The sequence below is a fragment of the Saccostrea echinata genome, unplaced genomic scaffold (assembly GCF_033153115.1).
Source record: "Saccostrea echinata isolate AGI-Se365-2 ecotype Australia unplaced genomic scaffold, CSIRO_AGI_Sech_v1 ptg000016l, whole genome shotgun sequence".
NCBI classification, from domain to species: domain Eukaryota; kingdom Metazoa; phylum Mollusca; class Bivalvia; order Ostreida; family Ostreidae; genus Saccostrea; species Saccostrea echinata.
Window position 1 is genome coordinate 6386958 of NW_026889765.1, and position 288358 is coordinate 6675315.

The 288358-nt window shown below is 33.0% G+C and overlaps 8 protein-coding genes and 2 long non-coding RNA genes across 11 annotated transcripts; 6 read left to right on the top strand and 4 right to left on the bottom strand.

The window, feature by feature from the left end:
* Nucleotides 1-45977: 45977 nt before the first annotated feature.
* LOC133188771 (uncharacterized) lies at nucleotides 45978-201076 on the bottom strand. The gene is made up of 9 exons (XM_061324258.1): nucleotides 200930-201076; nucleotides 180891-180929; nucleotides 180630-180792; nucleotides 179668-179896; nucleotides 179301-179371; nucleotides 177649-177723; nucleotides 175637-175864; nucleotides 175071-175123; nucleotides 45978-47771 (listed from the first exon to the last, which is right to left on the bottom strand). The coding sequence occupies exons 1-9, from the start codon at nucleotides 201074-201076 to the stop codon at nucleotides 45978-45980; spliced, it is 2799 nt and encodes a 932-aa protein (XP_061180242.1).
* LOC133188857 (proton-coupled zinc antiporter SLC30A1-like) lies at nucleotides 92276-97567 on the bottom strand. Its single transcript, XM_061324339.1, has 9 exons — nucleotides 97389-97567; nucleotides 96803-97031; nucleotides 95401-95574; nucleotides 95194-95217; nucleotides 94395-94536; nucleotides 93938-93981; nucleotides 93489-93568; nucleotides 92907-93102; nucleotides 92276-92562 (listed from the first exon to the last, which is right to left on the bottom strand). The coding sequence occupies exons 1-9, from the start codon at nucleotides 97563-97565 to the stop codon at nucleotides 92369-92371; spliced, it is 1260 nt and encodes a 419-aa protein (XP_061180323.1). The 5' UTR covers nucleotides 97566-97567; the 3' UTR covers nucleotides 92276-92368.
* Nucleotides 120145-121801, bottom strand: LOC133188858 (uncharacterized). Of its 2 annotated transcripts, XR_009721328.1 has the most exons (3): nucleotides 121554-121801; nucleotides 121370-121449; nucleotides 120145-121000 (listed from the first exon to the last, which is right to left on the bottom strand). It is a non-coding gene; the product is annotated as an uncharacterized LOC133188858 (long non-coding RNA). The 2 variants fall into 2 exon arrangements; XR_009721329.1 differs by lacking the exon at nucleotides 121554-121801 and having other exon boundaries at nucleotides 121370-121462.
* On the top strand, nucleotides 121978-124380 carry LOC133188859 (uncharacterized). The gene is made up of 4 exons (XR_009721330.1): nucleotides 121978-122279; nucleotides 123097-123471; nucleotides 123590-123687; nucleotides 123875-124380. It is a non-coding gene; the product is annotated as an uncharacterized LOC133188859 (long non-coding RNA).
* Nucleotides 147569-148945, bottom strand: LOC133188860 (uncharacterized). Its single transcript, XM_061324341.1, has one exon. The coding sequence runs from the start codon at nucleotides 148943-148945 to the stop codon at nucleotides 147650-147652; it is 1296 nt and encodes a 431-aa protein (XP_061180325.1). The 3' UTR covers nucleotides 147569-147649.
* A 1045-nt stretch (nucleotides 201077-202121) lies between the features above and the next one.
* LOC133188861 (uncharacterized) lies at nucleotides 202122-203885 on the top strand. Its single transcript, XM_061324342.1, has 4 exons — nucleotides 202122-202162; nucleotides 202293-202419; nucleotides 202756-202845; nucleotides 203251-203885. Exons 2-4 carry the CDS (start codon nucleotides 202323-202325, stop codon nucleotides 203883-203885), a joined length of 822 nt encoding a protein of 273 aa, XP_061180326.1. The 5' UTR covers nucleotides 202122-202162; nucleotides 202293-202322.
* Nucleotides 203886-210908: 7023 nt separating this feature from the next.
* LOC133188862 (uncharacterized) lies at nucleotides 210909-218383 on the top strand. The gene is made up of 3 exons (XM_061324343.1): nucleotides 210909-211114; nucleotides 215270-215359; nucleotides 215633-218383. Exons 1-3 carry the CDS (start codon nucleotides 211015-211017, stop codon nucleotides 216256-216258), a joined length of 816 nt encoding a protein of 271 aa, XP_061180327.1. The 5' UTR covers nucleotides 210909-211014; the 3' UTR covers nucleotides 216259-218383.
* Nucleotides 218384-224919: 6536 nt separating this feature from the next.
* On the top strand, nucleotides 224920-238829 carry LOC133188865 (uncharacterized). Its single transcript, XM_061324345.1, has 8 exons — nucleotides 224920-225045; nucleotides 225809-226063; nucleotides 227169-227288; nucleotides 227911-228159; nucleotides 230017-230112; nucleotides 232706-232884; nucleotides 237816-237939; nucleotides 238535-238829. The coding sequence occupies exons 1-8, from the start codon at nucleotides 224964-224966 to the stop codon at nucleotides 238621-238623; spliced, it is 1194 nt and encodes a 397-aa protein (XP_061180329.1). The 5' UTR covers nucleotides 224920-224963; the 3' UTR covers nucleotides 238624-238829.
* Nucleotides 238830-245252: 6423 nt separating this feature from the next.
* Nucleotides 245253-257232, top strand: LOC133188772 (uncharacterized). Its single transcript, XM_061324260.1, has 4 exons — nucleotides 245253-245271; nucleotides 249217-249357; nucleotides 256347-256652; nucleotides 256943-257232. The coding sequence occupies exons 1-4, from the start codon at nucleotides 245253-245255 to the stop codon at nucleotides 257230-257232; spliced, it is 756 nt and encodes a 251-aa protein (XP_061180244.1).
* A 472-nt stretch (nucleotides 257233-257704) lies between these two features.
* On the top strand, nucleotides 257705-267441 carry LOC133188773 (uncharacterized). Its single transcript, XM_061324261.1, has 5 exons — nucleotides 257705-257732; nucleotides 259321-259620; nucleotides 259906-260196; nucleotides 265574-265696; nucleotides 266910-267441. The coding sequence occupies exons 1-5, from the start codon at nucleotides 257705-257707 to the stop codon at nucleotides 267122-267124; spliced, it is 957 nt and encodes a 318-aa protein (XP_061180245.1). The 3' UTR covers nucleotides 267125-267441.
* Nucleotides 267442-288358: the final 20917 nt, after the last annotated feature.

A 288358-nucleotide genomic window follows, 5' to 3' on the forward strand; every position in this document is an offset into this window, starting at 1 on the left:
TACTGATCAAAATATCTGGTTGGTTAAAATCTTATCAACGAGATAGTCCTGAAAGGATAAAATCGAAATCGTTACAAAAGTTAAAGATTTAATGTCAGCCCACTGCCAATGATACTTTTTGCATCACAGAAATTTTTATGTGGTTTTAAATGAAAATTAAATCTTTTTTCAAGTTTATGTACCTTTCACTCCTTTTCCCAGTTTCTCTTCATATACTTTATATTGCACTTTCTAAAAAGTTTCCACACTTCGAAAACATCTTAGTCTGTAATTAATAGGACAATTAATGATAATTAGACATATATTTTTATGCCTTTTTTCTTCAATAAACGGTTTACAGCTGTAAGGATTTGTAGATTTATAAACGTCGTATTTTTTTTTACCTGGAAATGTCTTCGTCATAAGCCATAATAACTTTCAACGATAGTTAATAAAACAACTTTTCCACGTTTACATTAATCTGTAGAGGTTTCCATTTTTGGATAAACCTGATATGTTTAAGTACCTAATTTATGACATACTAATATAACCCAAACAATACATTTTTGAAAGTTCAATGCATGAAACAAAACGTTTTTCTTATTTTCTTATTTAAAAGATCTAAACGTACATAAATTAATTGCGTTTGAAAATAACGAACATATATCAAGTTTAAAGATATTTTGAAACACCTAGATTCTTCTTTCTGAACTGCTGCCTTTCTCAGTATTCTCTAATTCACAGAAAACATTACTCTCTACTTATCAGCAGGGAAGGAAGATCAATACGAAACCCCTCCTAGAACAGAGGATTTCAATGCACGTTAAGAAGTACATGTAGATGGCAAGAAGTCTGATCTTTCAAGTACAGGGAAACAATGCATAACGGCTGACCGCAATCTTGAATGTGAATCTTGGAGAAATTCTTCCTTTAAACATTATATACAGGACAGATTTCATAGCTTGGGGTAAAAATATGAAAAAGAAAATACTATCCTAAAATTATTTCTAAACTTGCTTTAAATAAATGCAAAATTAGAGTAAATCTTAATTTTCAGTGCTTTTGTATATTTTATGCTATGAGAAATATATATATTTTAAGGCCAGACAAATAATTAAGCGTCACGCTTTCTCGGATTTTATGCATATATATTTCAGACTCAACAGAGAAATCCGATGGTGAGCTGTGCTTTAGAGACACGAGCTTCCCTATGATTCAAGCTATCACAACTTTGAACTGTTCTCAACATGGAGAGTATGTTATATTTTACAACTAACGGAGTATGATTATTTTTTTTCTACACTAAACCCTCAAGTGCCTGCTCGAAATTCTTGAATTCAAAGATATAGGCTATTTTATTTACATTTTAAAGAGAGACATGTCTTGGGCAAGCCAGATTCATGTTGATCAGTTCATCAGTGATTACTTTTTATAAGTACAAGAGTCCTCTTTGTTACATGTGAATGACCACCTTCGTTTAGCGGTCTTAACTTCATTATGTAAGGTGAATAGGGTAGGTATCCTCTTTTCTTCCTTCCTTTCCACATATTTCCTATTCACCACGCTGCATCGCTTAGTGGCTCCATCCAAACTCATGATGTGTTTGTGAAGTGCTGATGGCCACCGTATGACTGATCACTGGCAAGATTAAAGTTTTACAAAATAAGGTCAAACTCCAAGGCCAATTTCATGAGGTCAAAAATATGTGTACCCAATAAAAGGTCTTGTTACTAGAAATACACATACAATGTATGAAACATGAAAGCCCTCGCAACAACTTTTCAAAACGTACGGCCAAAGATAAAGTTTTTCAAATAAGGCCATACTCCAAGATCAAGGTCATGAGGTCAAAAAAGTTGGTTTCATTGGAAAGGTCTTGTAAAAAAGAATACACATATAAAATACCTGTATAATAGCCCTAACACCAACCCTTCAAAAGTTATGATGGAGTTTCAAGCTGTGGCGAACAATCAGACAAACAGAGGACAGAGAGACCAAAAACTACATGCTTCCGATTTTTCTTTTACTGAGGGGAGGGCATAAAAAAAGGATAGCCATTTTTTTTTATAACGTTCACCCTCATCATAGGAAATATATAAAGTTGTTAAAGGGGCATAGACACATTTGTATTGCCTTTTGTTCACAATTTGGAATATCTTTAGTTATTTTAAAAATAACTTCAGTGCAATGATTTCAAATATAGAGGAATAATCTCAATATTCCATGACAACGACACGAAGCTCTGTTAAGGCTGCATAAAGGGGGCGGGGCGTAATTTATATGGGAAAAGTTTATTGTGACATCACACAAATATAGCAATTCCTCACAATAACAGAAAATGAAATAATTTGCGAATGTAAACTGCATAAGAGTAATGAACTACATCAAATCTTACCACTGCATTCATTTTTGTTGCTAGTTAAATCCCGCACAGCAAGATATAAACAAGTCACTGATCACAATGCACTTGTCGACATGACGTCATCATGGTAAAGTTTGACGCATTTTATGTGCAGTAAGAGGCGGATCAAGTAATTTTTTCACAGTGAAAAATGCATTTTATTATTAAACAGAATATTATTTGCAAATCTTAGGTAGACCATTAATATAAATCTGAAACGTTTGTTTAGTGCCATTATTTAAAAAATATCGAGAGAATGTATTGAATTAATTCTACCGTGTTTTTGTCTACAGGGTGTGCATGTTTCACGCCGAGATGCCTCATTAAATCACCTTTTCGCAAGGGCATATTACACTTAATAGATCTTGACCATTTTTTGAATACACATAACGGACATATTCCTTAACTTGAAAAGTGCTGCTGCTTTCCTGAAATCGATGGCATAATTTAATAAATACATAAAATAAATGGTAAAGGTCACACATATTTCGACATGAGCCAGATAACTTGAAATTTAAACTAATAAAATGTGAATTCTATTTAAAGCAGCATCACTTTCCATAAACTACAGGTTATGTAGAAACAATCTATTACTTTAATTTTTAATATTAACTAGGGTATGCCCTTGCGATATTGAAATTTGTTTCTGACCTACATACAGTACACATTACATGCATTTATCACGTGACTATCAAATAACGTGACCAAACCAAATTCAGTACAGAGCGGGTATATAATGTTATTTCAAAGATTGTTAAAATCATAAGATAATATAGTACCTTTACAAAATTAAATTCAGTTTAAAAACGTATGTATTTATGCATGTTTATATTCTGTTGATTTCTTCGAAGTACGCCTTAACAGTGCTGCGCATTCTTCACAGCTTATTGTTAAATATAAGGCCTCGAGCTCTGTTGTTGTTTATGTTAACGTTTGACAAGGTGTCTTTAAATTATATACTTCACATACATCAGAAACGAACAAACATCACTGGTGTGTTGGGTTTTCCTTTCTTTTATCCAATCCATATACAACGTGAAATAAAAATGCTTTAAGAATTTTAAACTCAATTCACAGTCTGAGATATTTGAAGGGAAACATGTCCGCATACATTATTTTTTATTTGTGTTGAAAAATTCCCATTTCAGACTCAATAATGAACCCATAACATGAAGAATCAAAACTTCATACCGACACGGTACGGACCAATATTTGTGCGACGATATCTTTAAAATAAGTCACGAATTCTTATGACAGAACTCCTTTAAGGTATGTCTCTGGTCAGCTTTTTAGAAATCTTCAGTCAGAACCTTTAAATTCAAAACTATTTATTGCAATTAAATTTTTTAACATATTTAAATGGAACAATGCACATTATTCAATATTCTATTAAAAAAGGCCCAAAATTTCATAAAGAAACAAGATTTATGAGGGACATTTTCTTGTGGTGGAAGGATATTTAGAAGAAAATTCTTCAAATCTACACGATTGTTAAATTTAATATACTGGAAATTAAGCCCCACATATTTTTACTTAGAGAATATTTTCCGTTATGATAGGCAAGGGATATTAAATATAGGTCTCAATTTATATTTTAAGAACAAGTTTTACACATTCACTCAACAGACTTTGCCAAGAAATGAAGATATATTAAAGAAGACAAGATAAAATTTACACCGTTTTTTGCCTGAAAATCGTACATTTTGACAAATATCTCAAAATTTACATGACTGACCCCAACTTTTTCTTTTATTATTTTAAACAACACGATACTTCAAACCGAACAGCACTTAAGTCATAAAAGATTGATACAAGAATATATTTCATTGCCTATTTAGATTTTTTATACCCCAAATATGATACTTTTTAGTGCAAAAAGGTCACACAATAATTCATACTAATTAATTTGCATGATTTGTTCAATGATTAATATCATTCAAACTATTTTACGTAAAATAAAATTATATTTATTGCCATAATTACTACACTTGAAAAAATATGATAAAGATTAAAGTGATTAACCAAAGAGTTCCAATTCAAGTGCAAAAATGTTAACTTAATTGTATCGTAGCTCAGTAAGATGCACACTGACCTCCATTTTCTTTGCAATTTTGAGTACTTAATATTCGAAATATACTTCTCAAAAATCCTTGATATAACTAATTTCATGAGTGACATACCATAAGATATGTAGGAAAACTAATTCAGTAATATACAAAATATGAAAAAAAAAAAATTGATTTACTAGATTTATTTCAGCTCAAGGTCCTGTTCCTCTTTAAATCAATTGTGTGCGACTCCACCTGATAATAGCACTAAATAGAATCAACTGTGTTCTGATTCAGCTGATCACAGCACTGAATGAAAACAAAATGTACACAGCAGCACCTGATCATGGCACTAAATTCAAAAATCTGTGGTCGGCCACGGCCGACCACAAAAATTAGACAAGTAAATTCTGATCTGGCTGTAGTGATAGATATATCTGAAGTTTAGTAAAGAGTTAATTCCTAAAGAATAAAGAGGAAATGAATTCTTTGTGACTGTTTTTTATTTTTATATTTGCGTCTTAATACAAAATACAGAACATTTATTTGTCATGTATAAATATTTTGGGAAATATCTATAAAGTATCGTTTTCTACCAAAACATATCTACCAAAAAATATGTAAACAACAAATTTACTTGCATATCAAAAGCTGAAATTGTATACAAGAATCATACATATTTACCTTTGTCAACATCGATAAGAAATATATTGATCAAAGCTTGTAAAAATTGGAAAAAAACAATAGGTAGATATATCTATACATACACACAAGTTTACAAGAGATTAATGCATGTACATGCAAACATTTTATGCAAACCCCAACATTAAAAATTGGAGCAATGATTGCAGGAGAAGGTAATTTCAGGTTTTCAATTATCAGTCTGTGTGAACCACTCATTAAAAGCAACATTGTTATAAAACATTCTACAGTCTACACGAATACATACAAATAGATATGTGCATGACTGTCATTCTTAAAAAGTGAATAGTGTAACGTTAAAATTAAATGAAGGCAATCTTTGGTAATTGAATTATCCAAAAAGCTTTTTACCTCAAAAAATAAATTTAGGAATATTATCTGTTTATAATTATCAAGTTAAACTCAGGCATTGTGGCTAAATACAAATACAAAATTCTAATATAATAAACAGAAAATAACATAGAATATCAAAATATTATAAAAGGATTATAATGTTGGTAAATATCTAATGATATTAAAAATGGACAGTAAGCTTGAGAATTCTTAAAACAATTACATGTAGTTAACATTTGATGTATCCTGTTATTTTACACATTTTTATCATAAATCAAGCTCAAAAGTTCATTCAAACAATACAATTCAGGAGCAGAGCAAAACAGACCTCTAAAACATTAGAGGTGGGGTCAGGTGCCATATAGGAGTGAGCATCCCTGCCGACCGGTCACACCCGCTGTGTACTTTTCATGATCAGGAAAAACAGAAAAATCCGTGGACTATTCAGTGTCTAAATCATGGCCTAACAATTAGTACGAAAAACGTCAGTCAGCATTTGATTTTATGAAAGATTGTATTTGCTTACAAGGTCTTCGTATTGACCATAGAACTTGCAAAATGATGGCTTTAACGAGACTGTTAAGTTTCTTGTTTCATCAACTTGTTGCCAATAGCTTGCCTCATTCTAGAAATCGTTCGCACGTAGAACATGCTCTTGCGTATCGAATCAACTGAGAGACATAAACCCCATATGCAGTAAAAGGTTAAATTGCTACAAAATTGAGGGAAGTTGACGATTGAAAAATTGAAGTCATCTCGTTTATTATAAAGCTTGTTTTTAAGCTTACTATTAAAGTCTTTTTCTAGTAAAATATCCAAATATAACACAGATGTGTCAGACTGTGTGGTATCTTTTATTTCAAGTTCACTGGGATATATCGAGTCGATATATGAATGGAAGTAACTACTGTTAATTGATAATACGTTGTCGGTATATCTGAATGTCGATTTGAAGGTCACAGCCAGTGTTTTCCTTTTCTCATATATAAAATTTTGCGTAAATTCAAATTCATATGAATACAAAATAGATCTGCTAATCACTGGGCTCAATTTAAATGAAAGTAGAAAATTTGATTCAGTTTTGTTAAAAATTACTTTCTGAAGAAAATAATCTTTATTATGAAATATATGGAGATAACGAACAGTATCCAAGCTCAAAAGTCCATTAAACAATACAAAATAGGAGCAGAGCAAACAACCTCTAAACATCAGAGGTGGGATCAGGTGCCATGGAGGAGTGAGCATCCCCTGCCGACCGATCACACCCGCCGTGTGCTCCTTGTCATGATCGGGAAATAACGGAAAATCCGTCGACAATTCAGTGTGTAAATAATGGCCTAACAATTAGTATGAAAAACGTCAGTCAGCATTTGACTCAATGATAAATTGTATTTGCTGACAAGGTCATTGTATCGACCATAGAACTTACGAAATGATGACTTTAAACGGGACAGCTGATATTCTTGTTTCATCAACTTGTTTGTCAATAATTTACCTCGTTTTAGAAATTGTTCATACGTAGAGCATGCCCTTGCGTATCGAATCAACTGAGAGATATATACCCCGTATGCAGGTGATGAAGGTATATTACTGCATAAGTAAGGGAAGTTGACGATTGAAAAGTTAAAGTCATCACGTTTATCATAAAGCTTGGTTGTTAGATTACCATTAACGTCTTTTTCAAGTAAAATATCCAAATATGAAACAGATGTGTCAGACTCTGTGGTATCTTTTATCTCAAGCTCACCAGGATATATCGTATCGACATAAGAATGAAAATAGCCATTGTTAATTGACAATACATCGTCGATATATCTAAATGTCGAGTTGAAGGCCACAGCAAGTGTTTTCTTCTTTTCACGTACAAGATTTTGGACAAATTCTGCTTCATATGAATACAAAAAAAGGTCTGCTAATAACGGGGCGCAATTGGTACCCATGGGAATTCCAATAGATTGTTGGAAGACCTGGTCTCCAAAAACCACATAGATATTGTCAATCAGAAACTCAAGCATCTTTTTAATGTCAACTTCAGAGTACTTGTGTGTACAATCAGAATGTTTTTTAACAAAATAATTTTGCAAATGACCAATGACAAGGTAAGTATATTTACGAGTTCTTATTATATTATTATAATGAGTTATTATATTAAGAAACATGCATTATGTATACGTAAAATGGAATGTGTGTATACACAGATTTCATGTTCATGTTCGAAAAGTCGTCGAATCTGCTCAAGTGATCCCAATGATGCGAATATTGTAGGTTGTTATGCCACCATGTTGTACGATTGTGTGATGCCTATTGTTAATCGTTTTCATGCCTAAATGTTTTACTTTAAATGGTAATGTCCTAATGGTCTCTCGCACTGTTTGGGTCCTTTTAAGGCTTGAGCTGTCGATGTCGCCAAAGGGCAATTTTTATTCCGTTGGTTGATTTCCTCCTTTCTAGTTTTAGAATTTTCAAAAATTGCCTTTATTTAGGCTTAGAAAGAAGAATAGACCTTTATACAAAGGATATATATGCAAAATTATAAACCATACACTTTTAAAAATAAAATATTTGAAGATATTCATTGAAGAAGGGAAAAAATCTGGATTATACTTTGTCACTTGTCCTCTCTGTGGTGATCTGTATTCTGGAGAAAAATGTACTTCAAGTTTTCCACACACAGAAAATGTAGACTAATTTTACTCACTTTGTAAGTTCTGTCACAGGAACAGTATCAAGCGTGGACGGCTGTTGCTGCAGGAAAGAGCAAAAGAACATATTTCTCTTTGTTTTATTTTTTTCATACAGCGATTTATTCCAAAAACAGAATATATTGACTACTTGGAAACGACACTCCGTGAAAAGAAAGCAATATAGAACTGGATTGAGTAAAGGATTAATCAGTGCAATGCTGGAAAATATAATTCTGAGCCTTGCTAATATCCCAATCTCTGATTCCTTTTTGAAGGCGATAATCAAGTTGGTGGTAAACATTGGAATAGTTAAAAATACGAAACATCCCGTGAACAGAGATATCTTTATAATGCACTTTTTGTTTCCTACGGTTGAGCGAAACCTTTTTGCATTCTTTGTGATGCATTTGATGACGTAACAAAATTCCACAAGATTGATAAAGATAAGTCCAAAATTCACAGCAAGTGGCCAATGAACTGGGTCCCTCTCGGGTAATGTTAGTTGTGAATGACAGTTATTTCCCAGTATCGCAAAAGGTATGGCAGCTATAATCCAAGAAAGAACACAGACTGCTGTTGTATTGAAATGTGTACAAATCTTGACATACTGAAAAGGAAACCGAAGAAAAAGAAATCTATCTGTGTTCATCATGGTTATGGTTAAAGCCCCCAAAACGTACATTGCCATTATGAGGAATTTCTTAGTATTACAAATATTTGGATTCCCCATACTACTGCTTGGAATACACAAAATGATACCCAAGCACATATCAGAAATAGCCATTTGCAATGCAGGCATACGGATGGTAAATTTGAGCTTTTTGCTTTTTAAAAGCACTGGAATAGATATAAAGTTTAAAACAACAATGGGTACGCCAAATACAAACTGGAAAGGACCCAAAGTAGACGCTCCTTTTGAAATTGTTCCGTTTCCTGAAACGTTGAACATCTCCATCCATATGCTACATGTATGTCCACTCTGTAAACGGTATCTGTCTGTGTGTTAAAGTGGTACTACAATTGACTTAAAATAAATGAATAACCTTCTTAAATATACTTCTGCCCCCAAAGCCTTGTTTTAACGTAGAAGATGCAGTAGGTCCGTTTCATGTCTCCAAGCAAGTCCAATTTTGATTTTGCTTTCAGTTAAAATTACCAAGACTTCAGTTCGGTGTTTATAGATATAAGTTCTCTGAGAAAACCTCCACTAATTGAGTTTACTTTTTATCGTAGAAGATGCACTAAGTCCGTTTAATGTTCGCAAAAAAGCACGATTTTGATATCAGATAATATTAGCAATATTTCATATCGATGTTTATAAATATACGCTCTCCAAGATTGATGTTTATAAATATACGTTCTTCAAGAAAACCTCCACTCCTTCATATAGACAGATTTCCTGCGCATAATATTTCAAATCCTAATAATTTCAACGAAAATCTGTCGTCCTAGTGATTAATTATATATTAAGAAATCTCTCTGTACAGAAATTATTGTCCGCAGAGATTATATATTTTTTTTCTTTCTGATGTTTTCATGACCACGATATCACGTTCCAAACTCATAATTTACTCATTTTATATACCGAAATACGCCTGGGCCTATCTGTCATCTGATTCCTACTGTTCGTGTTGTCTTAATAAGGTACATCATCTCCTCTTTTTCTTATCTACCCCACTTAAAATCTCAGTGTATAATCACTGGATTCAGAGGCCAAAGATTTTGACAAATTTGGATTTACACTACATGAGAATGTTATCATGATAATTTTACTAAATGAAGCCTTGTTGTGGAAGATTAAAAAAAACATAATGATACAATCTGTAATAGAAACGACCCCTTTTTTCTGGGTTCTGCTGTGCATAATGATGTCATCATTCAAATTTGAAAACTTGTCAGTGAATGTTTTGTTTGTTTGTTTGTTGTTTAACGTCCCTCTCGAGAATTTTTCACTCATGGAGACGCCACCAATTGCCGGTGGAGCGCTGCAAATTTTGAGCAGTAAGGGATCGTTTTCGTGTCAGCATCTACTGCAACACGGGACCTCGGTTTATACGGTCTCAGCCGAAGGACCAGTCTCCACGTCCCACAGTGGGATTCGAACCCACGACGTAAGGATCAACTCCTTACTCCGCCACTCTAGAATAAACGCTCTAACCACTGAGCCAATGTTTTACTTTAAAAAAGGGTACAGCTTCACCAGGTGATTAAAAATTGCACATTGAAAAATGTGTTGAAAGGTCGTACGAAACGATGTCTTGAGTATTTTGAGTTGTATACGGAAATTTTTCTAGGAAAAAGTATTTTTTATTTTTTGTTTTATATTCATCATAGCATCAGAACTGTCGCGGGTGAAAACGTATACATAATTTTTTTTACATTGCATGGCCGTAGGAACCGGGTGCATGGCAAATTTTTCCTATATAAAGTATACTATAGAGAACAAAGCTTGTCCTAAAAATACGTTTGTCTGATAACTTTTTTTTATGCTTGACAAGGAATTTTTCCTTGGTAGCCCCCCCCCCCTCCTCCGAAATAACATTTCTTTTTCATGCCCCCCAAGAGAAAAAAAATGCTGCAGAAAAACAAACATTGTGGACAGCAAAATTGATGAACAATCACTTGCGTGCATAGTTGAACATGAAGGTTTCATTGTAAACTGTTTGAAACAATTCACTATGAATATTTTCTAGATAAAGGACAATTGGAGGTAAATGAATGCATTCATGAGTATGTCAATTCTGAGATGGATATTTTATTGTTTATTCTAACAAGAAATGAAATCACCAAATCTGTAATGTCCGTGGAAAATATCTTACAGGTGCGAAATATCGGGGGAGGGGGCGCTTCCCTGACTTTTTCCTAGGATTAATTTCTTGCTTTTAACCCTTACTTTTTTCCTAGAAGTAATTCCTTACCTTTAATTTAAAATGTAAATTTTCAAGAAAGGCTGGTAACAACCCCCTCCCCGTCTTGTTACTGTATGGGCAATCTCCCACACCTCAATATATCCAATTTTTTTAGTCAGAAATAGATTACTTCAACCCCCCCTCCCCTTTTAAGTTTTTTTTTTTTGAGTTTCAAACTTTGGATTTATTTTTTGGCTTATCAAAAAAATTATCAAGCATCCTTTTGGCTTATCAATTATCCCCCCCCCCATAATTAGTCCCCCCCCCTGGATATTGATTCTTTCACAATTCTAACAATTTTCTTATTTATTTCAAAGAAAAAATACTTATGTACATTAGGAAAAGACATGCAAATGGTATTTCCTTTATTACAAGTATTTCCTGCTCCACAGACATCTCGTTTATCAGTTTGTCACAAATTTGTCGGATGAATATATCAGCGCCTCGGGAATATTCTTCCATCTTGTGTAATAACGAAAATCCGAAAAACGTTTCCCTCCAAACAGTATTGCTGCTATAAAAACCCAAACTGACAAACTAAAATACAGTATAAATTGTGAGTCATTTTATATTTAATTAAACTGTAAACTGGTCCATGTGAAAATGTCGATCAGAAAGCTTCTCATGTTGATTGGGTTCAAAACCATATCTTTTCAATTTTAATGTCCATATTTCCCCAATTTCGGGTCCTTAGGAAATAAATACATACTCAGGTCTTGTCCCGATTAATTTGTACAGTTATAAGTTCACCTAGCTCGCCAACGATTATGTTCCAAAACCGGTAAAATAGTTTGTACTTTCTATTTCTCGTTTCCTCTTATGACGTCACGCAACAAGGGAGAGAAACGATTTACAAAACAGCTCCACTTGTCACACAGGTAAATTTAAATGACATTGGTGACAAAAAAATTAATCAGATTATATAATGTCATTCATATTGCTCCAAAGGCTGATAATCATCAACAATTTTGTATTTTCAAAAAAAATTATATTTGACCTTTAAAATAAACAGAAATGGCCGATGTTCGTTTTGCTCCGGCAAACGAGGATGAAATCCAGGAAATACTTGAAAGTAGGGTTAATAAAAATACGAAGATGTGAAAACTTCTGAAAATATTCTCAGCGAATATCTAGTGACTCGTCTCTCACTTCCAAAACAGTTTTATTTTTTGTTAAATTTATGAATTTGATTTCGTAGGAGTATAACAAAACAGTTGTTGACAAGCGTCTCTGGAAACAGTCGATCTGTTGGACCGGAGTGCAAGCTGTTGCCCGCGGCCTATGGCTTTGGACAACAACTTGCACTCCGGTCCAACAGATCGACTGTTTTCCTCTATCCCAATCAACAACTGTATAATATACTAGTAATAAAGATATTACTTTGTAATGATATTCTGAAGATTCTTTGTTTTCACCCAGAATCTTCAGGACTGATAAACAGTACATAGAGAATGGAATATTTAATTCACGGGTGGGACAACCTTTTTTGATATTTTCAGTCGTGCAAAGCATTAGTAAAGATATATAGAAAAGTCTTACTAGTGAAATAAATACCATGTACAAATACAAAACATTGAATTTTCTGTGTACTTGTATTAAATTTCTCTCCTTTGCCCATATCACGTATTAGCATTATTTTGCTATTATTCTGCCTCTGATCAAAATCTTGAAATTTCTTTGGTCGAGAAGAATACCGTATTAAGCCATATTATGCTGCCAACCGACATAATATTGTTAATGTGCCCCCTTCACGTGGCCTACCCACCAAACATCAAAGCAAGTAAATAAATGCATACCTTTTCCCCAGTGAATTGATTTTTTCGATGCCAAAGGTAATTTTAATGTGTTGGTACAACATTAGATTTTCTGAAACAGGTTTGGAAAGCTTTTTAATTATATACAAGGAAGAATTGACATATTTTCGAAATAAGGACTGTAGGTATGATTTTGAACTCTTCTACAGCTTCTCAGAGCTAGGAAACATAATTATGCTAATAAATAATGCTTTTTATGAATGTTAAAGAAAAAATGGATAAATCTATCACTTTTGTTACGAAGTGCATATCTTTTTTTTTAATACAAACAACACTGTCAATTTAAACTGAATTATGCAGTTAGTACTTGAGTTTCATTTCCTTTTTTATGTTTGAGAACAGAAGGTTGAAATTAAAGTTTATTCTTCACGCTGAACCTTGGGGGGTGGGGGGGGGGGTGAAAACTTATTATCATTGAAAATAATTTATATCTGCCCTGTGATTCACGTTGAAGGTTGCATTTAACAGATATTTATAGATGTTCCCTTACACCTTCTAAAGATCTAAAAAAAAATTCTTCGTGTGGAATTTTACCCGATTTTGCTATAGTTCATATATTGATTGGTTTTGTAATTCATGTGATACATCACATTGTGTTAGTGAACGTCCTTGGAGTTTTTAGAGCAAAGAGAGGTATTGCAGAGTTCAATGCTCCTTGCAAGATTTCCTTAAATAAATATTAAAATCACAAATCTGACAATGTGTTCTATTGAATTGCCATTATATATTTTTATAGTATGTTGTGAACAGATTTAAAACAAAAAGGAACACTCACATGCGAGTGCAGCTACGCAAAAACTCTACAGAAAAGAAACAATATATTCAAAAATAACCTATTCTAATAATAAATGTTCTGTATACATATATATTGATTAAGAATTGCTGCAGAAAATTCAAGATTTAAACAATCTAAAATATTGCATACATTAAATGAGTGTGATCTAACTATCAGAAGGACGGATGCATTAAGATTTAATATAAAACACTTTATTTTGGCATTTTTGCGTTCGAATGCACCCAATTTAAATTACTACTGTTTCAATTCTTGAACGAGCTGCTAACATTTATGTAAAATATTCAAATGGTACTTTATCTTTGTCATTGAAATAAATTCAAATATACTGATCATTTTGCCTTCTGAATGTCATCTTTTTCCTTTTAATATCACCTTCTTTTTGGAAATAATATAGCTGCTTTAAGAATATTTGTGCCTCAGTTGAATGTAAATTCTGGATGCCTTATTCCTAATTCCGGAAGATTGTTGAAATATATATAGACAAAGCGTAGGGTTACAGCTGATTTTAATATCTTCCTCGTGTAATGTAAAGTTGAGCCTCAAAAGGTAAAGTTTGTATTGACGAGAAAATCGATACAAGACTGAAATGTTCACAAGAAGTATTGATTTAAGTTCTTAAATGCCTGTGGCCTTAAGTCACAATTCATAATTCACAATTTCACAAATGTACGAAATAATCTAAACTATTTACAAAACAAATCTGAACATGAGAGCAAAAAGTTTGACCTCATTACATCAAAAAGTTTCCACCAGGACTATATATTCACAGAAAAAATGCAAAATTGAAAATGGACATATCTTATACTACAATTAAAAATTCCTTCGATTTGATACTATAGTACATACTTTAGTTTGTAATTGTTCATTTATATACACATGTTCATTGTTTAAATGTTTTTCTTTTCAATATATACACTTAATTACGAATTTCATGACGAATCAAATCAAAAAGATGTTTTATGTCTTAATAATTTCTCTCTAAAATTCGCAAAATAATGACTGAATTCCATCCAGACACCACACTAAATTCGTAGGAGTCTTCCCTAAAGGATATGCTAATTGGATGGTTAATGTTTTTGAAGATCTTTAGAAGACCTCCAATACTAGAAATCACGTGAATACTGCTGCTTTCGTAGCATGGAACGTACAAATTTTCTGCGAAATCCTTTGCCAATCCACTTGGACGTTTTAGTTCAGGATGATCATAAGCCCAGAGTTGTTGTCCTTCTTGGTTGATAGCTGTGAGTTGAAGTTTTCGCTCGGTGTGATTTTTTAGGTAAACAATGTTTCCGTTATGAAGAAACACAAGGTATTTTGATAGATATTGTAGTGGAATTATTTTTTTACATTGCCCCCAACATCTATTTCCTTGATTGAGTTTGCGCATGCCATAAATAAGGAATCTTTGTGTACAAATAAACCGTAACACCTCTCTTTGATGGCAATTGTTCTGTTTGTTTGCGAAGCGCATATATCTATTTTATTTATGATTTTTTCCTCTCCAGCAACAAATATGCTTTCTTTCATGAGAACTCCATACAAAGGTTTACATGCGGTATTGGCCCCTTTAAAATCATTTTTGATCTGCATACCTATTCTCATATATGCGCTTTTTTCGTTGAAGAATACAAGGCAATCGCCATTTTCTAACATGCAAGTAAAAGATATATTGCCAGATCTGCGTTGAAATTTCCATTTTCTAATTATTTCTAGTTCCGCCTTTTTTATATCTTGGATCATATTGATTGACAGATGTCTTGATTTTTCATTTTGAGATAATGATGCCAATTGGTCTGTGTTGTTGAATTGCAGGAAAATATCTGAATACTTAACAGATATGTCAATCTCTTTCAATGATATCTTTGTGTTTTTAAGTCGTTTTACTTGTTTTCGCACATGATGAAAACCTTGCACATACCTTGAACAGTGATTCTGAGTCCTTACACTTTGCAAAGTCTTTTAACAATGATTAGAGAAATCGAGCAAATCAGAAATAAATTCCATGTTTTCGTCCATGGTCTTCCTCGCTGATTTCATCGCTTTTGCCAACCTCTCTAGATGATCATTTTCAAGGCTATCTAATTTGTCAACGATTTCACGCCGTTTTTTCTTTGTTTCCTCTGTTATTTCGTCGGCTTTATCTTCAATTTTTGTTCGATTTCTTTCTTGAAGGTTTTTGAATTTATGTAGATGCCTATGAATGTTATCTATTTCAGACATCAAAAACTCATTCTCTCCTTCTTCCTCAATCACTTTTGCCTCGCTTTCGATCGTGTCTTTATTTTCGCATTGCCTATGTTCATCTATACTACAAACGACACAACAGAGACTTTTGTGATCAGAACAAAAGGCTTCAAACGGTCTTGAATCATGCCTTTCACAAACCATTTCTTGCTGACCAGCATGAACCGATTTTTTAAATTCATGTACTGGTATGACATCGTGGTCTCTTGTAACCGTTCCTCGTTTATGATATTTTGCACACATTTTACACAATGGTTCCATACAAGTCCTGCACATCTCAAGGGCCTCTTCCACTTCATTGGCATTCTGACACGGTTTACAGTGTTCAAGGGCGGCGTTGCCTCCGTTGTCGATGATAAATTCTACAGCAAGATTTTTCGGAAAACATTCTGCCCACCCTTTTGGATCGTCAAACTTTGTTGGATCTGGAACAAAGTCCCGGCACAATGAAATCCTGTTGGGGATGTTTTTTTCGCACATTCTGTCACAATATGTTTATATAAACAGTTATGACAAAACGTATGTAAACAAGGAATGCATCTTGGAGTTTTAAATGTCTCGTAACAAATAGAACACAACGTTACATCTCCAATATCCTCAAAATGTTCCTCTGAAGTCATTTTCCAGCAAAATAGCACGTAAAAAAATTAATAACAGTCACCCACTTTCGATTTAGCTTGACATGAAACAAAATACACTTTACTTTTCTTCTTCCGGGTTTATCATACTAGTCTGGGACATTTAAACTGCGCAATGTGCAAAGCCGATCAGGAAATGCATAAAGCTTGTTTGATGTTAGGCGTTAGAAACATACCAAGTATTTTTTGTATTCAGGACACAGACAGGGAAAATAGTAGAAAGAGAGACGATTGTTTTAGACAGGTGATCGAGAGTCAAAAGCATTTTATTGAAGGGTTAAGGAACATTACGTTCTCATTTCTCCAAAATAATGTTTTCGTGTATCTATTCAATTTTATTTTTTCAAATCTTACTAGAAATTAAGATATTGTGTTTAAAATAAAATGACAATTGTTATGCATGTACTAAATATTGACAATGTGTAACACAATGAGCGTTCAAATTATAATTTTAATTGATATATTAATTTTGTACATTGCATTTATTAATATTTTAAATATTGTGTTTTGAATTATAATTGATACTACCAGTGTGTAGAGCGACGGACAGTAACCTCCTAATTATGACCTTGTTTACAAACTCTTGGAGATTGGATACAATAAGTGAGCGTCTTCATTTGACGGACAATTAGTTTTTACGATGTGTTGTTCTCTAACATTGACACTTCCAATCAGACTTTGTGCAAAGCTGCAACCATCTAATTAACTGAAGAATGTGCAAGATACACAATGTTAATGTAAACAGAGGACATTGCCGTATCCTATAAGGAGATGAGACAGCTTCAGTGAGGGACAGACTATATTAATATTAATGATGTGACACGCTAACTAATTGTTGTTACCAAATATGTGATCCCTATGATGCAGCTTTTCGTACAAAAGATGTGCGCACTGAGTATCAATAGCTTTTTAACATCTTAGCTCTTACAATGACTATGTGAGCTTTCACCACCTTAGCTCCGAGACCGACAGCCATTGAACTTTTCTTATGTACCATTGTTTTTGCCTTTGCTGTGACTTTATAATAAAACTATAAACTTACAAAAGTCTTCTTAATCCAAACACATTGAGTAATTGTGTTATATAACGGATTAATTGGTGCCGTGGACCAGGACGCAGAACGGGAAGTCTCTCAACGCTGGAAAGAGAAAGACACTCAAGACTACTGTAAGTAACTGTTTTATTATACCTTGATTTTTTTAAGTATGGACAACCAAGACATTGGGAATGGTTTTGACTTGGGAGGTGCCTTTATGACCTTGTCGACTGTATTAGAAACTAAATTTGATGGTCTTGATTCTACAGTTAGAGGTTTATCAAATGCAATTGGTACTAATGGGATTTCAAATGTAATAACACCATATGAGGGGGATCCTAGCAAATTCAAAGATTGGATAAAATCAATTGAAAAATATTCTTTCATGAACAAACTATCAGATGAAAAAGTAACAATTGTGGCTTATGGTTCTAGCCGTGGGGCAGTTTCAGACTTTATTCAACGAAGTCTCACGAATAACTCAGGGGGGGACCTGGAATGATTTGAAAAGTGAGTTATCCACAAGATTTGCTGAAGTAACAGATCCTCAACATGCATTCATGTTATTAAGAAAAGTTAATCAAAAACCCGAAGAAAATGTTCAGATTTACGCTGAAAGATTATTGTCATTGGCTGAAGAAGCATATAAAGGTCTCGAAGGAGGACCTTCAGTTGAACGTCAATTGATTGGAATATTTGTTGATGGCTTATTACAAGACAAATTGAAATTCAAGGTTATGCGTGAAAACCCTGCAACTCTGCAAGCAGCTATAAACTGCGCAATGACTGAACAAAACCTGTATAAGCGATTCGAACTCAGGTCGGATAGGCAAACCCATATACCCATGGAGGTTGACCATTATAGATCTAAACGCCCTTCAAAAACAATACCGAAGAGAAAAAGTATTTATTCTGTAAATCGAGCCACAAACTATCAGTGTTGAATGTTGGAATTGTGGAAAGAAAGGACACATTAAACAAAATTGTGAAAAGCAAACTAAAGATCAGTTAAACGAGTAAACTCCTTTCAAAATAGGGCCATTGTAAGGAGTAAACATTTGCATGAATCAAAGAATAAAAACACTCCAAATTTCAAAATTAATATTGCAGGAAATCCTAATTCTTGTATTATTAAGATTAACGGTCAGAAATTTCGCGCACTTATAGATTCAGGTGCAGAAGTCTCATTGATTCATTCAAATGTTTTTAGGTCCTTTCATAACATTCCACATTTATCAAAAGAAAGAGTCAATTTACAATCTGTAAATGGTGATGCATTGAAAATCAAAGGAAAAGCAAATGTCAGTTTTCAAGTTGGTGGCATGACTTCATCCATTTTTTGTCATTGAAGAAATGAATAGAAATGTCATATTGGGGCGCGATTGGTTGATCAAGAATGGTGTGCGCTTATACTATGATTTAGTGTCTTTTAGAATAGGGAAAACATACATTCCATTTCAAGAAGATATTCATATCTCTGCAATTGTAAGAGCAACTAGAAAATCTGTAATCAAACCTCAAACTGCGCATGTTTGTTATGGAAAACTGAAAAGAAGTTTTGTTACAAATGATGGCTTAGTTGAAGTCTCATCTCTTGATAATGGTTTTGTGGGAGGCGAACCAGGGCTAATGATAGGCAATTCTTTAACAAAAGTTAAAAATAACAACATATTGCCAATTTTAATTGTAAATAACACCAATAAAACAATTAAAATTAAACGAGGCTGTCCGATTGGTAGAGCAGATATTGTAGATAAATCAACAATCGCTTCCATTAATAAAATCGAGAAAGCATGCAAAACCTCGAATCAAATTAACTTAGATCAAATTGATGTACCAGAAGAGAATAAAAAGAGAATTTCAGAGTTGTTAATTGCTAATAAAGATCTTTTTTCTGAGAGTGAAACTGAATTGGGTCAAACAAGCACAGTAAAAATGAAAATTGACACGGGAGATCATAAACCAATTAAACTGCGACCATACAGCGTTCCATTAAATAAACGCCAAATTGTAGAAAAAGCAGTAGATGAAATGTTAAGTGCCGATGTCATTCGAAGGTCAAAGTCTCCGTGGAGTTTTCCGATTGTTGTTGTAGACAAAAAGGACGGGTCGAAAAGATTTTGTGTTGATTTCAGACAACTGAATAAAATAACTAAATTGAATTCATATCCTTTGCCTTTGATCGATGATATCTTAGCTACTTTGGGAAATGCTAAGTATTTTTCAAGTTTAGACCTTAAGTCCGGTTATTGGCAAGTTGCAATGGATGAAGCCGACAAAGAAAAAACAGCATTTACTTGTCACAGAGGTTTATTTGAATTTAATGTGATGCCATTTGGGTTATGTAATGCTCCACAGATCTTTTCACAATTAATGAGCGAGGTTCTTCAAGGTTATGAACACTATGCTACCGCTTATCTTGATGATGTTTTGATCTATTCTGCAACATTAGAAGATCACATGAAACATATTCAGAATGTGTTCAATAGGCTTAGGCAACATGGGCTGAAATTAAAGTTAAAAAAATGCAGTTTTCTAAAAGATGAAACAAAATATTTAGGTTTTGTTATTAATAAAAACGGAATTAAACCAGATGAAGAAAAAGTTAAAGCTATTCGGCATGTACCAGTTCCAAACTGTGTTAAAGATGTGAGAAGTTTTCTAGGGATGTGTAGCTATTACAGACGGTTCATACCAAACTTTTCTAAAATAGCCGAACCACTTATTGACTTAACGAAAAAGTATGCAAAATTCAAATGGAATGAAATGTCTCAAAGAGCGTTTGATTACTTGAAAGAAAGTTTAACCGTGATTCCATTGCTGGCTTATCCAGATTTGAATAAAGAATACATTTTGTATACGGATGCTTCTGACAAAGCGATAGGGGCGTGCTTGGTTCAAGAAACAGATGATCGAGATGAAGTTATTCATGGGGTTAAAAATGAAAAGCCAATTTATTATTTGTCAAACAAACTAAGCGATACTCTGACGAGATGGTCAACGGTCGAAAAAGAAGCGTACGCAATTCATTATGCCTTACAGAAACTAGACCACTACTTACATAATGCAAAGTTTGTGATAAGGACAGATCATAAACCGTTGAAATACTTGTTGGAGGCGCCAATGAAAAATAAGAAGATACAACTTTGGGCTTTGAGTATAGCGGGTTACAATTGTAAAATACAATACATCGCAGGAACAGAAAATACGTGCGCAGATTTATTGTCAAGATTACCAGACAATCCTGAAATAAATAAGGAGGAAAATGAGGAATTTGTTGACCCTGATGTAAATGATAAGACATTTGAAATAAATTTCTTAGATTCAAATTCCTTTGATCCTAAACACTACGCTAGTTGTGAACTTGAAAGACCAGATCTACCTTTCAAAAATGACCTTGAAACTTTAAAGGAAGAAAATGCAGATATGGCCAAAGAACAAAATAAAGATCCAGAAATCCTAAAAATTAAAAATACCATCTTACAAGGAAAAGCCGATAAATCAATATTAAGTAAATACATGCTAATAGATGATGTTGTGTATTTCCTGTCAAACATGGAACATGATCCTATCGTGCGTTTGTACGTTCCTCAACACTACAGAGACGGTGTCATTAAACAATATCATGATGATACTGGGCATATGGGAATAGACAAGACATTTGATTCTATTAGGCAAAAGTATTACTGGCCAAACTTGTATCAAGAAATTTACAGTTATGTAACAAAGTGTGTTACGTGTTCTGTGAGGTCCTTAAAGAAGTTAAAACCACCACTTCAAGAGACAGACATACCTCCATATCCATTTGCAAAAATTGGGTTAGATTTGTCGGGCCCATACCCTCGGTCTTTATCAGGGAACAAATATATTGTGGGGTTTGTTGATCTATTTAGTGGATGGCCTGAGGCCTTTGCTGTGCCGGATAAAACAGCAGAAACGATTGCTCATTTGATTTTAGAAGAAATCTTTCCAAGATATGGGGCGCCTTTGCAAATAGTCACTGATAATGGGACAGAAAATGAAAACAGAATTGTCAAAGAAACATTAAAAGAACTGAACATCTCACACGTTACTACATCGTATTACCACCCACAAAGTAACGCAAAAGTTGAACGATTCCATCGCACAATGCATGATGTTTTGTCCAAGAAATTACAAGACAACCTGACGACATGGGACATACATCTCAATCAGACACTAGCAGCAGTTCGTTTTCACATCAATGAATCGTCCAAGTTTTCTCCCTTTTTCTTGCTTTACAACAGGGATGTTGTTTTGCCCATTGATAAGATTTTGAAACCTAGACGCAAGTACATGGGTGAAGACCTTCATAAAATAGCGCTTCAGGAACAACATAAAACTTTCACGCGCGTTCATAGAATAATGAAAAAAGCAAAACAACAACAAATGAAATATGCAAATAAAAACACTGTACATGAAGAAATAAAAGTAGGAGATCCTGTTTTTTACAAAAATAATCAAAAGCAAAGTAAATTGCAAAGTAATTGGAAACCCTTTTATCGTGTTATTGAACAAACTACACCCGTGACATTCAAAATTAAAAATCAGTTGGACGGTCGAGTTGTGAAAACACATAAAGAACTCTTGAGATTGGCAAAAGTAGATTGGGAAATTCCAAAAGAGGAAGACGGTAGACCTATAAGAAATGCAGCGTATGCAATACCTCCTGAAAGTGACGATACAGACGAAGATAACAAGAGTGACAATGTACCTGACATTGATGACCCCAATGACAGAACACCATTAGCTAGACTTGCTAATAAATTTAGAAGGGAAAGAGACGATTGGTCTGATGAGGACGACATACCTTTATGGGAATTGTCTAAACGCCTAAAACGACGTAAACAGACTATCGCTGGAGAGGATTTAGAATCTGACGAGTTGGAAGATTCCAGTGACAGTGAGACTAGACAACAGGCATCAGATTTTGATGAAATGGACATAAATGAATGTTACATACCAAAGTCTCAGAAAAATGAAATAAAGCGTTCTAAAACGTCAGATTACGAACAAACTGTGAAAACTTTAAAAGCTGTTCTAAGCTTGTTTTCTTAAAATATGTTGAATAAATCATATAAATAAAATCAAATGATTAATTAAAATAACACTAGTGCTACAGTAAGTAGCGTGTCTGAGTATGACATATCGGAATAAATTTTCTGAACTAGTACTTAAAGGATGATTTAATGAGGTTAAACTTAAAAAGCATGAATGGTGTTAAATATTAAAATAAAAAAAGGTCTAGGATTACGCTAAGTAATGTGTCTGAGTATGACATTGTTAGATGAAAAAAATCTAACCTAGAATAAAATTGAGACTTGATAAAGTGATTACATGGTTGTTTTCTCTCTGTGAAGTTTTGCAGCCTCTCTTTGACTAATCTAATCATTTCTGGTACAAAAGTGAAATACATTTTGAATGACCATTTAAGTAATGTTATTAAATTGTCACATCGCTATTTGTGATTTCAAGTTGACTCTTTGTTCACAATTATTTAAAGCGAATCAATAATTCAACATTTCAATTTTATGTGACACTTTTAATTCCACATTTCCAAGATTCTCCTTATAAATTGGAAAGAATTAATTTTATACTTAAGAATTAAAAAAAATATATACAAAATATTCCCATAACTGAGAGTGGTTGACTGACATGGATATATACGTTCTCCTGGGGATAATAAGTTCTATTATTATGGGGTCAGTAATTGTGTTGTATATTTGAAAATGTGAATAAAAGGTCAAGGTCAAAAGTGTATTGGTTGTCCAGAAAGAAAAGTTCTAGGTATAATATTTCAGCCAATTGTTCAGAGTCAAGAATGACAGAGTACCTAGAAGGCAGAGGGACTGACCACACCAAAGTTTCATCTGCACCAGTAATGAGCGTGGGAAATGCTGAAAATATCAGGTTTTGAAGACAAATATCCAGGTACAATGGTTCTTATGAAGCAGAGATGAAAATCCGCCTATGCTGATGGTGAACAGCCGCGAAAGATCAACACCATGTATCCAAGTCTCGGACTCGCCAGTAACAATTAAGCAGAAAGTTTTAATTAACTCTGTTGCAGATTACAATTTTTGTGTGTTTACGTTTGCTGTGATGCATGAACTCTTATTACCACTATACGATCACAAACATTATGACAATGTGTCATGTCTAAGATGTCACCAAGTTTAAGGGACATTCATCGTTATGCAGTAGATGTCACCGAGTTTAAGGAACATCCATCATTATCCATTAGATATCACCTACCCACAGGATGTCACCAAATCTGAGGGACATTCACCGTATTCCATAAGAAGTCACAGAAATCCTGTTCAAGTGGATGTCGCCGTTTTTCAAGGGACATTCGTCATTATTCAATAAACAATTCAGGACATTCTTATTGGATTTCTGTGTGTTGTGTGTTATGGACATTTAAAGTGATTAAATTATAGACATTTTGACTCATTGTGTTAGTGCTTTTTATAAAGTGAAACATTGGACAATGTTTCCTCCGGTTTGGGGAGGAATGTAACACAATGAGCGTTCAAATTATAATTTTAATTGATATATTAATTTTGTACATTGCATTTATTAATATTTTAAATATTGTGTTTTGAATTATAATTGATACTATCAGTGTGTAGAGCGACGGACAGTAACCTCCTAATTATGACCTTGTTTACAAACTCTGGGAGATTGGATACAATAAGTGAGCGTCTTCATTTGACGGACAATTAGTTTTTACGATGTGTTGTTCTCTAACATTGACACTTCCAATCAGACTTTGTGCAAAGCTGCAACCATCTAATTAACTGAAGAATGTGCAAGATACACAATGTTAATGTAAACAGAGGACATTGCCGTATCCTATAAGGAGATGAGACAGCTTCAGTGAGGGACAGACTATATTAATATTAATGATGTGACACGCTAACTAATTGTTGTTACCAAATATGTGATCCCTATGATGCAGCTTTTCGTACAAAAGATGTGCGCACTGAGTATCAATAGCTTTTTAACATCTTAGCTCTTACAATGACTATGTGAGCTTTCACCACCTTAGCTCCGAGACCGACAGCCATTGAACTTTTCTTATGTACCATTGTTTTTGCCTTTGCTGTGACTTTATAATAAAACTATAAACTTACAAAAGTCTTCTTAATCCAAACACATTGAGTAATTGTGTTATAAATGTAGAATACGTGAATATACAAGTAATTCGTATTTTCCTTTTAAATGTTACAAGTATACGTTTTGCATGCTTCATTAAAAGGAAAAACTATTTCTATGCATAAATAAAAGAAAATTAAAAAAAGATCTCATATTATAGTTTAGAAGGATATATAGATGTCTGACAAATTTACCTGTTTATTTTGTGAACTCTTTCTTGCAAAGGATTTAGTATGTTGTCTAAAAATAAAATCGTCTCAAATGTGTTCTTACTGAGTTTTAACACCCATACCATATATTGTACATATGGCGTTGAGAAATCTGAAGAATTTATTTTCAAAGTTTCGTCAACTGCTCTGGTGAGTGTTGTCTGCAAACCAAATCTTCTTTCAATTCATTTACGAAATTCAAATACCAATTCACATGATATTGAGAAATTTTGAAAGAAAAAAAAATATTTTGTCAAACTGGCAATTGCTTTTGCAATGTATGATTTATTTTAATCGATTACTTAACACTTAAAAATTAGGTAATATATGTCACATTTTCGAAAAATATTAAAAATCATATACCCAGTTTAAACTAACCCAGCGTAAAGTATCGATTTATTATTGTATAAATATAAATTATTATATTTATCCCTATTTAAAGTGTAATTGAATATATTTATGAAACTTTTTTTTTAATTAAAAAAAATCGGTGAATAGAGAAACATATGTATGAGTTATTGATCTTTGATCATTTAAAAAAAAAATTATTATTATTATTATTTTGATAATCCGTATTGGCATTGCACCTATAGAAATACATTCTTCCAAAAGAGGTATGTTAAGGCTGTCCGAAGAATTAAATTGCATTAAAACATATCAATTCATTTCCAGTTCCGTTTTGATATCAATGTATAGGCCATAATGGTATACAGATAATTTGCACAAAGGGATGTCTCAACAACATATTAACACATTTGTTGCCTGGTTGGTATGGCCTAGTTGATCACGTGACGGGCAATTCGGCTCACTTGAGCTTTTCTGATCAAAGAGTGTCCGGCGTCCGTCTGTCGTCCGTTGTCTGTGGTCTGTAAACTTTTCACATTTTTTTTTCACTTCTTCTCTAGTACCCCTGGGCCAATTTCAACCAAACTTGCCACAAAGCTTCCATGGGTAAAGGGAATTTAAGTTTATTTAAAGGAAGTGCAAAGGAAGTGCTCTTTTAATGGGAGCTAATTAAGAATTCGTGAAAATTTGGTGACAACTTTTAAAATGTTTCATTTTAAGAACCACTGCGTAAGAAAAGATAAAACTAATGTGAAAGCTTCATTACGTACTCTAAATTCAAGTTTGTTCATATCATAACCCCCAGGGGGTAGGGCGGGGCCACAGGAGGGGGTCAAAGTTTTACATAGGAATATATGGAAATGTCTCGAGAGCAGCAAAGCCGTGATTAGTCATATTATAATAGAAGTATCCTCGGGTAGTGTAGATTTAAATTTGTTACAATCATGACCCCTGAGGTAGGACAGGGACACAACAGGGGGTGAAAGTTTACAATAGGAATATATAGGATATATCTTTAAAAATCACCTTCTCAAGAACAGCTAGGCCATTATTAGTCATATTTATCTAGAAGCAACCTTAGATATTGTAGAATCAAGTTTGTTCAAATTATGACCCCAGGGGCTGGGGGGGGGGCACAACAGAGGGTCAAAGTTTTGCATTAGATTATATAGAAATCATCTTGAAAAAATTTTCTGCTCAAGAAGCCATGGTTTGTCTTATTAATATGGAAACATCCTCAGGTAGTATAGATTCAAATTTGTTTAAATTCAGAATGGGTAGGGTGGGACCATGAAGAGAGATCAGAGTTTTACATAGGAAAACATAGAGAATAAATCTTTAAATTTCTTCTGTTTAAGAACAGCAAAGCCATGATTAGTTATATTGATATGAAATCATCCTGACGTAATGTAAATTAAAGTTTGCCACCCCCTGTTCAATACTGAACTGATTTCTGCTTCTTCCTAGCCAATGTGCTCAAACACGGCTTCTTGTATTTGTTTCAAGTGTTGCACATACATCGCTTCGGTGCAAGTGCATAACACAATTTTTATTTAAATTTTGTTACATAAATTACTAAGTAACTCATTGTATCTTAGTAAAATTAAAAAGTGCACTGGACGAGCCCTAGGCCTAGTACATGTATGCCTAATGCACGAAATATTTCATAAGAGGCTTAACTTACCACTCTCCATTGTAATTTATATCAAAATGAGGTGATAACCCATTCATCTCCAGCAAGATTCATTTAGAAAAAATTCTCCTCTTACAGTGTATGCATTTTCACAAAATATGTAAAGTTAATCTTTATTAATCAACTGCTCCAGCCTGTTATATTCACAGATATAAATTCGACATTTAGCGTAATATAAGAGTCTTAAAGATGATGATCCCTTTACTGTACATTTAAAGATAATCAATATTAGATCTAAAATCCAATTTGTTTGGAAGTTTTCGTTGATTTAAAACGTGAAAGTTGTGTGTTATAAATTCTTCTAAAATAAATTTCTGAATAGCTTTTTTTGTCGACGATAGGTGTTAAAGAAATTTTGAAAAATAAAGGTTGCGGAAATCCCAAATCTATTTATATCATATTCCCGTAGTTTTGAAAATCATTAAAAAAAAAAAAAAAGAAGAAAAAGAAACCCACTCTCATCCGGAGTTAATTGTAAATAATTGGAAGGTTCTATCAGAGCAGAAAAAAGGTATAGACCGTGCTTTCCGCAATTTTAGTCAATCGTTAAACGTGAACATCAGTTTAACATTTTCATGTGGTCGTATAGTAAAGGCGATTTTGTACTTTTGCTGACGTCTTTTATCAGGAAAGTAAGTAACAATTCGATTTAAAATTGCTGAAAATTAAATCAAGTTATCAGAGAGATCATTATTTAGAGTTATCGGGCCATAAGAATTTTCCCGAACTTTCGTCAGCTGAATTCTTGGATTTTCCTTTTCCTGTTAAGCAAATAGGGTAGACACACATGGCCATTTTATGTTTTAAATTTCTCTTTTTTATATGTAATTTATATATTTATCATTTGTATATTTGCCTATTTCATATGGACAGAGTAATGAGCCCGGAAACATGGAGAATTAAAACTCCACTTGGATACTGTAGGGCATAGTATTTGTCAATCAATATCTCTAAAATAAGGTAAGAAACCAAATGATATAACTGCTTTAAGATATGAGGGGTATACTTAATTAGAAATATACAAAATATGATAAAAATTTAATGACAAGTATTTCTTCAGCTCAAGGTCCTTCTCCTCCTTAAATCACTTTAACTCTTTTTATTATTGAGTCGGAAGAATACTCAACAAAAGCCCTTTTCACCTGTACAAAGTATATAATAAAATCTAGAAATTACTTTGTATATTTGACTATTTTTACATTACTTTTGATCAAAACTCTACACATACTTTTGAGAAACAATTTTTAAATAATTCTTCTTAAGTATTTTTTGTATAGGTGTATTTTATAGGGTTTTAGATAATATCAAAGGACGCAGAGTTGACGCAGTGAGGTTGTACCCGGTCAAAGTAGATGCTTATTCATCCATGGCAGCTGATCCCACCTTTATAGAGGTCCGTGTTTGCTCTGCTCACAATATGTATCGCTTCAATGGACTTTTGAGCTTGATCACTGTTCGTTATCTTCATCTTTCATTACACTCAATCTTTACTTTGCCAAGACGTAACTTCTGAAAATAGCCTGTATTGAAATGAACTTGATTATCCGATATTATAATTTGAAACTGAAATCATGAAAACATGTTTATCTATAGTCGTGCAACACAAAGATAACGATGATTTACCTGTATTGTATAATCTTTATTGATTGGGAGTGTCATTTAGATGTGCAATAAGATGTTAGCATTTCAATTTTCAACCGAGGAGGAGTATTGAGCGTCTAAAAACTGGTTCCATGAACATCTCTGACATTTTTTGCAGTAACCAACTCATCTTTTGGAATAGGACTGATGGTGTCCTGTGAAATAAGGTGTCTGAATTTCGATTTGCACCCAAGTTGCGATTTGGGGTAAAAAAAAGAATTTTTTTTTTTAAAAACCTGGTTTTCTGAACTCCTCATATTTTTTATAGTAGTCCAATCATATTTCGGAAGAAGTCTTGTTGGTCCTTTAGAAGTACATTTAGGTTTCTGAATTTCGATTTTCATCCTTAGGGTAATTGAGGGTTGAAAACATACTTTTCTGTCAGATAATTGTATAATTATTTTGGCTTCTTTCCTTGTTACCCAAATATGAAGGTGAGTACATTTAGAGGCAAACACCTAAGTGCCAGTATTACGACTTATGACAGCATACTATTTCCATTTGATAGAGATCAGTTGTATTTTGTTGTAGAAATGTCCACCTTGTTTAAAATGTCCTGATAATTTATGTTATAAGCAAGTTAATTTATTTTTATGAAAAAAAAAATTAAAATCAAATTCAAAATAAGGTGGATTTACAAATAATGAAGATGTGCATATTTACGCTGCTCCCCTTCCTTCTCCCCCCCCCCCCCCGATTTACTCTCTGATAACAATAGCAGTAAAAACAATGGGTTCTTCAAACGAAGTGACATGGAATTTTCAAGGTGATGATCACGTAATAATTATTGATTGGAATTACTAAACACTGTGGTTTTCCTTGCCATTACTGGATATTCCTTTTGTTTAAAATTAAAGAATATTATTTAGTGAGTTACATGTAACAAGATTCCAGTTCCTCGAGGCCAAAACGAATTTCACGAGGCAAAGCCGAGAGAAATAGTCCTGCTCGAAGGAAACTGGATCCTTCATAACTCCTCCAATGATATACTTTTATCTGTTTTATCATACCAATACAAATTTAAAGATTGTAAAAATCGGATAATAAAAATTTCATTTACAGATGTTTATTCTTCTTTGTTGAAAAGACAAGAGAAATGGGAAATAGTTTTCAACTTAGAGGTCAGCTCACTTCACTAACACACGACAAATGGGGGATAAGTCCATACACATTGATTTCTAGGGAATTATTTATATCTAACGGGAAAATCGGTAGATGTATAATAATCTTGGATGACGTGTTGTCCACATGTCCTTTGCTTAGTTTTGAAACTAAACACACAATTTTTTAAAGCTCTCTATCTATTTTTATAATCCTGTCAGACACTTAGTCTTTTAAAATTCTGGAATTCCTTTATTTATATTTAGATTTTTCAAAATAGATTGTCACATGTCCAGGTGAAATATAAACCACATAACATGTACAGAAATTCAGCAAAACTCCCAAACACTTATCGAAGAGAACAATCTTAAGGTAAGAATGATATATTTGCATACCATACAATATTTTATTATCTTAGTAATATAATTGTACATTATGATAATGTCCCAGAAAGAAGGATGCTAAACCCAGCACTTTGGCCATTAACCTTTTTACCTAAATATGGAAATCTTTATATATATATATATATATATATATATATATATATATATATATATATATATATATATATATATATATATATATATATCATAAAAAGTTATTATTTCGAAGTGCGCATTTCTGAATACCAAAGAAGTGTAAGATAGTTAATATATCTGTCATACAATAAAACAATACTAGACATAAGCCAAGAAAATTAAGGGGCTGGCGGTCGAGCAATTGAGGTACATAGATTTCTTGAAAGTTAAAATCTGAATTTTGATATAATACATGACATGTTTCAACCTCATATATGTCTCCTAGAAGTATGAAAAGTATAAATGTTACTTTTATAGGATTTTATCAGGGTTTCATAAAAACAGAAAAAAACCTAGTAATTTGAGATGCTTGTGTGTTCCAAAGCAAATCGATTAAGAAAACATCGAAAGTACTTAACCATTTCTTTATTGGAAGATATAAATGCTAATTCTATTCCAAACAAATTTCTTCAAAAAGGTAAAGTGTCTCGATTATTGGGTTCGGATTCCAAAATAATGTTTTCGTGTATCTCTTCAATTTTACTTTCTGAAGACTTGCAAGAAATAAAGATTTTATATTTTAAATAAAATGACAATTGTTATGCATATTATAAATATTTCTCAAATGCATGAAATGTCGCCCGCGTAGCGCAGTGGTTAGAGCGTCTGCTCTAGAGTCGCGGAATAAGGAGTTGATCCTTACGTCGCGGGTTCGAATCCCACCGTGGGACGTGGAGACCGGTCCTTCGGTTGAGACCGTATAAACCGAGGTCCCGTGTCGCAGTAGGTGCTGGCACGAAAAAGATCCCTCACTGCTCAATGGTCGTAAGTGCCGAGTATAGGACAAAATTTGCAGCTCTCCACCGGCAAGTGGTTGCGTCTCCATATGAGAGAAAAATTCTCGAGAGGGGCGTTAAACAACATACAAACAAACAAGCAAATGCATGAAGTAGAATACGTAGATAAATAAGTAAACCATATTTTTATTAAATCTTGAAAGTATATGTTAAGCTCGCTTCACTAAAAGAGAAACAATTTTGATATTTGGAAAAATTCATTTGTTTACTTCGTGACATTTCTACTTGCAAAAGATTTAAAATATCGTAAAATGATATTGTCTACAGTTGGCACTTATTGAGTTTTAATACTTGTACATGGTACACATAGCTTTTAGAAATCTTTAGAATTTACTTTGAAAGAGTTTTGTCAACCGCTCTGGTGCCTGTTGTCTGCTAATGAAATCGTCTTTCAATTGCATTTACGAAATTTAAATACCAATACATATGATATTGATAAATCTTGAAAGAAAAAAATTAAAGTTTTGTCAGTCTGTCTGGTTCGTTCGTGATGCATGATTTATTTTAATTGATTACTTCACACTTAGCAATATGTCGTCCATGAGTGTCATATTTCGAAAAATATTCAAATACATACTCCCAGTTTGAACTAACCTAGCTCAAAGTATAGATTTAATAATATTTATTCCTATTCAAAATGAAATTGTGGATATTAAGGAAACCATTTCAAAGTAGAATTAAAATTAAGAAAATCGATGAATATGGAAGTTTTAGTATTCGTTGCTGCTCTTTGCACATTTGTAAACGAAAAAACAAATTATATTGACTTTTAAAATATTTTGTGGTTATCCATATTTTCATTACACATATTGAAATCCATTCTCCCAAAAGATATTCTATAGTAATACTATTGACACCAAATTAAATCAATAAACGATTTTGCAAAATATATGACGTCATAGGAGGGCTGAAATCCCTTGAACCATAGACTCAAGTCTTCACCAAATAAAAATGATTGAAAGTACAGGAAAGACTTAGCAAGGAATAACACATCTTATAATGTAGAACCTTATGCTAGTAAATTTATGTGATTGATAATTATGCAAGGCTCAATCTTAATTTGTGAATAAGTAATATATTTTCTCATTTAAAACAAGACTGCTTTTCACAGGACTGTTTCCTTTATCTCTAGAATACCTGATTGTGTAATATGTTTTTACAATAAAAATTCAAATATTAATAAGTTTCTGCCAGTAAAAGTAGGAAAGCTTATGTATACAGGTTACATATGCTATTACCAAACGAATTATATAATGCACCACTTTTTGGTCATACATAAAGTTCGAAGAATAGTATTTCTTGAGTAGAGAAATTATATTTGTTCCATATATGTAACAATGAACCATATAACATAATTCTATAGAAGGTAAATAGTATAAACATTTTTTAAAAGTATTCCGAAGCTTCTATATGCGTTTTCTTTATGAACATTGTACGATACATCTAACTTATTTTCTCATCCTTTTTTTTCAGAAATAATGAAGCTGTTAAACACCGGGGTCACTAATTTATTCCTTTTCATTATCATAACAATTACATCAACTTCTGCAATCCCTTTACCTCCTCATTCAATTGAATTTTGTGAAAAAATTGGAAAAGAAACCATGCAAATTTGCTTTCAAAACTTTTTCAGAAAAAATCATAGAAATAAAGATATATGTTTACGAACTGCAGACGAGATGAGAAAGAAATGCTTCTCCGAGTTTGAAAATAATTCGAAGGAAATTCTAATTAAAAAGTACACTGAGTTTGTAATTTTTAAAAAGGATAATCATATATCACATGAAATTGCTCTTATCTGTAAGAAGGTTCAGAAATATTCCATGGATATCTGTTTTCATGACTTAGACAAAGATGGAAATAAAGGTATTTGTTCTAAAATGGCAAACGATACCCGAACAAATTGTTCTAAAGGTTTAAGACAAATATTATTAGATACTTTCAACAATTTTATTTAATCCTGTCTGTTCGAGAGTCTTTGAACGTTTAGTTTAAACAAAAAAAAGAAGACTTCCTGTCAACATCTAGTACATGCATACACGTACAATAAAAACATTACACCAGCCATTTTTAAGGAATTCATTTATCGTTCATTTTATAAAATACAAAATTGATTCGATTTGAGGCATTAATATAATTGGTATGTGTAGAGGGTGAGGAAGTGAAATGTAGAATATAATTACTAGGAAAATCCTTAAAAATAAATAATATTCATAAGTATGAATTTAAAATGGAAAATGTAGCAGGAAAAGAGGCATGCGACGAGAAAGATTTAGAGATGCAAAATAGAATGAAATGACAATTCGAGAATCACTAGCTTCTGCAAACAGGAACCATTAAAAGAAATAAAAAATATTGAAGTTGATGGATGTTGTCCTACAGAAAACTCTACTGGCTGTCAAAACATATTAGTCTTCATGGCATTCTCTCAACGTTCTCATGTGCACTACCGTTGACACCATACTATTAAACCAATTCAGGCATCTGGTGTTTTGGGGGAAAACAATAACAAAAGAAACGAGATGCAATTTATCAACCAAAGAAAGGTAAAGAAAATAAGATTGGAATTACAAGTATATTTGTAACAGTAGGGATTTCATTCCAAGATTATACATGTTCTATTTACAGAATCTTTTTTTCCAGACTGGTTATATATTCACATCAACATCAAGGATAACCACAAGAGCTTACGTATAAATAAGAAAGTGCAACGTAGTACCTTGGGAACTTTCATTTTAGATTAGAGTAGTGCTTTGCATTTGAAATACAATGGGATAAAATTTTTAAAGACTTTTTTAAAAGACATGCTTCCTATAGATGTGGTTGTAATTAAAATATTAAAAGAAATGGAGTTTCATTTGCAGAGTGAACTACAATCAAACTGGAATGATAAAATCAAATAACATTTTTCGTCAGTGACAAACTCCAAAGAAAAACAGCTGAAGGATTTTCCTCTTCTTTTTTATTTTATAAATACATTTTAAATATAATATATTTCTATAAATATATATTATTATTTGATGTATGTGTACTTAGTAATTGACAAACTTTTTCTTCAAGGAAGCAAATCAATTTTTACTTATACACACATTTTTCTTTTTTTCTTCTTTTTCCTTTGTTTATGCTATAGAGTTTCACAATAAGATGATACAGATCTGTTTTTGCTGTGTATACATGTTTTTTTTTATATTAAAAATATTATTTTTTTTTAATATATGGTGAGAAATAAACAGATAGTGAACAAGACATTTGAAATGATTTATTTTATTTTACTCACAAGGGAATATTTTTAGTGCATACGTATATGGATAAAATAAAACAAATATAAATTTGTTAATAGGTTCCGCTTTTTGGATTGAATATAATAAGACTAGTGTTTTATATACATGTAGGTCATAAAAAAGTAAGGTATTTCTGATTCTAGAATTAAGTTGGTTTTTGATGGCTCATAATACTAGCTAACTGTAGTTGATTCAATTTATTCTCATGTCATATTTTTGCAAACACCTTATTGTTGAAATTTTTTATGCTTCAGTGTCATACAAAGTACTAGTGAATGAAAGCATCTTTAAAGCAAGTTTCCGTGCCAAGTATGTTTATTAGTCGTTAAATGTTAACATCAAAATAGTACTTGTAATTTATCATGTATTTATTCTTGCACAATCCTCCATTTATTCAGTACCTACCCCATTTATACAGCTGTAATGCTTTCCTTTATCTTATTTTTTAGTAAATGGACAGATTGGTTAATAGTTGAACTTTTTATAACAAGAAATAAACACTGTAGACTATTTCTTTGCTCACATTAGATGATAATATTTTTTGCTTCTACATGTATTTGTCCTTTTAAATGTTTCAAATGCATTAAAACAACTAGAAATAAAGAAAAATGATTGCGAATTCATTGTTTTCGATCTTCCTCTACTAAACATTAGGATAGAACTATGCATAAAATGTTACAATATACATGAATGTTAACTTTCCTTTATTTCTTGAAAACTAGTACACAGTAAAACTCGGTTTAAAAGAACTCGCTTATAAGGAAATCTCGTTTATTAGGACCTTTATTAATCCCGTAGAAGATTTTAACTACGTTTCTTGTAATGGCATAAAGAATCTGTTACTGTTTTTTTTAATTGTCTTATAACTGAATCAAATGAAACCTATGCTTACATTAAGATAATCTGCAAATATTCTCACTTTGCAATGAACCTCTTAGAACATCCTTAAGGCTTACATGAATAGCAAAATAAGGTTTGTGGCTTCTTTCTTCTGTTTTGCACCATACACATGTATTTGCAGGAAATTTTCACAAATATCTTTGACTGCAATACAAAGTAAATTATTTTTGCGAGTTATATTTGAATAAATAATATGACAAAATTATACCGTTCAACATTAGCTTATGCTCACTAGGTGAGGAATTACTTAGATAAGTAGTGAATAATTTTAATTTAAAAATGTTATTCATCTGTTGAATTCAGTCAGAATAGTAGATTTTTTTCACGCTAATCGTTAATAAATTCCTTTGATGTCAATCACTTGCACACGTTAAGAAAGAAAACTCCTAATCAAATAATTAAATTATAAGAGAGAAAAATTTAATTATTAATTAGCATGCCATATCTTACAAGGAAAGAAATCAACATTTTCTAACTATGAAATTCCTAAAATTAAACTGTTCCTAATCAATATTTAAAAATGATCAAGCAATTACCCAATCCCTAAGCAATATATCACAAAATTGCAATCGATTACCGTACAGAAGGTTTCTTTAGCGGGTGTAAAATTTGGCGTCGTGCTTGCTCAAAGGTATGCCAATAATTTTGGCGGACACGGGTCCATGACTTTGCAGAAAGAGGAAATTTATCTTTTAGATGACTTTCAGTACATTAAGTATACGTTAGAATACCAATTTAAGCAAGAGTGTCATAAATATCAATACCAGTTGAAAGATGTAACATTTAACAACAGACTGTTCAAAGTGGTTAAAGTTATTTTTCTTGTATTCAGTACTTATGGGCAAATGCACAAATTTAGCGATTAAAATTTTAGCGGTCTATAGCAAAACCGCTAAAATAAGCCAAAGTTAGCACCCCGCTAAAACTTCCCGCTATACGGTATTTGGTCATGTTACATACGAGGGGTGATAAAAAAATTCGCGAACTAATTGAATTACTTCCTCAAATGAAAAAAATGAGGTTTAAGTGTTTATTGTTTTTTAAAGTAGTTCTCTCTGATTTTAATGCACATCTGCCATTGTTCTGCCCATGCGCGAATCACGTGATCCAGGCAGTAACGTGACATGCTCCGTAGCAGTCTGTTCAGAGAAGCTAAAAGATTTTTCCGAGTCATATTTCTTACCATGTAAGTTATATTTTATAACAAGAACAATTCACCTGTCAGAAATGGCCAAATCTCGGCAATAGGATGGGTGGATAAGGATATCCCTTCCCACAATTAGTATGGTGACCCATCACGACCCGAGTCATCTGTCTCGGGAGCGTCGTTTATGCAATATGGATAAAGTATAGGCGCCTTCTTTTTATCATACTTCATATGTTAAAAGTCTTAAGTAAACGATATTTTAAGGATTTAATAATTATATTATTGTTAAGATAGTCAACCATTTTTCTAACTGTAACTTGACGATGTTTCATAACAAATTACTCAACTAAGGGCACATCTTTTCCCCGGCTTGCTTTCGCTGGGCAACAGAACAAACATCATTTTTAACCATCTCCCTGTCTTTACTTAAATAATCAATCCAATTAATGATTGAACTTCTGGTAAGTCTGTTGTCTTCATAAACCTTGTACAAGTTATCATATTCTACTGCAAAGGAATTTCCAAGATATACGTTAAACTTTACAGACATTCATTGCTCGAGTACGACTGAGTCAACAATTTTCTGTCACAAGTGACCTACATATTGACGTCATTTTCCCATTGTGACGTCACAAACACGGAGCAAAACATTATTTAACATCTCTTATTTATAGAACATGTGTATGCCTATATATAGTGCCAAATTTCATTCTGATCTGAACTGTGGTTTTGTAAATATAGAGATAGTTCGCGAACTTTTGATCACCCCTCGTATTTATCAGGGCTTTGAGAACTTAATGACATCACAATGTCATAGTAGAAAGGAAAGTTGGCTTCTTCAGTTTCATATACATAAATGTAATTTGTTCACTATCTGGAAGAATTATAAAGGTAATTCGAGATGGTTACTGAAACTAAGTTTGTTCCAAAAATTCATTTCAGTGGGACATTTACCTTAAGTTTGGAAAGTATTGTTTTGAAATATATTCAAACGTATATTATTTTAATCCATACCAGTTGTTTTGAGGGAACATTTTCTTGAAAACAAAACAACTACACTCGTTCAAAAATCTTATTCATCTGTAAAATTAAATACACCTGCATTAGTCCAGGAGTCTATTAATTCGTTTTGATCTTATTTCAAAGGGCATAGAATTGCTTATTTAGTTTCTTAGTTTTGCAGCCCAAATTCAAATTACCGTAATAATATTTGAAACCGTTTCATTTGTATATATATGGATAATTAAAGTCTTTTGGTTCGATTTAGACGCATAATTTTAATTACACAGTAGAAGTACATGTATACATAGTGTGTGTATAGAAATAAATATGTCTTTGTTTTCTTCGATTATTTCAACGATATTTAGTAGAAAAAATCTTGGTCAGAAATCATTCTGACAAATCAAGCATGTGCTGACAAAAGTTCCAAATATTTGAATAACAAAAGCAAATAATTTCTAATAGCTTTACAGATAGGAATGTCTAGTTGAGAGACACATGGAGTTACTGTTAGACATTTGTATGTGTATAATGTTCTCGGCTGGAGTTCATGCCAAGTGATTCACTGCTTGATGTGGATTTGTGTTTGCTCTTCTTTATTAAAACGCTGCTTTGCAATCTATTCAACATTACAAATAGGAGCAAAGCAAACACGGACCTCTAAGACATCAGAGGTGGGATCAGGTGCCATGGAGGAGTGAGCATCCCTTGCCGACTGGTCAATACCCGCCGTGTGCTCCTTGTCATATCGGGAAATAACGGGAAAATCCGTCGAATATTCAGTGTGTAAATAATGGCCAAACAATTAGTATGAAAAAAGTCATTTTGAATTAATGAAAGATTGTATTTGCTGACTAGGTATCGACCATTGTATCAACCATAGAACTTACGACATGATGACTTTAAGAAGAAATTCACGTAACATACAATTTAAGTATTTTTTCAGCCCAGAGAACACTGGAAAATACAGGTATCGAACTAATAACAAAAATATTTTAACAAGTTATAACCCATTTGTCTTGAACTAAAAAACATGAATGCTAAAATCTTTGGTATAGGTAGGAAGATTTCTTTAATCTTGCAAAGTGTTTTATCATTTTTAATTCTTTTTTCGAAAAGATGTGAATATATTGGATTTTGTAGAGAGAGTAAAATGACCAAATTAGTCGACATAATTATGCATATTGTGTTGTTAATTCCATTATATAACTGATCGTATATGGCAATTAATCTTGATTCTTCCCTAGATTATGTTGAAAGAAATGATTTGACAGTGCCATGTTTATCTGGAAATACATAACAACCAATCACAAAATTTTACTTTCGTCATCTCTGTTTCTGTTTATTAATTTCTTTCAATACCCGTTGTCGCAAAAACTGTGATGAAAGTAAGAGTGTGTTTAATTAAACCTTTAAACAAAAATCTGATCATCAAATCAAAAGCTTGACCTTGATAACTTCCACGAGATTCTACCAGGACATTAAATGTTAAAAGAAGGAAAAAAGAATCAAAGAGGCCGGAGTTAGACGCACTTTTTTTCAATCACACTCAACAATTCTTTCTATACATTTCTTAAACATGACTATACAATGTTTTTATCAATGTATACATTAAACTTAGATGCACAAATTTTCACTCACACTCAACAATTCTTTCTGGACACTTATTAAAAATGACTATACAATATTTTTATCAATGTTGACATTAAACAACTAAATAATGCAATGTCAAAGGAAGCGTAATATATTTTTATCAATGTTGACATTAAACAACTAAATAATGCAATGTCAAAGGAAGCGTAATATATTTTTATCAATGTTGAAATTAAACAACTAAATAATGCAATGTCAAAGGAAGCGTAATATATCATGCTAGGTTTTACTCATTTTTCTCCAAAATACGGAATACAATGACTGAAGTATCTCCAGACACCACGCTAAATTCGTAGCTCTCTTTCCTAAAAGAAATGGTTCTTGGGTGATTAATATTTATGAAGATTTTCAAAAGACTACCGACACTAGATATCACGTGAATGGTGCTGCTTTCGTAGCAAGGAATATACAAGTTTTCTGCAAAATCCTTAGCCAATCCACTCGGACGCCTTAGTTCAGGATGATCATAAACCCAGAATTGTTGTCCTTGCTGGTTGATAGCTGTGGGTTGAAGCTTTCTTTCAGTACACCGTTTAAGGTAAATCATGTGTCCGTTGTCGAGAAACACGAGATACTTTGAAGGAAATTCAACCGCATATTTTCCTCTCACAACACCCTCTGAGTCCAGTTGTTCGACTGAGTTCTTACATACCATAAATAAAGAATCTTGGTGAACGGACAAGCCAAAACATGGCTCTTTAATTGCAATTGTTCTATTTTTTCTAGAAGCGTATAAATCTACAACATTGATAAACTTTTCCTCTCCTACAACATATATATCATCTTTCAGAACCACGCCATTGAGGGGCTTACATGCTGTATTGACCGACAGTAAATCATTTTTGACTTGGTTACTAAGTCTTACGCATGCAGATTGCTCGTAAAAGAATGCAAGACAGTCGCCATTTTTTAACATACAAGTGAAAGAAATATTGCCTACTGCGCTCTTAAATTTCCTTTGTCGAACTATTTCTAGTTCCGCTTTTCTTATGTTTTGGATCATATTAATTGACAGTCGTCTAGAGTTCTCATTTTGAGATAAGGATGCCATTTGAAGTGTGTTGTTGAATTGCTAGAAAATATCGGAAAATTTCACAGATATTTCAACCCCTTTCAATGTTATCTCCTTGTTTTTAAGACGTTTAACTTGTTTCCTAACAAGATGAAAACTATGCACTTTGTTTGAACAATGTTTTTGGGTCTTTATACTTTGCAATGTTTTTTTACAATGATTCGAGAAATCAAGTAAATTAGATATGAATTCCAAATTTTCGTCCATAGTTTTCCTTGCTGTTTTCATTGCTTTTGCCAATCCCTCTAGTTGGTCATTCTCAAGGCTATCCAACTTTTCTATCATTTGTCGTCTTATTTTCTTTGTTTCCTCTGTTATTTCGTCGGCTTTATCTTCAAGATTTGTTAGATTTATTTCTTGTCTTTTTTTGAATTTTTGTAGATGCCGAGAAATATTATCTATTTCAGACAACATAAATTCGTCCTTTTCTTCCTCCTCTATCACTTTTGCCTGGTTTTCGATCGTGTCTTTATTTTGGCATCGGCTGTGTTCATCAATGCTACAAACAACACAACAGGGACTTTTGTGATCACAACAAAAGAGATCCAAAGGTCTTGAATCATGCTTTTCACAAACGATCTCTTGTTGACCAGTATGCACTGCTTTTTTAAATTCATGTACTGGGATAACATCGTGGTCTCTTGTAACTGTTCCTCGTCTGTGGTATTTTGCACACATTGTGCATAATGGTTCCATACAAGTCCTACACACTTCTCTGGCTTCTTCTTCCTCATTGTCGTTCTGACACGGTTTACAGTGTTGAAGGGCAGCGATACCTCCGCTGTCAATGATAAATTCTACAGCACGATTTTTCGGAAAACATTCCGCCCATTTCTCTGGAAGCTCGATATTTGTTGGATCTGGTACAAAGTCTCGACATATTGGACAATGAAATCCTGTTGATGATAGTTTTGTCGCACATTCTGTCACAATATGTTTATGTAAACAATTATGTCAAAACGTATGTAAACAAGGAATACATCTTGGACTTCTAAATGTATCGTAGCAAACAGGACATACCGTTAAATCTTTAATATGCTCAAAATGTTCCTGTGAAGTCATGTTCGTAGTTAAAGCTTCAGTGGAAGATAAGTCAAAATCTCCACTTTCGATTCGACTGGAAATTAATCTAACTGCATTTTATTTTTATTCTTCCTGGTGTGTGTGTGTGTGTGTGTGTCATCAAAATTTGATACGGTACGTTTTTAAACTTATTCTTTCCTGAATGGATTTTAAATGTCAATATGTATAACAGCATGCACAATTGGCATATACGAGACGTTTGTCGTCTATTAATTTCAAAACGTATACAATTTAAAGAATAAAATGATTTCTATTCATTTATATGAAATAAATAATTTAGAAATAAACTGGAAATTTAAATTAAAATTAGTATTGAAAAATTGCAAGGTGGTTGATTTACTGTTGTTACTTGAGAAAAACAGTGTCAATAAAAAACTTAATAATTTTAATACTTATCATAAAATACCCCTTTTCCCGGTATGTCTCCTATATAAAATAATATTCTTAATAAATCAAAGTTAAATTTATTTACTATTCTGAATAAAGATCATTAAGCCCCCCCCCCCTCAACCTCTGACAACATGTATGCATCGCGGCGTCTAAAGCCATGTAAAGATGGGGGGGGGGGGTTAATGAAGACTTAGCCGGTTCAAAAATAGTACGTAGATGATGCTCAGCATTTGACTTTAAATAAACGGATTACAAACAGAATGTCAATTATTTATCAATATTGGACATTAAATATTAATTTTAATTAAAAGGTATAGAAAGTTTTTATTTTGTCATACTGTGAAAAATCGTGACTCTTAATTATTCTATGATTAAATGGTAATTCATATAAATTTAAATAACGACCAAAAGATTCGAAATACAAAATCCAGATTGGGGCCAAAACATGTGAGAATCGAGTACAAAGCATATGAAAATCGTGTAGAAATCGTTTCTTGCAGCCTCTCGTGCAAACCAGGTAGCGTTTCTTGTAAATTGTGCAGCGTTTCGTGCAAACCATGTAGAGAGCGTGTACCGTTTAGGTTTGCGTTTGGGGTAATAGCATGTTTCAAGGTCTGTAGTACAGTGCAAGGGAACTAATTTTGTTACAATACCAATCCAGATTTCTTTTCAATCTTCAATCCCTTGCTTACTGATTTGACGACTTCCTCTGCTTGCTGGTTGAAGGCTAGTTATTCTTATTCTGATCCTTATCCTCATGCTTTATGACAAAGTCAATGCTACCTGAAATAGCATCATGCTAGCGGAAGAAAGTTCCATTTGTTAACTTTGCACACAACACTGCATGAGCACGGAGTGACAACACTGGCGTGTTTGTTTTGCTTTCTCACATTTCTTCCCTGAATTTTCAGGATTATAACTTTAAAATTTCTCATTTATATACAACAGAATTTTTACATTTCTTAAGTATTAAGGATAAAGCTTACTTCGTGAAAGTAAAAGGATATGAAACTATGTTGATTGATTTCTATACCCAAATCGATGACGTGATAATATGTACTGAATTTATTTTGATACAAACTTTTGACTGGAACTGGAAGTGTACAGTGTTGTAAGGACCGACGAATTATGAACCTACTGTGAAATCATTTTGTGTACATACTGCGACAGTGATATAGGCTACTTGTAAATCCATGGTAAGTTTTATAGCTTAATGTAAGAAATCATTTTTGAAAGTCACTAGACTTTCCTGTATGGTAAAATGAATTCTGTATCAACAAGTTCAGTGCTAGGCCTAACGTTTTCTATGAGAACGATTGGGGGAGGGGGGATACATCCAATATCGCAGTAGCCAGTCGAAAAAAAGACATTTCATTGAGGTAAAATGAGTCATTTCTTATTTTAATGAACATTTTTGCTCTTAAGCATTGGATTGATACAGCAAACATTTTCACAAATAGGAGTTTCGATAACTTTACATCTTGAAGCGAGGGGTTGTGTCAAACCTAAAGTACTATTGATGAAGCATACCCGTGTATAAAGCATAGGTTTTTCTGATGGGTAGTATCCACCACACGTGTGAGATAAAAAAAAGTTTCTGAACACGCCTTTATTATATTCCGGTGTGAAATGCTCTAGCAACATAAGACATAATAATGGAAAAATAGATAATATTGACTTCAAATCCGTGTCCCAGCCCTATAAATAACATTTTTTATGCTAGTAGGTCATGCTTAATTTATTACGTAGGTCAATGCTAGTTATGCTAGTTCTTTCCTTTGCTTGCTGATGCTCATCCTGGCAATACTGTCTTTTAAATGCTGATCCTGGTTCTAGCTGAATGCTCATGCTTTTTTAGCTCTTGATAATGCTGATTTATTCAACAAAATTAGCTCCGTGCACTGTGCTTAAATTTGAAAATAAAACATCACGAAAACAACGGGACAGTGATAATTAATTAATTGAAATGAAACTTTCAAATCACAAATTTTAAATTAAGTTTTAAACTCGTATTGGCTCGGTGTTTGAAATTTGACCGGTGAACAGTGCCATAGACAATATTAGCATAGGGTGATTTAACCATGCATCGGACAGATACCTTGCTTCGGACAATTTTAAGCAATAAAATTTCATCGAACCTGAGTAACCCCCTGTTTTTTACTTGTTTCTGTCTTAAAGGTTAAGATTTAAACTTTTTAATGATGCCGATTTTTATTTCCATGTTGTGATAAAAATACCACAAGAATGGCCTTGAAATTACGTCATATTTTGCATCATCAAAGGGGAGTAACCAGAATTTTACGATTGTGCAATTTTTAGAGTTGTCGCTCTTTTAAATAGACTTCAACAGAACGAGTCGGACCTAGGTTAATTTTGTCAATGATTAATAATTTTACAGACATTTTTCAAAACTTTTTCTTCCATGTTTGTATAATAACTTGTAGAATTGTTTTTATTACATGTAGTATGTTTATTTCACCGTACATCGGACACAAATTAACCATGCATCGGACACTTTCCGAGGCATGGGTAATCACTTCCATTTTGATATAAAACCCAAATGACAGCTGTTTTTTCGGAAATAGAAAATAAAAACTCTAAATTTTAAGTGAAAATACAAGATATCGATATATGACGACTAGAAATGGACCCAATTTATTTCTTTAAACTAGATGATGATAACCCACGAGACAAAGGCACGAGCTGCCATATTACTAGCATTGTTAAGCCTTTCTAAGGCGATGTGATGCACCTAAAATCTTTTCACATTTGTGGATCGAAAAAGTCATTCAAATTTAACTAAAATTTTAATTTTTCAATAAAAGATTAAAATGTTTCGATATCACTAATTTTAAAGCACCGAGATCAAGGTGTGATAATTTTCTGGTTTAAATACCGTATGTCCGATGAATGGTGAATATTGTCCGATCCATGGTGAATTCTGACTTATTTCGAAAAAATCGGGTTTTAATGATATTTTCTCAATAAAGAGCACACGATTGTGTCAAAAATTTATATTTTAACCACATACTACATGTTAAGTTCCATTTTGATAATATTCGGTCGGTAGCGATATCGCTAGAACTTGTTGAAGTGCGAGAATGTCCGATGCATGGTCAATTCCCCTACTATTTTATTCATTATACAAACTACTTTGTTTACGTCAAGAACTAAAGGTTTTAGAACACGAAGCTATTGTATAACCCAATATTTTCCTTAAACAGAGGTTACAAATAACAATATCTATAAAATGTGCTTTCTTCAAACTTTATTTATTATTGTTAAAGACCCCCCCCCCCCGAAAAAAATATATTAAAGGCAACATAAAACACAAAAATGCACTCATTTACAAAGAATTCACACATGTACGTGTTTGAAATACAAAATTAAGATATAAAACGTAACTACGAAAAAGGAATGTGATGAAATAGAAATATACTTGTCAACTTAAACCAATTCTATTGATAATGTTAATATATTCTACCTCACTTCGTTCGTCCGAATATTAATCAATGAAGTGCTAAATGAATAAAACACAACACATATTAAGTAGGAACGCTGCTCGCTAATGCTTTCATTCAATTATATACTCCTAACACATAACGATAACACATAAACTAATACAACTGTATAGCCCAAATTCATTGCACTCCATTGCAGCACTATCAGCCATACTAATTTTTAAATCCTGGCGAGCGAGCTTAGAGTGCCGTGCTACCGCATGGCTTACTATTTATACCCTATATAACCACGTAACTTTCAGAGAAACTTTTCGAACACGCTACATAATATGCCGCACAAAATATAAATTATAAATATCTATATATCTATATCTAATATAGGAATTTGTTTTATACATGAAGTATAATTATTTGAATAAATGTTTTAAAAAATGATCTGTAAATTTTAATACACGTAAAAGGAAGGTTGAAAAATACTTTTCTTTTGAGACTTTAAATGCATCTTTTTCCTGTTTATTACGGGATGGTGTAAATGGTAAATACCAAACTCTTAAACAATATAATATACATCGACAATATAGTTGCGCTATAGATTCACTTTGATACATCTCAAGTAATATAAAATAGCAAGGAAAATGTTGCGTGTTTATGAAAAGACAATTTATAGTTTATTATAGGATCGCATGAGTAATATATTAAAATTCTCAATACCCGTGGTCTTAGTGTTAATAGTATAATAAATATATACCCCCCTCCCCACCCCACCCCCCACCCCCCGAAACAAAAAATGAGCAAGAGCAGCACATTGATCTTTAATTTAATAGCTTTTGTAAGTTTCCACCAGGACAGTAATAATCAGAAAAATATTTATTTATTCTTCTCCAATATACGGAATACAATGACAGAATTATCTCCAGACACCACACTAAATTCGTAGCGGTCTTTCCGAAAGGATATGGTTCTTGGGTGGTCAATGTTTTTAAAGATCTTCAAAAAACAGCCGGCGTTGGAAATCACATGAATGCTGCTTTCAAAGCAGGGAATGTACAGGTTTTCCGCAAAATCCTTAGCCAAACCACTAGGATGCCTTAGTTCAGGATGTTTATAAACCCAAAGTTCTTGTCCTACCTGGTTGATGGCTGTTGGTTGAAGAATTCCTATGGCATTTGAGTTTTGTTTTAAGTAAACAATGTTTCCATCAAAGAGAAATACCAGGTAGTTTGAAGGAAATTGCACAGGTATTGTTTTCTTCACAACACCCTCTGCATCTAATTGTTTGACTGAGTCCGGGCATATTATAAATAAGGAATCTTGGTGTACGGATAAACCATAGCATCGCTCTGTGATTGTAATTGTTTTGTTTGTTGGGGAACCGTATAAATCCAAAACATTTATAAATTTTTCTTTTCCAGCAATATAAATATTATCTTTAAGACGAATACCATACAAGGGGAAACAGGTATTTCTTATGTTCCAGGTGATTCGCTTACTTGCATGTAGTCGGGCACATGCATTTTTTTCGTAGAAGAATACAAGACATTCGCCGTACTCTAACATGCAAGTAAAAAATATATAGCCAACTGTGCGCTCAAATTCATGTTTTTGGACCATTTGTAGTTCTGTTTTTCTAATATTCTGGATCATATTAATTGAAAGGCGCTTTGATTTCTCATGTTGAGATAAGGATGCCAATTGATCTATTTTGTCGAAATTTAGGAAAATATCTGAAAATTTCAAAGATAAGTCAATTTCCTTCAATGAAATCTTTGTGTTTTTAAGTCGTTTTACTTGTTTTCTTACGTGATGAAAACTATACACTTTGCTTGAACAATGTCTTTTGGTCTGTACACTTTGTAATGTCTTTTTACAGTGATTCGAGAAATCAAGCAAATCCGAAATGAATTCCATATTTTCGTCCATGGCTTTTCTTGCGGATTTCATCACTTTTGCTAACCCTTCTAGATGATCATTTTCAAGGCTATCCAACTTTTCTATTATTTGACGTCGTTTTTTCTTTGTTTCCTCTGTTATTTCGTCAGCCTTATCTTCGATCTTAGTTCGACTTTCTTCCTGAAGTTTTTTGAATTTCTGTAGATGCCGAGAAATATTATCTATTTCAGACATCAAACATTCATTTCTTTCTTTTTCCTCTATCACCTGAGCCTCTTTTTCTATCGTGTCTTTATTTTGACATCGACTGTGTTCATTAATGCTACAAACCACACAACAAGGACTTTTGTGATCATAACAAAAGAGATCCAAAGGTCTTGAATCATGCTTTTCACAAACCATCTCTTGTTGATCAACTTGAAGGAATTTTTTGAACTCATGTACTGGGAAGACATCATGGTCTCTTGTAACCGTTCCTCGTTTATGGTATTTCGCACACATTTTACATAACGATTCCATACAAGTCCTACACACTTCACTGGCTTCTTCTTCCTCGTTGTCGTTTTGACATGGTTTGCAGCGTTTTAGGGCAGCTTTGCCACCGCTATCAATGAAAAACTCTACAGCACGATTTTTGGGGAAACATTCTGCCCATTTATCGGGATTCTCAAACTTTGTTGGATCTGGAACAAAGTCCCGGCAGACTGGACAATGAAATCCTGTTGGGGATGTTTTTTTCTCACATTCTGTTACAATATGTTTATGTAAACACTTATTGCAAATCGTATGTAAACAAGGAATGCATCTCGTAGTTTTAAATGTTTCGTAACAAACAGGACATACCGTTATATCGTCAATATCCTCAAAATATTCCCCTGAATTCATTTTTTGTAGTTGGGGCTTGACTAGAAAATTAATCAAAATCCTCTCCTTTCGGTTTAGAAGTACATAAATCTATATACATTTTATCTTTGTTCTTTCTGGTGTGTGTTTCATACTCTCGAGATAATAATTTGATAAGATACAGGTACATGTTAAAGGCAAAGATAACGAACAGTGATCGATCTAAAAATAACAATCCACACAACAATACAAATATGTGAAAATGGCAAAAAACACGGATCCTGGATATTTCAGAGGTGGAACAGGTACCCAGGAGGAGTAAGCATCCCCTGTTAACCAGTCACACCCACCTTGTGCCCTAGGTATTGATCAGGTAGACGGAACAATCCGTTGTCAATTCAGTACAAAAACAAAGGTATAACAATTGGTATGAAACAAGTTAGCCAAAATACCACCTAATGATAGTTATATTTGCTAACAAGGTCGTTATAACGACTATCACATAAAGAAAATACTGACTTTAAACGAAGCTGTTGATCCCTGTAACATCAACTTATCAGTGAGTAGCCTGTCTCGCTTTAAAATCTATCGTACTCAGAGCAAACTCTTGAGTAGCGAATAATTGGAAGATATAAACACCATAAACAGGTGATAGTGGAATATTACTACATAAATAAGGAAAGTTGATGATGGAAAAGTTAAAGTCTCGTTTGTCATACAATTAAGTTGTAAGTTGGCTTATGTCGTCTATAGTCAGTAAACATCTAAATTTGAAACAGATGTGGTAGACTCTGTGGTGTCTTGTATTTCAAGTTCACTGGAATATATCGAGTCGACATAAGAATGAAAGGGGGGGGGGGTTTCATTGTGGAAAATTTTGAGCAGTATATTGAAACAAAGTGTATTTACTATCTTTTTGTTAAAAAATAACGATTTTTCAACTGATAGGTAGTTCTTATGTGTTCGTGACATTATGATAACCTGAGAATTTTTTAAGAGAGTTTCAATAAAAAATGTTATAAAAATATATATTTATATAAATATATATTTCTGTATTGAAAACATCACACAGTTTATTTTTGTTATTTTCTGTATAAATCCTTATGAGGAAAATTTCCTAAATTTTGACATTTAGAGATTCCCCCTCTGGAAATCAAACAGTAGAATTCCTTTTTTTTAAATAAACATATATAATGCACAACATAGTATTGCTGATCACATATCATAATTTGAGCAAAAGATCAATTGTAGTATTCTTTATAATTTGTCTTGAAGTACAAAAAGGATTTTCCCCATAAAATCCTATTATTAAATGTAATATCTAAAATACTTACATTTTCTAAATATTAAAATTAATTTAAATCTATTTCTAAAAAACAACAAGACAGTAAAAATTAGAATAAAATAAAATAAATATTAGTATTTTTTTAAAATATGAAAATAAATATGAAATAATAACAACCAGAAGGAAGATTTTTTCTGAAACTTTGTATGTACTCTGAAGTCATGGACCGCTACACGTGGTATAAAAGTATTAAAGAGTTTCTCCATTGTAGTTTGTACACAAAAAGACCATTCGCCTCCGATCCCTTCAACCCTTATTCTTGTGTGGATTTCTTACCTTATGATAAAACAAAGAGCTACAAGGAAATAAGGAAATTTGTATTTCAATTATTTCTCTTCTTGTAACCATGGTTGTAATGGATGGGATACTAGTACATAGCATGGAATTTAGATCGGGTAGTGATTCAGATTCGGAACTAATTTTGTTACAGTAACGATGCTGATTTGAATGTTTCCTTTGCTTGCCGATTTAATGCTATTTATCCATATCCTGATGCTACCTTTTCTGTTTTATGACTAGTTCAATGCTACCGGAAGTAGATTGCAGATTAAAATAATAAATATGTCTTTTATCATCATTTTATCATTATATTTCATGATATATTTTAAATATGTGACCGTTCAGATTAAGTCGGTATTTAAGAATTCGTCTGGAACTGCATCCGTTGTTTGCAGAACGAACGGGGTGAGGGAATGTTGGCGTAGGGGGTACCAGATATAGGTAGAGGCGCTGTGTGTCCTTGAGGTAAAAACAAAGTATAGGTGTGCCCTATTCCCAAAGGTCAACCAATATGCAATTCCAGAGATAAAACAAATGATGAAGGATTCCGTATTTATTAGATGAGTCTCAACGATGGCAACAGTTTACATAAATCAACAACCAGACATATAAAACGTGATTGAGTCGGATTGGCCGAAGTGGCCTCCGGACTCAGAGTCCTTACGAGTCGGACGTGGCCAAGACTGGCCTTCTTATATTCCAGACTAAAGATTGAAATTATACATGACTATTTATAAGAATGTACATAAAGAGTAAATAAATGACAGGTGTTGACATTAAGTCAAATGAGTGAAAGATTCACAGGTATAGAGTAATTAATTGTACTTAATGACTCTGATGTTTGGACATTAAAACCAGATAATTACACAATGTTGCTATAAGAGATTAACAGATCTTGAGACATAGCACTCTGTCTCTTTGTAATAACAGATCAATTGTCCGAAAAGTGTCACTCGTCAATTAAATTAAAACAATTAGATTCGTTGAACATATCGTGAGAAATGAAATATGACAAAAAATAAGAAATTGAAAGGTAAAGTCCAAAATAAAGTTTTTTTTTCTGGAAGAGTGGATTTTACACTGTGATAAATATATTAGATAATCTAACCAGTTTTCTATTTGTTTTCATGTTTTTTACTTAAGAAAGACTCATAAATTTTCTTATGCAACTTGGTCAATGCTGATTTAAAGTAGGTCAGTGCTATTCATACTCATTCTATTCTTTACTAGCTGATGCTCATCCTGGGAATGCTACGTTTTAAATGTTGATCCTGATGCTGACTCGATGCTTATGCCTATTTTGCATATGCTGATCTATGTAACATAGTTCCTTCAGATGAATTTTGCCAGTTAACATAAAACATGAAAATATTATTGGAGGGCAGGATTGTCAGTGATTAAGAAAAATAAGCAGTGGATGACAAGAAAAGTACTTGTCAAGACCGTCTTTTTTTGATAGGTACCAGATTTCTCTTTTTTGGATGGCAAAGGTGGGTGGGAGATCTAAGTTTCGATTCATGTGTAAAGTGTAAAAAATTTAGGTTTTCCAAATATTTATCACAGCATAATGCTTTTTTAATTTCCGTATAATTATCTAATACAATTGGTTTTTTAGGAACGTCTACATAACGCCCTTCACAGGACACCTATATTTGTAGGCCTGCAAAATGCTCCAAAGTTTAAGACATTTTTAAATGAATACTGTAAGCTGTTGTTAAAATTCTAAGATGCAAGAATTTAACGATTTGTTACAAGCAACGGTTTTAATTTCTCGCTAGAAGATATCAAGTCTTTTTTTTTTTTTTTTTTTTTTTTTTTTTTTTTTTTTTTTATACAAATTTTGCCCTGAGTCTTTATAACGTGTCTATTGTGTCTCCTCTATACCCCCCAAAATGGCTATTTATAGTAACAACTTCGAAATAAAACCCAAGGAGACCCTCTTTGTGTAATTGGTTCATTTTCCATGTAGTCCCCAGAGAGTTAAAGACAATGTGTACATGTGTTAAAAATATTATTGAAAAGGGGGGATAAAACTAGCAAAGTATCCCTCTTTGCCTAGTTCTCTATAAATTGAAGATGAAGAAGAAGGCAGATTCACAAGTTTGTGTAATGAAGAATTTGAAAAAAAAACAAATCTTCGACAAGAAAAAAGAAAGCGGGGTGAGTATGGTAGTTATTTGCCAGAAACTCGCACGAAAAGGGCAATGTACGTTACCTATTCCAATCCCTATACATGTACCTATACTATTGAAAATAGGCCCATAAAGGCTCCCAGACATTTTACTAAAACGCTGGAGATAAATGTTAATGGTTTAAAAGGTATCCTATGGCACCTGATCCCACCTCCGATGTTTCGGAGGTCATTGTTTGCTTTTCTCCCAATTCGTATTGTTTAAATGGACTTTCAGCTTGAATACTGTTCGTTATCTCCATATTTCATCCAGAATCTATGCCTGACAAACCCTACCAAATCTAACGACCAAAATTTCACACAAAGCTTGCTGTTGTAAACTTTCCCCGTGGCTGTCCTTTACAAGGTAGAGTTAAGGATGAATTGGCGAAATTATATACATGCATTCGAAAATTACGTATGGCGAGGGGGTATGAAATAGTTGAGTCCAGGATAGTCATTTTATTCAAGGAATAATTGATTGATTAATTGTATGCTCTTTATCGTCACCTTTGCGAATTTTTAGTCCTATAGAGACGTCACCATATACCGTTGAAGTACATCAAATTTAGACAAGGGATCTCAGTTTTAAGGTCTCACCCGAAAGACCCGTGACTTTCTCTTCTAATGTCGGGCGCTTGTGTCGCTACTTGAAGTGGGATCAGGTGTCTAGGAGGAGTAGGCATCTCTGTCGAACGGTCACACCCAACTTGAGCCCTTTCTATTGATCAAGTAGACGGAATATTCTCTCGTCAAATTGAGTATAGAAAAACAAAGCAGTGTTTTCCCCAGAAAATTTTTAATGCATGGGGGGAATTTTGCTGAATTGACGGCGCGCGGCGCGTCTTATTGAGTTACTTGTGCATGTATCTGAATTTATATTTAAATGAAAAATACAAATGCATCATTCATTTATATTTTTTTAAATGATATATTGTGAATATATTGTCAATTTAACTTTTTAAAAAGCTAAACAATTGAGTTCTCTTATAATCACAAAAAAAAATGTTCTATTTTATTTTCCTCTAAAGCCACTGTCTTTTTTCATGTTAAATGTGCTGTGTTATTCTTGCTTCCTACAAACTGAATAGGCCCCTAGTGACCCCCTCCCCCCCCCTTTTTTTTATTTACTACATTTTTTAGGGGGGGGGGGTGTCCCTACTTTTACAGTCATTTTTAAACAAAAAGGGTGCACATTATGTAGCATCATTGCTTACGTGTAAATATTGTGACAACATTTAGTACATTGGTGTCTGACTTTTTTTTTATTCAACATAAGCTGTTGAATGTGTGTCAAGCATGTGTGCTTGAACTAAGTATTTGCCCATAGTTCATAGAGTAAATGAAAAAATGATAATATTTATTGGACATGTTTATTTTAAGCATATTTATGCTAAAAATGGCTTTAAAATTATGTGTTTAACTAATGAATCATTTTTGGTGTCGGAACATCAATGCTATTTATAGAATGACCTGTGGATGTTGGAAAAACCCACATGTGCATTAATAAATGTATTACTTTCACCGTGTGTACTATCTGACAGCAATTAATAAATTTTTCATGCTTATAAATATTTTTAATCAAATAAAAACTTAATACTTAGTAACATATCAGTAAATTGCAATAAACATAAATTGACAACTATTGCATCATACCCCGTACCGCGATTCGCATCGAGTTCACCACAGGTGCGCATCATGTGTACAGTACACGCTATGATTCTAGTGATTTGAATTGTTCTATTAAATTGAGAGATTAATAACTGATAACATTCGAAGTATATCTTCTTCTTAAAATAGTCTACCTTTAATAATTCATGCATAGCGGGAAACATAGCGGCAATGTGTGATGCATGGCGGGGGATCGTGAATGCATGGCGGTACGCACCGCCATGCAAAAACGGCCTGGGGAAAACACTGCAAAGGCCTAAAAATTGATATGAAACACATCAGCCAAAATTCTACGCAATGGTACATTGTACATGTAAGTTATATTTACTAACAAGGACATTATAACAACAACAGAGTTTAAGAAATGCCCATTTAAACGAAGTTGTCAAAGATAAAATTTGAAAAGCTTTGCTGTGTGGGTGAAAGATTCTGTTACGCTAAAATCTTCCTGTATTTATGCATTAAAAAACATAAACTTAAGGAGATTTGGAAATAGCAAGGTAGTAGTGTAACAATCAATTTTGTTATGACTAATTCAATTCAATCATAGACTAAAGGGATTCATATTTTCTTAATGGCATTATTTGAGGATGCAGTGTATGCCAGAAACCTAATCTATATAAATATTATCACTAGATTTGAAACAGTTCGTACACTTACAAGCTACAAAAGTCCTATAAGAATTTCAGTAAAAATTCAATTAAAATCATTTTCTTTTAGATTTTTGAACTTTTTAAAATTCTCTGATCTTTTGCTGGTTAACTGCTTATAATTGAGGGATGCTTTTTTATAGTGATTCTCTACAGACTTCGGCAGTGTTTTAATTTATGGGAAAATATAAAATTGCGTTTTAAGCTATTTCTAGATTTCCAATCACCTAGCTACTACGGTTACCAGGCCTTGGATACTGTTTATTTAATTTTAGATATTTAATTAAGAGAAAAACATCAGCTTTTTTAATACAAATCAAACAATATGAAGCTTAATCAGCACGAATTGTTTTCATTTAGTATTAATATTTTATGGATATGAAACGGAATAAATCATTACGAAGTTCTATGTAATTTTTTCTTTTAAAAAAAAACTCTTTTAAAAAGAAGTTCAGTTCATGCATTAAAAATTAGGGAAAAAACATCATGATATTTATTCGTAATGGTAATTGTTCGCAGTTGAAGTTCAAAGATGATGTTGAAACATCTGGAACATCGGAGTAGATTTATTGTGTGTGATCTTTTTCTTCAAATCAATTATTTATCATTTTATAAATGTAATCAATATTAAAATGAATGTCGTGTATGTATGTCTCTCTTTAAAAAAGTAAAGAAATTTTATATGCTTTAAAAACTACGACTTGGTGTCAAAAGCCTAATTCAACAAGCATTCTGAGAGTATTGCATTAGCAATACTAGTCCCCTATCGACAAGTGTAATCTGGTTCCCGTTAAGAATTGAAAATGCAAAAATTCCGTCAAAAATCAATGAAATGGAAAGAAATGCAAACTTGATCTATAACTCATCAAGATAAAGTCACATATCAAAAATCAGCTCAATATCTGCAAGAGTTTAGGAAAAAAAGTGCGGAAAACCAAGTGGGACAGACAGACAGACAGACAGACGGACGGACAGACGGACGGACAGACAGAAGGACGGACGGACAGACTCAGAGGAAACCTATCTGCAAGCGTTTAGAAAAAAAAATTACGGAAAACCCAGAAAAATTGAAAAGGTCGTAATTCCGTCAAATATCATTGAAGCGGAACGAAATGCAAACTTGATCTGTAACTCATCAAGATACACTCACATAACAAAAATCAGCTCAATATCTGCAAGAGTTTAGGAAAAAAAGTGCGGAAAACCAAGTGGGACAGACAGACAGACAGACAGACGGACGGACAGACGGACGGACAGACAGAAGGACGGACGGACAGACTCAGAGGAAACCTATAGTCCCCTCCGGATTCACCGGATGGCCTAATATTGTAGATCTGGTGTCAGGACTGTCATGAGACCGACCTTGTACATAAACACATGACAAGTTGAGACTTTTAGGGCAACAAGCCTGTGTGTTCAATGAAACTTTAGATTTTCTTTTAAAATTATGTTAATTTTTCAATTTAAACTGTGTTTCTAGTGAATTCATTTGCTTAAGTGCTAGGTATTCCGGTGAAAGATCACTGTTATTACCTTAAATTCCGCCCTAGCTATTAAATCTTAGATTACTGTATGCAAAGCTGAAGAAACCATTCTTTCAAAGATGCTTGTAAAAGTTGTTATTTCTGTTTCAATATTAATATCTTTATACATAAAAGTTATTTCTGTAACAGTATTTATGTCTTTCTATGATGCTTGTAAATGATATTATTTTTGCATTAATATTAAAAGAAAATTACAAACCATACAGCATTAAGACATAATGAGATATTTAAATACTGTGACAATCGATATCAAATAGTGTCTACATGAGTTCTCCGAAGAGCTTTCAGAGGAATGATGGGTACTCCCGTCATATTATCACAGCACTATTCAGTTTTTCAAGAACTTGAAAATATAAAGAATAGTACTGAGTTTAACATTTTTGCAGCATATTCTCTGATCATTTGCGCGCTTTGGTGTCAAGAAAATTGTAAGTGTTTTGGATACAACAAGAAAGACAATAAATGTCATGTGTATGAAACATGTCTTGAAACATCTGTCACAAAATCTGCTGAAGAATGGAATTATTTTCTTAAACGGGGATGTAAGTATATTTTTTATTCTTCATTTATTACATAAAAAAGGAAGATGATATTCATCTGCCTTTTCTGTCTTGATTCTATTTTTCTGTTTTTTCTATTTTCCATGTAATACAAAGTTCAGAAGACCCCATACAAATACCATTTTATAAGAGTTCGTTTTATTTATTGATTTTTTTTTTAAATTTATTTATTTCTAATTATTATTTAGTTGTTTTAAGATATATTTTTCGTAAACATAATTTTGATACGATAATGTTTAGTGATTAGATTTCATTCCCCTTTGTCTATGTTTGGTATATTTGAAAGCCATTTTCCGAGCAGATTCTAGCGATATTATTTAAGTATGTTTAAGCATTTGTTACTTTGCAAGAATGTGTATACTAGATGTTTTATTTATTTCTTTACTCTGGAAGCACCTACTTTTATAGCAGATATAATCATTCATGAAATGTTCAATCCCTCCTCGTGAATTTTTTTCCCCTTTTTAGTCTTTTTTCTTTTCTGAGACAAACTCTTAAGCATGTAAAGCTCAGTAATTTACTTTAGTAATTCAAAATGACAATATATTTTCCCTCTTCATTCTCAGCCTCAAGCTGTATCAAATCGGGCCAAAAAATAATGCCTGATTGTCTCCAACTGCTATTGGAAAACCGTACTAGACCCTCTGGAATCTATGCCATATGTCCTCAGGGCAATGAGGCTCGCCTGGTTTACTGTGATATGGAGACGAAAGGCGGAGGATGGACTGTAAGAAATTTAGTTTTTTAATTCAAAATCATTCCAACTTTTTTCGTATCTTCTTCTTTTTCTATTAACAAATAAGTTGCTGCTCTTTAGGAAAAAAAAAGAGCCTATATTTGATGGCTTATTCTCTCCCCCCACCCACCCCCCACCCACCCCATTATAATTAATTTATACACACCACTATCGTCAAATTAAATTGATTTGCATATTGATACTTGTTTTCTAGCCTTGTCATTTCTATCTGATATTTAAACAACAATAAATTATTTTTGCTCAGTTTAAAACATTTTTTGTGAAATAAATATCTGATGATTTATTTGAGTTAAAAATAATCATCCTAATCATCGAATCATCGTACTAAACGTCTCGTTTTCATAGGAATGTATTTGTCACTTATATCGATCAATTAACCAAGAGGATATAAAAAATTTCTTACATCTCAAACATGTAGGTAATTCTGAAAAGGCACGATGGATCTGTGAACTTTGTTAGAAATTGGACCGAATATAAGGAAGGGTTTGGAGACATTTCCGAGTATTGGATCGGTATGTAATAAGATATTCAGAATATAGACATTACAATTTATACTAATTAAAGGCTATGAAATCAAGTATCGTTTTGTGAGTTTCAAAAACAACTCCAATATCATTATTATTTTTTAATATTCCATACATTCGAGACGTCAAAAGAGAGAGCCTGAAGAAGAAATTTAAATACACACCATGGAAAAATGAATAAAGCACCATCAAAAATAAAAGTAAATGAATTCAAGAAGTCTTTATATTTAAAAAAATGAAAGACTTTTTCTTCCTCTTATTATAGGAAATGATATGATTCACCAGCTAACAGCAATCGGCCATTCAATGCTTTACATTATGATAACACACTTAAATGGAACACAGCTGTATGAAATGTACGACTATTTTCTTGTTTCCACTGAGACAAATGGGCACAGAATATCCCTTGGTGAAGGATCGGGCACCCTAGGTAAGAGATATTGAAAGTTTATTATTTATTTAATTTCATAAATTCGTTTTTGATCCTTATAACAGATATTTTTTGGTGTTAATTCACATAATGTGTTATCATTGCACGAGGCGTTATCAAACATAATGATTGACTAGTGCGATATAATTAATACTATATATGTAGGTTGTGTTTGCAAAAATAACAAAGATTTAAGAAGTTTTGAAATTTAAGTTCGATACGTTGACAATTTGCCAATTTAGCATAAAAATAATACAGTTTGGCTGTGAAAGACTATCCTGAATAACGGTCCATTTTTCTGAAACAAAGCCTCAAGTGAGCTTTTCTGATCGAAGGAAGACCGGCGCCCGCCTGTTGTGTGTCGTCTTTTGTGTGTCGTCACATTTTCGCATTTTTTTACTTCTTCTGAAGAACCACTGGGCCAATTTCAATTAAACTTGCCACAAAGCATGTAAAGGGGGATTCAAGTTTGTTCAAATGAAGGGTTCTACCCTCTTTCATGGGAAGATAATTAAAAAAAAGTGCTGAAAAAATAATGGTATCTTTTAAAAGTCCTTTTTTCCAGAACCACTGAGCCAGAAAATACGAAAATTATGTGAAAGCTTTATTAGGTATTGTAGACTCAAGTTTGTTGAAATCATAACCCCCAAAGTTAAGGCATTCAAAGTTTACGTAGGAATTTATAGGGAAAATTCTCCTGAAGAACAAAAACCCATGATTAGTCATATTTATATGGAAGCAACCTCAGGTAGTGTAAATTCAAATTTGTTCAAATCATGACCCCTGCAGAATATTGGTGGGCCACAATAGGTGATCGAAGTTTTAAGTAGGAATTTATGTTGAAAAAATCTTTGAAAATCTTCTCAAGAACAACAGTCCCATGATTAGTCACATTTATGCTGACTCATCCTCAGGTTCTGTAGTGAAGATACAAGTTTGTTGAAATATGAAGGAGTAGGGTGGGGTCGCAATAAGAGATCAGAATTTTACATCGGAATATATAGAAAAAAAAACCTGCTAGTGAATGAAAGCAGGGCTCAGGCGAGCGTTAATTGTGCCGCATTTGCCCTTATGAAAATCATCTCTACTTTCTGAAAATCAGGAAACGCAATGATGCCCTCAAATCCAAAAAGAGGAATAAACGGAATGAGATTTACTACAATTGATAGAGACCAGGAGAACTGGATATATGGTAACTGTGCTGTTACTCATGGCGGTGGTGGTGGGTGGTGGTTTAACGATTGTCACGATGCCATGTTGACAGGGCCTTATGGGAATGCAGAGTGGAACAAGCCATGGTTTCCAGTATTTTTAAATGGTGAACAGATAAAAGCCGTACAAATGATGGTAAAGAGAGGACAATTCTGAATGTAGACGAATGCTGCACTGCTTTAAAATAAACCCGTAATGTTACGCTGAAATACATTTATACACAAATATTTTTGTAAATCTTTTTTTCAAGAATTCTTAGTACGTGTACATCCAATTTTTTTGACAATTTTCCTTGTCCAAATAGCAACGGGGAACATATTTAAAAGCTTGTCTCGAGTCAGAATGTTGTTTTTTATTATTTTCAATATAAAAATTGAAGTTGTAACTATTATTTTTTTGTTATGTCTCAAACATAACCATTTATAAAATTTAAATGCTATTAGTGACAATCCTTGTAACCACATCCAGTCCATTGATTATATTCAAATTTCTTAAATATAAGCATTTTAAAGAAATTGAATGATGTTAGTGGCAATGGCAAGTAAGTGTTTGGTAGTTGGATATGGAATTTATTTTACTCGTGAGACAGGTTTTTTTTAATATTTTCACGAGTGCAAAGCACGAGTGAAAATATAAAAAAAAAACTTTCCCACTCGTAAAATAAATTTCATATCCAACTACAAAACATTGAATATCCTCTATGTATTTTTGTGATAAATATTTCAATACTTTATTTTTTTGGAAACCGTTTTTTAAATGTGTTTATTATCGCTCACCGCTAAGATATGGATATAAATATAACTTCTAAAGGTAAACAGCATTAGCTCTAATCCATGTTCTCCCATGATCAACTGTGTTTCATCACTCCACAGTTGTTCTTGTTTTTCTTCTCGTGTTCATACCGTTATGAAAAACTCTAGGATAATGATTACTAACAGCTTCACTCCGAGCTTCTGAAAGTGAAACTAGAATGTACAAGTCCATATTTGTTTAATGGAAGAAAAAGGTTACATCATAGCAAGTGCTGGTTAGTAACCGGTTTACGCGAACTCTCGTTCCATATAATTCTTTTTATTATTATTTTATTAGATACGCTCGATACATGTAAGCCTCGTGTCTTTGGGAAAAAATAATATGTTCCTCGAGTTTGAGAAAAATCTGGGTACTTACTTCTTCTGGGTGTGGATTTTCTGATTAGCAGTTACTAATATAAATCCTATAAATATGCTCTAAAATTAAAAAGGCTTAATTATGTATATCTATGTATATCTGCAACGTACTGTATGATGATTTTCAAAGGGAAGGGACGATTTTTGCAATTTTTTTTGCAAATTACTTTCAAGTACCTGTCTCTAGTCTTGTCAATTTTGTTGTAATTGAATTATTGCTAATATTTTGATTGATTTGATACCCTTCATGATCAACTTCATATATGTATATATTTCTATTTTTCCAGTTCTGCAATAGGGTGTGTTGTATTCTTTAGTATATATATATATATATATATATATATATATATATATATATATATATATATATATATATATATATATATATATATATATATATATATATACACCCTGAAACGTGCTACTACCCCACACGCACGCTGCACGAACGGTACACGCTCGCTACACGGTTTGCACGAAACGCTGCACGGTTTACACGAAACGCTACACGGTTTGCACGAAACGCTACACGGTTTACACGAAACGCTTTGCACGAAAGGCTGCACGGTTTACACGAAAGGCTGCACGAAACGCTTTGTACACGTTTCTCACACGCTTTGTACACGATTCTCGCACGCTTTGGCCTCGATCTGGATTTTCTATTCGGAATCTCTCGGGCATTATTTATTTTTTTACGGGTTAAATATAGATTTATTAAGAGTGGCAATCTTTCACAGTATGTTTTAAATTAAAACTCGCTACACCTGTACTACATGTTTATAAACTGACAGAAATATTCAAAGTTTAGTGGTTAATAATTCATGATTGTCTTTCCGTTTGTAATCCGCTTGTTTTAAGGTGATATGCCCATCATCGTCAGTGTACATCCTTTTTTTTCTCTAAATTTTACACTGCAAGAGAAAGATTTATTTTGTCCCTCATAATTTCTTTTAGCATTATTTTTTTTTAAGTATTATATTAAAAACTCGTTTATTTGAAATCTAATTTTAGTTATTAATCTTAATAAATATTGTACTGTGTTTATTACCGATTTTCTTATGATTAGCAGTAAGTTTTATTTAATTAATTCAGGTCCACCTCTTTAATATGAAAAATTAATAAGTACATTGTAGAAAAGAGGATGATTATGCATTTTCTTTCTTTCACTCTTTTGGTCGGGGGCGAGGAGGGGGGGGGGGATTACCGAGATCTTACTTGTGTATCTGTAAATCTGACATGGCTAAAGACCACCGGCAGTCGTTTCAGTAATTATACTATCGGGAAAAAATTATTAGAAAAACAAGTAACTGTGCCTAAGAATATTCATGTCTCCAGCGAGATTTAATAAAATAAAACATTTTATACCAAATGGTAGTTTTAACCTTTAAACGTTTTATTATAGAGTTTAACATTAGAATTTTATGTGGAAGAATGGAAGAAAAACCCGCGGGGAGGGGGGTATAAAGGATAATTAGCTCTCTCTACATGTACCTAAAATGACAACAATATACATGTACCCATCACCTTGTAAATTCCTTCATTATAAAACTCGGTAGAGGGGAAATTTTATGTAATTTACAAATAGTCACGGCACAACTTACCATGCAATATTCGTGTTTACATGTCCAAGTACATTACATGAAAACTCGAATATTGTAAAAAATACAAATTAAAGCTGCCTGATTTATAAAACAACCAATATGTAATTGTTATTTATAATTTATTTCTAAACTCTTTTTAATTGTGACTGCCGAACAATCCACTGATCACAGAAATTCGGGTCGATTAAAAATAAAATCCACGGGTATTATGTGTACCAATTAAATAAAAAAAAAAAATAAGCATTTAATATCACAAATTTAAATTCAATCGTTATTCTTGGGTGTATTTTAGACATGATTGATAGAAGATAAAAGCAGAACAAGTTTTAAATTCCCTGCCCGTGGAGCACGTGGTCGCTGTCGTAAATGACCTTGATTACATTCGCACATTGCAAATGGGAAGTTGAAGATTTTAATATTCCAATATATTTTTAGCGGTGCATCTGATGCACCATATAAATTAATATTTATTTCTTTACACAAAAGAAAGTCAATTCTGCTTTTTAACACCCGGTACCGACAAATATTAAAATTTAAAGCTTGCGTTTTTGAAATCCCCCCCCCCCCCTCCTCGGTAATTTCTAATCCTGCGTTCGTAAATGCATGTGAATTATACTCATATTTTTCAATTATTAATCAACCAATGCTATGTGTTAGAAAACTATTAATGACACACAGTTTTGATTAAAATTATTTAATACAATCTGGTAATAAATAGACAAGAGAGGAGTCCTGATAAAATGTGTATATATATCAACAGGAGTACCAAAAAGTTTGTTTTCTGAAGACATACATCGACCATATTTGCACATGTATGTATATATAAGATAAAAATGATGCTGATGCTTACTCCTCTATGGTGCCTGCACTAATTAACCTCTAGTGTTTCCTGGGGTCTAGGTTTTGTACTGTTTAAAGGATGTATTATATGGGTCACAGATCGTTAGCTTATCTGTAAATTAAAGTCTTTAATCTCTCGCTCGTTTAATTTAAATTCTAGTATATGCAATAAGAGTTCGAAATAACATACTATATCCATATTTTTGATACCAAGCTTTTTGAGTTCCAAACATCCAAAAACATCAGAGCAGTTTCATGTGTGTTTAATCTTTTATTCAGATCGATGTTTTTAATTTTACATACCTTGTGAATTGAAGATTTAAAGAGAGTTTGATTCTTACCGCAGTCGATATATAAAAAACTAAAACGATGAAAAACCTGATTTTAATTTTACTTTACGACACTTCTGAAGGCATTGGAATGTTTCTCATTTGAAATGTCTTCATTATCTATCCTAATATGTTTAAGACAAATTTTTACTGCTACTTGGTTTGTGTTTGTTATTTCTGTCATATTATCTCAGCATTAATCAGTTTTTTCCCCAAAGAACTTTACAATATGAAAAAACAATACTGACTTGCGCTTGCGCGCTCTTTAGTGTCAATAAAAATCTGGATGTTTTGGATTGAACTAAAATACAATGACTGTTTTAAATTTGTCTTTAAATATCCGTCACAAATCCATCGACATATTTTCAAAATTACTTATATATATATATATATATATATATATATATATATATATATATATATATATATATATATATATATATATATATATATATATATATATATTAGGGGTGTCAGATCGGTCAATTTTTGATAATCGGTTACTCGAACATTTTTCCGATCGAGTACCCGGGTACTCGGTAAAATGTAAATACAAGAGAGTTAATTTTCTTGGGCCACGTTATAAAGCTCTGTCAAACCCCAAAGCTGTTTTTATCACGTTTATAAACGTACATGTATATAAACATAGATTCCAACGGAAATGATTTTTTGTACTAAATATATTTATCAAGTGAACACAAACGACACAATTTATGCATCAAAAATTACAAATGGTTTACAATTCTTTTTAAGGATCTATTTGAGCAACGCAAAAGGAGGACAATCTGTTATGCAGATTTGTGATGATTAAACTAGGGAAAGAGAAGGAAGGACGTTGTTGGGATTGCTTGTCTAATTTTTTTTTTCATATGCTGGTTGTTTCCACAGTATACACTAAACCTACTGTGACCGTGTAGATTTGGACGGTACGTAGGAATTCGTCTGGAACAGCATCCGTTGTTTGCAGAACGAACGGGGTGAGGGAACGTTGGCGTAAGGGGGGGGGGGGGTACGAGGTATAGGTAGAGGCGCTGTGTGGCCGTGAGGTAAAAACAAAGTATAGGTGTGCCGTATTCCCGAAGGTCCACCAATATGCAATTCCAGAGATAAAACAAATGATGAAGGATTCCCTATTTATTAGATGAGTCTCAACGATGGCAACAGTTTACATGAATCAACAATCAGACATTTTAAAAATGATCGAGTCGGATCTGGCCGAAGTGGCCCCGGACTCAGAGTCCTGACGAGTCGGACGTGGCCGAGACTAGCCTTCGTATATTCCAGACTAATGACTGAAATTATACATGACTATTTATAAGAATGTACATAATGAGTAAATAAATGACAGGTGTTGACATTTAGTAAAATGAGTGAAAGATTCACAGGTATGGATTAATTAAATAAACTCAATGACGCTTTGATGTTGGGACATAAAAAAAAACAGATAATTACACAGTGTTGTTTTTAGAGATTAACAGTTCTTGAGACATAGCACTCTGTCTCTTTGTAACAACAGATCAAGAGTCCGAAAAGTGTCACTGGTCAATTAAACAATTAGATTCGCGAAACATATCGTGAGAAATAAAATATGACACAACTTAAAAATTGAAAAGTAAAATCCAAAATAAAGTTCTTTCTTGAACAGTGAATTTTTCACTGTGATAATTTCCCTCCGCTCCGGGAAAAACACGTCCTCGTGTTTTGAAAGAAATTTCACTTTAATTATTTTTCGGATTCTGTTCTTTCATGTTCTTGTAGACGTACACACCGGTAAGCACTAACTGAAACATAGGTTTGAGTATCCTGGTGGTCAAAAGAGAGATGTTGAAAGTGTTGACAATGAATGTTGTTCACTGTGGTTGTCCATCGTTGATACGTTGAGCAGAGTGGTTCAATGGGGGAACTCGCTTGCTGAAGAGGTTCGAGATCTGACCACTGCAAAATATATGCAGCGGCCCCGGGCGTTGTTTTACCCTTAGGATTCATCCACCAATTGTGACCGTGTAGATTTGGACGGTACGTAGGAATTCGTCTGGAACAGCATCCGTTGTTTGCAGAACGAACGGGGTGAGGGAACGTTGGCGTAAGGGGGGGTACGAGGTATAGGTAGAGGCGCTGTGTGGCCGTGAGGTAAAAACAAAGTATAGGTGTGCCGTATTCCCGAAGGTCCACCAATATGCAATTCCAGAGATAAAACAAATGATGAAGGATTCCCTATTTATTAGATGAGTCTCAACGATGGCAACAGTTTACATGAATCAACAATCAGACATTTTAAAAATGATCGAGTCGGATCTGGCCGAAGTGGCCCCGGACTCAGAGTCCTGACGAGTCGGACGTGGCCGAGACTAGCCTTCGTATATTCCAGACTAATGATTGAAATTATACATGACTATTTATAAGAATGTACATAATGAGTAAATAAATGACAGGTGTTGACATTTAGTAAAATGAGTGAAAGATTCACAGGTATGGATTAATTAAATAAACTCAATGACGCTTTGATGTTGGGACATAAAAAAACAGATAATTACACAGTGTTGTTTTTAGAGATTAACAGTTCTTGAGACATAGCACTCTGTCTCTTTGTAACAACAGATCAAGAGTCCGAAAAGTGTCACTGGTCAATTAAACAATTAGATTCGCGAAACATATCGTGAGAAATAAAATATGACACAACTTAAAAATTGAAAAGTAAAATCCAAAATAAAGTTCTTTCTTGAACAGTGAATTTTTCACTGTGATACTACTACGCAAACTGACTTTCAACATTTTTTTTTTTTTAAATCTTTCGTTATTTCTAAATATTTCTTAACTTTGGAAGTGGGAAATGGCATTTCTATGCATGTCTAATTTCGCTGCCGTATATTAACTAAATAATTTAAAAATCATTTGAAGATAATAGACCATGTACTTAAACGATGTACAATGAAAATAATCATTGAAGCCATTCAAAAATTAAGGACCGCAATAGGTGAGAACAGCTGGGTGATTGGTCACTAATTACTGTATATACCCCAGCCACAGGCGATAACGCGTGTTTTACAGGTGTATAGATGACGACACGTTATTTACCGTATACATTATTTAAGTTGATAAAGTTTTGATAAAAATATATACTTTGAAATAAGAAAAATATACATGTACATCCGAGTAACCGAGTACCATTGTTAGTATTCGATACTCGGACGTTCGATCGAGTACCCGGTTAACCGGGTACTCGTTGACATCCCTAAAATATAAATTGTCGTATACCCTAAATTCGTCCGTACCCTAAAATCGTCCTCAAACTTGACGCAGCCCGCACGTTTCGAACTACAAGGGACATAATTATTCGCCACTTCCGCGCAAATCGCGTCACGTTTTCTCGCATGTTCGGTTAAGTAGGGCTGAGCGCTATTAATAGACAAGAGATTTTCCCTTTCTATTTTTATCTTTGTGTTGTAATACTAAAATTGATGACGTGTACACAATATTTTTGTCGTCTGCTTTCTTGTTTGTCGATAAATTTATGTAAAAACAACATGGGTCGGAAGGAGAAAGAATTAGATACATCCGTCAGAAGTATGGTTGTAAAAGCGTATAAAGAGAACAGAAATACATCAGAATTGGAGAGAATATTAGGAATTCCTAGGTCTACAATACGTAGTATTGTGAAAAAGTTTGATGAAACAGGACAGGTAGAAAATCGACGAGGAAGGGGAAGGAAGAAAGTGTTTACAGACAGAGATAAAAACAAACTTTCACGCGTGGTTAAAGAAAACAGACGAAGAACTTACGAAGACATAACAGGTATTATAAATGAGGAAAACAATCATAGATTTTGCACTAGAACTATAAAAAGAAAAATTCAAGAGCTGGGATACAAACGGAGGGTTGCCAAGAAAAAAGTCGCTGTTCGCGAGGCCAACAAAAAAGCTCGCTGCAAGTGGTGTAAGGAGAGAAGAAATTGGACTGTTGATCGTGAATGGAATAAATGGGTGTTTAGTGATGAAAGCCAGATAGTAATTGGAAAAAATAAGAAAGTTTATATATGGAGAAAAGACGAGGAAAAGTACAGTGCGCAGTTAGTGTGTCTGCCATCCCGACGACATCTGAGTATCATGATCTGGGGTTGTGTGTGTATAAAAGGAATAGGAACTTTAACTAATGTAGAAGGTAACATAAATGCAAGAAAATATATTGAGATATAAGACAACAACCTTTGGCCCGTTTTAGCCAGACATTTTCCAGATAACCAGTACGTATTTATGGACGACAACGCTCCCGTTCATAGAGCAAATTTAGTAAAAGAATACATCGCCAACAACAACATAATTACAACATCATGGCCTGCCCAGTCTCCTGACCTTAATATTATCGAGAACATTTGGTCAAAAATAAAAAGAACTCTGGAAACCCGTGCCGAATTCATTAACACAAAAGATCAGCTTATGGCGGAAATTCGGACTGCCTGGGAAAATGTACCAACCTCCTATATTGAGGACCTGTATAAGACAATTCCTGGCAGACTAAATGAAGTAATAAAGATGAAAGGCAATTTAACAAAGTATTGAGGTAAGATAAACATTTATTAATTGTTTAACAGATCCTAAGTATCAAGGTGTGCGATGTAAAAAATACGGCGGCCATTTTGAAGTGGCGAATAATTATGTCCCTTGACTGTATGTACCGATGACGCCACTTTTAATTGTTATGGCTGGTAAACACAATGATGCAAATGTGTTAGCAATTATTTTTTAGAATATGCAGTTTAAACTCGTGGTAAAATTAAAGAAAAATAAAAATCCTTAAATTATCTGTTTTTCCTTAGGTCCATTTTTTATTGAAATTGTACACGGCAGTTACGTTCCCAAAAATCACTTCCAGATCAAATTTACCTTCATTTTATTATTTTATACCTGTCAATGTATTGAATTACGTGCATGGGCTTTTAATTTAAGAATTTGAAAACAAAAATTTAATGCTCCCAAATCATAAAGATCTTATACACTTTCCACCTAGATATTGACGTTGACGTACTATGCGGCCATGCAGGTATTACAAATTATTTCAGAAAAAAAGTCTAAGTCATCATTGCAAATGATAGAGTCTCCAAAATCAAAGATTTTATCAGTACATGTAACTTTGACTAACTGTGAATGCTTCCAATAATAGAACTTCTGTTGGTCTTACAAATTAAAACATTTTATATCATGCTGGTGTTTTTCTTTCTTCTTTCATTTTGTGTGTGTGTGTGTGTGTGTGTGTGTGTGTGTTCGTTTGTTTGTTTTTGTTTTTTATAAGTTGTATATAATCGAGATTTTTTTCCTCCTGGAATATGTTATTAAAATGACAAATAAATAAAATCAATATTTATCGTACGTAAGAATTTATCATACCCCCCCCCCTTCCACCCTTAAAAAAATCAATCGTTCAACATACCCAAGCAATGATGATCACATTGTTTAAATAGATCTACTTTTGACCTTGCTCACTTGCTCAGTCGCCAGTCCTGATCAATACCCCCCCCCACCCCCACCCCTCGCAAAAAAGTCGAAAGGTAGTCAAGTAATTAAGAAGAGAATATTTCATTTTTTTAAACCAAGAATTTATTTTATCAAACAGTAGTTTTATTTAGTCACCAAAGAAGGTGTATTTTTGTAACAATTTTTACCAGTTTCACAGGTGCCATGTGCATTGAAGCATAACTAATCCAGCGATCGTCTACTGGGGTATGAAATTCACGACATATTGATAATCAAGTAAAACAAGATCTTTACTGCCACTCTTTAATTAATTTCTCATCTACTACACAGTAGCTAAAAAGTTTTTTTTTTTCCTGTAACGTGAATATTTTACACTTTATAATTAGGCGATCAATTCAAGTCTACGCCGTAACCCCAATATTAAATTAAAGTTTTATGGGTTAAATTTTTTTTCCAGATGGTGTCGATCAGACTTGCACTGTTCAAATAAATTGAATTTCTACCCGTTTTTGCCATTAAGGCCAATGATTCTGGAAAATCTGAAATATAACGTTGTATAATTCGCATATCAGGTAATTTGATGCGCATGTATTGGAATTACATCGTTGACAATGTAAATCTGAAAGCACATTCGTATTTCTAAAAAAAAGAAAGAAAGATAACGGAGTCGGTAAAAACAAAAGCAATTGAATGTTCTAAATTGATAAGAATATTTTTTAAAAAATACCTTTTGTATAGAAGAACTTTATTTACAGTTTTTATTTTAATGATTTTCCACCTTTTTTTTTTAATCACAAATCACGAAAAAACAAATAAACCAATCGCTTGCGGCCGTTTTTATATCTGAAGGACGAAAATAGGGTATGAGTGACATTTTTAAGTATAAAAGTTTGATTTTGTAGAAGAGCTCTTAAAGTCTTGTCAAGAGTGATATGAAAAAATGACTTTTAACATTTAATCAGCATTTCCGTTCTATAGCTCGCACTGAAGTTTGTTTTTCAATTTGCACGCGCTCGCCCTTACTATGACGTTGAATGTCGTAAGGGGACGATTTATGGGTACTCTAGGATATATAATATTGTATTCTTGAAAACTTATTAATTAAAAAGAAAGCAGATGATATTTACTTGCTTCCGTGTTCATCCACATCAAAAGTAAAAGTGCACTTAAATTCAGCTTGAAAACATTTTGGTGTTGAAATTCCGTTTAATTAATAGGAAAGTGTTAAATGTTATGAATAGAGAAGTTAAACTTACATCTGTGAATAATAGTGAATATTTGCACTCATGGCTTTAAATATTCGCGCTTATACGAGGGTTGATTCAATATAGAAAATTTTGTTGAGATTTTGTCCGATCATCAAAGATTTTATGGTAATTATGAAATTACTTTTGTATAAATGTTTAACAAGGATGGGATCAAGAATTTAGGGACTCAAAAGGGATTGCTTATCCGTCAAAAAAATAGTGTGGTTTTTATTAACAGTCAATCTGCTTCTCATTTGACAAAAATCTAGTCAAGGATTTGAAAAATCACATACCACCCATGCAGTAATTATAATGACCAAATGCACAACAATTTTACACAGAGTTTATTTTATTCAATTTGAATATTTATTCATTTTAGAGATATGTTCAATTTCTCGTTACATCTTTATGGGCATTGTAAAAAAAAATATTTGCATATGAAGCATAAGAAGGTTTCCTTGACATTGCTGCATGAAGTGTCTTTGGTTATATTATTAATATTATTTTTACACTGCAGATTCTTCAAGCACCTCTTTATGAAAAGAGTGTCATGCCCTTTTTGCAACAATGTAAAATAAAAGACACATCCATAGCTGTCATTTTTTTAACAATGCAACCCAGGTTTCCTAAAGGCCTTTGCAACTTGAGGTAAAATGATACATAATAATATATGTATCATTTTACATCAAGTTGCAAAGGCCTTTAGGAAACCTGGAATACACAGTCTTGGAAACGTATAATCTATAGCTTAAACAAGTTTTTTCTTCTACACGCCTCTGATTTCTTGCGACATGAATTACTGTAGATCACCTCATTTTGTGTTTCAAATTCTCAGATGACTTCTTTGCGAATAAGAAAGAATTTTACGTAATCAAAAAAATAAAATTAAAAAAGCAAAAGGAAATATTAACGATGGTTGCGAAAATTGTTACTTGACTAAAAAGGCATTACTCATTTCTGTTCTTAGGTCGACAGAAATAAACGCATAGAAGTGTCTATGTATATTGTTGATTGATTCATTGATTGACAATCCACAGTTGAATGATTGATTGACCTCCCTTGCAAAATTATTTTATTCATATGAGACGTTACTGTTTGCCAGTGAACGGCTTCATATTCATACCATTTCTCGATACTCTTATGGCAATAACGCGGTGAGGGATTTTGTTATCGACTTAGGTTTGTTGCTGCTGGGGGCGAACCCACAACCTTCCATGGATACGAGATTTTAAAGTACTTGAAGAGATTTCATCATATCAACTATCATGTACTATCAGCCATGACTACCCACAATTTCAGAGTATGAATACCCAGTTCTCAAAAAATGACGAAATTCTTAATCTTTTTTTTTTTTTTTTCTCAATTTTCCAGCTTTCTGGACTTTCCGAGATTTTATAATTATCATCAACTGAGAAATTTTTCTAGAATATAAGGGCTGTTGAAGTACTTTCGCTAAATTCTCAAATTGGACTTGCAAAAAGCGATAGTTTGTATATTTATGCTCAAAATACTAGTACATGTATACGATCTTTTTGGATAAAGAAATATTATGAAACTGGAGATTATTTTAGCCCTTACCTGTTAGTCCAAGTCTGTTTCCGAGTTTCACACACATGTCAAAATGTATCAGACATTAGCATAAAAAGAGCAAGGTGTGAAATCTTTTCATGTATCCATTCATTTCATGTGGATTCCTTTGTGTGAAATAAGTTTTCTTGCTAAAGTCAATTTATTAACCTTTGAAAAAATTCCTTAAAACAGGAAATGTTTTCCTTCATTTTGAAAACGTCTAAATAGGTCTGTGGAACTTTGCAGAACGAACAAATGGTTTTCAATTATATGAATTAAACAAAATATGAAATTAAAAATTATGATCCTTCCAAGGGGTCCCCAGATCCGTTTAAAAAACATTAAGTTGGAGATGCATTGTAAGTAGGCGTGGTAATATTCTTTAAAATATCTATACTTTGAAGATTTCTTGTAAAATTTCTTATCATTATTATCCTTTTACATTCAATTCTAAATATTAATTTATACAGTTTATATTAATATTGGTAAATTACAGGTATATCAGTTATGTCTTACTCTACAACAAATCTGTAAAACAATATGATATATGACGCAAACCGTTGATATATGATGTCACAAAAATCCATCTTGTTAAACATTTTCCTAAAGCTAACATTCTTGTACATTTGTTCATCTCTCTTTTATGATATTTATATTTTATTTTCTGAAATTATATGTCAGTGTTTTCAATCATAACTAGGTCATGACATGTGTTGATGGCTCAATCAATCAAATGGCAGAGAGTAAGTGCACTCATATCAGCACAGCTGGTCTGGGTCTAGTTTTGGACAGTGTAGTTTCTTCCAAGGGATATTTAATAAAGAACAGATTATTTCACATCAGATTTCACTTGAGTTTCGCTGTATTTTGGATTGAACTTTTTTTAACTGCCATAAGTCATATGTATGAACAATAGTATTGTAAGGTCAAAATGAAAATTTAATTCAAATCGAGATATCAAAATTTATAAACACGATTTATGTGCAAATTGTTTTTATTTAATATATTAATAAGCGCAAACAAGTTTTGACTCTCATCGTTTTAATTCCCTCCCAGCAAATGATCATCTGGTAATTTTGCTTTAAGAATAAGAATATTTATCCAAAAGCATAAATTTTGTAGTAATGACCGTCATCACGAGTGAAAAGATGTTGAGAAGGAGATCTCCAGCATGGATTTAGTTTATGGGAAATTATACCCACGGAACCGTAGGTGTTATAGTTGCTGTGTGCTGTACTTGGAACTTGGTACTTGGCCTCGTTTGCGGGAACATGTACTGTATAAGCACCAACGGCCCGTCTACCGCCATGCCTATGTCTTGTATGGTACGTGGTTATGTGGATAATATGCTGTTGTGATGTAGTAAGGTGAGCCTTATTGTTGGAACACTCGCAACAACCACATTTTTACCATGATTATTGTTTTGAAGCCCATGGGTGCCACCGCATGTGTGCACAGCGTACTGATCAGGATCTGAAGAGTGATCTGGAATTACAGCATCCGTAGTATTTTTCAGAATTGACGTCATAAAGATGGTTTGTAATGTCGCAATTACTTGAGTGGGCGTCTTTAACAATATACCTATCAACATCAGTAGATAATTGATTACCAAACTGTGTTTGTAATTTGTGATCGATCTCAGATAATTTGTTCTTGAAATGTTCAAATTTGACCTGCCATTGCTGTTGAAAATAGTTTTCTTGTGATGGAAATTTCAAGTGATAGTACGCCATTTCAAGGGTTGCCCCAAATATAAGTAATTTTGACACACCAAGCATGATGTTTTGAGTCTTCTTTCGGTCCCACGGAAAATTTTCTATCGCTGAATCAAATAGGGCTTTCCTGAATGTTGATGCTCATTAACTACACCATTGTAAAGCTTTTCTGCAGAGTTTGAAAAGTCTTGCTGATAGTTATCAAGGAAAAGAGTTTTTCTAGCTTGAAAATCAATTTTAGAAGACGCTGAAAGAAGATCTTTGTATTTTTCTCCGACAGCGTGAATTTTACTCTCATAAATGTCCGTATTGCATTTCAACACATGCCCAATTTATCTGGCTCTTCAGATCTGCAAATCGATGGTCGACATGGTCAAATCGTAGTGTTACCTCTTTGTAAAGTTTCTGTATAGCCAGTAGTTCAGGGGAGATGGTCCAGTATTAAAAAAGCTGAAAATAAATCCCAAAACGGGCTTGGTTGTTCTTGAGAAGAAGATTTTTAAAGACATTTCTTATATATTCCTATGGTAAACTTTGACCCCCTGTTGTGGCGCTGCCCCACACCCAGGGGTCATGCCATTGGTTGGAACAAACTTGAATCTACGCTACCTGAGGATACTTCTGTAATAATATGACTTATCATGGCTTTGCTGTTCTTGATAAGAAGATTTTTAAAGATATTTCTTATATATTCCTATGTAAAATTTTGACCCCCTCTTGTGGCCCCGCCCTACTCCCGGGGGTTATGATATGAACAAATTTGAATATAGAGTATGTAATGAAGCTTTCACATGGGTTTCATCTTTTCTTGCCCAGTGGTTCTTTAGAAGAAGATTTTAAAAGATGCCACCAAATTTTCTCCCCTTGAAAGAGGGCGCGGCACTTCCTGTGAACAAACTTGAATCCCCTTCACCCAAGGATGCTTTGTGGCAAGTTTGGTTGAAAGTGGCCCAGTGGTTCTTGAGAAGTCGAAAATGTGAAAAGTTTACAGACGACAGACGGACGCCGGACACTCTTTGATCAGAAAGGCTCACTTGAGCCTCAGGTGAGCTAAAAAAGACTGTTGCAGATAAATCAAGATTATCAAATATGAATAAATTTTTGGCATATTCAAAGATGAATAGACAATCAAATTTTTATCAATGGTAAAGAATTGCGGCTGGAAAAAATCGCTTGCACGAGGTCTTTAGTAATCTAAGGCTGTGTATGATTTCATTGTTACAGGAATTGAACATTTGAATGCCTAAGCTCTTTGATTTGTTCCGTGCATGAAATATTCCTTCTTCCTCCTTGGCAGATAAAAAAGTATTTTATAATTAATAAATGACAAATAATACAAAGAAACTTTTTCAAAAATCTTGAAAATAACGTATGCGGAGACCTATCAAATTTTTTGAGTCCTGGGTAACAGGAAAGATAACTCTAAAAAGGAACTTTGATACCAAAGATTTTGAAAATAATTTTTCTAAATCAAAATATTTGATTTTCATTCATTTTTTTTTTTTTGGTGTGATTTAATTCAGTAATGTTTCTTCTATACTATCCGGAGTCTTCCTTAATTTCTTTCTCCGTGTATTTTTAAGTAAATGAGTTATTTTTATAACTTTTATTAATTTCCTTAAAAAATATGTTGACTGATAAAATTAATTATCTGTGGTTGTTTTCTGAGATTAATAATATATATTTCAAGAAAACACAAAATTTGTTGTGCGCTGTTTATCAAAACTCGGTGGGGAAAAAATCTAAAACTTATGAAATTAATATTTTTTTTTTAAAAATCAGTATAAATTACATTTCAATTCTTGGTCAGTTTTTAAAGGTTGATATGCTTGTTAATAGTAATTGTTAATAGTACTGGACTTTTGCGAGAAGCGCTGAAGTTTACAATCGACGACTTACTTTTACACTGGGACAATATACGGCAGTTCTTTTATGATATAAATATTTAGCTTAACAGTTCATTAAAGGATAATAATTGACATTTCAAAGCACATATTACATTGTCTAGGGAGGGGAACAAGAAACGCCCTATATTAAACCCCTCCCTTTTCCACCTTGACCAACTCCTGTCAAGTTATCCTTCCGGAACGTTTCATCTTCCTTTGATTCCTTCATAAAATGAGATTGAAAGGAGATACTACCCCTCACGAATAAAGTATTTTAAGTTATGTTATTCTACCTTCCATCCTCTCTCGTGTTGATTGCATACCGGTAAATCATGCAAGTGCCCCTAACACAATACCTATGACCACTAGTAAGGTTTTCTAATCTATTATCAATGCCGTACCTCCGTATATAATTCATGTTTAAATGTCAAAATAAGCCGTCGAGTGTAAAAGTCAGTGCTTCTCGTAGAAGTCCACACACATTACAAAATGTAACATTTTGTACCAAATGACTCATCTAGCCTTGTTTAAAAGTTATTTTTAAGGAAATCAAATACACTATTGGGAAAATATTTTTTTCACCGTTTCATGGCCATTGGGAACATAATACATCAAAAAAATGTTAAATTTAAGGAGGCTGGGGGGTCAACAAATTAACCACAAATTAACCACCAGACTTAACTTAATTTTTTAGATATGATATCTTAAGCTGTCAACTATCATTTGGCAAAGAAAAAATTCAAAAATTTTAGTTTTAAAATTTGATCATTTTCTATATCTTCATATGGAGCTCTTCTTCTAAAGGAGATCAATATAGTCTAAAAATGGCCACAACCCCCCAGCCTCTTTAATTTTACAGTTCAATAAAGTTTCTTTTCAAGTGCGTCCCGATTCCTGCCGAATGTCAATCAAAAGCGCCCTTGTTTTTTTGAAAATACCAGGTGGGAGTAAATACCTGTTGTAGAACAAATTCATCTGGTAAATTCGTGACATTTCTGCACCTGCATTACCAGTGGTAATGCCTTTTATTATGCAAAATGAACAAAAATTTCATAAAATACTAGATACCTGTCATTTGTAAATTGCATGAAAAAAAATACACGTAAATTTCGAGAAAAATCACATTTACTAGTACTATACAAATAACATGACAGATGTAACTGGAAAATCAATTTATTTGGTAATCTAACTGGAAAATCTATTTACATGTATACATGGATTTTGTTCTCTGGTTGTGAAACATGAGATATTCCTGACGGTCACAGGACTATATATTTCGTCAATTTTTGCAGCTACAGTCATTTGCGCATTTGCAAGATTCTGGACCGGTGCAGCCTTTTCCACATGCGCAATTACCTGCCAAAAAAAAGAAAAGAAAAAAATTCTGTACATTTTCTTTAATTATAACGTACATTAAGGTATTCAATGAATGATAGAGGGATATTTGCTAATTTTTGGTATATATTCAGCTAACATAATGCTTTTGAAATGAGATTGAATAACAATGGCATCGCAAAGCGGAGCATCCCCTCGCAAAAGAGCACATCGACCCCGTATGAATTATTACTTGCGTAACTTCCGTTCTATATATTTTAATTTTGAAATGATACTTTGCCCATGGGCATCTCTATCATTCTACGATAAAGAACCAATTTAGGGTATATAAATACAAAAGGTTGCTTCAAATAGCCAGCTGAATATTATGATTTTATAAAGGACAGAGCAGTTCAGTGAGAAAAACAAGAATGATCCAAGATCTGTTACTAATAATTGACATTTTACAACAATATCGATATACCCGCGGTAATAAGGTAAGTGTAATGAAGTTAATGCTTGAACAAGATGCATTCTTATTCAAATGAACCTGAAATTGACCTAATATGTTGACGGTGCGACCGTTGGGGCTAGCGCATTGTTCACTTCATTTTAAGATCCGCCTCTTCAAACCGCACGAGACATTTGGAACGTCTAGACTGTGACGTCACATGACGTATGTTAGCTGCATTTCCATAAACAAACTTTAAAAAGTGCACATATTTTAACAAAGAACGTTTAATCTACTATCTGCATGCAATATCCATTAAATTAAGGTGAGTTTATTTTTTTGTGAAAATTTAGTTGTTGTTACCGCGTGAATGAAGTTAGCAGCGAGAACAAGAAGCGATGCATTGTGGGTCAGAATTACTGCGGAAAAAAATTCTATTGAATGAATGTGCAGTAGTCCGAATTTTCTCTTCGCCCAGGCGTTGTCGTTAGAGCTCGCAGTGACGAGCGGCGCTTCGCGCCGCTCGCTGCGCTCGCTATAATTATATATTCGTATTCTGATGTTGAGGATAGACCGCTGAAACATGATGCATGATATTTGACATTTTTAACACCATACACTGTAAATGCAAAAAATAAATAAATAAATAAAAATCATGGATTTCCATGAGTGAAGTTAAATCCTTGAGAGACAAAAATTTTAGTCTAATTCATTTTGAAATTCCCGAAAAAGTAATGGTCCTAATAATCTGACTAGCAACTAGAATTAATCACATTATTCCGTGGTCACTTTAATTAAGGTAAGTTCCAGTTAATTGTCAGATCTGGAGGGTTTGTAACAAAAAATACGGGAAGTTAATTTATTTTCTGCGACAGATACAGGAACCATGTCATTCGGCTAACCTCGGATGATTCCGTCGACTTCATCAAAACCTCGTTAGATGAAGTACGAATCCGAGGTGTGCCGAGTGGGTACCATGCATTTCTTAACGAGGCGCGGTTTTTCTTTTCATGTCGGGAAAATAAAACTTCCTTTTCAATATCCCATGCATTAAGTTTAAACGCATTTGCATGCAAGTGAATTCGTGAATGAGCGAAGTGACATGAAGATTTGCATTGAAATAGTTAGTTTTTAAACATTATATTAATATGTTTAGTTCATATGATTATGGCCAAGTAGTATAGCATACCAAATTAGCTGCAATAATGTAGCCTTCTGTTTTTTTTTAATCTGATGTTTTCAGGAGAGGCAAAGGCACTTGTTTCGGTAATAAATTTTTTCAACCCATAGTATAATAATAACAGAAGGAACATAACTCCAAATTACATGAACCCCCCCCCCCCCCGAATCGCACTCGTTTACCCTTTCAGAGGAAATGTATTGGTAAACTGTTTACCATCATTGTCTTCTACGGTAATTTAACCAAACCAAAATTGTAGAAGGGGTATCATTCTTTAAAAAAATTTAGATACGGACAGACAGCTAGACAGACAGACGGACGAACACTTTACTATCTCAAAAGCTCTTCTGGTCTCTGACCAGTAGAGCTAAAAATCGGAGACGGCTACAATATTGCAGCTAATACGAAATCAAAAAAAGTTTTCTAGTTGAAGTCGATCATATTATGTTACAACGGTAAACACTGGTAAATGTGTTAGACACATAAAAAAATATTTGGTCACGTTTTTGTAAAATGACTTTTCTACGATACATTAATCGAGTCATATCCGTCTTTTTCTTTTTTTTTCTGGTAATGTTGCCAAAAATCTTTTGGTTAAGATTCTTTTATTTTGATTTATGGAACATTATTATAATACATTTTTCTTGATTTAATTCTTTGAAAGAGAAGACTGCGGAACATTAACTAAGTCTGGCAAAATTGGAGATATGCAGCTCACGGCATTTCCATCTGTTACAATCTAAACATTTAATGATAGACAATGGAAAGGGCGGGAACAATTCGGCACGGACGTCCGAGAAAACATTGGATTGCAATTCTAGTTTGAAAATCATTTTCAATCCGCCTCAGCTACGCTAGAAGGCAATGAGTTACTGATTGACCAAGAAGACAAATAATTTCAATTTCGGAATATTTTGAAATTTAAATATATAAAATTTAATCAGAATTTCTGAACAGTGTTTTTAAAGAAATATAAAGGGACAAATATTTGCTTCTGTTAGGTATGTGCATGCATGTGTTGGGGATTGGGGGGGGGGGGGGGGGGGGCTGAACGATCTTGGAAATAAAAAGGAAAGATTTTATTTACATTTTTTTAGTTTGGACAACCCCTCCCTGTTTTTGATTGTCAAACATTTTTCAGTGAAGACAAAACTTAAGAAAATACCTCTTGTCATCCTACAAATAAATATATTTTGTCATGTGAAGGCATGATCTGACTCAACACCCCCCTCCCCCCCCCCCCCCCCCAGTTCGGGTGGATTGAAAATGAATTTCAAACTAGAATTTCAATCCACTGTTTTCTCGTACGTTCGTGCCGAATTGTACCCGCCCATTTCATTGTCTATAATTAAATGTTTTGACTGCAACAGATGGAACAGACGTTAGCTGTATATTTCCAATTTTGACAGTTGATGTTCCGCGGTCTTAAAGATAATTGTTTTGATATTTATGCATCGAATACCTAAAGTATCAAGGAAAACGTCTCAAGCCACGGTCCGGAGTCCGCATATGGCCCTCTCCAGAACGGAATCGTATATTTTGGCCATGGTTAACGACGATGCTGGGAAATTAATCATGTTGGGCAAGTATAATTCATTCATATGTTTAAATAAATCAATTTAATTAATATTAAAAAAAAAAAATCAACTCACTGCTACAGCTGCATTTCAGCTGACATCCAGTGCACTTGCACCCAGGTCCACATTTACATCCGGGTCCACATTTACATACACTGGATGGACAAGTTTGACTTTCCCCGCACTGGCACATTCCACCTAAAAAAAAAAAAAAATATAACACCCTGGATCAAAGAGCGGTAACTCTAATAATTTTCATGTCAGACGTGTGCGTACTGATGCGTATATTAAAAATACAACTCAATCTATGTTTATGTCAGTTAAAAGAATAAGTTCAGTCACATAAATTTCATTTTTCATTCAAAGTTCCTCGAAAAAAAAATCCTGTGAAGCGATACATGTACAAAATTGTATAGAATTATACGGATGGTGACAGAAAATAAGAAATTGAACATCACATATAAAAGTTACATTTTTTATTTTATTTTATTTTTTTTTTTTTTTTTTGAGATTTGATTTATGTATCATTTACTACCAAAATATGAAAGTTTACAATTTAAAATTTCTTTTTAGAGTTTAGAGATTTGATACATGTATCATTTACTACTAAAATACATCCAAAAATACACACGAATATATGCATTCAATTTCATCAGCTGAAAATCTCAGACTTACTTTCTCGGCAATTGCATGGACCAGGCATTTTTTTCCTTATTAGTGGATACCTTCTGTAAGAAAGTTAAAAGTATGCATTTACATATTTTTTTTAACATTATTTTTACATAATCATCAATGTCGCAGCTCGCAAAAGCTACATATATACATGTAGCTAGTCTGGTCGCTCATTTAATGTCAGACCACACGTTCTTCGGTAATTTATAGTTTTCCCCCAAAATTTATCATTAAACAGCTGTTAAAGTATTACTACTTTAACAAGTTACATGTAACTCGCAAAAATTGATTCACGTGTATCTTTCATGTACCAGGCATTTGTGCAAGATACCATAGGTAGGATGGTGTTTCATAGATAATCCAACTGCAAATAACTTGAATTCCCAGTATCATAATTTTTGGCTTTATTTCCTTTTTAAGATATTTTAAGAACAGTTTAGAAATCACAAGATGATGATAGTTATTATTAATATTTTTATATATTTTACGGAGAGATATTTAAACAGATATTTTTTTTTTCTTTTTGCAACATTCATCTATAATTGCAAGATTAAAATAAGAACTTACCTTATCCTTCACACAACCAGTCCGTCGGAGAATTCGGCGCCAAATGACTGAAGAATAGAAGGTGAGTTCCCACGAAATATTTAGTACTGGGTGCAAAGGGTCCAAACGATGTCGTGTGCAAACTGTGTCACTGAGTCAAAATAAAATTACGTAATTAGCCAAGGATTCAAAACATTATTATAGAATGAAGTTGAGCTCGGCCTCGTACTGTAGGAAGTAATTTCTGTTGGAAGGGGGGGGGGCACAACATTATCAGTTTATGTGGGCACTACCAAAATTCCTTGACAAGCAATTAAAAGAGGGGGACCAAACGTAATTTTTGAGGGGCACATCCATAAAGTAGCTTATTTTTTTTAAGCACACATGTGCATGTACTATATATATCGGCAAAATTAACGGGAGGACAACCCCCCCCCCCACCCCCCGATTTTTACTGCAATGGAAATTTGGTTTGATTGGGAAATCACGTGAAATAACCTTGAATGATTATAATTAATTTCAAAGCGACTTCATTTGCAGGTTTTAAAGCTTTCTTAAATTTACGCAGTCTTTGGAAGTTTTAAGATCAAGATCTAAGAAATGAAAGGTGCTGTCACTTTGCTTTTCTGGTCTGAACGTTCGTGGTCTTTTTTTTTAACTTAAATATGGGGAACTTAATTTGATGCTTTTGTTGAGAATTCTTTATTCAATATTTGGATTGCTCTACACGAACGCAAAATACCAGGTTTGCCTAGTCCTCTACGGTGGCTGTAAATACCCAAAGATAAAAGAATGATATATTTTTATCTAACATGTACAAAGTTCATTAATTGAGATCGTCAATGGAAGTCATCGACTTTTGGCGCATTTCCGCCGCCGACCCCGCGACTTTTGATATCAGGATTTTAGCCAATCAAAATTAAGTATAATTTCCTTTTGTGAATATATAGCCGAAAGTTGTGAGAATTTTCTGAATAAAGAAGATAAAGTAAACTGAGTTATCATATGACATAAACAAGCTAATTCAGAGAATTTGTGTCCCCCGCTTAGAGAAAAAAAGAAGAGCATGCGCAGTTCGGGGGGGGGGGGGGTTGAGCCCCCCTCCTTTGATTTGTAGAAATTAAATGTATACATGTATATTGAAACAAATAAAAAATGCCAATATGGATTTAAAGATTTGATTGCTTATTCTTTAATATGTGTATAGAAGATTCATTTTGTACAGAATATTTATCACACTGTAATGATGATTTTATAAGTTTGTACAAGCCAGACGTCATTTCACATGCTGAATACTATTATTTATATAGTAAATGCAAAAAAAAAAAAAAAAAAAAAAAAAAAAAAAAAAAAAAAAAAAAAAAATCCAAAAAATAAATAAATAGGATCGACCGGGATTTGAATCCGGGACCTCTCACATGCTAAGCGAGAATCATACCCCTAGACCAATGAGATACTTGATTACACAGCAAATTAAATGCAAACATAAGATCAAACATAATGTTTATATTCACATTTGATATTGTCAAAATTTTACACAATACATGGTGTCTAATTTAGTCTTTACTAAACAGTTCTAATAGATGTAATTAGAATATAAAGTCCGCCGACAACCTGTAATATACGTAATAACTCTCCACATGCCCCTGTGCTAAAAATAGTGCCAAGCGACTTTTAATACAACAAATAAAAAAAAGGGGGCGAGAGAGGCCATAGGAAGTTATGGTATAAAAATACATTGCAAAAGCTCAAAAGCTTCTTAAGATATCGCCGGGAAACGAAAGTGTTACACCCAGACGGAATTTATGAATTTATGAAATTTGACCTTTTGATCTCAAAATCAATAGGGGTCTTCCTTAGGCCACAGGGAGTTGTTATGTAAAATTTCATTGCAAAAGCTCAAAGAATTCGCGAGATATCGCGCGGAAACAAAAGTGATAAAAATGACAGAATTTATGACCTGGACCTTTGACCTTTTCACCTCAAAATCAATAGGGTTCTTCTTTTGGGCATATGGAGTTGCTATGCAAAATTTCATTGCGAAAGCTCAAAGGGTTCTCGAGATATTTCGCGGAAACGAAACTGTTACAGACAGACAGAAATACAGCTATACGGACGGACGGATAGACCCAAATTAATATCCCCCACTTTCAGTGAAAGAGGGGACAAAAATCTATAAACGTATATACTCGCGTGTATGTCGGCACGCCTACAAGTCCAGTGTATGTTGTAAGCTTTTATTGGATGGATTTGTCTTTGCCCCCTTATAAGTAGGGACAACTTTTTGTCCCCCGCTTTCACTGAAAATGGGGGATATTAATTTGGGTCTGACTGTCCGTCCGTCTAGCTGTATTTCTGTCTGTCTGTCCGCAAGCGGGAGGCCCGGGTTCAAATCACGGACGATCCTATTTTTTTTAATGTTTTTATTTTTTTATTTTTTTTTTTTATTTACCAAATGATACTATTCAACATGTGAAATGAAAAAGTTATGACGTCTGGCGTGTACAAACTCATAAAATCATTATTACAGTGTGATAAATATTCTATATACACATATTAAAGAATAAGCAATCAATTCTTTATATCCACATTGGCATTTTTTTATTTGCTTCAATATACGTGTAATAAATCTACAAATCCGGGGGGGAGGGGGGGTGACCCCCCCCCCCGAACTGCGCACGCTCTTCTTCTTTTTCCCTATGCGGGGATATAAATTCTCTGAATTTGTTATCGGAAATTTCGGTTTTTGTTATCGGAAACAAAGGTTGTCATAGGTTAGGAAAATGTGAAGAAACAACAGAAAACTTCATTTAATCTTAATATTTAAAGTGGCAGGCACACAGTTCGATTTTTTTGGCTATCATAAAATTTTGTCTCTTTTTAGAATATGTAACTTTAAAAAAATGAGTGTTTTTGGCATTTCTTATAATCACTGAAATGTATATGATCTTGACCTGTTCGAAAATATGGTATAAGTTTTAAAACCTCTGAATCATAAATCTCTATTGTAACGAAAATACAAATTCCAGATTTAATTATTGCGATTCTTACGTTGCATTATCCGCAATACAAAAGCATCGCATTAATTGCTGAATTCATAATTGTCTACTCCTAGTTTTCTGTGTGTTGCCTTTCAGTTAGGCACTGTTTTTCGCTTTTGTCTCCGTTTTCCTTGCTTCGTCTTTATTCGTTGACCTTGCATTTTTGATCTACCCTTAACCACCTTTTGTTAGTACTAAGTACAAACATGTTTTAGTTTGGTATAAAACAATTAAAGAATCTAAACTCAAGGGTGGTTAAATGAATTTCCCAAAAGGGTGTTAGGCCAAATATAACCTAGAATTCTAACTTTTGACAAAAAAAGAGATTGACTTTACTAGTTTACAAAAAGCGTTACTGACGGAAGGAAATTATGAAGATAACAACAGTAATCAAGCTCAAAGGTCTACTGAAACAATATAAATTTTGAAGAGAGAAAACACGGACCTCTAAAAACATCAGAGGTTGGTTCAGTGGCCAAGATGGAATCCCCCTCCCCTGTCGATCGGTCACACCACAGTGTGCTCTGTGTCATTATCGGCCAAATGGAAAACCCCTAGATAATTCAATGTGTAGGCGGAGCTCGTATTTGGAGGGGGGGGGGGGGGCTCGGGGAGGTTCGAACCTCACCTGGAATTTGCAGAGTTATTGAATTTTTATACTCAAGCACATAAAGAAAACCTTGGCATCCCCCACCCACCCCCCTTCTTCATTGTAAACGCGAATCACTGTTTGTAGAAAAAGTTAAACATATGAAGGATTAAAGTGAATCCCCTCCAAGTATTTTTCACGTTTGGGAAATTTAACGATTTTTTTTAAATTTAATTTATAAAGAAATATTTATTTTTTTTTTTTTTGCGATATGCACCTCAAGGATTGACAAATTATAAATAAATTTTTTCCCAATCTATTTCTAAAACTGAAAGAAACTTTTTAACCTGAGTTTCCGATAATGTACATCCGTAAAAACCGAATTATCCGGCAACATCAACCTTGTTGACGATAACATGTTTTCACCTACCGAGGCTTTTAAAATGCCCGTAAACTAACCCTTAATTTAGATTTTTGATCTCAGTCTGCTTATCTACAGGTACATGTATATGATTGTCCATAGAATAAATAAACTTTTTTGTTTTATAGAATAACCTGATTTTGACTTCTACAGAAGCTAAAATGAGACGAAATATTCCAAAATTTTAATAAAATATCATTTGGAAGAGCTGTATATCTTTCGAAAGAGAGTGATTTGCTTTGTTCTTTTTGCTGCTGAAAGTATTATCATTTATCTGCCAAAGATCACAAACTTTGATTGATGAAGTACGCAATTATCGTTGAATTGAGAAATTTAAAATCACATATGTTTTCTAAACTTTGCTTTCCTTGCACCGAATACCCGATAACAACCGAATAGCCGATAACGCGTTGAGCAGTGTGTATACATACATGTAGGTTGTGGCTGTTCCTTCACCAAGCGCTCGGTGAAAGTCACTGGTCTTTAGGATGAGACCTTCGAACCGAAGTCACGTGCCACGGTAGGCATTGGCACGATAAAAAACCTTCACTGCATGCTCAATGGCCATGAGTGCCGAGTATAAGTCAAAATTTGGAGCCCTTCACCAGAGTCTTTATATGAGTGAAAATTCTCGAATGGGACGTTAAACAACATACAATCAATCAATCTTCTTTCTTCTCCGGTACTTTTTTGTCTAAAAGTGTTCTAGCAAACCACTCATCCAACAGAGATGAAAGCTTTTAAAGACTAATAGGCATGTAGATGTGCGAAACAAAGGTCATTTTTTGCGCACATACATGAAGGCGTTCGATGAGTGAAATGACCGATATATACTTGTTATCGCGTAACTCTAATTTTTTTATGAAATGCTTTGAAACTCAAAATTTAAAGATATATTAGTATTCTAATCAAGATTCAAATTAGCATGAAATCACGAGCATGCATGTGCGCTTTCCTCTGATTGGCTGAAACAAACATCTCAGTAACTTTCTTGCTTATTTATTAGACAAAATACACTGAAATTTAAAATACAGGCATATTTTTTGGATTTCTACAATATTATATAAATTGAAATGCTTGAAAACACGCTCATGCACGTGTGCTGCAATTTCATTGGCTGAAACTTTAAATGGCTATATCTCTCTTAGTTTTCAACAAAACAGAACGCAATTTAAAATGTATAGATAAGCATAAGCTTTCATTGTGCGCTGCCTACATCAAGTAGAGCATTTTTGACAATGTTGGCAGATACTCCAATCATCAAACAAACTGGAATTTATAGAGGATGCTTTCAAATTAATTTGATAATCATTGTCCTTCATCTATTCTTGATTTCCCTTCAAGTTCATAATCCTGTGTTAAATGACCCCCCCCCCCCCCTCCAAATTCTAGTCCCTTTGGGCAATGAAACCTACATTTTATAAGGAAGCTTTCAAATAAAATTTGTTGCTAGCCCCTTGATTCTTTAGAATTTAAAATTTTACTACTGTTTATTACCTCCTCTCGGTAACGACTTTCTCCCACTGAAATAGCTCTATTTTCTAAGGATGATGCTTTGTGGCAAGTTTGGATAACATTAAGACAGAAAGATGACACTGAATTTCAAAAATTCTGATCTGAAAAGCCCTCTTGAGCATTAGCTAGTGCTTTTAAAAAGTTTGATGTGATACCACATATCAATACAATGTCTATCATAGGTAAAGGCAATTTATTTTTCGTTATGAGTACATTACAAAACAAAGTCTACATATCATAAAAGAAACTGAGGTGGTTGGTTGTTTAAATATAAGCACAAGAATACCGAGTGTGTATATATATATATATATATATATATATATATATATATATATATATATATATATATATATATATATATATATATATATTTAAGCCCAGAATACACAACCTAGTTCAGTGTATTTTACAAGATATTTTTTTTTCTAATTAACTTTGAAAATTATAATCTACTACAATGATCATAACTATAATAATTATTACTTAATACAAATACTATAGTTTAAATTTTTATTAATTCTTGTCCCGAGTAAATAATTTTTGGAAAATGCCATTTCTTTTTACATTTTCCCCTATTGTATTTCTTTTTTTTTCCATTTTTTCTAGGACCCAAATTCCCTAAGGGAGAAACGTATGACATACAATAAATATCACCTGAACACAGCTAAGTTCTAAGGTGTGTAAATAGCACCAGAATAAAGTTTAATATCAAAGTTACGGGACTTGGCAACTGGAACATCAAAGCAAAACTCTTTTCAGCATATAAACCACAAATCTCAAGCTTGTGGTTTTTTTTCGGTTAGATTGCAATATTTATCATATTCAGTGTTAATAAGGCACTTTGTTCCTTCACCTAGGCTTCTAGTAAAGTTCATTTCTAAATATATATCTATATACAAAAATATAATCACATATTAAATGAACATTTTAAAAAAATCTTAGGTTAACATAAGATAGTCCTTTATATTCATCTCCTGATTACAACTATACATCAGACAATTTTTAAGCATTTTGGGATTATATCAGACAATCCCTCATCATCTTGTGATTATATCAGACAACCCCTAATCATCTCCGGATTATATCAAACAATTCTTAACCATATAAGGATTACATCAGACAATTCCTATTAACCTTGGGATTATATCAGACATTTTCTAATTTTTTTAACATACAGGGACTCAATCAGACAAACCATTTTAGGATTATCAGACAATTTCTAATCAACCTTGGATATCAGACAATTCCTACTCATCTTGGAATTACATCAGACATCAGACAATTCCTAATCATCTTATGATTACTTCAGAGTATTTCTAAACATACTAGGATTAGATCAGACAATTCCTAATCATCTTGGTATTACTTCATACTACTTCTAAACATACTGGGATTACATCAGACAATATCTAACCATATCGGGATAACATCAAACAATTCTTAACCATATTGGGATTACATCAGACAAATCCTTATCATCTTGGGATTACATCAGACAATTCCTAACCATAGTGGGATTACATCAGACAATTCTTAACCATAACAGGATTTACATCAGTAATCAATTCTTGTTACATAAACTTTAACATCATGACTCTGAGTCATTTTGAGATAACATCAAACAACTCTTATATAATATACAATTTGTTTCAAGACAACATCAAACTTATATAATATATAAATTTGTGGAGACTTGTGCTTGAACTTTTCATACTTTTATTTCAATCAGAATCAAATTCCAAAATCATCTAGAACTGTCTAAAATATGCAAAAACCCCCGCTAGGTTTTTCAGAACAGGTGCCAAGTCACAACACATATTTTTTATGTATCTAAGAGGTGTTCACAATTTGTTTAAACACTTAGATTGAAAAATATCTTTTAATGAAAGATGAACTAAGGCACAGCCTAATAAAACATCAATACTAATAATTATATTGTGTTTTTATCGGATTGAAAAAAATAAATTGAAACTATCTGTCATCTTTGTGAGACATGACAGTCTGCAATTTGTTTGCTGAAAAAAAATCATATTATACAATATCACATTAATCTTGATAATTTTACACCAAATTCATTCTAAAAATAAAAGGCTGATCATTCAGTATCTATGTACTTTAATTTGACAGACTATAAATTACAATTAAGAGAGTTACAGAACAGAGATTTTTTATTCTTCTGCCCAATTCCCAAGAGATATAGATAACACCTGCTAGATCAGATATGCTCTAACAGCTTCCCACATTGAACTCATTAATTAATCTTTAACTGGATGCATGTCCACTCATTACTCCCAAGGGACAAATGGATTTACACTATCTGCTGTGTAATGCACTTATGAGTCTTAGTACAATAGAAAATGCATCTTTATGTCATTCTGTTGAAAACAAAGATTTTTTTTTATTTGATACAAAGCTTTATATAATGAGATAAAAAGAACTGTGTAATCTTGATGCAACATTTATTAATAAGGTTACTGCATGACTCTTAAATTTGTACATCTTATTCTACCAGAATTTTTTTCAATATTTGGTGATTTTTTTTTTTTGAGTTTTAATGAGTAGTTTTAAGCAGCAATTCACATTTTTTTTAAAGATGTACCAAATGGCAGTTCTAGATTCTGTCTCAAACCTACATGAACCAAAAATGACTAAGTCAATAAAAATGACCTGTAAAATGCAGAAAATTTATCCAATCATGATGAAAAATATCAGGTGCACACCTTCATATAGTAAATAATCAGTGTACAAATTTTCAAACAAATCCATGCAATAGTCTACGAGAACAGGTCTGGACAAAATCATGTCTAGATCAGACGGACATGCTGATTCCAATACCCCCCCCCCCCCAAACTTCATTTGTGCGGAGTATAATAAGTCCAGGTCAAGTAAATTCCAGCCTACTTGACCAAAGTGTGAACTGGCCTTGAGTCACAGTTAAATACACTATATAATCATTTCTAAAAGTACAGATAAGTTGTAGGATATGTACACTTGTCTCATAAGTGCTCCATCTCCTAAACATTCTGCTTGAAAGGACATCGTAAGAAAAAACATTAGAAGGTTTTATACTGTATAACAGTTATTCAAAAATAATTTGAACAGAATAATCTGTCCACTTGAATGAGGTATTACATGTAATTCTCTAAAAAAAAAAAATAAAAAAAAATATTGGTGAAAATGACAAAATACTGTCCTACACAAGAATATGAAATAAAACATGGTATACAACCTCTCCGCTTAAAAATTATGATGTTTGAAGAAAATATTAAAGCAATATTACAAGAATTTCTATTGTTGGTAATGCGATTGTCAAGTTTAAAAAATAAGCTGCTAATACATATAGTTTAAAAGCATAATACATAGTACAGTGTATTATTAAAATAATATATAACCCTGGTACCTTCAAAGACCAATGAATCTGCAAAAATACTAACAAACTAGAGCAAAGCTCGTTGCAAAGCAACGAGTAGGTCTTCCATCCGATTTGCGATGTTGACTGTGATAGATTTACTCAAAAAAAAAAAAAAAAGAAAAAAAGAAAAAAAAGAAGGAAGAACAAGTATAATTGAATAAAATAGGCCATTGAATTAATCAAAATATGTTTAAAAACACATGAAAGAGTGATATCTTTTAATTTCAATCCATTTCCGGTTCTTTTAAATTCACTTCCGGTATGACAGGAAGTGCTCAAAACGACTTAAAACTCTACAATGAGTGTGTACAAATCTTTCCTGAAAGTTTGGATGAAAAATATTCATTTTTTGGACAACTTCCGGTTTAAAAGTACAACTTCCGGTGGAAATGAAATGACTTGAATTACTACATATGTCAATGTTATAAACATTTAAAAATCAAGAAAATCAAAAATTACATATTTTTAAGCTACTTCCGGTGGACAACGGAAGTGACGCCGAAAAAAAACGAAACACCGGAGACAAATGTACAGATCATGATCTATTATCCCAGAAAACTTCATGACTTCATCTTCAACCGTTTTTGAAAAGAGGCACAGACAAAATTTCAATTTAAAAAGAGAAAATCAAATATAACTCGCGACCGGAAGTGACATCATCAAAATAAAAAAAATGCCTTAAGATCATGTAATTTGCCATCATTGCTGAAAGTTTCATGAAAATCCATCCATGCATTTATGAGAAATCGCGTGCACAAAATCTGTAAGAATAATATTGATAAAAAAAGTTGAAAAGAAACAACAGAATAATAAGAAGGTCTTCCGTTGAGAAGGAAGACCTTAATAAATTCACTGCAATATCATTTTAGTATAAACTGCAGATTTTCATTCATTAACTACAGAAAAAGACTAAAAATTTTTTTATACAATTTTTTGAGGATAAACAGCCCTGATGTGTGTAAAACATAACTTTGATAAAATACTAAGAAGCATTCAGACCAAAAATTATTCATGACTTAAGCATGTTCAACTGTATCTTGAGCAAACATGCACTTTAAATACCATAATTAACTCTTTATACACTGGCAAGATGAGATCCCTATCAAAGCCCTAGATCATTGAATATGAAAAAGCTTAAAACCTTATAACACAAAAAATAATTTTGTGTAAAACATAATCACCTGAGAATAGTATAACCCTGTAAAGGATCAATGAAATGACAATTTAATAATTATATAATAAAACAAAATAAACTTACCGATAAAAATATGTTACTCATAAACAGCAAAAAAACAATATACCCCCGGGATCTTTCGATCCGGGGGCATAACAATAATCAGGGATCAACTAATTAGTCACCAGAACCCCTAACTCAGTGGTCAAGAATTTCACAAATCTGGTAAAAACACCCTTGCAAAACACTAGAGGGAGCAGAGAAGACCACCACTTACATGTAACACCAGAACCCCTGACCCAAGGTCCATTAATTTCAAAGTTTTGGAAGAGGCATACTTACTCATCATAACAATGCATTTATCTGCTAAATACCTAGGACCAGAGAGGATTTTCAACGAACAAATGCATTTTCACTTTATAATCAATAGATCCCACCCTACACCACAACCTCTGACCCAGAGGGCATGAATTTCACAATTCTGGAAGAGGCACCCTTGCTCATCATAACTGGACTTAGATTATCTCCTAAATACCTAGGAGCAGAAACAAGTTTCACAGAATTGAATAATCAATAAAGTCCCACCCTACCACCAGAACCCTTAATCCAGGAGCCATGAATTTCACAATTTTAGAAAAGGCACCCTTGCCAAGCATTGCTATGCACTTTGTTTATCAGCGAAATACCCAGGAGCAAAGATTTTCAAAGAATTAATGCATTTTCATCATCAAAAGAGCCCTGCCTTAACATCAAAACACCTGACCCAGGGGCCATGAATTTCACAATTTTGGAAGAGGCATCCTTGCTCATCATGATAAATCACTTCGATTATCTGCTAAATACCTTGGAGAATGGAAGATTTTCAAAGAAATAATGCATTTTCACTATATAATCAATAGAGCCCCACCCTAGCAAAAGAACCCCTCACCCAGGGGCCATGAATTTCACAATTCTGGAAAAGGCTTATTATGATAACACAATTAGTTTATCTGCTAAATACCTAGGAGCAGAGAAGAAGATTTTCGAAGATGTATTGAATTTTCACTAAATAATTAATAGAGTCCTGCCCTAAAACCAGTACCCTTGATCCAGGGGCCATGAATTTCACAATTTTAGAGAACGTACCTTCTCTCATCATATCCATGCACTCAGTTTATCTGCAAAATATACAGGGGAAGAGAAAAAAGCTTTTTAAAGAATTGATGCATTTCCACTAAATAATCAATAGAGCCCTACCCAAACTCGAGAATCTCTGACCCTTCCCTTTGGGCCATGAATTTCACAATTTTGTTAGAGGGTTCAATGCTTATCACAATCATGCCAACAGTTTGATTTTTTCATGTCCAGGAGTAAAGAAGACTTTTAAAGATTGCATTAATTATGATGGTTTTAGCCCCACCTCTCAGGCCCTGTGGGTGTGGGTGGGGTGGGGGCAGTGACCACGATGGACCAAAGATGCTTTAAGCTAAAATTGGTTCAGTGGTTCTGGAGAAGAAGCTGAAAATGTTAAAATGTTAATGGATGACTGATGACAGATGATGATGGACAAAAACAGATAGCAACAGGTCCTCTAAATGACTCCGGTGACCTAAAAAATACATTGTACATTTTGGAATATCATCCCTTGTGCCTATGACACTGAAAGTCAATTAAGACTTATTCTAGCACTAGACATCCTCCACAGAAACATTTCGAGGCTCAGATTTGCTTCTCTTCATTCCTTTTTCACTCCTCTCCCTGGTGAGGCTTTCCCCATTTTTACCCTTTTCCGAGTCCTGTCTTTTCTGCCAACATGTGTCTTGGTAGAAATTTTTATCTGGTCCACATTCTAGAATACAGTCCTGCTCAGATATCTGTCTCCCTAAGACATTTTCAGGTGGTTTCTATAAAGCCAAGTTAAACTGTATTAACTACAGAATTTTGTTGTGTCAAGGGGGATCATATTTTGATTAGAAATCCTACATCTCCATATCTGCAAATGTTGTTCTCATGTGACTGTCTCCTATAACTTTAACAACAAAGAATTATGTACTTAATTAACAGAAACTATTAAGTTTGATACAGATAAACTCTTATAACCCAAGGCCTCCTACAACTGGCAATCCTTTTGAAGAAAGAAGATGAATTAAATTTTTACATGCCAAACTGCATTTATTTACTTAAAGCCCATTAAGTTATTTAGCTCATGTGCATTGAATTGTAAACTGTGCATTCTTACCTGTAAGAACTCAGGTTGGATGGTAGCGGAATAGATTCCCTCGTTACGGAAAATCTCTTTAACTGTCACTGATATAGTGTAGTAATCATATAAATCATCGCATGTTACATGACCTGAGGCTATGATCTTACTGCCTTCTAACTGCCAAATATGGAGTTCACGAACTGCTACTACCCCTTCAACCTGTTGAAATATTAAACCATATATTGATCAAGGCACACCTCAATATTTACATACATGAGATATTAAGTATTATTTCTTCTTTTTCAGTTCCCTTCAGAAGAAAATTCTAAGATCAGATCTTCTAAGCCATGAGGAATATTGCTGCTGAGATGGTACTACAGCTGAACTTCTGTATCACAAACATGGATATCTTGAATACCGTGGATTATATTGTCAGTGATTTGGAAGTCCTAAGCACTTTTTAAAAAGTATTTTACCCTCAATATCTTGAACCCTCAGATATCTAAAAAAAAATTCTCAGTCCCATCTAGTTCGAGATAACGAGGTTTGACTGTACTTGAAGTTAAAATGAGGAAATAAACCCTTGACTTTTTTCCATTTCTCACCTTTGCCAATTTTTCTCTAACTGCTTCGAGATTTATATGAGATGGAACATTTTGTAGCAAGATAAAACCTGATTCTTTCACTGAAAAGAAAGATTGGAGACAATTTTTATCTTAAAAGCATTTAAAAAACAAAAAAAAGGAAACTATATGTGATCATGTTGCCATGTCATAACATTTTTTATCTTGCAAAACTTAATTGATCAGTTTCTGTGCCATCTTCCCAAGTTAACGGATTCTGATCCACTTCACTCCACATAATCCCTGTATATGTGGAATGGAGTGGAGACACCCTGATTATGTGGAGCGGAGTGGATACAAAACCCTGTTAATGTGGAGTGGATCAAAAACCCTGTTCAAATGGAGCGAAGTGGATCAAAAACCCTGTTTATGTGGAGCGGAGTGGATCAGAAACCCTTGACTTGAGAAAATGTTTCTTTATATATACTTACAGAGTGGAGCAGTTGTTCCTATGATAATCACTACCATCATTATGCTGTAACAAAATCATCATATCATCATATACTACTGGTCTTACGTTAAAAACAACAAAGATCAATAAGGAGGCTCATTACATATACACCATTTTTTGATGACATACTACACACACACAATAAAAAAATAAATCTCCATTGTTTTGTTTGTTTTCTTGTGGGGACGAATTTTACAGGTTCCCTCTATTAATGATTTAAAGATTGTTTTTTAGCTGAGACCTAAGAGAAAGACAACGAGCGAATTCAAAAAACAGTATAACTTAATAAACAGAATTGTGATTGAGTGAATTTAAAATGGGGCAAAATTGTTTGAAGTGTGAAGGGCAAAAATAACCCTTTATACCGTACACAAAAATATTGTGATGCTTTTCAGCATGTACAGATCTGTAATTTCTTCCTCCGTATGATAAATTACCTCATGGCGGGATCCACATAGAATCTCCAGTCCCCCTCGCACAGCCAAATAATAAAGGCACTTATTATCAAAATGACTGACCCTAAGGCATGCCCCAAGACATGTAGAAATACCCCCCTCATGTTCAGCTGGGAACTGGAAGCTGTTAAAAGGAAATAAAATATCAGCACATCGAATCACATACACAGTCAGATATGAACATTTTCACTACTCAAAGAAAGCTATTGATACAAGAGATTCTAGATTGCCATTGTGACCTAAAGCTACTTTTTCGTCATAATTCGAACTTGTGTCCCTATTTTCTAATCATCTGGAAAAGTTTTAAAACCAAATACATGTACTTTGTTTCAGTGTCATCTATGCAAAGACATCTGAGTGTGTCAACAATTTAATTTTACTGAAAGCATTCTAGTGAAAAACTACTTCTTAATCAAACCTAAAAATGAAGTCAGAAAGAAATTCTTCCCAGCTAAATGATAAAATGTGGTATGCTGTAATATTTTAGCAAAAAGAACATAGTCTACACTCCCTTTCTACAAAACATGTTAACTCTAACGCGGAAGTCTACCGCTTTTTTACTCAATCTCCCTCATACCGCTTTTATTAAAAAATCTACTGCTAGTATACAACTCTAATTAAAAACCTCATCAAGAACTGAGATACACTATTAAGAGGTAAGTGCTGGCATAGCTGCAATAATGTAGCCCTCTCCGATTTTTAAAAAAAAAAATCGGAGAGGGCTACATTATTGCAGCTAGTGCTGGCAGTATGCTAGGAATAAAGTGAAAGTAGATCTTACAAAGTTTGTTCTTCATCTCAATCTCTAATTTAACAGAAACATCACTCTGCTGTTTAAAATCTCATTGCATTCCTATACACATAATTAGAGAATTTAAGAAATCCATATTTCCAGATTTGCATTTACTGCAACTTTTGAATGAATTAGACATTTTGGTTTTTAATTTTTTTCCCCTTCAAATAGAGCAAATTTCTTTTTGGTACCAACCACATTTGGGGTTATTTAGCTGCAGCCTGGCCATTCCATTGGTTGTTGTTACTTTTGTTGTTCTCTTGACCAATTCCTTGCTTTCTTCCTGATCACACAGCTCTAATTCCTCGGCTCCACCCCCATGACTGTGACCGTGACCTCTCCCATAGCTATGACCTCCACACCTGTGACCTGAGAAGTTAAATGTTCAGAGGTAAATATGTTATATATTCTAACTATTAAGGAAATATACTGAAGAAAAAAATTGAATACTTTGGTAGCTTCATTACATTTTTTTAAGTGTGGAAGTTAGAGGAGTAGTAGCAGCAGCTTGTAAATTTAATATACAAATAATCATGATGATATCCCTCCTTCTTCTTATCCTATAGATCCCCCAGGCACCCTTCTAATTGCAGATGTAAATTTCTCTCTAAAATCATTTGTCTATCAAAGAGACTGTACTATGTATACCGATTACCGATTTCCATGCATGGTTGAATGATTGGTGAGGGACCACTTAATTTACTATCGTGGTTTGGGCACAACTGAAAACAGGACAAAATGATCTACCATCATGAATATTCATGAGGTCTAACAATGAGTGCATATAAGCACAATCACTTTCACATTTGACCTTGTATACATAATTAGTTTCAATGCTAAATCAACATACATCAATCATCATTAGAGGTTATTAGAGTATGAATATGTTACAGTGTGGCAGGAACCCACTGCACATTTACTTCGATCTACAGTATACATGTATCTAAACTTTCCATTATACTTTTACACTAGATCTTTTTCCTTTTACCACATACTTCAAACCAAGCTAAGCTGTTCGCTTATAATTACATGTATTTCCAGTATACCTAAACTTTCCCTCATGTTTTTACAGGGGATCTTTTTCAGGTAATTGCATACTTCAAACCATGCGATATGTATGCCGTTTGCTTATAAATATTCCAAATTAGGATAACTGATAATTTTGCTGAATGTACTCCTTCAATTTTTCAGTAAATAACTATCAAAATTGTATCGAAATTCAAATTAAAATATTAAAGTGAATCATTTGATACTGCTTATGAATCTTTCATCAAGATTTCTGATGAATACCTCTCCCATATCTGACAGCTGAATTTATCACTAAGGTATTGGCACAAAGATCTATTTCACACTGAACAGTGATATTTTCCTTGCAACTGACGTACAGTGAAAATTGCCTAATCCAGATGTTGTGTAATCTGAAATCTTGTCTAATACTGTATAAACTTTAAGTCCCTTACAGTAAAGTGAACAGTTTAAAATATTGTCTAATCCGGAATGATGTCTAATCTGGCCAATTTCTTTGGAACCAGTGGTGTCCAGATTAGACAAGTTTAACTGTATAATTATATTTGACAAGAACTATTTCATCCCTTACCATGGTCATAAAAGAGACACAATCCGATGGTGCTGACAACGAGGCCAGCCCCACCCACAATTAGAAGGAGCTTAGGATTGGTCACTTCCTCACTGTCCACTAATCTCTTCAGAGCTTCTATCAAAATGGTAAAACAAAGAGCAACAAGGAAGACAGAATTCACTAAAGCTCCAAGAACTTCTGCTCGGATCCAACCAAAGGTGTTTTTCTCGGTATGCAATTTTGATACCTGACAAAATTGAGAAAGGAATTCATCATGAAGGCAAAACATTACAGTGTTGTTTTTATTACATAGAGGTCAATACTTCAAAATCAAATAATTTTCAAAAAAAAGGTTTAATTCCCAATTATTCCACTAGAACTAGCTTTTTCAAGAACGTTTAATTAATTAATTATTATTATTGAACATATTAGACACTTCCTGAAAAAAAAATGCTTACTGAATTCTTGAAAATTTTCAAATTCTGGTAATATTTACATATATTCCAAAAGTCCCTTGTAGAAAATGTCACACCTTTAAAAAAATTCCTTTTTCCACATTATAAAAATACAAGTAGAGATATCTATTCATTACAACAACACTCACTCTAACAGAGGCAAAGCCCACACTGAGTGCCAAGACATCAGACAGCATGTGAAAAGAGTCTGCTACCAGAGCAATGGAGTTTGTGATGTAGCCCACGATGATCTCCACCAGGAAGAAGAAGGCCGTCAGGGACAGCATGGTCAACAAACGACATGATTTCCCCGAGTATCTGGCCATAATGCAATGAGAGGTAACAAAGGTTCAGCACGTCTAACGATTAAGTCCTGAAATGACAAGTTGGAATTTATTAGAATTTCCTGAACACTGGGTTAGTGAAAGCTAGTGACACTGACCTAGATCATACACATATGTACCATTCATATTTCATTTATGTCCTTTGTGAACTTCTGCATGCAGAATAATTATATTTCAACGTGAATTATAGCTACATTGTATTCAGTTTGTATACAGAGTGCTAAACTGACCTTAAAGATTAATTGAGTGACCCTTGCCATGGGTAATCTATGATAGCAGCTGGTACTTCATATTGATTCATTTTCAAATTGTGAAGGAAAACCAGGTAAATAGGAAACATGCACAAGTCTGCATGGTTATAAAATGAAATACAGCTGTCTGAATATATAATGGTACATACATGTAGGAAAATACTCAAATAGAAAACAAATAAAGTGTGCAGCCACAGTGCATGATATACACCTGTCAAATATTGTTCATGAATTATCATAACAGTCCGAGTGCATGTTTTTAATGATTTTTCCGTTCCTTATAATGTTTGATGTACGTCTCCTGTGGTGTAGGTACATTTTTTACTCCAGCTTTGAAGGTTGGGGAATCATTTTAATGTCAGATTTTACATGATAAATGCTATATTCTATTAGTCTTATTATTCGTGGATTTTTTCTTTGCTATTATAAATCATGATAATGCTAGCAGCAAATAAATAACTGGCCACTCTTCAATTTATTGTTATCTTTAATGATGCTTTAAACATGATAAAGCAGGTGACACATGTTCCTTTATACACTCTATGAATGATTAACAATACTACATACAGCCTAATAAAACATCAAAACACTTATCATTGCGTTTATTCTTTATTCTATAAACTTGAAATCTTAGAGAGACATATGACACTCTGCAATTTGTTGTAAAGATATTAAAATTAAAATAAGAAAAATATATTATACAATATCAAATTAGTTTTAATTACTTCATACCAAATTTAATCATGTTAATCCAACACAAGCAATTAAGAGGCAGATTTCTTTGCTTAATTCTCAAGAGATATAGATACATTGTACATGTATAATATATGTATCTCTGTTCGTAATTTATTTTCTTATTACCATTACTTTTATCACTATGATTTGAATTCTATTGAATAACATATACACCTAATCCTTAGGAGTCAAAGGTATGACTGTTCTGATGTTCTTTTCTCTCAATTGAAATTTGTTTATCTCGTTAAATTAACACAAAATCTTAACTACAACAAGAATATGTTAATCACAGGGGCTTGCTCCTGGATTGAAGTATTGACTGTCTAGGAAATCATAAACCAACCACTAAAACTGCCTAGTAGTTAATTGGTATATGATTTTTTAAATATATTTTTTTTTCCACTGTGCCCCTGTTATTAACATGCCGTAGTTAAGTTTTTTTCCACATGAATTAAACATCCAAGGGCTTTTTAACCTCATGTGTAAATAAACTGGACCACATCTACTTTAATTTGGGGTCTTGAGTTCAACTTTTAAAATCCACATGACACACAAGATAACCTCAAGGTCACGGTCATCTGAGTGCACTTAAGATGAAAGTTGTGTAACCCCAAGAATATACTTAAACATCTGATGTGTACATACATACATACATATATACATGTATATATATAGAGAGAGAGAAAAAGAGAGAGAGAGAGAGAGAGGGTTGTCCTTAAGAATTGAAACAGGAGGGAACATTAAAAAAGTAGAAAGGGTTCTGGGATTCTTCCCCTAACAAAGTTGAGGGGGAATACCAGAATAACCAGGGGATAAGGTCTTTATAGATGGGGAAATTCCCCGGCCCCTGGGTCTTAGGGACAACTCTGTATATATATATATATATATATATATATATATATATATATATATATATATATATATATATATATATATATATATATTAAAAATAAATAAAATTGTCATCTAAAACTAAGCATGAAACATGAAACTTAAAGTGTCTTAATTTGAAAGTATTTTAAAGAAGAAGTTATCAAATTCTTTCCACTTTTTATTTCACACAAGGTGGACATAAGATTGTCAAAAGGTTTTCTCTAGGCTTAGGGTCAGTGTGAGTGCATGTTTAAATTCTAGCTGTGTTAAACAAATAAAGTGTCATTGAATGAATGTAAACATGACATCTTATCATGAAATTTATCTATTTTGGAGTGTTTTAAAAATTAATTATAGGCTTTTATAATTCCAGTATTGAAAGTCAGAGGCCAAAATTTGATTCCATCCAAAATATAGCTAGCCAGGAAAGTTGCTTGATAAAAGCTAACAGAGAGAAATAATTTCTCCAAAATTTTATAAGGCTGTGACAGCCAACAGGAAATTAATGGAATATACCTCAAAAAAATTTTACTAGGACATTATGGAATTGAACATCACCACTGTTCATGCATGCTAAGAAATAATTCCAAATAACTTTAAAAATTGTATTGTACAATATATTATATAATATAATAAATTTACAAAGTAAAAAGGTGAATGGGAAGTGCAAATAATGTTAAAGACATCCTGAATGAAAGTAACAGAAGCTAGGACAAATTTTAAAATGTCAGACTTTTACAATTAATCATGATCAAGTCACGAGGGGTGATCAAAAGGTTCGCGAACTAATTGAATAACTTCCATAAAAGGAATAAAATTAGATTTCAGTGTTTATTATTTTTTAAAGTAGTCCTCTCCGATTTTAATGCACATCTGCCATTGTTCTACCAATGCACAAATCACATGATCCAGGCGGTCACGTGACATACTCCCTAGCGTTCTGTTCACAGAAGCTAAAAGATTTTTTCCGAGTCTTATATTTCTTATGCTGCAAGTTATTTTTTAAAACAAGAATAATCTATTTGTCACAAATGCCCAAATCTTGGCAATAGGATGGATGGATAAGGATATCTTTTTCCCAAAATGAGCATATTGACCATCTGTCTTTGGTGCATCATTTTCCATTGTGAATAAAGATTATTATCAGATCTGGTATGTTTAGTAAACATAACTTAGGCATTTAATGATTATGATATTCTTAAGATATACAACTTTATTTCTATCTGTCGCTTGGTGATCTTTCCTAACAAATTGCTCAACTATCGAAGGACACATCTCTTCACCAGCTTACTTTCACTGGGAACCAGAACAAACATCATTTTTAGTCACCTCCCTTCCTTCACTAAATCAATCAATCTAATTAATGACTGAACTTCTGGCAAGTCTTTTGTTGTCATAAACCCTGTACAAATTATTATATGCTACTGCAAAGGAATTTCCAAGATGTATGTTAAACTTTACAGCCGTTCGTTGCTCGAGTATGTTTCATTCTGATCTGAATAGCGGTTTTGTAAATATATAGAGATAGTTCAAGAACTTTTTGATTACCCCTCATAGTGTGTGAGGGTGCGTGTGAGTTTGTGTGTGTGTGAAGAAACCAGACATCTTGGACAACAAATATACCAAGATACATGTACTGCAGTGTTAATTAGTGAACTCGGAACTGTATGCTTTCATATGACTAAATCTCCTACCAAACTTACAGAATATATGATTTAGTAATTTATATGCAATTGCAATTAACATTTACTTTAAAGGGAAAGCTAGCATAAAATATTTTGTGCTAAGTACCAAATCCAAGATGGCCTCCCAAGTTACCACTTTGCATCATACAACATACAAGAAATAGGGTGTTGTTTTCTTCATCTCAGCTTATTTTAATGAAAAAAAAATACTATTATTAAGAAATATTTGCATGCAAATTAATTTCTAACACCTAGCGGCTCATGCTGTCTGATCAATATAGAGCTAGATATCTACCAACATAGCTGCTAAATTAGCCAATATGATCATGAATGTGCAGCTTTGACCTTTGGTAACAAAACAGGCTTATAGACATTGTGATATGTATTAGGTTTAATGAAAGGTACGTGCAGGTATGAATTGACAAATGCAAATATGATAAGTAATACGAATAAAACTTCAGGATAAATAACACAAATATATATATATTTTTTTCAGATATCAGTTATATGATGTATAGATTTATGCAGAAAATGACACAAATTTGCATAATTGATAACCAAGAAAAACTTACAATTTACAATCTCTTATATTTTAGGAATTCATATTTAAGTCTTTTCTATTCAAAATCAGCCCAAAAATATATACCAATCCATGCATCAAATTTTTGGTTTGTGTTATTTATCCTCAAGAACAAGAATAGTCCTTTTCTGAGACCTGTGGATGTGCATTAATTACTTTTTAACACTTATAAAATCAATTAAAATCATAAAGCTATTTTTATCTTAGGGAGTTTTTGATGATAATAAGAAGGCATTTCAACAGGTCCAGCGCAATATCTTAATTACGCTATATACATGTATACACAATCATGTAACTTTATAAAGTTACTTCTCGACAAATTCACCGTTGCATTATTAAAAATACTCACATACAAAAATAAAAGCATACAAGTATAAAAGCGCTGCGTCTGGGGCGCTGAGCATTCCAAAGATTCTTCTGTTGTATGGAGATGTTTGACAGGTGGTCCAAATACAACATTTGATAAATTTCCAACGTGCTTTTTCAATAACTTGGGGATTTGCCTCCTCGTTCTGCAAAACACCGGATGAAATGAAGTACACGTTGTTACAGAACAGATTCGGTAAACGGTAATTTTTCCGTATAATCAAACATAGTATGGAAGCTCGACTTTGACTTAAAATCATAGGCACTCCCCAGCTTAATTGTTAAAGTCATATATGGCGTATTTTTGATAAGTTCAGACTAACTAAAATTAAAAAAAGATGTTTTTGTTTCTTTTATTACATTATATAAAGCATGTAAAGATAGGACTTTTCTGTAAATTACACAATTTAAATCAATCGCGTTTCAAAGATATTAGAAATTTAAACCAATAACCGATTTATCTACCGACTCCGCATCTAAATATCAGACACAGTTTAAAGTCAATTTAACTATAGAAACGTGGGGTTATTCAAGTTCAAAATCGGTGAAAATTTTAATTTGAACGTCAATAGCAAATATCATGTTCACCTACACTCAATCTCGTATTTTTATTTTTTAGCTCAGATATACGTCATAATATAGCTTTAAAAAATATATATCTACTATACTTTAAACAAAACAAGGTTATGTTTATGGTATAGTAGATATATATTTTTTTGATCAATTAAGCTGGGGAGTGCCTATGCTTAAAATGAATATGTACATGTACATGTATGACATTTTTCCTTAATAAGTAATTTTACTGATTATTTCTATTTTTGTCATTATTTTGCAATACATGCATATGCTTTTGGTCTAAGTGCGGCGACGTTAAACCAGTGTTCCAGCTAGGGTGAAATGGAAGGACTCAGGGTTAAACTTTTCATTGTTTGAAAGAGATACGGATTCTTTGCTAACCCATACATGTACATGTAGTTTTTGTATCATGTCCATCACAGAGTAAAATAATACTGAGTAATGTATAGCATATTGTCTAAGGATTTCGATAAGGCCATCTTTAAAAAATTGTTTTGTTGCCCTCTCCGGACTGACGGGTTAAAAATGACCCGACTCAAAACTTTTTAACCTCCAGGAAGCAATTCTTTTTTTTAATGCATTCCAGAAAATAGACATTGAATTTTCAACATTGTTTTTTTAAATTTTCCTTGGAAAAAAATCTCACCTACCTACCGACTTCATTTTCTCATCCTGAGTCGGGAGAGGGCAAGCAAACATTATTTTAAAGTTGGCCTAATAAAATTTCATATATTTGGAAAAAAAACAAAACATAGTAATGGAATAACATGCAACAAATAATTTATTCCACAAATTAAAAAAAAAAAACCAAACATATATATAGCATGTAGTTAAGGTGAACATAATAACACAGCATGAGCTAATTACTTGATATGTATTAACAATCCTTTTTAATTTGCAGTAAAGCCCATATCGTGTATTGCCTGAATTTTCGTCAATAATCATGATAATAACTTGAATACATCAAAATGCTCAAGACTTAGAGTTAAGCCAAAAATTGAAATTCTTTTTAAATATTTTACATACAGAAATTACTTGCTATATACCCGTATACATGTACCAAACGTATGATAGAATTTTGAAAATTAAATTGCTTGCCCTGTATGTGAGTATGTCCCAAAGAAGTTTACTGATGTTCAACCAGACACTCGACTGTCTCCGTAAACTCCGACGAGTGCTGGTCGGAGTTTACGTAGACAGCCGAGCGTTTGGTTGACGGAGAACTTCCGGGGAGTGCTTCCAGTTCTTGGAATGAGAGCACCAAATCCCCGGATGTACACGTGGTTTTGTTTGTTATGGAAAGTAGTATAGAGTACTGAATAGTGTGTGTTACCTGATTGGCTGAATTCGGGTATGTAATTATTTTCATTTTAAAGTAAAAATATTAATGTTTGAAATAAATGATGGAATGTAGGAATATTACAGAAAATATAGAAATACCAGGGGAGATTGTAGGAGTGGGGGTTGATATTTTTGGCAGAGTGACATTTACTGCCGATCGCTATAAGTTGTAAACAACTGCAATTTTGACCTATAAACGCCATGGGACCCTATATTTTTTTCGGGCTTTTTTATAAGCGCTTAGAATAAAGTTTCAAATGGTGCCAAGGATTTGTCTGAAATTGAATTAGTAGAGTACTGAGAGGGCAAAAGGTTTGTATAGAGTTCTATGGGAAAATAATTAGTGGTCTTTTCCCTATAGAGACCCCAACTTTTGCAATGTTAGGTGAATTGAAAGTCATGAAAAGTTATTTTTAGCTATTTATTTGAGTATTGAAGACATACCGAGAGAAAAAATAGCACAAAACTTCATTAGTTTTTGGGGGGTGGGGATTGAGGGGAATTGTGTCCTTTGTAAAAGGGAGGGGGGGGGGGTAGAGAAGAAAGTAGAGATTGGTATAGGATTGTGCAGTTTACATAGCCAGAGGAGGAAAGTAAGTTAAGAAAGTGCATCAGATTGCTCTTATGATGAATGTTTGTATGTATGTATAAATATATGTACGTATTATGTATGTACATGTATGTATTTTTATGTTATTGCTTTATATGTGTATATATATGGAAGTGTAGGGGCTGTGACCTGGTGTTGATTTTTATTTAGTTTCTTACACGTTTGCACTTTCGGTATCTTTTCGAATACTTTTGTTGACCCTTAAAAGGGCCTTTTTTTTGGTGGTCATGTGAAAGGAGCACATTTTTCTGTCTTGACATCTCATGTCTGGTATTGTATGTGATCCTCTGGATTGCTTCCCTTGGACTTCAGGGTGAGGAATTTGTAGTTAAGTTGTTTCTTTGTTGTAGCTACACAAATGTCTGTATTTTCCCTTTCTTGCAGCCTCGTTTTTTCATCAGGGTGGCCCTCTGTAACTCATTTTCTGCTGCTTTCCAGTTTTTGTACTTAGAGTTACTTCCCTTAGACTTGCTAAACAGACATGCAGAATTTCAACATGATGAAATCTTTATTGCTGGGACCTTAGGCTTCTGATTTTTTTTCATGAATTACTGGAATGGCTTTAAACTGCATGTATCACATTTGACCTTTCATGTATTTACATGTAATTACATGTAATATTGTATAACATGTACCCCACCCTTGGGGGATCCATTTTTTAAATAATCAACTGATGTAGCATTTATGTAAATTGTTAATTTTTCAGAAAACTTGAAAAATATTGCTGTTTCATTATTGCTTTGTGCTTAATTTGACCAACTTTACTGATTCATTTTCATTTAAGCACTGTAGAGGACTTTCATCTTTCAGCTTCCTCGGCCCCGGGAGAGGTCGGTACCTGATCCGCATGAGCATTTTCTCTATAAAAGAAGAAGATGAAGACTCGCTATCCACCTGATGTATTTTGCTGGACATTTTTCTGTACATTGCAGGTAAATTTTTCATCTTTTCACTTTCCAGCCTATTATTGTGTTGTACATTTTGGTGTTTGAAGTAATACTTATTGCATTTCTTGATTTTTTAAAATTGATCTGAATTCCCCTTTTCTAGGCATAAATTTCAATAATGTAACTTATGGATTGTACTGTTTAAGACTACAGAGACTGAACTTTAATTTCTTATCAAAAGGATTGCCTTTCTCTTGTTTAAATTAATTGTAAACAAATATAATAGGGGGCACCTGCTATTTCTCTAAGTGCCTTTCACTGGGGGGTGGTGAAACATTTCTGCACTTACTTAATCAGCAGGATGGGTTAGATAAGAATCAATTAGTATATCAGAGTCTTAAATTATTTACTTCTCATAAGCATCAAAAAAATTCTGAATCAGTCTTTTTAAAAAACTTTAAATTTTGCTTTATTAGCTATGATTTGTCAAATTTTGCAGCTTTTTTTAAATTCTGGGTAGAATCCACCCTTATGAAAAAATTGACACAAATGTGACTTTATATCATTTTATTAACATCAAAAAACAAAATCATGCAATTGTATAAATATTTTATTCATTACAATCACAACTATATCCAGGTCGGATCACAGGAATGAAAGTTATTCATTCCCTAGAACACTACTTGCAGCAGGGAGGTGTCATTAATTTAGATGGTCACAGTTTTCAGGACACTGAAGTGACAGGCCTCAAATTTCATACATATACATTGGTAGGTATAAGGTCTTTGAAAATTACAAAATTGACTAATTCTGGGATAGGTAAATATGTAAGTATAGGAATGAGAGCACCAAATCCCCGGATGTACACGTGGTTTTGTTTGTTATGGAAAGTAGTATAGAGTACTGAATAGTGTGTGTTACCTGATTGGCTGAATTCGGGTATGTAATTATTTTCATTTTAAAGTAAAAATATTAATGTTTGAAATAAATGATGGAATGTAGGAATATTACAGAAAATATAGAAATACCAGGGGAGATTGTAGGAGTGGGGGTTGATATTTTTGGCAGAGTGACATTTACTGCCGATCGCTATAAGTTGTAAACAACTGCAATTTTGACCTATAAACGCCATGGGACCCTATATTTTTTTCGGGCTTTTTTATAAGCGCTTAGAATAAAGTTTCAAATGGTGCCAAGGATTTGTCTGAAATTGAATTAGTAGAGTACTGAGAGGGCAAAAGGTTTGTATAGAGTTCTATGGGAAAATAATTAGTGGTCTTTTCCCTATAGAGACCCCAACTTTTGCAATGTTAGGTGAATTGAAAGTCATGAAAAGTTATTTTTAGCTATTTATTTGAGTATTGAAGACATACCGAGAGAAAAAATAGCACAAAACTTCATTAGTTTTTGGGGGGTGGGGATTGAGGGGAATTGTGTCCTTTGTAAAAGGGAGGGGGGGGGGGGTAGAGAAGAAAGTAGAGATTGGTATAGGATTGTGCAGTTTACATAGCCAGAGGAGGAAAGTAAGTTAAGAAAGTGCATCAGATTGCTCTTATGATGAATGTTTGTATGTATGTATAAATATATGTACGTATTATGTATGTACATGTATGTATTTTTATGTTATTGCTTTATATGTGTATATATATGGAAGTGTAGGGGCTGTGACCTGGTGTTGATTTTTATTTAGTTTCTTACACGTTTGCACTTTCGGTATCTTTTCGAATACTTTTGTTGACCCTTAAAAGGGCCTTTTTTTTGGTGGTCATGTGAAAGGAGCACATTTTTCTGTCTTGACATCTCATGTCTGGTATTGTATGTGATCCTCTGGATTGCTTCCCTTGGACTTCAGGGTGAGGAATTTGTAGTTAAGTTGTTTCTTTGTTGTAGCTACACAAATGTCTGTATTTTCCCTTTCTTGCAGCCTCGTTTTTTCATCAGGGTGGCCCTCTGTAACTCATTTTCTGCTGCTTTCCAGTTTTTGTACTTAGAGTTACTTCCCTTAGACTTGCTAAACAGACATGCAGAATTTCAACATGATGAAATCTTTATTGCTGGGACCTTAGGCTTCTGATTTTTTTTCATGAATTACTGGAATGGCTTTAAACTGCATGTATCACATTTGACCTTTCATGTATTTACATGTAATTACATGTAATATTGTATAACATGTACCCCACCCTTGGGGGATCCATTTTTTAAATAATCAACTGATGTAGCATTTATGTAAATTGTTAATTTTTCAGAAAACTTGAAAAATATTGCTGTTTCATTATTGCTTTGTGCTTAATTTGACCAACTTTACTGATTCATTTTCATTTAAGCACTGTAGAGGACTTTCATCTTTCAGCTTCCTCGGCCCCGGGAGAGGTCGGTACCTGATCCGCATGAGCATTTTCTCTATAAAAGAAGAAGATGAAGACTCGCTATCCACCTGATGTATTTTGCTGGACATTTTTCTGTACATTGCAGGTAAATTTTTCATCTTTTCACTTTCCAGCCTATTATTGTGTTGTACATTTTGGTGTTTGAAGTAATACTTATTGCATTTCTTGATTTTTTAAAATTGATCTGAATTCCCCTTTTCTAGGCATAAATTTCAATAATGTAACTTATGGATTGTACTGTTTAAGACTACAGAGACTGAACTTTAATTTCTTATCAAAAGGATTGCCTTTCTCTTGTTTAAATTAATTGTAAACAAATATAATAGGGGGCACCTGCTATTTCTCTAAGTGCCTTTCACTGGGGGGTGGTGAAACATTTCTGCACTTACTTAATCAGCAGGATGGGTTAGATAAGAATCAATTAGTATATCAGAGTCTTAAATTATTTACTTCTCATAAGCATCAAAAAAATTCTGAATCAGTCTTTTTAAAAAACTTTAAATTTTGCTTTATTAGCTATGATTTGTCAAATTTTGCAGCTTTTTTTAAATTCTGGGTAGAATCCACCCTTATGAAAAAATTGACACAAATGTGACTTTATATCATTTTATTAACATCAAAAAACAAAATCATGCAATTGTATAAATATTTTATTCATTACAATCACAACTATATCCAGGTCGGATCACAGGAATGAAAGTTATTCATTCCCTAGAACACTACTTGCAGCAGGGAGGTGTCATTAATTTAGATGGTCACAGTTTTCAGGACACTGAAGTGACAGGCCTCAAATTTCATACATATACATTGGTAGGTATAAGGTCTTTGAAAATTACAAAATTGACTAATTCTGGGATAGGTAAATATGTAAGTATAGGAATGAGAGCACCAAATCCCCGGATGTACACGTGGTTTTGTTTGTTATGGAAAGTAGTATAGAGTACTGAATAGTGTGTGTTACCTGATTGGCTGAATTCGGGTATGTAATTATTTTCATTTTAAAGTAAAAATATTAATGTTTGAAATAAATGATGGAATGTAGGAATATTACAGAAAATATAGAAATACCAGGGGAGATTGTAGGAGTGGGGGTTGATATTTTTGGCAGAGTGACATTTACTGCCGATCGCTATAAGTTGTAAACAACTGCAATTTTGACCTATAAACGCCATGGGACCCTATATTTTTTTCGGGCTTTTTTATAAGCGCTTAGAATAAAGTTTCAAATGGTGCCAAGGATTTGTCTGAAATTGAATTAGTAGAGTACTGAGAGGGCAAAAGGTTTGTATAGAGTTCTATGGGAAAATAATTAGTGGTCTTTTCCCTATAGAGACCCCAACTTTTGCAATGTTAGGTGAATTGAAAGTCATGAAAAGTTATTTTTAGCTATTTATTTGAGTATTGAAGACATACCGAGAGAAAAAATAGCACAAAACTTCATTAGTTTTTGGGGGGTGGGGATTGAGGGGAATTGTGTCCTTTGTAAAAGGGAGGGGGGGGGGGGTAGAGAAGAAAGTAGAGATTGGTATAGGATTGTGCAGTTTACATAGCCAGAGGAGGAAAGTAAGTTAAGAAAGTGCATCAGATTGCTCTTATGATGAATGTTTGTATGTATGTATAAATATATGTACGTATTATGTATGTACATGTATGTATTTTTATGTTATTGCTTTATATGTGTATATATATGGAAGTGTAGGGGCTGTGACCTGGTGTTGATTTTTATTTAGTTTCTTACACGTTTGCACTTTCGGTATCTTTTCGAATACTTTTGTTGACCCTTAAAAGGGCCTTTTTTTTGGTGGTCATGTGAAAGGAGCACATTTTTCTGTCTTGACATCTCATGTCTGGTATTGTATGTGATCCTCTGGATTGCTTCCCTTGGACTTCAGGGTGAGGAATTTGTAGTTAAGTTGTTTCTTTGTTGTAGCTACACAAATGTCTGTATTTTCCCTTTCTTGCAGCCTCGTTTTTTCATCAGGGTGGCCCTCTGTAACTCATTTTCTGCTGCTTTCCAGTTTTTGTACTTAGAGTTACTTCCCTTAGACTTGCTAAACAGACATGCAGAATTTCAACATGATGAAATCTTTATTGCTGGGACCTTAGGCTTCTGATTTTTTTTCATGAATTACTGGAATGGCTTTAAACTGCATGTATCACATTTGACCTTTCATGTATTTACATGTAATTACATGTAATATTGTATAACATGTACCCCACCCTTGGGGGATCCATTTTTTAAATAATCAACTGATGTAGCATTTATGTAAATTGTTAATTTTTCAGAAAACTTGAAAAATATTGCTGTTTCATTATTGCTTTGTGCTTAATTTGACCAACTTTACTGATTCATTTTCATTTAAGCACTGTAGAGGACTTTCATCTTTCAGCTTCCTCGGCCCCGGGAGAGGTCGGTACCTGATCCGCATGAGCATTTTCTCTATAAAAGAAGAAGATGAAGACTCGCTATCCACCTGATGTATTTTGCTGGACATTTTTCTGTACATTGCAGGTAAATTTTTCATCTTTTCACTTTCCAGCCTATTATTGTGTTGTACATTTTGGTGTTTGAAGTAATACTTATTGCATTTCTTGATTTTTTAAAATTGATCTGAATTCCCCTTTTCTAGGCATAAATTTCAATAATGTAACTTATGGATTGTACTGTTTAAGACTACAGAGACTGAACTTTAATTTCTTATCAAAAGGATTGCCTTTCTCTTGTTTAAATTAATTGTAAACAAATATAATAGGGGGCACCTGCTATTTCTCTAAGTGCCTTTCACTGGGGGGTGGTGAAACATTTCTGCACTTACTTAATCAGCAGGATGGGTTAGATAAGAATCAATTAGTATATCAGAGTCTTAAATTATTTACTTCTCATAAGCATCAAAAAAATTCTGAATCAGTCTTTTTAAAAAACTTTAAATTTTGCTTTATTAGCTATGATTTGTCAAATTTTGCAGCTTTTTTTAAATTCTGGGTAGAATCCACCCTTATGAAAAAATTGACACAAATGTGACTTTATATCATTTTATTAACATCAAAAAACAAAATCATGCAATTGTATAAATATTTTATTCATTACAATCACAACTATATCCAGGTCGGATCACAGGAATGAAAGTTATTCATTCCCTAGAACACTACTTGCAGCAGGGAGGTGTCATTAATTTAGATGGTCACAGTTTTCAGGACACTGAAGTGACAGGCCTCAAATTTCATACATATACATTGGTAGGTATAAGGTCTTTGAAAATTACAAAATTGACTAATTCTGGGATAGGTAAATATGTAAGTATAGGAATGAGAGCACCAAATCCCCGGATGTACACGTGGTTTTGTTTGTTATGGAAAGTAGTATAGAGTACTGAATAGTGTGTGTTACCTGATTGGCTGAATTCGGGTATGTAATTATTTTCATTTTAAAGTAAAAATATTAATGTTTGAAATAAATGATGGAATGTAGGAATATTACAGAAAATATAGAAATACCAGGGGAGATTGTAGGAGTGGGGGTTGATATTTTTGGCAGAGTGACATTTACTGCCGATCGCTATAAGTTGTAAACAACTGCAATTTTGACCTATAAACGCCATGGGACCCTATATTTTTTTCGGGCTTTTTTATAAGCGCTTAGAATAAAGTTTCAAATGGTGCCAAGGATTTGTCTGAAATTGAATTAGTAGAGTACTGAGAGGGCAAAAGGTTTGTATAGAGTTCTATGGGAAAATAATTAGTGGTCTTTTCCCTATAGAGACCCCAACTTTTGCAATGTTAGGTGAATTGAAAGTCATGAAAAGTTATTTTTAGCTATTTATTTGAGTATTGAAGACATACCGAGAGAAAAAATAGCACAAAACTTCATTAGTTTTTGGGGGGTGGGGATTGAGGGGAATTGTGTCCTTTGTAAAAGGGAGGGGGGGGGGGGTAGAGAAGAAAGTAGAGATTGGTATAGGATTGTGCAGTTTACATAGCCAGAGGAGGAAAGTAAGTTAAGAAAGTGCATCAGATTGCTCTTATGATGAATGTTTGTATGTATGTATAAATATATGTACGTATTATGTATGTACATGTATGTATTTTTATGTTATTGCTTTATATGTGTATATATATGGAAGTGTAGGGGCTGTGACCTGGTGTTGATTTTTATTTAGTTTCTTACACGTTTGCACTTTCGGTATCTTTTCGAATACTTTTGTTGACCCTTAAAAGGGCCTTTTTTTTGGTGGTCATGTGAAAGGAGCACATTTTTCTGTCTTGACATCTCATGTCTGGTATTGTATGTGATCCTCTGGATTGCTTCCCTTGGACTTCAGGGTGAGGAATTTGTAGTTAAGTTGTTTCTTTGTTGTAGCTACACAAATGTCTGTATTTTCCCTTTCTTGCAGCCTCGTTTTTTCATCAGGGTGGCCCTCTGTAACTCATTTTCTGCTGCTTTCCAGTTTTTGTACTTAGAGTTACTTCCCTTAGACTTGCTAAACAGACATGCAGAATTTCAACATGATGAAATCTTTATTGCTGGGACCTTAGGCTTCTGATTTTTTTTCATGAATTACTGGAATGGCTTTAAACTGCATGTATCACATTTGACCTTTCATGTATTTACATGTAATTACATGTAATATTGTATAACATGTACCCCACCCTTGGGGGATCCATTTTTTAAATAATCAACTGATGTAGCATTTATGTAAATTGTTAATTTTTCAGAAAACTTGAAAAATATTGCTGTTTCATTATTGCTTTGTGCTTAATTTGACCAACTTTACTGATTCATTTTCATTTAAGCACTGTAGAGGACTTTCATCTTTCAGCTTCCTCGGCCCCGGGAGAGGTCGGTACCTGATCCGCATGAGCATTTTCTCTATAAAAGAAGAAGATGAAGACTCGCTATCCACCTGATGTATTTTGCTGGACATTTTTCTGTACATTGCAGGTAAATTTTTCATCTTTTCACTTTCCAGCCTATTATTGTGTTGTACATTTTGGTGTTTGAAGTAATACTTATTGCATTTCTTGATTTTTTAAAATTGATCTGAATTCCCCTTTTCTAGGCATAAATTTCAATAATGTAACTTATGGATTGTACTGTTTAAGACTACAGAGACTGAACTTTAATTTCTTATCAAAAGGATTGCCTTTCTCTTGTTTAAATTAATTGTAAACAAATATAATAGGGGGCACCTGCTATTTCTCTAAGTGCCTTTCACTGGGGGGTGGTGAAACATTTCTGCACTTACTTAATCAGCAGGATGGGTTAGATAAGAATCAATTAGTATATCAGAGTCTTAAATTATTTACTTCTCATAAGCATCAAAAAAATTCTGAATCAGTCTTTTTAAAAAACTTTAAATTTTGCTTTATTAGCTATGATTTGTCAAATTTTGCAGCTTTTTTTAAATTCTGGGTAGAATCCACCCTTATGAAAAAATTGACACAAATGTGACTTTATATCATTTTATTAACATCAAAAAACAAAATCATGCAATTGTATAAATATTTTATTCATTACAATCACAACTATATCCAGGTCGGATCACAGGAATGAAAGTTATTCATTCCCTAGAACACTACTTGCAGCAGGGAGGTGTCATTAATTTAGATGGTCACAGTTTTCAGGACACTGAAGTGACAGGCCTCAAATTTCATACATATACATTGGTAGGTATAAGGTCTTTGAAAATTACAAAATTGACTAATTCTGGGATAGGTAAATATGTAAGTATAGGAATGAGAGCACCAAATCCCCGGATGTACACGTGGTTTTGTTTGTTATGGAAAGTAGTATAGAGTACTGAATAGTGTGTGTTACCTGATTGGCTGAATTCGGGTATGTAATTATTTTCATTTTAAAGTAAAAATATTAATGTTTGAAATAAATGATGGAATGTAGGAATATTACAGAAAATATAGAAATACCAGGGGAGATTGTAGGAGTGGGGGTTGATATTTTTGGCAGAGTGACATTTACTGCCGATCGCTATAAGTTGTAAACAACTGCAATTTTGACCTATAAACGCCATGGGACCCTATATTTTTTTCGGGCTTTTTTATAAGCGCTTAGAATAAAGTTTCAAATGGTGCCAAGGATTTGTCTGAAATTGAATTAGTAGAGTACTGAGAGGGCAAAAGGTTTGTATAGAGTTCTATGGGAAAATAATTAGTGGTCTTTTCCCTATAGAGACCCCAACTTTTGCAATGTTAGGTGAATTGAAAGTCATGAAAAGTTATTTTTAGCTATTTATTTGAGTATTGAAGACATACCGAGAGAAAAAATAGCACAAAACTTCATTAGTTTTTGGGGGGTGGGGATTGAGGGGAATTGTGTCCTTTGTAAAAGGGAGGGGGGGGGGGGTAGAGAAGAAAGTAGAGATTGGTATAGGATTGTGCAGTTTACATAGCCAGAGGAGGAAAGTAAGTTAAGAAAGTGCATCAGATTGCTCTTATGATGAATGTTTGTATGTATGTATAAATATATGTACGTATTATGTATGTACATGTATGTATTTTTATGTTATTGCTTTATATGTGTATATATATGGAAGTGTAGGGGCTGTGACCTGGTGTTGATTTTTATTTAGTTTCTTACACGTTTGCACTTTCGGTATCTTTTCGAATACTTTTGTTGACCCTTAAAAGGGCCTTTTTTTTGGTGGTCATGTGAAAGGAGCACATTTTTCTGTCTTGACATCTCATGTCTGGTATTGTATGTGATCCTCTGGATTGCTTCCCTTGGACTTCAGGGTGAGGAATTTGTAGTTAAGTTGTTTCTTTGTTGTAGCTACACAAATGTCTGTATTTTCCCTTTCTTGCAGCCTCGTTTTTTCATCAGGGTGGCCCTCTGTAACTCATTTTCTGCTGCTTTCCAGTTTTTGTACTTAGAGTTACTTCCCTTAGACTTGCTAAACAGACATGCAGAATTTCAACATGATGAAATCTTTATTGCTGGGACCTTAGGCTTCTGATTTTTTTTCATGAATTACTGGAATGGCTTTAAACTGCATGTATCACATTTGACCTTTCATGTATTTACATGTAATTACATGTAATATTGTATAACATGTACCCCACCCTTGGGGGATCCATTTTTTAAATAATCAACTGATGTAGCATTTATGTAAATTGTTAATTTTTCAGAAAACTTGAAAAATATTGCTGTTTCATTATTGCTTTGTGCTTAATTTGACCAACTTTACTGATTCATTTTCATTTAAGCACTGTAGAGGACTTTCATCTTTCAGCTTCCTCGGCCCCGGGAGAGGTCGGTACCTGATCCGCATGAGCATTTTCTCTATAAAAGAAGAAGATGAAGACTCGCTATCCACCTGATGTATTTTGCTGGACATTTTTCTGTACATTGCAGGTAAATTTTTCATCTTTTCACTTTCCAGCCTATTATTGTGTTGTACATTTTGGTGTTTGAAGTAATACTTATTGCATTTCTTGATTTTTTAAAATTGATCTGAATTCCCCTTTTCTAGGCATAAATTTCAATAATGTAACTTATGGATTGTACTGTTTAAGACTACAGAGACTGAACTTTAATTTCTTATCAAAAGGATTGCCTTTCTCTTGTTTAAATTAATTGTAAACAAATATAATAGGGGGCACCTGCTATTTCTCTAAGTGCCTTTCACTGGGGGGTGGTGAAACATTTCTGCACTTACTTAATCAGCAGGATGGGTTAGATAAGAATCAATTAGTATATCAGAGTCTTAAATTATTTACTTCTCATAAGCATCAAAAAAATTCTGAATCAGTCTTTTTAAAAAACTTTAAATTTTGCTTTATTAGCTATGATTTGTCAAATTTTGCAGCTTTTTTTAAATTCTGGGTAGAATCCACCCTTATGAAAAAATTGACACAAATGTGACTTTATATCATTTTATTAACATCAAAAAACAAAATCATGCAATTGTATAAATATTTTATTCATTACAATCACAACTATATCCAGGTCGGATCACAGGAATGAAAGTTATTCATTCCCTAGAACACTACTTGCAGCAGGGAGGTGTCATTAATTTAGATGGTCACAGTTTTCAGGACACTGAAGTGACAGGCCTCAAATTTCATACATATACATTGGTAGGTATAAGGTCTTTGAAAATTACAAAATTGACTAATTCTGGGATAGGTAAATATGTAAGTATAGGAATGAGAGCACCAAATCCCCGGATGTACACGTGGTTTTGTTTGTTATGGAAAGTAGTATAGAGTACTGAATAGTGTGTGTTACCTGATTGGCTGAATTCGGGTATGTAATTATTTTCATTTTAAAGTAAAAATATTAATGTTTGAAATAAATGATGGAATGTAGGAATATTACAGAAAATATAGAAATACCAGGGGAGATTGTAGGAGTGGGGGTTGATATTTTTGGCAGAGTGACATTTACTGCCGATCGCTATAAGTTGTAAACAACTGCAATTTTGACCTATAAACGCCATGGGACCCTATATTTTTTTCGGGCTTTTTTATAAGCGCTTAGAATAAAGTTTCAAATGGTGCCAAGGATTTGTCTGAAATTGAATTAGTAGAGTACTGAGAGGGCAAAAGGTTTGTATAGAGTTCTATGGGAAAATAATTAGTGGTCTTTTCCCTATAGAGACCCCAACTTTTGCAATGTTAGGTGAATTGAAAGTCATGAAAAGTTATTTTTAGCTATTTATTTGAGTATTGAAGACATACCGAGAGAAAAAATAGCACAAAACTTCATTAGTTTTTGGGGGGTGGGGATTGAGGGGAATTGTGTCCTTTGTAAAAGGGAGGGGGGGGGGGGTAGAGAAGAAAGTAGAGATTGGTATAGGATTGTGCAGTTTACATAGCCAGAGGAGGAAAGTAAGTTAAGAAAGTGCATCAGATTGCTCTTATGATGAATGTTTGTATGTATGTATAAATATATGTACGTATTATGTATGTACATGTATGTATTTTTATGTTATTGCTTTATATGTGTATATATATGGAAGTGTAGGGGCTGTGACCTGGTGTTGATTTTTATTTAGTTTCTTACACGTTTGCACTTTCGGTATCTTTTCGAATACTTTTGTTGACCCTTAAAAGGGCCTTTTTTTTGGTGGTCATGTGAAAGGAGCACATTTTTCTGTCTTGACATCTCATGTCTGGTATTGTATGTGATCCTCTGGATTGCTTCCCTTGGACTTCAGGGTGAGGAATTTGTAGTTAAGTTGTTTCTTTGTTGTAGCTACACAAATGTCTGTATTTTCCCTTTCTTGCAGCCTCGTTTTTTCATCAGGGTGGCCCTCTGTAACTCATTTTCTGCTGCTTTCCAGTTTTTGTACTTAGAGTTACTTCCCTTAGACTTGCTAAACAGACATGCAGAATTTCAACATGATGAAATCTTTATTGCTGGGACCTTAGGCTTCTGATTTTTTTTCATGAATTACTGGAATGGCTTTAAACTGCATGTATCACATTTGACCTTTCATGTATTTACATGTAATTACATGTAATATTGTATAACATGTACCCCACCCTTGGGGGATCCATTTTTTAAATAATCAACTGATGTAGCATTTATGTAAATTGTTAATTTTTCAGAAAACTTGAAAAATATTGCTGTTTCATTATTGCTTTGTGCTTAATTTGACCAACTTTACTGATTCATTTTCATTTAAGCACTGTAGAGGACTTTCATCTTTCAGCTTCCTCGGCCCCGGGAGAGGTCGGTACCTGATCCGCATGAGCATTTTCTCTATAAAAGAAGAAGATGAAGACTCGCTATCCACCTGATGTATTTTGCTGGACATTTTTCTGTACATTGCAGGTAAATTTTTCATCTTTTCACTTTCCAGCCTATTATTGTGTTGTACATTTTGGTGTTTGAAGTAATACTTATTGCATTTCTTGATTTTTTAAAATTGATCTGAATTCCCCTTTTCTAGGCATAAATTTCAATAATGTAACTTATGGATTGTACTGTTTAAGACTACAGAGACTGAACTTTAATTTCTTATCAAAAGGATTGCCTTTCTCTTGTTTAAATTAATTGTAAACAAATATAATAGGGGGCACCTGCTATTTCTCTAAGTGCCTTTCACTGGGGGGTGGTGAAACATTTCTGCACTTACTTAATCAGCAGGATGGGTTAGATAAGAATCAATTAGTATATCAGAGTCTTAAATTATTTACTTCTCATAAGCATCAAAAAAATTCTGAATCAGTCTTTTTAAAAAACTTTAAATTTTGCTTTATTAGCTATGATTTGTCAAATTTTGCAGCTTTTTTTAAATTCTGGGTAGAATCCACCCTTATGAAAAAATTGACACAAATGTGACTTTATATCATTTTATTAACATCAAAAAACAAAATCATGCAATTGTATAAATATTTTATTCATTACAATCACAACTATATCCAGGTCGGATCACAGGAATGAAAGTTATTCATTCCCTAGAACACTACTTGCAGCAGGGAGGTGTCATTAATTTAGATGGTCACAGTTTTCAGGACACTGAAGTGACAGGCCTCAAATTTCATACATATACATTGGTAGGTATAAGGTCTTTGAAAATTACAAAATTGACTAATTCTGGGATAGGTAAATATGTAAGTATAGGAATGAGAGCACCAAATCCCCGGATGTACACGTGGTTTTGTTTGTTATGGAAAGTAGTATAGAGTACTGAATAGTGTGTGTTACCTGATTGGCTGAATTCGGGTATGTAATTATTTTCATTTTAAAGTAAAAATATTAATGTTTGAAATAAATGATGGAATGTAGGAATATTACAGAAAATATAGAAATACCAGGGGAGATTGTAGGAGTGGGGGTTGATATTTTTGGCAGAGTGACATTTACTGCCGATCGCTATAAGTTGTAAACAACTGCAATTTTGACCTATAAACGCCATGGGACCCTATATTTTTTTCGGGCTTTTTTATAAGCGCTTAGAATAAAGTTTCAAATGGTGCCAAGGATTTGTCTGAAATTGAATTAGTAGAGTACTGAGAGGGCAAAAGGTTTGTATAGAGTTCTATGGGAAAATAATTAGTGGTCTTTTCCCTATAGAGACCCCAACTTTTGCAATGTTAGGTGAATTGAAAGTCATGAAAAGTTATTTTTAGCTATTTATTTGAGTATTGAAGACATACCGAGAGAAAAAATAGCACAAAACTTCATTAGTTTTTGGGGGGTGGGGATTGAGGGGAATTGTGTCCTTTGTAAAAGGGAGGGGGGGGGGGGTAGAGAAGAAAGTAGAGATTGGTATAGGATTGTGCAGTTTACATAGCCAGAGGAGGAAAGTAAGTTAAGAAAGTGCATCAGATTGCTCTTATGATGAATGTTTGTATGTATGTATAAATATATGTACGTATTATGTATGTACATGTATGTATTTTTATGTTATTGCTTTATATGTGTATATATATGGAAGTGTAGGGGCTGTGACCTGGTGTTGATTTTTATTTAGTTTCTTACACGTTTGCACTTTCGGTATCTTTTCGAATACTTTTGTTGACCCTTAAAAGGGCCTTTTTTTTGGTGGTCATGTGAAAGGAGCACATTTTTCTGTCTTGACATCTCATGTCTGGTATTGTATGTGATCCTCTGGATTGCTTCCCTTGGACTTCAGGGTGAGGAATTTGTAGTTAAGTTGTTTCTTTGTTGTAGCTACACAAATGTCTGTATTTTCCCTTTCTTGCAGCCTCGTTTTTTCATCAGGGTGGCCCTCTGTAACTCATTTTCTGCTGCTTTCCAGTTTTTGTACTTAGAGTTACTTCCCTTAGACTTGCTAAACAGACATGCAGAATTTCAACATGATGAAATCTTTATTGCTGGGACCTTAGGCTTCTGATTTTTTTTCATGAATTACTGGAATGGCTTTAAACTGCATGTATCACATTTGACCTTTCATGTATTTACATGTAATTACATGTAATATTGTATAACATGTACCCCACCCTTGGGGGATCCATTTTTTAAATGCCCGTACGAACAAGTGAGGCGTAAACCAGCTGGATGAGACATGGAAACCAGCTGGTTTCTAGACGGAATTCAGAATTACGTGTCTTTACCAGGCGTACATGAGCAGGACACGTATTCCTGCTCTTTGCACACACGGAATACGTGTCATTTTCCGCCTCTTGGGCCAGGCGTAATTCTTGTATCAGGCGTAATGCTGAACTTAGTAAAATTGGTAAGGCGTAATGTTGGACTTAGAAAAATTGGTGAGGCGTAATGTTGGACTTAGAAAAATTGGTGAGGCGTAATGTTGGTCTTAGAAAAAAATAGAAAAGGTACAATGTAGGCAAAACATTATATTTCACTTTTCTTTTGTTAACAATAAATCCATTGGCAATATTTACAGTGAAATACTTTATAGATTAGAAAACTTTAAGATAAATATTTCAGCATTTGTGTTTGTCCTTCCCAACATCATTGTTGAGCTAAGATAATTTCTAGCTGAAATTACAGTCCCATCACAGATGTCCTTATAAGTTCCACCAGCTATATTTCTGTTAAACCACTCTTGCATTTTGCTTTAAAAAATCCATCTTGAAAAATAATGGATTGTGGAGTAGATTTATAACAGGTATTTCCAGAAAGAAGTTTTTGGTTTCTTGAATGGTGTTTGACAAAATTCCTTTAGACAGATGACACAATCAACATTTTATTGGCCCCTAAACAACGATGACAATGAAAGTGGTAAGCACCGTCACAAAGGTTCCTTAGTTTTTTGTTTTTTTTTGGACAACTGTTAAATGCATATATGTCAAATGGTATATAAAATGTGTTCTGCTAGCATCACATCTGAAATTATGTTCAAAAGTTGTTGGATTCATCATCTATTATTGGTGCAAATCACAGCAAGCACTAACATGAATACTCTTATTGAAATACGGATGTTACAGAGCAAAGAAAGAAGTTGGAAGTCTTGATCATCATGCTCCGTAACATTGCAATTTCTTCAGTGATATCATCCAAAATGTATTCCTCTTCATCAGATAAATCAGAAAAGAGAATACTTCCTCTTCATTATCAGAAAAATCCTCATCACTAAATTTTATGTATCTTTTTGGCAGTTGGGGTTCTTTGTTTCTTAAATGTTGTCATGTTACTCATCAAATGGTCCAGCACAGACTCTTCATGGTCAGACATCTAATTCAAGAATAAAACACTACTATTACCCAGTTAATCAAATGCATGCAAGTGAACATTAATTTAATCGACTAAAATATATATATTTTTAAAAACCAGAAATTGGTGTGTAGGTTGTATTGTTACAAGCTAATCAATATGTACAAAAAAATAATTAATTTTCTTTAAACGTATTGAGAAAAAAAAAATCGATGAGAACTCATTCGTATTTTTTTTCTCTTGCTTTACATGTACTGTATGATTATCAACAGCTGATCAAGTAGCAGGGATCTAATCTGGGTCCCTGCAATTTGCAAGAAGTAAATAATTTGTAATCTAATAGTAAAGCGATACAAACAAAACAAAACAATGTTATTTAAGGTGACCTACCTCGCTCATGATGATTATTTCTGCGCCTTCGTCTTCTAACTTCAGAGTCGATTTAGTTCCGAGATAATTCGGGTTGCAATCTGTAAAACGGAAGTAACATTCTATTAAATTGATTGTCGATCCCGATATATGTAGGTCGATCTTTTTTAAAAAAAAAAAAAAACAACAACTGTAAAATACTTACCGATATCAGTTTCCTAGAATCTTCTACGGTTTTCTCGCAATCAATGATTCCTGTTCTTGTTATTTATGTCTCGGCAAATTTACACATTTCGATCACAAATTCTGTACCTTGTAATGCATCTCATATTTTAAATCTCCATCGTTCTATAAATTAACTTGAGCTGAAATTTGCTAAATTTTACAAACGCTTTCCGTAAGTAACCTTCTTTATTTTGTTTGGTTATTCCATGATTTTCCAATGTGCCGAGAACAACTGTAAACTAAGGTGTTTTCTCAGAGGCCAAGGGGAATCGCCTTACAAAATGATCTCAGTGAAATTTATTGATCTACATATTGATTTTGCATTTTAAAAAAAAATTCGACAAATTAATACTAAAAGAACGCATTTTATTATTTTGAGAGACGTTTTTGGGGAAAAGTTTGTAATAGCTTTTGTATCGATCCCGTCGTGAACCTCAACAGTAGAGCATCTTCGAACCGGGGCTGCAGAAACTTGATATCCCACGCTATCAAAATCCCGCCCGCATGGTCATTTCAAATTCTGTTGCTTTGAAAGAAACATTGCCCTGCCGATTTCTACTTGTTTCTGACAACTTGGTTTTACTTGAAAGTGAAAATACTTCGATGAGGATTGCAGTTTGACTGTCGTGGGAGAAAAAGACAAAACGTTGACAATAAGGACGGAATCCGAAGTGAGATACCATCATTCATGGCCCCATCATCAATGGTAAGAATTTTTTAGATTTTCATACTCCAGCGATGTTAACACTTTGAAATATACCATATAGTATTATCTATAAAAATTTAAGAAATGTGCTTTTAAAATCATTCTGTTAACATGGTTAATGATTAGATTACATGTAGCATGCGTGTTTGTTTACGCTTGGAGACCTGTCGTATTTGTAAACTACTGCTGTTGTATACTCCATGATTTTTTTTTTTAAATTATCTTTCTATCGCATAATTATCATTTTTAGTATTTATCATTTCGAAAAAATATATACAAAACAAAAAATATACGAGACATTTTCCACCTTTTTTTTTAAAAAGTCGGGTTCAAGATGAGGGAAATATAAAGTCGCATGGATCACAACATGGTATTGATGGTATGAATTATAAATTTGCCACACGGCGCGGTGGCTGTCTTAAAAATTTTACTAGACAAAATAATTACAGTAATTTTAATCAAAAGCTGTCCTGATAACAAATAGAGTGCACTTTCTGATAAGCTGACCATGTTAACATGGTTAAGGTGATGTTTAATGGGTTGCTACAATGCATAGGTGGATCGGAAACTTTTCATACCCAATCAATATATATATATATATATATATATATATATATATATATATATATATATATATATATATATATATATATATATATTAATAACTTTCTTGTATTCGTTCCTTCCTACTGACTTACAAGGGGTCTGTTTTGTGTTTCTTAAAAGGGAGGGGGGGGGGGGGGGGTCAAGCTCAGATATGCTACACAAAGCTCACATTTCTTGGTGATAATTTTGTTATATGTGTGTGTATTTGTAGATGATGAAGAGGAACTAACAAAGTTTGCTATTCGGCATGCAGCAAATTATTGGGAAACTTGCAGGAGAAAGCAAAAGATATTCCAGAGAGACTGTTTAATTTCTCAATCTAAACACAGAGAAAGCAAATGGGAAGAGAACAAGGGCTCCAACAGACAAAATAAAAGAAATTAAGGAACATGATGAAGAGTTTATCCCAAATAAGAAGAAAAAAACACTGAGGATACAAGAGAGAAGAAACAGGAGCTAAGTCCCAAGGAAAAGAAGATACCAAGTCACAAAACTCCTCCCTTGAGAAAACACTCTACTACCAACATTCTTTCATTGGTAGTAGTAGTAGATATTAGCATTTCATCCCATGGAGGATTGTGTTGAGGTTAGATAATAATAAAAAAAATAAAAACCTAAATAAAGTATTTGTAAAATACACATTCAATATTTGATATATTTAACTATATGCACGGCTGTAATATATTTCTATTCCTATCATCCAGATAATCAAGAAGCAGGCTTCCTGTGTCCAAATCCTCCTTCTTCAGAAAAACCAAGGGAGAATGACCAGGATATTTCACCCCCTGGAATATCTGAAGGGGTAAGATTTTCATGCCCCCAATTGAAGGACTGGGGATATATAGTGTTTGGTCTGTCTGTTTGTTTTCCTGTCAACCCATTATGTAATACAACAATTTTTTTTTCTCTAATTGTAAATACTGATCTTGTTGGACATAATGCATGTGATTTCAGACCTACATTAAAGCATGGCTACAATTTTCCTTCAGGTTATGCCCTTTAGTGGTGTGGAGAAAATGAAGGAAAAAAAGTGAACCAAGAACTGAACAATGCCATCACAGAGCAAGTCTCATTGCAGGACAAAAATTTAAAAAGGAACATGGGAAAGAAAAATATGAGAATGCTAAGAAGAGCTCAGTGCACGATACAAGATAAGCTAATGTAAAACACACTTATTCCGAAGTACAATGAATGAACAATTTTGATTAGGCGTAGTTCATTATATCCATTAAGTTCACAGCAATATTCTAAAATTTAAGGAAATGAAAATCACTATAACCATGAATTCATTATAAGCATCTCTGCTGTAATACAAAGTCATCAGAGATTGGTACACTGTATTTTCAAGATAATTTATAATTTTTGTATAATACAAATTTTGAATTTTCCTTAAATGGGAAGATTTATTAATGTAAAGTTTATTTGAATGACATTTTGTTGTCCATCAAAATGTTAAGAAAAACTGCCTTTGAATGTTATATAAATTGATACTAAGATATGGATGTTTTGATAAAATAAATACTTAGTTTTCAAAACATGTAATGTATTTTGTATATATCATTGTGTATTGTACGCCTGGACTTTTTTACGCCTGGACATTTTTACGCCTGGACGGTACGATCCTTTACGCCTGGTCTATTGAAGAGGCGTAAAATTTGCATATTACGCCTCTTTTTACGCCTGGTTTCCGTCTCATTTGACGCCTGGTTTACTTATATGGTATTGAGTCAAAATCCGCCTGGTTTTTGCAGAGCATGACGCCTGGTTTACGTGTTATTACCAGGCGTACAATTTCGTACAGGTAATCAACTGATGTAGCATTTATGTAAATTGTTAATTTTTCAGAAAACTTGAAAAATATTGCTGTTTCATTATTGCTTTGTGCTTAATTTGACCAACTTTACTGATTCATTTTCATTTAAGCACTGTAGAGGACTTTCATCTTTCAGCTTCCTCGGCCCCGGGAGAGGTCGGTACCTGATCCGCATGAGCATTTTCTCTATAAAAGAAGAAGATGAAGACTCGCTATCCACCTGATGTATTTTGCTGGACATTTTTCTGTACATTGCAGGTAAATTTTTCATCTTTTCACTTTCCAGCCTATTATTGTGTTGTACATTTTGGTGTTTGAAGTAATACTTATTGCATTTCTTGATTTTTTAAAATTGATCTGAATTCCCCTTTTCTAGGCATAAATTTCAATAATGTAACTTATGGATTGTACTGTTTAAGACTACAGAGACTGAACTTTAATTTCTTATCAAAAGGATTGCCTTTCTCTTGTTTAAATTAATTGTAAACAAATATAATAGGGGGCACCTGCTATTTCTCTAAGTGCCTTTCACTGGGGGGTGGTGAAACATTTCTGCACTTACTTAATCAGCAGGATGGGTTAGATAAGAATCAATTAGTATATCAGAGTCTTAAATTATTTACTTCTCATAAGCATCAAAAAAATTCTGAATCAGTCTTTTTAAAAAACTTTAAATTTTGCTTTATTAGCTATGATTTGTCAAATTTTGCAGCTTTTTTTAAATTCTGGGTAGAATCCACCCTTATGAAAAAATTGACACAAATGTGACTTTATATCATTTTATTAACATCAAAAAACAAAATCATGCAATTGTATAAATATTTTATTCATTACAATCACAACTATATCCAGGTCGGATCACAGGAATGAAAGTTATTCATTCCCTAGAACACTACTTGCAGCAGGGAGGTGTCATTAATTTAGATGGTCACAGTTTTCAGGACACTGAAGTGACAGGCCTCAAATTTCATACATATACATTGGTAGGTATAAGGTCTTTGAAAATTACAAAATTGACTAATTCTGGGATAGGTAAATATGTAAGTATAGGAATGAGAGCACCAAATCCCCGGATGTACACGTGGTTTTGTTTGTTATGGAAAGTAGTATAGAGTACTGAATAGTGTGTGTTACCTGATTGGCTGAATTCGGGTATGTAATTATTTTCATTTTAAAGTAAAAATATTAATGTTTGAAATAAATGATGGAATGTAGGAATATTACAGAAAATATAGAAATACCAGGGGAGATTGTAGGAGTGGGGGTTGATATTTTTGGCAGAGTGACATTTACTGCCGATCGCTATAAGTTGTAAACAACTGCAATTTTGACCTATAAACGCCATGGGACCCTATATTTTTTTCGGGCTTTTTTATAAGCGCTTAGAATAAAGTTTCAAATGGTGCCAAGGATTTGTCTGAAATTGAATTAGTAGAGTACTGAGAGGGCAAAAGGTTTGTATAGAGTTCTATGGGAAAATAATTAGTGGTCTTTTCCCTATAGAGACCCCAACTTTTGCAATGTTAGGTGAATTGAAAGTCATGAAAAGTTATTTTTAGCTATTTATTTGAGTATTGAAGACATACCGAGAGAAAAAATAGCACAAAACTTCATTAGTTTTTGGGGGGTGGGGATTGAGGGGAATTGTGTCCTTTGTAAAAGGGAGGGGGGGGGGGGTAGAGAAGAAAGTAGAGATTGGTATAGGATTGTGCAGTTTACATAGCCAGAGGAGGAAAGTAAGTTAAGAAAGTGCATCAGATTGCTCTTATGATGAATGTTTGTATGTATGTATAAATATATGTACGTATTATGTATGTACATGTATGTATTTTTATGTTATTGCTTTATATGTGTATATATATGGAAGTGTAGGGGCTGTGACCTGGTGTTGATTTTTATTTAGTTTCTTACACGTTTGCACTTTCGGTATCTTTTCGAATACTTTTGTTGACCCTTAAAAGGGCCTTTTTTTTGGTGGTCATGTGAAAGGAGCACATTTTTCTGTCTTGACATCTCATGTCTGGTATTGTATGTGATCCTCTGGATTGCTTCCCTTGGACTTCAGGGTGAGGAATTTGTAGTTAAGTTGTTTCTTTGTTGTAGCTACACAAATGTCTGTATTTTCCCTTTCTTGCAGCCTCGTTTTTTCATCAGGGTGGCCCTCTGTAACTCATTTTCTGCTGCTTTCCAGTTTTTGTACTTAGAGTTACTTCCCTTAGACTTGCTAAACAGACATGCAGAATTTCAACATGATGAAATCTTTATTGCTGGGACCTTAGGCTTCTGATTTTTTTTCATGAATTACTGGAATGGCTTTAAACTGCATGTATCACATTTGACCTTTCATGTATTTACATGTAATTACATGTAATATTGTATAACATGTACCCCACCCTTGGGGGATCCATTTTTTAAATAATCAACTGATGTAGCATTTATGTAAATTGTTAATTTTTCAGAAAACTTGAAAAATATTGCTGTTTCATTATTGCTTTGTGCTTAATTTGACCAACTTTACTGATTCATTTTCATTTAAGCACTGTAGAGGACTTTCATCTTTCAGCTTCCTCGGCCCCGGGAGAGGTCGGTACCTGATCCGCATGAGCATTTTCTCTATAAAAGAAGAAGATGAAGACTCGCTATCCACCTGATGTATTTTGCTGGACATTTTTCTGTACATTGCAGGTAAATTTTTCATCTTTTCACTTTCCAGCCTATTATTGTGTTGTACATTTTGGTGTTTGAAGTAATACTTATTGCATTTCTTGATTTTTTAAAATTGATCTGAATTCCCCTTTTCTAGGCATAAATTTCAATAATGTAACTTATGGATTGTACTGTTTAAGACTACAGAGACTGAACTTTAATTTCTTATCAAAAGGATTGCCTTTCTCTTGTTTAAATTAATTGTAAACAAATATAATAGGGGGCACCTGCTATTTCTCTAAGTGCCTTTCACTGGGGGGTGGTGAAACATTTCTGCACTTACTTAATCAGCAGGATGGGTTAGATAAGAATCAATTAGTATATCAGAGTCTTAAATTATTTACTTCTCATAAGCATCAAAAAAATTCTGAATCAGTCTTTTTAAAAAACTTTAAATTTTGCTTTATTAGCTATGATTTGTCAAATTTTGCAGCTTTTTTTAAATTCTGGGTAGAATCCACCCTTATGAAAAAATTGACACAAATGTGACTTTATATCATTTTATTAACATCAAAAAACAAAATCATGCAATTGTATAAATATTTTATTCATTACAATCACAACTATATCCAGGTCGGATCACAGGAATGAAAGTTATTCATTCCCTAGAACACTACTTGCAGCAGGGAGGTGTCATTAATTTAGATGGTCACAGTTTTCAGGACACTGAAGTGACAGGCCTCAAATTTCATACATATACATTGGTAGGTATAAGGTCTTTGAAAATTACAAAATTGACTAATTCTGGGATAGGTAAATATGTAAGTATAGGAATGAGAGCACCAAATCCCCGGATGTACACGTGGTTTTGTTTGTTATGGAAAGTAGTATAGAGTACTGAATAGTGTGTGTTACCTGATTGGCTGAATTCGGGTATGTAATTATTTTCATTTTAAAGTAAAAATATTAATGTTTGAAATAAATGATGGAATGTAGGAATATTACAGAAAATATAGAAATACCAGGGGAGATTGTAGGAGTGGGGGTTGATATTTTTGGCAGAGTGACATTTACTGCCGATCGCTATAAGTTGTAAACAACTGCAATTTTGACCTATAAACGCCATGGGACCCTATATTTTTTTCGGGCTTTTTTATAAGCGCTTAGAATAAAGTTTCAAATGGTGCCAAGGATTTGTCTGAAATTGAATTAGTAGAGTACTGAGAGGGCAAAAGGTTTGTATAGAGTTCTATGGGAAAATAATTAGTGGTCTTTTCCCTATAGAGACCCCAACTTTTGCAATGTTAGGTGAATTGAAAGTCATGAAAAGTTATTTTTAGCTATTTATTTGAGTATTGAAGACATACCGAGAGAAAAAATAGCACAAAACTTCATTAGTTTTTGGGGGGTGGGGATTGAGGGGAATTGTGTCCTTTGTAAAAGGGAGGGGGGGGGGGGTAGAGAAGAAAGTAGAGATTGGTATAGGATTGTGCAGTTTACATAGCCAGAGGAGGAAAGTAAGTTAAGAAAGTGCATCAGATTGCTCTTATGATGAATGTTTGTATGTATGTATAAATATATGTACGTATTATGTATGTACATGTATGTATTTTTATGTTATTGCTTTATATGTGTATATATATGGAAGTGTAGGGGCTGTGACCTGGTGTTGATTTTTATTTAGTTTCTTACACGTTTGCACTTTCGGTATCTTTTCGAATACTTTTGTTGACCCTTAAAAGGGCCTTTTTTTTGGTGGTCATGTGAAAGGAGCACATTTTTCTGTCTTGACATCTCATGTCTGGTATTGTATGTGATCCTCTGGATTGCTTCCCTTGGACTTCAGGGTGAGGAATTTGTAGTTAAGTTGTTTCTTTGTTGTAGCTACACAAATGTCTGTATTTTCCCTTTCTTGCAGCCTCGTTTTTTCATCAGGGTGGCCCTCTGTAACTCATTTTCTGCTGCTTTCCAGTTTTTGTACTTAGAGTTACTTCCCTTAGACTTGCTAAACAGACATGCAGAATTTCAACATGATGAAATCTTTATTGCTGGGACCTTAGGCTTCTGATTTTTTTTCATGAATTACTGGAATGGCTTTAAACTGCATGTATCACATTTGACCTTTCATGTATTTACATGTAATTACATGTAATATTGTATAACATGTACCCCACCCTTGGGGGATCCATTTTTTAAATAATCAACTGATGTAGCATTTATGTAAATTGTTAATTTTTCAGAAAACTTGAAAAATATTGCTGTTTCATTATTGCTTTGTGCTTAATTTGACCAACTTTACTGATTCATTTTCATTTAAGCACTGTAGAGGACTTTCATCTTTCAGCTTCCTCGGCCCCGGGAGAGGTCGGTACCTGATCCGCATGAGCATTTTCTCTATAAAAGAAGAAGATGAAGACTCGCTATCCACCTGATGTATTTTGCTGGACATTTTTCTGTACATTGCAGGTAAATTTTTCATCTTTTCACTTTCCAGCCTATTATTGTGTTGTACATTTTGGTGTTTGAAGTAATACTTATTGCATTTCTTGATTTTTTAAAATTGATCTGAATTCCCCTTTTCTAGGCATAAATTTCAATAATGTAACTTATGGATTGTACTGTTTAAGACTACAGAGACTGAACTTTAATTTCTTATCAAAAGGATTGCCTTTCTCTTGTTTAAATTAATTGTAAACAAATATAATAGGGGGCACCTGCTATTTCTCTAAGTGCCTTTCACTGGGGGGTGGTGAAACATTTCTGCACTTACTTAATCAGCAGGATGGGTTAGATAAGAATCAATTAGTATATCAGAGTCTTAAATTATTTACTTCTCATAAGCATCAAAAAAATTCTGAATCAGTCTTTTTAAAAAACTTTAAATTTTGCTTTATTAGCTATGATTTGTCAAATTTTGCAGCTTTTTTTAAATTCTGGGTAGAATCCACCCTTATGAAAAAATTGACACAAATGTGACTTTATATCATTTTATTAACATCAAAAAACAAAATCATGCAATTGTATAAATATTTTATTCATTACAATCACAACTATATCCAGGTCGGATCACAGGAATGAAAGTTATTCATTCCCTAGAACACTACTTGCAGCAGGGAGGTGTCATTAATTTAGATGGTCACAGTTTTCAGGACACTGAAGTGACAGGCCTCAAATTTCATACATATACATTGGTAGGTATAAGGTCTTTGAAAATTACAAAATTGACTAATTCTGGGATAGGTAAATATGTAAGTATAGGAATGAGAGCACCAAATCCCCGGATGTACACGTGGTTTTGTTTGTTATGGAAAGTAGTATAGAGTACTGAATAGTGTGTGTTACCTGATTGGCTGAATTCGGGTATGTAATTATTTTCATTTTAAAGTAAAAATATTAATGTTTGAAATAAATGATGGAATGTAGGAATATTACAGAAAATATAGAAATACCAGGGGAGATTGTAGGAGTGGGGGTTGATATTTTTGGCAGAGTGACATTTACTGCCGATCGCTATAAGTTGTAAACAACTGCAATTTTGACCTATAAACGCCATGGGACCCTATATTTTTTTCGGGCTTTTTTATAAGCGCTTAGAATAAAGTTTCAAATGGTGCCAAGGATTTGTCTGAAATTGAATTAGTAGAGTACTGAGAGGGCAAAAGGTTTGTATAGAGTTCTATGGGAAAATAATTAGTGGTCTTTTCCCTATAGAGACCCCAACTTTTGCAATGTTAGGTGAATTGAAAGTCATGAAAAGTTATTTTTAGCTATTTATTTGAGTATTGAAGACATACCGAGAGAAAAAATAGCACAAAACTTCATTAGTTTTTGGGGGGTGGGGATTGAGGGGAATTGTGTCCTTTGTAAAAGGGAGGGGGGGGGGGGTAGAGAAGAAAGTAGAGATTGGTATAGGATTGTGCAGTTTACATAGCCAGAGGAGGAAAGTAAGTTAAGAAAGTGCATCAGATTGCTCTTATGATGAATGTTTGTATGTATGTATAAATATATGTACGTATTATGTATGTACATGTATGTATTTTTATGTTATTGCTTTATATGTGTATATATATGGAAGTGTAGGGGCTGTGACCTGGTGTTGATTTTTATTTAGTTTCTTACACGTTTGCACTTTCGGTATCTTTTCGAATACTTTTGTTGACCCTTAAAAGGGCCTTTTTTTTGGTGGTCATGTGAAAGGAGCACATTTTTCTGTCTTGACATCTCATGTCTGGTATTGTATGTGATCCTCTGGATTGCTTCCCTTGGACTTCAGGGTGAGGAATTTGTAGTTAAGTTGTTTCTTTGTTGTAGCTACACAAATGTCTGTATTTTCCCTTTCTTGCAGCCTCGTTTTTTCATCAGGGTGGCCCTCTGTAACTCATTTTCTGCTGCTTTCCAGTTTTTGTACTTAGAGTTACTTCCCTTAGACTTGCTAAACAGACATGCAGAATTTCAACATGATGAAATCTTTATTGCTGGGACCTTAGGCTTCTGATTTTTTTTCATGAATTACTGGAATGGCTTTAAACTGCATGTATCACATTTGACCTTTCATGTATTTACATGTAATTACATGTAATATTGTATAACATGTACCCCACCCTTGGGGGATCCATTTTTTAAATAATCAACTGATGTAGCATTTATGTAAATTGTTAATTTTTCAGAAAACTTGAAAAATATTGCTGTTTCATTATTGCTTTGTGCTTAATTTGACCAACTTTACTGATTCATTTTCATTTAAGCACTGTAGAGGACTTTCATCTTTCAGCTTCCTCGGCCCCGGGAGAGGTCGGTACCTGATCCGCATGAGCATTTTCTCTATAAAAGAAGAAGATGAAGACTCGCTATCCACCTGATGTATTTTGCTGGACATTTTTCTGTACATTGCAGGTAAATTTTTCATCTTTTCACTTTCCAGCCTATTATTGTGTTGTACATTTTGGTGTTTGAAGTAATACTTATTGCATTTCTTGATTTTTTAAAATTGATCTGAATTCCCCTTTTCTAGGCATAAATTTCAATAATGTAACTTATGGATTGTACTGTTTAAGACTACAGAGACTGAACTTTAATTTCTTATCAAAAGGATTGCCTTTCTCTTGTTTAAATTAATTGTAAACAAATATAATAGGGGGCACCTGCTATTTCTCTAAGTGCCTTTCACTGGGGGGTGGTGAAACATTTCTGCACTTACTTAATCAGCAGGATGGGTTAGATAAGAATCAATTAGTATATCAGAGTCTTAAATTATTTACTTCTCATAAGCATCAAAAAAATTCTGAATCAGTCTTTTTAAAAAACTTTAAATTTTGCTTTATTAGCTATGATTTGTCAAATTTTGCAGCTTTTTTTAAATTCTGGGTAGAATCCACCCTTATGAAAAAATTGACACAAATGTGACTTTATATCATTTTATTAACATCAAAAAACAAAATCATGCAATTGTATAAATATTTTATTCATTACAATCACAACTATATCCAGGTCGGATCACAGGAATGAAAGTTATTCATTCCCTAGAACACTACTTGCAGCAGGGAGGTGTCATTAATTTAGATGGTCACAGTTTTCAGGACACTGAAGTGACAGGCCTCAAATTTCATACATATACATTGGTAGGTATAAGGTCTTTGAAAATTACAAAATTGACTAATTCTGGGATAGGTAAATATGTAAGTATAGGAATGAGAGCACCAAATCCCCGGATGTACACGTGGTTTTGTTTGTTATGGAAAGTAGTATAGAGTACTGAATAGTGTGTGTTACCTGATTGGCTGAATTCGGGTATGTAATTATTTTCATTTTAAAGTAAAAATATTAATGTTTGAAATAAATGATGGAATGTAGGAATATTACAGAAAATATAGAAATACCAGGGGAGATTGTAGGAGTGGGGGTTGATATTTTTGGCAGAGTGACATTTACTGCCGATCGCTATAAGTTGTAAACAACTGCAATTTTGACCTATAAACGCCATGGGACCCTATATTTTTTTCGGGCTTTTTTATAAGCGCTTAGAATAAAGTTTCAAATGGTGCCAAGGATTTGTCTGAAATTGAATTAGTAGAGTACTGAGAGGGCAAAAGGTTTGTATAGAGTTCTATGGGAAAATAATTAGTGGTCTTTTCCCTATAGAGACCCCAACTTTTGCAATGTTAGGTGAATTGAAAGTCATGAAAAGTTATTTTTAGCTATTTATTTGAGTATTGAAGACATACCGAGAGAAAAAATAGCACAAAACTTCATTAGTTTTTGGGGGGTGGGGATTGAGGGGAATTGTGTCCTTTGTAAAAGGGAGGGGGGGGGGGGTAGAGAAGAAAGTAGAGATTGGTATAGGATTGTGCAGTTTACATAGCCAGAGGAGGAAAGTAAGTTAAGAAAGTGCATCAGATTGCTCTTATGATGAATGTTTGTATGTATGTATAAATATATGTACGTATTATGTATGTACATGTATGTATTTTTATGTTATTGCTTTATATGTGTATATATATGGAAGTGTAGGGGCTGTGACCTGGTGTTGATTTTTATTTAGTTTCTTACACGTTTGCACTTTCGGTATCTTTTCGAATACTTTTGTTGACCCTTAAAAGGGCCTTTTTTTTGGTGGTCATGTGAAAGGAGCACATTTTTCTGTCTTGACATCTCATGTCTGGTATTGTATGTGATCCTCTGGATTGCTTCCCTTGGACTTCAGGGTGAGGAATTTGTAGTTAAGTTGTTTCTTTGTTGTAGCTACACAAATGTCTGTATTTTCCCTTTCTTGCAGCCTCGTTTTTTCATCAGGGTGGCCCTCTGTAACTCATTTTCTGCTGCTTTCCAGTTTTTGTACTTAGAGTTACTTCCCTTAGACTTGCTAAACAGACATGCAGAATTTCAACATGATGAAATCTTTATTGCTGGGACCTTAGGCTTCTGATTTTTTTTCATGAATTACTGGAATGGCTTTAAACTGCATGTATCACATTTGACCTTTCATGTATTTACATGTAATTACATGTAATATTGTATAACATGTACCCCACCCTTGGGGGATCCATTTTTTAAATAATCAACTGATGTAGCATTTATGTAAATTGTTAATTTTTCAGAAAACTTGAAAAATATTGCTGTTTCATTATTGCTTTGTGCTTAATTTGACCAACTTTACTGATTCATTTTCATTTAAGCACTGTAGAGGACTTTCATCTTTCAGCTTCCTCGGCCCCGGGAGAGGTCGGTACCTGATCCGCATGAGCATTTTCTCTATAAAAGAAGAAGATGAAGACTCGCTATCCACCTGATGTATTTTGCTGGACATTTTTCTGTACATTGCAGGTAAATTTTTCATCTTTTCACTTTCCAGCCTATTATTGTGTTGTACATTTTGGTGTTTGAAGTAATACTTATTGCATTTCTTGATTTTTTAAAATTGATCTGAATTCCCCTTTTCTAGGCATAAATTTCAATAATGTAACTTATGGATTGTACTGTTTAAGACTACAGAGACTGAACTTTAATTTCTTATCAAAAGGATTGCCTTTCTCTTGTTTAAATTAATTGTAAACAAATATAATAGGGGGCACCTGCTATTTCTCTAAGTGCCTTTCACTGGGGGGTGGTGAAACATTTCTGCACTTACTTAATCAGCAGGATGGGTTAGATAAGAATCAATTAGTATATCAGAGTCTTAAATTATTTACTTCTCATAAGCATCAAAAAAATTCTGAATCAGTCTTTTTAAAAAACTTTAAATTTTGCTTTATTAGCTATGATTTGTCAAATTTTGCAGCTTTTTTTAAATTCTGGGTAGAATCCACCCTTATGAAAAAATTGACACAAATGTGACTTTATATCATTTTATTAACATCAAAAAACAAAATCATGCAATTGTATAAATATTTTATTCATTACAATCACAACTATATCCAGGTCGGATCACAGGAATGAAAGTTATTCATTCCCTAGAACACTACTTGCAGCAGGGAGGTGTCATTAATTTAGATGGTCACAGTTTTCAGGACACTGAAGTGACAGGCCTCAAATTTCATACATATACATTGGTAGGTATAAGGTCTTTGAAAATTACAAAATTGACTAATTCTGGGATAGGTAAATATGTAAGTATAGGAATGAGAGCACCAAATCCCCGGATGTACACGTGGTTTTGTTTGTTATGGAAAGTAGTATAGAGTACTGAATAGTGTGTGTTACCTGATTGGCTGAATTCGGGTATGTAATTATTTTCATTTTAAAGTAAAAATATTAATGTTTGAAATAAATGATGGAATGTAGGAATATTACAGAAAATATAGAAATACCAGGGGAGATTGTAGGAGTGGGGGTTGATATTTTTGGCAGAGTGACATTTACTGCCGATCGCTATAAGTTGTAAACAACTGCAATTTTGACCTATAAACGCCATGGGACCCTATATTTTTTTCGGGCTTTTTTATAAGCGCTTAGAATAAAGTTTCAAATGGTGCCAAGGATTTGTCTGAAATTGAATTAGTAGAGTACTGAGAGGGCAAAAGGTTTGTATAGAGTTCTATGGGAAAATAATTAGTGGTCTTTTCCCTATAGAGACCCCAACTTTTGCAATGTTAGGTGAATTGAAAGTCATGAAAAGTTATTTTTAGCTATTTATTTGAGTATTGAAGACATACCGAGAGAAAAAATAGCACAAAACTTCATTAGTTTTTGGGGGGTGGGGATTGAGGGGAATTGTGTCCTTTGTAAAAGGGAGGGGGGGGGGGGTAGAGAAGAAAGTAGAGATTGGTATAGGATTGTGCAGTTTACATAGCCAGAGGAGGAAAGTAAGTTAAGAAAGTGCATCAGATTGCTCTTATGATGAATGTTTGTATGTATGTATAAATATATGTACGTATTATGTATGTACATGTATGTATTTTTATGTTATTGCTTTATATGTGTATATATATGGAAGTGTAGGGGCTGTGACCTGGTGTTGATTTTTATTTAGTTTCTTACACGTTTGCACTTTCGGTATCTTTTCGAATACTTTTGTTGACCCTTAAAAGGGCCTTTTTTTTGGTGGTCATGTGAAAGGAGCACATTTTTCTGTCTTGACATCTCATGTCTGGTATTGTATGTGATCCTCTGGATTGCTTCCCTTGGACTTCAGGGTGAGGAATTTGTAGTTAAGTTGTTTCTTTGTTGTAGCTACACAAATGTCTGTATTTTCCCTTTCTTGCAGCCTCGTTTTTTCATCAGGGTGGCCCTCTGTAACTCATTTTCTGCTGCTTTCCAGTTTTTGTACTTAGAGTTACTTCCCTTAGACTTGCTAAACAGACATGCAGAATTTCAACATGATGAAATCTTTATTGCTGGGACCTTAGGCTTCTGATTTTTTTTCATGAATTACTGGAATGGCTTTAAACTGCATGTATCACATTTGACCTTTCATGTATTTACATGTAATTACATGTAATATTGTATAACATGTACCCCACCCTTGGGGGATCCATTTTTTAAATAATCAACTGATGTAGCATTTATGTAAATTGTTAATTTTTCAGAAAACTTGAAAAATATTGCTGTTTCATTATTGCTTTGTGCTTAATTTGACCAACTTTACTGATTCATTTTCATTTAAGCACTGTAGAGGACTTTCATCTTTCAGCTTCCTCGGCCCCGGGAGAGGTCGGTACCTGATCCGCATGAGCATTTTCTCTATAAAAGAAGAAGATGAAGACTCGCTATCCACCTGATGTATTTTGCTGGACATTTTTCTGTACATTGCAGGTAAATTTTTCATCTTTTCACTTTCCAGCCTATTATTGTGTTGTACATTTTGGTGTTTGAAGTAATACTTATTGCATTTCTTGATTTTTTAAAATTGATCTGAATTCCCCTTTTCTAGGCATAAATTTCAATAATGTAACTTATGGATTGTACTGTTTAAGACTACAGAGACTGAACTTTAATTTCTTATCAAAAGGATTGCCTTTCTCTTGTTTAAATTAATTGTAAACAAATATAATAGGGGGCACCTGCTATTTCTCTAAGTGCCTTTCACTGGGGGGTGGTGAAACATTTCTGCACTTACTTAATCAGCAGGATGGGTTAGATAAGAATCAATTAGTATATCAGAGTCTTAAATTATTTACTTCTCATAAGCATCAAAAAAATTCTGAATCAGTCTTTTTAAAAAACTTTAAATTTTGCTTTATTAGCTATGATTTGTCAAATTTTGCAGCTTTTTTTAAATTCTGGGTAGAATCCACCCTTATGAAAAAATTGACACAAATGTGACTTTATATCATTTTATTAACATCAAAAAACAAAATCATGCAATTGTATAAATATTTTATTCATTACAATCACAACTATATCCAGGTCGGATCACAGGAATGAAAGTTATTCATTCCCTAGAACACTACTTGCAGCAGGGAGGTGTCATTAATTTAGATGGTCACAGTTTTCAGGACACTGAAGTGACAGGCCTCAAATTTCATACATATACATTGGTAGGTATAAGGTCTTTGAAAATTACAAAATTGACTAATTCTGGGATAGGTAAATATGTAAGTATAGGAATGAGAGCACCAAATCCCCGGATGTACACGTGGTTTTGTTTGTTATGGAAAGTAGTATAGAGTACTGAATAGTGTGTGTTACCTGATTGGCTGAATTCGGGTATGTAATTATTTTCATTTTAAAGTAAAAATATTAATGTTTGAAATAAATGATGGAATGTAGGAATATTACAGAAAATATAGAAATACCAGGGGAGATTGTAGGAGTGGGGGTTGATATTTTTGGCAGAGTGACATTTACTGCCGATCGCTATAAGTTGTAAACAACTGCAATTTTGACCTATAAACGCCATGGGACCCTATATTTTTTTCGGGCTTTTTTATAAGCGCTTAGAATAAAGTTTCAAATGGTGCCAAGGATTTGTCTGAAATTGAATTAGTAGAGTACTGAGAGGGCAAAAGGTTTGTATAGAGTTCTATGGGAAAATAATTAGTGGTCTTTTCCCTATAGAGACCCCAACTTTTGCAATGTTAGGTGAATTGAAAGTCATGAAAAGTTATTTTTAGCTATTTATTTGAGTATTGAAGACATACCGAGAGAAAAAATAGCAAAAAACTTCATTAGTTTTTGGGGGGTGGGGATTGAGGGGAATTGTGTCCTTTGTAAAAGGGAGGGGGGGGGGGGGGGTAGAGAAGAAAGTAGAGATTGGTATAGGATTGTGCAGTTTACATAGCCAGAGGAGGAAAGTAAGTTAAGAAAGTGCATCAGATTGCTCTTATGATGAATGTTTGTATGTATGTATAAATATATGTACGTATTATGTATGTACATGTATGTATTTTTATGTTATTGCTTTATATGTGTATATATATGGAAGTGTAGGGGCTGTGACCTGGTGTTGATTTTTATTTAGTTTCTTACACGTTTGCACTTTCGGTATCTTTTCGAATACTTTTGTTGACCCTTAAAAGGGCCTTTTTTTTGGTGGTCATGTGAAAGGAGCACATTTTTCTGTCTTGACATCTCATGTCTGGTATTGTATGTGATCCTCTGGATTGCTTCCCTTGGACTTCAGGGTGAGGAATTTGTAGTTAAGTTGTTTCTTTGTTGTAGCTACACAAATGTCTGTATTTTCCCTTTCTTGCAGCCTCGTTTTTTCATCAGGGTGGCCCTCTGTAACTCATTTTCTGCTGCTTTCCAGTTTTTGTACTTAGAGTTACTTCCCTTAGACTTGCTAAACAGACATGCAGAATTTCAACATGATGAAATCTTTATTGCTGGGACCTTAGGCTTCTGATTTTTTTTCATGAATTACTGGAATGGCTTTAAACTGCATGTATCACATTTGACCTTTCATGTATTTACATGTAATTACATGTAATATTGTATAACATGTACCCCACCCTTGGGGGATCCATTTTTTAAATAATCAACTGATGTAGCATTTATGTAAATTGTTAATTTTTCAGAAAACTTGAAAAATATTGCTGTTTCATTATTGCTTTGTGCTTAATTTGACCAACTTTACTGATTCATTTTCATTTAAGCACTGTAGAGGACTTTCATCTTTCAGCTTCCTCGGCCCCGGGAGAGGTCGGTACCTGATCCGCATGAGCATTTTCTCTATAAAAGAAGAAGATGAAGACTCGCTATCCACCTGATGTATTTTGCTGGACATTTTTCTGTACATTGCAGGTAAATTTTTCATCTTTTCACTTTCCAGCCTATTATTGTGTTGTACATTTTGGTGTTTGAAGTAATACTTATTGCATTTCTTGATTTTTTAAAATTGATCTGAATTCCCCTTTTCTAGGCATAAATTTCAATAATGTAACTTATGGATTGTACTGTTTAAGACTACAGAGACTGAACTTTAATTTCTTATCAAAAGGATTGCCTTTCTCTTGTTTAAATTAATTGTAAACAAATATAATAGGGGGCACCTGCTATTTCTCTAAGTGCCTTTCACTGGGGGGTGGTGAAACATTTCTGCACTTACTTAATCAGCAGGATGGGTTAGATAAGAATCAATTAGTATATCAGAGTCTTAAATTATTTACTTCTCATAAGCATCAAAAAAATTCTGAATCAGTCTTTTTAAAAAACTTTAAATTTTGCTTTATTAGCTATGATTTGTCAAATTTTGCAGCTTTTTTTAAATTCTGGGTAGAATCCACCCTTATGAAAAAATTGACACAAATGTGACTTTATATCATTTTATTAACATCAAAAAACAAAATCATGCAATTGTATAAATATTTTATTCATTACAATCACAACTATATCCAGGTCGGATCACAGGAATGAAAGTTATTCATTCCCTAGAACACTACTTGCAGCAGGGAGGTGTCATTAATTTAGATGGTCACAGTTTTCAGGACACTGAAGTGACAGGCCTCAAATTTCATACATATACATTGGTAGGTATAAGGTCTTTGAAAATTACAAAATTGACTAATTCTGGGATAGGTAAATATGTAAGTATAGGAATGAGAGCACCAAATCCCCGGATGTACACGTGGTTTTGTTTGTTATGGAAAGTAGTATAGAGTACTGAATAGTGTGTGTTACCTGATTGGCTGAATTCGGGTATGTAATTATTTTCATTTTAAAGTAAAAATATTAATGTTTGAAATAAATGATGGAATGTAGGAATATTACAGAAAATATAGAAATACCAGGGGAGATTGTAGGAGTGGGGGTTGATATTTTTGGCAGAGTGACATTTACTGCCGATCGCTATAAGTTGTAAACAACTGCAATTTTGACCTATAAACGCCATGGGACCCTATATTTTTTTCGGGCTTTTTTATAAGCGCTTAGAATAAAGTTTCAAATGGTGCCAAGGATTTGTCTGAAATTGAATTAGTAGAGTACTGAGAGGGCAAAAGGTTTGTATAGAGTTCTATGGGAAAATAATTAGTGGTCTTTTCCCTATAGAGACCCCAACTTTTGCAATGTTAGGTGAATTGAAAGTCATGAAAAGTTATTTTTAGCTATTTATTTGAGTATTGAAGACATACCGAGAGAAAAAATAGCAAAAAACTTCATTAGTTTTTGGGGGGTGGGGATTGAGGGGAATTGTGTCCTTTGTAAAAGGGAGGGGGGGGGGGGGGGGTAGAGAAGAAAGTAGAGATTGGTATAGGATTGTGCAGTTTACATAGCCAGAGGAGGAAAGTAAGTTAAGAAAGTGCATCAGATTGCTCTTATGATGAATGTTTGTATGTATGTATAAATATATGTACGTATTATGTATGTACATGTATGTATTTTTATGTTATTGCTTTATATGTGTATATATATGGAAGTGTAGGGGCTGTGACCTGGTGTTGATTTTTATTTAGTTTCTTACACGTTTGCACTTTCGGTATCTTTTCGAATACTTTTGTTGACCCTTAAAAGGGCCTTTTTTTTGGTGGTCATGTGAAAGGAGCACATTTTTCTGTCTTGACATCTCATGTCTGGTATTGTATGTGATCCTCTGGATTGCTTCCCTTGGACTTCAGGGTGAGGAATTTGTAGTTAAGTTGTTTCTTTGTTGTAGCTACACAAATGTCTGTATTTTCCCTTTCTTGCAGCCTCGTTTTTTCATCAGGGTGGCCCTCTGTAACTCATTTTCTGCTGCTTTCCAGTTTTTGTACTTAGAGTTACTTCCCTTAGACTTGCTAAACAGACATGCAGAATTTCAACATGATGAAATCTTTATTGCTGGGACCTTAGGCTTCTGATTTTTTTTCATGAATTACTGGAATGGCTTTAAACTGCATGTATCACATTTGACCTTTCATGTATTTACATGTAATTACATGTAATATTGTATAACATGTACCCCACCCTTGGGGGATCCATTTTTTAAATAATCAACTGATGTAGCATTTATGTAAATTGTTAATTTTTCAGAAAACTTGAAAAATATTGCTGTTTCATTATTGCTTTGTGCTTAATTTGACCAACTTTACTGATTCATTTTCATTTAAGCACTGTAGAGGACTTTCATCTTTCAGCTTCCTCGGCCCCGGGAGAGGTCGGTACCTGATCCGCATGAGCATTTTCTCTATAAAAGAAGAAGATGAAGACTCGCTATCCACCTGATGTATTTTGCTGGACATTTTTCTGTACATTGCAGGTAAATTTTTCATCTTTTCACTTTCCAGCCTATTATTGTGTTGTACATTTTGGTGTTTGAAGTAATACTTATTGCATTTCTTGATTTTTTAAAATTGATCTGAATTCCCCTTTTCTAGGCATAAATTTCAATAATGTAACTTATGGATTGTACTGTTTAAGACTACAGAGACTGAACTTTAATTTCTTATCAAAAGGATTGCCTTTCTCTTGTTTAAATTAATTGTAAACAAATATAATAGGGGGCACCTGCTATTTCTCTAAGTGCCTTTCACTGGGGGGTGGTGAAACATTTCTGCACTTACTTAATCAGCAGGATGGGTTAGATAAGAATCAATTAGTATATCAGAGTCTTAAATTATTTACTTCTCATAAGCATCAAAAAAATTCTGAATCAGTCTTTTTAAAAAACTTTAAATTTTGCTTTATTAGCTATGATTTGTCAAATTTTGCAGCTTTTTTTAAATTCTGGGTAGAATCCACCCTTATGAAAAAATTGACACAAATGTGACTTTATATCATTTTATTAACATCAAAAAACAAAATCATGCAATTGTATAAATATTTTATTCATTACAATCACAACTATATCCAGGTCGGATCACAGGAATGAAAGTTATTCATTCCCTAGAACACTACTTGCAGCAGGGAGGTGTCATTAATTTAGATGGTCACAGTTTTCAGGACACTGAAGTGACAGGCCTCAAATTTCATACATATACATTGGTAGGTATAAGGTCTTTGAAAATTACAAAATTGACTAATTCTGGGATAGGTAAATATGTAAGTATAGGAATGAGAGCACCAAATCCCCGGATGTACACGTGGTTTTGTTTGTTATGGAAAGTAGTATAGAGTACTGAATAGTGTGTGTTACCTGATTGGCTGAATTCGGGTATGTAATTATTTTCATTTTAAAGTAAAAATATTAATGTTTGAAATAAATGATGGAATGTAGGAATATTACAGAAAATATAGAAATACCAGGGGAGATTGTAGGAGTGGGGGTTGATATTTTTGGCAGAGTGACATTTACTGCCGATCGCTATAAGTTGTAAACAACTGCAATTTTGACCTATAAACGCCATGGGACCCTATATTTTTTTCGGGCTTTTTTATAAGCGCTTAGAATAAAGTTTCAAATGGTGCCAAGGATTTGTCTGAAATTGAATTAGTAGAGTACTGAGAGGGCAAAAGGTTTGTATAGAGTTCTATGGGAAAATAATTAGTGGTCTTTTCCCTATATTGGTTGCTGCATAGTGATACGGTGGGCTGTTTGTGTAGTATTTCTATTTGAATATTCGTCTCAAATGTTAATAATATTAAGTAATAGCTTTCAAGGTTAAAAAGTTCATTTCCCAGAGAAAATTTTAACCTTGTTATTTTTGTTTATTTGTATGTTGTTTAACGTCCCTCTCGAGAATTTTTCACTCATATGGAGACTCCACCACTTGCCAGTGGAGAGCTGCAAATTTTGTCCTATACTCGGCACTTACGGCCATTGAGCAGTGAGGGATCTTTTTCGTGCCAGCACAAACAGTTCGTGGACTGAGGCGGTAAAATTAATTCTATGTAGTCTGTGCTTACAAAATTTACAAGGAACATAAAACAACAAAAGAACAAAAGTTAAAGAAATGTTAAAAATTCTAGCTTGATATGTTGAAAAATTGCCAAATTATTATAAAATAAAAAAGACATTACACATTGTATATGATCACCCTGCGCTTTCGCCGTTTAGTTCCACTGAACGTCATTGTTTCTTTACGTCCGCTCCCTCTACCTCATACACTTATCTTGATGAGTTTCCCTGGCGTTAAGTAAAGACTGAAAACCGTCTTGTTTATATGACTTTACAATGTCATGAACAGTTGCTTTCAATACATATAATATTGTAAATGGATCTTTACATAGGGAAAGATTCTCACTCCATTATGCCAGCATATTTGACTTGTCGGAGTTCAATATCTACATGATCAACGCCATTTTCGACGTGACTGACTTTTGACACCCTGGCTACAAATCGACATAAACTCACAGTGCATATCTCTCTGAATCCTTTTTGACATTTAAAAACAAGTAGAGGAAGTTGATTGACCAATGCTGGAAAGTGGCGAAATACATCCCCAAAGTGCCCAGAAAATCTTACGCCGTAAATTGCACAATATTTGCATTACGAAATCTGTAGCGTTATGGTCAAAGACTAAAATAAAAAAAAAAAAAAAACCCATAGCGCTACAGTTCTGCAGTAAAATTACACTTAGGTAGAAATTCGTTATATTCGAGGTTGCGACGCCTGGACATACCAAAAGATTGCTTACATATTAAACATTAACAATTTATTAAAAAATAACTTTTGATTTATGGTTTATTCTATAGATACAATGTAGAAAACGAAGATGATGCTAACTTCATTGATATACCTAAAGCGGTTTTAATTTTATGGTGCTAGTCCACGAACTTTTAGATAATATAACTCCTCGTATATATAGTTTGCAAAAAAGTACATGTATGTGTTTGTTCATTTTTTTAAAAATTGTTTTCAACAAATCAGCTGCCAGAAAGACGACCACTGAAGGAAAATAATAGAATAGAACCACAGGTACTTGTGGACAGGACCCCCCCCCCCCCAATATATTTTTATGTTTTTTTTTTCATAAACTTTTCTTCTAGTACACATTTACAATGTATTCCATATGAAAAATCGTTTTACTAAAAAATCATACCCGAGGTACTATAAAATAGAGTTACCGCTGGTATGATTTTTTAGTAAAACGTTAATTCTGTGTTATTTTTTAGATTTTTCCTATGGAATACCTTGTAAATGTGCACTAGAAGAATAGTTTATGAAAAAAAGACATGGAATATTCGGAGTGGGGTGGGGGGGGGGGGGGGTCCTGTCCACAAGTACCTGTGGAATAGAACGAAAAATATCAGAATATCACGTACTGCGAAAAGAACACCTTAAAGAAATGCATAATATCAGACTGAGTTTAGTCAAACTAACCTATTAGATAAAAAATAACACCAAGATGTTTATGTTGTGTAACATAATTATTCAATCTGAAAAAGTTATTGTCCGCAAATAGCTAGCCTGCAGACAGATATGTTTTCGGCAATATCGTTCAAATAACTTACAAATTAAAGAGGGCCAAGGACAAAGTCCTCTGGTACTCAAGCAGGCATATTTTTCACGAAAGAAAATAGATTTTTATATATGATTTTTTGTTTTCTATTGTTTATGAGTAACTTTCCAACTATTCTAGCATATTACCGGATATACCATATATTTTTAAATTTATAAAGCAATTTTTAAATTCATAAAGCAATTATCTATGCCATACTCCATCAAAAGCTTTTGATAAATCGCAAAAAAACAACGTTGCCCTTCATCGATAAAAAAAAAACAACGTTGCCCTTCATCGATATATTTTACAATAGTAGTATAAGTTTCTAAAAGATGGTAAACAGTTGAGTGACCAGGCAGTAAACCTACTTGATATTTATAGAACATATCATTTAATTTTTTAATACAAATAATTCTTTACTAATCTAATAACTCAAAAGAGACATAAGTCTTTAATTTGGAGTAACTGATGGGTCGGCTCATTAATAATCTGATAAGAGAGATAACACTTTATGACATAAATGTTTTATTATTCCCTAATACATGTAAATTTGTCAAGTTGAAATGTCTTTTTTGTCTAATTTTGCACCGCAAGCTATGCTATAATTCTTTATATTTTACATAACAAATACATTTCTTTTGGAAAATCATAAGAGTTAAAGAAACATTGTATTTGAGTGAGCAGAAGGTTTATGAATCTTAAATAGAGGAAGGATATGTGCTAGTTTCCAACTTTCAGGATAGACTTTGCGTCTAAAGCACCATTCATGTGCACAGATTTATTTACCTGTGTGAATTTTACATGTATGCAAATTTTTACTTTTGGTAAACAGGTCAGATGAAGGAATGGAAGTAGTATATGTAAATTTATATTGAGATAATATACGGAAACACATGGATAAAGAAGAACATCGTGATGCAGATAATGTTGAGATTAAGGGGAAAATACAGGAACCCAATTCAGAGATTCCACAGGAAAGACAGCATCAGCAGCAAAATGCTGAAGAAGAAATTCCTAGAGAGCAACAGCAGCAGGAGATGTTCCAAATGGGCAGCATCAGCAACAAGATTCAGAGGTAGATCATGTGACCCTGGATGTAGATGAAAGCCTGAGGTCAGAGGAAGCTAGACAGATACCAAGAAGAAGTACTAGGGAGAGGAGAAAAACTGCTTGCACATGTATGAACAACCAGGAATAAGTATAAATCCAACAACATTCACTGGATTTGATGAAGAAATGTGGATTTCTACATGACTTGAAGAAGTCTCAGGAAATGAAGAAATCCATCAATTAAGCAAAATCTTAAGTTATACTGTTAATGTTTACAGACAAATAATTAAATGATTGGCTTGATAAATAATAATCTAGTTTCTTTCAAATCATTATGTAAATTTGGAATTTTTTGATTTATGTTTATAAATCTGAATTTTGAACCACCCTTGTTAGGTCTATTTAGCTATGAAACACACATTAATTATATTTCAATCTTTGTTGTTTGATCAATAATAAAGAAAAAGAAGGTGTGTGTCATTAATTAAGTTCCCTCTTAAGCTTGTTTGGAAGAGATAATTGCCCTCCAGATCACAGCTGTAAATTGCAATCAAAACAAATCAACTCCTCTAAAGAGATATTCATTCCATGATTTAGAAGACAAAGCCATATATAGAGATAATTATTTCAATTTAAAATGCTCCGCTAGCTTTAGAAGAGGAAAAAAACTTTCAATTTGATAATTATTTTAACATCTAGTAAACAGATTTTTATGAATGAATTTTCTATCTGTTCAAGCATTATTTATGAAGTAAAATTGTTCAACATAAATAGCAATTTAGGATGTTCAGGTTACCTTCAAAGGAAATATTTAGTTTGAGGGGTTACAGTTGCCACTCATTTTACTCTATTGAAATGCCCACTTTTAATCAAATATCATAAGCCATGCAATTTGTGTACATGTAGGTTTTGTATGGTGGAAACTGCATTAAACTGATCTCGGATAGTACTTTAAGAGATTCTTTAATGTTTTGTATATAAATGTTATAAATTTAACCACAATGATATACAATGCCTATAGCATATTATTTCTTGTACTGTTTGTGCAGAGGCTGGCTTATATACAAATAAATGATGTTCTGTATATTCATTGAAAAGGATTATAAAAATTTTCAGAAAACTTAAAAATGTAATTTGTAATTTAATTAATTACTTTTGCAAAGTAATTGTAATTTAATTAATTACATGTCTTAGAAAGCCTGTAATTTAATTGTAATTTAATTGAAGAAAATGTCAAAGTAATTGTAATTTAATTAATTACTTTTGAAAGTTTTGAAAGTATATATATATATATATATATATATTTCTGAAAAGTTACCAACTCCTTATTACTAGTATGCTTCCCCCTCCAAAAAGAAATAAATAAATAAAATAAAATAAAATCGATTCTATATATTCCAGTTGTATTCCATTAGTGTACGTGTAATTTGCTAAAACAGCAATTCTTGACTTTCATTATTTTTATTTTATTAAAAATCCATACTCTTTTTCTATTTCAAAATGGAAAAAAAATGCTTCAAATTTTATCCAAAAGCATAAACTTTAAAGTAATGACCGTCATCACGGATGTATAGATGAGCAGAAGGAGATCTAAAGCCAGGGTTCAGTTTACGGGAGATTATACCCACGGATCCGTATGTGTTACAGTTGCCGCGTGCTGTACTTGGAAAATGGTTATAAGCTTCATTTGCTGGGATATGTACTGTATAAACACCAGTTGCCCGTCTCCCGCCATGCCTATGCCTTGTCTCGTACGTGGCTATGTGGGTGATATGCTGTTGCGACGTAGTAAGGTGAGCCTTATTCTTTGGAACACTCGCCACAACAACATTTTTACCGTGATTATTGTTTTGAAGCCCATGGGTGCCACCGCATGTGTGCACAGCGTACTGATCAGGATCTGAAGAGTGATCTGAAACAGCAACCATCCAGTTCAAAAAGTAGTATTTTCTAGCAATGACGTCATAAAGGTGGTTTGTGATATCGGAATTACTTGAGTGGGCGTGGTTAACAACATACTTATCAACATCAGTCGCTAATTGGCTCCCGAACTGTGTCTGTAATTTGTGGTCGATGTCAGATAACTTATTTTTAAAATGTTCAAATTTGACCTGCCATTGCTGTCGATAATAGCTTTCTTGTGATGGAAATTTCAGGTGGTAGTATGCCATTTCGAGTGTTGCACCAAACACAAGTAGTTTTGTCACACCAAGCATAAAATTTTGAGTCTTCTTTCGATCCCACTCAAAATTATTGATTGCTGATTCAAATAGGGCTGTTCTAAATGTTTGATGCTCATTAACAACTCCATTGTAAAGCTTTTCTGCGGAGTTTGAAAAGTCTTGTCGATAGTTGTCAAGGAAAAGCGATTTTCTTGCTTCAAAATCTGTTCTAGAAGACGATGCAACGAGATCTTTGTATTTTTGTCCAACAGCGTGAATTTTGCTTTCATATTGCCCATATTGTACTTCCACGCTTGACCAGCTGATCTGGCGCTTGAGATCAGCAAACTGGTGATCTACATGGTCAAATCGCAGGGTGACTTCTTTGTACAGTTTCTGTATGGCCAAAAGTTCAGCTGACGGTCCGGAACTAAAAAAACTTAGAACAAATCCCAAAGCGGGACCAAGGATACCAAGATAGGTAGAGGCAAATGATGCAATTTTTGTAACAGTTTTACTAAAGTCTTGGGTTTCTATGTAATCTGTCAGAGACTTGGCAAGAGTAAGGCCACCCTTGACCTGTGCGGTGTTGACGGCTAGAACATTTGTCGCTGTCCACGCGATGACGGCAAAGCAACCAATCAAATGGAGGTTCATGGTAACCTGAATAACAACATAAACTTGAAAAAAAAACTGTATCTTTGACATATACAAATATCATTTTAGGTTATGAATGGAAAAAGAATTTAACAATGAGATGCTATTAACGTTTAATGTTAGTGGGGCATATGCTATCCCACATCACTGATATTGGTGTCTTAATAATTTGTTAATATTCTAAATGGAAACAAAACACTATCGTTTAGAAACTACGATGACAAACTTGAATTAACTGTATGATTTATATTTTATCATGGGAGCATAGGCTTATCCCTCACGGAACTAGATAAATGTCATTTCTTTTCATTAAATAAATAGATGTACATCTCAAAATTCCTATCGGAACCAAAAATCATTTTGTAACAGGACTGACAACAGGCGTTTGATTATAAATTGTTGCACCTATCTAAAACAGAGACATCACAAACCAGGGGCCACCAAAAAGAGTCATTTCTTATCTTGTTCTTTGGATTATTATCCTTTACATCGAAATTAAAAATAACGTTACATACGTACATTTTTGTAACTGCCCTGTCCCTTAAAAGGTGATGGTAAAACCTGTCTAATCCAAACACCTCTGTCCCAGTTCAAAAGAAATTTTCCAGATTAGAAACTTTATTGAAAATTTGCTGAGAGAGATAAGACTTCATCATAACGGGCAAGGTTTTGGAATACGCAATATCCATATTAGATATTGAATAACTGAAAATTTTAGGGACCATCTAGTTATTTTGGTATTATTAGCAATAGATTAGACAACGCTTATAATACATGTCGTTAATACTTGTAATTAGATCACAAGTATTCTCAGACAAAATAATCCCAATAATTCCCAAAATCGCTAAAAATTGATAATTAACCCTAGTAATAAATTATCAGTCTTAAGATTCAATCGCTTTGCAGTCGCTGAAATAACCTTACGTGTTGTTATGTAGTAACAGGATTTCGAAACATCATTAATCTACGGTAATAAAGTGTTACATGAATTAGTTCAGCTTTCAAAAACATTTTTATTGGCGTCTTCAAGGAAGGTGAGTAGTAATTACCATTTCTCAAAATTCCTCAGCAAATGTTTCTTCTCTATACTTGATTAAATTCTATATTAAACATATATTGTTACTAATAATGTTGTAAGTTGAACACTATTTAGCAGTTGCTTTTTTTAATTAGAACTATTGTGTTTATGTAAAGTATAGATTTTCTTTAGAATGTGATATTTGTTTAACATTTCTATTGCTATTTAGTTCTTTGTCGTCTTTATTTAATCTAATATTATTTATGATTATGTTTTCTTCTTTCTTTTTCTATCTGCTTTACATTTGTATGTCATGCTGTTATTTTTATGTTTTCATGTTGACATGATGTGCAATAAATTAAGATGCAATAATAAAAATAAAAATAAAGGATATTCTGATGTGATATTTAACACTAAAATGCCACCGATGATTATTTCAAGAATATTTGCTAATTTGATGAATTTTGGAGAATATTTTTTTACGGACCCCCCATTTGATGAATTTAGGAGAAGATTTTTACGGACCACCCAAGCCTCCTTACAATTAAATCTATCCATACGTCACTTATTATAATTTAACAGTCACTTACGTCGGTCAACATTTTAACTACGTTTATTTTAATTCCAATATTTTTTTTTTTAATTCGAGGATCTCCATTTAAAACAGGATAAAGGAAATCTAATATTTTCATAACCTGAATGAATTATAAATTCTACTTATTGTTGCATATAAAAGAATTCAAATGAGAGATTTACCTTTGTCCTCTTCTTCTGAGATGTACGATAAAACGAGGACAAACCTTACCCACACACATCTGTTGCCTTATATACTGGGTCTAAAGAATAGATAAGGATTTTTAGTTTTACCTATAGGGTCAAATGGACATATCTTCAAAATATTGTAGGATTTTCTAAAAGTTAATTATTATTAAGAAAGAAAATTACGACGAAGCATAACTTGCATTATATAAGCATATTAATCAGTATTACTATCAAACATAACTACATTTGTAGCATAACATTAATAAATATTAAAGATAAATGGCATAATAATATATAATTATTCATAATAATAATATTACCTCATATATAATAATATATAAGCATATAGGATCAGCATAGACGAAACATAACTAGCATTGTATCAACATATAATCAGTATTGTAGTAGTAGTATAATTATAAAAAGCATTGCATTAGAATATAAGTAGAATAAATGACAATATATTAGCATTAATCAGCGTAACTAGCATGCTTTTGCATAAATTCAGCGATATGACGAAGTATAACTAGCTTTAATTTACATCAGCATATAATTACATGTAGCATTACGACCAAGCATTGCTACATGTAGCATTACATTAGCATATAATCAGAATTACGACCAAGCATTGCTAGCATTACATTAGCAGATAATCAGAATTACAACCAAGCATTGCTAGCACAACATTAGCATATAATCAGAATTACAACGCATTCCAGTATTACATTTGGATATAATCAAATTTACGACCAAGCATTGCCAGCATTACATTTGGATATAATCAGCATCAATAACATTTGAGGAGCATACAATGTACCTTTAACTATAGACAAAGTATTTCAATATAATTTATTTCAGCACAGTAAAGATGACACATTTTAAAAATAATGTAAATAAATTCTTGTAGTAAATTTAATCAAAGCTCTGTCATCTTCAAAAATAATGCACTGAATATAGAAGGAATTGTGTCATGTACTAGTAGACACTATCAAAAGAGCACGTGTGCTAGTGCAAGGTCGATAATTTTTATTACGGATTGTAATATGTCATTGTCATGCAAAGATAGGAAATTTAAATTGTTCCTACCATACCTGTATTATGAATTGCACTTATCTTAAAGGGGAAAATACCTACCGTGATTGTAATTAAACTCTTAGTTTTATCTAATATACATTATACTAGAATATGTACAAGGGGTGATCAAAAAGTTCGCAAACTAATTGAATTACTTCCTTAAAAGAAATAAAATGAGGTTTAAGTGTTCAATATTTTTTTAAGAAGTCCTCTCCGATTTTAATGCACATCTGCCATTGTTCTGCCCATGCGCGAATCACTTGATCCAGGCGGTCACGTGACATGCTTCGTAGCGGTCTGTTCACAGAAGCTAAGAGATTTTTCCGAGTCTTCTATTTCTTATCATGCAAGTAATTTTTTATAACAAGAACAGACCATCTGTCGGAAATGGCAAAGTCTCGGCAATAGGATGAGTGGATAAGGATATCCCTTCCCAGAATTAGCATGGCGACCATCACAACCCGAGTCCTCTGTCTCGGGAGCGTCGTTTATCCAATGTGGAAAAAGTATGGGCGCCTTCATTTTTTCATATCTCATATGTTTAAAGTCTAAAGTAAACGATATTTTAGGGATTTAATAATTATATTATTGCTCAGATATTCAACTATTTTTCTTACTGTAATTTGGCGATCTTTTAAAACAAATTGCTCAACTAAGGACATATCTTTTTACCGGCTTGCTCTCGCTGGGCAACAGAACAAACATCATTTATAACCATCTCCCTGCCTTCACTAAAACATTCAATCTAATTAATGATTGAACTTCTGGTAAGTCTTTTGTCTTCATAAACCTTGTACAAATTATCATACTCTACTGCAAAGGAATTTCCGAGATATAAGTTACACTTTACAGCCGTTCGTTGCTCTAGTACAACTGAGTCAACTAGTTTTTGTCACACGTGACCTATATACTGTTGTCATTTTCACATTGTGACGTCACAAACACGGAACAAAACATTATTTAAGAGCCATTCTCTGTAACGACTTAAACTTTTATATAGAAGCTGTGGCATGCATAGTCTCAGAATTTCTCCAAACTCTATGATAAAAGTCTTTGATACCGTAAACTCAAATCAGGCAGAAAATGGTTGCTATGTGACATGGTTACCATGGCAACATGTCCTAAAGTTTGAAAAATGGCATTTTTCAACATGTCCAGAGTCCCACAGTTAACGTTTGCAGCAAAGCAAACAAGTGGTAATGACCGTTTCTGAAAGTTGAAGGCATGATAAACATGTTTGGTAAATCAACTATTACATACGTTACTATGGAAACAAAGTATTCAAAAGTAATAATTTTGATCATTTAATTTTATAACATCATACACTTAAGAATAAAAAAAAATTATAGGTTGAAATGCAAGCAAATAATAGACAAAAGATCCTTGTAACATATACCAAGGAAGAAATATGATATTTCTTATAGGTTGGTAATGGTTGCCATGGTTTTAATACCAAGAAGGGATTTTAAATTTACTCTCTTAGCGATTAAATCTAATCCTATCTTTTTAAAAACCATATTTCTATATAACTAATGATCAATTTTTAAAGATGTTCATGTGACCCTAATTCTCACATTTCAAAAAATTCAAATTCAATTCTTTAAATAGAGCGTTGCTATGGAAATAAGCCGAAAAAATATGCATAAAAATCTGAAAAATATTCTGTTTCCTTGGATACGTACCCTTGTATGTAGATTCCCAAAACTTTTATGATTGGTAATTATGAACAACTAACCTGACTTTCAATTTTGACTGCCACCCAATCTCTAACTGGATGCAAAAAGCTGGCACATAGGGTTTAATATTGATATAAAATTAACAAAATCGAACATTTTCCCTTCTTGGTTACCATAGCAACCGTCTTGTATTTTTCAACAAACGTTATCAATATATGATATTCAACTTTAGTTCTTCCAGATAAGTACTATTCAAGGTGAGTCAAATAATATGTTTCTTGAATAAAAAGTAAGTAAATTCCTAAGGCAGCAAAAAAAATATCACTTTAAACAACTGGTACATTGTTTCCATGGTTACACTGCAAAGTAACAATTAATCCCAATTTTTCTTATGTTATCAGTGTTGCAAGGTCCTAAGAATGTATATGTGCCAGTCATGAATTTTATTGTTTTTCCTGAAGATAGTAGCATTAACCCAATCTTAGCAACATATTTTGCATGGTTACACTGTGTTACCATGGCAACCATGAAAGTTATTTTTAGAATAATATTGCCAATACCTAATTACTTAAGGTCAAATATTTTTATTGTTTTTTCTTAAGTTGTTGATTGAGTTTGATCATTTAACATCTATCATTAGTGAATATTGAGCGTTTTTCTGCATTTTTCAGCATCTAAAATGTATTCCAAATGTACCCATGGTTACCACTTACTTAGAGATAAATTCTAAATAGTTTCTTTATAGCATAAGTGGCAACAAGGTGTCAGGTTTTTGTGAGAGTGGTTTGTTTGTTTTTCTTAGTCTTTATTAAGGCTTAATAAAGATTCAAAGTAGCTGAAAATCTCAATTTTTCCAACTTTTCTGGCTGTTACCATGGCAACCAAGACGCATAGCAACGAAATTTTATTTGATATATGTTTCTGGTGTCAAGTTGTAATAATGGGCAAAGTTTCATCAAAATCGGTGACCATGCGTGGCAAAGAAGTTTAAGTGGTTACAGAGAATCGCTATTAACATCTGCTATTTATAAAATTTGTGTATAACTATATGTGTGCCAAAGAACTATATATGGTTTTCTTCATATTTTGCCCCCGTTATTGTTAAAATTTCAACGCCAATGAACCTAAATGAAATTGATATTGTTTGAAAGAATAGAATTTATATTTTTCTTTTATCGTTATATTGATATATTAACTCAAGTAATATGCAGGGAATTATAGGTTCAAAGTACCTTAGTTTACAAGAAAACGTCAAAAAGTGGCATTTTTGACACCGTTAGTGGCGATTTTATATATGTGCGACGCCTGGAACAAGAAAGATATTTGCACATGTAAAAGATATTTTCAAAGAAAGTCTATATGCAAAAAATAAATCTTGTTCAAAAAGTCGCACATACTCAACCAGTTAAAAAACCTTGATTTAAAATTTGCATTTTTGACTAGATATCGTATGACGTCACAACCATGCACAGAGAGACGACGTTGTTGGCATATTGGCCTATTGAATTTTTATTCGAAGTAGCGTCGTCAATAATTGCTTCATCTATGTATACCAACATAAATATCCTGAACATTAATAACTATCTGTTGAAAATTTTTTGTGAGGAAGAATATTTTTTTTATCGCGATCGTTATTTCAAGATACATGTACAAACTTTAAGATCTGTTGATGTGTATACGGGTGCGGATCACAAGGATCACGAGGATAGAGTCTGATCTTCGAATCGCTTAACCCTTTGGTCTGCTGTAGAAGAATATACTTCAAAGGAGAGGTATGTACAGTATACATTTTTAAAATTATTATATCATTTACAAATACGATCATTGTGTATGCTAGAATGTTGTCATTTTTTATTATTTACAAGCAACAAATGTACGGCCAAACATACGTGTAAAAATGTCCTATTTTTTCCTAAAAAATTAAATATTAATCAAGGAAGTTGGGGATATTATTAATTAAAAAATTACTAAAGTAATATATTTTTCAATCTTGAATACAAATAGGCAACAAAAATAATATAAATATTTCAATAATTTAATTTTAATGCATAAATTCTTTTTTTTTTTTTTTTACAAAAAATAAAATATAATCATTATGTTTTTAGTCAAAATTTTATTTTATTATGTGCTACAAAATAATAAACATACATCACATTTGAAAGTTCCAATTATTCATTAATTTAATTTCTTTTTCTTTTCTTGTTAATTTATTTGTTAACTAACTTATAACACATACAGGTCAGGCAAGTAGTATCAGGAAGGACCAGCCTCCCCTTTTCTCCAAACACAATTTTTATTTTTATTTTAACATGTAAATCTCAGGTCTTTCTGGAAGCGCTCAATAGAACACATCTAATGATTTACCTCACCCATCGTTTTTTTTTTTTTTTTTTTTTTTTTTTTTTTTTTTTTTGTTTTTGTTCATTTAAAAAAAAAATCATTTATTTATTTATTTTTTATGTAGTCGTATATACCGTTTATTAAAGAATAGTTGGATAGACAGAGATGATCGTTCCTTTTCCAGACTCTACTGATAGGAAGTCTCCCTACATTTATTTGAGTGTTAATGAAAAAGGGTGTGTGTCATGGACACCTTCGTAACACAGTCAAGATTGTTTCACCGCTTGCTGGAAAAGCCCGAAAACTTGCGATTAGAAATATTCATTGACCCCCCCCCACCACCCACCCCGCTCCCCAATTATTTTGTCGCAGTTAAGTCAAATTTTTCCATGGTTACACATTCTAATTTTTATCAAAGAAGCCGGAACCTAGGAATTTTTTTTTTTTTTGACTGTGTCGGCTTGGTACGGTGGTTAGAGCATTTGCTCTTAAAAGTCGCAGAGTAAAGAGATCTTTACGTCGCGGGTTCGAATCTTACTGCGGAATTGGAAACGGATGAGACCATAGAAACCGAGGACCCGTTTCGCAGTAGGTGCTTGCACAAAATAGAACCATCGCTGCTAAAAGGCCGTAAGTGCCGAGTACTAAATTTTTAGCCCTCCAACGACAAGTGGTGGCATCGCAATATGCATGAATGAAAAATTATCGAAAGCGACAATAAACATATATTTATTGAATTTGTATATCTCTTATCTCTTTTTACAAAATATTGTACGAAATACTTACACGATCACCCGATACCTGGTGCAATCACACATTCAAAATTTCCGATAAAAATGGGTAGTTCAACAAAAGAAAGGCAAAATTATTATCTTTTATACCAGTTTTGTTGTATCAGATTCTTTATTATGTCTTCTTTTTATCCAGATGGCAAAAAGGAGTTATGAGCTTATGCCATCGGCGATGCAAGCTGAACTCGAGGTACAATACGCCAGGCAAACATGTTGAACAAGAGATTGTTCAGGCACCGAAATATGTTACATCTCCAGCACAACACGATTGGTCAACCCAAGACAAAGTTTGGTTTTCTCGACCATTTAACTAGGATAACATTCAGTAGCCCAAAGTCTATTTCTCCGAAAAATCGTCCACTCCTACTGGTGCTCAAGAAGTGTCACACATGCCTGAGGGACACGCCAGTTGTTGATATCCAGCTCTGTTAGCCTCTGAGAACCAATTCACTCTTACTGATATAACCAAAGAACAATTTAAAGATATAATGAATTCTTTGCTACCCTTCATTCGAAAGTGAGATCCGTAAGAACTCTACATGAAAATGCGCACAAGCCTTTAAAAAGTGTTCTATGTATTACTTAAAATAGAAGAGGTGAAATACATATTACAACAAATATATGTATTTTAAATGACTTTTTATTTGACTTCTTATTTCTGCACCTCAAATATGACCATACTATGCAAAATATTAATGATGTTCGTATTGCAATATAATGCTTATTGATAGTCTTATTGAATTCCTCTTTTTAATGATAACGTAGAGAAAAAATAAATTGCATTTCTCATATTTTTTTCTGCCAGTGACTTGAATTTTTTAGATGACCATGGGTTATGTTCAAGAGCCACCTTCACCTTTATTGAAGCATGGGATTCCATCCAATTTTTTTATTAAAAAATTATGAATTCAACACAAATTAGTCAATGTTTTTGCTAGTGGCATTGAATTTGACCTTGAATCAAAGTTAGAGCTTAATTCAGGTCATAAATCCTATGTATATATACATGTAGAATATAAGCTTCTAATGTTTCTAGGTTACACATGTACAAAGTTATTGTCGGAAATGACTGCATTGACGGACAGACTAATGGCCAGACGGACAAGTTGATTGCTGTATTGACCCCCCCACCCCACCCCCCCCCCCACTCCTCAAAAAATAGTTTTCGTTAAAATATTTAAATAAGTTTTTCATTTTACTAAAAAAAATGTAAAGTTTGATAAAAAATCGAAACGAAGAGAATAGAGACGATTGTTTTTACGACAGTAAAAGTTTGGTTAATGACAATAATAGCTAGATATTCAATTCTGAAGGTAACGTTTTTAAAAGATGGTTTCCATGGCAACGGAATGTCTGATCAGTTTAAAATAATTATATTTTCTCAACAGTACGCTTACGTTAACATATCCCAAGGTATAAATATAGACATTTACTGAAGAAATTATAGATGTAACCACAATTAATGAAAGGTTTATTAAATGACAAGAGAAGCTAGATTTTCAGGTCTAAAGGTATACGTTTTTAAAGATGATGTCTATGGCAACGGAATGTCTTTTCAATCTAAGATATATTTCCTGAGTAATACAGTCACCTTTGCATATCCCAGTGTATAAATATAGACATTCACTGATATTATAGATGCTACCAAAATTAAAGTTTTGTTAAATGTCAATAAAAGCCATATTTTAAGGTATGAAGAAATACGTTTTTGAAGATGGTTACCATGGCAACGGAATGCCTGATCAATTTAAAATATATTTCCTTGGTAAAACAGTCACTTTGACATATCCCAAAGTATAAATATAGACATTTACTGAAGACATTATGCTTGGTATCAAAATTAAAGATTGGTTAAATGACAATAGATGCCAGATTCTTAGGTCTGAAGGTATGTGTTTTTCACGACGGTTTCCATGGTAACGAAATGCCTGAACAAATTAAAATATATTTTTTAAGCAACACACTCGCCTTATCACTCCCCATAGTAAATATAAACATTTTCTGAATGGGGGCCTAAAATGGCCCAAACCATATATAGTTCTTTCATTCTGATCTGAATTGTGGTTTTTTAAGTATATAGATAGTTCGCGAACTTTTTGATCACCCCTCGTAGATAAATTAAATTCTTTTGTTTGCGAAAAATGTCAAGCGTTACTCACAAAACATTCGAAAAAATAAGTTTTTGAAATAAAAGAACCACGCTCAAATTAATGATTGCATTAATAATGCATGCAAATATCGCTAGTTCCTATGCAATTAGGAACTAATTGCTAAAGTAATAATTACTAAAGAATATGTATTATTTCATCAAGAACGGTTATATTTGTAAAATGTTAATTTTTTGAGTAGCAAAATTACAAAATCACAGAGTGTTTGAGATACAAAGAAAAACATGTTATTTTTTATCCTTATAATCCTTTCTTTACATTAATAGATACTTTCATTTATTTCATTATTAAATACTAGTTATTAAATACCTAAATATTGTATTATTGATATTAAATCATTTACGGAAAAGCCGAATGCGTAAGATTTTCTTTTTATACAGATAACTTTGAAAAATCAATCGGATCTAAATAGCTTACAGCAAATGGATTGATGTATGGAATTAGTTTTCATACAAGGAGAAAATAACCAGTGGATCTAAATATTGTTGATACTCAGTACTTCTTAAAAGAGCATTTGGGGCGCTTTGGAAGTGTTTAATATAAAAAGAATGACAAGAACAATTCAAATTCCTATCCACATTATGATTATGACAATGACCTATTTCAATCCTACATGATCATAACAAATCATTATCTTACTCGATGAAGGAGTTTACACTAATTCACACGATCTTTACAGTGTCTATCAGAATATGACATATTTCCAGCTATATCCAATGTCATTTGTTTGAGATAAGACTGGTATAAGATTAAATGTACTCTAGGAACATCATTTTGCTTCCAACAATTTATTTTCCCGTTTATAACTTGAGTTTTGGATTCAATTTTGTGAAAGAACAATTGACTAAATGTGCTTAAATATGAATTTAATATATCAACGTTCTTAGAAACCCAGTTCTTTTTGTGTTACAGCGTTCATGATTTTCTGTAATGCTCACCTTGTTGTATAGACTACTTGCTATTGGTATTGCTTAGTTGTTTTAGATACTTGCTAATGTTACTATAACTATGCTGTTTCTGTAATGTTTGAAGGTATTTTATTTTTACACATATCGCGGCTGACCTGAGCTGATAAAAAACATAGGTAGCAAATGTTCTTTCGCCACGTTCTCGGCTCTTTTTGAAAGTTGCAGGTCTTTCGGATGAGATTGTAAAAACAGAGGCCCCGAGTCACGGCAGGTGTTAACACGATAAAGATCCCTCACTGGCCCGGACACGGAGAGCCGAGGAAAGATCTAAATTTGAATTCCTTCACCGGTATACGGTGACGTTTCTTTATGAGTGAAAAATTCTCCAATGGGACATAAAACAAACCGTTTATCAATCAATCCTAACACATACGAAGGATGATAACAAAGTTCGCGAACTATCTCTATATTTACAAAAACACAATTCAGATCAGAATGAAATTTGGCACACAAATAGTCATATACATTATCTATAAATAGCAGATGTTCTTTGATGTGTTGAGCCATGTTTATGACGTCAAGATTTGAAAATGACGTCAATATGCATGTGACTTGTAACGAAAAATGGGTGACTCTGTCTTACTCGAACAGGGAATGGCTGTAAAGTTTAACTATATCTTGGAAATTCCTTTGCAGTAGCATATAATAATTAATACAGGGTTTATGAAGACAAAGGACTTGCAAGAAGTCCAATCATTAATTCGATTGATTGTTTTAGTGAAGGAAGGAGATGTTTAAAAATGATGTTTGTTCTGGTGCCCATTGAAAGTATGCTGAGAAAGAGATGCGTCTTTACTTGAGCAATTGTTATAAAAGATCGTCAAGTTACAGTTAGAAAAATAATTGAATATCTTTACAATAAAATAAACTTTCGACTTCTTTAAACATTTTAGTTATGATAATGAGAACACGCCCATACTTGATTCACATTAGAAGATATCCTTATCCACCCATCCTATTGCCGAGATTTGCCATTTTTGACAAATGGACAATTCATGTTATAAAAATTTACCTGCATGAAATATAAGATTCAGAAAAATCTTTTAGCTGCTGTGAACAGAACGCTACGGAGCATTTCACGTGACCGCCTGGACATCGTGTTTCGCGCGTGGGCAGAACGGTGGCAGATGTGCATTAAAACCGTAGAGGACTTCTTTAAAAAAATAATACACATTCAAACATAATTTTATTTCTTTAATGGAAGTATTTCAATTAGTTTGCGAACTTTTTGATCACCCCTCGTATAGTAAGACAAACAGATAATGCTGTTATGTTCACTGTTGTGCTCAAGAAATTAACTTCTAAGTGTTCACTCTAATAAATGTATTTATTTAAAAACTACATGATAGAATAGTGTGATGTTTTCAAATTATTATAACCAATGACTCTTCTCAACAATTGTCGAAAGAAAATCAAATGTCACCGATGAAAACCAATGTCCCGTGACGAAGCTTAAAAACAATAAATCTGTACTTTGCGACACGTGCTTTGTGTAATCAGCTTCCTTTTGTGACCATTATCAATTTTTAACAACTGGTTTAACTAAAAAACACTAAACATGGGCAAAATGACCATTGAAGAAGGAGGGAGAGTCGTTGGAATGTTGATATCTGGATCATCCTTATGACACGTTTTACTAACTTTTATTTTACTGTTTATTTGTCCTTGATATTACTTTTTAAAATTAACAACTAGTATAAAAATCCATTTAAACACATTTTTCTAAAAGTTTGTGTCTCATTTTTATCGTCAACTTATCCCAATTTGAAAGCTTTGGACAAAATTTAACTAAACCGGAAGTGATCTGGATCTTCGTCTGAGGCCAAGGTTTCGCGTCACAACCAGGTTAAAAGATTGTTACATGGTCCTGAACCACTTTAGAAACATTTAAATCAGCAACTTCAATGGTAAGAAAATGGCAACAAATTGGTGCTCATGGCAGTCCAATATCATCTCAAACAGTCTGAATCATCCTTAAAGAGGTACACTTACGTGCGTAACGCCCAAGGAGGGTCTAAGTGTAGACAAAAAGGCATCTGTGTGATGCACTGGCCTGCCAAATTCCTGGATCGGAATCCCATTGAACACATTTGGGACTTTCAAAAGGAATGTCCAAGCCCCCCCCCCCCCTTCAACACAATTTCAACGGTTTAGAAAGATCCATGCAGTAGGTGTGGCAGCAGATAGGTCATCCTCCTATTCAGGGGTACATGGTATCCATGAGAAAAGGATGTCTTGCAATAATTTGAACGAGTGGTAGTCTTACTCCATAGAGATTATTTTATGTGAATTTTCATTTTGAGGGTATATCATGTCCTTGACACTTTGCTTTAGAGTCTGACGAGATACTTACATGAAATTTACGCAACATCGAACTGAAATATGCATCATCAACCATGAATTAAAGAAATTATTTATTGTATGCATTTGTTCTTTATAACTTAAAAAATGTTAGGTGAACACTTAGAAGTTTGGTTCAGTGTATATATATATATATATATATATATATATATATATATATATATATATATATATATATATATATATACATGTATATATATATATATATATATATATATATATATATATATATATATATATATATATATATTATACATATAAAGCAAAAGGAAATTCACTTTTATAAGGATACCCACTTCCGCCCCAACCCGGGGTTGAACTCTCGACCTACGGAATCTGTCTCCTAGCAGTACAGGAACAGCGCGCTAGACCGCTCGGCCATTTAGGCAACTTATAAAACTTGCTTTCGATGCCGATGGAATTCTCGCGGCGCTGTCCTACACTACACGGTCATTGAGAATGGAAGTAAGATACAGTTATTTGGACATTAGTTTTACTAGAGGATCGTTACCGATACACATTGTAATGAATTAATTTTATTTATACAGCACATTTTACAACAATTCTGAAACTAACATAACTGCCCTAAGTGAAGAAATATTAATATAGAAAGCACAAGGAAATTCACTTTTATAAGGATACCCACTTCCGCCCCAACCCGGGGTTGAACTCTCGACCTACGGAATCTGTCTCCTAGCAGTACAGGAACAGCGCGCTAGACTGCTCGGCCATCTAGGCAAGTTATAAAACTTACTTTCGATGCAAGTTTGTGTGTTTGTTGTTTGACGTCCCTCTCGAGAAATTTTCACTTACATGGTGACGCCACAACTGGCCGGTGGGGGGCTGCAAATATATACCTATACTTGGCACTCAGGGCCATTGAGCAGAGAGGGATCTTTTTCCTGCTAAGACCAACTGCGACACGGGGCCTCGCTTTATAAGGTCTCATCCGCAGTGGATTCGAACAAGCGACGTAAGGATCAGCTCCTTAGTCGACGACTCTAGAGCAGACGCTCTAACCACTGCGCCACACGGGCGACTATATATATACACTGTATATATCCTCAAACTAACTTGTCAAAGTTACATTTGAAAAATGAAAAAAATAAAGGAATGCATGTACATACAACATAAATTTTCTGCATTTTTTTTTTTTTTTTTTTTTGGTTCTTTTTTGTGGATATCAGTTTTTTAAAATCCTTGACATAAGGTTCCACATGCTAACAATTTAACAATTTCTAAAAAAAAAAAAAAAAAATGAAGAGGCATTCTATTGCCAACTAAGTTGATGGTACAAGAACATCTACAATCTTTCATACAAATTTTAAGGCCATTATACACTGAATTGTCTATCGATTTTCCGTTTACCCTTATCATGACAAAGAGAACACGGCGGGTTTGTGTTGCTTGCATCGATATTGTTACAGGTAAAATTGATATTATCGATCAACATAAATTTAGCATAGACTCTAGGAAGCATCAGCATTAAAATCAGGAGGCTAGGCAATTAAGAAAATCAGCATTACCGCTATAACAAAATGAGAACCACTTTCTTTTTGATATGCATTCTTGTGTTAATCTCTCTTTGCAAGAATTGGTAAATGATCATAGAAAATCCATTAGTTTTCATTTAAAGTACGCTGCAATATACTGCAAATGTTTTCAACATTAGTTGGACATGAAATAAATTGTTCTACATGCACTACATTTATCAGAAGAGTGTTAATGATAAAGATAAGCTATGGCATTGAATAAAACAATAATTGTGCCATGAACTGGTAGCCACGGTCCAAAGTTTAAACATATCCATTAAAGTCTATATAAAATAATATGTTGATATGTGGTGTAAAACTGAAATATGTCACACACATATTCATTACATATATGCGTATTGTCCAGGACGTTTTGTATGAACACTTCTAAATCCTGGACTCTGTTTACTTTTAAAAGAAATATTCAATATTGGAACATAATTGTTAGCCACACATTGGATACAAGTTAACAAGTAACAGTGAAGAGAAAATAGGTTGTCTTGGTTGCCAAATAAATTAAAGGTTCCTGCATTCGATGACTCACAAGTTCAAAACACTAATATACAAGTACTATGTACATTGAACAAAGAAAACCCCGATAACCGCATAAAAGAAACATCTTTTGTAGAATTAATTGAATAGCATGTAATGTCGTTTGAGTTAGTAGTGGATTTGGCGAAGTCTTGGGGCTGTTCTTGAGTTTGAGGGTGTGAGGGTGTTTGCAACTTTTTAACAGTGGTCTTTGTGACTTTGAAGTCAATGAGATTGTCACTTACAAAAAGACAAATTATTCGTGATGATAATTTATTAAAGGCAAATGGAAATATGAAGAGTGTAAATAAAAACAAGCATAGCTGATATATACTCAAGATTCATTCCTTGAAGTCCTTTTTTCTTGGTATTGTAATATTGTAACGACACCTAGGTAAAAACGTAATGAGGTTTAATTTTCGTTTAGTTTTTCTCTTGGTGTTTAAACTGAATTTAAATATAAATCTTCAAAAGTTCTCTGGCTGCTCCCAAACTATGATATCAGGTTTTCCATATGATCCACTTAACATAAGAGCTGCTGGAGCTTCGCACTTAAATTGAGTTTGTGAGTTCCAAGGCATGCATATGAGTTTACTTATCTATAAATTCTGGAAAAAAGTTTAACCCTAAAATGTAGTTATCAATTGGTCTCAACAGTAAGAAAATTAAATCACATTCATGTCATGTTTCTCAAACCACAAAAACAACCCACGAAAATAGGCGATTTTACAGTAACCTTAACACATTTAGGTGGTAAACGTGTATGTAAGATACTGATATGTTAAATATATAGGTATCATATTAAAAAGTGTATAAAATAAAAAAAAATAATAAGTGTCAATGTGACACCAACACACTTCCGTGTAAAGTTTTTTCAGATACCTTTTAATTAGGGATGGCAATCGAATGCAGAATTGCCAATCGGTTAACCGCAAGACGTTCCGACCGATTAATCGGTTAATCGTATCAAAAATTCTCGACGTATTTCATTATTGTTTAAGTTCTACTCAAATAGACGGACTATAAAGATGTTACATGTAGTAATAATATTATGTTTATCAGAACAATATATATATTTTTTTTCAAATTTAAAGCAAAAGAAAGGGGGGAAAAAACCATGAAACATGCCTGAAGAATCAGATACATTAAAAAAATTTTCAGAAGAGATGTCCCAGAAGTTCAATCTGCATTTTCACGTAATCAAAACTAAGTCTGAACTATCGCTTAATTTACAATGTTTTTTTATTATTATAATTTGATAGGAACTGCAAAATATAGAGGGGTATGGTACACATTATAATCACTTCACGGTATTCAACGATCATTTAATTAAAATTTATCATTAAAGAAACACGGGACCGGCTAGGTAGCGACATGGTGTTTAAACAGCAATTAACATCTCGAAAGCTGACTAATTACCCCCACGATGTCGATTAGGAGAACCCTAATTATCTCCGGATCAGCTTAAGAAATAGATAGGTGAAAATGCTAAAATTTCATATATTTTCATTTATATGTTTTGATTGAATTTTCAGGATATTGTGTTCAAATTTACACATATATGAATTTTTTCCAACTAACCGGTTACAGATTGTCTAACCGATTACCAATGTTCCGACCGAGTAACCGGTTAACCGATTACAAATTGACATCCCTACTTTTAATTCAAGCAGCGTTGAATGTCAAAGTTTGTATGTACAGTATATTTAAAGTTTGGCTTGCTTTAGTATGATGAGCATTTTATTGCATGAATGTGTACACTGCAAAATCCTAGCAGAATATGATTTTTCTTGGCTAAAAAAATCTTCACACCTCCCTCACGATCATGCAAGCAATACGTAGTCAGATTAAGTAGGACTACTAGCATGAATCAAATGGAAGTCTTCTAAAGTGAAAACATTCTGTTTTGTATAGAGTTTTTCTTCTTTTAATTTCTTTCGTTCATATGTTGATAATACTCTAATTCTTCTAAAAAAAATTGAAATATGTCAAAAAATATTTTAGAAACTGTTCAGATATACATGTATAAATATCTTATCCTATCTTATAGATATATTTAGTCAAACAATTGTTGTTTTTTTTTCTTTAAATTTATGGTATGATATTATTGTACTGTGTGGAACATTTAACTTATCTACCATGTGCATCTAATTAATAAATCTTTTGTCTTCATCTTAATTAATTCTAGCACCTTGTACTTAATGATAAAATAAACAGTTTAAAATTAATTGGCTACTGTATTGTTGCTCATTAAACTGATTCCATATTTGCAAGACAAACATCTCATTATTTCAAATTCTTGCTAGAGGATTTATCTTAGAGTACATGTGCCTAGCAAATAAATCTTTAAAAAGAATTAATCAATATGGGGGTTATTAACTAAAAATTCAACACAAATACCTAAAGCATATGAAATTGATTTAAAATGGATCTGGGTTTTTTGTTAGAGTGTTGTATGAAATATTTAGTGAATTGATTTTAGAAAAAAAGAAGGAAAAGTTACAGAAACCTTCAACTTCAACAAGTTAAAATGCTGTATTGGGGAATACTGCTTCTTTGGAATTTGTCATATACCCAGATTCAAGGTTTGTTTAAATACATATATATTGTCTAATATTTTACCTGAAGCAAATTTTATACTACTTAATGATACACATGTAAGTCTTTCTTAAGTCTTCATGTGTCTAGTTAGTTTTACATGTATCTATCGAAAAAAATTCTATCTTCCTATACATGTATGTATGTGGCTAGAAACTTGCAGATACAATTGATTACAAACCTTTTTGTGTTATAGCTAGCTGTCCTGGAAATGGTGACAAGTTTAATAATATATGCTACTGGTCCATTGACAAACTTCACAATTTTGAGGATGCAAATCATGCCTGTACAGGAAATGGTGGGCATTTAGCAGGGATCTCAAATGAAGATATTTTCTCCTTTCTTTTACAAAAGAAACAGGATTGGTGAGTATTAATTAACTAAAGCCGTTTCTTGCTTTTTATTCTTGCGTTTCCATTTTGAAAAATAAACTTTGAATTATGGAATAGATATCCGATCATATTTAATCTCTGATCATCACCATATGACGTTGACTTGATGTAGTGTCCTAAAATCAATCTAAAAAATATTCAATTCAATTTTGAAAGCACATAAAAATTTACTTGTCAGTTCAACATGCATCACTGAATTACCAAAATTAGTGCATATATCATACTAGTTTTATCATATAATTTCCAAGTGATTTTGGCTTAAGAAAAATAACCTGGCGTCAAGTCGTAACATATTTTAGGTCATTAGATACTACATATTGAAGATGACAATTTATTACAATCTATGTTCTGTTTTTATGGCACTTATGGTATTTAGGAACGGATTTTAATGTAAAGTGTGTACATGTATCATTTCTGACGGTCTCAGAAATGACGTTGAATCAAGATTCCTTTCTAAAAATGTATTTGTACAATGGACAACATGTATTAAAGTTTCGATTCAATCTGGGGTTCAGAGGCTATGGTTGCTATATCATTCGGTAAGAGATAGACGAGCCATGCATGGCAAAAATTAATGTCTCCCCTATTAGAGAACTTTGAACATTTATATTTTTGCCAGGCTCTCATGTAGTCAGAATATAAACTGTACCGTGTCTACCATGCAGATATTGCATTTCATAATTGGGGAAAAAAGTTTCAGAAAATGAAAGTATCATTTATAATAGAATGTCATGTCAATTTTTTTGTTAATTATTGTCAATATCAAATTCAGTGTAATTATATTGTAAAACAAAACGTGTTCATGAAACAATGATGCCCTTTATGGCACTTTTGGCGAAAGTTCAAGTTTCTTTAATGCACATCAAACTCCAAGGTCAAAATATCAAATATTTTGTTACCCAAAGAAAGGTCTTATCACAAGGAATACACATGTGAAATAACAAAGCCCTAGCACCAACCGTTCAATAGTTATGACCAAAGTTAAAGTTTTTTTCAAATTAAAGTCCGTTAAACTCCAAGTTCAAAGTCAGAGGGTTATTATTAATGGAACCCGATAGAAGGAATTGTCACAAGGAATACACATGTGAAGGATGAAAGTTCCAAATTTATTGCTAAAGTGAAAGTTTTTGCGGGTAAACAGACAAACAGACAGACGGACGAACAGAGTAAAAACTATCTTTCCCCAAATCTTCGATTACGGAGCATTAAAATAATTAATGATTATCGCATATCATATTGAAAAAAAGATATGTCTGAGAAGCACTGATGACCCCGCATGTCAGCTTAGGTAAAAAAAAAAAATCAAGATTGTTGGTATCCAAAAAAAGGTCTTGTCTCAAGGAATATTCCTGTAAAATATGAAAGCCCTAGCCTCAAATGTTGAAAAGTTATGGCGAAGGTTAAAATTTTTCAAAAGCAAGTCAAACGTCAAGGTCATGATCAAATGGTAACAAATAAAGTGGTCACGAGGGACGGTTTTGTCACAAAAAATACACATTTGAAATATGAAAGCCCTATCACCAATGATTTTAAAGTTAGGGACAATGTTAAAGTTTTTCAAAAGTTAGTCAAACCCTAAGGTCAAGGTCAAAGGGTTTAAATTGTTGGTAGCCTAGATAAGGTTGTCACAAGGAATGAACCTGTGAAATATGAAAGCCCCCATGCTATCTTCTTAAAAATTATAGCCAATGTTACGGATTTTTCAAAGTGGTCAAACTCAAAGGTCAAGGTCAGAAATATTTATATATATACAAGGAAATGTTTTCTCACAATGCATACACATGTGAAGTATGAAAGTCCTAGGACAAACTGTTCAAAAGTTATGGCCAAGTACATGTATAAAGTTTGGTAAATTTTTGCAAAAGTGGGTCAAACTCAAAGATCAAGATGTCAAATTTGATGGTATCAAAGAAAGGTCTTGTCACAGGGAATAGATGTGAAATATGAAAAGCCATAGCTCCAACCCATCAAAAGTTAGTGGCAAGGTTAAAGTTTTTGCGGACAAACGGATAGACAGACAGACATGCAGACAGCTAGACAGACGGACGGACAGGGCAAAAACTATATGCCCCTGAATTTTCAATTACGGGGCAAAGAACGCTTACTTTGAAGAAACTTATTTATAATACAGTAAATATATATACAAGTGGATGTAATTAAAGAAAATAATTGTTAACGCTGGCATTCAAAACATTAGGGGCCTGACATCCTCAAGTGTATGGATCGGCTTGCATGATAAATACAAGAAGAGAGAATACGTTAACATGCTGAATGAAACACAAAGTCAATTCAAATGGAAGACAAATGAACCAAACACTGCTCCAGGACGCCACTGTGTTACTATGGAACACGATGACGGACTCTGGGCCACCCATCCTTGTCATGATAAGAGACCAGCCTTCTGCTCCTCGCAAGGTACATAGACAAATCAAGGGACTAAATACTGTTGATCACTTGAAAAAAAAAGTATTTTCGCGCTATTACACGAGACTGCTTGCAAAATTTTCAAATTGAGCCGCTTTAATTTAAACATTATAAAACCTTTATTATTTCAAAAGAACGTTTGTTTTTCATTGATTTTTGTGTTCCGTGCCTCTATCGTCTTATCCCAACACTACATATAATTATGTATATTGTACCTTCTATGTTTATGTTTATATTCTTTATTTTTATATTGACTGCATAGATAATGTTAACGTTTTTTTTTTTACAGAAATGACAACCTTTCAGAACATTTATGTCTATTACTCACAGACCACAACCACTGCAACAAGCCAAGTTGAAAGTAAAACAAAACTATGTATCTCAATTTAAAAAATCAAATCTCTACTTAAAAAAATTAAGGTATTCCATCCCTAATAGCCTCAGATTCAATGATTGATTGATCGTATGTTGTTTTACGTCCCATTCTAGAATTTTTCTCTCATATAGAGACGTCACCATATACCGATGAAGGGCTTCAAATTTTGACCTTTACTCGGCACTCAGGGCCATTGAGCAGTGAGGGATCTTTATCGTGCCAAGGCAAGCCGTGACACGTGACCTCGGTATTTAAGGTTTCATTCGAAGGACCCGAAACTTTCACTTCAAAGTGAGCGCATGGCGAAGGAACAGTTGCTATCCATTTTATATCGACTTAGGTCAGTCGTGGCCGAGATTTGAACTCACGACCTCCCGATCACGGAGCGATCACGGAAACTTTCTCTTGGTAAATCCTTTTCTACTGTAAATTGCTTTGAATTTATATCAGAGTATTATATACCTAATGGATATTTATGGATAGAGAATTAGGTCATATTAGGGATGGAAAACCTTAATTGAGGATTCATGAAAACGTTGTTATGAATGGAATATCAATCTTATTTTCTAGCACAAAATGCAAACACCCAAACCAGCGAAGAAATCTTTTCTCAGAGCTCAACAAGTCTGGTTGAAAGTAAGATGAAACGATATCTTGATAGAAAAAAAAGAAACAATTTTGAAGAACTGTTTAAGTAAAATACGTTAAAAGTAAAGTATAAACGTACACGTTATTAGTTAATAAGCTAATAAGTTTATAATACGCTTGAAAACTACAACAATCGCTTTAACCATTTATATTCGATATTCCCGTGTTTTTATCTCTATGTATAAAATAAATGGTTCCTTATCCAGATTAACAACAGAAAAAAAACTTGATCATGAGTTTGATCTATTTATAATGCTATGTATTAAACATTCTGAATGCTGATGATCCCATGAATATGTAAGTTATGTGCACTATATTTCAATCTTTTTTCAGCAAAAGTGACAAACACAGACTTACAGACCACAACAATGACAACAACCCAAGTTGAAGGTAAGACCAAATGGAACTTTTTTAAAGTAGCTTTAAAAATATAAAGTGAAACACGTTTCCTATGTAAGAAAAACTACAGAAAAACAATGTTCATAATGTGTATTGTACAACTGTATTACACGTATCAACGATGATGTTTATCATCTTTTATTCTCTTTCTAAAATTTTTGATGATCCTACAAATAACACAACCTATCAAATTCATTTGTATAACAATTTTATCAACATTTACTATACATTGAATTTTAAAAATCTTTCACAAAATTTTGATTTCTTTATGAATATGCTTAATATGAAAGTAATCTATTCCAAAATTAAACAAGATGTGTTTGTGAAACACTGATGCCCCTGTATGGCAACTTATAGCAAAGGTTAAATTTGCAAATGCAAATCAAATATGTTGGTACCCAAAGTAAGGTCTAGTCTCGAGGAATAAACCTGTCAAATATCAAAGACCTAGAAGCAATCATTGAATAGATATGGAAAAGTTTAAAGTTTTTTCAAAAGTATGTCAAACATCAAGACCAAGGTCAAATAGTCAAAATTAATGGTGCCCAAGGAAAGGCCTTCTCCCGAGAAATACACAGGTGAAGTATGAAAGTCGAAGCACCAATCGTTCAAAAGTTATGGCCAAGGTTAAAGTTTTTCAAAAGTAAGTCAAACTCCTATATCAAGGTTAAAAGGTCAAAGTTGTTGGTATCCAAAGGAAGGTCTTGTAACAAGGATTACACATGTGAAGTATGAAAGCCCCAGCACCAATTCTTCAAAAGTTTAAGCCAAGGTTAAAGTTTGATAAAATTTTGCAAAACTGGGTCAAACTCGAAGGTCAAGGTCAAAAGGTCAAATATGGTGGTACCCAAAGAAAGGTCTTATCACAAGGAATACACATGTGAAATATGAAAGCCATAGCTCCAACCAATCAAAAGTTATAAGCAAGGTTAAAGTTTTTGCGGACAAACAGAAAAACAGACAGACGGACGGACGGACAAGGCAAAAACTTCAATACGGGGGCATAAAAATATATACATTTTGTACACCAATATTTGATTTGTTCTCATACAACAACCTTTTGAACAAGTCAGGATGGCAGTGGTCAACCTCTCACTTTTCTGAGGCATAAACATTATATAATGTTAACATTAAATATGTGTTTGATTAAAAATGCTTTTGAACACAAATTTTCAGTTTTGTGTATTTGTAAATATAAATTGTTTATGCAATTTTTATGTTTTTGTGCATAAAAATTGTCAACAATAGCAAATGAAATGTATTTTAACTATATTTTTTTTTATTATTGCAAATAGCTTGTGAATGCCCTTGCAAGACATATCTTGCAGAAAATACAAAGGAACTACACCAAAAGATTAAGTCCCTTCAAGCCAAATTAAAGATTAACAAAGCCAAGTTGTCCAGCGGAATACGAAGTAAAACGTCAGCGTCCGACAATAGAACTACATCCGCGTTCATTGGTACTGCATTTGGTATCGGATTCATTGTAACATTTGTTTTATCCATTGTAATTAGTGATGTTTCAATTTTGATCAAGCATATTAAAGGGGGTTTGATGTGAGACAAATAGCTATACTGATATTTTGTAAAGGATGTCAAGATGTTTTATTTCGCATAAAATTTAGTAACAATTTACTAACACATTTAATATCCTCTAAAGATATTGATGATTTTTGTTTTGCTCGCAAACAAGTTATTTACACAGGTTAATTTACATACATGTATCTGTACATGTATATGCAAATGACTTGAACATTACAATGGTAGATAAATGCATAATTATCTTAGTCAACAACCATTATATTTTCTTCTGATTAATTTCAGATGTTCATTTATATTGCAAAATAAATTTAACAGATATCTTGGGAACATGCTTGAATGTAGTCACATACTTACATTTATACAGCAAAAAGTGTTCCATGTTTCAATTAGGTTTTTAAAGTGGGTAATGTAGCTTTGTGTCCATTGATTTGCATCTGGCTAGGGCAACGATACATATGTACACTGCACAAACATCTGAGCACATTGTCTTATTTCGATGTGTTTTTTTTTCTCTCTACTGAAGATCATATTTAGTAGTTTAAAATATATTTTTATGCCCCGTATCGAAGATTCGGGGGTAATAGTTTTTGCCCTGTCCGTCCGTCTGTCTGTCTGTTTGTCCACAAAAACTTTAACATTGCTTATAACTTTTGATTGGTTAAAGCTATGGCTTTTATGCTTCACATGTATATTTCATGTGACAAGTCCTTTCTTTGGGCACCATCATATTTGACCTTTTGATGTTAACCTTGGAGTTTGACCCAGTTCTGCAAAATTTTACCGAACTTTAACTTTGCCATAACTTTTGAACAATTGATGCTAGGGCTTTCATACTTCACATGCGTAATTCTTGTTACGAGACCTTTTCTGGATACCAACAACTTTGACCCTTTGACCTTGACCTAGGAGTATGACCTTCTTCTGAAAAACTTTAACCTTGGCCATTACTTTTGAACGATTGGTGCTACAGCTTTCATATTTCACATGCGTATTTCTTTGGAAAAGGCCTTTCCTTGGGCACCATTAATTTTGATCATTTGACCTTGACCTTGGAGTTTGACCTACTTTTGGAAAACTTTAACCTTGACCATAGCTTTTGAGCAGTAGATGCTAGAGCATTCATATTTAACATGTCTATTCCTCCTGACAAGACCTTCCTTTGGATAACAACAATTGTAATCGGTTGACCCTGACCTTGGAGTTTGACCTACTTTTGAAAAACTTTAACCTTGGCCATAACTTTTGAACGATTGGTGCCACGGCTTTCGTATTTCACATGCGTATTTCTCTCGAGAAGGCCGTTCCTTGGGCACCATTAATTTTGACCATTTGACCTTGATGTTTGACTTACTTTTGAAAAACTTTAACCATTTCCATATCTATTCAATGGTTGCTGCTAGGGCTTTCATATACCACAGGTATATTTCTCGAGACAAGACCTTACTGTGGGTACCAACATATTTGATTTGCATTTCAAAAAGTTTAACCTTTGCTATAAGTTGCCATAAGGGGCATCATTGTTTCACCAACACATCTTATTTGTTTATATTGATAGGTGTTGCTTTAAACATCTAACTCATATTGCACATATTGTACATGTATGTATCTTCTTTTTTTTCTCTCATTTGAATTCAGTTGTCAAAATATTTTATCCAAAAGTTAAAGTACATTGAGGGCGTCGTTGTAGGAAATATTTTGAAATGTAGACGAGGAAATATGCATTCAACACATCTTGATAAAACTTTGTTGTTTTAATTTAGGAAAAACCGTTACTTTCCTTCTAAAAATGATTTCATAATCAGTTTGTGAATAATTATATTTTAAAGTAAATTCCATCAGAAGCAAACTTTCATTCATTGCATTGTAGAAAAATCACTTCAATATTGACCAGGAAACTATATTTACATATGTTTTAAGCAGTATATTTATGTACATGTGTGTTAACAAGTGCAAAATTAATCTGAATCAAAATAAGTACTGGTATAATGGAGAAATCAAATTTATTGATTTGTAAAAATATACATGATTTTAAGCTTATGCGAACATTCAAATAAATCATGACCACATGTTCCCCAGTGTTTATGTGGATGCATTTTATCCCATGTAGTACTGGCAAATGCTTACTGGTTAGATATGTACATGTACAATTTAATTTTGTGAGCCATGCATTGTCTAACAAATTTCTTGTAACATTGAAATCATTCTTGATTTCCATTCTTATGTATATTTTTTTTTAAATATAAATATTAAATAAAACGAGAAATATCTTTCTTTTTTAATGGTTTCCTTTGTGCTTTTTTAAACATTCTTTTATACCATGAAGCAAGGAACATTGTAATGTCTAAAACATTTATTTTTAGACATCAATTAACCCGGATGTTGTTCTTCATTGACCACACAGATCTCTGAATAACTGTTATCAGCAAAATTACGATCTGTAAATGACTAAATGGGTCTTTATATCTTGTTGGATTTCGTGTAATGCTAGTGTTTATAAATGTTATTTAAAGAAGGATGGCGATCACCGATGTCACGAGAGAAATTATTCCTGCTGTTTTGAATGATGCGCTTCCAGGTGCTGTAAAAACAGATAAAGAGACAATTAACAAAAGAAAAAGAGAATATTTAAAGGCATCTCAAATTTTATACAGACGTCAGTTTTCATTGCAATATGAAATATAAAATGATTCTGAAACAAAATTTCTTCACATAAATAAGTATCTCATTTATAGCGCTTTAAACCTTATCCTGATCCCAAATTATATCAGAGGCACATTACTTATATTCTAGCAAATAATCTTGAATCTATATCGGAAAGTTTTCTTTGTGCCTTTCTTTCTTCCAGAGAGTATTTTATTTCTTGCCCAGTTTTTTTTCCATTAAATCTATCTTGCATAATATTATCTCTCTTTGGAAGGAGACATATAGCAGCTTAAATCCCGTAAGGTGATTTGTAAAGAAATATCGTGTTCTGAGGAGAAAGTCAAAAAGTACGTAATATGAAAAGACAGAGGACAACAGATTAACTTTGATAAAAAATTGTTTATTTGAGCTAAAATGGAAAGAAAAGTTTAGAATTAATCATACAAACCTTCTGTTCTCTCTGTTTGTGAAGGTTGGGAACTAGTAGTGGTTAATTTAGTAGATGACGTCACTGGTTTTGCTGTTGACGTCACAGGTGAGTATGTTGTAGTAGTAAATGGCGTTGTAGTAATTTTGGTAGTAAATTTAGTAGTTGTGATACTAGTTGTTACAGTGCTGGTAGTTTGCGCTTGCGTGTTAGTAGTCAGTAGCGGTTTAGGTGTTGTGGGGCGGGGTACTGAAATGACAATTTTTTTTGTCTATAGCAAGGTAGATCTCAGTTCAGGTACATGACGAACAACTCAAAATCCTGTACTTTTACCTGTACTCAGTGGCTATTTATGATCTATAAAAATTTAGTCAAATTGCATTATAGAGGAGTATTTTTTTTTATTAAGGATTTGAAAGTTTAGTAGAGTTTATAATATTTTTGTATAGGGTGAGTTAACCATGCATCGGACACATACCTTGCTTCGGACAACTTGAAGCAATAAACTTTCATTGAACCTGAGTCTCCCCGTGTTTTTACTTGTTTCTGTCTTAAAGGTGAAGATTTAAACTTTTTAATGATGCCGATTTTTATTTTCATGTTGTGATAAAAATACCATAAGAATGGCCTTGAAATTACGTCATATTTGGCATCATCAAAGGGGAGTAACCAGAAATTTACGATTTTGCAATTTTTAGAGTTGTCGTTCTTTTAAATAGACGTCAACGGAACGGGTCGGACCTAGGTATAATTGATAATTTTCAGAAATTTTCAAAAATTTTACTTCAATGTTTGTATAATATTTCTTAGTGTTGTTTTTAACTAGTATGTTTATTTCACCGTACATCGGACACAAATTAACCATGCATCGGACACTTTCCGATGCATGGGTAATCACTTCCATTTTCATATAAAACCCAAATGACACCTATTTTTTTTACGGAAATAGAAAATAAAAACTCTAAATTTTAAGTGAAAATACAAGATATCGATATATGACGACTAGAAGTGGACTCAATTTATTTCTTTAAACTAGATGATGATAACACACGAGACAAAGGCGCGAGTTGCCATATTACTTGCATTGTAAAGCCTTTCTAAGGCGATGTGATGCACCTAGAATCTCTTCACATTTGTGGATCGAAATAGTCATTCAAATTTAACTAGAAGTTTAATTTTTTTAATTAAAGATAAAAATGTTTCGATATCACTAATTTTAAAGTACCGAGATCAAGGTATGATATTTTTCTGGTTTAAATACCGTATGTCCGATGCATGGTGAATAGTGTCCGATCCATGGTGAATTCTGACGTATTTCGAAAAAATCGGGTTTTAATGATATTTTCTCTATAAATAGCACACGATTGTGTCAAAAATTTATATTTTAACCACATACTACATGTAAAGTTCCATTTTGATAATATTCGGTTGGTAGCGATATCGCTAGAACTTGTTGAAGTGCGAGGGTGTCCGATGCATGGTGAATTCACCCTACTTATACAGATTATTTAATAAAGACCACGGAGCCAATATTTCTTCAGACACAGAAAGGAAATTGTTAAAGGGCGAAGAGCTAACAATGTGTTCGACTATCCTAGGAAAGGGGGTTTAGTTTTGGAAATATTTCTTGCAATTTTTTGTTAGCAGAACTAAGTCTTATACTGTAATTCGCTTTTTATTCGCAAGAACTTAACATTTTCGCGTAATTACGAGAGTCTGCTTGCTCACGAAAATTTTATTTTCGCGTATATTTATTTTGTTAAGGATTATATACAACAGCTCGCGAAAATTTTATCTCGCTCATAAATATCAGATAGCTATTTCGCAAAAATAAAGTGTCGCGAGAATATAGTGATCTACAGTAATCAACCAATGTATTCCTCAGGCCTCATGTAGATTATGTTTAGTAGAAAATGTTATTTGAGATATCGAGCGTTAGCTTCAGATCGATGTAAACACTGTATGTGAATATTTTTTGGGTTAGATAGGGCAAGGCAAAACCTTTCCTATATTGTTATACGCTTGAGCCAAACCTGTTGTAATCGGCAGCTTGGCAGATGTGGAGCTCAGAGATAATGTCAAGGACATTGTGGTTGTTGTGGTGGGTGCTGAAATCCATCGTAACTAATTTGATTATTCAAAATTAATCTGGAAAGATCGCGTGCTCTCCTGGCTGTGAAGCAAGGCGTGTAGTAAACGTACATGCGTGTAGTAAAGGCGTGTAATAAACTAACATTAGTGCGTTACATGTAACTTTAATAATTAAAGAATTAAAATAATAATTATGCACATGAAAGTGATGTGGATAATGACGTTGATGATAAGGAGAGGATGATGGAATTGAAAGAATTGATGATCGAGAGGGGAAGAAAGCGAAAGAGGGGGAAATGGGGAAATGGCAAAACAGAGAAGAGACAAGAAATGAATTAACCTGAAGTTCATTTGCAAAAGATTATATGTGAATTATCAGCATTATGATTTTGTAAGTTATATACAATGCATGCTTGAAGAATAAGTATCATTTGTTCGACGTCCTTATACATGATGCTGTTTGAAAACTGGCGCTCTGAAAGTTTTTCAATACAAAACATCGCACCCATCAAGAGTGAACAAAGTTTACGGTTGAAACGGGAAAAACATAAACATGTGTGTAAATATCATTAATTATGTTACAGTCATGATCATCCCTGTTTATAGAGATGACATCAATTAAGAAATACGACCTATATGATTTTCTGTGTACAAGGCTAGGTACAGCCATGCATGTCAACCAGGCAGTCACTGAATGGCGATGTTGGGCCGCCTATTTTCGTTATCATTATGTACTTTATATATTAGTCATTCTGTTATGGGAAGTTTTTGTACATGGATGAACTTGCATGTTAAAAATGTGTACTGCTTGTGGTTTTCGATGATACTGACGTCATGAAATAGAATCATTAGTCTGACATACGCGTCTGATTATCAATAAATATTTTCATCTAATGAGCCATATCTATTAGTCAGAGTCCTTTGAAGAGGTGTGTACATGTACTGTGAGAAAATCGGATTGGTGAAATTTCTATTTGTAGTCGTAATTGTTTACATTCAATTTGGTTAGTCAAAGATATCTAATTTTAAAAAGAAAATCTGTGATAAAGCCAAATTTGTTTATAACTTTTAACGTGGATATTGTTTTGAATTAGAAAGGAAAACGGCTACATTTTTGTTTGTGGTGTTAAGTACGTTGTTTCATATCATGTTCTTTGTTAAATGTTTAGTAATTTCATATACTGTGGACATAATCGTGTATATTCAGCTATGAGAGGGGTAAGAGTACATTAACTGTAACAGAGTGTTAACGAGGAAACAGTTTGGAGGTCAAAGCTTAAATCACCAAAACACCATTTTTTAACACAATACACACCTTGAATCGCAGCCACTGAAGACAAAGATGCAACGAAGCGATACTTAAGATTTAAAAACAAGGCTTAAGCAAAAATAAAATAACTGTTTTGTAGCATGAAAAATTCTGTTGAATGTTTTAGAATTGGCAAGCTTAAAGCTGATAAAAGAATTACTGAAGCAATTTTATTTGAAAAGCGTTTTCTTACATAAGAAAATAACGCTGAAGACAAAAAGTTGTTAAAATAAATACATAAATAAATAAATAAATAAAAAAAAAAAAAAAAAAAAAAAAACTCACCACCAATAGGGCGCAGTTGTGCTGAATAGACACCGGGGTATATGGTTCGAAGATTCTGAACAACAGTAGCTCTGAAATAATCCATATTTTACATTGTAAGAATTCACCATTAGAAAACATTTCTAGATAGTCTTGATTGCACCCACTTTCTCTAAAAGTAAATTGTGCAGTAAAATGTATTTAATAAAATAATAAAACTGAGGAAATTTCGAAATTGAAAATCACCCTAAGCTTTGTATATGCTCTTTATTAAAACCAATTTTAATACATGCTTAAACTCATCAGTGTGATTTTAAAGAAATTGGCATTGTTTGTATTGAGGGGCTAAAGGGGAGCCTGATCGTACGTTGTTCTTTTTTATACTTACACAAATTGAACTTGCTCGCGCATTCCAGGTTCTGGTATCCAGGCAAATCGGACGATGTTTTTGTCATTGTTAGCCGTGTGGGTCAAGGTCAATCCATTCTGACATTGAATGACCTTAGAGTCTCCAGTTTGTAGCGGAATGAATTGACCCCATGACCTTTTTCCTCCATTTACGGTGCGAGCTTGGATGATAAATCCACGGAACAGTCCTCCCTGACCATTTATTGATACTGTCAATTAATATAAAATGTAAAAATTAAAATAGAATGCATATGTATGTTAAAGTAAATGACTTGAGTTTGAAAACAATTTGAAAACTAGGAGATCCTCGGAAAAATTCTCACCAACTTCCACACTTCCCACGAAATATCATGCATATTTCAAAGGTGTGTTTGTAATCGAAAATTTCATACATACAATCATTTATAATATTTATTATTAATTATTTATTATGCTATTATTTATGAAAAATATCTTAAATGACTATCGGGGTATACGATGCTACAAAAAGGTAATTTTGTGTCAAATTTAAAGTTAGAATAGGAAATAAACCAATGTCTAAATTGTTATTAAAAAATGTACATTTATCATTAATTAGTAATTTTAAGTGGGTCACAAGGCGAACATTTGTCCATGTAACATTCCTATGCATCATTTACCCGAGGCCAAAGCTCGAGGGCGAAATTGCATGTATAATCTTGCAAATGTCGCACCAGGACATATCAATCAAAAGATGTCTGATTATTCGGTTTTGGTGACAAAGCACATGATTTCATAAAATTTAAACTTCACGTATGGACTGAATGAAATATAAAATATATGATTAATCAAATAAAAGACTACATATGTAAAAAAAAAATGATAATGATAAAATAAAACGTTTTATATTTATTGCAAATTTTTGGGTTTTCTGTCATGATAGGTTCTTCCCTTTCTAGATTTTTTTTAAAAAACATAGCTTACTGCCGATGTAGCTTCTACCACATTTTTCGGGTGTATCGCAAAATCGGTAATACGATGTTGATAACGAAATTGTGAATGCTGATGGGTTATTTATGAACATTGGGTTTGGGTGGCGAGGAATTAGTTGCACGCATGCGTCGGGTGTATTCGGGGATCCTTGTGGAAAAGCGAATCCAGGAGAGAAAAATGAAAAAAGTAGAAAACTTCCATTTAAAATGCACATCAAACAATGTATTTTATCCATCTCAGAAATTTCCAAAGCTTTGAATCGAATATTTGATTCTGAATTCTTATTTCAGTCTGTGGAAATTCCGAAATTATGAATTCACAGTCACAGACGTACGCGCTTATTTTCGTATGAAACTTAGAGGATTTTGTAACTTTTAAAAATGTCCATTCAGTTATAAAAATAATCAATTCAATTCACTGTTTATATATTTATAAACAGATAAAATAATCACATATTTCTACCACAATAACAACAAAATCCATCAATAACAATTTTTCACCAATAAAATTGACCACTTTTTTGATAACACGCGTACGAATCCATAGAACCTTGTTTACGAGACTGGCGATTACTAGTAAGAGAATATTACCTCTGTCCCGCAAACACCCAAATTTGACCCGGAAGCTCGGCAGAATCTTGTAAGACACAAGTTTCGTGATGTAACTTTATAAAACATGACAAAATACAATCACTTTGTTGCTCAAAGAAGGCCCCGGGGATGATATGTGTATTCCTAGGTTTGTATTGACATTAATTCCCCATTACCAAACACATTAAATAGCCTCCTTACAACGAAATTAATTACATGTAACTGTTCTAAGTTGTTTACTTAGAAAATCTGTTTAAATCAAATTTAATTTAGGGGGGGAAAGACGAGGAAAAATTCAGTTCAGAGTACGCAGATTGGTTTCACGTACTTTTGTTTTTGTTGTTGTTTAACAAAATGACATACCGTGAATTATATTATTTATGTGTCTCCAAATATTTCCAGCTTGTTGTTACTTACTGGAAAAAAATATGCTTTCTGAATATTGATTTCTTAAGAAGCATTATTTTCTAATAACAGCAAATTATTATATACATGTAGATACACGTAATAATTTGCTTGAAAGTAAGATCCATGACTTTAGTTATAATAATTATATATTTTTTCAGCCAATTGATGAATTTGAACTTGTACACCCCCCCCCCCCCGAAATATTTAAAGCAAAGATACTTATGGCCAAGACCCCTTAATAAGAGTATAATGAGGTATTTTTTGTATGGAACGGTTGTTTTGAGATTTCTCCCGATTTTTCATCTGGTATACATGATAAATAAGTGTAATAAATATAATTTGTAAAAAATAAATAAAATAAAATAAATAAAAAAGAATCCAACAAGTTCTGGAGGGGACGGGGTTCATACATGTATATCGGGGGGGGGGGGGGGGGGGGGGTTCCTGTCCACAAGTACTTGTGGTTTAAAGCACAGAATATACATGTAAAAAGATAATGTGAGCAAATGTGCAATAAGCAGATTATTCGATATAAATTTGAAGAAAAATCGGCTCTTGAGCTACATTTATTATAAACAAGAACCTTTAGCGATCAGTGGAAAGATATTAACATTGCAATGTACGAGTTATTCTTCAAATCCTTTGTAAGCTTTTACGCAAAATTTAAAGAAGGACGAAAGCAATATGTATTCTACTTATCTTTGGTTCCAGCTTTTGAATCGTTAAAGGAGGAAAAAATCTTAATTCTAACGAAATTAAATGGATAAAAATTAGAAAGTTAAAAGTTTTTAAAAAAGATTCGTTCTTTTCAAAATAATGCAAAAGAAAAATAGACTAAAAAAATCTATACGATTATTCAACACAAAATATGAGTTTTCGGTTAAGCGTTAAATGCATTCATCTTTAAGAAATAAATATCAATTTATATTTAAAAAAAAACAAATGTGGTAAATGTTTCCACCATGATATTTTTCGTCTTTCTTTTTCCGTAGTTCTATATAGAAAGCAAGAAAATATAATTTCGTTTTATAATACCTTGTAGTGGTTGAAGGCCGCATTGTTGAGTTGTTGAACACGCCTGGTATTGTTGTTGACTGACCAATATCCGGTATGGTTTGGTTTTTCCCTGTTGGTTCTGAACTTGTTGTCTTGTCAACGGGTCAACGTGAATTGGCTGTAAATCGATGCAGGACTCGGTCCGAATTGGAGCGCCTTGTGGATAGGAGAAAACGGAATATTTACAACATAATATACAAAATATCGCCAAATAAAGGTAACTTCGAATCATTTTGATTAAGTCTGATTTTTTAGGGTCCTGATACTAATACTACAAAATTCGCCCTGTGTGCTTATCGAAATGATTTTCATCGAAATGAGAGAGATATTTAACTTTGAGTAGTTCCTCCCCCCTTTTACTCATAAATTAATTAATCACCGCATGTAGGGTAGTTCATCACCTTTTTCGCATGTTAATTATGAGTTGATTGACTTGTATCAAAATTTGATATATGATGACTGATTATTGATTTACTGTTTTGTAAAGAATTCATGTTTTCTGCACGGGGTGTGACGTTTATTGATTACATGCATGCATGTTCACCTGCATTCTCACTAGCTGATAGCAAGAATATTGAATTTGGCTACTTTAGCCATCTCAAAACATTCTTAGATTTTTAAATTGATTGTTTTTGTCTATTCAAAGCAGACTGTAGTACTTTTCTAACTGTGTTTGGAATAGGAATATTTTTTTTTAATTTGTTTATTTTATGAGCGATATTTAAATAAAGTACATCGAGAAAAATGTACTTCTTTTACACTCTGCTGCACTAGGTGAAAATCTGAATTAATTTTCTTCGAATATGCTACAATCGGCAATATACCTACAGATATTTTTCTAAGTTAAAAAGCGACCCTGTTGGCGATCTATTGCGAATAAGGTATGGAAACCCAGCTATAAATGTCAGCTATGGAAGAACGATAACTCGAATACAGAAACATTAATTTAAGTTCCCAGCTAAATATCCGAGCCTCAGGCCCATAAACTGAGAACAGCCTTAAGTCGAAATTTCGATTGCGATTTGTAATTCATTTTCGTATTGAAGAAATTGCAGGTCTGTATGTTTAAATACAAACGCATGTTGACAAATTTGTTTAATTATCAGCAGACATGCTAAAGAAAATTTCCTAAGATGTATTTTAAGACGTGTCTTAGGATATTACTTAGGACATACATGTATCTTAGGACTATCCTAAGATACGTCTTAGGGTGTAAAACTAAAGGTATCTTAGGAATATCTAGTTGAAATGTCGTAAAATGTCGTAAATTTCATTTCAAGCAGTTCTCCTTTTTTTTTTAAAAACAAATATTACATGTTCCTATGTTCATATGGTATCATATGCATGCACGGCTGAAATGGGTGGGTGGGTGGTTGGGGGAGTCATTGGGTTCAGTCCCAAGGGATTTTTTGGAGTTATTAAAAGTATAAAGAATATAAACTATAACCCCCTACAAAACATGGACCCCTGGCAATGGCAAGTAAAGTCATATACATCAAAGGCGGATCCAGGTCCGGCACGCCCCCCCCCCCCCTCCATTTTGAATTTTTTGTATGTAGAACTTATATGTTCATTATCCTAAAATCAAGGAAAAACATCTCTTATTTGTAAGAATTCGTCAGCTTCCCGGACCCCCAGCAGGACTTTGCCCTTTGGTGATGGGGTCCACGTTTTCTAGGGGTCAATGTCATTTTTTATTTGCTTCAGTATATACTTTTAATAACTCTGCAAATTCCAGGGGGTTCCGGACCCCCCACCCTCCTCTAGATCAGCGCATGAATGAAACCTAGAACATTATATTTATCATAAACATATAGAGACCAAAATTAAAAAAAAAGTTCAAATTAATAATTAGGTGTATTTTCATACCATAATGTCTTGTTGTTTGTCTCCATATGATCAACTGGAATCTCTCTAGGACGTAACGACGAAAAGTGACCCCCGTAGGAAATTGACCGGGGATCATTCGTCTATGTAGAAATTTGTCCCCCTGGTTCAATATTCTACGTAGAAAAATGACCCATTTTTTGTAGAAATTATGGCCTTGGGGTCATTTTTCTCTATGTTGTTTGTAGAAAAATGACCCTGTAGAATAATGACCCTGTGCCATTTTTTGATACCAGAAAAAAAAAAACTTGGTTTTGGTAGGAAAATTCTTGTTAGGCAAATACACAGGGGATAAATCACGCAGCCTTATGATATGAAGTGTTCATTTCTAAAAGCTTTAAGTTAATACTATACTTAACATTAATAATACAAGATGTTTTATCCCCATTAAAGGAAAGCCTAACAAGCTTTAAGGCTATAATAATGTTCTATCATTATTAGAGCAAGAATACATGTACGTATATTCTTTGATTTGTTTTATCACATTTAATAAACTGAATTAAGATCATTTTCTTAGTCGGTGTAAGAAAGAGACACGTATAAATAAAAAATGCATTGCTTCCATAATTGTAATCCTCTTTAATTTTACTCTGGGAAAATAATGTGCAACAAATAAAAATATAGCCCTCTTTTTTTCTTTAGGAGTTATAAGAAAGGTTAACGTTTTGGAACCCCACCCAAATAAATTTGCGTGAAAAAAATGGAAGATTGATAAGAAAATCCGATCTCGTAAATATCTTTGATTTTCTATGAATGAAGTCTCAAACTTTTTCTCATAAAAATATAGGGAAGATTATATTTGTGAAATGTTAAAATAACACAGAACTAAATCAACATGCCTCTGACCTTCGATATCAGGGGTACAAAAAGTGATTAGCTTAAATTCTTTACCAATGTCAACAAAGTCTTTTAAAATGAGTCTTTTTACATAAGAAAAAATTGATTGCTTAAAAAAAGAGGTGTTTGGTATACTAAGAATTGACAAAAGTTTACACACGGTAGTATCGTCTTTTCCCTTTCTAGTTAAATGTAAAAAAAAATTACCAATAGAAAAAACAGAATGTTGCATTATGAAAAAAAAGCTTCTCAGCCTAATTTGCATAATTTTTTCCAGAGTATGATTGGCAATATTAGCACATTTGAACTTGCGTGTGCAAAAAAATATAGAACTGTACAAAAAAGTATTGTAACACATTGTGTTAGAATCAAGTACAGTGTACAATTTGCGATTCGTATAAGCGTACCTATAGTGGCGAGATTTGAAGGGGTTACGGGGTTGTAACCAACTCTTTAAACTTGTTAGTAGCCTATAGCTATAGGAGAAAAAAAAATCCTTTCTGCCCATGTACGTCTTTCCTATAAACAAATTAAACGTTCTTGTTGTCTGAAACGAGGTTTAAAAATATAAAAGGGTTTCTAGGATAAAAGTGAAAAGAAATCTTTTCCTTTCACCAAAATCTTCTTATAAGGATTTTATTTACATAATGCATATGCACATTGTAATGCAGGTTGTTTTAAATTCATTGAGATTTACAAATTTGATCTCTTTAACGTTACATGACTTGAGGAGGGCGGTATATGCGACAGAGGTAATGTTTTAAAAAAAAATTAAGCACACTTTTTGCATGGCTCTCTTTTTTTTTTTATTGAATGGCTCTACTGCTTAATGGAATGATTGTAATTTTCCCAGAAGCATGGCTAAGGCCTGTTATAAGGTGAACATTTACTCAAATTAAACTGATGGCCCAACGGTAAATCATTTAACACTATCCATTCAAAAGCTATGGTTAGTAGAGTAGAACCATGCAACAAGTAAAGGTTACATGTAGGTTTTATTAACAGTACGCATTAAAATAAAGCAGCAAAAGAACATTCATATGCAATGAGAAAATATGGCATACCGGGTAATGCGTAGATCAACGAGGGAGTCATGATGCAAATGCATTTTGGCTAAAATTCAACGCAACGATACGATATCTGAACTGGACAAAAATTATAAAAATACAAAATATAAGTAAACTGAATGCATGCAAGGGAAACGGATAGTGAATGTCAAACCCATATTACCTACTTGATCAAATAAAGAATAATTTATAGACCTCCTCTCAGCATGTGGATAATTTAGATACTTTTCAAAACGGTACAACAAATAATAAATAATATCCAACTGAAATTTCAAGATGACATATTATCTTCCTTGCATGTTAGTTAACATATAAGTATTGTTCTTCAAGCATATAAAATTCCTCTTCATTAAATACGCAAACAAACAACGCAATAATCTAATCGTGAACTGGGAAGCAGTAATTTCTGTTGTGTGAAGTTATCGCCCGTAAATTTTAAATTGCATTCATTTTTTGCATAAATAAACATTTCTGCTAAATCCATTTCAAAGTAAAAAAGATCAAGAATAAACATTTTATAATTTATTTTAAAATAACGATAGAAATTTTCTCTTTGTTGTAGAAAAAGTATTTTCCCCATTATTTTTTATTGTAAAAACTATGAAACATGTATGTATCAGGCATTTATAAAATTTATTTTACAAGGCAAAAGTGTTACTGATAGAGACGAACAAGAAATAAATAAAGAGAGAGGGAGAGAGAGTGGGGAGAGAGAGAGAGAGGGGGAGAGTGAGTGGGGAGAGAGACAGAGAGAGTGGGGAGGGAGACAGAGAGAGAGTGGGAGAGAGACCGAGTGGGGAGAGAGAGAGAGAGAGTGGGAGACCGAGTGTGGAGAGAGACAGAGAGAGGGTGGGAGAGAGACCGAGTGGGAGAGAGAGTGAGTGGGGAGAGAGAGACAGAGAGATAGAGAGTGTGTGTGGAGACAAAAAGTGAGTAGAGAGAGTGTGAGTGAGTAGAGTGAGTGTGAAGGGATGAAAGGATAACTAACAACAATTGCAAGTTTAATGTCTTGTTTACTACAAGTAGACGAAGTGTACAAGAATGATATCAAGCGGGGACAAAATAACAATAAATTCCGAAGTTGTATATTCGAAACTACAAGCTTAAAATAATCGGAACTACCTACTTAGTACATGTAGTATAAAAGTATAAAAACAAAAATCAGGAGACGCAGTTATCTCTGGGCCTTCGCCGACCAACCCCCAACCCCCCAACCATGGGATGAACGCCTAACTCATTTCTAAAGGTTTTACAGTAACAATTAATTGTCTAATCCGGACACTACTGATTCCATAGAAAATGGCCGGATAAGACAACATTCCGGATTAAACAACATTTAAAACAAATGACTTTACTGAAATGGACTTAATGTTAACATTGTATTAAGCAATTTTTCGGATTATACATCCAGAGTAGACTAGTTTTACTTGTATTATATAATATAGTTAAAAAGTAGGGGGTCAGATTTCTATGGGGTTCATTTTTCAACGTGTGTGGAGTCGTAGAATTACCGGACTGGAAGGGTTTTCTACGGTCGAAAAATGACCCTACTTGCAGTAGAATATTGACCGGGGGTCACTTTTCCACGTAAAATTTGATCCCCCCGGTCAATATTCTATGGGGGGGGGTCACTTTTCGTCGTTACACCCGCATTCATCAGGTTGAGGGAAACGTTAAAAAATGTAACATCCATTTTAAAAAGAGTATTTGCATTATAAAACGCATCGGCAGAAAATTTAATAAAATTCATAACATCTATGGGTGTCAATTAGTGTCCATTTTTATACCCACCATGACTTGCGCCATAAACAGCAAGCATTTTATTTGATGAAATCAATGAAAAATACGGCTGAAAATATAGCGGAATCTCACTATAATAGTGATATACCACAATTATAGCGGAATTTATCCCCCCCCCCCAACCCTGACTGACAAAGTGATTTTTTTTCATACTGACAACCGATTAAAAAAAAATGATCAAAGGAAATGACACATTTATTAGTGCATACATGTAGGTCAGTGAATTCAGAGAGAGAGAGAGAGAGAGAGAGAGAGAGAGAGAGCGAGAGACTCGAATCCTCTTATCATGCGGGACTGCATACTCCTATACCCCATCCCAACCAAAAAAAAAAAGGAATGCAAGAATGGAAACATTACTGACACCAATACAACCATAACAAAGAGAAGAAATCTTAAACCAAACTTATTTTTCATTATTTCGGTAAGATAAATGTCACTTTTTTGTGACCTTGAAATGAAATAAAGATATACGACCTTCAGAAAATATTAAATTCCATCTTCTTATGCACATGTACGTAATGCAATACGGTTTTGAATTGCATTAACCACGTACATAAAGTGAATTCGTTTTTCTTTAAATATTATTCTGGTCTTTTATATAAGATATCTAGGAGAGATCAGTTTATCATTGAATTATTTTTATAGACTGTGTGAACAGTGTCAGTGATATATAATGATAGGCTAGAACGGTGTTTCAACTGTATATGTCTGAGCTTTAGATTTTTTAACAGATACAAGATTTGTCTAATCCATTGTGACAGACAGGTATGGAGTTTCTTTACAACTTATTTCAGCACGACTAATGTCCTTGTGGGCGTTTTCTAAGGGCTAGATCTGACAAACATTTGTATGAATCAGAATGAGCTATTTTTAGGAGCAACCACATCTTCTAGGGTCTTTCCGGAAGGTTTGGAAAAATCCGCTTGTTGGAAAGGCCCGAAAAGTTGTCATTGTTTTCAGAAGCCTGAGAATTCTTTCTTCGTCAAGTTAATGCATGGGTATACTGTCAATTAGTTACATGTAGTTAATGATGTAATTCTGGGATATCTTAGAAATTGAAAGAAAAATGCATTTTAAACTTGCATTACTGCATGATTTGTGTAATTCTTTTCTTTTTTAAAATCTTCAAACCACAGAACCAGTATCCATTCATATGCTTTGTTATCGTTTATAGTTATACATGTACATTTATCTGTACATGAACCTATGATATTCTTAATATATGTTTAAGCATTGTACTATGGAAAGGGTGTACATATATGTACCGTCTATACTCGCCTATAGGTCCTCCTATAAGTCGGTTGTATTTTTTAATCTTACATTAAAGGGATTGACCTGCAATAATACCAATATTTTCATAACTCGCCTATAAGTCGGACAGGGGTTTTTGGACCAAAGTTTAACTCCCCAAAAACCGACTTATAGGCGAGTATATACGGTACATATATATAGATAATGTCTACAGTTCAGTCATATATTATGCATTACATTATACTAAAACATTGTTTAATAAAAACCATTATAAGGATAGGAGTTTTATTTTCCATTTATCTGTATTCAAATTGCTCTGTATAAGAACTTTAATTCATGATAATATATATTCCTTTTTAATTTTAACAAATACTGTACATGCATATTATTGTGTAACAGAAAGATGTTGAGTCAGTAGAAATCAAACTATTGCACTTTAATTACAGTTTACTATGGTGATAAGTCTAGTGTTATCTATTAGTACTACGTTTACTTTCTGTAATTGTGCTTGAAGGAACACACGCACAGAGAGAAGTCAGTAGAAATTATGAAGTGATTCACTATCGCACATCTTCCATCTATACTGTTGGGTCGATGATACAGTACTTAGTGCTATGGCGATGATGAAATACGTTACGATGGTATTGACGATAGCGCTATGGCACGATGAATCGAGCACAGTATGCACCATCTTTTTATCGCCCTCATATTATCGCGTCGTCGTGCCATCACTCCATTGTGCCATCGCACAGTCGTCGTAATCTATGGCATGTCAAACGTTGCAATATTCGATCTTTTCCATTTGTATTGCATAATTTTCCATTTATATTCTATAATTCTCCATTTATATTCTATAATTTTCCATTTGTATTGTATAATGTTTATTTGTATTCTTTAATTTTCCATTTGTATTCTATAATTTTTCATTTGTATTGTAAAATTTTTATTTGTATTCTATAATATTTCATTTGTATTGTATAGTTTTTCATTTGTATTGTATAATTTTTATTTGTATTCTATAATTTTCCATTTGTATTCTATAATTTTCCATTTGTATTGTATAATTTTCCATTTGTATTCTATAAATTTCCATTTTGTATTCTATAATTTTACAATACAAATGAGAAATTATACAATACAAATGGAAAATTATACAATACAAATGGAAAATTATACAATACAAATAAAAATTATACAATACAAAGGAAAAATTAAAGAATACAAATTGAAAATCATACAATACAAATAAAGATTATACAATGGAAATAAAAAATTATACAATACAAATAAAAAAATTATACAATACAAATGAAGAATTATTGAATACCAATGAAAAATATAGAATACAAATAAAAATTTTACAATGCAAATGAAAAATTATAGAATACAAATGAAAAAATTATAGAATACAAATGAAAAATTATAGAATACAAATGGAAACTTTTACAATACAAATGGAAAATTATACAATACAAATAGAAAATTATACAATACAAATGGAAAAGATCGAATATTGCAACATTTGACATGCCATAGTAATCATACTATCAAACTATTGCATCAACGTCAGTGTGCTATTGCATCTTCTTGTCATCGATATCTCGCCATGCATTGCAATGGATCGTCGTAAAAACTGACATTCGTGTAGTTCATCGCTTTATACCCCCATGTTTCAATGGTTGAGAGAGTGACGTACTTTTGTACGTGGCCCTATCCAGATTCTATACATGGACTATATCCGGATCCCTTATTTTGTAGCAAATTTATTTTCCTGAGTAATGCTAAGTAAATTTTTGTTGTGTTAGAAAGTTTGAAGATGTTTTTTTTCTTTAAAAGATAATTACCATAAGTGATATTTAATTAAAATCAACTCCATTTGAGTTTCCGTATATAAATTTCATTACTTAAAGTCTAATACATAATTTATGTAAATAAAATCCCCCTTGGTGGAGCTTAGCTTAGTTTAATTAAGGGGATTCTTGTCTGGTTTCTGACTAGATGAAATATTCAAAGTATATTTGCTTATATGTTGTATATATTTAGATGCAAGAGATTTAAAAGATAATATTTTTCTTTCCTCATCACAATTGTACAACTTTAAATAGAAATGGTAATCTGAGTTTGAAATCTATCAGGGACTTTATTTTTGGCGAATGGCGGCGTATGAAAATATCTTCTTTTCTGCCTCTCAAAATAATTATAGAACAATGAATTTAGTAATAATTTTTACAAAATCAAAGACTTGGAGAAAAATTTTTAAATGTAAGTTAGATTAATGATAAGGAACTAACGTTTTAAAATATATCTAATAAATATGATTTTCCAAACAAACTAAAATTATGTTAGCTTTTAAAAGCTTCCAATCTAAGTTCAGATTTGAGCCAAAAATTGGTAAAAAGTGTTTTTTCTCTCTTATTAAACGGTCAAAACTTTTTGTTTTTATATCATTTTGTATATTTATGTGACAACTTTACCATATGTAAAAATAAGAAAAATTTAAATATAGGAAGCATATAAAAATAACTAAAATATCTTAAAATTTTAAGAAAAGTAGAGAAAATTCGGATTAGCCAATATTTATCATCATTTAAGTTAAATTATTTATGTCAATTTGGTAATATCATCTTATTGACCCAACAGGGTAATATCTCTTTATGCGAAAAGAAAAACATTTAATTTATTGAAATGGAAGTAGGCATCGCATGATATGATTGGCAACAGTATTTTTTTATTCTTTATGTCCAGGGAAAAGGTACTGACCTTGACCTGACCTTGCCTTTAATATAAAACGGTCAAATTTAATCCAACTGATACCATCACTTAGTGATATTGTCTTCTTGATTCTGTGAAAATTTCATTGATTTTTAAATATAAGAAATAAGTGTTCTTATGAGAAGAATCCCTCCTTAAATAAGTACATGTAGCTTGATAAAAATTTATACACACTTACTGGATGGCATTATAGTGTAACAAAGATCCAAGATATCGGCTCTAGGAATTTTTGCATATTCTGTTTGTTTCAACGGTCGACTGAAACAATTTAAGTCTTTAGAAGCCACCCAAATGTTTTTATGTATATTGTGAACCCCACATGCAAATGTCTCCTTGTAGAATTAATTTTGATTGAAGAGATTACTGAATGATACATTTTCGATTATAGATCTTGAATACATATATATCTTTCCTGTCACCCTTTTTAATGAAAATATAATCCTATACCCCTTTCCTCTAATTTCAAAACATATACAGTGTATCTTATAATTTATTCATTTTTATTAATCATATGTATTTGACATTCATGGATGCTTGTTTGTACTCAATTTTAACTATAACTGTTTATACTTTATTCTGATTGTCTATCTTCTGCACAGGGAAGCAATGGAATTTGAATTGTGGGAAGCACTGGGATATGAATCGTTTCCCCTAATCCGTCCAATCAGATTGAGGAGGCACGTTCGTATTTTACTGGCTTTCACGCATCATACTTTGAAGGTAAAGTTTCTGTTTTAAAATATTCATTCTAAAATCACTTTGTAATGTAATTTATACAGTTTATTAAGGCTATTTTACTTCAGTTTCTTGATAAAAAGGGAAAATGACCTTCTAATTGGAGGACCATAATTAATGAGGTTCCGAAGAAGCAATCTCCTATGCAGAGTTGTCGTCCGTTCATCTCTCAGACACCTCTGCAATGGGCTCGCGTCAAGATTTTTGACATTACATAAAAAACATAACATTTCAAGGATTATTTCAAATTAAACTAATAGTTTTATATCTATTAAGTAAATATCTATCTTTAAGGACGGTCATTAGCTCAGACATTTAATTATAATGAATTAAAAGAAACGCACTATTTCTCGTGCTTATCACTGTGATATACGCGAGCCAACGACAGAGGTGAATGTATGAGCCGATGGTAGAGAGTGCTGAAGAAAATGAAGATTTAGTAATTTTTCCGGCCATGTTTTTCGGCATTTTCAAACATTATTTCAACGCAAGTTTGTAAGGTATTCATAACTGGAAACGAGTTTTGTAGTTCGAATAAAGCTGAATGATTCGATCTTTTTGATCTGAGAAAATTATGAGCCAACACGAGGTTTCATGCACGAGTGCATATTAGGAGATGTAGGAAGCTGGTTATATTGACGGAAATGGGACACAAGAGAAGAAAATCAGGGGTCAAACAGTCTACATACTTGTAACTGAGAAACTATGAAATTCTACCCAGTAAACAAACTTGAGTTGTCCCACCTTGTCATACTTTCGAAAGGTCGTGTTATCCTTCTCAAAAGATCTATACGCTGAATATTCATGAGTTTTTGTTTGTTCTCAAAGAATTAAATTCTTTAATTACAATTTAGGTACAAGACATAGGAACGTGGAAAGGATATGTTCGTCATTTGAATATATGATAAACAGATTTAGATGAAAATATCCATGGTTAAAAAAAATACTTTACACCCGCGGACCATATAGCTTTAAGGCGCAACAGGATACCTTGATGCAATATTTTTAATCGTATACATGTACGTTCGGACATTTTTTTGGGCTTATTTTTAAGTGCAAAAATAAGTTATAAAATGATGGCTGTTAAAAGAACCAATATAAAAGGAAACTGTGCACAACGAATATTTGGATAAAGGAAAAATGTTTAAAAGGAAGAAAAAAATACATACTTAAATCCTAAACAGTAATATGATATCTGGTGTGTTTATGTTAGGAAGGAAATAAATATATAGATTAAAGATGTTTAGACGAAAATAAAATAGTACATTTTTAAAATTTGCAATGTCAGTGCAATCTGCAGGAAGGATAAAGGTAGGAAATGAAGCTGGTTAGAAAATCAAGATAAAGAATTTTATGCGGAAGAAAAAAATGCGGATTTAGTAAAATTCTGAACAGGATTGCCCGTTTGTCTCAGATTGAATTTACAAGCATTTGAATTCGGTCTTCGTTGCATTTCAGTCAGTGACAATTTTCACGCAATCGATCTGAACCCAATTCCAGTAGAAAAATATGAAATTTTACGGCCCATTTTATTCAAACTTTTCAAATTTTTACTGTTTTTATTTCAGTCTCCAAACTATAAGGTTAGCAGAACGTTTTCTTCACTTGTCTTGAATACTGCAAATATGATTCAGTGACGTTATATATGTATATATATATATATAAGTCACATGCCCTTCTTATGTAAGTATTTGACGTGTAAAACTTAATGGTACAGTATGTATTTAGCTAGCCGCTGTAACAGTGATACTTGACTCCCACGCATTTGACTAGAATATTGTATTTCCTCAAATAGGCGGAGAAGGCGATCGAGCAAAATGCCTCTCATGCGACAAATAAGAATTACAGTGAAGAATCATATCTCAGTTAAGGCAACACTTTCTTTAATAATTCAGTTAACATTAACGTATACTCTATGTAAAATCTCCATAATTTGCAACAATCTCGAAAAGATTAAAATGATTCTTTTTAAAAATAGCATTTTTGAATAGCAACCATATTTTATAATCAAAGAAAGAATTTTAGCGAAAGACTTTTACCCAGAAAAGTTTTGTTTGTCATAATTCCATACTTTTCAATGATAAGAATTTTACTCAAAATGCTACATTCAGAAATTGAATATGACTTTTATACATTCGAAGCTATAGACATTTTGCATGCCTTGTTCGCTCATCTCCTTTTCATTCATTGTGAAGTGATTTTTTATGGTTTAGTAAGTGAACTTCTCGTGGTGTAGAGATATCCGAGTATCTTATCAATTTGTAATCTTCAGAATGTATTTTCTTATAATATTCATTTTATTGGAGGATAAAGTTTATGTCTACTCAGTAGTCATGCTTTCGTTAATCTACTCTACCATCGGCTCATACATTCACCTCTGTCGTAGATCTTAGTGTCATAGTGATAGGCACGAGGAATAGTGGTTTAACTCATTATTATTAAATGCGTGTGCTAATGTTCGTCCTTTAAAGTAGATATTAGAACTAACTAAGTAGATCTAGAAGGATTAGTGAAATAATCCTTTGAATTTCAAGTTTTTTTTCACTTTATGTCAAAAATTTTCATGCGTGCTGCAGAGGTGTCTGCAGCTGAGAGAGGAACGAACGAACAATTACTCTGCAAGATTGGAACAAACTATGCAGTAGGAATATAGGCCGGAGTCGTATAATTAGGTCTGGCGTTCGAAATGATGTTTTATCAGGAGAATCAAACAAGTTTGATTTCTCATAAACAGCCGTTATCTAATCGTTATATAGTTCTTTATTAACTGCATGTAGTATGTGTTTCGGTTGATCTGGAAAATGTATCCTAGTAGAGTCCACCAAGTAAACATTCTGCTGAATCTTTTGCATAGAGATGGATAATCACGTGGGATAACACAGTTATTTTGTACATTAATGATCGCATTTTAACGCTCCGTTTGACAGCAAGAGGAACATAACTTGAACCTTTTAAGGTTTTTATACCTTAAATCACATTTCGTGATAAATCAGACACTTTACGAGGTCTAAATGCAGCGTTACCCTCTCCAGTGTACTTCGGGATGCATCTTATTTTACCTTAACTTTTACTGTACGGCTTTCTTTCAATTCAACATGACACAAGTTATACTCTACCTTTTCTTTCTTTTCCTTTGTGATATGAGCCTTCGGATCGAGTACCTTTTAAATCTTTGCTTATAGTCTGCAATGTGATCATTCTTTTCTCATTTTCATTTTTGTGAAAAAAAAATTCATTTTTAATATTATTTACATTCTCATTTTTGTGGCACATATTTATTTAATAGGTGGAATTAGGATTAATTATACGTAAGAAAGTTCTAAGGTAAGCTTTCTAATAAACGGGTAGGCATAAAAATATACCAAGAGACAAAAGATTTTGTAAAACATGTACCACTGAAATTGAAGATGAATATCATTTTATACTTGTATGCCCAATGTATACGGCATTACGGTCAAAGTTATTGAAAAAGTATTATTGGTGTAGGCCATCCATGTACAAATTAATACATTTATTAAGTGTGAACAATGTAAAAGAATTGTGTAATTTGGGAAAATTCATTTATAAAGCCCTTGCGGTTAGAAATGATTTAAACATATAATGTTGTGTCATTTGCTGACTTGGCTATTTATTATTATTATTTTAATACGACTATAACTACTATTTTTCATCAATCTACATGTATGTATCATTCTCCATATAATCTATAAATACTGTTAACATGGGTTTGTATGTATGTATGTATATGATATAGATTTATAAGGACTGACCGTCCATTTTCGTCTCTTTTGTTATAATCTTGTAATACTGCTATAAGACGTATGGTTTCTGCAATAAAGAAATTGAATTGAATACCGTTTTAACTTCCTCTTCTCTGATGCAATCCAATAGGTGTCACTAGTACCTGCAATGCCTCACCAATTATTTCCCACGTGATTCTGTTAAAAATTATTTATGTCTGAAAAACTAGTATATAAGAAAAAAAAAAAGCTTTCAAAATCTTTCAGAGTAATTTATTAGAGCGTAAACAAGGAGCGGTTGGCTAACTCACTATAGACACATTTTGTACATTTTGAGGATAATATTACTTATGTGTACGTTATTACCTGGAATTATACCTTTAGACTGGTATATTAACCTACATGTATAGAAATAATAACAAATGAAAACTCTTTCAGATCTACCCACATCCTTAAAGTTTCTATACATTTTTCTTATTGCAAATCTTTGAGGGTCACTTTAAATATATTACAGTGTAATTAAAACCTGAATCTGAAAATTCCAAAATTTAGACTCTTTCCCTGTTTTTCTTAGGTAGATATTAATTTATTGTTAATTAAAAAAGTAAAGGGCTGTCAAAATATTTATTTTCTTTAGTTGATTATTCGATTGATTTGCCTTAGATATTATTACATACTGTTTTTCTTTTTCATTTATATATCAAAATGTCCTTACAGTGTTAGCGAGTTGTTTCAATAATTTTCAAAGTGTCAAAACATGTCACGGTTACGGTGTGTTTCTATTAGAGCAACAAAACGTAATAAACACATGGTATGTGATCAAATTCAATTAAGGAATAACTGTTTAATTTTTTGGATTCATGATGTGATCAATCGAGTGGCTTGCGTGATAATTTGCATAGACGCCGAAGGCGTTTATGCATAAAATTATCACGCAAGCCAAACGATTGATCATCGTCATGAATCCAAAAAATCTGACAGTTATTCCTTATATTTACATGCTCCTGATTCTGCAAATTCCCGTGCTAATAGCCCCGCTTCTGTCTCTATTTGTCCGCCCCGCACGTGATTTTTTTTTAACCAGTAGATTTATGTAGAATTAAAGTATTTTTACAATTTGTAATTTTATCTCGGACAAAGACATTGGAAATGTAAATATTTCAAGTTCAAGTTCTTTATTGACTTTGAGCTTTACAGCTCATCAGTGCAAATAAATACAAAAAGTTGCTGTCCTTTAAAACAGGACTGCAATACGTGGACCATATGTATGTTTATCTACACGAAATTCAAAGAAAATTTCTAGATTTAGTGATTTTACAAAGGTGTAAATAAATTTTTTTTTTTTTTTTTTACATGTATCTTGTAATTTTCATCGCTATTTAAGTCTGCTTTATTAGGCTGTAATGATAAAAAACCATGACCTTGAAATTATGTGGATATGAAATGTTCAATCTAATTAAAATTAGATGTTCCGAATCCGCTACCGCTTCTCAAAAGAAGTGGTAGCGGATTCGGAACATCTAATTTTAATTAGATTGTGAAATGTTGATCTAGGTATCTATCACAATTGTAAACACTGGTAAAGTAGCCTTAATTAACAACAGAATTAAAAGAGGTCTAAGCGTGCAGGTGTCGTAATAGTTGAATTGTAACTCCGTTGGCGGATCCAGGAAAGGAAGGGGGTTCGGTTGTTGTAACCCCATTTATTTTTACAGAAAGAGAGAGAGAGAGAGAGAGAGAGATGGAGAGAGAGAGTGTGTTTTTTCCTGTTGTATAGATATTTTTACGTCTAGTATTTTCAATAAAATAAGTACTTCAATCTCTGCTCTTTCTGCTCTCTAGATAGAGTTTGCTTATTGCTTTTCTCCTTGTACTTTCACAACCCCGGCCCCGGGCCTCGACCACCCACACGTAAAATGAAAGATTTCACTTCGATATCATCGGAAGATTCCGGCGAACTTACATAGCTATTTTTGGACCATCCTCTAAAGTAACTAACTTTAAGAAGTGTGCATAAAAGGTCATGAAAGGGAGTATGCATAAGAGAATATTTTTCTCCTTATATCATGTAGATATTTTAATCAATAAAGAGGAATGTTCAAAATGTCCCCGTAGTATGTTGGGGAGGGGGGCTCACTTTTTCTTAAAAAAAATAATCTTTTGTTATAATTTGAATATATAAGTTTCGATTTGCATAGGAAGCTCCCCCGCACTTTTTGTTGCAGGAAGGTTCAAAATACGGACAATCAAACATTTAAAAGAAATGAAAATGCACCGAAAAGTTTAGACGAAGCCCCCTCCCCCCGAAATAGGATTTTACAGTGTGGTGCACAGATTGTTATTTTAATTTATTTATTAATTGTTGCTTGTCAATTCTTTTTGGAGGTTGCCCCCTTTGAAAACCGTTGCTACGGACTTGAATATAAGCGCCTGCAGTGTGACCTAGAACCCCCCCCCCCCCTTTCAAAAACTGCTGAATCTGACCCTGTACTGGAACACTAGAGGGTCTCGGTACTAGAGGGTCTCGAGTTATATAAAACGATGCTAGGTTATCGATTAACTCGATCAATTTAAAAACACACACACACAAAAAAAATTTGTGTGTGTTTTTTTCTCTGTTTCTTTTAAATAACGGAATGGTTAATATACAACACCTGCAATCGTAACTTCTCGGCAAAACAACGTGATTTCCGAGCTCGCCAGAAGGTCTGAGAAGATGCGTCGCACGGGTGTAGACCTAGGCTATTTGGTCTTGCAAGCACAGGTGTGTGCACTGTTTGCTGGTGACGCTTAGATTGGTGACGGTACTTGCTACGGACATGAAGGACTATACACAACTTTCATAACATGTGCAGTTTTTTACTAGTGAAAATTGGAGTAAATTAAAAGTTGAATATCTTGGCTATGGGGTAACCCATATCTATTCTTGTTACAACGACAGTCAATGCATCCATGGACGAGTTCATTGGTTACTCTGAAAGGTGGCAGAGGTCAAGCTTTCGTTTACGTTTTCTACAATGAACTAGCAAAGTTGTTAAATTTTATTCCCGATTGGCCTATAGTTTTGTCATTTAAAAAATCGGGCTATTTCGATACATGTAAGGGACTTGACATCTGCACTAGATTTATACGGAAGATATCCTATCATTAGAAAGATAGATGGTACACATGGAGCACAGATCTGTAGTACGCAGATTTTTTTTTTTTTTTTTTTTTTGATGTTTCTCCCTCTCCCCCACATGGAAAAACGTTACTACAGGCCTCTATCAAGCTATATTTGGATTGCTGTCAATCAAATTATTTTGCGAACCTTGATGCACAAAACTAATGCCGGTAAATCTTTTAAAACCTAGTAGTTGAATTAAGTTTTTAATTCAACATGTTCAAGCTGTTTAGCTATCTATATAAGTTTTTCCTACTTATTTAAAATGCTTGTACCATAGAATTTAGTTTGTATAGAAGGATGTATGTATTAAAGAGCAATTCAGATCTTGGTTACGCCAAAGAATAAATAAATACGATGTGCAGATTTTAGAGCGAGGTTTGCCAATGATTGGCATATTCTAATTCGAAGAGGGCGAATTGGTTTAAGGGCAAGTTGTCTCAGAAGCGAATTTCTAGCATTCTCGCGCATGCCTAGCCTGACCTAAGCCCATGGCATCCGGTTTAACCCCACTTATATATTTTCTGCGTGGACCTCAGGGTCCACGCAAACATGACTGTACAAGTGGGTTTACAGGAGAATGTCATGATAATTATGTACATATGATATCTACAATCAATACTTAATTTAACATGTCTTTTCTAGTTTTTAAGCCAAAGTAAATAAATTTATCTAAATTGCATAATTCTTTCACATTTTCAACATTAAAAAGTTGCAACAATTTAAACATTGAAGGTTTTTTCCAACATTCCGATAAACATATAATATCATATGCACACAAAAAATACTTTAATGAATTCGATTTGTTTTCAAAACCACCGTTAATGTTCCATCCAATTATTTTAAGGGCTGAATATTCTCCAGACATCCCTACCGTGGCTTTGGTGTCCTGTGATCTGGTATTTCCATCGCTTGGTCCTGTCTGTAAAGTCTCCCTTCAATATAGAGCCTGTCCTTAACAAAAACTGCCTTCTTGTTATCTTACTTTGCTTTCTTCATAACAGGTAGTTATTTTTTTCCTCCTGTCTTGGATACCTCTAGGGAACTGCTCCGAGATCGACAGGTCTGTGTCTTTCAACTTATAGAAACTCTTACGGACGAGTTCCTTCTGAGGAAATCTTGTGAACTTCATGCACAACAATGGGACGTATCTTACCAGTTTCTTTTCTTCCAATTAACTGTACCTTCATTATAATTTTACAAACAAAGCCCAGTTTTATCACAGAAACAACACAGAGAGTAATTGATAAATAATTCTCGCAGTAGTGAAGCATTTGTAATTATTTCTACATATACTATGGGAAGTCAACAGTTTTGTTGAGGGAAATTATTTTATCGACTGTGTCTAAGGAAAACGGTTTCTCTATACTTTGAGATGAGACTACCATCTCGTTTCTCGAATGTCATTTCATTATTCGATCGTCGGTTTATTCGACTGATAGTCAAATAGTCGAATATTCGTTGACATCCCTAGTTTCTACTAGTGCTATGGTGAATTACGAATCTATAACATTGTAAACAATTCAATATGATGTCGCATTTATTTATTGATTTTTCAAGCTACATGTAGTTAAATCTTTTACCATGGTTTGTGCTTAGCTGGGGCTTAATCAAAACAGGTAAATGAAGCCATATATAAAAGTTGTAAAGTAATTTAAAATTGGTAAATTGTTTTGGATTAAATTAGATTAAAATGCGTTGCGTCAATGATAGCATCACAACATGGACAGCTCTTTAGAGGCTGCTTATTGACATAATGTAGAAGGTCACTCCACTAAAACCTATATACTTACATGTATCCATTGGCATGTTTTTGGTAGCTCTGTTGTGCACATATAGAGTATATTCCTAGAGATATGTATACATGTTGAAATATGCATTGTAAAAATGACATTTTAAACTATAGATGTTAATAATACGTGTATCTTTTTGTTAATATGAAAATCTTAAATTTTAAGAGCAAATAATTGTTATATAACAGTAAAGCGCATTAAACGGATTGATTCAAAATGTACAAGTTGGAACGACTTCAAATCTGGTTTTCTAGTTTTCTGTTATGTCTTAAGATGTAATAAAATAGAATAAAGGTCAAACTAATCCTTTCTACAAATAATTTTGTAGCTGACGTTTAATTCATTTTAACACTGTATTGGTGGGATTATCTTGTCAATTTAAAGAGCAAAAGACTATCAAAAGAATATTATCTTGGACTTTTAAGGTAATAGGGATATTTCAACTTGATTATTTTCAGTTATTTATAATCCGAATCGAATACTTGTTTATTTTCCAAAGAGTTTATGGGAAAGTTACGTTGTACATGTGATATGGTCAGACATTTCCATTTTCAGGGACGCAACAGCTTTATTTCCTTGCTTTGGATGGTAAATTCCAAGAATATGACAGCGTGTTTAAATCAGCATTTTTCGAAGTTTTTAGCTGCAGGAATCATATTATGCATTCCGTCAATCCAAATTGGTATGTCATGAGTATAATATAAACTAGATAAATAATATTTGTAAATTAGATAATTAAATATTTTTTATCAATATGCTATTCATGAACACGTACCTACTTGCTGATACAATTTATTGATAGAATTTATAAGATGGGCATTACAAAGGAATGGTCCACAACATCAGCTTATCGAATAATAGTTGCAATTAGTATTAATATGAATGAAATGAAATGCATACTCGTTAATTGTTTCTACAGAGTCACCAGGTGCATTATTATTATTATTATTATTATTATTTTGGAGAAAGCATCATTGAAGGAATCTAACTGTTTTTTAAACATGTATTTTCATTTTAGGAGTAATTCACAAAATGCTATGGGTACCAAATAAACCTCCTGTGAACAGAAGCGCTTGTCGCTGTAACTGTTTTGATACAATATTTAAAGGTAACGAAAATTATTCTAAAGTACAGTCAAACCTCGTTATCTCGATCTCGATGGGACCGAGAAAAAAAAACTTCGAGATATCGAGCTTAAAATACTTACAGAATAAGTGGTTGGGACTAATGTCTTCCAATTCACTTCAACATATCCATGGTATTCGAGATAATTGTGCTCTCTCTCTCTCTCTCTCTCTCTCTCTCTCTCTCTCTCTCTATATATATATATATATATATGAGAGAAAATGTTTTTTAATGTTGTCAGTAAAGTTTTTCCATATGCTTGTATCTAAATTGTTTTAAAACTTCAAAGTTTTTATAATTGGACCAATAAGAAGATATATTATTTATGTTAAAATGAATGCATTTCTCATTAAGGAATATCTAAAATATGTTTTATTTTCAAATGCAGGTTCGTATGAACAAACGCACAAAACAGGATACAAACACATGTACTTTAATGCAACTCCACAGATGCTCGTCATTTGGATCATGGTGCTTGGTAGCATACTTGTATCTTATGAAACATTAAAACATTTGTGGGACCTCTATCAGAATAGAAAACTAAGATGGCGGATGTTCATCCTTTTTGTTGCTGACGTGTATCCAAATTACTTCTCATTATGGGCATATTTTAATTACATAAATGATGGATATTATGGACAATTTGTTCACCAGTTGTTTTTCACTCTCACGGAACTATTTTCTACGTGGAACATCATTTTGATGTGTTCCACTGAGGCGGAAGTAAAATCGTGGAGGATTCTGTGCATTATAGCCATTAGTTCTATACATATTTTCTTGGGAGGAGTTGATCAGTTTTTCAAACAATTAATTTTATTAAAAGAGAACCCTTCGCAAAGATTTCGGAGTTTAGTTTTAGTGGTCCCTGACCTCTTGCACGTGATACTCCCTTTACAAGAACTGGCTTTAATACGTCATTCATCGTGTAGAAATGCACTTACTCGCACAGAAATAATCAAAATTATTTTGACTGTTCTCACAGGTTTCATAATTGGTAATTATATTTTAAAAGAGGTACAATGAAATGCATACATGTAATTTCAATAAATCATGTGAAAAAGTTGTTTGTGTTTTTACTTGTGAGCTAAGTACACTTAAAGTCTAAGACGGCCTTTTCCGCTGGCAGTCTGAATAACACTTGTTTAGTACTAACTTTAATGCATGTTTGTTTACCTGCAATGATAAAGTGGAGAAAAATGTAAAACAAAAATGCATTCACAGGTAAAACCTGAATCAATAAGGAATAAGATCATATTCTTACAATCGTCTCCATGGAAACAAGAAAAGATTAATTTGAAACGAAATGACATTATAATAAGTGAATACAAATTCTTTTACACAATTTATTGATTCGTTTTGGTGTTCAAAATATTTCCAAAGTTGTACATAGTGCTTTTCATATCAATACAATTTCTGCCCCCACCACATCCTACCCCACCGCCTCCACTTTAAAATGCTCTATTTTTGAAATAGCAATAATTATAGATAGAAACGCGGATATTGATATTTTCAAATTGGTTATCTCAAATACTAATTTACATATGGACACAAAATTTGGATCTAAATTACTGATAAATAGCATCCTGGAAGTTCGCTTCCAACAATGCAATATCTCCTTTTTAGCTTACCTTAGTCGAAAGCTCAAGTGAGCATTTCCGATCAAAATTTTGTCCGTTTTTTTTTTTTTTTACAATTTCATCTTCTCCAGAACCACTGCATGGACCAATTTCATCCAAACTTGGCAAATAATATTCTTTATAAAAAGGGATTAAATTTTCTTCAAATGAAGGACCAATTCATCTTCCAAGGGGAGATAATAGAGAAAAAATAAATCAATATTGGGTCGGGTCATTTTAAAACTTCTTCTCAAGAATCACTTGGCCCGAAAAGATGAAACTTATATGAAAACTGTCCAACTTAATGGAGATTCAAGTTGGTTTAATTAAATCATGACCACCGGGGTTAAGATGGGGCCACAATGGACTTTTCAAAATTTTACATAGGAAAACATAGGGAAAATCTTCAAAATATCTTTTTTCTCAAGAACAGCAAAGCCAAGATTAGTCATGTTTATAGGGAAACATCCTCAGATAGTGTAGATTCAAGTTTGTTCAAACCACGACCCCCGGAGGTACATGTAAGAAGGGGCACAATGGACGATCAAAGTTTAACATGCAATGTATACAGAGAGAAATTAAAAAAAAATATTCTCAATAACAGCAAAACCGTTATTAATCATATTTATATGGAAGCATCCTCAGGTAGAGTAAATTCAAGTTAACTTTGTTCAACACCTGCCCCCCGGGGGTAGGGTCGGGCCACAATGAGTGATCAAATTTTTAGAAAGAAATTTACATTAAAAAATCTCCAGAACAGCAAAGCCACGACTAGTCATATTAAGTCGTGGAAGCATTGTCAGGTAGTGTAGATTCAAATTTGTTCAAATCATGACCCTTGGGGGTAGGGTTGGGCAACAATGGGCAATCTAAGATATACAAGGGAATACTCGTATGTAGGAAAAATCTGTAAAAATCTTCTCAAGAACAACAAAGCCATAATTAGTCAAAATAATACAGAAGTATCCCCAGGTATTGTAGATTAATTTTTTTCCAAATCATGATGCCCCAGGGGTAGAGAGGGCCCATAACAGGGGAACAAAATTATATAAAGAAAAATATAGGAAAACAATCATAAAAATCTTCTCAATAACATTAAAGGCATGATTAGTTATATTAATTCAGAAGCATCCTCGGGACTGGTAGTGTCAAGTCTGTTCAAATCATATTCCCCAGGGGTAGACTGGGCCACAATAAAGGATCAAATGTATAGAAAAATGTATAGAAATGTTAAAAAATCTTATAAAGCCATGATACGGGTAAGTTAAAGAAATAGGGAGGCATCCTCAGTTAGTGTATATTCAGTCTAAACAAATTATGCCCCTTTGCTCCGGTGGAGGGGGTGTTTGCAATCAATTTTACATCTATATTTAATCTTTTCAATACTGAACTGATTTCAGCTTTTTCCAAGCCAATGTACTCAGGTGCGCGATGTGGCCCATAGGCCACTTGTTTTGATATATTTGCTTGTTTTTTTTTTTTTCTTTTTAAATATATTTTTGTTTTGTTTTGTTTATGTTTTGCCATTTCATCATCCCAAGGCAGAATTTGTCTGTACTGTAGCCTTAGTGCACATGGTATATTTAGAGTGATTTCCCTTGTCGTCTGAAGCCCGGTGGCTTGATTGCTTTATAATGTGAGGAGGACTCCTCCATGTAAACCCCTCTCAGGCCTCTGTGTGGAAATATATAAAGGTAGGTAGAGGAGTAAAATCATATTTGAGTAATTATTAAGTCAGGACATAAAATAACACCATGTTGAAATACATTTACTCTTGAATTGGAAATTGGTTTGTAAAATTTCTCAAGTTTCAGTCTAGATTCTTACTGTTTTTTAAATGCCCTCAGTGGAGTTAAGCTTAATCTCGTATTTACATTATTACGATCAACAACATGCTGTGACCGTCGAAGTGTGACTTTAGAAAGAAAAACAAAATAACGTCGTTAATTCCTATCGATATTTCAATTGTTTACATACTCCAGTTCGTTTTTCCCCCACCATTATTACATAATGGTTTTAATAAATATCTTTTATTTTATATTTTAGGTGCTTTAGATGGAGTAAAAAGATTTGTTTAGATTTCTAGTATAATGAGATGGGCTTATTGGGTAGGAAGTGGATTTATGGAGAAAGTAATTAAACCTAATATGAATATAGTATCAAGACTAATATTTTAACTGCAATAACATTTAGATCTTGTCTGAACGATTTAAAAATACTTGAGAAGAATGTAAAGAGACTATACATAGAAACTCCTTCATAAATACATGATATTGACTGTACTGAAATCGATTTTTATTTGATCCTAAGTCCCTCTTCTTATAACAATCTAATTTTATCGGAAATGCGAAAGAAAAAAAAAATTAAAAAGTAAATAACTTAAGTCATCAGAGCTATTATTGAGGACGTAAATCCCTACACTACCTTTGCTTTCCGCTCTATGATAATTTGGCAAAATCATTGAGGGGAGGAGCACCCCCCCCCCCAGTCCCTATCGGTCTGCGTGTTTTACTGATTGTATAAAATCAACTACTTAATTATTTTTTTATAGACCTAGGCCATGACTGTCATTGGAATCTATCAAATTCTTCCAAGAAGATGTTAATAGGCGCGGATGCAGGAATATTTTCCAGGGGGGGGGGGGGTCCACCCCAGTCGAAACATTTCCAACCCAGAAATTTCTTGACAAGCAAAAACAAACAAACACCCCCCTTCTCCCCGAAAAAAAAAACAACGTGAAATCCATACCCAAAAGGTGAAAAAAAAAAAACTATTTCGTGGTGGTGATGGTGGAGTCCACGTTTTCTACTAGGGGGCCCAAAGTCATTTTTATTTACTTTAGTATATACTTCTGATAATTACGCAAATTCAAGAGGGGAGTTCCGGACACCCCCCCCCCCCCCCCCCCCCGATCCGCGCATGGTTAAAGTGTTATAATTAGCAATCGCTACATTCTTATGCTTCCTGTTGCAGAATGTTGCGATTGAAAAAAAATATGTAGATTTCGTGACATCTCTGGTAAGCTCATCTTTAATTTTTTTCACTCGAAAGCTTTCAAAGAAACAAATTATTAAAATTTTTACACAAGTTCGATTCGAACCGGCATTTCACAATTTCATTTTTGTAATTATAGATAAAGCATATAATAAGTCTCATCGAATGCGCTATCCTCATAAGACATATTTTTTACGTGTAGAGTTTATTGTGAAGATCATCAAACATAAATTATCATGTAACCCAACATTTAAAATGCCCTTCTCCTGTCATACATTTAAAATTCCTTTTCCTGATGTAAACGTCGGTTTTATAGGACACACCCCAGCCTTTCTTTTTTTTTCTCCGGTTCATTCGTTCATTCTGTATACCCAAGGTAAAAAATCTACACCATGTCACAGTAGTGGCAGGTTTATTTTTAATGCTATTATTGATTTGCAATTACATCTATGACAATACATTTTACATATATGTCTCTTGCGGTGGAGCAAATTTTATTAAAGATCATAGAAAAAGGTATGTTAGTATTATAATTAGTTCACTTAATAGTAAGAACATAAATATAAGGGTAGTTTAAAAACTGTTTAGTACATGTATTTTCGAAAAGGCCATATCAAATTTGAGCATCTCTCTCTCTCTCTCTCTCTCTCTCTCCTCTGCGTGTGTATAGAAAAGTACTTCGTGTCATGCACATTCAGTAAATTTTGAGTCTTTTTGGTTCTTTTACAATACACGTTAGATCGGTAGATACTGAAATTTATTTGCACGTATCCTTCTTATCTTGCAGGGAGTATATATATATATATATATATATATATATATATATATATATATATATATATATATATATATATATATATATATATATATATATATATATATATATTCATTCAAAATTTTGAACCTTTATCATGGCTCAACACTATTATCCCAGTTGAGGGCCATAATTTTATCATGTCAAAAATTGTATCAAGAAATAGGAATGTTTAAGAATTCGTATTCTGCTGGAAAAGATAACGGATGCGAACTCTTGATATAAAAATAAACATAGATGCTGGCCACAAGGGTTGAACTTTTCACTTGTACGGTTCAAAGAAAATGATTCATTAGCATGCGTTTGTTTTAACTTGTTTATGTAAACCTATATGGTTTGAGACAATTATTTTAATCAGAAAATATACATAATTTATTAAACTATTTACAATGTACTTAAGATAGAGTGCATTGACCTATAATCCAATCGGGATATGAAGTGTAAGACTTTTCCGTAAGAATAAACAAACCTGGTAATCGGATTAAGGACAATGTAAGCTACCAGGATGTTTATCTATCTTGGGACGACGATGCAGGAACAGTAACGGAACATTGCTAGAAATTCTCTTAACATTATATTAACTTTTGCACAATACTAGGACGTTGGACTGAAGCTTATTAAAGTTTATGTTTCAATTACAATTTATTTCATAAATTTCCAGGATTTTGTACAAATTTATTAAATAACTTGTTTACTTGAATCTGATTTGTCTATTTCATACGTAAATGAGTATTATGTATTGTACATTATAAAAATAAGATCTACGGGACCTTCGGGGTCCTCGCCCACTATACGATCACCAATTGTTTTCATTATAAATTTCATTAAAATAAACTCTTTGAAGCAAAAATTTTACTTGTCATTGACTCACATTTATCAAAAATATAATTGGTTAGAATGAAGGAGCAACAAATAGTATTTAAGTGACCAGAGGTCAGTTGTTGATATGAATTAGCTACGACACTTAAATTTAAAGATTATGCAAAAGATTGAAAATGGTTTTTAAAATGCATTAGGAAATTAAAGAGTGTTTGAGGACGGAATAATGTCAATTTAAATTCAAATCAAAATTTAAAGAAGTTGTTGCAAATTTTGAAGAAATAACAAATATAATGAGGCATGTGCAGGGGTATAAAGACAGCTAGGACGGACACAGTCTTTACTGGTTAATCAGATTGTGTCTGTCTCTTGTTGCATTTTATACGGATAGGACTTATGCGTTTTTTGTAAAATTATTTAAAAATATTTTCGGATGGCGCTTTTTTTTTTACAGGATTAAATTATCTTATATTATAAATAGTAATGTTTATTTTAATGTTAGTATTTAGTGTATTATCTGTTGTAATTATAAAAATTAAAAATGGATTGTTCAATTTAATAAAGAGTGGTGAATCAGATTGTGCCTGTATACAGGTTGGGTAACAGCGCCACTCCCCAAAACCCTTGAAAGGCTCTGGCTAGGAAGGTCCACAAATATTGAAGAAGGAATTTTAACATCCAAGAGTCATTTCGCATAAATAAAACCTTACCTTGGGTCACTCCTAGGGCTGGGACGATATATCGAGATATCGATAATATCGATTCTATGTGAGGATGATACGCATATCGATACGCATGAAGAAATATCGAAATATCGCAAAAAAAATTCTGACTAATGTTTTTCTTTGCGTACTTAACATTTTGGGTTTAATATATAAAATAAATATCCTAAATATGAATATGAAATACATAATAATTAACACCACTTATGTAAAATAATTTGTTGTACAACAGATATACAACTTCTTTGAATAAATTATTCTAATTTGTGAAGGAATGTTTTGTTCATTTCAATACAAAAAAAGATTTTATAACCAATTCAACATATCGTGATACATATCGTATCGTGGCTCAAATATCGTGATAAATATCGATATAGAAAAAGTTGTTTCGTCCCAGCCCTAGTCACTCCGACCAAGCTCGGGGTCCGCTTATACTGTCCTCTCACTTGCATAGCAAACTGTCCCGGGTTAACAAGATTTCAAGAAAACGCATGATCGGCCCAATGTCATTCTGGACTCTGATCATGACGGACTCAAAGACTCCTGTGTTTGAGGTACATAAGCTGGAGTCCAGAATGAGGCTGACCCGGTTCTGATAATTTCCACAGACTGCGTACTTATGTTTCATTATGTATCATGTTTACAGTGACTAACCGGCATGATCGATTTCCTTTAATAAAGGGAAAAGTTATGATTCTGTAATGAAAGAATTCAGTAAATGCCTTATTCGTGGATAATGGATTTGTGTTTTTTCTACTGGTATGAAATACTGGATGTTTCATAGGATAAAAAACTGAAATCCAACATGAATTAACTTTAAATTGCAATCTTTGTTATGAAGATTTTTCAAAAATTTAGTTGCAATTACTTCGGAAAGATTGTTCAATTTAATGAAAGTTTTGTTCAACTGTAATGATTTAAGCAGGACTGCTCCAAGTTTTTGGAGAAATGAAGAGAAATATAATGAAGAGTATAGGAGCTTACTCTCGTTGGAGTTAGACCTCCTTTGCATCATAGAGCGCGGTTGGCGTCTATCATTAGTCATTACACACTTGGTAAAAATCAATAGTGGCTACTTCCGCTATAAAACGTTCATCTAAATTCTTACAGAAGCAGCCAGTGCATGTGCTCCGGGTTAACATGTCATATCGGCATTGAGGAAGGGCGGTCAAGTCGATATTTACAAGATGTTGGAACTAGTAACAGACATGGCCACCTCTAGAAGTGTTAAATACCATAGCCTAATGGCTGCAGCGATTGTTTGTGTCATCCCTTTCATTCACATAGGTAAGTAGTAGATCATTTAAACACAAGGAAATAGACTCTTTCATCTTTAATGGATCTTGGATTGGGGGCATCACAAGACATCATGTAAACACATAACGGCTTAATACTGATGTATTTTTTAAGCTTGGGGATATCTCGGAAATAACCAAGATATACTTCTAAGATATGTCGAACTTATGTGTTATGTATACAGCCTACAAGTTGTAATATTATTTAAACAATAAAATGTTTTCTTTTGTTGTTAGAACGGGAATCAATGTCGCAGCTCTTGCAGAAAAAAAAATACATAACCCGCGTAAGCGGGTTATATTGTATTATAGATGTGTATGTCATTGTATGCATAATTGATGGAAGTGCCGTTGCATGCTCAAGAAATCTGCTTGCATAGTGGCGTTTACTGATGAAAATTACTGGTGTTGTAGCTGTTTCTAAAATTTCCCCATGGACTAATCAAGACAAACTTACTACACACCCATGGTAATACTTATATGATTAAGCTTTGGATGAATTTGGTAATACATGTAACATGTTGCTTCATATTAGATTATTAGTGTTAACGACAGAAAGGAGAATTTATATTTAGATATTTCAACCGAATATGCATGCTTGACAAGTATTTGTACTGAATATGTTTAAGAAAATGGAAGTGAAAATAACGAGGAAGAAAAGAATTGGAAAAATCAACTAAATAAACTTGCTAGAATTTTGATGAAATTTAAATTACAAGTATACAAATGACTTTAAAGTTTGAAGAAATTTACAGCTCCTTGGTCAGTTTTGGCCTTCAGGTACAAACATGCATCAAGGTGAAATGTGAATTTTTATTTCAACTAATGTAAATAGGAGTTTAGAATTGATAGTTTGAATATTTAAAAATATATATATTTACTTGGCACCAATTTAATCATTTCCAGTATGTTTTTCTTTCATCTATCATTTACCTGTATCTAGATCTATTTCTTATCTTTATTTATTTATCTTTATTTATTCATTCATTTTCTTTTCATGGGTCAGTTGTAAATATTATGCATTTTGTAATAATCGAAGTGCCCCACAAATTTATAAGAAATATTCAGTACATACTAGCAAACAGGATTTTAATTTACCTACAAATTGTCTTCACTGATCAGCTTAACAATACCAAACCAAGTCAAATGCTCTTTGCAAAATTCTTTGAGTCATTTAGCATCACAATGTTAACTAGTTATAATTGTAACGGGAACCGTTACAGATGTTCCCCAAACGCTCCCCAACTCCCTTTTGGTGACTTTTTTCCTGTAAGCTTCATTAAATAAGGCAATGAAGTATATTGGTCATTTTTTGCATTTCACGCGCGCGCACGTGCATGCATGTGCAGGATGACCATGTCATCCCGTCTATACTATATATGCATCTTTATATTCTCAGTATCAAAACTTTTCATCAAAAAATATATAAGTTCGGCTAAATCAAGCATATTGGTCATCTTAGCATTGCGCGCACGCGCACATGCATGCATGTTCATAATGACCATGCCATTTTGTGTACACTTATAATATGTCTGTTAATTCATAGTATCAAATCTTTTCATCAAAAAATATAAAAGTTACGGCTATATTAAGTATATTGGTCATTTAACACATTGCACGCGCGCATGTGCATGCATGTGCATGATGGCCAAATCATCTTGTCTACACTTTTAATATATCTATATATTCTTAATATCAAAGCTTTTCATAAAAAAATATATAAATTACGGCTATATTAATTATATTAGTCATTTAACACATTGCACGCGCGCGCACGTGCATGCATATGCATGCATGTGCATGATGACCATGTCATCTTGTCTACTCTTTCTATATATATAAATATTTCGAGTATCAATGCATTTCATCAAAAAGTATAAAAGATACGATATTATCAAGTAAATTGGTCATTTTACGCTTTGCGCGTACGCGCACGCGCATGCATGTGCATGTTGACCATGTCATCTTGTTCACACTTTTAATATATCCTTATATTCTGAGTATCAAAGCATTTCATCAAAAAATATAAAAGTTACAGCTATATCAAGTATATTGGTTATTTTACCCATTGCACCCGCACGCACGCGCAAAATGACCTTTGTTCCGCAAATCTATATAACATGCCTATTAACCCTAAAAAGGTTTTAACTCAATTGGATGAGCAGTTTCCGAGAACACTCGCGGACAAAAAAGTACCGGAGAAGAAATAAGAAGAAAAAAGAATAATAATAATAATAATAATAATAATAATAATAATAAGAAACCGAGTAAAAACAATATGTTCCCAAACTCCGTTTGGGGAACATAATAAAGAGGCATTTGGAACAAAATACAACACAGCTCTAATGGTACCTATTAGAGTGCACGGCCAGTTGTCTGGAGCAAACTGCTACATGTAGTGTACAGAGATCCGGTGACGATAAGATAATGCTTTATGTACAATCAACAGGAAAACATTGATGTAACCATCAATTGTCGCCCGGGAAATAAATAAAGTAAACAATGGAAATGAGTCTTGATCATCAAACCGCTTCGATATGTGTGAAAAAGGCATGCGTCTAAATGATGGAGACGATAGTAGAGACTATTTTGAAAACTTATAGTCGGATGAAAATCGAACAAAAACGATACCCTTTTAAACTTTATCAATTCCTCAAGTAAATGTTGGCTGCATAAAATATAATTTGAAACCAGACACATGCATCACCTATTTTCAAAAATGTTTTTCACTTTAAGATTATAAAACACGAACTGTGTAAAGTACGTTTTTACGTTTTTATGCGATAAGTAAAATTCGATGTTCTAAAAAAAGGGACCTGTCGTTTTTTCGATAGTAAATGATAAGCAACTTTATATATTAAATATGAAAAACATATATATTTTTACAGATTCACTTTGTGGAAGTAAAATTATTGTGTATCTCGTAATTTATAAAGGGAAAGAACATTCTGATAAAAAATCTTTTTAATGTTTAGAAAACCTTTAATTCTGAATAACTTCTCCCACCTCAATCCCCATATACCAACACTTAAACTTATATGTATAGAGCAGCCCGGTCCTCCGGGCTGCAATTACTTCAGTGCGCATGCTCTGAAGCGGGCTCAGTGAAATTAGAAATTTTCATTCAAATTTTTGAACAATGATTCACAAAATGAAATAGAATTTGTTAAAAGAACAGTTCTATACCAAGTTAAGCATTTTACAACTCCAAATATAATACATCATTTTCCTGAGAAGTCGCTGACATTTATCCGGCCCTTGTGCCAGGACGTTTTCAGAAAACGAAGCCAAAAATCTTATTTGCCTTAACTCCTCGTGTACCTTAGTCTCGGTGCTAGCCTATTTGTACACGTCAAAGATATTCTAACTTATAGAATAGCTTTCCTCTGGACCAAATATACTTTTTGAAAAACTGCCACTGCATGGCTATCCACAGTTTTTATTTATCAATAACATACATGTACATGTCTATGTCGTTTTAATAGATAGTATAATATCCTAAAGAAAGTGTTCATTTTCAATCAATCAGGTGCAGCCATTTTTAACAATTTTTAAAAAAAAATTTATGCGAAAATTTCATACCGTGGTAGTGTATTAACATTTGCTACTGTAGATCACCAATTTTCGCGTAACCTTATTTCGCGAGATGGTCATTTGGTATTTATAAGCGAGACATAATTTTTACGAATTTTGATTGTTGTTCTGTATAATCAATAGAAATACAAATACACGCGAGAATTAAATTTTCGCAAGCGGACAGTTTCGCATAATAACGCGAAAATAAAGTTCTCGCGAATAAAAAGTGATTTACAGTAATATAGGACCTTATCCAGACCAGAAATATCACTATGCTTCGTAGTTTCTGAAACAAACAAGTCTAATTGCTGTATGCTTAATTGTTACCTTGCAGGTACAAGTATGTAGAAGCCGTAAAATAATTATGTAACTACTAATATAATTAATAAAAAAAAAATGCGTTTTCTCTTTTGAATTCGTTGTCAATTATATCTATTTAAAAAAAAAAGAAGAAATAACTGAATTCGGCTAGAGAAAATCGCTTTATACTTTCATCAAAAAAGAAACTCAAGGTCTTCATTATAGAAATAGTCTGAATTAAAGCGATTTTATGATTTTGTTTCATTTTCAGGAATAATCCATAAAATGATCTGGGTTCCCAACAAGACTCCAGTAAATCGAACAGCATGTCGGTGTGATTGCTTTGACACAGTATATAAAGGTAATGTTAAAGAAAACTACAGCAGACCTATTTTGTAGCTTCATCTCAATGAAAGATAAATATCTCAAATCAAACAACCCCACCCAACCCCCTCAGTTTGATACATAACAGTTCCAATTATCTTTGTTATATCATCCTTGAATCAGAAAATTCCAGCATACTTTCAGCGAAATTTATCCGATAATCCGCTAAGATTTTGTTTATTCTATAAAGTCAAACTCACTGAAACCCTTCGCAAAGAAGTTATATTTTCATTATTTTCGATGTTTTCAGGGACATATGAACGACCAGGGAAAGCTGGCTACAAGCACATGTATTTCAATGCCACATTCGAGATGATAGTCATATGGATTATAACGCTTGTAACAATCATCTTATCCTACGAGTCTTTCAAACATCTTATTAACCTTTATGTTAATAGAAACGTTAGATGGCGAATGTTGTTGTTATTTATTTTAGACATTCATCCAAATTATTATTCTTTTTGGTCATATTTCAATTACATGAATGATGGATTTTACGACCAATTTTACCACCAGTTATTTTTTACGATAACGGAACTATTTTCAACGTGGAATGTCTTCCGGTTGTGTTCGAAAGATTCCAAGATGGAGTCGGGATCCGTTATATCCATAATCGTGATAAGTTTGGTGCATATTCTCATTGGTGGAGTTGATCAATTTTTCGTCCAACTGATATTATGGAGAGATAATACCTTTCAAAGATTTAGAAATTTAGGTTTCCTACTGCCGGATGTTTTACATGTGATTTTAACCGTCAAGGAGTTTACCAAAGAAAAACAAACATCATGGAAATACGTGTTCACCACGGAAGAGCTCAGATTTGGATTAATTTTTGTAGTTACCGGTTTTGTTGTAGGAAAACTATTGCTTAGATGAAGGTGTTCTCGTTTTTTCTTCATTTTATTAGTATTGATGAGTAATATTCCAGCTTGCTAAAAAGTGTACGGTTCATCGATATTTTGATAAGAGAGACAACTCTTTAGGGGATAAATGTCTAGTATTACATTTTCAACATTGAAATACTGGTATTTATTTACTGAATAAAAGTCATATTCTGACACAGTGTGAAAAGGTATCAAAGTGGTATTCTAACAGTGTGAGAATATCAGAAGTGCGGCAAAACTCTCCATTTTCCTTCCCTTAACGAAGAGTGTTTTTAACAAAATTCCTGGCCTGTTACATGTATAAGATTAGAGTTAATGAGCCATCCTGAGAGAGACTTATTATAATAGTTATACTGCCAAAGTTTTTCCAAATATGTCTTTTGAAAACCATGTTTACAACGCTTTTCAATCTTGCAAACGCTTAGCTATATTGTCTCAACCTTCAACTATGATGTCACAGCCTATGGCACTGTGTTACGAAAAGACAGAAGTAAAGGGAAAATCTAAGAAAATGTAATAAACAGAAAATTCAATGTTTTATACTCGTGAGACAGGATTTTTGTTTATATTTTCACTAGTGCTTCGCACTCGAGAAAATATAAAAAGAAAATCCTGTCCCACTCGTGAAATAAATTTCAAATTCATCTACAAAACAATGAATATCCTCTATTTATTCTTACCTAACTTTGTCAAGTGAAATCTTTTTGTCTGATTTGGCCACGAACGTTTTGCTTAAACTGATTTTATTATACCCCACGCAACAAGTTGCGTGAGGTATAATGTTTTTGACCCGTCCGTCAGTCAGTCAGTTTGTCAGTCAGTCAGTCCGTCAGTCCTGTTGTTTTGTCAGCGCAACTCCTCATAAACCACTGCACAGAATTTCGTCAAACTTTGCAGTTATATAGAACAGAATGTGTAGATTGCATATTACCAGGAAATTCCGATTCCTTTATTTTTTCTGAGAATTTCGGCACTTTTCAACTTAGATTTTTGGCCATATCTTGAATATAGAGATGAACAGTTTGTCAGTGCAACTCCTCTTAAACCGCTGCACAGAATTTGGTCAAACTTTGCAGATATTTATTACACAGTGTGTAAATTTGCATATTACCAGGAAATTCCGATTTCATTATTTTTCTGGGAATTTCGGCACTTTTCAACTTAGATCTTTGGCCATATCTTGAATATAGAGATGAACAGTATGTTAGTGCAACTCCTCTTAAACCGCTGCACAGAATTTAGTTAAACTTTGCAGATATTTAGTACACAGTGTGTAGATGTGCATATTACCAGGAAATTCCGATTCCATTATTTTTGCCTGAAGAATTTTGCCTATTATTGAAGAAACTTTCCAGCTAGGTAATAAGGAAATCCACTGGAATCAGCTTTTGTAACGAAATTTTATGTGAAATATTTTATGACCTTAGATCAAAATATTATGATTTAACACACACAAACAAAATCTTGAAATCTTGGATAGATCTTCCCCCCCCCCCCCCCCCCCGACACACACACAAATTGGTGCTTTGCCTTAAATTATTTTATAAGTATAGTATATAAACAAATTCATATGACTACATCATAATTTTGTTTCCATCAATTATTTAAATGTGTAAATTGTCATGTGTTGGACATGGACTTACACTCATTAACAAATCGAAATCACTGAGGAATTTAAATAACAGTTTGTCAGCATAACTCCTGCACTGAATTTCCTGAAACTTTGTAGGTATTTCAGATATAATGTATAGATTTGTATATTACCAAGAAATTTTGATTCCATTATTTATCTAGAAACTTCAGCTCAATTAAATTTGTAACATACAAATATATGCAAGAAGTTTTGATGTGATGATTTTTTGCAAGTAATGCCCCTTTTTGAATTAAACTATGTATTTAAAATCCACTGTGCCATTCAGTGCGTGTTGCATTGTCGAGTTTTGGGGGAGCGTGGGGTATGTGAGCTTGCTCACTTTTTCTTTCATTTTCTTATAAAGAACATTTCTTTTGGAAAGTCATAAACACTAAAGCAATATTGTATATTGAGTAAATAGAGTGATCATGAATCTTAATTTATTCATTACGTTTCATTTTGTAATAACTTTCTAAAACATGTATTTCTGAGTAAATTGTAATAACTTGTCTTGTTCATTGATCTCTGTCACATTTGATATTCATCTCATCACGAAGAATTACATTGTAATAAAATGATATTCTTGAAACTTCATTTAAAGACACACATTTAAATGCACATGAGCTGGTGATTACAATTCAATTTGTAGTTCCAAAATCTGTTGGCCTTGGAATCTGGATTGTATTAATAGCGGGAACTATGCTGGGCAAACCACCTGCCAACATGTTAGGTTGAATAAAAAAAAATCAATCACATAATGTATTGTATTTTGACCATGAACAACCTTTACGCAGAGTTTGCGACCATTGAGATATTGCTGAGTAATGAAAAAAATTGTCAGATTTCTTAAGAATCTTTCAAATGTCTACAGGACCTCGCCATGATCTCTCAGTGATCTCGCAAGGTCTCTACAGTATATCCATGGTCTTTGAATCTCAGGGTGGTCCAAAAGTGATTACATTTCTCTTGGTCATACATGGTCTCACAGCTACATAGTAATTCTCCGAAGATTGGTCACAGAACAGTCGCCCAGCAAACTCCACAAGGTTGCTACAAAGAGCAATGTAACCACGATCTCTAAAAACATTTATCAGTATACGCTCCTTGAGCGCCTAGATCGCCCAGTAATTTCGACAGATCGCCATGAAAAGTGCTGATCGATATCGCAAACTTTTCACAACACAACAAGCAAATTTTCTCCTTTTTTTTCCTCTGAATAAATTCCTACGGATCAAATAATTTAAGTCAATAAACATTTCTGGATTCCTTTTATTTGTTGCTCTACCTGTGCCATTTTGTAAAAATTGTATAAAATATCCCAATCACAGATTTTTTTAATTAACAATATACACTTACTCACTTTTTATTCGTTGTCTGACGTCATGGCGTCAGACAGTACTAGATTTAGCCAAAGCTTGTTGGTCAAGTCGTTCAATAGAATTATTGTGATAACTCGATCTTAGAAACTTCATTCTATCTTAACTATCAATTTTGAAAACATGGGGGTTAATGGCTAAACATCCAAACAAACCAAAGCATTGGACCTAATTATTATCACATTACACATAACATAACATTTGCCCACTCTCTTATACATTACAATCATTCATGTACGTCCAGCAAAACAACAGGAATCTGGTCGATCAGATCAACATATATGCCGAATATCCTTATCAGATTAACTAATAGATGTTTATTTTCAATGCATACAGTCTTTCTACCTTAATTAAGAAATACACATATGCGTAACTTTGCTGACGTTTGCTCATTTAAAACAAGTTTTTGATTAAAAAAAAAATTCCCCCAACTGTTCACGAATTTAACTAATGTTTTGATTTTTTAATATGTGTTTTATCTTTTTCTTTCAAAAGCAGTGGTTATATTTATTTATCTAGGAAAAGGCTAGTCGGAAGAATTTTCACGGGGAGGGAATCCACAACCAAAAATTTCAATAGAGGAGGGGCACTACTATGGAAAAATATCAAGTAAAAAAAAATTATCATGAATTTCATACGTTATTATTTACTTGAGTTATGGGAATCAAGCATAAAGTAGCATATTAAGTGTTTTTATAGCATATAATTACAAGTATATATACAATGTATCAGCAAAATACGGGGGGGGGGGGGGGGGAGTTCCTACGGCCAAGAAAAAAAGAAAATTACAGGTAATATTTGTCAGTATAAATAGAATAAATTCATAACTGAGTTTTATTTCATGTTGATGCCGCGGGATTGAACTTTTTTTTGTTTCTTAGCAAAATAACTTATTTCTGGACCCAGAATGATGTTGATTACGCTGGATTCAACTTTTCTTAATTCTTCGTATAATAATAAATTTTGCTCACGTCAGACCAGCTTTTTAAGAAAGCTAATACTTGTTAGAATTTTATTTTTAAGTTTTTATGCATGACCATCTATATCCTGCGCATAATTTTATTATGAAAGACTCTTTACAGCAATAACCAGTTTTGTGATTTTTTTCTCATAAATTATACATAAATATATTGAAAAAAAGGTGTCGTTAAAAATTAGTGATGAACAATAAACTATATCCTTTATTCTGTTGAAGCGACTCTCAATGTTTTTTATCTAACTCTTAGAAGTGTAATCACCTCTTAAAATAAATTGTCTATAACCAAGTCCCGATAGCCTTATTTAGACACTATAGACACATAGACGTAAATTAAAGCTGACCACAATAGCGTTAAACAGGTCGGGTACACTACCATGTATGGAAGGTAGTTTTCAACACGTGACGATGTTGACGTCAAACCCTTTCTCCAATCAATTGAATGAGTCGCAAAGCATGACGGTCCACTACGTGTTTACGATTCAATAGCAATATGTGGTTTTCGTCGGTTTACTGCATAATATTTACTTGGTCACGGAAAAACCGTAAAGCTTCTTTTTTACTTTATAAGGCTGAAATTGAAAGATTACATTCCGAAGACACTGTTCCATGCTCACATGTAATATCTGAAAAATATCTATGCACCTTGTACTACTGTCTCTAAAACTATGTACATGTATATCACGTGAAAAAAAAAAACAAACCTCACACCCAATGCTTTATCGACACAATGTCACCTACGTCTCTGTAAACAATAGTTTTATGCTGTTGTATTACAAGTTGATATAAGGCTTCATAAAGCAAATTTTGTAAATGTGAGCATAGAAATTAAAGATTATACATCATTTTCAATATTTCTTTCATAAATATCAAAAAAGAAGTTAAAAAAGTTTCCAAGGGACTATTCAAGTTTTCCTTTATTTTCAACACAACTGAGTTCGTATTGATACTTGTAGTAGCCCATAATGCACTGCGACTCATTCAACAGTCGGTAAAGTAAACAGATATCTAATTTGCATGCAAAGTTATGCTGACGTAAGAAAATCAAGTGGTCTCGACCTGTTAAAGGTCTTTAAGCGCCATTAATGTAGTAAGGTCAGATTAATAAAATTTATTAAAATATTAAATGTGTTTGTTTATGTTATTTCAATGTTTACCTGGCCATGTGCTTGTGTTGTGTTTTGTGTTCTGTGTAGTGTTTTGTCCAGTTTGGTAGTGTCATATGATGTATTATTATTATAATTGAGGTCTTGCCCTGTTCTGCTATTGGTTAAGTCATTTTGGTCAGTCAGGTGGTACATTTATCCCGTGCAGTTCATGCTTTTCACTTTCTAGCCAGACCTTGGTCCTGATACATGTAGCAGCAGGTTAGATTTCTCTTACTAATTTTACTAATTTTGTTGTTTAAATTAATTCTTTATACTTTTGACTATGACATTTAAAGTTAATATAAAGTTTATCTAAAGCTTAAGATTTGAATAAATTAATTATTTTGCTTGATTAAAAGACTTATTGGTTTTAAATAATCTGAATGTTAAAAACTACATTTAAGTGTGTATGCAGCACCTTGAACTGTTTTATATTATTTTGATGACTAGGTGCTGGGTTACCATATGACAAGTTGTTGTAAATATATAAATCTGAATCAGTAAGCCTCCAGACACATTGTCTTTGGTAAGAACATGTATTATTTATTTTAGATATTTTTATTACTTTGAATTGATAATGAAAGTATTGGTTATAAAGTATGTTTGACAAATATTTTTGATTTACCAAGCTTAATTACCAAAATCCATTTTTACCTTTATTTTTTATGTTTTATCTGTAAAGCCCTATAAATCTGTTCAGTTAAAATTAAGAGTTATTGCCCTTTATTCAGAGTGCTGTACATACTGTATGATGAAGGAAAGTATAATGTTGAGCATAATGTTATACCATTGTATTTCATGTGATATATATATGATTGTTTGTGTTTGTAATTATTTGTTTTGTAGATTTACATGTTTTTATAATATATTTTCAATTCTAGGGCTCAATTCATCAAGATGTACTAAATAAAAGAATAAAACCCATACAGCAGTCTTATATTTATTGGACCTGTAACATTAATTTCTCTTCATTCATCGTTCTTTCTTGAATCCCTATATAAACCGCTCACTGGTCACGATTCAATGTTATATGCTTTTACGGTTTCACCTGTATGGGTGATTGTACATATAAAATATCCGTAACATAAGTGTCTACTGCGTGCTTCTTCCCCGAGAGGAGAAAAGTTAAAGCTGAACATGACTCGTAAATAGGCATGCGCCATTTTCGATAATACTATCTACACATACGATATCAGCACTGGGGTATACCCTTTGCGTTCGTTACACCTGACTGCTTTATTGTCACGGGTATCGACGTGGAATGGCGACCCGTGTTCGTGCTGGTTATCTCGCATTACTTTTGTTTACATTTTATATTGCATGCAGTTACGTGTATTTGTGTATGTTTGTATACTGCACTGACCTGTGCAACTGTTGTAAATTTCTTTGGTATCTTACTCTCTTGCATTAGAATAAGTACACAGTTACTTTTTGTCGCTACCCAGTGCTGTATAGCATACGTCTGTCTACACAGGTGACGATTGATTACACTGAACAGTGACTAAGTAAGCGGCTTTACATAGGGGTCCTCAGATATAGCGAGAGACCAATCGAATATGGTGGGCAAATTCCTTTTACGAATCGTGTTCAGCTTTATTCAATGAATATGACACCAATCAGTACGTAGGTCACTGCAGTTCAAACAAACACAAATACATGTGAATTGCAATAAAATGTAAGGCAATGTAAGTTAGCGCTCATTTCGAAATTCTATAAAGGTAGCCAGAAAGCAAATCGGATGCAACGAAAGCCGAGGAATACCCGAGTGCTGATCCCAGAGACAGGAAAACTAATAAGGAGTATGGCTATATACGAGTTGTGTTTAGCTTTAACCTAAGACTGCTTGGTAGAAACTTCATTTCTAGCTATGCAGGTAAAATGCACGACCAACCCAATTGTCTTTGTTAATGTACCCAAAATGTCATGTGATACCCTCAATAAGATACAGTTTTGATCTTGAAACAGATGAACGAACGAACGAAAGTTACCAGCAAAAAAGAATAATTTTCACACCACAAACAAATACTTGTATACAAGATGTATGCAAATGTATTGAATGAAAAATACTAAAAACAAAAGGTATGAAATATTGGACTGTACTTCAACTTCCCATCTTTTGTTGAAAGCTGTCAGCTTTGCTTATGAATCGTTTGTAAAGTAAAAGTTGAGATGTAATGAAGGAGAAACTTCAGGGGAACTGGACAACAGCATATTCGAGAAGAGGTGTAAATCAGATGTGGAAACTTAAAAACTCAAAGGAACTTTTTGAAAATTTGAAATCAAAAAATTTTGCTAAAAATGATTAACATCAATCAGGTCTTCCAACAATCTGTTGGAATTCCCATGGGTACTAATTGCGCCCCGTTATTAGCAGACTTTCTTTTATATTCATATTCATATGAAGCAAAATTTATTGAATATCTACATAAGAAGAAGAAAACACTGGCTGTGGCCTCGATATTTAGATATATCGACGGCGTATAATCAATTAATAATAGTTACTTCCATTCATATGTCGACTCGATATATCCCAGTGAGCTTGAAATAAAAGATACCAAAGAGTCTGACACATCTGTTTCATATTTAGACATATTAATAGATAAAGACGTTAATGGCAACGTAACCACAAAGCTTTATGATAAATGTGATGACTTCAATCGTCAACTTCCTTTACTTATGTAGCAATATATCCTTATCACCTGAATATGGGGTTTATGTCTCTCAGTTGATTCGATACGGAAGAGCATGCTCTACGTATGAACAATTTCTAAAAGAAGGCAAGCTATTGATAAAGAAGTTGATGAAACAAAGATATCAACAGTCTCGTTTGAAGTCATCATTTCGCAAGTTTAATGGTCGATACAATGCCCTTGTCAGCACATACACAATCTATCGTTGAGTCAAATGCTGACTGACGTTTTTCATACTTATTGTTAGGCCATAATTTATTTACTGAATTGTATACGGACTTTTCCAGTTTTTTTCAATTATGACAAGAAGCACACGGCGGTTGTAACCGGTTGGTAGGATATGCTCACTCCTCCATGGTACCTCTGAATTTTGAGATCCATGTTTGCTCTGCTCCAAATTTGTATTGTTTCATTGGACTTTCGAGATTGAATACTGTTCTTTATCTTCATATTTCATGAAAATGATTCATACTAGTTGTGTAAAAGTTTCACCAAGTCTAACGCTTATCAAAATAAATATTTAACTTTATTTCATTTTACAAACAAAACTTGTTAGCAAGATTTTTTTGTCTTCTTAAATACTTACCCTTTGAAAAAATTGTTATTTATTGTTCTGCTGTTTATAAATGCAAATATGCAAGGTCTACAAGGGGCCTGTAAATTGAGTATTTGTTTGTATAATAACCACTAGAGGAAAACACACTTGTCAATCCTTTTTAATTGTACTAAAGATAAATTTCTTATAAAGGTTAAATTGTGTCATTCTTAACATCCTTTTCAAATTGTGCAAGTGTCATGAACGTGGATATTTGAACCTACTGCTTAAATTGAAAAATTGTGAAACCTTAATTCAATAAGTTAGACGATCATTATAATGTTTAAATCAACATATTCTGTCATAGTTACTACAGTTTTACTTACATGCTCGTTTTTGAGTAAGGATATATCTGTATTCTGTAAGTATTTGCTTACATATCAGAAATGTAATAATTATTTGAAACATAGGTAAAACAGATAATTTGGTAAAAGCTCTTCCTACGTTTCATTTGAAAAAAAAATCAGCATTGCTTTATCTTAAATTATCAACAGATTACTCTCAGAAAAGAGTTAGATTTTAAGCGTGGAATTAACGGTTGCAGAACGCTTTTGTTCTTATTTGCGTATAGGACATGCTTCTGTCAAAGTGAGTTGTTACTGTATACCGTTATAGGGCAATCAATTTCTTTACTTTTAGCACCAACGTCCTGATACCATTTTCAGAAAATGCATGTTATGTGAAATTATGAATCAAAATCATCAATAATAATGAAATTCAGAAATAAAAAAAAAATAATACTGAAAAAATGATTTATGGATATTTCGTCATACTTTTGTTTAAGGGTTTATTAAATACGCATATTTTCTCTAAAAACAGTCATATATTAACAAAAAGTTATACATGTAGCTATAAGTAGAAATATTGTTTAAACCAATGCAACATTGACAGAGACATCAGAGAAAATTGCGACTATCTTATACTTGAGAATACATGTGTTTCTCGACACGGACAAATTTTTTACATGTAAATCAATATTTATTTTTGATGTAAATACACGCAAAATATGATCATTAGTTTAATATGGATTTCAAAAGGACACATCGCAAATAACAGGTTTGGCGAATGATAGTTGATTTACAGTTTTATAAAGTGTTATATAGTGACAGTTTTGTCCACCACAGCACAAGACCAGGAATATGAAATGTCTGTGTCAGCACCAGTTTATATGGTTAACTCTGGGGAGGATTATTATGCGGTTTGTCAGTTAGCAGGGTTTGATACGCTCTACATTGTGTCCGAACTAAGAGTCAAGTGGTTCCACAACACAAAACAAGCGACAACCTTATGCCTACTGGAAGATATCCTTTCATACAAGTATGAATGCAGTGTGGATGCCTCTCAAAATAAAAACTTCAGCTTTATACTCACTGTAACGGGTAAGCTTAATCTATGTTTGAAATATCCTTATATATGTCAAATAATTTGCATTTGTGGGTTCAATACTTTTTTTCGTTTTGAAGTTTTCTCAGTTTTACTAACTTAGAGTGGTACTAAATTCTTTTTTTAAACATGAAAACTGTGAACAATATGCTACGATTTGGATTGATAAAAAATCTAGTTTCCAAAATAGAAGAAAACTCTGACTTAAAAAAATTATGTCAAACACTTGAATTCTCCATTGTGCAATACCAATTTTTTTAGCTTCTCAGGAGAAGTATCATTATTAACTGTGTTTATATATATATATATATATATATATATATATATATATATATATATATATATATATATATATATATAAATTAAAGAAGGCATTGCGATTTTCCCTACATTAATGAAATTTATTGTCCAGTGTATCTGTGTTTGTCTTTCAGAATAACTATAAAAGTACTTACATGTATGCGCGATTGCATACAAAACATTTCATATAACTGATCAATCATACTTAAGGCTCACTGCGGGTGAACAGGTCGACAGGGAATCCTTATTCCTTCACGGCACCTGATCCCGCCTCTGGAATTTCTGAGAGACCGCATCCGCGTTTTATACCCTGGTTACAGATTTGTATTTTTGTAGATTTTTTAGATCAATCACCTCGTTATAACTGCCTTTTTCATATTAAAATCTCATGAACACAATAAATAATGGTCAAGAAAAATTACTAGGAATACTACGGTCTGCTTTATTAAACATATTCTTAAGAAATTCACCAAATACTTTTAATCAAATATGCAAAAAAAAAAAAAAAAAAAAAAAAAAAAAAAAAGAGATACCATGTTTTTTTTTCTTTAATGGACAGGTGAACATTGCATACACGTTCCACTGAGAAATATTTGTTCAATAGATATTAAACATTTTTGTGTATTTATAGTGCTTAATGTTGAGTTCGAAGAGAATTAAATGCTATCAACACTATAAATACAAACACGATCATCATCCTTGTATAAAATTCAAAGAATATTGATTTATTAACGATTTAAAAAAACCCAGAAATAATTAGACTTTGTTTCAGATGATATCGCATTGTTTTCTTAATTTCAGATGTTGAAAAGTCGGATGAAGGAAACTTAACTTGTGAGTTGTCAAAACAAATAAAAGTGAATGGGACACGGGTGAGGGATGAGATAATGGACGTCAAATCTGTTTCCTTTAAAGTGAGAGGTATCGATCTCCATTGAACTGTTCCCATGTTGTAAATTATTAACAACTTCAAGTAAAAAAAGTTTGATGCCTGATCTATAAGGTGTTCATATTTTGATTGCTATCGTGAGGAAAAGACTATCCTTTCTTTATTCAGTATCATCGGATACTCTGGAGTAAATCCTGTAATGAAACATGCTTATTTAAACGGTTTATCGTATTTTAGCATGTTACCTCATGTCCGCTAAATTAAATATACATTTGTACAAGTATATGTTTACATCAATTACATAAAGAAGCCTGGGTCTTAAATGTGCATATTCATGATGACGGTTATCAGTTGATTAAGGAATACTGTGCTAAATTCTAAGTGTGCTAAGTTTTTGCACGTTAACGTTTTTAATCCAAATATTAGGGGTGAAGTAATTGAGTACACTGTGTGTATTATCCGATCCAAGACGCATCAAACGTTGATACAAAAAGCCTACTGGAGCCGTTGACATCATTCAGATTCATTATATAGATAATCATTGCATGTTATTAGTTAAAAAATATATACAGAGACGTAATTCCTGATTATATCTATTTTGATTAAAATAAATGTAATGCATTTATTTTTTTTTTCGTTTAATTTATTTAACAGATTTCATCAAAGATATGATTTTCAAGTTTGACCAAAACAAGCAAGAGAATTTAACACTTTCTAGTAGTTCAGCCCCAAGACTCATTGTGGTTAATCCGGGAAATTATACACCATCCTGCAAAGTGATAGGAAGTACACCCGTGGCGGAAGTGAAGATCATTATGGGAGATACTCAGTTACAAGGGTCTCTTTTATATATGGAAAATGAACAGGGGATAGAGTTTGTTGCAAATGAAATCGAGTTTGAAGGTTCCATATTTAATTCTACAGACAAAGTACTATATATATATATATATATATATAGAGAGAGAGAGAGAGAGAGAGAGAGAGAGAGAGTGGTCGTTACCGATACATTTTGAATTCTTCATCTGAAAGTCCTGTGACTTTCACTTCTAGTGTCTATCTATTAGCAAAGGGATATTCACTACCTATGTTAATTTAGGTTTGACGCGGCCCCGGGAAAGGGAATCGATCCCGAAACATCCCGATCATGAAGCGAACGCCCTACCACTAAGCTTTAGCCAATGGTACAATAAATTATATGATATATGAAATTGCTGTCCTAAAGAATATAATTGCACGTGCGTAATTTACTTGATTAATGCATGACAAATTTCGAAACTATTATAATCGAAATTCAATTCACTGCAAATGTCAGTTGCATGTAAGACTGGTGCGCAATTTTTTTGAAGCACATTTTAATTTACGTAATGTTTTATGATCCTCTGTTCTATATTTTATCCTCCCCCCCCCCCCCCCACCAAAAATAAATACATACATAAATAAATAAATAAATAAAAAATAAAAAGATAATAAAAAAAATAAAAATTTCAAACATTGATTTTCGTCAACAACAAATTAATAGGATTAGATTAAAAGGGAATGAAGTTTGAACCTTGAAGCGAGGCTTACTTTTTCAAAAATTACTCTTATGTCTAACCATATAATATGAAGAAAATTTGACTCAGTGAATATGAAGAACAATAATTTATTATCAAAACATAAAAATAAAAATATGAGGTATATATATATATATATATAAAAATAATATTTAGTGTCACACATAATAAATTCCTATCAAAAACATAATACAACCATCCTTTTTAAGTGAGAATATCAAATTATTAAAAGTTGGGTCCATAAGTAACAGTTATCATTCTTAATTTTTTTTTTCGTATTTAAAAAATAAACGATAATCATAAAAATGCTACTATTGATTTATGGTAAATTATGCAAGTTATAAAATTTCATATGAAACGATACATATAAAAGTATTTAATTTTGACAGATTAAATAACTGTATGCAAATGGTTAAGGTCATTTAGTATAAATATTTACATTTATAACTGTTTTCTCTGTGATAATTCTTGGAAATTTGATTTCTCGATATTAACAATCGAATGTAAATTTCGCCTAATAAAAGGTCGATTGTCAATCTCTCAAGAGTGTCTGTGTCTGACGTCAGTGGGCGTGGACTGTGTAAATTAACATGGAATGTTCATATATTTTAAATCTATTAGATAGCATCTTTTATTTATATTCACACTTTTTTCACATATAAATTCATATATAAGGAATCACTGTCTAGTTTGTTGGGTATATGCTAGTGTCATCAACGATAGTTGGAAACATGGGATAATTTATGCATAACGGGCTTCGTCCGTTATGCAGATTATTTCCACGTTTCTGAAATATATATTGGAAGTTATCTGTCTGACCAGTGGATCAATAGGCCTTAAAGAGAATATAAAAAACATAATTTTTTGCTAAAATGTTTTTGGACTTAGAGAAAATTATTCTGTTCATAAAGATGTGTAAGTTGAATTTGTCTAGTTCATTTACGATATAGTGTACAAGACATGCCTCTTTTGTGGTTGGATATGATTTTTTTTATCCACCCACAAGTCATGAGAGATCTTTTATGTGTTCTAGTATAGGAGTTTTAGCCAAACCCTGTGTATTTCTATTCCGTTCCTTGAGCTCAGAGATATAAAATACAGAATTCGTTTGAAAAAAAATTAAATCCTACCATACCACAAGCAATGTGAGACCCTATATTTATGTATGGGACATGATCATTATTCAATCTCATGTTGATTTTGACAGCAGGCACCGATACCACACTGGCTTGCAGCTCAATAGTTCCTGGTCTTCCAAAATCAGAACGAGAGAGAACATTTAATGTTCTTGTAGTCGAAAAATGTGAGTATTATTTTATTTCATGTCTGTTTACATGAATATAAGAATCAACAAGGATTATCACTACTCAGGTTAATAGGAAAGAAATATATATGTACAGACAAAGGCGTATAAAATTGATAAAACTACGAGCATACAGTATTCTAAAAATGTAAGTATATGTAAAGAATAATGAACCAAGGTTCATTTTATGTATAAAATGACCTAGTCCTCATACAAATTAATAGGAAATAATACAACCTATAAATACCCTATGATCTATATCAAACATCAATATAAAGTCCTCCTAAAGACGTTCTAAAGACTTGTTAAAAGACTTTCATTTCCAGTCCTTTGACAAAGTTTCCTTTGAGAGTTCAGGTATTGGGAAACAAGCTTTGTGAAATTGCAATGTACTTGAATTTTGCAGAAAACAGGTGTATGAGTACGTTCGGCGAGGAATTAATTAAGAGCACACGCCTCGATCCCAAAAAATGAAACCTATCATATAATCTTTAGAAACAGTTCTATCATCATATAATAGCATATTTTGGATCAGAGGTTGTGCTCTATATGAAATATTAAAAAATATTTTACAGGTTTGGCCATTTTGTAAGATTTTTTTCAGGATATGGGAATAATGTCGCATTTTATGACGCCAAAATGAATTAACTAGCGCGGAAATAACGTCAATTTAAATAGATATGCAGTCGCCAAGGTCCCATGTGTTATATTATAGTGAATGTCAACTAAACAGTGATCAGTTTCAATTTTTCGGAAATACAGAGGGCCAAAAAAAAAAAAGTCTTAAAGGGACTTTGCCAGAATTATTAAATAGTAATTAGTATCGTCTGTTAGGGAACACCGATTTCATTTTAAGGCCACCTGAGTCACTCAGGTGACTTATTGCTATCTGTTTTCGTCTGTCGAGGTGAGTCGTCCGTCCATCGTCGTGCGTTAACATTGGAACATTTTCAGCATCTTCTTTGTAACCGATGAACCAAATTCAACAAATTTTAGCATAGAACATCTATGAGTAAGGGAAAACAAAAATTGTAAATTTAATGGTCCCTGATCCCCAGGGGTCCTAGGGGCGGGACTAAAACCATTACAATTAGTGCTATATTTGAAAATATTCTTCTTTACTCCTGGACATCAAGAAGTCATAATGTTGGTAGATCTATTATTGTAATAAGATTTGAGCCCTCTATTAAAATTTAGAAATTCATGGCTCCAGGGTCAGGAATTCTGGAGTTAGGATGGGTCTTCTATGATCATATGGTGAAAATGCAAAAAAAAAAATCTTTAAAATCTTCTTTTCTCCCCCTGTATATAAAGCATATAAATGGTTATGATGATAAAGGGTGCCTCTTCCAAAACTGTGAAAATTGTGGCTCCAGGGTCAGGGGTTCTGTGGGAGGGGGGAGGGGCTCTATTGATTATAAAGTAAAAGTGATTATTTCTTTAAAAATCTTCTTCTCTGCTCCTTAGAATTAAGAAAACAAACAAAGTATGTAGTTATGATGAGCAAGGGTGCATCTTCCAAAATTGTGAATTTCATGGCCCCTGGGTCAGAGGTACTGGTGTTAAGACAGGGCTCTATTGATTATACAGTGCAAATGCATTAATTCTTTAAAAATCTTTTTCTCTCCCCCTGTATATAGAGCGATAAACAGGCGCATAGTGATGACGATCAAGATAGCCTCTTCCAAAATCGTGAAATTTGTGGCCCTAGGGTCAGGGGTTATGAAGGTGAAATGTACATGTGTACAGTTAAATTTCATGTTTTTGAAAGTCTTCTTCTCTGCCCTTTATATATTTAGAGAAACTAATTGGATGATTATGATGAGCAGGGATGCCTTTTCAAAACGTTCGAAATTCATAACCCCCTGAATCAGGGGCTTTGTGTGAGGATGGGGCCCTTTTGAATATATATATGTTCTGCCTGTAGTGGGACCATGATTGGCAAATAAATGATGGGTTTACAAATAGTGTTTAATAGCCCGCATGGGGATTGTGAGTAATGGGGGCAAGTAAAGACAAGAAAAACAGATCAACTTTAAAATTTGTTACTGACCATTAAATTAATCAATTTGCTGATCCCTGATCGTGCTATTTCTCTTGCTTTTTGGCATAATAGCTTCATTTATCAGCTTATTTCATTTTATACCCAATTTATGGATCCTTTATAGCGTTACATTATATTCAGGTGACCGTTAAGGCCCTTGTTTGTTGTAACTTAATCCTAAAAATTTTCTCAATGCATAATTGCGTGTTGCTTATATCACCATGTTAATAAGTGATGTAAAACCATTGTCATTGTACCACATGGTACATAATTGATCAGTAATATTAAGTACGACATGGTATTTACATACCCGGTAATTATATACAATAAAAAAAAGTACAAGAAAAATCTAATTCGTTATGCTTGATATAACAACACTTCCATTGATTAAGCAATGTCTAATGCCATGTACATACTAGCAAATGTGTAAATTGGGAACAAAAAACAAGGAGCAAATAATAATACAATGTAAAAATGTTTAATTCGTAAAAAGTGTTTATAAACTTTACGTGCCTTTTCTACTCACTGTATCATAATTTTATGTTGTAGTGGATCCGAAATTCATATGCACAAATGAATCAGCAGTTTTGAAGAACAAAAGACATAAAGTCACGTGTAAAGTTTATAACGTAAAGAGAATTACGTGTACAAAGATAGCATGGCAGAGAGGATATGATGGAGAAAGTCGTGGATCAGGAAACTATGAGGATATTAATATAGAATGCAAGGTTAGGGATTATAATACGTCTCCAAGAAAAAATTACCCATACGAATACTATTCACTTCGAATTCCTCAAAAATTACCTATTTTATAAGATGAGAAAATCAATTTGATAACTTTGATACAATTAAAGGGTGCATCAATGTGTTAAGTTTAATTAAAAAGGAAACCAACTCAAACTTTTTCCATTGCTAGCAATAGCTTATTGCATTTTCAACAGTGAAATACTGTGAATACTGTTATTAAATAAATTGGTATCCTGTCACAGTGTGAAAGGATACCGAAGTGATAATCTGTCACAGTGTGAAAGGATATCAAAACAAGTTAAACATCATTTCTGGCCTGTCATAAGATAGAGATTGTAACTGAACGAGTTTAGAAAAGACAGAGGAAAAGGGAAATCAAAGAAAACGTAATAAACAGAAAATTCAATGTTAGGTAGCTATTGATATGGAATTTATTTCACTCGTGAGGCAGGTTTTTTATATATATATATATTTTCACTCGTGCTTCGCACTCGTAAAAATATAAAAAAATCCTGTCCAACTCGTAACATAAATTCCATACCAGACTGATCCGAAAGGTGTAATCTATTCAATGCCTTAAGTTTCATGTATAATATATTACAAAATAAACAAGGTTATTTGGTGAACATGGGGTTATGAATTGTAGTAATTGCTCTCCTACTATTACGATTCATAACGCTTTGTTCGCTGGATAGGGTTTTAAATACAGTGTTGAAAACTTCGCTTCCTTTTTATTCTCATTATTCTCATAAAGGCTCATTATTTGAATTGTATTTTAGAGAAACTAGGATTTAATTCTACAGGTGGAAATCCAACTTACACCCATAAGTGGTCCATTTCTAAGGAGGAAATTCTTCGAAATCATATGTCCGTTTTAGATATTTTTAATATTCCCAACAATCAAAATGAACTTGAATTACCATACCTTTACTGGATTTATAAACTTCATAAAGAAAAAACTTACGATCAAAGATACACAGCGGGTTCAGTGAATGTTCTACCAGTCTCTTTCTTTTCTCCTCACTAATGAAGGATAAACTTCACGAGTACTGTACAGCAGTATATTCGAGTAGTGGTGTAAATCAGATGTGGATACTACACCAAAGGTCTTTTGGAAAATTTGAAATCACAAATTTTACTAAAATCAATACCATCAAAACGTTCGATTTTTTCAACACTTTATTATACAACCATTCCCCATGATAAACTGAAGTCCAGACTTTTTGACATAATAGACAGCTGCTTTTTCAATAAAATTGGAACTCGTAAATATACATACCTTGCCATCGGTCATTTACCAAATTATTTTGTTAAAAAGCTCTCTGATTGTACACACAAGTACTCTGAAGTTGATATTAAAAAGATTCCTGAGTTTCAGATTGACAATATCTATGGAGTTCTTGGAGATCAGGTCTTCCGATAATCTGTTGGAATTCTCATGGGTACCAATTGCGCCCCCTTATTAGTAGACCTATTTTTGTATTCATATGAAGCAGAATTTTTTTTAAAAAACTTCTACAGAAGAAAAAAAAAACACTTGCTGTGGCCTTCAACTCGACATTTCGATATATCGACGACGTATTATCAAATAACAATAGTTACTTTCATTCATATGTCGACTTGATATTTCCCAGTGAGCTTGAAATAAAAGATACTATAGATTCTGACACATCTGTTTCATATTTAGATATTTTTCTAGAAAAAGACGTTAATGGTAACGTAACAAAAAAGCTTCATGATAAACGTGATGGCTTCAACTTTTCAATCGCCAACATACCTTTCTTATATAGCAATATACCCTTACATGTATCACCTGCATATGGGGTTTATGTCTCTCAGTTGATTCGATACTAAAGAGCATGCTCTACGTATGTACAATTCTTAAAACGAGGCAGGGTATTGACAAACAAGTTGATGAACAAGGATATCAACAGTCTCGTTTCAGTCATGTTTTCGCAAGTTTTATGGTCGATACAATGACATTGTCAGCAAATACAACCTATCACTGAGTCAAATGCTGACTGACGTTTTTCATACTAACTGTTAGGCCATTATTTGACACTGAACTGTCTACGGATTTTTCGTTTTTTTCGATCATGACAAGGAGCACAAGGCGGGTGTGATCGGTCGGCAGGGGATGCTCACTCCTCCATGGCACCTGATCCCACCTCTAAATTTTGAGATCCGTGTTTGCTCTGCTCCAAATTTGTATCGTTTCATTGGACTTTGGAGATTGAATACTGTTCCTTACCTTCATATTTCATCTCATCCACTTTTTTTAAGGATTATGAAGAATATTGAGATCGTTGCTTGGGAAGAAGTAAGTAAGTAGTAAGTCGTAAGTAAAATATTAAGTTCCATCTGCTATGAATGCGTTCGTGAAAAGCACTTAAGAATTTTCGTAAGAGATTCAAAAACTTGTGAAAAAACTTGCGTTGATATTATAAAAACCTGTTAATTTTCAAGCACATGATTGTGTTATATAAAACTCAAGATATTAAAAATCAAAGTTTTGACTTAATTCTGCTCCCGGTTTATCTTTCTGAGGCCTGAATGTGATTTTTTTGCTGCTTGTCATAATTAAAAAAAAGTGATAAAATAATTCTGACTACCTGATCAATACAATTTTTATTCCATAAATAAAAAAATAGACAATATTCTCGTTAGTTCTAACACCCATTTTGGGCTATCTATTTACATCCTTTATTACAGTCTTTAACAACTTCTTGTTTCATTTTCCGCTCATCATATTTCATATGTATGACGTTATCATTCGAAGTATTTTACCCTCTGTGACAGAGAAAAGACTTTTATGTTTTATGTTACTTTCTAATTGATTTTCGTTTCATTTTATGGAGTAAAAAAAATTTGCAATACAAAATTTTCAAGAATTTTCAAGAAAAGAATGTAAAATATCACAAACCGTGACGTCATTTTGGCTAAGTCAGAACTTAATGTACCTTCTTGAGGAGTAAGCTTTCCTTTAATGTGAAAAATAAATCATTTAAATTATTAATTTAGGCACAGATTTTTATTTTGAGAATTTTTTATTCTACAATTTTGAACGTTGCTAACAATTAATTTTAAGAAGATTGAAAATAATGTTAAGGTTTTGTCAAAGGTCATCATGTCCAAAAATTTATTTTTAGCTCCAAAACTATGTGGTTTATAAAGTTAAAACTTTTACAGTTCATAAATATATCATTGATTAACAGATAGAAAGTATCACTTGATAACAAATACTTAAAACAAATATTTGTCGAGAAAATTCTTTTTAAAAAATGCATATATTTTTTAAAAATGCATCTTCTTAATTCTGTACTTTTAGTGAAAACGATCACTGCAGAAATATTATATGTTTGTCAATGAAGGGCAAGTTGGACTTCGATGGCCTCTGGAAAGTTGTTTTCCCTGTTTATTTTGTCCAAATGTTAAGATTTGTCTTTATATTTGTCATGCTTTCAATAACAGCCTTTCAAAGACCATTCACGTCCAACTTGCACTTCATTGATAAACATATATTATTTCTGCAATGACGGTTTTCACTAAAAGTAAAGAATTAAGCAGGTGCATTTTTTTTAAATATGCAAATTTTTTGCATTTTTTTTTCTCAAAAAATATTTTTTAAATATTTGGTTTTAAGTGATACTTTCTATCTGTTAATCAATGATATATCAATAAACTGTAAAAGTTTTAACTTTATACCTCACATAGTTTTGGAGCTATTGTAAAAATTTTTGGACATCTTGACCTTTGACAAAACCTTAAGCAAAATGTTGTACATGTGTATTTAATGTTTTTTGGAGATTTTTTTATCATGAACTAAAATTTATTATTTTTAACTATGTTTCCTACATATATTACTGAACAGAATATCTTTTACAATTTATATGTAGCCATAGCAAAGAACAAGGTACGGTTTCAATACAAATCTTGCCCTGTGTTTTTCTTAAGAATAAAAGTGATGTAAAAAATTAAAACTCATGCTTTTTGAATTAATTAAATTCCATGCAGAAAGATCATACAAATCTTTTTTCTCACATGACCTTCCAAATGCTAATTGTGACGTCATAAACTTGTGCATTTTCCCGTATTTTCTTAAAAAGTTGCAGAAGACATCAATTTTCAATGGAATTTTCTTTCAGATAATATTTTCCACAGGCATCGCCCACAAAGATTTTGAGATATGTGATTTTTGAAAGAATTTTACGCAACATATCTAAAAATTAACGTGGGCGACGGCTGTGGACACTATTTTCTTAAGGAAAATAACCCTTGAAATGGGTCATTTTGAGGCTTTTTCTGATTAAAAATAGAGAAATACATCAAATTAATGACGTCATATATCCAGAATGGTACTCAATCATGCTATATTCCTTCCTGATTTATTACAGTCGTATACTCAACTAATATTTAAGCCAGTTTCAAAACTTTTTGAAAACATTAAATTTTTAGGGCACAATAAAGCTAAAACCATACCTTCTTCTTTCTTCAAGCGAGATTGTATATTGTTTTCCGTCCCTTTCGAGAATGTTTCACTCATAAAGAGACGTCACCATATACCGGTGAGGGCTTCAAATTTTGACTTTGAATCAGCACTAAGGGCCATTGAGCACTGAGGCTTCCCTATCATGTCAACGCCTACCGTGACACGGGGTCTCGGTTTTTAAGGTCACATTCGAAGGACCCGCAACTTTCACTTCAAAGTGCCGAGCGCCTGGCGAAGGAACAGTTGCTACCTATTTTTTTTTTATCGACTTAGGCCAGTCGCAGCCGTGATTTGATCACGGAGCGAGCGCTCTATCGACTGAGCTACCGTGACGGCAATTTGTAAAAAAGAAAAACATTTCAGACATATTTTATCAGCATAATATTAGTGTCATAATCCTTATTTTATTTGATCTTTTAATAGAAGATTAATAACTCTATGATTGAGACAACCATGGAGATTCTGAAAGTGACCTCTGACGACTTTAGGATTCCTTATTACGTAGTATACAGTTATGCGAAGAGGTTCCAAATCACTATTCCGCAGGGTGAGTCCTTAATGGTGATCAAAAATATTTTTAAAACTTTTTTGTGTGTCCTCACAATGTCTTTTAAATATCATCATTTGTTTATGATTTTTTTTTTGCTTTCATTTCATATGATATCTTATCACTAAGTAAACAAGTACTCTCCGAAACATAAATTTCGACTGAAGCTAAACTTCATAAAACCATCAATTTATTTGTAGAAAAATGTCCTTTATTTAGTTTGTCTTGAATATCAAGTAGACATTCATGATAATTGACGTTTTCAAACAGGTTGTAATTGACCACGTTGCGCGAGTAACACCGATTAATTCGCCAACAAAAAATATTTGTAAGCTTAGCGATCTTTTTTTTTTTTTTTTACTTGTGAACAATTCTTCATTCATTTAATGGTTAATTTTTCCTCGGTCCTGAAAATGAGATGGTGTTAAAATGACGAATGTTATACATATATTATCTGTTTTATTTAAACATATATATATATATATATATATATATATATATATATATATATATATATATATATATATATATATATATATATATATATATATATATATATATATATATTATGTTTTCTTTTTTTCCTTTATTTTAGAACACGTCAACGCTGCAGTAAATATTTGGGATTCTTCGATGTTCTTCATTGCATTATTACATACAACCCTCTCTATAATTTTGCTTTAAATGTACGTTTATCAATATAGGAACTCAAATATTACTTTGATAGACTTTCAACTATCAACGCACGATATAATCTACTTACTTGACGAGAAAGAAGGAAAAAAGATATCTTGCTATTTTTCTCTTTGTACATACTCGTACTTCCTTCTCAAAAGAGATCATTATATATTGATCTTGCATATTATATTTGTTTTGTTGTTTTTTTTATGTACCGCTATCTACATTTAAAAAGATTTTAACTTTGTTTTCTCTTGCAATGTTTTGTATTTATATTTTAACCCAAAGCAACAAATAAAATACCTTTTTTGTCGAATTGTTTTAACAATAATGAGTATAGTGTATGGGAATGAAATGGAGACGTTAGACTTTGTGGGTCAACAATTCAAAATACTTGATAAGTTGATCTCTCTATTACGATCAAAGCCAAATATACATGTATTTAATCATGTATGTTTTAAGTTCACTTTGACATTTACTTTGAAGGTTGCCGGAGATTTCATCTATTTACCGTCAGATATTAAAATTGATATCAAATCCTACTTGTTCTACACAGAAGCCTTATGAGGCCAGCTAAAATTGACAAAAAAATACTGTTTTCAAACAAAAGACACAGTATTTTTCCCCATATGAATCGGCCTTTACGAGCTTCTATATACAGTGAAACATGTCTAATCCGGATGTTGTAAAATCCGAAATCTTGTCTAATATGGTAAAAAATTTCAGTCTGTTGCAGTAAATTTCATTACTTTAAATATTGTCTAATCCGGAATGTTGTCTAATCCTACCAAATTCTTTGGAACCAGTGGTATCCGGATAAGACAAGTTTTTTCTGTATCTTTTTTGTCTTTTGCATCTAAAAATATAAACTTGACCTGATAAGGTTTTATCAAAGAAATTCACTTTTCTATTATTTGAAACTGTTACAATAAACATTCCGGTTCAAAAACTTGCTTTCATAATAAAATACCATTGGCACGTTTAATTTTTTAAAATAAAAAATTAAAGCAATTTTTTAGCTAGAATAAACGTTGTTCATTCATATTTCGAGCATAGTAATCTGATATTAGTTCCATTATTGTCTGGTAATAGCTCTCCTGAGCCAAAGATTCAAGGAAGCTTCTCTGATCGAAGTTTGTCAGTGGCCGTCTATCTGTCTTTCTTTAACTTTCTGACATTCTCAACTTTTTCACCTTAACCACTCTATCATTTTAGCCACATGTATTCCAGAGCCTCTTTAAAAAAAAAAAGAATACAAATTTGTCCAAAGGAAGGGCACTCCTTCTTAAAAGAGAGGATAATCAAGAAAAGGTCATCTTTAAAAAAAAAAAACTCCGTACAACAAAGAACAGATCAAACTTAGGTGAAAGGTTCAAGACAGTGTTGATTCAATTTGTTAGAATTATAGATGTCGCCGGGGATGGGTATCACAGTAATGGATCAAATTTTCCGTTTGAATATCTAGATAAAAGCCTTTGAAAGTCTTCTAAAAAAGAGCAGTAAAAGAAACTTCAATATTGCATTTTTTTAAAATAAATTGACCAGTGACAAACTGCAACCAAACAAGGTACAACAGTATTTAGCCCTCATTATGAAATGTTTGGTTGGCATCTTATTGATGCCTTTTTAAATTTGGATGACTCAGAGTCTTCAGTAAAGCCTACAAGTCATTATGCTGAAATGTTAAAGAAAAGATTACAATTTGCCTACAAAATTGCAAGATGAAACATTGATAAAAATAGTTCTCGACACAAAGAAAAACTATGACAATAAAGTTCATTCCTCGATAGGATAGGATGTAGGACACCGCCAATCATCTTGCTAAAAACGGCACGACTGTGCAAAATGTATCAGGTGTTCTTTGAACCAGGTTTATGTAAAATAAAATGTCGTTTGTCGACCCCCTTTTGACCTCATCGGTGAAAAAGAAAATTCAAAGTCCTATTGCACATCTACAGGTCACCAGCAATTATCTTTCAAAAGAAGCTTAAAACATGCGAGTTCTACAGCAATTTTAATCCAAAACACTTATACGTACATGTAAGTACATTTTATAGTTGACTTTAATATTGTATTGACAACTGGTAACTTTTTATTTTGATTAAATTGTTATGAAAGTAGGTGCAAACGTCTTGCAAATATAGAATTTATTTTCTTGCTATATTTTTTTTCAAATATCAAATACTATTAAACAGGAGACATGAGGAGGAAACTTTAAATAATTCAAGTCACAGCTGCTCAGTTTTTCGGTACAATCTCTTTTGATTTTATTGTTGACTGCAGGATATCCTTGATAATACACAATACTTATCAGAGCTGGACTTTCATATTTCATCACTATTTTTGGAAATTCAGAAAAAAAATAGGGAAGTTGAAGTTAGTAATGTAATTTTAATTCAATATGTAATATTTGTTACCAGTTTCAACTTCTTTGCGCAACTGTTTATGAGGGTAAATTATTTCAAATGTCAAATAAAACAGATTGTTTATCATGTAAATAGGCAAGAGATTGGTTTGGTACCTCAATATTGTAGACATAGCCACTCAGGTTTCATCACAGTCATGCTTGCTTCTATGTAAAGAGTAATGAAGGAAGCAAACAGTAGTTATCATTTTCTATTAAATTTTCTTATGTGAATTTTACTGCAGTTTATTTCAGGGTTATACATCATTTGATTCTGAGTAACTTTGCAGAAATTTAAACAAACTACGATATTGATCCGAATTACATTTCAAACACTTTTGCTATATCTGAATTTTTCGAGTTAAATTTACCTTCTCTGGACCCAGTTTGGTCAAGATTATTTAATTTCTGAACAAAATTTTCATTGATAAGTGTTTTGACCACATTGTATATTTTTACTATCGTATTCAATCAGGGATGGGCACGATTACTGAAAAATGTAATCGATTAATAATCGATTACTTAGAGGAATTTGTGTAATCGATTATTAATCGATTACACTCATTTTTGTCTGTAATCGATTGTAATCAATTACTTTGGAAGATGCAATTGATTGATAATCGATTACTTCCAAGTTTATCAAAGCAATATTTAAATGGTAAATGTTGATGTTATCCACTGAAAATTGAATGTGTTGCTGCAGTTTAAGTGCAGATTCTTTTAAGATTTTATTCTGGCTAACATTCTCATTAAATGCCCAAATGAGGGATTCGACATGATTCCTACAATGAAATATGCCAAGGAATTATTTATTCCTTTCAACCTTGGATCTAAACCTCCATATTTATTGACTTGTTGCAAAAATTATTTAATATTTTATTGTGAATTACTTCATTAGAAGTATTTGGGCTGCCCGTATGTTGACAGTACACATTAAACATTCCTGTACGTGTCTTTAAAAAAAAAAGTAAATTAGAACTCTTAGTAATAAACTCTTAGTAAAAAATTAAATGTGTCTTTAAGTAATTAAACTAATAGCACAATTTCATTCTGTATTGAAAAAGTGTTTTGAGAGCTATTAATTGTTTTAATAATGTTGTTTGTCTTCAATGAAATGAAAGTTAAACACTAGGTAGTTCACAGTTTACACCTCATTATCTGCAAGTCAGGGATGTCTCAGTCAATTAATTAGCCAAATAAGATAAGCAAACACAGTGACACACTCCCTCTCTTACAGACACTTATAACCTCTCACTGATATAAAAGTAATCTTACAAATTTGAATGGAAACATGAGAATCAGATTTTGCAAATTTTAAAGTTACTATTTAAAACACAAGTTTGAAGTTGTTTGAACATTTTCAGATATGAATAAGTATTTCCGCCTTCTTTTTTTCGAGTACAATGTAGTTTATTTACCAAATTATTTATATTAAATACAGCACTTAAGGAGGTTGGATCCTGTCATCAAAAGTAATGAGAATTTTTTATCAAGTATATTTTAAGAATCTACACACATAGCTTAATTAAAAATCAAAACAAAAAATGGGGGTCAATGCGCTTCTTTTGATGCTACAGAGCAATTAGTTTGACCTTTTTGCACTGTAAATACTTTTTACACATCATCAATTTTTAAAGTTTTCCTCCAATAATATTTATTCAAATAAATTATGGGAACAAACACAGTCTTATTTCATCTTAAATAGACACATTGAAATTCGTCACAACAAAAAAAATTTCAAATTACTTCGCATGTTCAATTATTTGACCTTTTTGCACTCAAAAATATCATTTTTCTGACATTAAAATTTTTAACAAGCAATAAAATCATTTGAAAGTAATGACATTTTACTGAATTTAAGAAGAATGGTTAAAAGTATCTTATATATTCAGATAAGGAAATTAAAAGTGGGGGTCTGTGATGTTAATTTTTAGATATTACTAAAATAGTGCTAATTTTAAGCTTAAGTTAGGGCTATTTTTTTTCTGGATAAACAAAACAAAAACAAAAAAAAAAAAAAAAAAAAAAACAAACAAACAAACAAAGAAAAAAAAAAAACAAATAAACAAACAAAACAAAACAAAAACAAATTTTTACTTACTTAGGAAATGATCTTTAAGAAATATGCCAGGACTTGGGAAAGCTAAACAAACACATATTTGAGAAATCAAATGCATAAAAACTGACAACAGCTACAAACTAGTGCAGAGAGAGAGAGAGAGAGAGAGAGAGAGAGAGAGAGAGAGAGAGATATTATAGCTATAGCTTAGAAATGATAACACTTACAATGATAAGCTATGTAATTAAAGGTGAGGCATACATGTTCACATAGAACACGATTTTTTATGCTTAAAGTTTAATTTTAAAATATGACTGTCAAAATTATATTCTTTAGGCAAAATGAATAAAAGTCCAAAATAAAAACAAAATTTTTTTTCCGGAAAAAGTATTTATTCGAAATTAGAAAATGTACAAATGTATTTAATATCTGACTTCAGAATCCAAAGTAGAGAATATAAGATTGCGGAAAAAAACATGGTCGATGGAATTAAGATAATGAATTTGAAACGGAAGAATAAAATCATGATAGAAAAAAAAAATTAATACCCGACCTTCGTCCCTTCAAGGAAGAACATCCATTTTAAAACTGTGTGCTGCATGAAATGTGTACTGCAGCATAGGAAGCTAATAATAAATATAAGTTTAACGCCTTATAATCTTTTCTTTTAAAATATTTTTTTTTGGGGGGGGGGGGGTCTTCCTGTAGTTTTTTCTTTTGTTTGTTTTTTCATGCTAGTAGAGATTGAAGAGATATCCGTACATGAAGTTTTTTTTTTTAAATTGGTATCTAAACATAAACATATTTTTAGAAGGTGTTTTAATTTTGATGATCTGCTTCTGTGACCCACGATCAAAATCAAATATTTGTATATAACTTAATCATACCTTATGGGGCAAAATTAGAGAAAAATAGCTATTAAATTTGACGATCCTTTTGACGATTAATTGTCACCTTTCCAAGAAAAAATCGCTTTCATCAAATAGCCAATAACCATTATTATCAAATTTTGCACACATATATTCACATATTAGAACATATGAAGTGATAACAGAGCACAACTTGTAAATAATTTCTATGCTGTTCGTTGATAAATATATTCCATGATTTGTATATAATTAGCTGCAAATATGAACAGATACAATACATATTATCTTTCTCTAATTGAACTGGTACAGTCAAGTACTCATGATCACTTTCTGTGTCTAGTTCAAAATGATAATGAGGAGTGGACTGGTTTTACATGTACTTAAATGAAGCAATATTGTCTATTATTTTTTTCATTCCTCAACTTCCCTTGCTTATGTAGCAATATATCCTTATCACCTGCATATGGGGTTTATGTCTCTCAGTTGATTCGATTTGCAAGAGTATGCTCTACGTATGAAAAAAATTCTGAAGTTCGAAACCCACTGCGGGACGTGGAGACCCGTCCTTCAGATGAGACCGTGTGTCGCTTTAGGTGCTGGCACGAAAAAGATCCCTCACTGCTCAATGGCCCTAAGTGCCGAGTATAGGTCAAAATTTGTAGCCCTCCACCGTTTCCATATGAGTGAAAAATTCTCGAGAGGGACGTTAAACAACAAACAAACAGAGACGTCACCATGGGCTTCAAATAGTCTTCAAATATTGACATATACTCTGCACTTAGGGCCATTGAGCAGTGAGGGTTCTTTATTGTGCCATCGCCTACTGTCACACGGGGCCTCGGTTTTAAGGTCTCGTCCGAATAACCCGCAACTTTCACTTCAAAGTGCCGAACGCTTGGCGAAGGAACGGTGACTATCTTATTTACCGACCAAGGTCAGTTGCGACCTTGTTTCGACCTTCTGACAACCTGTTGATGTGCTGTATACAAACTACATGATTACTGTGTTCAACAGAAGACACTTCTTAATCTACAGCTCACTAAACAGAAATTAAAATAGTTTTAATTTCTTCCCCATTATGAGACTGTAATAATTTTAGTAGATTAAACGGAAGGAAGTTTTATTGACATAAAATTTAGGAATATTGATACCCATCTCACACAGTCGTTAAAATTTGGTTCTTGCCAAGACCTTGTTCTGTGGAATTTAAAATTGAAAAGAAAAATAATTTAACTGTTTATTTTGATAATTTACGTTTGCATACATGCCTGTTTTCATGCCTCTATACCTGGTTTTAGCCGCAATGTTATGCATTGTTCAAGGTAAGATTCATTTCTTTTTTTTATCAAATACCATTGAATTCTTCATCATTGCATAATGTTCAGTAGGGCTGATAAAAAAGTAGATTATCTTCATGAATGTTTTATAATTTTTTATGAACTAGTAGAATATTTATTGCAGACACTTCAAGAATGAAAAACATATTTATAAAAATACATTAACATAACATTAGATAAGAGAAACTGGGCTGCTACCTGATCATGTCTTTCACTTTATATGAATTTATTAATTACATGTATATCAAAAAAATAATATACGTAGATCATCTTGTGCTTCCATAACTTTGGCAAGGGGGGGGGGCAGGTTTATGTTTATTTTTCAACCATTTAATTTTATTTACATGTATATCAGCTTAACTAGGGAAGAAAAGAATCTAAATAAATCGAAGAACCTCAGCAATCGTGAAGATTTAACTTGATCAATCAATCAATTAGCTGCATATCTGTAGCTCGCTGGTCTGAAAAAAAAAAATAGAATAGATAATCAGAAAATGCAGTGCCATCAATAGAAAAAAAGGATATAGTACGCATTTCAGTAATCTGATTCTTTTCGCTCTTCATTCCAGTCTCTACATTTGCAGTCCCTGTCGTTAAGGGTCTGAATACGAGGGTAGTCCATTAGGTTCGTGGACAATGTCGTTTTTGTCAAAATGAATGATTTTTTGTATTCTTATTGTAAATCAAATTATTTCTTATAAAAATCCAAGTCAGAAGAGTTAAGATTTTATTGTTTTAACTTAATATTTTTGTTTTAAAAAATGGGGTCTTTCAAGGTTGCAGATAGTGCGCACGGCCCAGCAATAAAATACCATAAACCTTGAAATAAAGTGTTATGATTAAAATGATTATTTTCTTAATAAAACGAGCCATTGCTTAATAAAAATTGCATGTGTCACAAATAAAGCAACTATGGTCATTTTCTGATATCTTTAGGATCGCTTACTATACAGACAGTGAAAATATATAATAAAAACCGCCAAGAAATATTTTCAAAATCTGACAGAAAAAGCGACTTCGGCTGTCCGAACGGAACGCCGTCCAATCATAAAATTATTTTATTTTTAAACGAAGTCAGATACAAAATATTTATTCAAACAAAGCGAAGTTTTTGGAATATATTTAGTTCATTAATTTGAGTTTGGTATACACGATTTTTAAACGATGTGTACAATGTTGGAGATATAACAAGAAGTGGAATACCATTGTCATTTTGATGAAATTATGATTTTTCTATTCATGACGTTGTTATAAATCTAGCGCTACATTGGACTGTGGTGTGTAGCTTGTGTATACGAACTGTTTAATGATGTTCGAAAACTATCGTGTATTGTTTTGAATTTTATAGGTTAAATCAATTATGGTCTTTACATAAATATTATTGCACACTCTTGTCAGTGTGGCATAAAAAAGAAAATGTAGCGCTTGTTCATGATCATGTAGAAAAAAATTCAAAATCCCTATTTTAAGACGTAATTATGAAATAAGCTTTACGTCAGACTTGACCGTACGGCTTGTATATAATTCATATATTATATTAACTAAATCTTGGTCTCTATTAGAATAGTACTATACACGTATGCCAGTGAGGACTTTATTCAGGAAATTATAGCGTTTGTTCCCGAACTTTATGGATAACCCTCGCACTGTTAGTATATAGCATGTTAATATCAACTTCTTTTAAGGTAGGCGCGTGTTTTGTCTCTATTTGGGGCTGCAGAGAGTGGAAAACCAATATTTAGCTTTCCTGGTAATGAGCTATAAACAAACGACAGGGAGAAGTGCAGTTATTGTTTTCGCTCCACCTACTGCAATTCGATTGAATCACGGTTTTTCAAATCGCCTGCGTAATACATAGTTACGCGTTGTCATGTACATATTAATTATTTTAAACTAATCAGCATCTAGGAAGACGGCCAATGAAAGAAAGTGATAGAAGAGAAAGCAGAATACATGTAGCTCAGAGAATTACGTAATGAAACACCTTAGAGAAATAAATACTGTATTGCACAGGGAGCTCAGGACTGTAAATACAGCTCTGAAGCTATTATCAACAAAATAAAAAGCATTGATTAAATTGACATGTTTTAGTAAATGGTTAAACTTAAATAAACAGATGTTTAACGGAGCGAAGTAAAACCTTCTCATATAGAAAGGATGACTGCACTTAACGCCTGTTTTTGGGTCCTTTTCGGTTGCTTCTGTTGCTTTTATATCTAAACCTTATCTCACTTTTGTATGTTTATGAAAGAATACTGTCAATTTGGAACCACATTTAAATCTTAAAATGATTTTAGACTGTGATACAATAAAATGATTCAATGTTTTTTGTCCTTACTGCTTTCCAAATATAGTGAATTTACACTTACCTGCCCTTGATTGAACATTAGATATGCATGAGAGGTGGAGCTAACATTGTAAGAATGGCTCTAAAATTAGACTACATGTACATAAATAACAATGACATGTTTTGAAAAGCGAACGTGATCACTCTTTCCAATCTCCCTCTCCATTCTGTATAGCACAAATACACTTCTGACAAAGGTTTCAAAACGAAATTAACAATATGAGCACATCAATGTAATTAAAGCAAATTTATATCAATGCCAGATGAATTAACGTGTTCGAACACAATGTCCTAGTTAGCACATCACATGCTTCCTTACAAGTCACGTGACGGAATTTAGTATTCACAAAGTTACCTGAGGTAAGAAATCACGTGGTGAATTATAATATTCAACATGTCACAATCCTTGGTTACAACACAGAGAGCGAATGTAAGAAGAAGCAGTTTTTTCTCTTTTTAACCATGAGCGCATGTTTGTCTATTAATCTCCTTTTGACACATTATTATTTATGCAAATATACAACTACTGTTAAACGTAGAAAAATAGACAAACATGCGCTGACTATGTATAAAGTCAGTAAATAAGTGGGCGTCCTCATTATCGAACGGAGATTCAAGAAATTGTGATGACCCCTGCCTTTGAAAACAACTTCGAACTTCGTAAATACACACTTTTATTAAACGTAATTACATAAAGTTGTAGATTGGATGTTGACCATTCTTGCAATGAAAAGAAAAATGCTTGTTTTGAAAGTTTATTTTGTCGCAAATTCCGCATTTCCTTAAGTGCAGTCATCCTTTGGTGTTGAAGTATGAAGACATGATCCTTTTTGTCCTTTTTAACGTGCGTGAGTTCTATTTCATAAAGGAATATTTTTAATTAAGTGAGTTTGTTGCAAATTTTGGAGATTTTACTTAGAACATTAATGAATTTTAACTGATATATCAAGAAAATATGTATAATCAAGATGATTTTTTTCTTCTGTGTTTTATTTGTTGAACCATATTTATTCATTCAGCCATTTTTCTTCAAGGGATTTATGAAAGATTTGACGTATTTTATTATCGAATCTGTGCGTATACCCATACAAATCCGAGTTGTATAATTTTTTTGCTGTATTAACTCTCCCCCTTAAATGTCAAAAATTCGCAAATTTTGAATACCCGCCTATTTGGAATATTCATATGTTACTTAAAAGTTTAGACTTTATCAAGTTAAACATATCTATAACAGTCTAGGCTGTTATACATGTAGATAAGTTTAACTTGATAAAGTCTAAACTTGTAATGTAATACATACATGTATATAAATAGTAAAAATCAAAGCTAGGTTAAACCTCTTACTTTTTCCGGACAATAATTATAAAGGTTATTCACCCGAGCATATGTGGGTGTTTATTTCATTTTTACAATTATTATTATTCTTTTATGAAAAGATGCAATATTTATAGAGATTAAAGAAGAAAAAATAAATATTGAATTGTTAAAGGAGAGACGTTAATGATATCGACAAAGTTTATGAATGGCAAGCGGTCCAATATTTCAAACATTAATCATGTACAAATCATCAATTATTTTTTCAGCAACTTCCTGGATATCGGTTACAAATGACCAGTTCATAGGGGAATTTGGTTTGCCATATACATCTGTAACGATCAGAATACGGAAGTATAATACCTCAACACAAGCCGAAGATTATGTGGATTATGAGAAAACGTATAATGGTAAGTTTGTTAATAATGGAGAAGAAATAATATATGATTGTTGGTTTTCGAGGAAAAATTAATATATCAAAATTAGTATCAAATATTATATAGAATCATAGCGATTAAGTAAGTATTTAAAAAAAATACTTTATTTGTAAATGATAGAAAAATCATACGATGGAATACAACGCTGGTCAAAAAAGAGCGAATTCTTCTGATCGATCAATTTTTCTTCTACATTTTTAAGAAAATGATATCCCTTCCATACTAAATTTTGTCATTTACATGACCATGTAAATGGTATTCATAGAAAATATGACCGAACGGCATGGGTTGTTTACTCTTCTGATATTTTCAGAGTTTCATTGTATATTCTTCTACTAAATATCATTATTCTATAAAGGCACATATAACAATTGATGGTGATATAGTTTTTTTCTATTTATCCTTTGTTAGAATATATAAAGAATATCTAATGGAATGGATAATCCATAAGAGAGCTAAACGAACGAAAACTATTCATATTAAAAAAAAAAAAAAAAAAAAAAAAAAAAAAAACTAGCAAACTTCTTCACATCTGTATATAAAAGCATAAATACCTCTTTTGATTTTTACTCCAACCTAAGCAAAATATTGATTATTAATAACAAAAGATAATCAACTACCTTGAAAGACGGTATACAGAATTGAAGTTACTGTATTTTACAGTCTTTGGACTGTGCACTTCCTCTCTTTTGAGATTGATAGAAAATGCATAATGTAAAAATTTTCGATTATTTCATTGATTGAAATGCTGTTCAAAGCAAGGCAGATTATTTTCTGGCGGTCTTATTTTTGTACGACTTCACATTTTTTTTTATTCTTTCCATTCTTTTCAAAATGTCGACAAAAGGTAATGTTATTCAGTTTACTGTTTAAGGTTTATCTTAAGGCAGCAAAGCTTTTTTTTTTTTTGGAAAAAAATATACATGTTAAAATTACATTTCAATATGTTCATTTACCAAAAAATCTTAACACAGCTTTATATGGACGATTTCCATATACTGAAGTCAAGAACCATAACAGTTAATTGCTATAAATACACAGAATAAATACGCTGCTTATCCTTTTGACCAATCGGATAACGACATGGGTCAACCTACACCACGTGTCTTGAATTCAAATCGCTATATCATTAGTAGGGATGTTATATGCGTAGCAAGTTTGGCGGGAAAAAGCATTAATCCTCATTCTTTTTCCCGTTTTACACCTCTCCATATGCCTGTTTAAAGTGTTATAGTACATTGTATAACATGGTTATCGGCACTTATGAAATCTGTGAAATTTTCATTCCTTTCCTTACTATGAAAACAAGCGTGCAGTAGATCCATATGCGTTGAAACTTAACTTTATCGATGAAAATCTGACGGCATAGCAATATCATATTTACCAACATAGAACATTTCCTGGTAAATGTTCTAATTGATAATATTTTGACGCTGAGATCAATTTCCCCATAATCACTGGCATTTTGTTATATGCATTACTGTTGAAGTTTATCCGGGATAAAAAAGTAAAAATAAACTGTTCACGGTTAATATGTTGGGAATACCTCATTCTTCAAAACTTCTTTTTAAGTCTCGCAAGGAGTTTATAGATTTACTTGAGCCGTGTTCTCTAACAACTCACAAAAAAGTTTTCCTATCCGTCCAAGTAACCTCGCGTAATTAAATATCAGATTGAGATTTTGGAGTCATTAGATTTCTTGGTGGCTCAATTTTCGTGGAATTCGTGGGTATCTCTCATCCACGAATTAACATCTTTCATGAATTAATAAACTAGGGTTAAAAATCATAGAGAGAATACACGAAATTACGTCTCAATAAACTTGTAAAATAAGCAATTCAAAAAAAAATTGCCCCTACGAATTTCAAGGATTCCACAGTAAGTGATTGGTCCCTTAATAGGCAATTTCAATTATAGACTTCACCAGCTACCACTGAAGGATTTAAAATTTTTACCTTTAATCGACAATCTAGGCTATTATGGAGTTAGTTTCTACTCATATTATTGGCTCCTATTTAAGCTGAATTATTTAATTCCAATTGCTAGGCCTTTTTTTTTTTTTTTTTTTTTTTGCTGACTTTGACGCTGGAACGTTCCGTCTACTTGATAAATGCATAAGGCCCATGGCAAGTGTAGCCGGTCAACAGGGATGCTTACTCCTCATACGCACCTGAACCCCCCTCCCCCTCTGAATTTCCAGGGATCCATGTTTTAAGCTCTCTTCACGGATTTGTATTGTATATAGATTTTTTGAGATTGATAACTGTTCTTTTTCTTCATTTTTTCCCATTTATAAAATCGTGTTTGACTTTCCTCAATATAATTTAATATCTCCATCCATGAGTCTACTTTGCTCTGTATTTTTAAAACATAATAATAAAACTGTCTTAAATTGGCATTTAATACAATATTAAACCAATTAACCAAATACGTACAAAAGTAACACATGTCCGTATCTTAATGTACCCCTCCTAAGGATATTAATGTAAATTATGAAAAAATAAAGATATGAATAGAAAAATGGCAAAAAGGATGGGACAACCCTTAACAGAACATGTCAACCTTTTATGAATATGAACCGCAGCATGACAAATAAGTACGTAAATATTATAAAAAATGATTAACCTATAAAATATTGAAAATTAGAGACAAAGAACAAAACCACTACTTATGTATGTATGTAGATATAATTAATTCAAATACTCATTACAAGTAACAAGTATATATGACAATATATTTTACGTAATTAAAAAAGGCAAGATATGAAAAAGAAGACCTTGACACCTTAAGCTTGTCAGAATGGATTAAATATATTGGATGTATGTTAAAATCTCGCATTAAGCGACTGAGGGGCAAATGAAAACCAACTATCCCTCTGTGTTCAATAATTCAAAAGTGAAAAAAGAATTAAATAGATTAGATGATCAGTATGTACTGGTCCCTGCTGACAAAGCAGGTAACAACAATGTCTTTGTTTGTAAGGCTCATTATTTAAATTTTATTTTAGAGGAAATTGGATTTTATTCAAAAAGTGGTAATCCAACTTATACCGATAGATTCCTTTCTTAGGAGGAAATTCTTCAAAAGCATATGTCAGTTTTGAATATTTTAATATTCCCAAAAACCTACATGGATTTGAATTACCATATTTGTGTTGGATTCCGAATCGAAACTTCATAAAAATACTTACAAACATAGATACATGTAAATAGCGGGTTCCAGTAAATATTCTACCAAACCTCTTTCTTTATTCCTTACTAAAATAATGCTAGTAATAAGGGAGAAACTTCAGGAGTACTGTGCACCAACATAAACGAGAAGTGGTGTAAATGATATGTGGATACTAAAAAATTCCAAAGGACTTTTGAAAAATTTAATCACAAAATTTGACCAAAATCAACAACATAAAAACTTACGACTTTTCAACTTTATATACAACCAACCCCACGATAAATTAAAGTCCAGGCTTTTTGATATCATTGACAGCTGCTTTTCCAATAAAAATTGAACTCGTAAATTAACTTAACTTGTCATTGGTCATTTGCAAAATTATTTTGTTAAAAATCATTCTGATTGTACACACAAGTACTCTGAAGTTGATATTATAAAGAAGCTTGAGTTTCTGATTGACAATATATATTTATGTGGTTTTGGAGACCAGGTTTTCCAACAATCTATTGTTATTTCCATGGGTACCAATTGCGCTCCGTTATTAGCAAACCTATTTTTGTATTCATAAGAAGCAGAATTTGTTTAAAATCTTGTACTTGAAAAGAAGAAAAGACTTGCCTTGGCCTTCAACTCGACATTTATTTCCATAAATAAATGGTTATTTCCAATCGTATGTCGATACAATGTATCCCAGTGAGCTTGAAATAAAAGATACCACGGAATCCCTCACATCTGTTTCATATTTGGATATTTTACTAGAAAAAGACGTTAATGGTTATCTAACAACCAAGCTTTATAATAAACATGATGACTAACTTTTCAATCGTGAACTTCCCTTACTTATGCAGCAATATACCTTCATCACCTGCATACAGGTTGAATATCTCTAAGTTGAATCGATACTGAATTGTCGACGGATTTTTCCGTTATTTCCCGATCATGACATGGAGCAAACGGCGGGTGTGATTGGTCGGCAGGGGATGCTCACTCCTCCATATCAGTTGATCCCATCTTTTAGAGGTCCGTGTTTGCTCTGCTCCAAAATTTGTATTATTTAATGAACATTTGAGCTTCAATACTGTTCTTTGTGTCCATACATTATATGCTAGAATGTTACAACTGACTAGTGCATGGAGTGGTTGCAGAGTAGGACGTGGGTCAAAAAATTGTCACCAACAGAATGCATCGTCTGGAGATAAACAATGATGAGGTGATAAAATCAAGTTACAGGTAGCAACAAAAATTATTTGCGGATTGCAAATACTCTAGTAACAGAGATGGTATAAATTACTTTATGGTGCACATAAATACAATTAAGGTCTCGTCCGGAAGACCGAAAAAAATTACTTCATAGTGCCGAGCCATTGGTTTTGGAACAGTTGTTATCTATTTTATATCGACTTAAATCTGTCGTTGTCGGGGCTGAATCTCATGTTCTTCAAATTACAAAGCGAGCTGTGTTGGTAATGGTTTTCATGAATTGAACTTTTATATACAACCATTATCTTATCAAGAATGAAAATATAAACGCAAAAAAACAGTGCCAAGCAAATGGTATACGAAATATGGAAATAAGGAACAGTATTCAAGCTCAAAAGTCCATTGAAACAATACAAATTAGGAGCGTAGCAAACACAGACTTCTTAAACATCAGAGGTGGGATCAGTTGCCATGGAGGGTTGAGCATCCCCTGCAGACGGATCACACCTGCCGTGTGGTTCGTGTAATAATCGGGAAAAAACGGAAAGATCCGAAGACTATTCAGTGTGTAAATAATGGCCTAACAATTAGTATTAAAAATGTCCATCAGCATTGGACTTAATTGTAAATTGTATTTGCGACAAGGTCATTGTATTGTCCATAGAACTTGTAAAATGATGACTTTAAAAAGACTGCCAATATTTTTACTTCATCAACCTCTTTGTCAATAGTTGCCTCATTTAAAAGATGTTCTTGCGTATCTAAGCAACTGAGATATATACTACATATGCAGGTGATAAAGGTATATTGCTACATAAATAAGCGTAGGGATATTGACGATTGAAACGTTGAAGTCATCGCGTTTATCATAAAGTTTTAATTTGGTGTTAGGTTACCTTTAACGAGTCTTTCTAGTAAAATGTCCAAACACCATTTGTGTTTCTCAATTTTAATTTTTTTAAATGTTCTGTTGACTATTCTTTACCATGTTAGTTTTAATATCAATCCATTTGAGTGCATTTTCCGTTCTCATGTTATGGTTGCATATTTCTGCCCCCTACGTGCAAGAAAAAGTAGGTTCAAACTGATTAAAATCAGGTCCTATGATCCGCTCACATACATGTAGATCGCTACACAAGGATTTGAAGAAACCCCATTCTGGGTCATCTCCAGGTGACCTTCAATAATCCAATCAAACGTTTGCTTCTGAAAAATTAAAAGTATCTCCGAATTCAGTTACAGAAGCAAAGACCCGATGATACACGAACGGAAAATCGTATCCTGGTTTCCGTAGCCTGTCAAAATTTGAACGACCACAGTTTTTTTGTACAGAAATATATTTAGTTTTTGCTCTTGCCTTTTTAGGTCTTTGTTTTATACGAAACGATAAGATCTTCTCCACAGCTACTTTCACTTCTACATTCATTTTCCCGAATGCCGCTTGAGTAGGATCTCTTTGATTGGTCAAAATTTAATGAATATATTAGAAAGCCTACCAGGAGATGGGGTTTCCTCAGATCGTTGTGTAGTGGTCTATGTGAGCGGATCAAAAGATCGGCTTTTTCAGATTGAATTTTGATAACATGCGAAAAAAGTAAGTCAACATGGAAGTTAATTATGTCTACATGTAAAATTATTATGTTGGCGTGCAAATGACCACAATTGTTTTTAAAGAATATAATTTTTATGTTGGTAAACATACTTACTAACTCCAGTATACGACATCATACAATTAAAATACAACAGAATTATGTTGACATGCGACTTATTTATGTTAACATGCAAGATATTTACATGTACATGTATGTCAACATTTGATTTACTTTTGTTAACATGAAACATAATAATTTTAATATGCCACTTATTTATGTCAACATGCAAGATGATTATGTTAACATGCATCTTATTTATGTCAACATGTGACCAATTTATGTCGACATGAAACTTTTAATGTCAACATGCGACTTAATTGTGACAACATGCGAGTTATATTTTAACATGCAAGATATTTACAAGTGTATGTCAACATGCAGGATAAGTTGCATTTCAGCATACATATCTCGCATGTTGACATAATTAACTCTCATGTGAAAATAATTATCTTGCATGTTGACAGAAATAATTTGCAAGTGTACATAATTATCTTGCATGTTAACAGAAATCAGTCGCATGTCAACATAATTATCTCGCATTTTAGCATGAATAAGTCGCACGTCAACATAATTCTGTCGCAGCTTGCTTTTATGATGTCCTAAACTGGCATTAGTAAGTAAGTTTACAAACATTAGAATTAGATTTTCTAAAGGTATATGTAGCTTGTATGTCAACATAATTATTTGCATGTTGACATTACTAAGTCGAATGTCTTCATAATTATGTTGCATGTTAACATAATCTATCTTCTATGTGTGTGTGTGGGGGGGGGGGGGGGGGCAGAAATATGCCAACTAAAAGAATGTATTTATTGTTTTTGTTTTGTCAAATTTTCTTTTTTAGTCGATGCACTTTTAATGTAGAAACTTGTTCTGCCTCAACAATAAACATGATAAAAGATACTAATATTTTCTAACCATTTTACTTTTTCATTTTAGTCACAGCATTAAAATCTAAGGAAGGCGATTCAATAAACATTTCATGGACAGATGAATATTTTCAAGAAAGTGGAAATTACTTCATTCTTCATGAATATAATGGCTCAGTGTCACAAATTATAAACATAACTAATGCTAATCCGTCCTTAACTGAAAAATATGTATATCATCCTCCCCCTTTTAATTCTACAAACATACTGATTGAGGTGAAAAATGTAACAGCGGGAGATGCTGGATTTTACATAGGAAGTCCTTCAGCGAACAATGCTTGGTCAGGAGAAACAGGAGCTGTTCTAATTGTTTCTGGTAAACCCTGCAAAATATCAACTTGATGCACATGGTGTTTTTTTTTTTTTTTGTTTTAGTTTTACATCTGTTCTAGCTTTTCTTATTTCCTTGATTTATTATTTTTGTATGAAGTAAACTTTAAAAAATTGTCTGTGAAACTTGCTATTAAGCATACATGATGAAGGCTTAAAAATGAGGATTTTATTGATATAAATAATAATTGAGAATTATTTCACAAATATAAAAGATATAATCCGTCAATTTTTTCCTTTCATTCCTCTAACCATCAACTTTAATATGTTATTCAGGAAAACCACTGAAACCTACCATAACAGGAGATCTAGATGTAAAGGTGGGAGAATATGCCAATCTGAAATGTGAAAGTAGATCTACGTCTGCTCCGTACTATTACAAGACGTTTCCGCCATTATCATATTCTTGGTTTGTCAACAGCACTAAGCTAGACAGAGAGGATAGAGAGACCTACAGCTTAATTGTTACCAAAGATGTTAGATATAACCGATATAGCTGCCAGTCAAACGAAACTCTTGAATCAGACGAAAGTGAAGAAATTCGGATTAACCTTTTTTGTAAGTAAAGATTTGTTGTGCGTATTAATTGATGGATCATTGCTTAACCCCGAGTCAGCAATTTTTCAGCCATGTTTTTGTGGTCTTGGCACAGAGGTAAGGCATTAAATGTGCCAACGGTCTACGTAAATAAAAAATATTTTAACAAAATAGATTTGTTAAATGTGCACGATGGATGATGAAACATGGATGGACTTTTTAAAGCCAAAAAGGAAGATCAATGATAAAAAAAAGTGAAATCAAAGAAAAAGCAATCTTTCTTGTTATTGTTAAGAGAAATAAGAGCTCCAAGCATGTTTTATTAGTTTTCATTTTTTCAAGAGGTCCAGTAAAACATGTACATTTTGAGGGATTGAAAATACTTAAAATATGTATTACGTACTTTTCTTACTTTTAGTTGACCTATTGCATTATTTATTGAACAACCCTCGTATTGCACAAATTTATCATTACACGCCTTTACTTGGAATAATGATAATTATGGCGACGGGTACTTGCTTGACTGGAGGTGAATCGTCACTTTTTTTTAAATTTAAACCATCGTTGACAATTTACAGGCCTTTGAGTGACATCTTAAATTCGGATGCCAGCTGGCGCCTTATCAAAAACATTTGGTCGCTAATGTAAAATTGTAGTCGCCAGGCAAGTTTTTCGTAGGTGCCAGTTTTAAAAGCTGATATTGGACAATATACAAACTCATTTGAGAAGTCAAGGAAAGGGTTTATTGCAGTCATTAAGAAAAAAGAAAAAAAAAAAAAAAAAAAAAAAAAAAAACAAATATAAGCTATTAAATAACTAAGGGTTTTAGCTTAAGCTTGCAGTTAAAAATTCATCGTCTCAACCACTCTCCGAAGTACCCATATGTAGCTCTCTCCTACCGGCCGGAATTGGAGAGGACCGTGCATTTTAGTCGTGGTTTGCAACAATGGTACAACTTAAATCCAGCATTAAAGCACTGATTTCAATCACACATTTATAGTCTTAATATCCTAAATAATGTTTTATTTGATTCTTTATATAGCCGAAATAAATGTGAAATTATGTACTTTAAAACACAAAAGTAAATATCAAGTATAAGATCATAGGGAAGATAATATAAGAATAGGGTATATTTTTAAGCTTATGCAAGTATATGGTTATGACTCTTGGAAAAAGACTTTCGGTATTTCATCTCTTGCATTATATCTGTCATACACGATTGCAAATCTGAAGGATCTACAAAAAAATGAAATTGTTTGGTTGTTTTCGAAAGAAACACAAAAATCATTTAGCATTTAATGTATCTGTATTTAAACTTTCTACTTCCCTGGCAATTTTTTAATCTTAAATAATTTATAAACTTTCTTTAAAAAATTAACCAACCGCTGACTTGAACTATATTTCTGAAAAAAAAGAGCTTACAACTGAATTGTAAATCTTTTATTCTACAACCATTTGATATTTATTACTCTTTTGTTATCAGATTTATTGGACCCAAGGGTATATATTAATGACAAACCTAAAAAATACATTAACTATTAATGAAACAAATCCAGTATTTCTGTCGTGTTTTGTAAATGGAAAGCCTAATTCAGAAGTCACCTTCCGCATACTCACTGGGAACCAGATCCTTATGCAAAGTGTAAATGATGTGTTAAACTACACATTGATCAGAACGGCTCAATGTCCTGACACAGGTACTTTTGAATTTTCGGAAAATCGACTGAGTTTTGGAAACGGGATCAGTCATTTAGTGTTAATGTTCTCTGTATGTATACTTTGTTACAGAATGTACGTAGTCTGCTATCATTTATTGAGTATCCATATTTAAAAGAAACACCAATAAAAATTAAATGCATATGAAAACTTAAAATACAAATTCTGACTTCTCACCTTTTCTTCACTTCTGATTTTTTTTGAGTTTGAGTATATATATCTAAACAATTTAAAAGGTATTGATAAAAGGTCTTTTATATTCAAGTAAATTGACGACATGAATTAGAAAAAAATAAAATGCAATGCCTCTCACAATTAAGAACGTCGTATTGTCATTAGTGCAAGCTTTAGATGTTTTTGTGGGGTTAACTAATTAGCGACATATTATTATGGTATTGTAGGTGACCCTCGCCTTGATGAATTCACCTCAGTGAAAACCATCTTTGGATCAAGAAGTGGTCCGGATGCTAAAGTTTTTGTAAGTTTACCAGTTATTGCGAATCCCCTAACATCTACATCAGGGTTTTCTTGGTCAGGACCTACATCTGAGTCTATATCGATTAAAGTTTCACAAAGAGACAATGGTGTCTACAAACACTGGATCAACGGCACCATCTCTGTTCCTGATCGGAGATCTTTCGGAAGATACTCACTGATGTATAAAGGAAAAGTCATAGCTGATATAACAATCAGAGCGGAAGGTTGTACTTTTTAAAATAATCTACGAACATGAATTTAAACATCTAGTTCAAAACATGTTCTGTTAAATTTGATTAGGTTGTTCCTTTAGCTTTATTCTGTATTTTCCTCGTTTTTTTTTCATTCCTTCACATCAATAAATTAGCAATGTAATGTAGAAAAATCATTTTTGTGTTTTAAGTAATATTTTAAGATAACTAGCGCTGTGTGATTTTATCAACAAGGCGTTTACTAGAATATGGTTTATAGGACTTTATTATCCTTCATATTTTTCTTCACTATATCAGATAAACCTCAGCGACCTTTGAACTTTTCATGGTATTCCTACGCCAGTGGATACATCAAACTTACCTGGGTATCAAACTTTAATGGAGGACCAGAACAAATCTTTACCTTGTCAAGCAAAGAAGAGCGCAACTGGAGAGTTGTTAAAAATCTGACAGACCCTGGTGAAGGTAATACTGGATTTTATGACCTTGGACCTTTAACCTCAGGACGGCGGTACTGGTATCAGCTGGAGAGTTGTAATAGAATCGGTTGTTCTTCAAGGCCTGCAGAAGTAAACGTCACAGTTCGAGGTAACATGGTTTATAAAATAGGTATCCTTTCATTCACTTAATAATCTTCCATCATTTGAATACATCAGACACACGTGCGTAACATATTTTATCTGTGTAAAAATAATTACAAGTTAGACAATAATGTCACTGACAGTAATATGCCAAGCAAAAGGAGAATTAAATTAAATTATCCTCAATAAACATTGTAACTATGATTTAGTGTGGAGGTATTGCAATTACACTTTTATTTAATTGGTATATGATAAGTAATGAAATATGGAGAGATAAGGAGCAGTATTCAAACTCAACGGTTCATTGAAATAATACAGATCGGAAGCAGAGCAAACACATACTTTTGAAAGCATCAGAGGTGAGATCGGGTACCATGGAGGAGTAAACTTCCCCTGTCAACCGGTTACACCCGCCATGTGCTCCTTGTCATGATCAATTAAACGGAAAAATCCGTAGACAATTCAGAGTTTAAATAATGGCCTAACAATTAGTATGAAGAACGTCAATCAGCGTTCGACTTGATGACAGATACTATTGGCTGACAAGGTCATTGTATCGACTATAGAACTTGCCAAATGTTGACTTCAGACGAGACTGTTAATATCCTTGTTTCATCAACTTGTTTGCGAAAAGCTTGCCTCGTTTCAGAAAATGTTCGTACCTAGAGCATGCTCTTGTGTATGGAATCAACTGGGAAACGTTAACTACGTATACATCTCAGCTCTGTTTAGGCTGCGTAATGGGGGCAAGGCCTAAATTATACAGGAAATGCTTACTGTGACATCACACAAAAATAGCAATTCCTCATAATAATAGAAAATAAAATAATTTGCAAAAAAGTTATGAACTACATCAGAACTTAACACTGCATTCATTTTAGTCATTAGTTAAATTCCACCCAACAAGATATAAAGAAGTCACTGATCGCAATGCACTAGTCGACATGACGTCATCAGGGTAAAATTTGACGCATTTTGTGTGCAATGAGAAATTTTTTCACATTGAAAAATGCATTTTATTATTAAACATAATATTACTTGGAAATGTTAGGTAGATCATTAATACTTATCTGAAACCTTTGTTTAGTGCCAAACATTGCTTAAAAACAAGGTTTGGATAAAGAATGTTTCAAAAATTATCGACTTGTCTCGAACTTGCCTTTCATATCAAACGTTTTGGAAAAGGTCGTCGCCATTCGAATTGATCGTCATCTAGAACAAAACCGTCTTAACGATGACCTTCAGTCCGCTTACAGGAAATACCATTCCACTGAGACAGCCCTACTTCGTGTTCATCACGACATTGCTGCTGCGCTGGACAACAACAGTTGTGCAGTTCTAGTTATGTTGGATCTTTCGGCAGCCTTCGACGTCATTGACCATGGCATCTTGTACAAACGGCTTGCACACACTTTTGGTATAACAGAGAACGCTCTTTTGTGGATCAAGTCATACATGAGTCAAAGATTGCAACGCATATCAGTTGGTTCCGAAATTTCCGATCCATTACCATTAAATATCGGTGTACCTCAAGGCTCAGTGTTGGGGCCTAAAATATACTGTATTTTTTCCCGTCCGGTTACCGAGATTTGCTTGCGTCATGGTATGAGGTACCACGTATACGCCGATGATACGCAAGTTTATCTAGAGAAGAACCAACTGAGACCTGGCTGAATGTGTCTTCTCGGTTAGCATGCTGTCTGAATGAAATCAAGTCATGGATGTCTAGTAACATGCTGAAATTAAACGAGGATAAAACTGATCTTATTGTATTTGCCCCTAAGAGTCGAATCAAAACCATGACCGAATTCAGCTTATCGTTTGGAGAAAAAATCATTCACAGTGTTCCGAATGTCAGAAATCTTGGTGCATTTTTCGATCGAATCCTATCTTTTGAAAAGCAATGTAATGCTGTTTCAAGGACATGCTACTCGCAGATTCGCAAAATAGGACGCATTAGACATTTTCTTACGGATGGGGCATGTAAAACACTTGTCCACTCTCTGGTGACGTCATGATTGGACTATGGTAATGCGCTCTTATTCAACATAAATAGCACATATATATGCAAATTGCAGAGGGTTCAGAACACGGCTGCTAGACTTATTACTAGGACAGGCAAGCATGAACATATTCAGCCCATACTTGTTGAGCTACATTGGCTTCCTGTCAAATATAGAGTGCAATACAAACTATGTGTCTATGTTTTCAAAGCACTTCATGGTTTGGCACCGACTTATCTTTCTGAACTAGTTTGCGAATACAGACCTGCCAGGTCACTTCGCTCGGTTTCGTCAAACAAGTTGGTTGTGCCTCGAGTCCGATCAAAAACATACGGTGATCGTAGATTCGATAGAGTTGCTCCAACACTTTGGAATCAGCTGCCAGTAGAACTTCGACAAGTTCACAAATTGGAAGTTTTTAAAAGGGAACTTAAGACTCATCTTTTTAAAAAAGCCTTTACTTGAAGTGGAAAGTGTATATACGTATGGCTTGTTTTAATATCAACGTGACTGTATTTTCAGAATGTCTTACTATTTTATAGGTAATATAAGATTGTTTTAGTCTTCCTTTTATTATGTAAAGTGCTTTAGAGTTCACATAAGATAAGGCGCTATATAAAATTTTATTATTATTATTATTATCTTGACCATTTTTACATATATGTAACGGAAAACATTCCTTAACTTGAACAGTGCTGCTGCTCTCCTGAAATCGAGAACATTACTTAATAAATGCATAAAATACTTGGTTAAATTCTCACATGTTTCGACTAGAGCTAAATAATTTGAATTTAAACTAAAAAAAAAAATGCGAATTCTATTTGAAGCAGTAGCACTTTTCATAAACTACAAGATATGTAGAAATAATTTATTACTATTTTTTTCTAATTTAAACCAGGGTATGCTCTTGTGATATTGAAATTTTTTCATGACCTACATACAATACACATATATTTATCACGTGACCGTCAAATAACCTGACTAAACCAATGTCAGTACAGAGCGGGGTATACAATGTTATTTCAAATATTATTAAAGTCATGTGAAAATATAGTAATTTTACAAAAATAAATTCAGTTTAAAAAGATATGTGTTTATGCACGTTTATATTCCATCAATTTCTTCGGAGTACGCCTTAACAGTGCTGCGAGGTGTTTAGGGTATATTGGTATATTAATAGGAAAGTTGACGATAGAAAAGTTGAATTCATATCGTTTTTCATAAAGTTTTGTTTTAGGTTACCATTAACATCTTTTTCTCATAAAATATCCAAATATAAAACAGATGTGTAAGATACTGTGGTGTCTTTTATTTCAAGTTCACTTGGATATATCGAGTAGACATATGAGTGGAAGTAACTATTGTTAATTAAAAATACGTCGTCGGTATATCTGAATGTCGTGAGGAAAACCACAGTGTTTTTTCTTCTCCTGTAGAAATTGTTGAATAAATTCTGCTTCATATGAATATAAAAATAGGTTTTCTAAAAAGGGGCGCAATTGGTACCCGAATTTTGATGAATTTATTTCTTTTAGGGAGTAAAAGTAATTGCCTCAATAATTTCGAACAGCCGTCGTATCTCTCAAGTTTGCAAGAGTAATCGCTCTTGCTACATCTGCAACTTCATATATCGCCAGTTAAGTGCATGTCGGATGGCGCAACTAATGGAATGGTTTCTCGGAAAAATACTTTAGTAGGAGAGTTGATCCTCATTTCCTTTCAGCTCGCCGGTTGCTTAACATGGTGAAAATTTTATAGCGGTTGTAATCCACCACACCTCCAACTTCCGTTATTAAGCATAAAGGCAATTTCAATTTCAATTTGTTTTGCGGTTTCAGACTATAAGGAAAAGGTGTTGTAAAATGTATGCAATCACCCTTATCATTAATAAGATAATTAATTGTTTCTATTTGATAATTGTGATTTGCAATTTCAATTTGGTAAAATATCACATACTCATATTGTATGTCAATTTTGTGATAGGATTATTGTTACAAATTCATATATTGTGATTTTGCAAGCTCTATGGTCGACACAAAGACTTTGTCAGCAAATACAATTTATCAATTAGTCAAATTCTTACGTTTTTTGTCATACTAATTGATAGGGCATTAATTAAACATTGAATATTGTTTACGGATTTTCCCCGATCATGACAATGTGAACATGGCGGATGTGACCGGTCGACAGGAGATGCTTACTGTTCGTTAGCTCCATATCTCATCTTCTAGGGATGAGGTAATGGTAATGTGTAATGGTAATTGAAAGTAATTAGTTACAAAATTTCAATGTAATTGAAAGTAATGTGGAATTGGCCAAATTTTCAATTACATGTAATTGTAATTTCATTATTTAATTTTGAGAAAAGGCATGTAATTCACAATTGCTTTTCAATTAAATTCAATTACACTGGTGCTCAATGAATGAAAAGAAGCTTCCCCACATCATCCTTATAAATCTATACAAAATCTCATAACTTTACAAAACAATATTTGGAAAATTTGAATGAAAATGTAAAATCTATGTGGCTAAACTTATTCATTTTTTTTTTTTTATATGAATGACTTTTTTTTTAAAGAAAGTATCTGCTGTCCTTAACATGCTAATTTTCAATCTTCTGGACAAAATGCTTTTTATGGCTAATTTTTAAAAGAAATTTACATATTTCCCCTTTTTATGAATTGCTGCTTCCTCATGCATTTCTTTTAAACTTTTAAATCAAACTAATCTCTCTGTATATAATGTACAAATAAAATTAATAATTTTGTTTTACAAAAACCTGCACCACATTTTCGCGTAATTTTCGCTTTATAAATATTATCACATGTACGTAATAAATATCTGTAACATTATATTGAACATATATGAAAGATTGAATTTGCTTAACGTATCTAAGTGTGTTACAAAAAAAGATCAGATTTGAAAAAAAAAAAAGCTATTTGTAATCCTTATGTTTTTCTTGATTATGCTATATGCAATTTTTCGAAATATTTGCATTTTTATATCTAATTTTGAAAAAAAATGCACTTGATCAAATCAAGCTAAAAAATCAAAAGGCATTTTTGAAAATTAAGATTTTATGCATAATTTCTAGCCGTTCTACGGTAAAACACCCTTGACTATATGGACCAGGAATTTTATACCTCACCTCTGGTATTTCCGAGATCTGTGTTTTATGCCCTGTTCACAGACTCACATATCCAGGAAATCACACATGGCTTTATGAACCCAGTTTCTAGATCTGGTTCATTACGTTATCTTACATTGCAATCGAAATGATATTTAAGTAGCCAACGATTTTTTTGGAGTGGTATCAGCATAAATTGAAATATATTTAACAAAACAATATATTTCACTCAGATGACAAATAAAATTTTACAGGTGTAAGTACAGATTCCAGAGAACCCCTTATCAAGACGATCTATATTGCTGTTGGAGTCCTCGCTGGTTTATCTGTTTTATTGCTGACGAACTTTGGTGTTTATAAATTCGCAGTTAATCGAGGTAAATCTTTATAAAACTCTTAATCTCTCACCCGTCTATAAAGATGTTTGCAAACGTAAATAAAATATGTTAATCTTTTAGGTTTTTAATTTTCTTGGAATATTATGTTCTTTGGGATTTTATAACAAAATAGGAAATGTAGCATATAACTAGCAAGGTTATTGTTCGAAGACAAAAACTCGTCCAATTTCTTCTTCCTTTTTTAAAATTTATTTTAAACTGTTTGACCTTCAGCATTCATACTTCATGGAAAAGAAATTAAAAGAGATTAAAAATCTTTTTAAAAATATACACAAAGTTTAGAAATTAAAGTTACCCCGAACTTTGGTATTGACTTCGTAATCAGACCCACTACAATTCGAAGGAGTGAAAATTGAGAACTCTGAATTTTAATTTTGAAACAGTTTTAAAAGACCATAAACGACACACGAACTGAAACATACGTTAAGAAGTAAAAGATATGAAAAGAGATATGAAAAAATTCTCATATTTCAAATGAACTTGACATTATTTTCAATTCAAAGTTTGAAGTATGTATTACATTTGGTTTTATGCATCTAAGACTTAGCTTTTCAGTATTTTCAACATGAGCAAAAAAAAAAAAAAAAAAAAAAAAAAAAAAAAAAAAAAAAGAGAGAGAGAGAGAGAGAGAGAGAGAGAGAACTGTTACATAGCGGTTGCAATGCCAAGGTTCATTTAATGTTGAGAGGGGACTTCATGAGCAGCCAAAGTTCCTAATGCGCAGGTGAATTGCATTAATATTTCAAGTGTTCCATTTTCATGAGGTATAATTCTCTTGAAACAAAATAAACACGGCAGAAAATGTGAGACGAACTGGTTCAAGAGGTCTTTTAATACAAATGTGGAAATATCTAACACACAGAAACATTTCACATAAAGAGAAAATACCTAATTAGCACGAAAACTGAACTTGAAAGGCTAATAATAATCCTACGAAATGTCCCGTGAAATTGAACCCTTACTGTGCCAGTAAAATTATGAAAGTTTGAACAAGAATATATTCAAGTTTGCATATGTGAATTTGTTACAACTTCTTCAAAATACCTTGAAAAAGTTTGAAAATGACTGAGCAATGAAGTTCTTGAAAAGAAAGGCTTGTCAGAAAACTGATGTCATCATATGTTTATTTCACGTATGATTTAATTCTTCTGTTAAAAAATTATTTACATTACATATTTTTCTTATGTCACAGGAATACAATTAGGTTCGGTGATTCAGCCAACTAAACCAACTCATCTTAGAAACATGGATTTCTTAGACTTGGCCAACACAGAGGGCATAACTGAGAACACAGAGCAAACACAATCAACGACAGATTCTCAGAATGTCAGTGAACATCAGGACAATCAATATGTAGAACTGAAACCTGTCCGAGATAGACTTTACTCATCTCTTAATGATCTTTAACCTCTGATAAGAGAGGTAACTCTACCTAAGATTCTTGGCTATCATTCCTTTAAACTTTGACAAGTTAACGTGTTTTTTTTCAAATTCTACAATACTAGGTATATTGAAATTATGTGCATTTTAAATACAGATTGATTTTGAAAAACCATCATCACTGAAACAAAATTTAAATACGTGTACGAGGAAAGATGAACCTTGATAAAAATTGTTTCAACTCTTCAGTAGCAATGAATTGTGTTGATTTTTTAAGGATGATTTAAACACTGTAACAGCATATGTCTTAAGTCTAATTTTTTTTAAATATTAAAGAGATAACGTTATACAACTTTTTTTTTTTTTTTTTTACTTTTTTGAACTTTATTTTTTTGAAATTATTTCTGATCAGTAGACGTAACTTCATGTTTCATGTGCTTTATGTATTAGTTAACCGTCAAAATATTTACTGACTGTAAAACAACTTCAATTGTAAAAAAACAAAACAAAACAAAAACAAAACAAAAACAAAAAAAAAAAAAACAAAAATTCAGTGTCCAATCCATAGAAAAAGAAAAAGCATGTAAAGGACAACTTTTATACTCTCTTTATCAAATAGAGCGATGTCAGATCTGTTCATATATTAGAAAACAATAGTAATGTATGTATGTAGACTAACAACAGGAAAACTAATTTGAAGAAGTTATTATATTCGATTAAGGAATTTTTTTTTAGTTTTCAATTGGTTTAAAAAATCCTTGGAAGAATATGAATAATTAAAACATATGATTTATTATTTCTAGACTCTTCCTCGTTATCGTTAATTATTCTACTATTAATCGTAAAGATCAAAGAAATGCATCGACCAACATTTTCAAATATATCAGAAACGCCATCAATAAATAATCAATAAATTTAAATCGTTTTTCCTCTTATTTTTACTGCTCAAGAAAAAAAAAAAAAAAAAAAAAACAAAAAAACAAAAAACGAAAGAGGTATCTTTTGATTGTGACGCACATTAGTGAGAAAAATGTTTACTGTTTACTTAGGATTCGAATATCATGTACTTCATACTTTATCAAATGCGTGTATATAGGAATTTAAAGATTCTTAGTAGCAGAAAAGAAATAATTTCCCTGTTGTCGAAATCGTTGAAGATCATACCCTGATAGTCGAGAGATTTTGTTTTGCGAGCCCGAAAGGCGAGGTTTTTTTTCCTTGCAATTTTTCGAGACCGAAGGGTATATTTTCCAACCATCTCTCCGACGCGGAATTATATTTTAAATACACAATAATAGTGAGGATGTTTCCTGTATTTAGAGTTTAAATGATGTTTTCGAACGGAAAATTATGACTGTTCAAAAAATCAAATACAGAAGATACCTTCTTTAGAGATCTCTGCATGGTTTTATTTTACTCTTCGCAGGGATACTATTTATCTCTAAGGATAATGTAAACATGAAATGATTTGAATATTATTATTGTTTTTAACACGCATTCTCTGTAAGCACCAACAACTGTGGAAAATTTCCAAATCTTATGTGTGTTTTTATACTTGAGAATTAGTAGTGTCATCTCATGAAAAAATATCGGTGGGCTTTTACTCTTCTTTTTAGTAACATGTATCTATAAATAGATTTATTTTAGAAAAATGTAAAATATCAAATTTTGGCAAAGTTTTAGATGTCAGTGCTGGATAATTAGGAAGTATATTGTAAATATTAAGATGTTAATGACAGTAGCTAGACACCACTAGCTGGAGTGGACAATGGTGAGGGGGATTCCCATTTCTATTTATAGTATCAAGCACCTAAATATAGATATGTCTCTGAATATTAGGAAAAATGACAGTTTTATGCTAATTGGAAGCTTCATAGAAAAAGTTTTAACAAATATTAAGCTTCCTACAATATGCCTTCAAAAAGAACATGTGTTTGTACAATAATTTATACAATACTGAGGATCGACTCTTGTTTTTTTTTTTTTAAGCAACAATGGTCTAAAAATAGATTCCTCGAATTATCGAGAAAATGTAGATTCTTGCACTTTTTCAGGCAATGATGGATGGAAAAAATGCAGACTAACTGTTATAAACCTAGTGTGACTGACAAGTACTAGAAACCATTTACAGAAATATACACTATCTGAAGGGGGTTCCCTTTTCTATTTATAGCACAAACACCCATAAATAGAAACATTTCAGCATATGAGGAAAAATGACAATTTTCCACCAGTTGTAAGCTTTATTGAAAAAAATATTTACAAAATATACTGCTGGCTACATTATGTCATGAACAAAAACATTTGAGCAATTAATAATTGACATAATATTGAAGATGGACTCTCTTTTCTTTTTATAGCAATACCTGTCTAAAAATAGATGCAGTGAGTTATTTAGAAAATAGAGATTCTTGCACTATTTTAGACATTATGGATTGAAAATTTGAATACTCTCTATTATAAATATTATGTGACTGACAAGTACTAGAAACCAATGACTGAAATGCAAAATGTTTCAAGCGGATTCCCATTTCTATTTTTAGCACAAAAAATAAAAAAAACAAACACTTAGATACGTCTTAGTAGGTAAAATGAGGTTAAATAAAAATTTTCCACATACTGAAAGCTTCGTAAATATATTTACAAACAATTTGCTATCTACAATATTTTAACAACAGGAACTGACAAGTTCTAGTAACCATTTACTGTAAGGCCCTGTATTTGAAGGGGGTTCCCATTTCTATTTATAGAATTAAACACCTTAAAATTTACATGTCTCAATATATGAAAATAAATAACAATTCTTTAGTAAATAAGCTTCACAGAAAAAAAAAATACAAAATAAACTGCTCTCTACAATATGTAATTAACAAGAACAGTTAGTCAATCAATATTTGACACTATTTAAGGGGTGAACTCTTATTTTTTATAATAGCAAAATTGTCCAAAAATATCAAAATGCTGTGAGTTATCCAGAATATGTAAATTCCTGCATTATTTCACACATAACGGATGAAAAGTTTGCATCATAACAGTTACTGTTATAATCATTATGTGAATGACAAGCAATAGTGACCATTTACTGAAATGCACACTATTTGAATGAGGTTTCTTTTTCTTTTTATAGCAACAAACACGTAAAAAAGTTTCTGTGTTAGCATATGAGAAAAAAATGACAAAGTTCCACCAATAATAACCTTCATCTGAAAAGATAATTACAAAATAATACAATTGTCTACAATATGTCATGAACAAGAACTTACTTTCATTTGTTTTTATGGCAACAATTTTATAAAAATAGAAACCCTGAATTATCACGTAGATGTAGATTCTTGCACAATTTCAGACAGTAAGATAATTTTCCACCAATCAGAAACTCATAGAAAATGTATTTACAAATAAACTGCCTCTACAATCTGTCAACATCAAGCACATGCGGTTAGACAACACTTTGTATATTATTGAAGGTAGATACTCAATTCTTTTTATAGATATAATTATCTGAAAAGAGATGCTGTGAATTATAGAGAAAATGTAGATTCTTGCACTATTTCAGATATTGTAAAGGGCAAAGAAGAAGGTACAGCTTAAATACAATTTTTTTTTAAAATATGAAATTGTGGTCAGAAACTTAATAAATGCTTTCTCAACCGTTTAAATTCGCATGCAGAAAGATCATACAGTTTTTAGCTCAACTGATCAGAGACCAGAAAACCTTATGCGATAGTATGGTGTCCGTCGTCTGTCCATCTTTCTGTCCGTTTTTCTGTGAACAATGTTTCTAATTGCTACTCCACTTACGGTTTTGGGCTGATTCAATATAACTTGGCACACAAGTAGACTACTTTAAGATACATAATTTTATTTTAGCAGTTTTTCATTTCAATGAACGGTGTTGCCATGGTTACTAGGAATAAAAATTTCTTTAAAACACTTTCAAAACGCTACTCCTCCTACTGTTTGGTTTGATTTCAATATAACCTGGCACACAAAAATACACTAAGATATATAATTCTATAAGTTGTTTTTTAATTTTGATGAACTGTGCTGCCATATTTACTAAAGATAAAAATTTCTGTGAAATACTTTCAAAATGCTACCCTCCTACAGTTTTGGTCTGATTTTCATATAACATGCAAGTAGACTACACATAAATACAAATTGTCTATCCTTTTTTGATTTTGATGAATGATGTTGATATGCTTACTAAAAATAAAAATTTCTGTAATTTTCTTTAAAGGCTACTCCTCCTGCAGATTTAGTCTGACTGCAATAAATCTTGCCACAAAAAGAGACTAAACCAAGGATCATTATTCTACCTAATGCCTTTCCAATGTTTCAAGTCAAGATGCTTCTTTCCTCTTCCTCTTTTATAAGTACAAACCGATAGAGCTACAGTCTCATCAGAGACTTCTAGTTTATAGATGAACTCCTAATTACCAATTATGGCATCATGAACCTGTGCATTTTTCTGTATTTTAATTAAATTTTGTAGAAGACATCAATTATCATTGGAATTTTCTTTTAAACATTATGGACCACATTCATCTACTTTTTGTGTTGTTGCCGATTACAAAACTAATTATTTTTCCGATTACTGATTGCTCTTGTCTTTAAGCAATATATTAATCTACAAGTTTTTTTGTCTATAGTTTTTAATTCTTTTTAGCCAAAGACTCTCAGAGCTTATTCTGTGGCCGTGTCTGTGGTCTGCGTCAACCTTTTGGAATATGGACCATATCTAAGGAACCTTTTGGCCATTTCTTTTTTCAAATTTGTCACAGTGTCCCTGGCTTAAGGGCTCTCATTAATACCAAACATAGGGATGTGCCCCTTAAACAAGGGGAGATAATAAGAGAAACAAGAGGCCCATGGGCCACAACGCTCAGCTGAATTACTTTGTCCCTCCTGTTCCTCACCAGATTTCCTCCTTGTCATACTTATTGTGGCCCACCTTACCCTTGGGGGTCACGACATGATTTGAACAATTTAGAATCTACACTACCTCTAGAAGCTTTCACATAAGTTTCAGCTTTTCTGGCCCAGTGGTTCTTAAGATTTTTAAAAATTTTCATATATATTTCAATGTAAAACTTTGATTCCATATTGTGGGCCCATCCTACACCCAGGGGTCATGATTTGAACAATTCAGAATCTACACTACCCCCGGAAGCCTCCACTTAAGTTTCAGCTTAACTTGCCTACTGGTTCTTGAGAATACTTAGTATGTTTTAATGACCCCAAACTATTTTGTTTCTTCTTGATTTTCTACCCTTGTAATGGGGCCTGGCCTTTAATTTTAACAATTTAACCTCCACTTCACCCAAGAATGCTTTGTACTAAGGTGTTTAAAATTCACCCAGTGGTTCTTGAGAAGAAGTTGAAAATGTGAAAAGTTTACAGACGGACGGACAAACGGACGGATGACGGACAACAGGTAATCAGCTTAGGTAAAAGTAGTGGTTGCTAAAACAAATCCTCTTCTTAAGAACCACTGGGCAGTTTATCACCAAGCTTTAATTATATGCTACCATGGATGAAAATATGATGTAGATTAAAAATTGTTCAAGGCATCATCCTGGGGCATTATTATATTGCTCAATGTAATGACTGGAATTAGGATTTTTTTTTTTCAATTGATGCATCATAGGACCTCATGTCAAGTTGACTCAAAAGTAGGACACAATGACCTTTTTTTGAATTTTGCATGTATTCATCTTTCATTTCATTTTGATGCATATCTCGGACACTTTAAAGCCTCTAATCATCAAAACTTATCAGTCGATGCATCATGGGGCCTTAGAATGTGTCATAGAAAAAGTAGAAAAGTAAGTCACCGTGACCTACTTTCTGAACTTTATGGCAAATCATTTTCAAAAAAAAAAAAAAAAATTGTCATTATTTTAGCTACTGAGAGGTTTAGACTCATAAAACCTTGTAAGTTGATGCATTTGAATTTTGCCAGTATTTAATTTCAAATCATTTTAGAGGCATATTTTGGACACTGTGAAACCTAGAATCATCAAACATTGTCAGTTGATGCATCTTGAGCCCTCGGAATGTATCAACTAAAAGGTAGATCTTTTTTTAGAATTTCATGATGATATTTCAGATAGTAATTGGCTTAGATTCATCAAACTTCGTCACGTGATGCATCTTGGGTCCTCAGGATGTGTCAAAAAAGTAAGTCATTTGGATTTTTAAGGGAATATCTAAATATGTGAGAGAGTAAGAGGCTAATAATCATCAAAACGTTCTCATTTGATGCATTTTGGGATCACGGACTATGTTAACCTAAAGGTATGTTAAAGTGACTTAATTTTGGAAATTCACAGCTATCTCTAAATATTTCTGATAGTAAGAGGCTTAGAGTCATCAAACTTTGTCAGGTAAAGCATCTTGGGTCCTCGAAATGTGTGAACAAAAAATAGGATTTTTAAGGCAATATCTGAATATTTCAAATTATAAGAGACTTACAATCATTAAATTCATAGAGTTTATCCAAAAAGTAGATCACATAGCTACGTTTGGGATTTCAAGGTTTGATCTAAATATATAAGATTCAGAAGAGCGATCCTAGGCCCTCGAGTCTCTTGTTTAATTACCATTTCATTGATCCGTTACAGGGTTATTCTCAGATGACTGTTAAAACCCTCTGGTCTCTTGTATAATTTTGTTGCTATAAATAGAAATGGAAATCCTCACTGATTTTGTGTATTTCAGTTATAAATACAACTGGAAGTCCTCATTGTTTTTGTGCTTGTCACTTAATGGTAACTAGCACTTGTACTTGTCAGTCACATTATGAAAATTTTACAAGAAAAACACTTTCATGGTGACCTAACAACAAAGCTTTATGATATACGTGATGACTTCAATTTTTCAATCGTCAACTTCCCTTACTTATGCAGCAATATACCTTATCACCTGCATATGGGGTTTATGTCTCCCATTTGCTTCGATATGCAAGATTATGCTCTACGTATGAACAATTTCTAAAACGAGGCAAGCTATTGACAAACAAGTTGATGAAACAAGGATATCAACAGTCTCGTTTGAAGTCATCATTTCGCAAGTTTTATGGTCGATACAAAGACCTTGTCAACAAATACAACCTATCATTAAGTCAGATGCTGACTGACGTTTTTCATACTAATTGACAGGCCATTATTTACAAACTGAATTGTCTACAGATATTTCCGTTTTTTTTTTTTTTTTTTTTGATCAGCAGGGGATGCTCACTCCTCCATGGCTCCTGATCCCACCTTTGATGTTTTTGGAGGTCCTTGTTTGCTCTGCTCCCAATTTGTATTGTCTAAATGGACTTTGAGCTTGAATACTGTTCGTTATCTACATATTTCATTTCGTTTTCACCATTCAGTTAGTCTGCAAATTTTCCATCCATGATATCTCGAATAGTGCGAATTTACATAATACAGCATCTATTTTTAGACAACTGTTGCTAAAAAAGAATTGTGAGCCTACCTTCATAAATATGTTAAGTCCTGTCTAAACAACTTTTCCTGTTGTTGAAATATTGTAGATAGCAATATATTTGTAAAACTTTTAATGAAGCTTCCAGTATGTGGAAAGTTTTTATTTTATCTCATATACTAAGACATATCTAAGTTTTTATTTTTGTGCTAAAAATAGAAATGGAAATCCGCTTGAAACATTTTGCATTTCAGTCATTGGTTTCTTGTACTTATCAGTCACATTATGTTTATAATAGAGAGTATTCAAATTTTCAATCCATAATGTCTAAAATAGTGCAAGAATCTCTATTTTCAAAATAACTCACTGCACCTATTTTTAGACAGGTATTGCAATAAAAAGAAAAGAGAGTCCATCTTCAATATTGTGTCAATAATTAATTGTCCAAATGTTCTTGTTCATGACATATTGTAGACAGCAGTATATTTTGTAAATACTTTTTCAATGAAGCTTACAACTGGTGGAAAAATGGTCATTTTTTTCCTCATATGCTGAGATGTTTCTTTTTATCGGTGTTTGTGCTATAAATAGAAAAGAGAATTCCCTTCAGGTAGTGTTTATTTCTGTAAATAGTTTCTAGTACTTGTCAATCACACTAGGCTTATAACAGTTAGTCTGCATTTTTTCCATCCAGCATTACATGAAAAAGTGCAAGAATCTACATTTTCTCGATAATTCGAGGAATCTATTTTTAGACCATTGTTGCTATAAAAAGAAACAAGAGTCGATCCTCAATATTGTATCAATTATTGTACAATCACATGTTCGTTTTGAAGGTTTATTGTAGAAAGCTTAAGACTTTTTCTATGAAGCTTCCAATTAGCATAAAACTGTCATTTTTCCTAATATTCAGAGATATATCTATATTTAGGTGCTTGATACTATAAATAGAAATGGGAATCCCCCTCACCCATTGTCCACTCCAGCTAGTGGTGTCTAGCTACTGTCATTAACATCTTAATATTTACAATATACTTCCTAATTATCCAGCACTGACATCTAAAACTTTGCCAAAATTTGATATTTTACATTTTTCTAAAATATATCTATTTATAGATACATGTTACTAAAAATAGGAGTAAAAGCCAACCGATATTTTTTCATGAGATGACACTACTAATTCTCAAGTATAAAAACACACATAAGATTTGGAAATTTTCCACGGACAATTTTTCTTATTTAGCCTTAAAGATCTCAAAAAATGCTAAATTCTCCATTTTTCAAATTTTCAGAAACCATGTCAATTTGCATGACCTTTTTCTTAGTTTGGGAATATTTCTAGAATAAATGATTATATGCCCTGTGTACCTTAAAAGTTCAAGTTATCATATGATCCAATGATTTTAGTTTGAGTGTAGTAGATACCGATAAATATTCGTTTACATTTCCTTAATTTTCATGGTTTCATTTGGTCAAAAAGGGCAAAAAATGGCCAAACTCAATGGATCCATCTCCATGGCAACCAATTGCACGTGTGGAACTTCCGACACCATATTTGCTAGTTTTGTACCAAGACACATCTGTGGTACAAATTTCATCAAAATCCTAAACATGTCGTTTCCAAGATTTTTTGGTGCTTACAGAGAATGCGTGTTAAAGCGTATGAGAATCCCTAAGCTTAAAAAAACTACTGAAATGAGATCTTGATTTTCTATGTTCGTGTTATCAGATGTGATGTATTCTATATTAACACCAATGTCACCCTTAAAGCCATCTAAATGTAGGTACGGTGTTTTGAAGCGTTCAAAGTATGTTTGTATAATAATCCACACTCAATAAAATCCATGTCTAATTGTTTCTATATTTATATTAATTTGCCTGATGACAATGAATAAATGTTTCAAAACTCACCCTTGTCTAAAGGCAGCAGTAATCTTAATAAATTAACCAGTAGGAAAATCAAAAGCAAGTTCTGTGTCATGTAGCATTACCGTAACACAATAAATAAAATACTGACAATAGAGCCTATTTTGTCCATTCACTGGAAAGCTGCATGTTGAATTGACATTTACAGAAACTCCTCTAGAATACATTTAAAATGTTTGTGGGTAGGCATTTTCTATCGAACATAAGAGTACATAGCTGGTGTGACAGTCGACAGGGGATTCTTACTCCTTCATGCCACCAGATCCCACTTTAGATGATTTTAAAGATTAGTATTTGATCTGCTAAAAACTTGTTTAGTTCCAATGGACCATGAGCTTGATCCCTGTTCGTTATCGTCATTTTTCATAATACTTTTTTCACTTCAAAATTGAGTTTTCTTCATTTTCTGAAAGAAAACTAATGAAATTAAATACTTTCATAAAACGGAAATACCCGAACTGAAGGAACCATAGTTTGAATGGTTTTGAAGTTACGTTATTTTACCATTACATTAAGCAGCCTGCTGTCTTGAAAGGAATTAATATTTTGAAATATATTTTGTACTTATGCATTGTAATACTTTCTTTTTTTGTATATCAATGACGTGCACGAATTTCAATTCACAGAATTCGATGATGCTTGCATGCTGATACAAAACTTCGATACATCGTTATTTGAAGCACAGCCGTAGGGTTTTACAATCATATACTCATAATGCCTATTCTTCTTTAATCATTTGGACACTTTATTTTTTTTCAAGTAATGAATTGTCAGTGTGCTACATATTCATTTGTAGATTATTTTTAATATAGTCAAAAAGACACAGGATTTCTGTTTGAGGTGGATTTTTTCTCTCCTCTACAACCTGTGCCGGTGTAAGGTTGAATTTTGACCCGGGGGGTCATTTTTAAACGTTGAATATTGAGACAAAGGTGTTGAATTTAGACCCTGGTCCGTTGAAAAGTGAGCCGGGTCGTGGAATTTTGATCATGAAACCGGTTCTAAATTCAACAGCATAAAAACACATATTTATGAATTGATATTCACAACTGTGAATTATTCAATTAAATATACACACTTAATTCAGTTTTATTCTTTAGAATAAAATATTTACATAAATATCTTCAATTTTAAATTTAGCGTAAAATCGCAATATTTCATGGGATATTTATTTAAAAAGAAATATGTCTAAATCAAGAATATTGATATATATATTTACAAAATATACAATTTAGTTCAGAAATATGTTTATTTATATTTGCTATAGGCTAACAACACTGCATTTATTTTAATACTTCTAAAATTCGTAATATGAGTACTTGGGATATTGTGGACGTTTACGCATAAGGCACGTACATTTTTATGCATATTCAGTCATGACAATATGAATAACTACATGTATGTCCATCTTGAAAACCGGATTTTTTTAATAAACGCTTAGTGATCTTTTTCGCCTAGTTAATCAAACAGTTCAACAAAGAACCCCACAATACCTACTTATTTTGTAAAGTACAGGATCGAAAGGGGGGGGGGGTAAGTACCATCCAAGGTAACACAGATCCCTTGTAAATTTTTAAGATTATGCATTTATATGAAGAATTATTTTTTTTTTGTATTTGTGACTGTGCTGTTTTGTTCATGTATTGTATTGTTTTATTTCGCTTTGGATTTTAGGGGGGGGGGGGTAATAAAAAAAATGTCTGGCTTAGACATACAAAACCTGACTTTCAGCTTTATTTAATTTTTGTAACAAAGTAGCCAAAGATATAACCCCCCAAACCACCACCGGGGAACACAGGATTATATGTGAAGAGTTTCTGAAGCGGCCCTTCCATCCTCAAGAAACATATTTTGGTTTTCAACATTGGTTCGTTTCCCTTTTTATTTGCTTGGTTCTTTGTTTCATTTATTTATTTTGTTTATGGTTTTTTGTCAAATATTTCAGAGGGTTTTTACACAACAGCCCCGCCTCCGACAAAAACGCCAGGATCTCTCTCTCTCTCTCTCTCTCATCGGTTTCTTTGAAGAGAAATGCGCTTTTTAGTTGTTTAGATCAAAGAAGTTGCATTAACTGCGTTGTTTTAATTGTTGATATCAAAGATGGTGAGAAATGTAGCTTCTAGTTCATATGAGATGGATACCTGTTCTACATATAAATGTATACTTTTCACTTTGTAACAAGAATCTGTTATTGACAATTAAAAAGTGAAGAGTTTAGGTAAAAGACTTTGACAAATGACAAGTTATTCCTTCTTAGTCACTATATAGCTTAGAGCTATATGGTCGTGCCCCCCCCCCCAATTATGTTTTTATTTTTTATTTATTATTTTTGCTTAGATATATAAAAAAAATGATTGATTGTGCCCCGTCCCAGAAAAAAAAATGAAATTGCTTTCTACAGGCTTAAGTCAGAACATGATTTTCATAATGATAGTACCTTTATCAAAATATTTCTACCCCTACGATTCGTAGTCGTGGTTTCGAATACCACCACGTTGCCCGCGTGGCGCAGTGGTTTGAGCGTTTGCTCTAGAGTCGCGGAGTAAGGAGTTAAACTTTACGTCGCGGGTTCGACTCCTTGGGCGGGACGTGGAGACCGGTCCTTTGCATGAGACCGTATAAACCGAGATCCCGTAGAGTATGGAGGGTAATCGTGTTCAAAAATCCAGACTCGTAAGTTTGTTAATCCAAACTTGTAAGTTTGTAAATCCAAACTTGTAATCGTATCAGTTTCATAGTATACATATGTAAGTAGGTAATTCCGACATCCTAGCATGTAGTTCCGAACATAGAACTGTGTTGACTTCGAGTTTATACTATGAATGTGTGTATTTTTGATGTTGTAAACTTTGTTTTCCGGAATTTATATTTCCGCGCTCTGAATAAAACACAAACTTAAGACAATTGACAAGTCTACAAATGTAAAGTCTACATGATTGTCGAATTTTGATAATGAGAAACTATGGAGGGGCATCAGTGCCACATTTCCCCCCTTTTTTTCTAACTTCTTCGTTTTCCAACTGAAATAAATTATTTAGATTTTATTTCTTTTTTTATTCTAACTTCCAATTTTATATTAATATTTTCATTTGAATTTGTTATTTAATTTTAATACTAACTCTTTGTTTATATGTTCCAGTTTTATTTAACTTCTTAATTTTATTTTATTTGACGATGTGACATGAATCATTACCCGCTTATTCACGGCTTGCGCGGATCTAGAGGGGCTTCGATTTTTAAGGTCTCAACCGAAAAATTATTCAGTTTCACTTTCAACACTTTCAATGTCGAAGGAATAGTCATTACCAACATGGCCGTAGGAACCGGGGGGGGGGGGGGTCAATAAAAACTGCTGATGATTTTTTTTTTCTTTTTTCTTGTCAGGAAATTTTTGGTATTTTGGTAGTGGCCCCTCAACTGTCAACTGAAAATGTATGGCTGTGCCCCCCCCCCCCCCCCCAACTGAATTTGCTTCTTACGGGCCTGACCAACACGTATGTTAAAATGTCATGCCAAGAAATCCCGTCCATTTTTCCACAGCGATAAAGTCAATAAAAGTGTAATTGATGCAAATCACCCATATTCCCCTAACGCTGGCGAGACAATTAACGGCAGCAGATTTGAAGGGGTGGATCCTAAGTTTTCCGTTTTCTAAGTAAAAGAAAAATAAACTTCTACCCCCGGAAGTAGCCTCCTATGCCCTGACAAAAAATAGTTCCTGTCAAAAACCTTTAATTGTTTACAAAATATGTAAAATGCACTAGACACAGGTACCAAGATTGTAAAAATAGACTGGAAGGAAATAAAAAAGAAATTCAAAAGGAAAAAATAATAATTTTATATGTATGGAACTACAATTGAGTTCATTTTCATTGGTCAATTAGCGGTATGATACCTTAATAAGGCGCGAGACTTCCACAACAACCAAATTCATCGTGCCCAATGTTAATTTATACTAGGAAAAACTATTTTGATATGGAAACATTGAAAAAATTTGAAAGGCGTCTAATTTTTACTGAACAATTAATTAGTTAACTACAATCTATTTCACTTTCTTTTTCTTTTATTTTACTTTTTTAACCGCATATGATTTGCATGGAAAATTCCCCCTCCCCCTTCAATAAAAAAAAGACGGGAAAAAGGTGCAAAGTCTTCTAAATGATAAGTATTCTAGCTTTAATTTAAAACCAGTAAAACTTAAGATCCTTCCCTCAAAACTGCTGACATTAATTGCCTCGCTCACATCTCCCTGGGGAAAAATCACAGATTAACGCTAATTCCGCTTTTATTGATTTCGCTCTAAAACCAGAATGCGTACTTTTTCTTGGCATGTTAAACGTCTTAGATTTTGCCGTCGGGCACTAGGAACTTAGGACAAGCGAACTCTTACCCTCCAATGGCCTACGAAGCTAGCGCCCAACCACTAGGTTACTGTGATCAGTGCCCAAGTTTATTAAGAACCAATGTAACTGCAATGATATCATATTAAAAAAACAACAACCACTCAGTAGATAAAGATCCGTAACAATGTTGGGGGGGGGGGGAGGGGGGCTCCAAAAAAATTGACGATGAAAAAAATAAATAAACTGCCCAAACTCCTCCTTTGTGGGAGGCGATGTTTAGGATATCTTTAACTTTTCAGTAACTTTTTTTTCAACGCAAGAATTTGCCAGAGTTTAATGATACTGCAAAATATGGGGGTGGGGGTGGTTGGGCATACAGCCTATAAATTAATTTTCATATTAAAACAGCTGCAAAAGATTATTCTCCAAGCAAAAAAATTGGGAGCCCAACCTTTCGATCCCTCCTACTTCGGACCTGAGATTTGTTAGTGAAATTTTTTTCTCTCTGTCCTACTTTAAAAAAATAATGTGATGACAGTATCAACTTAAAGATACCTGATATTTGTGTACCATAAGCGGGCAATAGAAAATGGTGGTCATATTTATCATATTTGAAACATCTTGCATCAGGGCCATAAAACTTAGACGGGCTCAATTTTGATCACAGTCTCACATTTACCAAAGGAATTAATAGTATGTAGAAAAGAGAGACTGGGATCAAGAGTGAGCTCATCTAAGTTTTAAAGCCCCGAACCAGGTCCGTAGGTAGCAATTGGGTTGAGGGTGCCAGTATATACTATTCCAATAAAAAAAGCAATTTCTGATTGTGCCCCCTCAATAATTTTGTCGGTAAATACAAAAGAAAAGAAATAAGGCTAATTCATCGTAGTGCCCCCTCAACAGGAATGTTTCATTGAGGGGTGGGGGGCTTATCAAGAAATTTTGTTTTGTGTCCACTGCTCCACCCCCACCCCCACCCAATGAAAATGCTTCCTACGGGCCTGAAAACGAGAGAAAACACGCAAGAATGATATCATATGGTCTTTAAAATGAAAAAAAAATATGTTCCATGGAAATGTTTCTACGTTTCGTACGTTTCGTAGCTAGACTGTTCGCCAAGATCTCTGTGTACCTGTACATAAAAGGCCGTAGCGCTCCCTTTCGTTTAAATTTTATTCGGATTTCTTAGTTTAACTCTGCAAGTTTTACTTTCTTAAACAAACTTTCGATTTTGCTTATAGTTATTACCAAAAATATTAAGTATTAAGTTAGGTGAAGTGAAACATAATTGAAATTTTAAGATAGAATCAAAATACGAAAGGAATCAAAATTGACATAATAAAATATATAAAATAAATAAAACTGGAAAATATAAACAAGCACAGCACGGATCCAGAAGGGGGGGGGGGGTTCCATCCCAATCCAAAAAAATCCAACCCCGAAATTTTTCTTGACAAGCCAAAAAAAAAAAAAAAAAAAAGGTAAACTCCTTCCCAAGCATGAAAAACCTATTTCGCGCGCGTGCGCGCGCGCGTGTGTGTGTTGGGGGGGGGGGGGTTAGTCGTCAACTTAACACAGATCAGAGTTTTCGAGGGGGGTCCAAGGACACTTTTAGTTCGTTTAGTATAAACATTTAATAAGTCTGCAAATTTCAGGGGGGCGGACCCCTTCTAGATCCGCGCCTTCAAGAAGTAAGAACTAAAATAAGAAATAAAAAATGAAGAATTTAATTTGGAAAACAAAAAGTTAGAATAAAATAGTAAATAAGACCATTAAAAAATAATTGTGGCACTGATGACCCTCCATAGGTTCTCATTATCAAAATTCGACAAACGTGTAGACTTTACATTTGTAGACTTGTCAATTGTCTCTGTTTTATTCAGAGCGCGGAAATATAAATTCCGGAAAGCAAAGTTCACAACATCAAAAATACTCACATTCATAGTATAAACTCAAAGTCAACACAGTTCTATGTTCGGAACTACATGCTAGGATGTCGGAATTACCTACTTATACATATGTATACTATGAAACTGATATGATTACAAGTTTGGATTTACAAACTTACAAGTTTGGATTTACAAACTTACAAGTCTGGGTTTTTGAACACGATTACCCTCCGTAGTGTAGCAGTAGATGCTGGCACGAAAGAGATCCCTCAATGCTCAATGGCCTTGAGTGTCGAGTATAGGTCTGAATTTGCAGCCCTCCACCGGCAAGTGGTGGCGTTTCCATATGAGTGAAAAATCTCGACGGGGACGTTAACACACAAACAAACAAACAATTTCACTACAGAACGCGGAGTATGGTCCTTCGGATGAGGCCGTATAAACCGAGGTCCCGTGTAGCAGTAGGTGCCGGCATGAAAAAAATCCCCCACTGCTCAGTGGCCTTGAGTGTCTAGTATAGGTCTGAATTTGCAGCCCTCCACTGGCAAATGCTGGCAGCTCAAGGGACGTTAAACAACAATGAGACAATCAGACAAACATATTTTTTGTCGCCTGCAGAGTAGAGCAGCACTTAGCGATCAATTTACCTGGCGTCTGTCTTGCTGTCCGTCCGTCTGTCACACCTTATATCTCGAGAAATGTAAGAGATATGGATTTGATAATTTGCACATATAGCTTGACACTATGGCTTTTGTATTTTTCCATGGCTTCCGACCTAGATATCCTTGAACTTGACCTTTGACCTACTTTTCAAAATAACCAATAATGCCGATATACAACTTCATTTTGATATTTATGAGGTAAGTCTATGCTATTTAGAATGTGCACTGTTTGTCATAAAACATTTTGAAAAATACCAGCGTTACAGTCCACTTGACCTTGACCTATTTTGTAAAATATACTGCGGAGGGTTAAATTTAACTTATGTCTTTTGAAATTACAGAGGCAGGGTTTGATAATTAACAGTTATACATGTTTATGAGCTCATGACAATGTATTTTGACACTGTATGAAATAAAGAAACCACAAAAACTGAAATTTAAGTTCTATAAAAATACAACGGGATCGGTATTCCAAAATGGATGGTGTAGACTGACAATTGCTGATATGATAGACTGAAGCCTCTTTCGAAGGATTGTTGAAATCACGTACTTAAATAATTTATATATAATTATTTATAATAAAGGAGATGGGCGAACATAGTGCGCAGAAAGCCTATAGCTTCAGATATATAAAAATCATGTTCAGTTTGTGAATTTAGTATTTAGAGTAAAGTTCTCATTATTGAAATTGATGAAATTATGATAAACAAAACTTTTCTGAGGAAAATTTTCTCGGCAAAATTTATTCTTTTATTAAAAAATAAATATGTGGTATTCATGGGGTTCGAACCCTGGCAATAAAAATCCTGAGTATTATTTTCTTTCGAGACTAGCACGCTAACCACTAGACTACACAAGTCCTGATGAAGAGTGGCATTTAAATCATGTTTGTGATATGACCCTTCACTTAATGGACTTCAAATATTTCTCGAAAAGATGCGAATGTTATGTCATAAAAGTATATTTTTAAGGTATATTTTTATGCAAACTTTGAGGATTAACTTTCAAAAAGGTGGAGCGAAGACCCACTCATATCGAAAAATAGCATTATAGTATGAGAAAATGACTCTTTTTGCCCGCTTTAGTGTGTGTCTAATATTTCTCAGGCAAATAATTTCAATCTTTGAGGGATTTTTGCAAATTATAGAGATTTTATATGAAGTATATTTTAATGTTAGACGAAATATCAAGGAAAATTTTGATATAATTGAAATTTAATTTTTCATCTTCATGTTTGTCACACTATAGGCTTATCGCTCGTCATGTTCACCCATCTCCTTCATTCAAATTTCATTAATATCCATTTTAGCTTTCAGGGGTTAAGGATTTGCATTTCTATTTGATTGTTAGACTCTATCGCAGTCTTACTGTCCCTGGATTGTTTTTTTTTTTTTTGTTTGTTTTTTTTTTTTTGTTTTGTTTTTTTTTGGCATGAACTATATTCAATGCCGTAGCAAATAAATAGCTGATAACTTTTAGACTTACTGTGGAATCATCATTGTTCGTGGGGGACCAATGTTCGTGGATTTCGTGGGTCACCCTTACCCACGAATTTACATTCCCAAGAACATTTATTATGTAAAGATATTGATTCATTGAATCTACCGTTTAAACGAGTAACCCACGAAATTACGTCCCCACGAACAAGTAAAATTTTGCTTGCTCACGAACATTGACCCCTACGAATTAAAATGATTCCACAGTAGTTACATCTTTATTGAAGCTAAAAGCAGGCGACACTAGAGTGTTCCTGGGAACACTCTAGTTCTGTAAGAAATCGGCAAAGATAATTAAGCAGAAGATTTTTGATGAATAAAATTGGTTTTTTAACCTTTTTATAACGCTGACTATATATACATGTATGGTCTGCGTTATAAAACATGATGTGATAGGGTAACGTAATGCACCTTGTACACGTACTCAAAGACGCCCACGTTTTTCAATATCGAAATTGGACATAAAACATATTTACAATAAAATTTGAAGCCAGCGAGTTAAAAGTAATAAATTGGAAACGAAATGAAAAAACAACAACAAAAAAAAAAAAAAAACAAAAAAAAACATATGTAAACTTGTCAAGTTGGAAACACTCAGAATGGGTATTGTTATTATCATACAGACTGTGTCATGGCCTTGACTCAAGTTCAAGGTCACTAAGAACAAGATGCTTTTACTGGATGTGTGGTCTGAAAGAACATGTGTTAACTTGTCATGTCGGTAACACAGATACGTTTGCGTCATAACCAGAGTGTGTCATGGCTTGACGCAAGGTCATCTGGACAAGTTCAAGGTCACGAAATAGAAAGTGTACAGTATTTTATTGTCTTTCTACTGGCGAAGCATTGCAAGTTGATAGTCCCTTAAAAGATTATTTATCATCTTAGATTATGGCATGACCTTGACTCAAGGTCACTGCTCCAACATTCGTTGCTCTGCAACGAGCTCGGCTCTAGTTCTTATTCTTATTCAATATTTGCATTCTGGGTAATATGAATTGTTCTACTGTAACGACTCTGCTCATTGAATAATGAAAACGAAAGAAGTTTTGCTTCATATGTCTACAACTGTCAAAGGATTCTCGCCAAGACTTACTTTCACTCTTTAAATCAATATGAATTGAGTTTACAACCAGTTCTATTTTTTATCTTATTTCTTTCCCATAATGCAATTATTGAAAAAGAATAAGAAAGCTTTGCATAGGAAAGATAAAATTATCGAATAAGAATAAGAAGAGTATTAAATAAGAATCGTATCTTTTTGAATAAAAATGGATATCTTTTCGAATAGGAACAACAACGTTATAACATATAAATCACATAATTTTCGAATAAGAATGACAAAATTATCGAATAGGAATGACAAAATTATCGAATAGGAAACACGTTTTTTTCCGAATATGAATGATATATTTTGGAATAGGAATCATATTATCATATTTTTTTCTATTAGGAATAGCAATAACAACTAATGGAATAGAAATCACATTTTATCGAATAGGAACGATATGTTTTAGAATGATAAATTCTTTGAATAAAAATAACAAAAAAGTATAATAATGCAACGTTTACACGCCATAATATGGTATTTACATATCCAAACTTATTCCATTCTCAAGGTTATGGTCCGAGTACGAATACTTTTTAAGCCGTGGCAGGCTACCGACAGATAAGTTTGTTACAGGGAGTACTTAAACGCTATGGTTGCTTTGTTGACCCTTTTTCACAAATATAACCAACCTATCATTGGATTTATTTTGGCCGATGTGCTTCATGCTAATTGTAAGGCTTTTGCTTTTGTTTTTATACTGAATTTGGCTAGATGGAATGTTCTGCCCACCTGATCAATATATAGGGCTCACTTTTGGAGATACCAGATCCCACCTCTGGAATTTCCAAGGTTTTTTGATTTATGGCCTATTCATAAATTTGTTCATGTAATTATTTATGGATGCTATGAATTTTAGAAAGTGATGTCAAAAGTAAGGTAGTCATGCATGAAAAAAAGTGTAATCGTGTATTGATAAAAATGTACATATATACTCGGGATGATAGGCTTATTTCTATTATTCTTGAAAAGGGAAAAATTTGAAACCAAAATGTAAATATATAGATACTGATTAATCCCGTAAAACAACTTTCCAGTTTAAAGACAGTTAAACTCTGTAGTGGGGGTCAATATTCAACAGTGTCGCATTTTAACGTGTTGAGGTCATCAGAGATTAGAAAAAAAATTTCAAACTGTTGAAAAATGACCCCGGGTATAAATTCAACGACTTTGGATCTCAATTTTCAACGGAGAAAAAGCACCCCCGGTTCAATATTCAACGTTGAAAAATGACCCAGGGTCAATTTTCAACTCGGGTCAATATTCAACCTTACTCCGGCCAAGAACTGTCTTTGGAACAATAAAAACCAACCAACTGGTTTCTATTTAGCATTGAAACTTGTCAACCTCAGTGTATATTGGACACAATACCAGAATTCAAGCATTTATTTATGTTCTGACATAACCAAATAACATAATCATGATGTTTAAAAAAGCAATTTTGACTTCACGCAGGTGAGGAGCATTTTCTTAAGAAATCATGTGAATATCAAGGTCACATTACCCCCTTTTAAGACAAAAAATGATCTAATTTGCCATAATTATGGATAAATTTAATTGCTTGAGTGTATGTTGTTTTACGTCCCTTTCGAAAATGTTCCCCTCATATAGAGACGTCACCATATACCGATGAAGGGCTCCAAATTTAGATCTATGCTCGGCACTCAGGGCCACTGAGCAGAGTAGGTTCTTTATTGTGCCAATGCATCAGTGACAAGGGTCCTCCATTTTAAAGGTTTCATCCGAAAGACCAGTGATGTTCACTTCTACGCAGCACAGTTTAGGTGCCAAATGGAAATATCGGCGAAGATTTTTTAGATAGAAAAACATTCTTTACAAGGATGGGCATTTCGTTTTAGGACTTTACTATTATCGGACAAATGCAATGTGGTTGAAATCTAAATGTTGAGGACGATTAGATTTCTTATTAAGACTTGTCACTTGATGCGGCAGTCACGTGATTTTAGCAAATATACCTGAAGTATTGAGGTCATCTAGATAAATTCTAATATTGCAAGGGCATAACCAAGTTAAAAATCTAAGTTTAACATATAATTATTTTCAACACTCTTTGTAGTTTGTGAAAAGTGCTGCGAACCTATATAGATTCTACTATCTAATTGCTAAAATTACATTTGTTAGACCGTATGTTGAATAATTTGCTGGTCAAGTACATTAAATATAGATATAATTAATTCATTTGCAAGATTTCAACAGGTTCGCAGCACTTTTCAAATATCTTCATACTTCTTCAGTTTATGTGTAAAAGCTTGTCATAATTCATTGAGGGTATGCCCTTGCAATATATCGATTTATTACGACCCTTCTATTACCCTTCAGTGAATCTGCATACAAATATACGACAGTATCGCTTGTCTAGGGAATGTACGGGAAGTATATGAA

Coding starts and splice junctions, on each gene's coding strand:
- LOC133188861 (XM_061324342.1), top strand. CDS start 202,323: ATGGTAAATTCCAAGAATATGACAGCGTGTTTAAATCAGCATTTTTCG. Junction 202,420..202,755: donor CATTCCGTCAATCCAAATTG/GTATGTCATGAG, acceptor TTTTCATTTTAG/GAGTAATTCACAAAATGCTA. Junction 202,846..203,250: donor TTTTGATACAATATTTAAAG/GTAACGAAAATT, acceptor TTTCAAATGCAG/GTTCGTATGAACAAACGCAC.
- LOC133188857 (XM_061324339.1), bottom strand. CDS start 97,565: ATGGCCAGATACTCGGGGAAATCATGTCGTTTGTTGACCATGCTGTCC. Junction 95,218..95,400: donor GCTAAATAACCCCAAATGTG/GTTGGTACCAAA, acceptor CTGTTAAATTAG/AGATTGAGATGAAGAACAAA. Junction 93,569..93,937: donor AGGAACAACTGCTCCACTCT/GTAAGTATATAT, acceptor CTTTCTTTTCAG/TGAAAGAATCAGGTTTTATC.
- LOC133188860 (XM_061324341.1), bottom strand. CDS start 148,945: ATGAACCTCCATTTGATTGGTTGCTTTGCCGTCATCGCGTGGACAGCG.
- LOC133188772 (XM_061324260.1), top strand. Junction 249,358..256,346: donor TTATGAGAAAACGTATAATG/GTAAGTTTGTTA, acceptor TTTTCATTTTAG/TCACAGCATTAAAATCTAAG. Junction 256,653..256,942: donor AGCTGTTCTAATTGTTTCTG/GTAAACCCTGCA, acceptor TATGTTATTCAG/GAAAACCACTGAAACCTACC.
- LOC133188771 (XM_061324258.1), bottom strand. CDS start 201,076: ATGAAGTTCACAAGATTTCCTCAGAAGGAACTCGTCCGTAAGAGTTTC. Junction 179,372..179,667: donor CGCGAGCAAGTTCAATTTGT/GTAAGTATAAAA, acceptor GGATTATTTCAG/AGCTACTGTTGTTCAGAATC. Junction 175,124..175,636: donor ACAAACAGAGAGAACAGAAG/GTTTGTATGATT, acceptor CTGTTTTTACAG/CACCTGGAAGCGCATCATTC.
- LOC133188862 (XM_061324343.1), top strand. CDS start 211,015: ATGTTGGAACTAGTAACAGACATGGCCACCTCTAGAAGTGTTAAATAC. Junction 211,115..215,269: donor CATCCCTTTCATTCACATAG/GTAAGTAGTAGA, acceptor TTTCATTTTCAG/GAATAATCCATAAAATGATC. Junction 215,360..215,632: donor CTTTGACACAGTATATAAAG/GTAATGTTAAAG, acceptor CGATGTTTTCAG/GGACATATGAACGACCAGGG.
- LOC133188773 (XM_061324261.1), top strand. CDS start 257,705: ATGGCGACGGGTACTTGCTTGACTGGAG. Junction 257,733..259,320: donor GGGTACTTGCTTGACTGGAG/GTGAATCGTCAC, acceptor ATGGTATTGTAG/GTGACCCTCGCCTTGATGAA. Junction 259,621..259,905: donor TATAACAATCAGAGCGGAAG/GTTGTACTTTTT, acceptor TCACTATATCAG/ATAAACCTCAGCGACCTTTG.
- LOC133188865 (XM_061324345.1), top strand. CDS start 224,964: ATGTTTAAATCAACATATTCTGTCATAGTTACTACAGTTTTACTTACA. Junction 225,046..225,808: donor TAAGGATATATCTGTATTCT/GTAAGTATTTGC, acceptor TGTCCACCACAG/CACAAGACCAGGAATATGAA. Junction 230,113..232,705: donor TGTTCTTGTAGTCGAAAAAT/GTGAGTATTATT, acceptor TTTATGTTGTAG/TGGATCCGAAATTCATATGC.